Source organism: Genypterus blacodes, unplaced genomic scaffold, assembly GCF_046128005.1.
Source record: "Genypterus blacodes isolate CSIRO-AG114 ecotype Tasmania unplaced genomic scaffold, CSIRO-AGI_Gbla_v1 ptg000061l_1, whole genome shotgun sequence".
In the NCBI taxonomy this organism is placed as follows: domain Eukaryota; kingdom Metazoa; phylum Chordata; class Actinopteri; order Ophidiiformes; family Ophidiidae; genus Genypterus; species Genypterus blacodes.
In genome coordinates this window covers 1831786-2060053 of record NW_027466873.1, presented here as the reverse complement: position 1 = coordinate 2060053, position 228268 = coordinate 1831786, and the positions used below count along the sequence as shown (strand labels likewise).

The 228268-nt window shown below is 43.0% G+C and overlaps 26 protein-coding genes and 1 non-coding gene across 38 annotated transcripts; 13 read left to right on the top strand and 14 right to left on the bottom strand.

Moving 5' to 3' along the window:
- Window positions 1–9752: 9752 nt before the first annotated feature.
- aplnra (apelin receptor a) lies at window positions 9753–11547 on the top strand. The gene has a single exon (XM_076154017.1). The coding sequence runs from the start codon at window positions 9895–9897 to the stop codon at window positions 10975–10977; it is 1083 nt and encodes a 360-aa protein (XP_076010132.1). The 5' UTR covers window positions 9753–9894; the 3' UTR covers window positions 10978–11547.
- A 7442-nt stretch (window positions 11548–18989) lies between these two features.
- On the bottom strand, window positions 18990–20379 carry LOC143003543 (uncharacterized). Its single transcript, XM_076154297.1, has 2 exons — window positions 20306–20379; window positions 18990–20061 (listed from the first exon to the last, which is right to left on the bottom strand). Exon 2 carries the CDS (start codon window positions 19959–19961, stop codon window positions 19125–19127), a length of 837 nt encoding a protein of 278 aa, XP_076010412.1. The 5' UTR covers window positions 19962–20061; window positions 20306–20379; the 3' UTR covers window positions 18990–19124.
- A 301-nt stretch (window positions 20380–20680) lies between these two features.
- ggt5a (gamma-glutamyltransferase 5a) lies at window positions 20681–28446 on the top strand. The gene is made up of 12 exons (XM_076154135.1): window positions 20681–20922; window positions 21598–21725; window positions 21805–21894; window positions 23283–23481; window positions 23565–23725; window positions 23865–24011; window positions 24362–24486; window positions 24701–24885; window positions 25913–26004; window positions 26893–26999; window positions 27167–27277; window positions 27378–28446. Exons 1-12 carry the CDS (start codon window positions 20750–20752, stop codon window positions 27522–27524), a joined length of 1665 nt encoding a protein of 554 aa, XP_076010250.1. The 5' UTR covers window positions 20681–20749; the 3' UTR covers window positions 27525–28446.
- A 688-nt stretch (window positions 28447–29134) lies between these two features.
- lrrc75ba (leucine rich repeat containing 75Ba) lies at window positions 29135–44387 on the bottom strand. Its single transcript, XM_076154137.1, has 4 exons — window positions 43672–44387; window positions 40571–40699; window positions 39553–39665; window positions 29135–32889 (listed from the first exon to the last, which is right to left on the bottom strand). Exons 1-4 carry the CDS (start codon window positions 43951–43953, stop codon window positions 32289–32291), a joined length of 1125 nt encoding a protein of 374 aa, XP_076010252.1. The 5' UTR covers window positions 43954–44387; the 3' UTR covers window positions 29135–32288.
- Window positions 44388–47094: 2707 nt separating this feature from the next.
- ggt1a (gamma-glutamyltransferase 1a) lies at window positions 47095–54950 on the top strand. The gene is made up of 12 exons (XM_076154219.1): window positions 47095–47465; window positions 47561–47691; window positions 49444–49533; window positions 50101–50293; window positions 50452–50612; window positions 50780–50929; window positions 51886–52022; window positions 52270–52457; window positions 52670–52797; window positions 53054–53166; window positions 53242–53355; window positions 53765–54950. The coding sequence occupies exons 1-12, from the start codon at window positions 47293–47295 to the stop codon at window positions 53909–53911; spliced, it is 1725 nt and encodes a 574-aa protein (XP_076010334.1). The 5' UTR covers window positions 47095–47292; the 3' UTR covers window positions 53912–54950.
- Window positions 54951–56798: 1848 nt separating this feature from the next.
- anapc5 (anaphase promoting complex subunit 5) lies at window positions 56799–62146 on the bottom strand. The gene is made up of 17 exons (XM_076154267.1): window positions 61434–62146; window positions 61262–61341; window positions 60929–61038; window positions 60590–60833; window positions 60198–60264; window positions 59886–59987; window positions 59616–59806; window positions 59456–59537; window positions 59246–59338; window positions 58976–59157; window positions 58641–58776; window positions 58460–58534; window positions 58135–58256; window positions 57930–58037; window positions 57679–57826; window positions 57215–57377; window positions 56799–57100 (listed from the first exon to the last, which is right to left on the bottom strand). The coding sequence occupies exons 1-17, from the start codon at window positions 61629–61631 to the stop codon at window positions 56889–56891; spliced, it is 2313 nt and encodes a 770-aa protein (XP_076010382.1). The 5' UTR covers window positions 61632–62146; the 3' UTR covers window positions 56799–56888.
- Window positions 62147–62456: 310 nt separating this feature from the next.
- Window positions 62457–64359, top strand: gig2p (grass carp reovirus (GCRV)-induced gene 2p). The gene is made up of 2 exons (XM_076154268.1): window positions 62457–62603; window positions 63058–64359. Exon 2 carries the CDS (start codon window positions 63082–63084, stop codon window positions 63745–63747), a length of 666 nt encoding a protein of 221 aa, XP_076010383.1. The 5' UTR covers window positions 62457–62603; window positions 63058–63081; the 3' UTR covers window positions 63748–64359.
- A 209-nt stretch (window positions 64360–64568) lies between these two features.
- On the top strand, window positions 64569–71114 carry rnf34a (ring finger protein 34a). 3 transcript variants are annotated; one of them, XM_076154043.1, is made up of 8 exons: window positions 64569–64725; window positions 65712–65926; window positions 66745–67131; window positions 67496–67558; window positions 68251–68452; window positions 68543–68572; window positions 68744–68785; window positions 69366–71114. In XM_076154043.1, exons 2-8 carry the CDS (start codon window positions 65723–65725, stop codon window positions 69551–69553), a joined length of 1116 nt encoding a protein of 371 aa, XP_076010158.1. In that variant the 5' UTR covers window positions 64569–64725; window positions 65712–65722; the 3' UTR covers window positions 69554–71114. The 3 variants fall into 3 exon arrangements, with proteins under 3 accessions (XP_076010158.1, XP_076010157.1, XP_076010159.1); XM_076154042.1 differs by having other exon boundaries at window positions 65708–65926; XM_076154044.1 differs by lacking the exon at window positions 68744–68785 and having other exon boundaries at window positions 65708–65926.
- A 464-nt stretch (window positions 71115–71578) lies between these two features.
- kdm2ba (lysine (K)-specific demethylase 2Ba) lies at window positions 71579–82652 on the bottom strand. 2 transcript variants are annotated; one of them, XM_076154039.1, is made up of 10 exons: window positions 82502–82652; window positions 77835–78059; window positions 77582–77725; window positions 76619–76705; window positions 75922–76212; window positions 74999–75816; window positions 74650–74813; window positions 74212–74373; window positions 73568–73786; window positions 71579–72737 (listed from the first exon to the last, which is right to left on the bottom strand). In XM_076154039.1, the coding sequence occupies exons 1-10, from the start codon at window positions 82553–82555 to the stop codon at window positions 72556–72558; spliced, it is 2346 nt and encodes a 781-aa protein (XP_076010154.1). In that variant the 5' UTR covers window positions 82556–82652; the 3' UTR covers window positions 71579–72555. The 2 variants fall into 2 exon arrangements, with proteins under 2 accessions (XP_076010154.1, XP_076010155.1); XM_076154040.1 differs by having other exon boundaries at window positions 75922–76203.
- Window positions 82653–83256: 604 nt separating this feature from the next.
- Window positions 83257–86591, top strand: orai1a (ORAI calcium release-activated calcium modulator 1a). Its single transcript, XM_076154300.1, has 2 exons — window positions 83257–83572; window positions 84497–86591. Exons 1-2 carry the CDS (start codon window positions 83459–83461, stop codon window positions 85040–85042), a joined length of 660 nt encoding a protein of 219 aa, XP_076010415.1. The 5' UTR covers window positions 83257–83458; the 3' UTR covers window positions 85043–86591.
- A 3835-nt stretch (window positions 86592–90426) lies between these two features.
- Window positions 90427–100012, top strand: LOC143003396 (histone-lysine N-methyltransferase SETD1B-A-like). Its single transcript, XM_076154013.1, is given in 17 exon segments — window positions 90427–90564; window positions 90688–90792; window positions 91565–91835; window positions 91921–92033; window positions 92151–93173; window positions 93285–93971; window positions 94066–94182; window positions 94275–94365; window positions 94411–94574; window positions 94670–94805; window positions 94893–95285; window positions 95429–96466; window positions 97017–97177; window positions 97271–97384; window positions 97918–98037; window positions 98882–99019; window positions 99147–100012. Coding segments are annotated over 17 exon segments (4983 nt in total). The 3' UTR covers window positions 99321–100012.
- Window positions 100013–100086: 74 nt separating this feature from the next.
- On the bottom strand, window positions 100087–104650 carry hpdb (4-hydroxyphenylpyruvate dioxygenase b). The gene is made up of 14 exons (XM_076154221.1): window positions 104569–104650; window positions 104408–104434; window positions 104167–104229; window positions 103951–104055; window positions 103595–103637; window positions 102999–103081; window positions 102828–102917; window positions 102650–102753; window positions 102054–102131; window positions 101397–101559; window positions 100897–100968; window positions 100696–100818; window positions 100430–100546; window positions 100087–100328 (listed from the first exon to the last, which is right to left on the bottom strand). The coding sequence occupies exons 1-14, from the start codon at window positions 104569–104571 to the stop codon at window positions 100218–100220; spliced, it is 1182 nt and encodes a 393-aa protein (XP_076010336.1). The 5' UTR covers window positions 104572–104650; the 3' UTR covers window positions 100087–100217.
- A 3431-nt stretch (window positions 104651–108081) lies between these two features.
- On the top strand, window positions 108082–108156 carry trnan-guu (transfer RNA asparagine (anticodon GUU)). The gene has a single exon. It is a non-coding gene; the product is annotated as a tRNA-Asn (tRNA).
- A 1865-nt stretch (window positions 108157–110021) lies between these two features.
- On the top strand, window positions 110022–115666 carry asphd2 (aspartate beta-hydroxylase domain containing 2). Of its 2 annotated transcripts, none has more exons than XM_076154292.1 (4): window positions 110022–110162; window positions 111552–112719; window positions 113153–113266; window positions 113357–115666. In XM_076154292.1, exons 2-4 carry the CDS (start codon window positions 111855–111857, stop codon window positions 113485–113487), a joined length of 1110 nt encoding a protein of 369 aa, XP_076010407.1. In that variant the 5' UTR covers window positions 110022–110162; window positions 111552–111854; the 3' UTR covers window positions 113488–115666. The 2 variants fall into 2 exon arrangements, with proteins under 2 accessions (XP_076010407.1, XP_076010406.1); XM_076154291.1 differs by having other exon boundaries at window positions 110022–110379.
- Window positions 115667–116703: 1037 nt separating this feature from the next.
- cabp1a (calcium binding protein 1a) lies at window positions 116704–125961 on the top strand. The gene is made up of 7 exons (XM_076154263.1): window positions 116704–117441; window positions 123983–124013; window positions 124118–124261; window positions 124377–124486; window positions 124584–124658; window positions 124765–124837; window positions 125217–125961. Exons 1-7 carry the CDS (start codon window positions 116704–116706, stop codon window positions 125240–125242), a joined length of 1197 nt encoding a protein of 398 aa, XP_076010378.1. The 3' UTR covers window positions 125243–125961.
- A 2439-nt stretch (window positions 125962–128400) lies between these two features.
- Window positions 128401–133645, top strand: mlec (malectin). Its single transcript, XM_076154126.1, has 6 exons — window positions 128401–128630; window positions 129399–129620; window positions 130376–130554; window positions 130706–130882; window positions 132934–132991; window positions 133317–133645. Exons 2-6 carry the CDS (start codon window positions 129419–129421, stop codon window positions 133559–133561), a joined length of 861 nt encoding a protein of 286 aa, XP_076010241.1. The 5' UTR covers window positions 128401–128630; window positions 129399–129418; the 3' UTR covers window positions 133562–133645.
- A 6398-nt stretch (window positions 133646–140043) lies between these two features.
- On the bottom strand, window positions 140044–142264 carry LOC143003395 (uncharacterized). Its single transcript, XM_076154012.1, has 3 exons — window positions 141865–142264; window positions 140753–140897; window positions 140044–140341 (listed from the first exon to the last, which is right to left on the bottom strand). Exons 1-3 carry the CDS (start codon window positions 142262–142264, stop codon window positions 140044–140046), a joined length of 843 nt encoding a protein of 280 aa, XP_076010127.1.
- Window positions 142265–142792: 528 nt separating this feature from the next.
- Window positions 142793–149163, bottom strand: hps4 (HPS4 biogenesis of lysosomal organelles complex 3 subunit 2). The gene is made up of 12 exons (XM_076154314.1): window positions 148637–149163; window positions 148082–148172; window positions 147540–147683; window positions 147265–147372; window positions 146621–146737; window positions 145808–145902; window positions 145643–145715; window positions 145218–145336; window positions 144382–144994; window positions 144068–144200; window positions 143742–143853; window positions 142793–143485 (listed from the first exon to the last, which is right to left on the bottom strand). The coding sequence occupies exons 1-12, from the start codon at window positions 148666–148668 to the stop codon at window positions 143314–143316; spliced, it is 1809 nt and encodes a 602-aa protein (XP_076010429.1). The 5' UTR covers window positions 148669–149163; the 3' UTR covers window positions 142793–143313.
- Window positions 149164–149668: 505 nt separating this feature from the next.
- Window positions 149669–152374, bottom strand: LOC143003513 (uncharacterized). The gene is made up of 7 exons (XM_076154260.1): window positions 152087–152374; window positions 151818–151999; window positions 151378–151448; window positions 151135–151293; window positions 150819–150916; window positions 150673–150744; window positions 149669–150587 (listed from the first exon to the last, which is right to left on the bottom strand). Exons 2-7 carry the CDS (start codon window positions 151979–151981, stop codon window positions 150444–150446), a joined length of 708 nt encoding a protein of 235 aa, XP_076010375.1. The 5' UTR covers window positions 151982–151999; window positions 152087–152374; the 3' UTR covers window positions 149669–150443.
- Window positions 152375–152920: 546 nt separating this feature from the next.
- On the bottom strand, window positions 152921–154625 carry cox6a1 (cytochrome c oxidase subunit 6A1). The gene is made up of 3 exons (XM_076153990.1): window positions 154494–154625; window positions 153815–153957; window positions 152921–153210 (listed from the first exon to the last, which is right to left on the bottom strand). Exons 1-3 carry the CDS (start codon window positions 154591–154593, stop codon window positions 153121–153123), a joined length of 333 nt encoding a protein of 110 aa, XP_076010105.1. The 5' UTR covers window positions 154594–154625; the 3' UTR covers window positions 152921–153120.
- Window positions 154626–156060: 1435 nt separating this feature from the next.
- LOC143003517 (phospholipase A2, minor isoenzyme-like) lies at window positions 156061–157274 on the bottom strand. Its single transcript, XM_076154265.1, has 4 exons — window positions 157166–157274; window positions 156901–157048; window positions 156388–156515; window positions 156061–156268 (listed from the first exon to the last, which is right to left on the bottom strand). The coding sequence occupies exons 1-4, from the start codon at window positions 157221–157223 to the stop codon at window positions 156147–156149; spliced, it is 456 nt and encodes a 151-aa protein (XP_076010380.1). The 5' UTR covers window positions 157224–157274; the 3' UTR covers window positions 156061–156146.
- Window positions 157275–158285: 1011 nt separating this feature from the next.
- On the top strand, window positions 158286–161417 carry LOC143003527 (phospholipase A2-like). 4 transcript variants are annotated; one of them, XM_076154279.1, is made up of 6 exons: window positions 158286–158396; window positions 159573–159620; window positions 159709–159787; window positions 159984–160137; window positions 160235–160362; window positions 161127–161417. In XM_076154279.1, exons 3-6 carry the CDS (start codon window positions 159721–159723, stop codon window positions 161249–161251), a joined length of 474 nt encoding a protein of 157 aa, XP_076010394.1. In that variant the 5' UTR covers window positions 158286–158396; window positions 159573–159620; window positions 159709–159720; the 3' UTR covers window positions 161252–161417. The 4 variants fall into 4 exon arrangements, with proteins under 4 accessions (XP_076010394.1, XP_076010393.1, XP_076010392.1 ...); XM_076154278.1 differs by having other exon boundaries at window positions 159704–159787; XM_076154277.1 differs by lacking the exon at window positions 158286–158396 and adding an exon at window positions 159248–159469.
- A 398-nt stretch (window positions 161418–161815) lies between these two features.
- On the bottom strand, window positions 161816–165129 carry prkab1b (protein kinase, AMP-activated, beta 1 non-catalytic subunit, b). Its single transcript, XM_076154275.1, has 8 exons — window positions 165013–165129; window positions 164258–164410; window positions 163533–163702; window positions 163370–163463; window positions 163094–163208; window positions 162514–162644; window positions 162354–162422; window positions 161816–162242 (listed from the first exon to the last, which is right to left on the bottom strand). Exons 2-8 carry the CDS (start codon window positions 164402–164404, stop codon window positions 162165–162167), a joined length of 804 nt encoding a protein of 267 aa, XP_076010390.1. The 5' UTR covers window positions 164405–164410; window positions 165013–165129; the 3' UTR covers window positions 161816–162164.
- A 3964-nt stretch (window positions 165130–169093) lies between these two features.
- Window positions 169094–194729, bottom strand: LOC143003444 (nipped-B-like protein A). Of its 5 annotated transcripts, none has more exons than XM_076154116.1 (49): window positions 194347–194729; window positions 192905–192978; window positions 191378–191527; window positions 191074–191239; window positions 190795–190895; window positions 190523–190634; window positions 190042–190244; window positions 189446–189594; window positions 188201–188288; window positions 187631–187852; window positions 187225–187476; window positions 186334–187100; window positions 184586–184799; window positions 183872–184048; window positions 183496–183669; window positions 183111–183272; window positions 182849–182955; window positions 182618–182704; window positions 182160–182391; window positions 181797–181948; window positions 181187–181267; window positions 180932–181032; window positions 180420–180549; window positions 180218–180300; window positions 179664–179796; window positions 178749–178892; window positions 178460–178546; window positions 178016–178236; window positions 177732–177834; window positions 177269–177367; window positions 176962–177108; window positions 176065–176199; window positions 175687–175785; window positions 175519–175572; window positions 175316–175424; window positions 175052–175182; window positions 174793–174933; window positions 174536–174629; window positions 174203–174357; window positions 173898–173988; window positions 173450–173623; window positions 173053–173243; window positions 172861–172968; window positions 172465–172665; window positions 172174–172320; window positions 171367–171734; window positions 171017–171191; window positions 170481–170678; window positions 169094–170379 (listed from the first exon to the last, which is right to left on the bottom strand). In XM_076154116.1, exons 3-49 carry the CDS (start codon window positions 191439–191441, stop codon window positions 170017–170019), a joined length of 7692 nt encoding a protein of 2563 aa, XP_076010231.1. In that variant the 5' UTR covers window positions 191442–191527; window positions 192905–192978; window positions 194347–194729; the 3' UTR covers window positions 169094–170016. The 5 variants fall into 5 exon arrangements, with proteins under 5 accessions (XP_076010231.1, XP_076010232.1, XP_076010235.1 ...); XM_076154117.1 differs by having other exon boundaries at window positions 182849–182952; XM_076154120.1 differs by having other exon boundaries at window positions 186925–187100.
- Window positions 194730–195771: 1042 nt separating this feature from the next.
- LOC143003445 (excitatory amino acid transporter 1-like) lies at window positions 195772–210393 on the bottom strand. Its single transcript, XM_076154121.1, has 12 exons — window positions 210270–210393; window positions 208766–209205; window positions 208245–208301; window positions 207957–208166; window positions 206954–207091; window positions 200621–200825; window positions 200399–200441; window positions 199932–200200; window positions 199612–199845; window positions 198729–198923; window positions 198249–198383; window positions 195772–197711 (listed from the first exon to the last, which is right to left on the bottom strand). The coding sequence occupies exons 4-12, from the start codon at window positions 208138–208140 to the stop codon at window positions 197504–197506; spliced, it is 1611 nt and encodes a 536-aa protein (XP_076010236.1). The 5' UTR covers window positions 208141–208166; window positions 208245–208301; window positions 208766–209205; window positions 210270–210393; the 3' UTR covers window positions 195772–197503.
- Window positions 210394–217073: 6680 nt separating this feature from the next.
- LOC143003490 (uncharacterized) lies at window positions 217074–218577 on the bottom strand. The gene has a single exon (XM_076154220.1). It carries the CDS (start codon window positions 218572–218574, stop codon window positions 217117–217119), a length of 1458 nt encoding a protein of 485 aa, XP_076010335.1. The 5' UTR covers window positions 218575–218577; the 3' UTR covers window positions 217074–217116.
- A 2561-nt stretch (window positions 218578–221138) lies between these two features.
- On the top strand, window positions 221139–227469 carry LOC143003568 (G-protein coupled receptor-associated protein LMBRD2B-like). The gene is made up of 18 exons (XM_076154331.1): window positions 221139–221267; window positions 221792–222010; window positions 222273–222382; window positions 222617–222715; window positions 222826–222993; window positions 223118–223328; window positions 223867–223944; window positions 224084–224188; window positions 224326–224509; window positions 224925–225106; window positions 225315–225448; window positions 225554–225659; window positions 225888–225985; window positions 226102–226205; window positions 226347–226393; window positions 226483–226591; window positions 226928–227018; window positions 227115–227469. The coding sequence occupies exons 2-18, from the start codon at window positions 221837–221839 to the stop codon at window positions 227176–227178; spliced, it is 2064 nt and encodes a 687-aa protein (XP_076010446.1). The 5' UTR covers window positions 221139–221267; window positions 221792–221836; the 3' UTR covers window positions 227179–227469.
- The last annotated feature ends 799 nt before the right edge of the window (window positions 227470–228268 follow it).

Genomic DNA, 228268 nt, shown 5'->3' with positions numbered 1-228268 from the left:
ACCTTGGAGGTCTGAGGGGCCATCCGCTCTGTGCTGCTCTGTGCCGCTCTGTGCTGCTCTGTTCATACATGCCTAAGCTTTCCTGTGACCTCGCTGACCTGTGCACATCTAAAAAGCTCCTAATGTGTGAAGCAAAATGGCTTCTGTGTTTGAGGAAAGGCTTAGTGAGAAGAATTGTTGTTACCTACAACTTTATGGCTCGTCTTTAAAAGTGTGTAAGGGCAGCAGTTAAAAAAGCTCTGGTTGCTTTCTAACATACGTGCGTCTCACACCTGCACAGGTGCAAACTCCTGAAGGCTCAGAAGAAGCTCAGTATGCAGGGAAGCGTATCTGCACAGGATATGAAAGTACATGAAACGCTTAAGTAGTACACACATATACAGATAAGATAACATCATGTTTACATGTGAGTACACAAACTGAGCTAGAGATGAAAGGAGAGATAAGGCTGTCATGTGGTCCGTCTGCAACCGCCAACACGTGTTGGCATCATGGCCACCATGAAAGCAAGAAGATCGCTTTGTAAGAAATGCTGACAGGGAGCAAAGCCTCATTATGACCCCTGCCTCGTGCCACAGCAGCCTGGTGTTCAGACCAAACCTTTGACATCTCTGCCTTGACTCCTATGCAAGGTAAACGCTCTGTCCTTGAATATGAAGCGCTGACGTGCTGAGTGCAGCGCCGGTGCTGAAACCCATTTTGCAGAGTGAAATAGTGCAGCGCTTTGTCCAAATATTTGCTCAGGGTCCCGGCTTCTTACGACACGTGGCATTGACATTGACTTTGGGTCCTTGTTTTGGGATCGTTAAAGGCCAATTTGTCAGCGTTCAAGAGTGAGATAAGTTTCAAGGGGCCTCACATCTGGACCTTTTGTGTTTTAACAACGTCCCACTTCCTCTTGTAGAAACCTGAAGTACATATATAATGGGAAGGCCACGTTCCACAGCCACTTGGTCTGGATGCCTTAATGTGATGGGACGTTCCCTTCTTGCTTCCCTTCTTCCGTCGCCCCTTTTAATGATAATAATCGCGAGCCGTAATGAGTTAATGTAATTATCATGTGTGTGCCGAGGGGCTGCAGCAGCGCGTCATGAGAGGAAGCCGGGTGTGTTTAATGTGAGCAGAGATGGAGAGACAGGCGAGAGGAGAACGGGGTCTGCTCTGGCAATCAGTCACTGGGAGGGCAGCTTGATTAAAGGAAATGGCCACAGTGGAAACTTTCTGCGTGTGTGTGTGTGTGTGTGTGTGTGTGTGTGTGTGAGAGAGAGAGAGAGAGAGAGAGAGAGAGACTGTCCACTGTTAAAGCTGTCCACAAAAGGTTTGTCTGAGTTGTGTTTTCAGTCTGTCTGGGTGACAGAAATGGCAAAACAGATGCAGAAACAATCAGAGGCGAGTTGGAGGATGTTTTCACTGCCACTTTGTCCGCCCTCGCCTCGTGATTGCACATCAAAGTCGGCGACGGAGCGTAAAAGCGCCTGTAATTGATTTTTATTGTCCGACTCCTTAGAGCAGTTGTCTCTGGCTCTGGCCTCTGGCTGCAGAGGAGGTGAGAGGCCAGACAGCCTCAGAATAGATCCGTTACTGCTGTTTGTACCGTTTATGTGTATCACTCGCACTGCACGCACACGTACACACACAAGTACACACACGGAAAGTTTCCACTCATTTTACTCATTTCCTTTAATCAAGCGATCACATCCTTAAATTCAGGGCCTGATTGTTTTTCCACATTTCAACTCATGGTCGTTCACTCACCGGCCCAAAAAACACTTGGATTTTGCTTCTGTGATTTTACAGATATGTTATGGCTGCAGATAATCGCTTTCATTATCAGTCATCTATCCATTTTCCTGTTTGTTTTGGAAAATGTAAGTGAGAGTTGCCAATATTCAGTTAAAAAAAAGTTTTTTGAGTGATGTGAAACAGAAATGAGGGAAATCCTCATATTTCAAAGGCCGGAAGCAGATAAATAATTAACTAACATATATATCCAACTCGACAATTTCTTCTCTGCTTATCAATTATGTTGTTTGGGCATCTTGGCTTCTCTTGGCCCCCCTGCAGGGATGTGTCGACACACATTGACCCATGGGTAAGGGAAGTGAACGATGCACTGTCAGGGTGACTATAGGCTCACACACACACACACACACGCACAGGCACACACACACTCCCTGCGGTGTGTTTGCTCTGAGCAGGCAGAGGGGCAGGCCTCGGTCTCACAACTGACTGATTTACAGTTTGCTGCCGTCAGTCAAACAGCTGACAGATGGGGGACGAGGCTGCAGCCCTCCGCCACGCCGTCGCCGCCCGGAGATGCTTTGGGGGCAGGAATGCTGAGCGCTGCTGCTGCTCTGTATGTTTGCTGGGAAGGTTAATAGCTGCAAAAACATGCACTCATGTCACACGCTGCACCCAAATAAGCACAAAAACAAGAACAGAGTCGTTTGCTATGAAGAAAAAACAGAAGCTGACATCATCTGGACTGCAGATCTAGTGAGATTTATAAATGTTGAGTCATATTTCTGGCTGCTCGCACTGTGGGACTTGACCTGTTACTGGTTTTAGCTGTTCTTATAAAGGGATCTTTTAGTTTTTCACTGGCAGAGATCCAATTTGGGGTCGGACCATTTGACTGCCCATGTTCCACTAAGCAAATATTTCATCCCAAAGCCTCCATCACCACTCCAGTAATGTTATAAACAAAGATGAATGATAACAAACTTATTATACATTCCAGGTTACTTGTGTTTTCATGATTTATTTATGATTTATTATTGATTTCATTGATATTGCTGGAAATCCACAATACTGCACACGATTTCTAGACATTTTTATTGATTTGTTTTCTGCTTTTCCAGTGTAAAGTTGGATAAAGTTTATTTTACCAAGGAATAAAAGAAATCAGAGCTATGATTACTGTGAATTCTGCTTTACAGCTATAGGAGCTCTAAATTTGTAAAAGGTTCAAAGGGTTTTTAACGTCAGAATTAACAATTAAATCGCTTCTTTTACTGAAACTGGATTGTGTGCTTTTTCATTGACATGTTTTCATAATTCCTATATAGTATAGTTTATAGTTGTTTATAGTTGTTTATAGTTGTAATTATTTGGATTTTTGAGTTCATTGAGGAATTTTGCTGTTCATTGTTTAGTAAGAAGACTAAAGTAGATTATTTAAAATGTCCTAAAGTTAAATCACAACAGAGAGACTTTCTGCTCAGGCGTTGTGAGAGGCAGCTGGTCTTCACATGGGCCCTTGTTTGGGTTTAGCTTGGCCCTTCTCATCACGGGGGTCCCTATGGGTTTAGTGTAAAAGAAAACAGCAGCGAAGCAAACTGGGATTCATTTACTCAGGCTAAGGTTAAAGAATAATCAGCAGAATCAGATAAACGCTGCCTGACCAAGCAGGGATTCTTCTTCTACATCTGCTGAGGAGGTTCTGCTTCTGCCTGCATCTGTTTGCAGGAATATTCTAAATGTTCCTATCCCCAGTGTTGATGATATATTTTGAAAGGGTGGGAGATCGGTCAGGATGGAACCCATTCAGGATCCAGGTCCAGGAGCAGATCCAGGAGCAGATCCAGGAGCAGATCCAGGAGCAGATCCAGGACTTTGATCCGTTGCCTCTGTGAGATGTGAGGCTTTTTTTTACATATTTTAGTTTTCTTTAGAAGCTTGGTCAGGATGGGTCAACCGTACAAGTGGAACTTGGATCGGAGATGAAATTGAAACCATTCCTTTACTCTTACAGATGTAGAGCAACTGCAATTTGCAATTACTGCATCGCAAACATCAAACCACCCGGTGTGGACGTATGAAACCCGAACCCATCCAGGAGCAACAAACACACTGTTACACACACAACCTGTGAATGTGAAGGGAGAGACTAATTTTCTCCTAAAGGAGCTGTGGGGGGTTTTGTTTCGCCCAAATGGAGTCGGATTCCCACAGGTCTCCGGGGGGCGGGGGGAGATTGGAGGACCCAGGTCGGGGTCTAACAGAGCCTGTAGGTCCCAGCAGGTCCCGGCACTCCTAATCCCTGTGATTAACCTGCCTGCCAGCCTCTCATCATCAGCTTCCTTTGTCCCTTCGCACACCCCCGAACGTCCCCTCTGTCATTAGACTCATCGCATGCTTTTTCATTTTCTCACGGACTTATTGTCTCCTGCAATTTCTCTTTCCTTCTCACTGGAGCCATTCATAAAAACAGGAAAATGTGTGTGTATTTTGGATTCACGTTTGCTGACCCATTAATGAGCATATTGCATGTAAATGGCTGAACACTTAGATTAGGTTGGGTCCATCTGATCATGACCTATTTTACGACCAATAAAGAAACAGACCTGGGGATGTACAGTATGTGATCTTGTCAAAAAAAGGAAGAAAATATTTATGTTGTCATGGAAACATCCCACCTTTTAAATAGATAGCTTACCTTACAAACGTCGGACAGGAGCATCCCAGTTGAGAAAACGACAAACTGTCCATTTATAGCACATCCTGTGGCTCTGGCTCTGTTTTGTCCGTTGACACGCGGTGCGGCGCAGAGAGGATGGGTGCGGGGGTGGACCAGGCTCCCGAGGAGGGAGAGGGGAAACACCTTGTGACCCTCTTGTTCCTGACAAACTACTGGAGGTGTGTGGAGTCAACAAGGATGGAAGAGCACAGATCAGCGCGGGACAGCTGCTGCTGTGTGCTGTGGGTGGCAAACATTTGCCATCTTTGTTTTCACGCCCAAAACTGTTTTATTGGCGATATGTGAGCATAAAAAACCTTGTGATCAGTAATTAACTTAACAAAGCGCCAATATGAACAAAATAGCGGCCACAAAACATTTTCATTTGCAATATAAAAACAAGTGAGACAGTTTATTGTCCCGTCCTCACTGTGTTGTTTTTCCGTCTTGGCAGGGACGCAGTAAGGAGGGCAGATCAGAGATAAACACTGATTTCTGTTTCTCGTGGCAACAGCAACAACAAACTTGTAGATATTGCTGTCGTTTTGTCTGCCTGGACCTTGTTTGGGTTCTGATACGGCTGTCAAACGCGATTGTCTTGCACACACAGACAGCAGATAAACACTCTGCTCTATTTCAGCCATCCAAGGAAAACTCACACACACTCACACACACACACACACACACACACACACTCACACACACACACACACACACACACACACACACACACACACACACACACACGCACACACACACACACGCACACACACACACACAGACTGACACTATGTAAGGGGAACACACTCTGCTTTTTGTTATGTCATTTCTTGTTTACAGTGTAATACAGTAGGGAGTGTGCAGTGAATGATGCCAAATTTGCAAAAGTTGAGATTGCCACTGCATCCAGTAAAACAAACATATATATGATGAACTCATTGGCTTTTACTTCTGTTTTACTTCCTGTTCATATATGAGGAAGTACAAGCACAAGGCGAGCAAATGGTTTGTTCATATCAGATCAGAGAGGGTTTTCTAGATGGGGCAATTAAGAGACCTACATGGCCTAAAACAGCCTGTCGTCACTCAGCGTGCACAGCCACACTGCAGCAAGGCGAGTATAGTGGGCTTTTTTGGACATTACAGATCATGAATGAACGAACATGCAGGTCAGATACAAACGCAGACTAAACATGACTAACAGGTGCATTGCTCATTAAGAGAAAAGTGCTTAGGGCGACAAAACAAACAATGGGGTAACCGTATCAACAACAAGCGATTCTTTGGACTGGGTGGTGTCTTTGTCCATTTCAGCACTGAGGCCAAGAGAGGACAGATGTGGGAAACGATAGCTGTTTGTGCTGCAAAGACCTCACGCATCTACTGAGGCTCATACAACACAATGCACTGTGCAGGTTTACGTCGGTCTAGTTTGCGCCATCGCAAAGTGTTGGTCTGTGTGGTTTTGCTGTATTTGTTGGCCTTTGTTTCATAGCGACTGTGTTCTAGATGCAAAGTTGCAGAAGCCCGAGCAGCATGAGCAGCAGCCAGCGATCCTCAGATAACCCAGAGTGTAAGAGGGAAAGATGATCTGCCTATCAGCAAACTCCAGCGCCTCTGGGTGCCTGCCGGGGCGTGGCACTGGCTCCGTGGCACGGGAGTGCGATGTCGTCTGACACAGCAGATTCGGCACTTAGCGAGCCGACGTGAAAGGTCGGAGACTCGTGCACTTTGTCGGTCTGGATTAGTAAATCAGGGGTGATGGTGAATAGGCAGACGCAGGATGAGCTGCTGGTGACATAATTCCATATACAGACCTCTACACTCACAAGCCGTCCTGTCCCCAGGTTGCCACTAGTGACACCATGCTGTGACCCTGCCCCCACCCCCACCCCCATCCCCACCCCTGCCTGCAGCCCTGCAAGTCCCCAGGTGCCTGCAGATGATTTGTGGGGCCGAGGCTCTGCTTCACCGACCACAAATCAAGGGAGGAGGGGAGATTCTGTATGTTACCAACAGTTTAACATTTCAAACAAGCCTCAGGTCACAGATTACACCTCCAGTCACCTCTCTCCTCCTCCACTCAGCTCTGGGCAGACGCACCTCCATTACAAATATCTCTCAAGTGAAGATGAGTCACATGCAGACATACCGAGCATGTAGACATTTCCATTAAAGGCAACGCCACACTTATCAAGCGACATTAGCTGCTGCTGAGGGCCCCACGGTAGTTCAGTCATCAGGATTTTGATGGTGCTAGAAATAAAGGAACCCACTGAATGATTTACTTGAAAACATTCGACTACTCAATCTTAATTTCTGTAACAGGTATGAGTCTATACTTTAGACAATGTAGAATTTATTTCAATTTCAAAGTGCTTAGGGTCCATAAAATGCTGCCAGACACTGGCAGAGCTGCAACCGCTGAAGAACTGCATGATGCACAGTCCAACTGGTTCTGAGCCCGAACCATAAGGAAAGTTGCAGGCGCTGTGGAATGGCCTCTTATGACAGACAGAAGGATAGTGATGAAGTTTAGACACTGAAGGACATGCAGGGCTTCTATGAAATTGTGAGAAAATATCCGGCGGCGTCACAGCCAGAAGGACATTGTGTTAAGAATGGGTCCATGCAAGGCTCAGAAATGATCAATCACAGCAAATTAACACGATCGACTCACAGCCAGAGTGAGACAGCAGCAGATCAAAGGCAGTCACAGCTGTGCCAGGGGACACCGAGACCTAAAGCTCCACTTAAAGCAGCTCACATGTGTGGTCCAGGTCTGTAAGCCCTGCGACCAAACCCTCATGAAATATGACGAAAAGCTACTTTTAATAGAGTTGACTCTTATTTTATTTGGCAATAAATGTTAGTAAATCTGCATTTGATGACTCTCCTCCCAGCCTCATAAAACCTTCGTATCAGCCGCAGCATTTAATCTCAGCACCTATAAAGGCGCCGATTAACATGCAGATCTTCTGAAGACTGGAGGCGACGGTCTAATCTGACCATCTGTTCCTTATCTGCTCACCTTTAGGTTTTTAAATTGGCGAATTTATTTGTCTAACGGATGCTGAGCCTGCAAGCAGCAGGCAGCCACCCGTCTCTGGGGAACGAGGTGGAGGAGGAACCCAGGTGGTGTGTGTGTGTGTATATATGTGTATATGTGTGTGTGTTTGTTTGTGTTTGTGTGTGCTTATCTCACTTTAGGTTCTAGTGGCTAAGAGCAGTAAGCAAAGAGGTGTGGAGGACGCTTTGATGACACACGACTTGATCATATTTGCAAAGGTACTCAAATACAACTGGAATGTAACAGTAAGTAAAACATAGAACACAAGAAACCTAAGGGAGGCAGACTATATAAAAGAATGATTTAATAAAGTGCAAAAAGAGAAAACCTATCAAACATTTATATAGGCACAATACTAATCCTATAAAAGGTGCAAAAGGAAAGCTTGTATATCAAAGTTAGGAACTATAACCACATTCTTTATCCATGAGTTATGTAAGGTAATGTATGGGTCTCAGTGTGTTGAGAGAAAGATAAAGTATTTGGCAGATTAGACTCCACCCGGCTGGCTCATATACACAAACACACAGGAGCGCACACTAATCACTGCTCAGTCATCACATGCTGATATGTTGGGATCCATCATACAGTCAAATCTGCTGTGTTATCACCACTAGGAGGCGTAGTGCCAAACTGTTCAAAAGTCTGGATGATGGGAGATAAGCAGCAGAAACAGACACATTTTTGTATATTATAGTCAGTCGGTTGTTAAGGTTACTCTGGCTACTGAGACCTTTCAATGTGGGACTTACATCATAAACTGACACTTTATCTTGTACAGTGTAACAGAAACATGAACGTGGCTGTACACAATTAATCTGATCTGATGAGTGTGTGTGTGTGTGTGTGTGTGTGTGAGTGTGTGTGTGTGTGTGTGTGTGTGTGTGAGTGCTTTTGGATTTCTAGAAGTTCTTTTTTTCATTCCTGCTTTGTTCCACTAATAAAAAACAAGCTTCCGTGGGTTTAATCTGCCATATAACATTTTATTTGCTCTTATGTTTACTGAAATTAGTTAGACTGCAGATATTAGAGGAAGGTTTCTGTTACTTACTTTTAATGACTTGCTGGCCTTTTTACAGGTCTGATCTATTCCTATATATCTAATTCAAGGTGTCGTCTTTATTTCTCTCTGCACCCATCCAGTGTGTGTGTGTGTGTGTGTGTGTGTGTGTGTGTGTGTGTGTGTGTGTGTGTGTGTGTGTGTGCGCGCGCGCGATCCGGGTCTCTATCCTGTGTTAGAGCTGACTGAAGTCTTTAATCATCAGACATTATTAACACAAACATGGTGCCAATGTGAAGTTTCCTTTTGTTTTTGTTCAGGGGCGATTTGTTTGCTTGCTCTTTTTTATCATGGAAATTAATCCCTCAGACTTGACAATTGAATTCACACTGAGCTGCCTGTGGACATTTTAATCTCATCTTCTCACACTTTCAAACACAAATGTGGATTTAATTACGTGCCCGTTTCAAGGCGACTCCAGCGCCGAGGGAGGCAATACAAGTGAACTAGAGCTTTCTCTCTGATCACCTGAAGCGACAATCAACGCCACGCACTTTAATAGCCGTTTAACAGCAACATTGTGATGTAAAGGAGCGGAGATGAAATGTCCAGGCGCGTCTCTCTCACACACACACACACATGCCCAAACATACATCTTCACCGAGGAAACATGCACAACAAGCAGGAAGTGGACTAAAAGATGGACACTGGAGAGTCAAACAGCATCATTATTAATATTATTATTATTAGCAGTAGTAGTAGTGGTAGTAGTAGTAGTAGTTGTAGTAGTAGTAGTAGTATAATTATTATTATCTTTGCTCATTTGCTTAAGTAAACCTCTCACAATACCAGCAGATTATTTTTAAATTAGTTTTCTTTCTTTCCTTCTTTTTGAAGTTGACTTACTTCTTGTGCCGCGGGCTCGTTAATTGCTTTTGATTACACGCCAAATAAAGTCATTCAGTATCTTGCGTTTGCGCCTTTTCCTGTTGTTCTGTCCACTTGTGTGTTCTAAACTCAATATGAATTTGAAGCCCTCTGATGCGGGGTGGGTGGGGGGTTCGGGGCTCCTCGTTCTCCCAGCAGCGCCAGCAGAGGTGAGAGAGGAGGAGGGGTTTGTAAGGGGAGGGGGGTCGTCCTGGGAGGGGTCCAGGGGTGTGTGTTTGTGTGTGTGTGGAGTTTAAAAAGGCAGGCAGGCAGCGCCTACAGTCACTCTCGCACTCACTCCCAGCACAGCCTGCAGCTCCTGTGTCTCCTCAGCTCACTTTTGTGTGAGTGTGTGTGTGTTGGTATTTGTTTTGATTGGGAATTTACTGGACCCTGTTTCTTCCCTGAAAACTGCGGATTTTGCTCCGGAAGCTGAACATGGAGTCCAGCACTGTGGAATACGGAGACAGCTACGACTATTATGATGACAATGAGACTGTGTGTGACTACTCAGAGTGGGAGCCTTCCTACTCCCTCATCCCCGTGCTCTACATGCTCATCTTCATCCTGGGTCTGTCAGGTAACGGCGTCGTCATCTTCACCGTCTGGAGATCCAAATCCAAGCGTCGGGCTGCAGACGTCTACATCGGGAACCTGGCCCTGGCTGACCTGACCTTTGTGGTGACCTTACCTCTCTGGGCTGTTTACACCGCTCTGGGCTACCACTGGCCCTTTGGTGTGGCTCTGTGTAAGATCAGCAGCTATGTGGTGCTGGTCAACATGTACGCCAGTGTTTTCTGCCTCACCTGCCTGAGCTTTGACCGCTACCTGGCCATCGTGCACTCGCTGTCCAGCAGCAGGCTGCGCTCAAGGGGAACCATGCTGGCGTCCTTAGGGGCCATTTGGCTGCTGTCCGGCCTCCTGGCTGTGCCCACGCTGCTATTCCGCACCACTGTGAGCGACCAAAACAACCGCACCACGTGTGCCATGGACTTCAGCCTAGTGACCATGAACCAGAGGCACGAGCATCTGTGGATCGCTGGACTCAGCCTGTCATCCTCTGCTTTGGGTTTTCTCCTTCCGTTCCTGGCCATGACCATCTTCTACTGCTTCATTGGCTGCACCGTCACGCGTCACTTCAACAACCTGCGCAAGGAGGACCAGAAGAAGAAGAGGCTGTTGAAGATCATCACCACACTGGTGGTTGTATTTGCATTCTGCTGGACACCCTTTCATGTGCTGAAGAGCATGGACGCCCTCTCCTACCTAAACCTGGCACCAAGCTCCTGTGGCTTCCTGCGCTTCCTCCTCCTGGCTCACCCCTACGCTACCTGCTTGGCCTACGTCAACAGCTGCCTCAACCCATTCTTGTACGCCTTCTTTGACCTGCGGTTTCGTTCCCAGTGTCTGTGCCTGCTCAACCTGAAGAAGGCTATGCATGGCCAGATGAGCTCCATGTCGTCCACGCTCAGCGCTCAGACTCAGAAGTCAGAGGTGCAATCTCTGGCCACCAAGGTGTAAAGCGAAGAGGGACAGGCAGAGCTGGCTGCGGGTCGGTCTCAGCTCTAGTCACTGGAACACTTGTAGAAACGGACTTAAGGTGTCCATTGTTTACAGCTGATAAGATGAATCTCGTTATGTGTTCCTCCCTGGGGTTCATGTACCAGAGGAGTAGATGATCTGTGCCTTGGGTGGACTAAAGCTGGAGCCAGCAGGCTGAGCTCCTCCAAATGCTCGGAAAGAAAGACTATTTTTGTTTCTCCTGCTCTTGCGAAATGGCTCCTGTGTATCACAACAATGGAGTCTGACACACTGATATTAGGATTGTGCCTTCTTGATGTATTTTACACTGGATGAAATTTAAAGCTGTACAGTATTTTCCTACCATGACTTTTATTTTCTCTTTTTTTCCCAGATCTATTTGCTGTTTTGTTGTAGAAGCACTTGTTTAAAGTCAGAAACTGGCTTAGTGTGTGAGCAGGGAAATGGAAACAGAGCAGCAGATTCCTTTAAGCTCGTTATTTGTGAGGAGTCGGGGCGATGGGGAGGGAGGAGGGGGGACAGTAAGGGGAGGAAAGGTGTTGCAGCTTAATTATATAGTTTGCAGAGGAGACGGGGGTGGGGGGGACAGACAGGCAGATGGCAGTTGACAAATGTTGTCGGGGTGGGTGTGGTGGAGGGGTTTCACAGTGCGGCCATGGCACCAAGGAGGGGAAAGGGAACTTCATACATGTTCCAGTTTGATGTATTTTTCTGACATCATTGTAACTAACTACTGTATTAAAGATGTGTAATATGAACAAAATCTATGTGTGTGTGTCTGTGTGTCAAATGCAAACTCTACTTTTACTTAAAACAACAGAGCATAGGAAGTGATTTGTGCAGAGACGGTGAAGCAAACTGAGCTGAGCTTCTTCTTTCACCACTAGTTTCACTGATGTCTCATTACGCCGTCGTGTTGTTTCAGGGGTAAAGACACCCAGAAGCCTGAGGCTTTACCATGAATGCTTTACATTTGGTTTACACCTCCAGACTAATAGATCTCTAATCTCTATTCATTCACAGCCAGTATCCAGACTGTAACCGGATTATGCAAAGTAATGGCCACTCTGACGTTGTGTATTCACCGCTCAGCTTTCACTTCCATGAGCTCTGCTGCTTTACTTTTGTTGACACAATCCTGTGGGTTACAATCAAAAGGTTTTTGAAAGTCATTAGGTATCTGAAGCGGCCTCAGCCAACAAGAAGGACATGTGAGGAAATGATTCAAGCATTCTAATTCAACTGCAGTTGTGTTTTCTTTTGTAAGGCAAGAAGTTCAAAGGCCAGTTAAGATCATTTTAAATTATAGAAAAGGTTACAAAAATTGTGTCACGTTAGCTACACTGGAGGCTTTCATAACGTTCACACTAAATTAGCAATGCGATCATATTATTGTCCATACTAGTCTCTCTCTTCCATAAATGCTACTAAGCGTGTGTTCTTGCGTTCTGTCTGTGTATGGACGGAGCGAAACAGAGAATCTGTAACATTCAGAGGCCAAACTCAGACACAGATTGATAACTTAACTGTATTAATGTTCAGGCCGCCAGAGGAGTCCAATAAATGTAAGCAGTGACAAACAGGAGAATCTATGATCTTCTGAGATGTTCCATTGTCATCAAATAATGCCTGTAGAGCACAATTTGTCTAATGGGAGGAAAGCAGATAAGAAATTGGCTGTTTACCTCGTCTGACCACTTGTTTGATCTAAACCAGAAAGAGTCAACGTGCTAAGATGCAAACAGCGCTTCGAGCGTGAACGTGGCTTTTTGGGTTGTTGGCGCTGCATCCAGACATGACTATCTCTGCAAAGGAGGTAAAGCCAGTAAAACCCCATCCTCAACATGTTCGCTGATTAATGGGGTCATTACCAACGAGTGACTCTTGTGAGGGATCCTTTGATTTGACAGTAAAGAGCTCTGTTAGTGCAGAATCTCCATACAGAGATGGAGGGGGTGTGCGTCGGAGGTGGGGGGAGCGGAGCTGAAATGCTGGCAGAATTCAGGCCTACCGAACAAGTCAATATTTGTCCCCACCGACAAGAGATTGCAGTTAGAGCGGTTTGGCATAGCCGGGCGGGGCTGCAGGGGGACGAGTGTGACTGCAGATGCTCAAGCGCAGATGATGGAGTGCATTGCTTCCTTTCACGCTCAAGAGGAGAAATTACCTGCAGCGAACGCAGTGACGGAGTTGGATCGCGGCTCTCTCGCCGAACACGAAGTAAAGTAACAACACATGTGAGGTGGCGAGGATGTGGACTTGTGTGATTCATTGTCTCTTCGCGAGCGAGGGATCATGTGTTACTCATCGGCCTTCTGATGGACACAAGATCCTCAGACGCACATACAGGCCATCGCTCATAAACACCATTACTCTTACTGCCGTTCATCCAGCTGCCATTTAGACTTTTATAAGCACCGCTGAGGAGCAAGAGTTTAATATAGTGGCCACAGAGGAAATCAAGCCCTTAACCCCGGCTGTTATTGCATCACGCCCCACAATACACATCAGTGCAGGACATTGGATCAACAATGGAAACAGGTTGGATCTAATCACGCGTGCTGGACCGGCCAGGCTTGTTGTTGATGTTTTTGTTATTGAGATGAACCGCACCGACAGAATACCAGCTGACCAAACCAGCGACACAAAAACAACAGCACAGAAGTGTTTTGTGTGTTCGTGTGTGGCCCGTGGGACCCGTTTGTCCATGTGGGTGTGTGGGATGTGTGTATTCTTGGAGGGAATTCGACCATGTTAACCCTGCGGACTGTAAAATCATTTTCTTCTGGTCAAGAGAGCGCAAAGAACGGCTCGTTAGTGTGCGGCCTCTCTGATCAACAATTACACAGCTGCTGCGTGGCGTCAAGACAAAGAGCAGCAGCTACAGCCACTGCTACTGTTACTATTACTAATAGCACGACTCCATTTATTAGGGCATGGAAGTGCGTTTAATCTGAGTAATCTGAGACTAATTATCAGAATAAATCTTACAAAATGGCTACAATATGACAAAGGCACTTTTGTCAAACCAAATAATTATAATGTCAATCTGAGTGCATGTACACATCCTGTGTGTTTCTTCAGCTTTGACCTCTCAGCCTTGAGCGTCGAACTGTAAACCACATCCCAGAGAAACACATTACAGCCGAAGACACAGGTGCGTGTGTGTGTGTGTGCCCGAGTGTTGTCATCAGTGTGAGCTGACACACCCAAATGGGACATCTGAACCAAAACACAACTGCTAACCTCAGATCTCCCTGCTGTTCATCCCACCCAAGCAGCAGCAAATGCACTCTACACTGTGTGTGTGTGTGTGTGTGTGTTTTCATACGCACATGTAAACAGATCTGACACATTCCACAGCTTGTCAACACCAATACTACTTTCTCCCTAGCTTTCGTCCACCTGTTGTAAGAATACAAGGACACACGCAAACCCCTTTGCAACCCCACCGCCGCCCCATTCACTGTGAAAGTGAATGAGGAGTTTGATCGATTCAGTGATGTAAGTCATTTGTCCTTATTACAGAGGTCTAACACTTTCTTTCTTTCACCCAGTTTCTATTCAGTCAAAGACTTGATAAGATTTGATGATTTCTGAAGCGTTTTCCTACAATTACGCCCTAAACAAACGCCATTAGCTGAGGGACGTGTAAGACAAAAGATTCAGTTAGGGGACGTATTTATCCATACAATCCATCCATTAGCTGCTGTAACATGGAGCACGGCGTGAGGAGGGAGATTGGAAGGGGGGTGAAGGAATCGCTCCCCCCCCCCCACCACACACACACACACACACACACACGCACACACACACACACACAAACCTTTCCTCAGAAGGATCAAAGGGGCCCTCGGGTGTCCCCTCTCCCTGCTGTTCTTCTTGTAGACAGACTTACCTGTGAATCCCGAGCACAAAGGAACACAAACGCAGAAGAGGTTTGGTGGAGGGGGGAGGGGCCGGGCTGCATTTGTTCCTATGTGTGAGTGTTTGTGGGTAGTTGGCTATGTATGATGCCTTTCTTCCTCCTCTTCCATTTTCTGGGATCATTGATGTTTACTTATAACGCCCTGCTGAGCCCAAGGACACAGCAACACATCAACTTTGGGCTGAAAAGTACAACAAAACTTTGGTGGTGTGTTTTGAAATCATTGAACGAAGTGTAAAGTAAAACACTATGTTGATGTCACAACTGTAGATAAGTACAAATGCTCTAAAAAATGTATGAAAAACGTGTCAGATTAAAGCAATAAATACACCCCATGTACCCCATACACCGTGTAGTTCCTCATACTACATACCTACAAATTCCATACATACATACGTCAGATTTGTGAGTGTTATTTTATTACAACAACAATTAAACTAGTACATCACCATTCACACATTCTTCCTATAAATATTGACATTGTAGGTAAATTGATGAGATCTCACTAAACCTGAGATGAACCTTCACAGACCAAAATTGGATTTGAGTTGCAGCCCAGCCTTTTTAATCCCGCAATCCTCGTCCGAGTACGTTATATACAATTTCTCCATTCTTAATGAAAGAAACTAGTCTAGTGCTGTGATAATGTTAAACAATCTAAGACAATACAACATATTCCATTGTGTCCGAATCCAGACATGACTTTGACGTGAGTGTGTACAGATGGAGCTTCTCTGTACATTACTACAGACAGCTTTACTGTACAGGAGATTAGCACTCTCGCCATACTGTTAATAACATAAAGAGTCTGGGTATGAGTCTAGACAGCAGAGCCTCAGCCTCTCCACCAAAACAACACAGACCAAGCCAATCGTTTCACGTGGCAGTTCCTCTCTGTCATCAACCCCCTCCTCTCCCTCCTCTGACGCCATGTTTTAGTGTTTGTTTACAGTGTACACACCTTTAACATTACCCTTCTTCTTATTTCTGTCTCTCTCTGTGACGTAACCGCTACACACTGAGAGATCCTTTGATGTTTTGGGAGACCTTTAGCTCCCGCATGTTCAGCGAGGCGTTTGAGGAAGCTTTCACATCTCCAAGTCTCCTTTTTCATGGAGGTGAAACTTTAGCCTGCACCTTGACTTTAGCTCCTGCGGCAATAAAAGCAGCAGTTTATTGCCCAAAAATCACATGAGGGTGGCAACAAAAAGTGATTGACATCCTCTTTTGCATTGAAATGTTTTGACAACATTGCTAAATCCACATGGAAACAGAGTCAACGTGGAACATGTGTGTGCGTGTGTGTGAACAAAGGCAACATTAGCAAACCTGGATTATAGAAACCTGGCAGCAGTGAGCAGGGTCTGATGTTTAATGACGTCATCATACAGCAGAGGATGGAGTACAAATGCTCTGCGATATATATTTTGACATTTTCGACCACTAGGGTGCAGAAAAGTCATTACAAACCGCTCTGACGTGCTTTTTTGGATAGCATGTTTGCAAAAACTAGCATTAGCAACACACTGGAGTCCTGTTGGGTGATGACCAATGGATGCAGATTGATTTGATAGAGAGTTTAGTGAGAGTTGTGAACACACATGCGCACAGTGTATTAGGAGCTGGAGAAGAACTTGAACTCATTTAGCACCAAGCTATAGCGTTAGCTCTCAGCCGCTACGTTTACATACACTTAATACATCAATTATATGGCGAGACATTTGGGGTTGGGTCCCCGTTGTCTCTCATGCAGAGTGTTGCGTCTCTTACGGCTCCGTATTTTCATGCTAACGTTGTCTTTCGTCACATATCAACGAATGATTAGGAAATGCAGGCTTGTCTGGATCTGTGACTGCTCGTTACACTTTGTCATTCAGGATCGCTTTCACTGTCTTTGTCTTTGCATTGGCCTGTAATTGTTTTGTCTGAATCTTCTGGTCTTCTCTCCTCTCGGTATTTTTGAGTCTGTCTTCAGTCTTTGTCTCTTTCTGTCTGCCTATGTGTATTGTTGTCCATCTTTGTCCTCTTATCTTTTTTGATCTCTGTGCTTTCTCCTGTCTCTGCCTGTCTGTCTTCCCGCCTTTTGCCTGTGCCTCTTGGTCTCTGTCTGTCTTCATCAGTTGTTTTGTGTGTCTGTCTCCTCCTGTGTGTCTTATTTCTATTTAAGAAAGAACGAGAAAATGTCCAATGATGCATCTGCGCGATATTAAATCCATCTCTCTGAAGCAAACGCCAGAGACCCGCTGCATAGCAATGACCCCTGGTGCTGCTGGACATCGTTAAGCGGGAGACGCAGCTTCCGAAGACAGCGCAGCTTGGCCAGACCTGAATGTGCTGGGCTCACGTCCCCTCCGGATATGGGTGCTCAGGGCTCATCGTCCCTGAGACACAAAGCTCCTCTTCACATCCTTCTCTATCCCGGCCATTGTGGGGGAGGGAGCTTGTCTCTCGACTCTAAATGCGTCTCCTGTCACTGATGGTCCCTCTGCCAGTTCAGCTGCTCAAAGCACTCAGGTGCTCAGGTCAGAGGTAAACAAAGTCAACCTGAGGGCTTAGAGCTCCCCCACTTAAACTACTTCCATACCATCGACCTATAGAGCCTTAAACATGAATAATTCCTCAAAGACAAAATTGTGGATCCTTATCTGGATCTGAAGAACGTTTCCAGGATCTGTACCCACCTCAAAACTCACTGGGTCCTCTTCCCCTCAGCCAGGATTCATTCCATTCCCCGATTCGACATTTATTTACAATTACTTTTTAGTAAATCCTCCTAATATGACAAACCAATTGCAGTTGCATTAAATATATTCAGTCATCTGTGGGTTTTCATGGGTTTCTGATGTATCTTTGTTTTCATTCATGCCTTCGCTGACCGAATATCTGTTCTTGTGGTTGCTATAGAATCATTCTATATTCTCAAGTTCATTCCCTATAGCCTTTGAGTGTCATTTTCTTTATTCTTACAAATTCGACTCTAAATTCTCCTGAACCTATTTCTGCTTTTAGTCTCTCTGCCTTTGTTATGTTTATAGATACATTTTCTGCTTTTTAAAATCCATGTCCTCTGGCACAACTCATGCAGGGCTGTATACATAAAAAGTCATAAAAGAGTGGAAAAAATCGCTGTTGACATAAAAATGACTTTCCTTTTGTGGATTTAGTGGTTATTTAGAACCTGCAAACTGGTGGCAAAATATCAAAATAATTAAGAAAATGCTTCAAATAAAAAGAATGTTTCAGAATATATCATGATCAATCACATCACTTTTAAACAAATGGTATAAAATGAATTTAAACTTGCATGTGCACATCTCCATCACTCCTTTCATTATGTTCACATTTTCTTTCAAACACACTCCAGTTGTTTTTGCCTGGAAATGGAAGCTTAAATCTTATCAAAGTCATCACAACGCCACAGCCGAACTGTACAATCATTCCACTGTAGAGGTGAATGTGTGCAACGATCTGCTGCCATCTATTGGTCAGGTTGTGCAGCTATCACAGTCGCTAGAGTTTTGTTCAACAACGAAGAAAAGTTAACATTATGGCATCTTTAGATATTTGAAATTAAGTAATAATATCTGAAGCGACTACAAAAAATAAATAATAATAATAGCAACTGTATTAAAAGACCCCAGTGCTTAATACAAACTTTATTGTGATCATTGTATCGCCACAACTCTACCTCAGAGGTCTGCAGAGCGCCCACTCCCAGCATGTAGGTGTGTGGGTGCGTGTGTGTTTGTGTGCCTTTCTAAACTCTGTCCAATCAATTGAATTTGATACAGGTAGACTCCAACCAAGTTCTCCATGCAGTTCAGATGCATCAGCAAACAGGATGCATCTGAACACCATTTGGAGTTCCAGTAAGTAAACTAATACTTACATACATGACACGTTTCTGCCAACAAACAACTACATTGATGTCTCGGTTGATATGATTAGTTTATTCTTTAATCAACAGAAACTAAAGAGGCTGAAACATACAAAGTGAACAGAGTATCAACTGTCTCAATTCAACAGAAGAACATATGACATAAAAACTCTCTAACCTGCAGCTCCACACAATTTAGAAGGTAAAGAACTATGATTGCTTTTGCATTTGTAAGTAATTCACTTTATGATTTTTATCAGTAGCGTTGCATGAATAAAGATTTCATCCTCATGATGTTTTGTCTTCTGTCTCCCTGTCCAGCTAATGTCCTTCTTGGGTTTTTGTCTGGACCAGCTTCCTGTGCTGATGCAGAGGGGGGCAGGTGGGGGGAAGCCGCCTGTGGTTGTACTGCTGCTTGTAGCTGGAGACGTCTGGACCGTTGGACAGCCGACGAGGGTCGTGAACCTTTGAGGAGCTCAGCGTCTCTGACTTGGCACGCGGGCCAACGATAACTGGGAGACACGTCTTAGGGATGATGGTGGTCATGGTCCGGGTCAGGACTCGTCCCCTCCTGGAGGCCATTGAAGGAGCCGTTGTGGGTTGTTGTTTTTTATCTGGGCCTCTGCTCTCTAGTGGTTTGGGACGAGCCTGATGTAGACTGTGGGACTGCAGCTTAGACCCCATGTCCCTCAAGGCCTGATCGGTGTAGGCCTGCATTTCTTTACGCACCTGTGAAATCTTCTGCTCAAACTCCTCCTTTAAGGCCTTTTTACAAGCTTCAAGCTTTTCTTCAAAAGTCACAGGAATGTCTCCTTTCCCATCCATCTCACCTTCACGTGTGGACGGTTCCTCTCCTCTCTTCTCTTTGTTGTTGTCATCAGGGTGGTTGTTCAGCAGTGGATCCCCGGTTTCTCTGTCTCTCACCTGTCGCACCAGTTCCACTATGCTGCTCTTTGCTTTCATGCCCACTTGTGATCTGATCTGGTCACGTACCTGCTGGAAAACAGATTGCATCTTTGCTTGCGTCTCCTTGTCCTCAGCAGCATTTCCATCCTCCGGCCCGACAGAGTCTATCTGCTCTTTGACAGCATTCCACGCTTCAACCTGCTCGTCCTGTCGTTCACCGTTCACCAGTATTTGCGGCTGCCTTTCACTCATTTTGACCTCTCATCTAACCAGCTGCTTTGCTGTCTGGAGTCTCTGCTGCAGAGTGAGAAGCTGTGGCACAGGGAGGGCTGAGTTGTGCAGGGGGCTTCTCCTTCGGGGGCAGAGTGTCAGGGGAGAGAATAGAGGGAGGCATAACGTGTTGTGGTAAAGCCTGAGCTCGTCTGAATGATGTAGAAGAGAGTCTTGATGTAACTTGCCTCTTATGACACAAATTACAGCAGCACCTTTAAAATCATCACATTGTGTTTTGTAAGCAGATGTTAATCTCTTCATCTGAGGCAACGTAAAAGTTGCAGAGTTGCAGATCAAACACTGCAGTAATGAGCGATACAAACCTGCCCCTCTGCTCTCCTGAGGCCTCGTCCCTGCAGATCTCTGTTTTTCGTGCTGTTACCAGGACCAATATGTTGACACAAGACTAACACACAGGTCACATGACTGCACTACACATAAATGAAAGTCAAAGGTGACTGTTTTGATATTGAGATACTGGAGTGTGTTGTGTGTTGGTGTATGTTGCAGGTTTTGAGTGTAGGATCGGTGCCATTTCATCAAAGAAGAATCAACCTGATGGTGGCGCTATAACATCAACAATGAAATTTGGTCAATACCTGGGTCGACTCTAAAGTTTGCCTCATTGTTTTCATTATTTCACTCGCTCCTGTCCCACGCTGTTCTCCACGCAGGGGCGGAGCGACGCTACCCGCCCGAACCCGCCCGCTGCCGTAATAACCGACAAAGGGTTAAACCTTCCGATCATAGCCGGAGTCGCATCCAACATGGCCAGGTCAAAGGCCAGAGTGTACGCGTGCTGTGGGTTCATGCTGCTGTGCGCGGTGACCGTCATCGCGTGTGTGATCGTGTTTGTGAGCGTGAGGCGCAAGTGTCCGGATGGGACTTACACCAGAGGCGCAGTGGCCGCAGACTCACTCACCTGCTCAGTGATCGGAAGGTGAGGGATCGATTAGAAAAACTGCGTGTAGCTGTAGCGCCTGTTAAAATCAATATTAGTGTATGTAAGTGACGTATATGTTTTATTTCATAGGAACACATAGGGAGGGCAGATTATGAAATGTAATTGTATTGATAAAAAGTTGTGACTAATTTGAGTAGAAATTGAATAATACATATTCCATTCAAATAGATTGAATGCCTATATCTTAATGTGGTACAATATGTTTTAACAAGTGTTGAAATATTTTTGAAAAATCAAATAAATATTTTTACTGTATATATATATATATATATTCCTCAAATTCATTTTAAGTGACTAACACAGTTACAACATAGCCTTATGAGGATACTACTGTGTTTCTGACCATTGCAACTATTGCAGTGCACTGTTCCGGTTACTATGTAGCAAATGTTATGTTATCTGATTTGTCCTGTTTTTGATCATTTATTTTACTTTTATCTCAGTTGGAAATTTGAGTCTAAGTTAATAGAATAGAACATAGATACATTTAATTTCAATAACAAGGAAACTGAACTTGTTTTAGGTATAAATGCCACGTGACTCAGCCTTTAACAGGCCTGTAATCCGATATGTAGCTAAAGAGTGCAAACAGACCACATGCATACATTTGCATTTCCTGTTCTGTTGATCATTGTGTCAAATCTAATTCAGGCAAATCCTTCAAAAAGGAGGCTCTGCAGTAGATGCCGCCATTGCTGCGCTCCTGTGCACTTCCGTCATCAACCCACAGAGTATGGGCCTCGGTGGGGGGTCCATATTCACAGTGATGGACAGCTCTGGTAGGCAACACACTGGTCAATTAAGATTTAGTTCTGTGTAAAGGATTAATGTGATTTCCAATCTGTTCTTTTCTGAAAGGTAAAGTGACAATAATCAATGCCAGAGAGACGGTACCCAAAACATTCAACCCTGACCTGCTGAAGAAATGCACGAAGACCTGGGCAACAGGTACTTGCCTTCATATCACTGGATACTGCATGGTTATTGCCACAGATATGCACAGCCTACACTTTTCTAAATAATTCTGTAGGATGTGTTTCTGTTTCTTCTTAGTGGTACTGTGGCATTAGGAAGATCAGGAAGAGTGTCTAACATGGACTCACCTCTTTGGTTGTGGGTGTTGAGTTTAGACTTGTTCTGTCTCCACAGCTCTGCATACAACAACACAACAACACAAGGTTGAAAGATGTGGGTGTCCAGTCTGTCATGCTGCGGGAGAAACTAAAATGCTACTAAAATGAATAACATTTATTTCATTCTATGTTCCCCCTGAAGACACTAGTAAAGATGTTAAGTCTAAAAACATTGGAATCAGCCTATACAAAAGTTACAATGAGTGACATTTTAATAACAAAACTCAAGCTGTATTTACAAAACATTCCTGAGAAGTAGTGAGGTCATGACCTCTGTGTTCTCTGCTCTCCTGCGTATAAAACGTTTACTCCTCTCTCGAACTTCAAATGTGTTTGTTTTCACAGACCCCATCCAGCACAGTCTGACTGTATATATACTTTGTATATGCTAGGGCCAAATAGTCTGCTAAGGTCTGAGTTCAGACCACACACGGTGGGACAGCAACAGTAGTAAACCACATTATGGGATGTTTAGTGAGCCTCTTCAGGTGGAAAGAAACAAGTACGTACAAGAGAAAGCCATGTAAAAAAGAATATAAATACAGTGGAAATGCTTTGCGTAGTGTCCAACAATAGTCTGCAACCTCTTTAGTGTCCTGAGTCATTTCTTTCCAAAAGTTAAGATCATTTATATTGAATACCTCTGAGTGGCCTGCTGTCATCCATCTGTGGCTGTCTGTTGAGGTCAGAGACCATAAAAGCTGTGATGGTCCAAAGATGTTAATGACAGAGCCCCAAGCCACACTGCAAACCCCATTAGGTCTGACAAACACATAAACACACCACCAGAAGAAACCCCACTTACCTCCACTCCACCACCACATACTGGACTATGGTGGTTAAAGTTTCCTTTATCCACGCTGGTGCAGTGGACTGGAATAAATCTCTATTAAAAATCAAAGAGCGGCACACCCCAAGGCTTTTAAGGCAAAGGTCAACACGTGGCTGCTAGATAGCATCTCTGAATTATGTATGTGTGTACATTAGTTCACTGCCTTGTTTGTCTTTAATAATGAAAAATGGACTGTGTAAAGCGGTGATGTGTTGCAGCTGACTGGCTCTAAGTAGGACCTGCCTGAACTGTTAGACCTCCAGGGACCACAATCTCTGACAGTGCCTTTATACGTATTTAGAAATATAGATAAATGCCTCCCATCATCCATCCATTCCGCCATTTATCAATGCACATCTGCTCTAATCCAGCCATGCAACCAGTTAGCCAGTGGGTTGGCGTCCCGGGTGAACTCCGTGGTTATGAAGAGGCCCACAGGCTTTATGGGAAGTTGCCCTGGGCCAGCCTCTTCCAGCCGACCATCCAGCTGGCCAGAAACGGTTTCCCGATTCCTCAGATCCAAGGTCTCTATCTCCAGCGATCCAACTTCAGTGAGGCCCTGCCTCTACGGTACGAAACAGACCAGAAAAAATCACCTTTCTACATTTAAAGTGTTCCGGATAATTAAGCATTTCTTTGTATTTGTGGACTAGCAAGTTGTTTTCAGATAAAGACGGAAACATGCTGAAGACTGGTGATATAATCAAGTTCGAGAAACTGGCTGAGACGTTGGAAATCATTGCAAAGGAAGGGGCAGATGCCTTCTACACTGGGAAAATTGCAAAAGATTTAATCCATGACATGCAGGAGGCAGGTATCATAACATTACTTTCACTTTTCAACCATATTACATATCTGCACAGCAGAATGAACAAGTTAGTTGTATCCAGAAAGCACTGGATCCATTGGAAGACCAGATTATGTAGAAGTGAGATGCGCTTTGTTTTTCTCAGGAGTAACAATCACGATGGAGGACTTGGCGTCGTATAGAGCTACAGTGACGGACGCGTGGACCTCCCCCCTGGGAGAATACCAGATGTATATAGCCCCGCCCCCTGCAGGCGGCGTCAGCCTCAGCCTGATCCTTAACATCTTGAAAGGTTTTTATACAAACATCAGACCAACTGCTATGGAAATAAAGAGTTTTGTCTATGGGGGTTCAGTATTCACAGAGCTCATTGTTTTCTAATTTAAATACCAGAGGAAATCTACAACAGAAATCATATCAAAATGTCAAGGAAACAAAAATTGTTTTAAAATGAAAATTCTATTCATGTTTTCCTTTCACTTAATATTATACAGTGCAGCACATGCAGTTATATGATCTAGTTTGCTGTAAACTAGAATGAAAACTGAAACACACACAACTTTTGGATGTGAATAAAATCCTTCTAACCTTAACTGATAAAAAGTTTGTATGAAAAATCAAAATGGATGTAATGCTTTACAGGATACAACCTGGATTCAGCATCTGAAACAGACAGTCTCACATATCATCAGTATGCTGAGGCTTTTAAATTTGCCAACGGACTGAAGAAACACATCCGTGATCCAATGTTCAATTCAGAAGATAAAGTAAGTTTCACCCAAAAACACATCACATATAAGCCAGTGGTCTCATCAGCACCCTGCATAAATATTAATTTCTCCATATTTTCTCACCGTTATCAACTTGATGTTTGAATAATTCAGTCGACACAAGCCCTAGAAATGTTAAACCAATAAAACTATTTTAAAACGACCCTTAAAGGCTGCAACAGAATAATAAACGTGTTGTCTTTTCTCCCAGATGACAAAGACATTCACTCAGTACGGCTTTGCCAACCACATCAGGAGTCTGATCAGCAGCAATGCCTCCCATGATGCCCAGTTTTATAACGTCACGCCATATCTGGAGAGCATGGGCACCACGCACGTGTCTGTGCTGGCTGAGGATGACAGCGCTGTGTCAGTCACCAGCAGCATCAACTCCCTGTCAGTAGCTCTATATCGCTATATGTGTGCGCCGATCAAAGATTTATGGGATTAAGCAACAAATGGGAGGACATAATCTCAAAAATGTTCTGATGTGTATAGGGTTTGAGCCCATGTATTTTGAGTTTGGGAGATTATATTATTATATTATTTAATCTAATCTCCTTCCACCTGCAATATGGGTTCCTGCTGATGAGAACTGAAAGTCTGGCAGGGCCAAATTGAATGTGTGGTGGGTGGGTGATGAACTAGTTCACTGCCTCAATCATGGGTGGTAGCCATGGCGACAACAGATGTCTGCAGGTGTGCTGTCATGCTGAGGAGAGAACACATCTTTGTTCTGCTCCCCATGTTGTTTCATCAAACCTTTTGCCTTGAGGTGCTGCATAATATGCTCTAACAATTCCATGTCCCTTGTTGAATATAAAATACCATTATGGTGCTCAGGTCTCACCCACAGTCACAAACAGCCGTATGAATTTATGTGCATCCGATTTAAAAATATTGACAGTTAATATCACTTCGACCAAATATATTACAGCCCTTACTCCCTTGCTTACACGTCAGGCTCAGAACTTACCAATCAACCCTTGGAAATACTAATTATATATCTAGGAGTAAACTCACTTTTGAAAGCTGTTTTACGGGCTTTGCTATAAACAATATTGGACGTCAGGTCTGAAACCTCGTTTCAGCGGACAAATGTAAGAGGAGTCTTACTTCAAAAGTTTTACTTGCAAGGAGTGAGCAGCTTACAGCAAAAGCAGCTTCCTCTCACTGAGGAGCACTCAGTGAGTACATATCTTTTATGTCACACCACAACAGGATGTCAGTACGGGTGAGGTATCTGGGTCACCCTGATACTGAGAAAAACAGTTCTCGATCTGATAACTGGTACAATGTCTGGTTATACCTCCTCTAATCAAGTGCAATGTCTGGTGACACTTAAACTATGATAACATGTATACACAAATTCTCTTACAATGTCTCACATATGTAGATGATGGAGCTTTTTTTTGCTCGACAGATATGGCTCCATGCTGTTCTCCCAGAGGACCGGAGTCATACTCAACAACCAGCTGTCTGATTTCTGCCAAAGAGCAGATAAGATTTTTCCTGGTAATCTAACAAACATGATGTGACTGTTTTCTATTATCATTAATCAAATGTTCAATACATTAGCGGCCCCACATGTGGTTTTCTCTCACTGATTCGGATGCATTGGGTAGAGGAGTGCAGAGGGAGGATTACACACACAATCTGCCAAGTCATTGTTTTGGTCTTGCAACGTTTATCGCTGAGCAGTGAATTGGCTTAAATGCCTTGCTCAGAGGCATTATTGCAGTATTTGCTGCAGGCTGTTGTTTTAGTACCTTGTTTGCTGTGAGAGGAAGTTGTCTCTTACCCAGACTTTTGTGGTTGTTGTGGCTCTATTTCTAGAGCTATGTACATATGAAACATTTACATATTCAAACATTCTGTTCAGTGGTTGTTCTGTTTTCGTTTAGTATCTGGGAGTTCCCCTTTTGATGCATTTGGTTGACTTGAGTAGACAATAGAATTATTGTGTTGTGTATAAACCACCTTGTTATGAACTCTTGTTTGCACTGCAATCTCTGATTATAACTGTTCGTGTTGTACTCATATAGTGTGTTACGAATCATTCATGTTGCCTAAAGCGAGTGGAATCAAACCTGTGCTAAACAAAAAAAGGAAATGAAAGAAGCCAGAACATATCGGTGTCTGTTCAGGCCCTTTGGTAAAACAAAAAGGTCAGCTGATACTTGGAAAGTCCAGGGATCTCTTAATGGTATATGGACTTTAGGTTTGGACACCTGAATGGTTATGAGACATGTTTTGTGATAGTGTGTCATGTGTAGATAAATGTGACATAGATAACACCCTAGAAGAGCAAATTTGGAGGATGTTACAATGTGGGAAATAAGCCACAGTTAACCTGTCCTCAGTCCTCAGTCTTGTCCGTCTCTGCTTTTGTGGTGTTCCCAGGGGAGCGGCCTCCCTCCTCCATGGCCCCCACTGTGCTCAAGTCTCAGTCTAAGACGCTGGTGATTGGATCGACTGGTGGGGCCATGATCACGACTGGGATTACCTCGGTACATGTCCATGGCAATCACACAAAGTGCCGTTAAGACAAATTGTTCCAGACTAATGTCTCTCACGGTTGTCATTGTAAATGCTGTATCTGCCATGTCTATAATCCATTCTGCAAGGGTAAAGCGTGGCGTTTCTGACGTCTGCTTTGCTTCTCTGTCTCCTCCAGGCGATCATGAACCACCTTTGGTTTGGAAAGAGTCTAAAGGAGGCCATTGCTGCTCCAGTCGTCTATGTCAACTCTAAAAATGAATTGCTGTTTGAACCCAACTTCGACAAGGTTATACCCTGCATACTTTTATTTAGTAAGATAATTCATTACATTTACCTCCAAAATTAACAATTGAGAAAAACTGCTTATTTTTTACTCTGTCCCTCAGAATCTGATAGAGGCTCTGAAAGCTCTTGGACACAAAAAGGGACATGCAGCGTATTTCTACAATGTGGTCAACGCTGTGACTAAAGAGAACGGCTGTATCTGTGCCGTGTCCGACACCAGGAAAAAGGGTCAAGCAGATGGTTACTGAGGACGAGCTGGTGCTGATGGTATGGAGGTGAAGCAGGAGGGCCTGAGGGATTGCAGCCACGAGCAAGTGGTCTAGGGACCTGTTGGGATTTCCCTAAACCAGCTCAATGCCTGGACTGTAGCAGCTTGATACCTCTTAACAGAGCTTCCTCACCTTAATGATCTGTGATTATAATCTACATCTTCAACTCCTTCGTAGACTGAATCTGCGTCTCAGTCGAGGTGCCGGATTCTCCATTTGTCTATACTAGTAGACTATACAAGGGTGTATTCATACTCATACTCATATTCAGACTCTGCAGCGTTTTCCCCTCTAGATCGCTTCATTTGGGTATATTTGTTGTTTAGTCACACACAAAACAATTGGTTAAATTTGTGGGTCTGTATTCCAAATTTTTAAAAGATAAGGGTCATAATATATATAATCAGACAAGTAAGATAAAGTGCAGTCAAAAGTCTTGCAGTCAAAAATTGCACTGTCCTCCTTCAGTGAATAAACCAACCTGCAAATGTACTCAGTTCATACATCAACCTTAGGCTTGGAAAAATAATTTACAAGTCACAACTTTAAACCAATATAAACCATACAAATAAAACTATAGCCATAAACCACAGGAAAAATAGAGAGAAATAAGCATTAACACGTTGTTGATCCCGTGAATAAAGTGGAGCTGTAGTGGAGATTTGTGGAGCGCTCCACTGTGGTTCGAAGACAAATGATGAAGGAATAAATCTTCATCTGCAGATGCTACTGCTCTAAGTATATTAGCTGGATTATTCCCCAAGAGCTAAAACAGAGTAAACAAGGTTTGGTCTTGAGAGTGAACAAAGAAAAAAGCTCAGAACACAAGGTCTCTCTCTTATATTGGATTTATGTGATGTATGGAAAGCAAATGTGATCTAATTAATTATTGGACTGTAATCAGTGTCCCTGAAAAAGTAAGGCCAGTTTGAATTTTTGTACAGATTGTCTTGTATTGTTGTTGTTCTTCAGAACACTTGGGCTGAGAATTTATTGCTGCAGCAAGAGTGAAGTCAGTTACAATGTGTGGTCATTGCAGTCTGGGTTGACTGATTTTCACTAGCTCACGTCGTCATCTTATACGTGGTTGCCAGATAACTTTGTCCCTGTCAGTCACAGTCTTGATCAGTTTAACAATATCAACAGGACACACTACCTGAGTAAATCACAAATTATGAATATCAGCAGGAAACATCTTGGTGCACTCTGTCTGAGTCAAGCTCTTATCCCAAAGTATACCACAATCAACATTTTTCTAACAATTGTTTAATTTCCAGAATAAAGAATTTCGAAGTTAGTAGGAATTTTACGAGTTGTTGTAGCTTCAAAATAATCCTTGAAAAACCAAGTGTTAAATCTGGTTGGTTGCACTGATGTGTCCGTCAGTTTGGTTGAATGTATTTGCTGCTGTCATGTGTTCTCTTAATCATTCCCTGCAGGCTATAATGAAATCTGAACAGTCTCCGTGACTTTTCTCTGCTGTTTTCCATGAATTATGTTTCATTTTTGTGCCGGAGCATGCAGCAGCTGGGGCAAGATAATCCAATCAAGTGATGACTCATGCAAACAGAGAGCTTTTTCCTCACTGAAAGTTTGTGGGGGTGAGGACGTGCATTTATTTCTCGGAAATATTTTAGAATTCATTGAATACACTGACAGACACTGGTTGATACTGATGAGGAACGATCAGATAATGAGACCGAGGTGAGTTTGGGCTGTCTCTGTTGCTCCATCACATGGCATTTGGTCCTCAGGGGGTATGACAGTCACACTGTGACCTGACCTTATAGCAGCCACCTGTTGCAAATGCCACATTACCATGTCTGACAGTAGGAACAAAAGCCTGTAAAAGAGGTTCATGGGTAAGTCCTACGTCATGACCAACCTGCATTGTTTTAGTAAACGGGGGCTGTCGCATTTCCCTGACAGCACAGATGATCTACACTCAACCAATCCAAAACACAGCACCTTTTTGTTTTGCATTTACAGACTAATCTGTCTCTGTGCATGATTTCTAATCAGGAGGGGCTAATTAATTAAATGGGATATGTTTTATAATGTATATAAGAGTAAATGGTAAAATAGGAGCAGGAATATGTGTCAAAGTTCCAAAACTTGACATGTGTGCCTGTATAATATACACCCAGTAAGACAAACCTATATGTCTACTGGATGTAAACTTTGTTTTCGATTGTTCCTTTACTTCATCAACATGTAACACATTTGAACTTACCCGCCTGCACACCTGGATAGAGACGCATTTGGGACTGGAAAAGAAGAGGAAGATGAAGAAGAGGAACAGTGTTTGAAGTAATTCTTTATTGGCAGTTTGGCATGAGACAAATACAGAAGCTACAACAACAAAGAGTTTGACATTGACACACACACACGCATACACACGCATACACACACACACACACACACACACACAAACACACACACACACAACCTATAAAGTGAGTGTACAGCGCTCATCCTCATTCAGACTAAACACACATTAAAGGTGCCTGCACTAACAGTACCAGCTCAGTATTCCAAATGGGTTGACATTGATGCTGTGGTGTATCAGGTGTGGGCTTATAGCAGGAGGTCACTGTGCTACGTTCCACAGCAATTACAGTAATTAGAATAATTATCGGCTTGGACAGAGGACAGAACACCAAAACAATAACACAAATAATTACAGCAGTAATCAACATGTACAGCTACAAACACACATAACACACATTTACAAATATTAATTATATATCTAATGAATCCATCTTAACAATCCTAAGCCTTTTGGTCATATTTAACCGAGCAGAGGTACGTTTGCAATCAAAGCTTCAAGGTTAGGATTCATAATCATAACCAGTGTATATATTGGAAAAAATGAAATGTTCCTGAAAACATCATTAAAAACATAATGCCTTAAAGTGCATCGCAGTGTGTCGGTCACTTTAACTTAATTATTATGTGCTACAGCAAAGGACATGACCACGCAGAGTCAGTCAACCAATACATAACAGTCATGGAACAGAGGCCATTGAAGTGTAAATAAATGCCAGGCCTATATGTATAAATGTCAATTGATAAGTTCTTAGCCGAACCGTAATAACACAGTCAGCCAGTTGATGCTGGAGGGGTTTTTATCCCAGCTTAACGGTGCTGAGGGGCAAAGCAGCATCAGGCTAAAGCCTATTTTTCATGTTTGGAAGCAGTTAAAATATGAACAGGTCAAATCAGGTGAGTACAAATTGCTCGAAGCTACTATCGTGACCAGCATCTAGTGTGTGCATAATCACTGCAAGTATATGTGCACCTTACAGATCTCATAGAGCCTTGGTAACTCTGGAACTTGAGCTCAAATGAATGTGCCAGATGTGCAAAAACACAGATGTTGTGTTTTGCACATGTTGTTTTTCACGTTAGCCGCATGTACAGGGCTGGGACCTTATCAATTAACACACATATGTAATATACATGTACAACATATATCTAGAGAAGATCAGTAGAATTAAAGACTCGGTAGTGACTACATTTGGGGTAACCATTATAGACTTATATTACCCTGTAAGAGAAAATCTCTGAATAATTGCCATTTACTCCTTTTATTGAGTCCAGAAGTCTGAGTGAAAAAATGTTGATAGTGCTACATTTTACAATATAAATCAACTTGTGTCTTAATTAGTTCAGAAATCTGGCTTTTGTTCCAAGATATTCACTTGTACTTACACTCATTGGAACACGTTGATTTGTATTTTTCACTTCTTCTGACATATTGAGACTCATTAAGACACCATAACAGACAAAAATGGCATCATAAGACGGCGATTTTTTTGTAGTGTCACATATGCTTTGAAACACTATAATTCATGTGTTAATGGCTACAACAGCTCCATAATTACAAAGAGGTGACTATCAGCATTTAGTACAAAAGCGATCGGTAACAGCTATCCATTACCGAGTTCTACCTGTTGTCTTCTAAGATTGCTTTGTTCACCAAAAGTGCACAAAAATAGCCCGTTGAAACACAACAGAGCCATGTTTTGTGTCCTCATTTAAATCTACACAAGGGCTGCGTGGGTATTCACAAGTGGACATTTGGAAAGGGGGGGAAAAAGCGAAAAGTCTTGACGTAGCAGTTTTGCCGGTGTCACGTGACGGGTCGTCGGCAGTATAGTCTGTTGAACTTGTGTCATAGCTATTGTTGAGAGATTAACAGAGAACACACAATGCGGAGCTAGGCCCTGCCTGCCGGAGATTGTGTCAGTCCTCGTAGAGAACCCAGAGGGACCTACCGTTTCCAAACTAACTCCGGTCCCACTTTAGTTTACCATCGGGATGCTGCTTCTTCATCCAAACAACTGATCTAAATCTCCTTGGGATTGGCTCCTCAGCTGCTACTATCAGAGGAAGAGAGAGAGGGGGGAGCGAGAGAGAGAGAGAGAGAGAGAGCGAGAGAGGGCACTGGTTCATTGACTGGTCCAGCCCCCCTCCAATGAAACCGCATCTTGTTCCCAAGAGCACCATCCGCCAACACAGTAAGTCCGTCCTCGTGACTGTCACTTCACTGTCGCCATGTGGGGAACTCAGAGATGGTTAAGATTTAGCTTGGTTGCTGTGTCAGGACGAGAATGTCACAATGTGGGAACTGGTCTGCCTCGTGCCTCGTAGGGTGACTGGGCTCATGGTGTGAGGGCGAGAGGGCAAGGGAAGTAAAAGAGTGCTGTGGGACGTACTCAGGGGGAAACATCAGCCCCATCACCTCTCACAGTAGTGTAGAGTGAAGTCTTTGGACAGCTGCTTCTCTCCTAAGCCCCAGGCCTCTAGCTCAAACTTGTTCCCCGCGTCATCCTCGTCTTCATCTTCCTCTTCCTCCTCTTCTTCCTCGTAATGGCTGGGCTCCTCAATAGAGGTCTCCAAGTGGTAGCAGTAAGGCTGACCCTCTGTGTACTCATAGATTGTGGGCAGACTGCTCTTCAGGCTGCAGCGCCGGCGTAGTGCCACTAACAGCGGCTGAGGCATAGTGAAAATATCCACGTTATTGCCAAGGTCGATCCAAGCAAGATTGGAGAAGTTCTTGGGCTCCTTCAGCATCTCGGTCAGGTCTTTGAGTATAGCCAGGGTGAGGCGATTGCCATTGAGAGCCAGGGTGCTGAGTTTGGGCAGCGAGGCGAGGAGAGGCAGAAGTAGCTTCAGGTTCTCATCGTGGAGTTCAGTGAAACTGATGTCCACAGCAACAACACTGTCTCTGTTGTTTTGGAGGTAGAAGGCCACTTGGCGGACATCTCGAGTGGACAGTGGGATACCGGACAGGTCAATGGTATCACTGGACAGCTTCTTCTGAAGGGTTGTTTTGAGACTGTTGGGGAAAATGAGGACAAAGAGAGCGTAATTACTGATATGAGGAAACAACTGGAAAATGCATACGGTTTGGGTTTCAGCTGAGGAGGGACTGGGGTGAATCGTACTGTAGGCTCTTTAGGGAGTTTGTGTGACCTGGAAACGTGGTTCAGGCTTCATGTTGTAATTCCTTTCTGGTGTAAAGGAGGCGGGGAAGGGGACCGACTTGATTTGGAGTGGAAGGCTGACACCAGAGACTCCAGCAGGAGGATTTACTCGTGTAAACAGGGGAGCCAAAACATCCGAGCGAGCCATCAGCCTGAGCTTGAAATGCCATGGATCATGAGCTCAGAACTCCTTATGTCAAAGAGAGGCTGGACACTTAACTGAAATAAACCACCAAACTTTGAGAACCACTATTACTTGAAAAAAAGATTCATACATTTATTTGAAATTCTTCTAACCTTACTACTTCTGTATACAAGATGAGGGGGTCAGACCTCCTAAATAAACCCTAAATTAATTCACTAGCAGTCTTTAACTGTCAATATAGAAGTAATCTGAGGAGCATAAGAAATATTTTTCTGAACAATCAGATGCAGATAATTTATCCCTAAAGTCACTAATTCCAGCACTTTCTTGACCTTACAAAAAGGTGGCGAATATATTTTCCTAAAATGATCTTGTGTTCTATTTGGTGATCGGAGCCAAACTCTGATACATGAAAGGAGGTAGAACCTGATGGTGATTCTGGTTGATTCTTATGCAGACGCAGTTCCCCGCTTCAAACTGCAGCAGATAATATTTGTGCATTATTTACACACTCCCTTTGCAGGTGACCCTTCTCCCCCTGAGGATGTGTGTGTAACCTCAGTTGTTATTGAAGTGGCATATAACCTCGATTCAGTGTCAGAGTTAATCATAACATCCACTGGCGAACTGTGACTTACTGTGACATCCATTGCGGCACCTGTCACTGGTGATGCATTAAAGTGGTGTTTTTTTGGGTCAATTTGAAAATGGACAGTGTTTTATGACGTGCCAAGCAGCGTTCACTAGGTCAAATTTGTGAGGTGCTCTCAAGGTACAAAAATACACAACTACAGTGCATCCTCATAACATAATGAAAACACAGATTGAGAAAAGGCAATATAAAAACTTAACAATAGTACAAATCCCCTAAACAGGAGAGAAGAGATGTCTATGCCAATATAGGTCAGGAAGGGATCCCACATTTAAAAGAATAGATCGTCTTTAGAGTGTGACATATAGGTTTGGTAGTATAGAGAGATACAGTATGTTCAAGTATTAGTCTGTGCCAGCTAGCCAGGCTGAGCTTTTGTCTCAAATCCACTGATTAAGAATGCATTTTCTGTGTGAAACAGCTTGGTTCTTGATTTATTATGTGCAACAGGATTAGAATTAGATTAGGATTAGATTAGATCATCCCCACATCAGCATCCAGCATCACATTCAGCCCACAGACAGATATGTGATATGATATGATATGATATGATATGATATGATATGATATGATATGATAAGATAATGTAATGTAATGTAATGTAATGTAATGTAATATGTAAGGGTTCCAGTCTCCATATTACATATAGGGGCTTCCTGCTCAAATTCACTGCATTGATTTGGGGATATATGAGCACTGTGATGCATTTTTAATTGTATAGCTCTGATCCTGACACAGATGCTTATAGATTTTGAGCCCTTTGTCCAATTGCTCTTCCAATGCAGCCTCGTTCAGTTCTTTCTCCCATATTCCCCTCAGGTTTTCAGTGACATCATCTGTTAAAAAAACCCAACCAATAATTCTTTAGAAAAAGATAGTAGATTTCTCTCCTCTCAGAGAAGTAAGAAATAATTGCTTTTCAACTGAGAATAAACAAGAATCTGTGAGTATGGTATGTGTGCTTTTGGATATTAAGTGCCCTATCTGCTGGTACCTGAAAAAGTCCTGTTTAGGAATATCATATCAGAGATCTGGCTGAAGGGCTTTAGGAATGGCCTTTGGAGTAGATCTTTCACGCAGAAGAGCCCTTTAGCTGCCCACAGCCTGACAATATTGTCTGTTATACCTGGTTGGAAGTCAGAGTTATCCCATATTGTGGTGAAGACGGATGTCAATAAGGATCTTCCTTCCAGACGTCTCACTGTTCCCCTGCTGCTTTCTGCTTTAATCATATTAACTAGGATTGGGCTCTAACAAGCATATTTTTGAAAATCAATGAATTCGTCAATGAATTTTGATTGGAGTTATAAAAGTGGATTATGAATCATTTGAATACAGTGAAGGCGGCCACTTAATTGGAATTTTCAGGGAGGTCTAGAGAGTATCCTCTGTGGCCTGAAGGTGCAGCATTGATATTCTAACCCAGGTTCTCTTCTTAGCCCAGATAAAAGAGCATAATGCATTTGTCAATTGTTTTGATTGTTTTGATAGTTTTCTTCGTAAAGATGATTGGAAGCATTTGAACAAGGTAAAGCAATCAAGGAAGAACATTCATACTCAAAAGTGCCACTCTGCCCAATCAAGAGATTGGGAATGGGTTCCACCAGGTTGGATTTGAAAGCATCAAAAAGGGCGGACCAATTTGCATAATTGGTTATGCGATTAAGGTTGTTTGCTCTACAGAGCTGTCAGCTGCTGCTTTGCTTTGGTTAAGTTTGCTAAGTCTCTGCACATCTTGTGTTTGCTGGGGTTCTCTCTGACTTGCTGCTCGGGTGTTGAAGGCGATATTGTACGGACTGTACACTGCATGCATGCACCACTCAAACACACACACACACCCAGCTGCCAGACAGACACTTAAAAGAGACATTAAAACCCTTGACTATTTCTTAAGTTATATAGCCACCGGACCTTGGTGACCTCATAGCCGGCTACCATGGCAATACCTCCAATCGCATACAGACTGAAGCATTATATCCATCGAATCCAAAGATATCTGCTCCCAAGTCCTTATCAAAGCCATGTGAGCCAATGTTCTCCCTCTTTTCCATTATTCCCCTCTGTCAGGCCCTCAAGCCTCTGAAATGATAGAAACCTCATTTCTCGCAGCAGCACAAAAGTCCTAATGGCGGTGGCCTGGCGAGGAGCGCCTGCAGGTGTGACTGGGTTTTCATCAGCCAATTCCCTGTTTTCAATGCACACACTGGTCCTTCAGAGGCCAAGAAACAAGAAAATAGATGCAAGATATCAGTCTGCCTCTTTCATCCTTAATCTGATAAAAGTAAATCAGGGAAACACTGATAACAACTTTTAATAGGCCGATAATGGGCATTACATTGAGAGTCAAGTTGTAGTGAAGAAGAGGCTTAGAAGATAGGACACGGGGTGTTACGCAGGTACGCATGAACACCTTAAAAAGGAAAGTGCTCACAAAAAACGTGCAGAGAGAGACAGAGAGAGAGAGAGAGAGAGAGGTAGAGAGAGAGAGAGAGAGAGAGAGAGAGAGAGAGAGAGAGAGAATGGTCTTGCATAGTCAAGTGTTTTCCCTGACACTTCATTCGTTGTTTCTATCTGCCCGTCTCTCTGCATGTTCGATTCTAATAAAGTATAATTGGTTTTGTTGTGAAATTTCACAGAACCTGAGCGCCTTCACCAATCCATGTTAACCAGAGCTGGGAGGCACAGGTGGACAACCCGTGATGAGTTTAAAGAGATGAGCTTCGAGGCATATAATACGTTGCACTCACAGACAAGTGTTTGTGTGTGTGCGTGTGCGTGTGCGTGTGCGTGTGCGTGTGTGTGTGCGTGTGCGTGTGCGTGCGTGCGTGCGTGCGTGCGTTTGCGTGTGAGGGTGTGTGCATGTGTATGCATGTAGGCGATTATGTGCTCTCACTCATTTTTGGTCTTGGCAAAACGGCACATTAACAAACTGAAAAAGTAAAATATGCAGTAACTTGGAAATGTATTTCTCAGCACACACTGCAGCTGGAGAACCTGACAATTGACGTGTAAAGATTAAACTTAGCATTCACGTTTATTCACGTGTGTTTTTTTTACCTGTTGTTGTGATGATAGACAAGATAGGAAGCTAAATAACAACATTAGCTAGCGAGACTGCTAGCAGGCCTCGCAAAATGCATATTCATTTGCTGAGAGTTAAAACCTATGATTAATTCTCCAAGAAGAAGGAATGAAAACGATTCACGGGACATTATTACTCCACTTCAATCTGTATTTAATATAGGACATGTATGAATGGTATTAGTTCAAACATTAGCGTCCTTCATTTTGCTCAGTTTGCGATTGGTTTGTCACCACAAATTTGCTTGGTAAACTCAACATCCTAAATTTGAAAAACAAATCACCTTTCTTTAAAATTGTAAAAAATGTGTTTATTTTTATTTCATTGTGCATATCCTGCAACATCAATCAGGAGAATTTTAAGAAACTAAAACAAACACAAGTAATGTTTGAGTAACATGATCAGGAAAGAATAACTTTTATTTTAAAATGTGTTTTTGTAAAGTAACTCATCAAATCTTTGTACTTCAAAACAATAATTCCATTCAAATGAACTGAATCAACTGCAAAATGTCGCTATTATAAATGCATACGTGCCTGTGTAGGTTTGGGTCAAATGAAACCCAGTATTGGCAAAGCTACAGATGACTGATGGGCCCTTTAGGCAGAAATCCAGTACGCTTTGATGAACGATAAGTACATTCAGGAATAATATGGAGAGTTCGCTGAACGTTGGTGTGTGAGCAGGCAGGACACTAAAGGGGTTGTGCTCACAAAATGGAGGCTTTGGCCATTTTATGACTCCATATTTCTTAATGAATGTGAGCATTAAAGTGATAAAAGAAAGCGGTGATCATGCGGTCAGATAGGGCCGATCAGAAATAGGCCGCATGTGTGAAGACCAAAGCCAAAATTAAATTAAATTGCCGTCACATGAAACGACCCCTGAGGTAGGAGCGTAATCACAGTTTTCTGGGTCACTGCTTCCATCCAGCCCTTTGTCTGATTCCATTAGATGTGAAAAAGAAAACATTTCTTGATAAAATCCCAAATAAAGCAATTTAAAAGACATTAATTCAGAGAGCCATTTCAGATGTGTATGTAGACAGTAGCAGCCAATGTGCAATGTACTGCTGAATACTGAAAGGTCAAACCGGAAAGGGCAAAGCTGTTTGTGTTTCCTCTGAATACACAGAAACCTTACACCTGAGACTGAACCTGCAGCTGAACAAAGGCAAAAATCCACCTTTAACAGGATTCATGTCATCTTTTTCTACACGAGCAGAAAGGATCATTTATCATCGCTGCACACAAATAAAAAAAAAAAAAAGGGCATCTTAAATCATCTATGAGAGTTGATGTGAAGAACACCCTCACTGTCCCTGTTATAGTTCAGCACAATCTGTTCTCTGTTCTTTGCTGTCCAAAAAATGTCCTCCACAGCCTGACATGACATCATCATCTGAGACACAAAGAGGCTCCAGCTGAGGCTTTTTTTCATGTTTGGGAAGTTGGAAAGGAATCAGATGAGTAAGGTGGATGCTGAACTAGTTCAAAGCTGCAATCATGGCCTGCAGTCAGCGCTTCTAGCTTGTCCTTCTCGTTCAACTCGCACAGCCTTGGGTACTTACCTGAAATGGTATATTTTAAACACTGAGATGGTTTTAATGGACTGAAAAAAATATATTACACAAAAATACAGCTCCTGCAAACTTCCTTATGTGCCAGGCTCAGAATTTGCATTTGAATTTGTTCGAGTACACAACACCAGGCGACACAGTTGGAGCTCACAGCATCCTCTTGGTGTATTAATATTCTGTCTGTGGGTGGAGTTTGGCTTTAATGATTAATGTTGCTCCTGCTGTCTGAGCCCGTGTCAGACCGTCTCTCTGCAGGTTTTGCGAAGCCAACAACATGACTGTGCAAAACAGCTGCTTAAGCTGGGAATTTAGCAGCCCCGGCGTTGTGTATCTCTCAAAGATGCTCTCAGTGTTTGTTAAATCCAGCATCTTGCCTCGACATCCACATGCTTCACAAAGCCTTCTCTGGCAAAAGCTGCCGCAAAATGTCCGATCCTGCCACATCCCTGCGAGTATGAACCCCTTTTGCTCCAATTCTCTGACAACCTACGACTAACTCACAATCAAGCCGTCTCATCTCAGTCTGCTCTCGCCATTTCATTTTCAACCCCTCTTCAAATTATTTGCATCAGCGGAAAATGAATGTATTATCTGCAGCGTCTAGCCATCTGTGGACTAAGCAATTACATGAACAAGCCGCATGATATCCTGTTTCTTTTCATAAATAGGATTACCAAGCAACAGCGTAGCTCACCGAATCTGTCTATTTGTATACAGCTAATTCTGTATTCATCATTTGCACATCAAAAGCCATCCATTCTTTCATCGGCTAGAGTATAATTAGGTTCAAGCATGATCCTCGTGCATTTCTTGATGGAAACAGAAAGACAGAGGAGAGAAAGGTCACTGGTGACACACATCCACTGCAACCACCCAGGCACTTCACAGAGGAGATGATTGACAGCTGTGGTTACCATATTCCCATCAGGCGGGCCAGTAGCCAACGCCGTCCTAGTTCAATGTCAGACGCTTAGATGGAAATGCGAGCGGCTACATGTGAAGCCAAGCTCTGTTTTCTGTTTCTTACAGACTGGATGTCTGGATGGGAATGGCTTACCAGGCTTGTGATTTCTGTCTGGACATGCTCTGCCTCAGCCACTTGGAGTGTGGGGTCAGATGGTAGATCAGCTGTCGACATATCTTATCCGACGACTTGATGGTATCTGTATCCTAGAACAGAGCAGAGAGTGTGTGTGGTTTTATTTAGCATCTTCTTTATGCAGTCTCTGTATGAGGATGGGTGATTCACCAAACACATTATGTTCAATGTATGTGTGATGCATCACCAGTTTCCTCTATTTATTTTTTACTCTGGTCATTAGAAGCATTACATTACATCCATCACACTAATAGGACAACGGTTTGTTATTATTTGTGATGCCCTGAGCTATTCCTGAACAAAACACAATTTAGGCGCTTTGCTGGAGCAAGAAAATCTAATCACATGGAACGTGCAGCGAGGGGGAAATCACAGGAAGTGCACAAGCGAAGTGAGATTCAACACAGTCACTGGTAAACACGGCTAATTTCTGTTTATCAGACGTGATTACTGTGGTGTGGCTCCTGGTAACCAATTACCAACAGTACATCTACGTACATGATTAACCATGGCTGTTGCTTGATTATTGTTTTTTTTACACATTTTGCATTTTCTGTAAATTCTGTCAGATATTTATTCTTCAGATTTATTTTGTGACATTTTCTGCTATGTATGTTGTCTGCAGTAGAAGCAGTAGTATGGTAGTAACAGTGTTCATTGCAGTCTTCTTGCTTTCACTGCTCTGTACATCCACAGTATTTTGTGGAATGATTGAGTTTCCAGTTACAAAAACATGTTATTGAAACCTTTACAAAAACTAATTCATACCAAACCACAGCACTATATTTTGCTTCATAATTTAAAGTAATGTGCATCTGCTTTTTTTCTTCCAACCATCAACCTGCAAAATGCAATTTGATCACATCCTCAGATTGAATTTCTATTGATCTTGAGAAATCAATAGATATTTTTAGGCAAACGCCTGATTTGGGAGGATATTACAAAACTGCTTGTGTTAGACAGGAGACCAGCTGACCTTCTTGGGACACTGCATCTCCCGGGCAAGGCTGAGCAGCAGCTCGTGTGAGATGGGGTCCACAAGGTTGAGAAAGGCAGCGTTCTTGTATAAGATGTCATTGAGCGACGTGCCTTCCAATCCAAGATCCTGTCAAAGCATAAAAGATGAGAGGAATCACCTTCACAGTGAAATGAAACCACTCAGCAACAACGATTATTGTAAAATATATAGCAGAGAGGAGGAAAAAGGTGATGAAAACAGATCCACACTGAGTCAAAGGCAATGCAACTCAAAATGGAAGGATAAAAGAAGCATTTGGGTTTAAATATTCATTACAGGAGACTGGTGCTTTTATCCATTCCAGCAGAGTGAAATCTTCAGGGAGACTTTTTGCATATATAATCACACATCTATGGCACTGAGCCACAGTGAACATCCAAGCATTCCACAGCACATCATGGAACCCACAAACCACGCCACTCCTGATTTGTTTTATCTGAAACCTGGTAGATCTGGTTTCCATTCTGTTCATAGTAATAAAGAGTAACAATGGGAAAATCCATGATCCCTGATCTTTCGCAACCCTTTAAAACCTTATCAGAAAAACTCATTATAAAAATGTAAGGCGTTCAGGTGTAATGTTTGGAGACGCAAAAGAACAAGTATTCCCATGACTGTCTGTTAGCCTTAAGTGCACATGTACAAGGCAAATGAGTATTTGGCCCAGATCTGTGTTTCATAATCCATGAGTGTTGTCAGCACAGTCCTGATGCTGCGGCTGGCCAATGTGAACAGAACACACTTTTCAGAAAGGGGGGGTAGGGTGTCCTATAATAGCCTTTTTTCACCCAGTGTACACAATAGTCCTGCAGCAAGGCAGGGTTGAATGGATAGATAAAAACAAGAACATGAATATCTGAATAATATCGCCCCTTTAAAATGTAAATAGTGTCAGTAAAACCCTGTATCACTGAAAGAAGCTCAACCTATAACAGTTAAACCCACAGAAGTGTACCTGTTCATAAATACAGTTACATGAGTGTACATGACTGGGGCGAGCATGGTTTGAGGGGAACTTTTGGGTCTCATGAGCAAAGGGACAGGCAGTGAACTGAGATGTCCTGCAGTCTTTTCCCCTCTCTGCCTTCATGGCACAGAAGTGAATCTCCACCATCCATTCTGGAGACCCTAATGAGGCAAACGATGATGACAGGGTCAAGCGCTCTTACAGTCTGTACATGTTTAATGAGAGAAGAAAACCTCTGAGACATGTACGCCCATGCAAATTCACACACACACACGACCACATAGACAGGCGCACACACATTTTCTTGAACCACAATAGGCATTGATTGTAATTGACAGTTTGAGTGGGAGGCTGGCGGCTCAACATTACTGGCTCCACTTTTAACAAGGGCAAGAGTAAACAGACTGAACCCTGTGCGGGGGAGAATCTGCTCCTGCTCTTGTAAGAAACAATGTTTAAAAATATCACCCATCTGAGGTTTAGACGTGATCAGTTCTCATGTGTGAGCACGAAGCCCCGAAGCTTCGAAGCCTCTCTGTGTCTGCTATGAAGCTCTGATCTTCATATCCTCATATCTATAGCAGAGCTCAGTCTCACACCAATTAACTGTGCCGAACTCCTTTGAAATCCAGTGAATAGAATCTCCGAGACGTCTTCCTACATGCGATGTTGAGAGTGAGACTTATTTAATAAAAGCAGAGCTCATTTGGAGGAAGCGAGCCTGTATCCCCTGTGATGTGGCTGTCATGTAGCCTTGGATACCCAGTTTATCTCCTTGGCTTGATTAAGGAGGTCCCACTCTCTCCTGTGCCAATTCTTCAGAGTAATTAACATCGGATCGGCTGACAGCTAAAAGACAGAGGGGAGCCTAACAGCAAGCAAACAAATGAGGTCACCACACTGTCACAGCTTCAATCCACCTACATGTGCTACTGTGTGTGTTATGATGCAAATCTCAGTGCAGTTGACAAAAGGCTTTAAAAATAAATCCAATTTCCATTTCCATTTTAGATGAGCTGGAAAACGCACCATACTGTAGCTATTGTCACAATCAAATTAAACCGCTTTGAATGTCTGACAAGAAATGTCAGAATGATCGACAATAACACGGCAGCGTTTTTTTAGCTCAGGGATTCGTCTGACTGACAGGTAGAGTTCAGGCTCGGCTCAGGTTCCAAGTTTCACAATCAGGATATGTGATGAAATACATGTGAGAGAATGGAGGCCATTGATGTGAGGGATTCAAGGCTGTTTGACGAAACAAAACACACAACGCTGTAGGAATGTTGTCTATCGAGTCAGATTCAGACAGCACTTTTGGGTTACAAGTTGAAACCAATTCAAGCTCCAATTTAGCTTGAGGACAGTTCGTTTTTGTTAGAATTTAATTTGCTGAGGAGGTTTCAGGTTTAATTCTGGGGGGCCCAGACAAACATGGGGCCCCTTTTCTAATCTGAGCCTTGTTGGTATTGAAGGTAAAATCTGTGATGTAGATTTGAACAACGTAGAACCATTGACACATTACACAAAAGGTTAAAGGTAAAAGGTTTTGTGCCAAGTTTGTGCCATTGGAGATAAGATAAGAAATCAGACACATAAGATAAGAAATCAGAATGAAGGCATGATTTAATATTTATTATTTCCAGACAGAAGTGTAGATGTATGCAGACTGGAGGCCCTCTTAGCTGGGCCCCGAAGTAAACACCTGCATGGTCCTGCAAAGTCTGGAGTAGGGGATGAGCTTCAATAACATAACCTAGACATGACAAGACATGATGCACAGAAATACTAAATAATAAACATCCATTGCAATGTGCAGTTTAACCCTTAAAACACAATGACAACATGAATGTGACCGATACTGTTGAGTCACCTTGCCTGCAGCTGAAACAATGTGAGGTCATATGTGGCTTGGAGAGGTGATGACATGGAGTCAAATGTCAAAGCAGGGGGTCAGTGGTGAGGAGAGAGAGGATGCGGGGGCCTCATGCATGCACACAAACACTCTCTCTCTCTGTTTCCATCTGTTGCTTTGGGGCTGTATGCGGGCTGCAGCTGCACTGTAAACAGGTGAACCTTTTGCTTTCCTTACCTTCCTCAGCAATTTGAGCACGTCGGTCGCCTGCTCGATCCTACGGTCTCGGAGCAGCTTCTGGATATCTTTGATCCACGCCACTCGCCTCGTATACGGGCTGTGGTTGGTCCTCCGCAGCATCCCAGGCAGTTTGTCGGATTTGAGCATCAGCGCAAACAGAAAGTCTCCACCGCCCCGGCTGCCCCTGTCGCTCTCCCCCGTGTTATCCAGAAGCTTGCGCCGCTTTTTGGCGAAATTCTCATTGTCCAGGCTGCTCTGTCTGCTCAATCTGGAACCCATGATGTATTCTGAATGATTTCTAGAGAATTTCTGCTGCGGCTTCGACCGTATTAGCACAAGGGAAAACCCATGACCAGCCACTATTTCCCCCCCAGCAGATGCCCCTTTCGTGGAAAACAACGGCGCACCGTCTGACGCTGCTGCTGTTGCCGCTGTCAACACACTGATCCAGCGCAGACCGCACAGTTGTTCTCTCCTTCCACCGGTCTAATCTATCACCGTCCGCTCATGCATACATCACACTTCCCTGTTTTGATGCTCTGTCGTGGGCTACGTGCGCCGGGCTCGGATGCACGATGCTGTATGCTCCCGTTGTCTCCTCCTTCTCCTTCTCCTCCTCTTCCTCCTCTTCTTCGGGTCGTGTCTGCTTTACGCTGCTGTTTAGGTTTGTGAAGCGTGGAGCGTCTGACCAATCGGAGCATCTGGTTCCCCCTGAGCGTCTCTCCTCTCCTCACAGGCTTGAAATCTGCCTCCGTGCAGCTACAAGGAAAACACCAGATATGCAAGATGGCAAGGTCGCACTACAAAAAACAACAACCATCAAAAAAAGTTGCGGTTTTTGTGTCATTTTGAGTGTAGGGAGGCAGTGCCGGCTCTAGATACTATGCCACATAACCAGATGCTTAGAGGCCCCATGATGGTCAGCGGGGGTCACACTGACTAGTTGTTGGCGTAAATACAACAATAAATGACAAACACAAGACAGGGATCAATGTTGCTCATGTTTTGACTAAATGTCATTTGAAGGGCAGTTTAATCAGTCACAATCATCAGTGTTACCTCTGCAGGTTAGATTTACACAATCTGATATTAAGGTTTGATTTGACCATGTTCTGCCTTGATTCAAGTGTTCTTACTCTAATCACCACGTATTTATCTACCTATGTACCCTTTCTGGGCCCTGATTGCTGTATTTCAGTATTTTAGCTAGAGGCTGCTTTATTGTTCTCCTTCATTTCATGTATTATCCCCTATCACTCATTTAAATTATGAAGTTATCTTCATAAGCTGTTTGTGCAGCACGTATCAAAACCACTGTCTTAATGTTCTTCATATTAAAACAGGCAATACAAACACAAAGAACAACATCCGAAATGCAACACAATATAACACAGAAGGAAGTGTAGTAAAGTGTAGTAAAGCACAAAAACTCAAAGATAACAGATTTGTAAAAGAGATCTGACAAACCTGTGATCCTCAGACTGGCTGTTCAGGTCAGGAGGTGCACCAAGGCCCCTTTAGACTTAAATCAGGTCACAGTGACAGCCAGCAGATTTCCATCCGAGGAGTTAAGGGGAAGAATAACTCTGATGTGTAATCTGGAGCCAGGCCATGAAGTCACTTGCAGGAAATCAATAAAATGCTAAAAAAAAATCTATTCTATCCTTCTGATCTTTTAAGGTTGTGATGTTAAGCTTTTCATTTGTCTAGAACTTTAAAGTTGTTGCTTAAAAAGTAGGGTCCAACTTATTATATTCCTTTCTTTGTTTAAAAATGTTCTTAAATGTATAACCGCATATTCATTGTCATCTGATATTGTCTTCAATAAATCTAAAGTGAGAATTCAACATTGAATGAGGACAACATCCACGCAAAGCATCTGTTTATCTGTCCTGAGGCAAAGCCGTGGAGCCCGTGTCATCACAAGAAAACAGAAAACACAAGACGTCTCATTGCGGTTGTCTCTGCGTTAGTGTTGATAGAGGCCAGGTTGACCAGATAGGTGAAACCATGAGCTGACATATCTTCCTTTTTATTGGTTGAATTGTATGACAACAGCTGTGGGGGAAACCTCAGTCGGGATAGACGTGTATCCCTTGCAGCAAAATCAAAATGAAACCAGGGAAGGGTGAAAATTCCAGCTGCTATTCAATAAAACAGCCAGTGACAGCAACACATGTCGAAAATCTGGAGCAAGGCTTTTGGGATCTGCAGCACACAGATATGTTATTGTCCTCTTCCGCTACAAATCAGCTCTTTCCATTAAATAAACTCTCTTCCTTGGGGCAGCTCTGAACCTGGGAGATCCAGAACAGGATAGTGGTGATTAGATTTAGACACAATCACAGCAGACGGCAGCAGCAGCGGCCCACGGCTCCTTTGACGGAGCATTATCAGTGCGGCCAAGCAACAACCGCACGCCGGATTAGCTGAGGGAACACAGGAAGCTATTTGATGAGGTGAACCTCCTGCCGGCTCGTACCCGTGCTGCTGGGGGAAGGCTCAGGCGTCTCAATCGGTCCTGGGGACGCCTGCAGAATAAGTAGTGTAGACTGTGACGCGTGGCTGACCAGGCCAATCACGCGGCCCAGAGTCGGGCCAGAACGCCGCCTGCATCCATAAACAGATCACTGTCACCTTCACTGTGGCAAGTCAGATTCATATCAGAGGGAAATGGAAGGTTACAGGGGATCAGAAAGACAAACCCAAAAGCCAGATTGCCCTCTTTTGAGCAGAAGTACTTCAGCTTAAAGAAATGAAAGTGTCTGTGAATGTCACACTAAATTCTTAAGTTTTATTCAGAGCCCTTAAAATACTTCATTCATACTTATATACGGTAGCTCTGTTAGCCTGACTCTGTTAGCCTGACTGTCTGATAGTGTTGTCGCTGCCCGATTTGGACCATGCATGGGCAAAATGGCGTCCACATCCTGTCTTTCCACGTTTCAATATGCAGCAGTATAGTTTACATTTAGTATACGCTGTTTTTGAAGTTCATAAGTTGAATATCGTTATAAGGTTATGTCTACTTTTAAACATGTTACTCGTGTTTACAAACATGTCCACAAACTACAGAACTACTTGTTTATGCGCTTGTCTCACACTCTTTCATGGTGTGTGTGATGTGCAGGCGTTGTGTGGCTCATGGGGTGCTATCTTCAATATAAAAAATTCTGCAAAAAAAGACAAGTTTCAGTCACAGTGACATGGCGTGTTCTTCAGTGACAAACAAAAAATGTGGCAGCATAACATCACCATGTGGCACCTTAACTGTTACACCATGACCTCATGTGATGACCCAGCACCAATAAGTGAAGCTGACACACTGCTGACACTGTTATTAGTGACAAACACTGTGCTTAACAGCCAAACTGCTTCTTTTCTTGTCTTATCTTGTCTAGTTTGCTTCCTCCTGTCTATGCCTTTAGATGTGTCGGCTCAAATCAGATGTACAGCAGTACGGGATTGTTTTAGTCAAGTCACATTTGGTGAGTGCAGTTACCGCTCTCCCAAGAAGAAAGTAGTGCCAATCTGACGTCTTGAGCAAATAACACTTTTTTCTGCAGGTGGAGAGTTGAACGATTGTGTTTGGCTGGGTTGAATTTCCCAGGCAGGCCAATGGTACGGAAAACCCTACTTGCTGGGTTGGTGGTCCTCGTGGTGCTTGTGGTGAGCCTGCTCCTCGGGGTGTTCATGGGCTTGAGGACGGAAAATGCACCTCTAACCTCAGATCATCTCTACTCAAAAGCTGCTGTGGCTTCTGATGCCGGGAAGTGTTCTGAAGTCGGCAGGTGAGTTGTACACATGATGGTGGATCATTAGTTGCCTGAAGCAATTTCATTCAAAGAGTGACACAGCTTCTAGAAATGTCTTTGTGCTTTTAAAGGGACATTCTGAAGAAGAATGGCACAGCTGTGGATGCTTCTATTGCTGCCTTGCTATGTATTGGTCTTATGAATGCTCACAGCATGGGCATTGGTGGCGGTCTCTACTTTGTCATCTACAATGCCTCCACAGGTAAGTGTGCGTGTCTTTAGAATCTGCCATTTGGAGCACCCACACTGAGCACTGTGCTCTTTCAGTTCTTGTCATGTAGTATATTTATATGTATTCGTATTCTAATGTGATAAAAGAAAAGAGTGCATTTTTTTTTTTTTTTTTTTTTGCAATTTGTTTTTATTGAAGCAGATATTGTTCATGACATTGTGCATACAGGTGAAGGGAATTTTGGAGATCATTTTTTATATAGAAAGAGGGGAAAGAGGAGAGAGAGAGGTAGAGAGAAGGGAGGCAGGTTGTGATATCCCTACTATTGTAGTTGAACTTTATTCATAGACCCTGAGGTAAAATACAAGTGGGCTGGAGTTGCAATGAAGTCATAGGGTACATACAGAACTTACAGGATGATGTCAAACAGCAATGTAGGTTAGAACAAATCGCATCATAGGTTGTGATAGAGAGAGAGAGAGAGATAGGGGAGAAACAAACAGGAAATGAAAAAAACCAAAGAGATGGCATCCCGCCCCGAAACCCCACCCAACCCCACATTAATACAACTCCGCATTCACACACCCCCGTCCTGGACTGCCTGAAATGCAAAATAAAATGATAAAATAAAATAAGAAGGATCTGATCTGTGTTCTGGTAATCAGTCACTGGTCTGGCATAGCCTGTAGATCTGTGAAATAGGAGAGAAAAGGTTGCCATCTCTGATAGAATTTATCAGTGTGGAGGGGTGAGGGATTTCCAATGTAGGAGCAGGCGTCGCCTGGCAAGCAAAGAGGTGAACATGATGATTTCCTTTTGTGGGGTGTTAAAACGGTTTAGGTCATACGGAGTACCGAAGATGGCAATATAAGGGGAGGGTTGAATTTGTATTCCCAATATGGTGGACAGTGTGTTGAAGTAACCCGCCCAGTAGTTGAGGAGCCTGGGGCAAAGAAAAAACATGTGGCTTATGTTACAGTTAGGCATCGAATATCGATTACAATTGTCATCTACGTCTGTATACATTTCGGCCAATCTGGATTAAGAAAGTGGACCCTGTGCACGACCTTGAACTGGATAAGAGCGAGACGGGCACAGGATGAGGCAGCATGCAGGTTGCGTATGATATCGTCCCACCAATCTATGTCCAGATGGAGTTCGAGTTCAGTCTCCCAAGCAGCCCGTGTTTTCGAGATAGATAGGTCCCCGAGGTCCAGAATACGGCTTTAAATCTCAGATATAGTCCCACTTGGGGGAGTCCTGAACGATAGCAGGTCTTCCCACATGAGTTGAGGGGGAGGGGAGGGGAAGTTTTAGAATTGGCTGCAGGCAAAGTGTCTGATTTGCAAGTACCTAAATAATTGGTTAGCAGGTAGTCTGAGTTGAGTTGACAGCTTGGAGAAGCAGAGTGCATTTTTTTACAGACCATGTAAACACCATTATCAAATTGAAATTGCCACAAATCGCTGCTGTTATATTAAGAGTAACAGACATAGATTTTGTGACTGTAAGATACTTTCATTCAAGCACCATATTCAAACTGCTGGCACTCTCAAATGAGCATGACACTATAGGCATCAACCACATCTCAGTTACCTATATTGTCTGACACTATTAAAGGTTTATTTACATTCTTTGGAACATGGACAGAAAACGGCCATGGTCAGTTATATTTAGGCTGAACGAGCACCAATCCAGCAGGCTTGAGGTCACGGGAAATCTTGGAATAACAAAAATAGGCTCATAAAAAGGTGTGCTTTCTCTTCATTTTCTGCTCCACAGGGAAGGTGGAAACCATCGACGCTAGAGAGACGGCACCCATGAATGCCACCGAAGACATGTTTGGCAATGACACCCAGCTTTCTCATAAAGGTACCAACAGGCTTCTGGAGGCTGTTTCCATGGCTTCAGACACACTCAAGGCAACGTGATAGATGCCTAACGCAGGCCATGTGCAGTTGGTCTGGAGGAATACAAATCCACTTGTTATTGAAAACATGAGGCAGGCCATGTTTTGTTTATGTTCATGTTAGATGCTTCAAAGGTAAACTCGACCTGACCTGGTCTGTAATTGTTACATCCTAATGCATGCATGCAGCCATGATGAGCCATGGTCATAACTCCAAAAGCCTCACTGGTTGAAATCTGAGAGAGGAGTAATTTCAACATTTTGCTATAGAATTCTGTTATTTGAAGAGTGGGAATGTGCATTTGGTATCAGTTCAAAAGGCCACAGCAGCACCTAGTGTACAGTGATGTCACCATAAAACATCTTATCGGTCTGGAATAAACAAACAAAATTATAGATGACCTATAATTATTAAAGGTAACAAAGAAGTGTAACCAATAAAGCTCTGCACTGTTTGTATTCTGTATTAAATCATACTTGTTTCAGAGTCTGCAGTCTGTAGCCGTCACATTGTTTTTTCTACTTGACAGCTGGTCTGTCCATAGCTATTCCTGGGGAAATCCGTGGTTATGAGATGGCACACAAGAGACACGGCAGGCTACCGTGGAGAGAACTGTTTGAGCCGAGCATTGCGTTGGCTCGTGATGGCTTCCCCATAAGCAAAGCCTTGGCTAATGCCATCCTCCACAAGAAAGACTTCATTCAAGCAGATGCCAACATGTGGTGAGGCTATAGCGTTTAATAATGTAGGCTGTAATTACACTTCAAATCCTGATTATTTTTTTACATGAAAATAATGAATCAGCCCTGCTACTAAAATTAATTTTCCACAGATTTGTGGATTTAATTGGTTTTCATCTGTTCTTGTTCTTCTCTTCCAGTGAAGTGTTTTGTGATTCTCAAAAAAACATCCTGAAGGAGAATGATATTGTCAGATTTCTGAAACTAGCAGACACATACCAAAGAATAGCAGAGGAGGGACCTGATGTGTTTTATAACGGGATGATGGCACAGAGCATAATTGAAGACATCCAGGCAGCAGGTCGCCCTTTCTCTTTCAGTATTTCCTGTAAAGATACATGTAGAAATAGATGGTGACTGAGTCCTGTACTCAAAATAAGTCATTACAGAAAAACTGCAAATGGGACTCTTAAATGGATCATTGTTCTCCCTATTAGATTAATTTCTACTTTTCCGTGGTCATTCCAGGTGGGATTATCACCTTAGATGACTTGCTGGAGTACCAGCCTGTGCTGAATGAAAATCCTCTGAAGCTGAATGTTGGAGAATACACCGTGCATGTTCCAGACGCCCCCTCCGGTGGCCCTGTGCTGGCACTCATACTCAACATAGTGGATGGTGAGCAGATTGGTCAAGTGCTTGTGCAACCCTGCAAAGGCTGCCAGGATTCCCTGGGTCATCCCTAGAATCTTTCTTTGTCTGTTATGCAAGCAAAAACAGATCTGCTGTTCAGTCCTGCTCGGCAACTTGAATTCACCATCAGTGCCCCATCTGCTTAGCACAGACTCGTCAGTCACATGTATGATTATGTGACCATATCAAGCTTATCCATCATTTATTTGAAAATGAAGGATAAGCTTGATATGGTCACCTAAATCTGTTCTCATAGATTCATATGACAAATAAGAGCAGTGATTGATAAGTTGCGAGCCTAACTAAATATAACAGCCTAACTGAGCTAGGCTGTTATATTTTTTGTCAGGTTAATAACATTCATTAGGTGATTTTGTTCATCAACTGCATTTGAGTTTGTCATTAAAACTAGAACAAATTCCAGAGATATGCAAGTGAGCAGTACCATATGGGCAAACTTGGCCAATGTGCAGTCATTTTTACTCGCTGGCTGGGAACGGGTCCAGTGCTCACACTACTCACCTTATTTGGCCCCTAAGACTTTAGATGGAACCTGCTTTGCCTCCAATCATGATTACATATCAGCTTGGGACCTCTAGACGGTGAAAAAAAGGACGTCTATGAAACTGGGATAAACTGGGATGTTTGCCAAGATGGAAGGGAATTATGTTGAAAAATTAATAACTGCAACACCTCTGAGCTAGATTGCCAAATGCTGGGCTCATAACTTATTAATTGCGCTCCGTATTTGCTGGAAGGGCTCATGTTGCCATTTGACTTGAGAAGGAATGTACAGCTGTGTGTAATGACCTGCCATCACTGTGGTGTTGTCTGAAATAGACCTTTTACCCAATGATTGAGAAACCTAATTACCTGACTATAGTTTGGGAAAATGTGATTCTTTTCAAAGTTCAGAAGCATTTTTCTGTGGACGTTTCCAGGCTACAACTTCACAGACACCAGCGTCTCCACGGCAGAGAAAAAGACTCTGACATACCATCGCATCATAGAGGCTTTCCGCTTTGCTTATGCCAAGAGGAGCAGCCTCGGGGATCCACGTTATCTCAATATTACCGATGTGAGAACCTTTCAGTTTTAATATCATTCAGACCTCCTGCTCATTTTCAACAAAACCCAGCATCCAGCACAGACACAGTCCTCCCTCTCCTCATGGCCTCTGCCTTCGCATCTCTGAAGTCTGGGCGTGAAAAAACAAACATGTCTCATTTAAATTTCATGTCGCGTTATCTGTTATTACAAAGGACAGGATGAGCACTCTGCCTTTGTTTACCTCTGCTCAGCCGCTGATTATTTGTTCTCCACAGCTCATCCACAACATGACCTCAGACTTCTTTGCTGACGGCATAAGGGGTAAAATTACAGATGACACTACCCAACCAGACAGCTACTACCAGCCAGAATATTATGTCCCAGACAACCACGGGACAGCTCACCTATCGATTATAGCTGAGGATGGAAGCGCCGTGGCAGCCACCAGCACCATTAATTTCTAGTGAGTTTCAATGTTTTGTCCCAACAGGTCTAAACATATAGAATAAAGTGAGGCTTTGGGAAATTCCTTCCTTCAGAATAATGTTTACACTTTCCTGGATGTCCAAAGGCTTTCCTACTGCTATACGGTCATAACTTTCCTTAAGCCATAAATGATCATGTCAATTCCAGCATTAATTTCAGTATTCACTCAAATCTGTTTTGTTTTCTCAGCTTTGGTTCCAGAGTCATGTCTCCATCAACCGGCATCATTTTTAATAATCAAATGGAAGACTTCAGCTCACCGTACATGAGTGATGGCTTTGGGACCCCTCCATCACCAAACAACTTCATACAACCAGGTGTAACTAGAATGAATACTCAATTACTGTGCAAATCTCTGGTTTGGTGATTTGGTGATTTGTCTTTTAAAAACATTCTACTTGTAAAGGTGAATTAGGACAGTTGCACTTGAAATACAATGGTTGTACAGTTGAGTTTGGGGCAGATGGTGTTTTACTATCAACCTGGCCCACATTTTGCTGTATTCTGTCATGTGGATGTGAAGGCATCACACGGTAGCAATGGCCCACTGACCCCTTCATTTGTCCCTTGCAGGCAAGAGGCCGCTGTCTTCCATTTGTCCTACCATCATCTTCGACAACAAAAACAAAGTGAAAATGGTTGTCGGAGCATCTGGAGGCACCAGAATCCCCACAGCGACCGCCTTAGTAAGGGTGATTGATTCAGAAGTGTGTCTCTCTACGTAAGGTTGTTCAAGCTTGATATCTTTCTTTTCCCTGCAGGTCATTTTAAACTCTTTGTTCTTCAACTACGACCTAAAGAAATCTGTGACAGAGCCTCGAGTTCACAATCAGCTCAACCCTAACATTACGGAGGTGGAGCTGGGCTTTGAAACGGTATGTCACACACACAGAGAGGCGTTAAAAACTGTGATCACAAACAATACTATGATTAAAGTTTCTGCACATTATACACTTACTATTACATGCTGATGATGAAAGAGTGATCCAAAGCACCACAAATTTCCTCCTTAAGACTTACTCATTTCAGATTCAACCAGCGTCCTTCCCAGCCTTTCATTCCACAGAAACATTGTGTTTTCCCAGAAGCCAATGCCACCCAACCAAAACAATGTTTAAATGTATTTCCTCTATGATACAATTAGAAAGATAAATAACTAAAATGATTTCTATATTATTGTCCATCCCATGAAATGAGACACATTTCACTCTGATGACGATGATGATGATTATGATGATGATGATGATGATGATGATGATGATGATGATGATGATGATGTTGCAGAGTGTCTTGGAGGGTCTTATACAGAAGAACCACGTCACACAGCTGCTGAGTATTCCAGGCTCGGTGGTCCAGGCAGTGGTCCGGCAGGGCGAGCGTCTCTCTGCAGCGTCTGACCCCAGGAAAGGGGGACACCCTGCGGGATACTGAATGCCTCAAGTCTTCCTCTTGTCCTCTGAGGAGTACAAGTGGGACATAACTCAGTTTTGATGCCTCTTTATTCTGCATTTATTTATTATTTTTGCAGCATTCATTTGTGTTTTGAAGTAAAATAAGAAAAGCCTACTACAATGCATTTTGATATTAAGTAGTATTGGAAAAATAGGCCAGTAATTATCAATAAGAAGACAAATGATGATACTGTGATCGCAACAAAAAGGTTCTTAGGCTTCATAAGTATGATTTGATGATAAATCTGGGTGGATGGTGATTGTCTCTGTCTCTGGGAAAATATTCAGTCAATATGTAAATAATTAGATCACTAATTAGTCTGCCAATGTCTCAGATTCTATTCAATTCTGTGGCTCCGGTCAACCTCATATTACCTCCATTTTTGTTGTTTGGTTAAAGGGTGAAAGGCATTTTTGAACGCTCAATGTTTTATATCAAGTATAGGTTAAGTGAATGTATAGTGTATGCTGAAAATACATTTGCAGATATATTTTTCTAAACATGCATTGTTCTTATGCCTTGTTTGTTACCAGGGTAGTTATTTAACATTTTGAACCAAGATGTTATTTTTACCTTTACCTGGACTTACTGACTTTTCTATTCTATTCAGCAGACGTTTAAGCTAATATATGATTCACATGCCTTCTCAGGACGTTTGGTGCAGCAACTCTTACACTGAATCCAGCCCTCGGGGTGTTTCTTCTACCTTTCATATACCATAACACATCCCGATGGCTGAATCTGAGTCTCGTTTGTTCCTCAGAGTTTTTCTAGCACATGATATTATGTGAAATACATTTTAAAAGGGTACATAAACATTCCAATCAGACCCAAAGCTTCTCGTGGGAGCAGACTTTCGCTTTTCCTATTATTGTTACTATTGCTGTGACTCAACTCTGAAACTAAATAACACACAGGGAGAGAAAGATTCTCTTTTAATGTATGACAGACAGACAGACACAATTTACTCCCTAACAGCTTTGCCTGAATATGTGAAAATGGCACAAATACAATTAAAGCTCACACTGCTCACTGACTCTGTGTGATCTTTGTCTCTGCTGACTTTTGCTAAGCTGCTGCACCTCCAGTTTGTGGAGGAAAATGCTCGGAGGAAAATGACTGAAAAGGTTTGTGAAACTTATACACTGTATATGTGTTGTGTTGCACATCACCGGGATATTATGTTAACTGATAATAAAATAATTCCAGTATATGTGCGAGTAAAATCGAGTAAGCAGTGACAACAACTTCTTAAAGAGGAAAGAAAAATTGTAAAACTCCACTCAAAAAGAGTAAAAAGCATCTTATTACTTTTGCGTTAACTGCCTGTCTATAGACATGACTTCTAGTTTCCCCTCTGGTTCATATTCTAATGACCTCTGTCACCCTGAAGTGACTCTGAACACATAAACAAGCAGGTACAAAGGCAATGACTTCATGCAACATTTACACAGAAAATGTTTTCTCAATGAGGTGGATGTATCTACGCAGCCAGCCCATGAGAGGACAAATTTTGGGCGTTTATACTTCAGTGGAGAGGAATGCTGAGAGGGTTGGGACAGATGGTAACATTCACTCTCTGCACATAATTCATGTTCTTGCGTCAGAGTAACTGCAATGTATTAATAGAAAGCAATGGCTTGATAGGTTTGTAATGCACCATCAGCCCAAAATGTAATGTTATCAGATAAAATAGGTCTCATAAATTGTGTCAGATTAAAGTGGCACAGAGATATCTGGTATTATGCCATCGCACGACTCTTACATTAAAAATGTGCCCGTAATGGAGGGAAATGCTTCACCTCTGGATTCCTGCTTCATCAGTATTCCCCTGGTGAAATATGAATCATCCAGGCCGCTGGAACACATTCATCTCCTGGCTAACTGTGATATTACCTTCATTCATCACAAAGCGGAGGGTAAATGAGCTCCACCCTGACAGCTCAGGACAAACTTTTAGCTTTTTCTGCTGGCAAATGCCTCACCACCCGGGACGGTTGCTGTGCTGCAGGTTATCAAACGACATCCTTGTACAGTGGCAGGACATCATCGAGGTATAATAAAGTGTTATTTCACCACCAACTGTTCTTATGAGAGTTTCATGAATAATTCTATTGACCTCAAGCACAGTTTTAAAGACTCAAGATGATGTGGTGGTGGTGGTGGATAGAGTTACAGGTAGTTAGATGCCTTAGGGACTTCCTTCAGCTGAACAAATCAATATCAGAGGTCCTCTGATTTGACCCCCAAGCCAATAGAGTCCATCTCAATTACAGGAGCCCCAGCATACTTTTTGTTACTCATAGATCTCATTGGCTAATTGCCCCAAAAAAGTCCTGAGCTGCCTTGAAAGTCTAATATTCTCCCTCCATTACTCCAGGGGGACATGCTGATGTCGGCGTGTAATAGAAGGGCATAAACATTTCCACAAAGTACAAAGTGAGTGAGGGAGGATTTGGATGACATTCCCTGTGGGGAACTGTTTCACTCAGAAGAACATTCTGTATAAATAACAAGTCTGTATAATGTGTTTCTCATTTACTGTCAGGCATTCTGCCTATAATCTAGGAATCATATTTGCCTCTAAAGCAAGAGTGTGTGAGCTCAGACCATTTTATATTGATAATGATAAACAGATTTCTGAGGTTAAGCAGCAGGAGCTTTTGATAAGAAGAGTCACACCTTCTTTATTTGGGAATATATTTTACAGCTCCACAGACAACATTTCTAAATATTTGTAAATAAAATACTTCAGTAATAACAAGAGAGGAGTGCAGCTCTTCACTGCCATCTAGGGGTGAGGAGCAGTGACTCAGCTCAAATGTAGAACGGTGCTAACAGAGACGATGAAGACCAGGGTGCACTCTACAAAGTTTTATTAATATAATTTTAACAAACAAGGGGTTGTGTTTTAAATGTCTATGAAGTTATTTAATTCTGGACAAAGTGGAGGCAGTCAGAGTTGCATGGACACCGGCGGCGCTGGCGTCTGCAGCTCCTGGTCCAGCAGGCGAAAGAGCATGGCGCTTTTGTTGCACTGTGAGGTTTGTCCGAGACAACGGTGGATGTGAGCCTGCAGGTAGTGGACGTCCCGCAACCGCTCCTTACAGCTCAGCATGGAGAAATACGCTGCTGCCTCGTCCAGTGTGTCCACAGCCAATCGCAGAGCTGCAGGGAGGCGCAGGGACACACAGGGACAACAGGAGGCGTAAACAGACGCTGCACAGCCAAACAGCAATATGAGACAGTCATCAGTGTTTGGCAGGGGGCCAGAGGTGTTACCTGCTTGTCCTTGCTGGTTTGGCTTGAGCCCAGTCACAGCCATCTGACAGCGGGCTGTGAGCAGCAGGGCTCGGCCTTTATCCATGACGGAGCCGTGGGCCAAGATGGGCTCGATGGCCTCATGCAGGACGCTGAGAGCCTGCTCAGGAACCCCCAGCATCAGCTGCAGAGAGAAGGGAAATAAATGGAACCAAACACATTCTGACATCTGCGCTATTTTCAGTTTGTATACACAGCAACCAAACAGGCTTTCAAAGTCTGCATGCATGCAAAGCAGGGAGGAACATTTCAATGTTTTGATAGCGGGAAACTAATTTGACCTTAACCTGAAGCCTAACGGGTCAAATTTAAATACCACAAAGCCTGACTGCTACAAACAGGATCTTTAAAAAGACCTTTAAAAAGAGATTTTGAGAATCAAGTCGCAATATTTAGCGAGAATAAGTAGATAAGTAGTGACTGACCTGAGTGAAGACCAGGTGAAGGAAAGTCTCTGATGCCAGCGCCTGTAGGTGGTGCTGTCGAGCCAAAGCCAAGGCCTGAAGGAGGAAAGGAAGGGCTGTGGAGAAGCCTGAGGACTCCCAGTGGAGCTCAGCGGTGGACAGCATAACTCTGTACGAGACATACAGACGGAGTCAAAATAATGAGTCAGACAACAGGTGATCAGGTTATCAATAAAGCTGATTAGAACCAAACTGTGGAAGCTGCCACCTACCTGATCACCGTCTCTGTACATTTGGTCTTCTCACAGTGCACCTGCAGTCGCTGTAAGATGCCGTACGCCTCCGTGGTTCGGTTGAGGGCCTTCAGCACTTGAGCTTTCCTGTTGACAAACGGATAAAGGCGCAATGTGAATCAAGCATGTGGGCGAAGGGGGAGTGAAGGAGACGTGAAGGAGACGTGAAGGAAACTCTGTTTACCTATATAGACCCTCCGTCTTGTGTAGGGCAGCGATGGCTGTGACAAGCGGCTCTGCCAGATGGTATTTCCCTTCATTCATGTGCCTCTCAAACTGGATTTTCAGCTCGCACAGCATCCAGAGCTGATTTGGAAAATTAAGAAAGACGGATTTGTTTTCCCCACAAGGAAAAGTTACATTTCCTGCCGGAGGATTAACTTTTTATAGACGTTAATAGTAAGAAAAAATAACTCGGTAAGTAATGTGTCAATAAGTGCCAAATCATACATATTTCATCATATGGTCACACTGAGCTGATTAGAGAATGATCTGATGGAGGTATGCACCTTGGCGTGGAGCGAGTGAGGAGGAAACTGATCTTTGAGGTGCTGGAGGATCTCAGAAACAGCTCCGTACAGGCCCTGCCACACATGAGGAGAGAGTGGGGTTAAGCCGGCCGCCGTTAAGCAGATGGGATCGACTCCCCCGCCCCCGGTTCTGGGACCAAACGGAATCAAGACGGGTTACCTGCTCTGCGTGCAGCTCGGCCAGGTGGCACAGAGCCACTGCGAACGCCTCCGTGTTGTTCTGCTGGACGCCGAAGTTGACGGGCTCCAGGCTGTTGATGTTGAGGAGCAGCTGGGCCTGCTGCACTGCCATGGTGCTGCACGGCGAAGAGGAGCACACACAGGGTCACAACTGTGTTCTTTCCCTCTTTTCCCCCCCGATGTTTCCCTCCCTTTCAGTCTTGCCTAAAGTGATCACCTCTACTTTGTTTGCCGCAGGTCAAACAACAGATCTGACATGTTTGGAGGAGGTTGTGTCTGATGTGTGTTTCACCGTGACAAGATGAAGAGCCTCACCTCTTGCCGTACATCCTCCATATGGACGTGGTCTGTGCCAGGCTGATCTCGATCAGCTCCGACAGGCTGTGCTTCCAGTGCAGGATGTCCGTGTCCTTCAGCGCGTCCATCAGTTTGTGGGCTGTCTTGCCCTGCGTCGCCCCCTGCTGGACCAACGACTGAATGCCCAGAGATGCCAAGTACTGAAGAAAAGAGGAAACGTGAAGAAGTGAAGAAGGAAACGCAGCTGCTTCTTTTTTTTTTTTTTTAGAGGGCTCGTGTCTCACTCACCGGTAGACAGAAATGAGCGGCCATCTTCACCGAGTCCTCAGTTAGCACGGTGCTGTCGGACCCCTTCATCTGCTCCAGCGTGTAAAGCCAACTCTGAAACGAGACGACAAAGGCAGAAGAGAGAGAGTGGGACACCGTGACTTCAGACGCCGCATGGTGAAGTCAAATATCAAATATAATATAAAGCAGAAACAAGAAACATTTTTTTACCAGACAATGCTGTAGGCACACGTGATCGTTGGACTCCTGCGCTATGCGGATGGCTTCCTGTAGCGCCAGATCAGCCTGCTGACTGAAAATGTGACACCATAAGCGCTATATACAGTTATGTATCTGTAACTGTTGATAAGACACCAGCATTGGTACTCACTAGTGACCAAAGCGGCAGTGCAGGCTGGCCAGGTTCAGAGCAGCGTAACGGAGGCTCCGCCCGTAGCCTTCATCCCCGTTGCTCTTCCCCTCGTTACCGGACAAGATGAGGCGGTCAAAGTAGTGCAAGAGAGTGTGAGTGGAGAGGAAGATGTCCTGGACTCGCATGCTGTTCAGGTAGTTGAGATAATGCTGAGGAGAGAGGGAAGGAAGTGATGAAGGAGAAGAGGCGCATATGATGAAGAGCGAGGAGACGGCCGCAAGTCCTCACCGCCTCGGCAAAGTCGGGGTTGAACTTCAGCATGTTGTTGAGCTCGTCCTGCAGCGCGGCCGGCTTTAGGGATTTGTTCTCGTCGTTCTTCAGCAGGTACGCCTGCGGGGAGAGAGAGAGAGAGAGTTTCTGAGAGTGATCGCACAGACTCTGACCCTTGGACTTGTGAATAGGTTTAAAGGTTTGTCTGCTCCTTCTCTACTCTGCTGTAGTGTTACTCTATTGGGAACGTAGGATGGCTCATACATTCATGTCTCCATCTCAGATTGTGAGCGTGGCCCTCTTGACTTCACCCTCAGTCGCCACACTCACCTGCCTTGCTAAAAAGTACTCTGCTTGTTTTTGGGACAGCGGACCGCGGCTTGGAGCGTCATCATTTCTAATCCAGAGACAAGACAAAGAATCATCATCAGACATAGAATCATGGGAAACGTCTTTGTCTTTCCTTTGTGCCTCCTGTCTGGGAGGCAGTGGCTCAGTGGGTAGAGCTTCCGCTTGGGAACCGGAGGGTTGCCGGTTCGAGCCCCTGCCAAGGTGCCCCTGAGCAAGGCACCGAACCCTCAATTGCTCCCCCCTCTGCGAAGGGTGGTAACTGTAATGTAAGTCGCTTTGGATAAAAGCGTCTGCCAAATGATCGTAATGTAATGTAATGTAATGTAATGTAATGTCTTCCTTGGCGATTTTACGCAAACCACATCACCAACCGAAGGTCTGACTCCTGCAGCGGTGTGTCCAGCTCCTCTCTGTCCGTCCTGTCCCCGACGGTGTCCTCCGTGCTGGTGAGGTCCATGTCCAAGTCGTCTGCGACCAGCGCCGGCACGCCAACCTGCCCGTCCGTGGGTTTGGCGTAGTGACTGTGGTAGTAGTGCTGCAGGGACTTGTACAGCTTGTACACCTGACTGAAGGACAGCTTGTTGTAGGCCAGGAGCATGTGTCTCATAAAAAGACCTGAAACACCACAAACACACACAGGTGAGGCTTTGATCCACTGTGGATCTCTCAAGCATCGTTACCCGACTGTCACATGATGTGTGTGAACTCACCCACAACACTGGTTTTGTAAGCCTCCGAATCAAATGCAGTGAAGGGAGTGGGAAGAGTGGAAAAGAAGTATTCCATGTCCTTCAGCTCTCCATCAGCCATTTCATGAAGCCTTTAAAGACAAATAAACAAGAATGTGGACGAGGGACCATATTGTCAATTTAAATGTACTGTTGCTTCGTTTCTTCCTTTCTTCGCATTTTCCATTTAGTCTCATATGTAATTTTAATGTCTTTTCGTGCCTTTGAATAGCCTTTATGTCTGAGTGATGCTATATAAACAAACTGAACCCATATAGAAATCAACTCAAAGTGTGTGTGAGTGCAGCAGCAGACCTGAGTTTGACAGCATATGCAGTCTGAGGGCAGCATTCCTCCACAGTCTTTAGGAACTGACCCAGACTCAGATCGGAACCCTGAGGAGACGGAACACAAACCCAGGATGAGACATGTGCTGTCCCACAGAGCACACACACAAACACACACGCAAGTTAGAACAGAGACCGACCTGTTGCAGCGGCAGGATGAGTTTATTGAGCCTCCTCCTCTCCGGCAGGGTGATCTTAGAAGCGGTCATCTCGTACAGCAGAGCCAGGACAGAGATCTTATACGGCGTCACCCAGTCTTTGATGCCAAACACGTTAGCATGGACGACCCCGTTCGTCATCATCGGGTTGAAATACAAACTCTCATGCACGCTGGCCATCTTTTACAGGCTTTCAGGCTATAGCGATGAAATAAAAATGATTCTGCGTCTACATTCGGTAGGGAGAAACGCAAAATAAGTCGAGTCAGTGTGCAGCTTACAGCCTCTGTTAGCTAACTTTAGCCGGCTAGCATAACAGGTTTATGTCCCGTAAGGAAAGCCACAAAACATCAGTGGCCGTTCTAATTCAAGCTACAGATCAGATGTCTCACTTATGTCCGTACGATTGATGCGCAACTTGTTTAACATGTTTATAAAATAACTCTTCACTTCAAAACGCCCTCCTTCTGTCCACTGTGATGTACGTCACATTTTGCGCCAGTACTGACTGTCGAAAACAGATAAATAGAACCAAGCGTCGCTGCTTGCCGTTCGATTAAGTAGTTTGTGCTATTTTGATTTAATTTTGATTAAAATACATTTTTATTTGCATTTCATCAAGGGGTGCTTATCATTGTGGTTATTTTATTATTCATAAGATCTTAGGGTTAGGTTTAGCGTCCATCTCGCGGGGAATCAGCACTGTATTCAACTAGGCGACGTGAAAACCAGGAAACAGCGCCAAAGTGGTCATCGATATATCACACCCAAAGTGATTTAGAACTTCCACTGGGAATACATGTATAATTTATTATCACACTTGGTGAAGGAAAACTAATTTAAACAACAAAGGTTTGGCTTTCATGAGTTTACTTTTTGATGTAATACAATATCATTTGACCGTGGATGTCATTAAGGAAATTGAGACGCCCCGTATCTGACTAAAGATTCGGCGTCATATATTCTTTATTGTTTTCGAACAAAAAACAACGAGGCTGCACAAAGAAGTGAAGTTATAGGGTTAATACAACTTCTTCCTGAAGCCGATCACTGATTAAAATAAAAATAAATAAAAAACGAAACTGAGCGCAAACTACGGAACTGAAAGTGAAAACTGTTGGCGGACAGAGGATCAACTGCTGACTTACTGAGGTACGGTCCTTTTACGAATAACGACCGAATTACATAGATTTCTACGATAAATAATGTAAACGATCTATGATTAGTACTGACTGGTCAATGAAGCTGTATAATATTACACTAGGATGTAAGTAGGTACCATCACGTTGTGGTTTCATCGAGGACAAGCTATGCCTTGTTGACACAGACAGCGAAATGGAAGCTTGGCTATACTGTATATATTGATGTTGGTATTCTATTCATTAACAGTACGGACCAGCTCATTTTCTGACTAATGCGTCTCATCACTCATCAATAAATGACTAATTTATCTTTATCTCGAGTTTGAGAGCACATCAGTGGGTTATCTTTAAGTCTGAAAACTGCCTCTATATGCAAAAATATATAACATGGTCACTTTAAGAAAGACTCACTAACAGCAATATCTATCATCTGTGTAAACAAGATGTCATTGTTTCTGTTTCAGGGCATCTTAATCAACCTTGTCAGGATGTCAGTATCATATTTTGGCTGGGACGTGACATATGATGACGGCTCATCTCAGCTGGGGGGGAGCCAGGCGCCCAAAGACCAGGGTGTCTATACCATGTACCACGGAACCTCAATTGCCAACGCACGGCTTATTATTGCCAATGGCTTTAGGCAGTCATCAGCTGGCATGCTGGGAAAGGGTGTGTACATTAGTCGCCGCATGGGTAAGGCCCAACGTTATCCATTAAGCGGTACTGCCGCCGATCGTGTGGTTCTTAAAGTGCATGCGCGCGTCGGCCGTGTCAAGCGTATTGACAAGGATAACCATCCCATGCAGTATACCTGGAACTCACAGGGCTACGACACTGCCTGGGTGCCCCCTAAATGTGGCATGCTATCTGTGCCCAGCGGCCTAGAGGAGGACTGCGTGTTTGACCCCAAGAGACTGGAGGTTCTGGATGTTGCCATGGCACCAAACACCATCATACAGAATGAGCTTAAACAGCTCATAGCAAATAGTGTCAAAAAAGGAGATGCCAGGCCTGACAGTGGCGCTGGCAATGTGTGTGCACTGTGCAAGAGGAAGACCGTGCAGGGTTCCCCACACAGTACACAGCAGTGTTGGGGTTGTGGGAAAAATATTTGCATTCTCATGACCAGGCATGTCTGTACTGCCAGCGCCTGAGAGGGTGTAAGAGGAAAGTCTGGCTCATGAAGAGTTGGCAACACAGGAATGAGAAGAGGATGCAAATGTATAATGTCTTACTGTGTTTGTGTGTTTGATTTAGAGAAACTAAAGCTGTACTCCAAAGCAATATACTATAAACTCAGGTTCGATAACAGGATCTATCTATCTATCTATCTGTCTGTCTATCTATCTATCTATCTATCTATCTATCTATCTATATTGTAAATGCTGCAACATGATATATTAGTTGGTATTACTGTACTGGTGATGGCTATAACTGATCTACACAATCTTATTATTTTATTAGTAGTATTAATTTTATAAGTTTAGTATAAAGTGAACCATTGTCAAATGTATGATGCATCTGGGTTCAATGTAATCTGCCTGAAATCTACCACATAAACTTCACATTCTCACTCAGGTTTGGGATCAATTGAGATAAACAATGTTTATATTGATGCAAGCAAAATGGCTTTATTGCAGCTCAACCATCCACATATTATTTGGCATGAAGTTTTGAGTTTCTGTATGATTTTATTTTGATGACTGATTTGTTGAGCACCTGAGTAAGAAATGTAAGCCCAATAAATGTCATTGTGACATCCCACACCTTTTAAGAAGTATTTGTTCTATTTGAGTCACTTTTCAACTTCCATTAAATAATTTCATTTCTTGTTTTTAATCTTTGGTATTGTCAACTTGTTCTTACATTAAGTAGCGTCTTTACGTCAATTGGTCTTCGTTGGTAGGGGGTTGTAGTGATTCCGGGAGTCTTTGAACGCAGCATTTCTGGTCTAAGCTATTCCAACAGTCTGTGAACGCAGCTTCTCGGTACTCCCAGAGCTCGGTCAGTTTCTCTCTTTCCTATCCGGTTACGCAGACAACCAGCTCTGCCAAACAAGTGACGCTCGCCGTTGCAATGGTCGCGCCGTCTATCTCGTCTTTCACAGTCAACACGCCGCAGCTGCAATGAAGGTACATCTGTCTCTCCGTAATCTTTGTTCTCGTTTTATTGCTCCGCCGTAGCCCTCAGGTAACGCCAGTCAGCTTTCGTTAGCTAGTGTAGCTTTAGCCCATCAGCTGTAACTGGGGGCTGGCGTTAGCATCGCTAGCCTGTGTAAGCTAACTGAGAAAACGGTGTGGAAATGGAGAAACTCTTGACAGCTGTCAGTCAAAAAAAACGAGCGGGCGGAGATGTGTAATGGAGGCAGTAGGCTGAACCGCTGTGTTTGTGTTGTTTCTCGCTGTATGATTCGTAAATGCCAACTATTAAAAGAAAATATTGAAATTACTGAGCCAACACCATCATCATTTGTTTGGCGGAGTATTACTGTATTAACGCTTTGAGTTATGTTATTACACCCATAGTTTGCTTTTATGTATGTTTCACTCTTGATGAAACGATTCCCATCTGTATTTATGCTGCGTCGCGTTTATTTAAGTTGAATGAATTCCCAGCAGATTTGGCTCATGGAAGGTTTACTAAAGGTTACAGAAACATTCCCTTGGGAATTCAAGAGATGGTGCCTTAAAGGTTTTCCAGGGACTATTTGATATATTTGATAAGGTACGTCCAAAAAGGTCCCATTCATTCACAATCATTCAGTAAACTATTCCCCAGAGGCTCTGTAAATGTTTCATAATGTAACCAAATGGGGAAACTTCCGAGAACATTACAAGGGCAATTACACAGCCACAGGGGAATGTTCTTGGAACCAACTAACTACTCTGGAATGTTCCCAGAAGATTGGTTAAAGGCCAGAATGAATCTTCCCAAATGGGATCCCGTTAGAGAACGTTGTAGGAAGCACACACGCACATACACACACACACTATGAAACCAAATCATGAATCTATGTGTTTGTTTAGTTGAGTTGCTGTGGTGATTTGTCTCTGTCACATTAATGTTTAGGTTCATCAAGGAAAATCTGAAATGTCAATACTTCCTAAATGTCAGGCAGGGGCCTCATCCATGTGGGCTTCATGCTGTGGTTTGCTGAATGAAGTCATGGGTACCGGGGCTGTCAGAGGCCAGCAGCCAGGGTTTGGGGCTGGGGCTGGACCCTTCAGATTTGCCCCCAGCGCAGGATACTCCACATACCCGCCCACCAGCTCAGGGAGTCCCGGTCTTGTATGCAAAGCTTGTGGCCAGGCCTTCTCAGTCTTCAGGAGGAAGGTAGGTGCCTCTCTTGGCTGGGGGGAAAAGGAGGAAGCTTTGCTATGTTGTCATGTGAATAAGATCATACATGTTTGTGTTCACAAGGTTTGGGATGATTGAATCTGATCAATGTGGTTGCCTGACACTTGTTTTCATCTCCTTATCTATCTAACATGATTCTGTTATCGGGGAAAATGTCTCAAAATGACGTCAGGTGTTGTCTTTTGAAAGACAAAGCTGAGTTCTTCCACGAAGCTTTTAAAGTTTGGAGGCCCAGAGGCTCTACAGAAGAGCGACTCTGACTGCTGATTCTCACAGTTGAATCTATTTAGGCTGAGTGAAATTGAAGCGCTAAAAATGGCTTGCTTTAATCTACACCTAGAGGCAATCCATTTTGAGGGAAGCTGTTGTCATTCTAGTTGATTGCAGACAGATGGACAACATACTGCTCATGGCGAGTGCTGGTGTTGTTATGTGGCAGACAGAACCCTGAGCTTCATCTGCTCATCGTGCCACAGTGCAAAGTCTGCTCCCACAACATGCATCTCTTACTGTTTGATGCAGAAACGGGCTTCCTCCTGTGTGTGTGTGTGTGTGTGTGTGTGTGTGTGTGTGTGTGTGTGTGTGTGTGTGTGTGTGTGTGTGTGTGTGTGTGTGTGTGTGTGTGTGTGTGTGTGTGTGTGTGTGTGTGTGTGTGTGTGTGTGTGTGTGTGTGTGTGTGTGTGTGTGAGTGAGGTAGAGCAGATGTGGCTGACATGCAGTAACAGTGTGCTGGTGGTCATATGCTTCCCACTTGAATGACTCTTAACTGTCATTTCTCTCTTTTTCTCCCTCAGTATATTTGCTGTGACTGTAAGAAGAGCTTCTGCTCTCTCTGCTCCGTGCTTCAGGGGAATCTGCGCATTTGTTCCACATGTCATTTACTGAAGGCCACAGCCTTCCAACGGCCGCGCCTCATGCGTCTACGGGTCAGAGACCTGCGGCAGTACCTGCTGCTGCGCAACGTACCCACTGACACCTGCAGGGAGAAGGAGGATCTGGTGGACCTGGTGCTCTGTCACCAAGGCATCGAGGAAGAACGGGACCCCGAAAGGGGCAGCATCAACTCCCGCACCCTGTACACCACGACTCCTTCCACCACACACTCTGCCTCAGAGCTGTCTACTTTTGCCGCTTCACAGGAGGAACCACTCAGCAGGAGTGACAGCTCTGATAACAACCAGGTCAGGAATTTAAACCTCGCTATATACAAATTTAATAGCGTGCATCAAACAGAAGCTTTTCTTAATACCTGTCAAGATGTTGGCCTGTTTTCCTACCTGTCATTGCTGTCGCATCATAAGTGGCTCTGAAAGGGAATCTCAGCTCCAAGCAGCCTGATGGCTATAAATACTTGTACCTGCCCTGCTTATGGAGCTGTAATCTTTTCTATGAATGGAAGGTGACGAGTATTGTTGTTCCAAAGGTATGAATGGAGCTGCTGAGATGTGGCTAATCTTAATCCCTGCCTGTCTGGGCCAAGGCAGACAGGCTGGTCTTAGCAGGAAGTGCACAGTGATGGATGTTTTCACTTTTGTTGTGTTGCAGGAAATTGGCGAAACCACCTCAGTGTCGCTCCTCAACCTGGACGCCAGTGAACACACACCTGAGGTGATCTGTGCACCACTCTAATGCTTCCTGCTGATTTCAATGTAAAACCAATTGTAATTGCAAAACGTATTTCAGCTCTGATCCTGGACAGTATGATTGCATTGAGGGACAAACCTGATGTCGCAGCATTATATATTACACATAGGTTTGTGTTGCTGCAGTTTTTGTGAGGCAGCAGCAGAAGTAGTAGTGTGGAGATGGTAATGCTTAGGTTGCTAAATGTGTATCGAACAAAAAGAAACGAGGGAAAAAGGATTTGTTGGCCTGGTAACGGCACAGCACGTGTTGTGGAGCAGCCTTCCTGAAACTCCTTTCTCTGGCTGCAGAAATCTGCTGTGTCTTGCAAAATGGAAATTGTAGCTGGCAACTTTGAAAGAGATTTCATTAAACGGGACAGGATAGATCTTTAATGAGTTCTTGATAAACCTGTGCCACCGTCGCCACAACAGACGGGCGATTCTGGGGCAGCGTGGTCAGTGTGTGAGTCCACCCAGGGTCGGTGTAAATATTTCATTACTCTTCGCAGAATCCAGGGCCCCAATTTATTTATTTTTCTCCTGAGATTGCATTTTAAATTATTCAACATAAGGATTAAACTTGCAAAGATTCATCAGAGGAATCATCTCCACCACTTAATCCATAGCTAATCCTGACGACGTCCAATCCCGTGTGTTGTTTTGCGGCTGATTCAGGCGAGTCCTCAGGCGCGACGCAGGGCCAGGGCGTCTCTGGAGGACATCTCCAGTTTAAGGGACGTGGAGGGCCTGTCTGTCCGGCAGCTGAAGGAAATTCTGGCCAGGAACTTTGTCAATTATTCAGGGTGCTGCGAGAAGTGGGAGCTGGTGGAGCGCGTCAGCCGGCTCTACAGAGAGACGGAGGAAAACAGGAAGTCACGTGGGTATTGTGTTTGACGCTCAGAGAGAGAGAGAGAGTGTGTGTGTGTGTGTACTTGTAATGGTTAATTTCTTTCTTTCTTTCTTTCAGTGGACAATGTGAGCCATGCTTTAACTACAGGTAAGCCACTTGACTGCTTGTCACTTCCTGTTTTTTAACCATAGAAACACAAAGCCTAGGTTTCGTTTCATGCTGTGCGATGTGCAGCCGCTCTCTCGACACATACAGGCCTCAGTCAGGTGACTCTCGAGTTGATTAAGTTTCTCTCGCTTTACTCCCGCCATATTGAAGTGGTGGCCTTCCCCCCTCCTCTTCGCAACGGTGCAATCGGAGGTAAGGCTGAGGAATTGCTCTCCCACCATTAACCGTGGTGGCACAAACCATCTGTGACCGTCTGCCTCCATTGTCCAAACATCATCACACCCTCTCCTCCTCTGTGTTCACCGTGACGTAGAGACTTTACAATCCACACAGCCCAACAAGTGTTAGAGCTCGGATCAGTGCGACAGGAAACGCAACATTCCACGTTTCAGCTTTGTTTCACCTTTGTTTCCTTCAGTCGTCTATTCCTCCCTCCGTGTTTCCTTCAGACAAGCTTTCTTTCTCAGGCGTGTTTCATCTCCACATTTCAGTGTTTGCAGCTCATTAGGAAGTGAAGTCTGTTGCCTGTTATTATTCAGTCCCTCACCCTCATGCTGCCACTAGATGTCATTGAGACATCTGTTTCAAAAACCGTTATCAGACATTAATGTTTTTCCTAAATCTGCATGACTACAGTGAGGATGAATGGTGCATGGTGCTTCCTCCTCATGCGTCACATCACCACATCGTGCTGCATGCATGTTGCGTTCTTGTGAGCTTCCCACACTGATCCCTCTCTCTCGCGTGTGTGTTACCTTGCTCCCTCTCGCAGTCGGGGAAAAGGGACCGCTGACGATCAACGACGACAACCTGTGCAGGATCTGCATGGACGCCACCATCGACTGCGTCCTGCTGGAGTGCGGCCACATGGTCACCTGCACCAAGTGCGGCAAGAGGATGAACGAGTGTCCCATCTGCAGGCAGTACGTGGTCAGGGCCGTGCACGTCTTCAAGTCCTAATGCGCCACGCCCCCACAACCTGCAGCTGCTCAGATCAGCCACGCTGCTCATCACCATCCATCACCTTTCAGCTCACAGAGGACTCATTTCTGGATCTTTCTGTGTTTTTATTCTCCCAAAATTCAATTATTTGCACATAGAAATAATGGAACCGTTTTTCAAAGAATTGGACTCCACAGTTTCCCCCCGGGTGTGGAATCATTCCTCAACTCAACATATCTACAGTCAAGGCTCATTCCTCCAAGCATTAAAGTGTGTGTGTGTGTGTGTGTGTGTGTGTGTGTGTGTGTGTGTGTGTGTGTGTGTGTGTGTGTGTGTGTGTGTGTGTGTGTGTGTGTGTGTGTGTGTGTGTGTGTGTGTGTGTGTGTGTGTGTGTGTGTGTGTGTGTGTGTGTGTTTTTTATTCCCCCACCATGACCCTTAAGTTGCGTTTCTTGCTTTGCGACATAAACGAGGTGGGGAGCAGCTCATCTTCTTCTTTTGGTGGCGGGAAACGGAAAGACAATTCAAACAAGCTGCCCATGATGCACGCAGAGCTCCTCCTAACATCTCTGTGATCTAATAATACTCATAATGTTTACCTGCTGACTGATCAATAGCGAGGCCTGTACGTTTGTTAGTAACACTGAGGAAGGAGGAGCACTGAATGCGGAGGTGCCATGTGATGATGCATTTACGCCCCGATTACGCTTCTCATCCGCTTTTCCCCTCTGCTGTGTGTTAGTTTGTGTATGTGTGTGTGTGTGTCTCACACTCACTGCAGACGTTGATGTCCTGAGGGGTATCATGTCCTCACCGGGGCCCTCATAGCATTTAGTTTCCTCCAGTTTCATATTGAGGTGATGGATGTATGATGGTTGGGTTTGTTCCATGTTTGTCATGGCAGCAGCAGCAGCAGCCATGAGAGAGGAGAACCGGTGCTAATTCACTCAAACAACTTCCCGTTTCGCAGTCCAACGGTGGATGTGATCATCTGAATGTGTTCTTTCTGTTGTCGTGTGTCGTTGGGAGTGGAATCAAGTGTCTTAATGCGTTGGGTTGATTTTAATTCATGTAGCTGTAATGTAAAGAACTTACTTATTAAAAAATGTAACTACCAGTTTACTGATACTGTGGTATAGAAAGTATATAGAGATGACTTGCTGTACAGTTGCATATAATGACTCATACAAGATGTATAAATCTATATTTTTTTCCATTTGATTTAAATTGTGGAATATCAGATGGTTTTTTTGGGTTTGTTTATTATGTAAAGTGGTTTGAAATCTGTTTTTATTTGCTTAGATTTGCTTGAAGTGTTGGCCCCTCCAGGGAGAACCAGAGCATGAAATCAAGCCCCGTCGATCCTCTTCCTCTTGCTTGTGTAGAGACGTTCAGCTCTGTGCTGTACTAAAGAGAGTCAACATTGCTGCTATTACAGTCCCATGCAATCAACAGCAGTAAGCGGATTAGGTTGCACAGTTCTTAGCCAGGGTGTGATTGTGTGCAAGTTTTGGTCTTTATATTGGGAATGTTTTTATTTTGGTAATTAAAGATTTGAATTAAAGTCTTGTTTTTCTACACTGGTGCATCATTAGCTGTGTCTCTTTACTGGTTTGGATGAAGAGGAGCCCTGAAAGAAGCATCATCAAAGTCTAGCTTTCTAAAAATGGTGCTTTAATGAGCTCGGAGCCTAAACGACATGTGAGTTTAACAAGCAGGTTTGACAAACAGGAACATAACTGATGAAGGTTTGATACTTCTGTTTTTAAATGGTACATCAGAGACACCATCTTTAAGGCCCCCCCTCCCCCTAAACACGGCCCTGCTCTGATTGGCCAGCTGCGACAGTGATAGAGCTATTTGGTCACGTGTTATAAATGCATGTTTGCACGTCTGGCAGTTCCAACCCGGAAAAACAGAGGACTGACCTACAAATCAAATAAAAAGCCTATGTCCCCTTTAATAAAACCCTGTTGTATTTGGGTTCAATGAGATGAAGTGTGGTATAATGTGTCAGAATACAAAGTGAAAATTGACAAACTACTCAGGTGGTACAAATGAAATACATTTAATGACATATTTAGCACTTAGTTTTTGGATTTACAAATTTAAACACCTTCACCTGAGGTGATATCCGATTTACAGCACAACACATTGAAAGAAAAGAGTCAAAATACACACAAACAAACAGCTATGGAGTTAACTTATTACCATACACAAAATAGGTTAATTGCAAATGTCTTAGTGCTGATTAAACCTGTGTAAAGAACTGGATGGTGAATATTGAATGTCAGTGTCAGGTCAGTTGTGAAATTATATCTGGTGAAAAGCTGCAAAGACACAGACCAGATTAACCATTTGCATTAATTGACCCCTTTCTATGTCAAGTATGAGATACTGAATAAATACAGAATAAAAAACAATAAATTAACATTGGAGCTGAAATGTTGGAGCAGAAACATCAAACACACCACCCAGATTTTCATAAAAGTATACGGTAATGAAGTTGTAACCAAGCAGTTGATTAGTCATTATTGAAATACATTTGAGATATTCAATTTACCCATGTATTCATAAGCGTACATAGTATTTTTTGCCTGTAAATGAAGTTATTTTAATGTCAAATACATAAATTGGCACTGAGATAAAACTGAGGGCAAAATATTCTGTTAAATCACATTTTGTATAATTTCTCTCTCTCTCTCTCTGAGCAGCTGTAAAAGACGCTGTAAACTCAAAAGGATGCTTGTATAAAAATATGTTTTTCAAATATTTAATGAATAAAAATAACCCAACAGTCAGTTACAAGCTCAATTTTAACACAAATACATGCATGATATTTCCACCTGTCTGTGTCCAGTGAATGCATCTGGACCTCTTTGATCAGAGTCCTCGGAGCTCAACGTGGTCGTCGCTCTGGTTTCAGTTTGTGTGGTGGTGTTGTTGTGTTGATGCTGATTAAAGACCCGGTTCTTCTAGTGCAAAGGTGGGTCTCTCAGTCCGCTTTGTCTGTTTGGGAAACTAGCAGATCTTCTGCAGCAGTTTGTCCTCTCTCAGTCCAAACTGGACACTCACCGACATCTCTGCAATGAACCTTTCACAGGCCATCTTGGTCACCTGTTTGCAGTAGCGAAGGTCAATCTGACAGATGCTTCCACAGCGCTTGAAAAAGTTCAGGGAGTGATCTGTGACCCGGTTACAGACTAGACACAGAGACGGAAAGAAGTGTGAATCAATCAGGGGTTTGACATTTAAAGGTCATTTTGTGTCAGATACTCACTGGAAATCGTTTCATTTCCTTTGCTTTTTTTTTCCCTTTTAACCTTGATGTGCAACTTTTCAGCCCATCAAAAGGAGATTTCTTTGGTTTCCGGGCAAGCAAGCAAGCAAGCAAGCAAGCCCAAAACCCCAGATTTGATCAAAAATTAACTTACAAGCAGATTATTACAAATGGGTTACCTGGTGATATATGAAGTGCTGGATTCTTTTAAGGCCAGAATGATGTTGGTTTTTGGGGGGGGGGGATTATTTGTAGCGAGGACAGTGGAGAAAAACAGAAACTGTGTGGAGAAAGAAAGCAAGAGGGGAGCTGGCTGCTTTCCACAAACTAAATATACCTTCATTGTTTTCCCATCTCAGGCTCCAGCTCGACTCGTCAAGATTGCAAATATTATTTCACATTTTTCCGGACTTATCCTTAATTTCTAGGATTTTTTTTTTCCAGACATTTTCCGTCCTGGAAAAATGCAACAGTATTTTTGTATTTGTATGCCCAGTAGGTTTTTATGTTCAGAGTTAAATTATCTTACAATTACTGAGGCTGTAATCTTTGATCGTTATCTGTTGTATTGTTTGTAAAAAAAAAAACAAGATTACAGTGCCAATGTTTCGTGACGTGGTTTTGTTTCCACTTTAGGAACACAGATACCGGCGCAGTATCGCTCGGGATCTTAAACTAACTGGTTCCCTACACGGGCACGAGTGGGAACTCCCCGGGAGGGGCAAAGGTCAGGTCACAGCAGCAGGCTCTCACCGGACAGGTTAATCTCTGTGAGGGAGTCTCTGGTTGTGGTCCCTGCGGCGGTCAGCAGGTTGACTGACTGGTCGTTGATGTGGTTGCAGTAGCTCAGGTCCAGCCTGGATAGCAAAGGCATCTGCCGACTGATCAAACGCAGAGACGTGTCGGTGATGTCCAGCCCCGCCAGCCGCAGGTCCTCCAAGTTACGCAGCTTGCAGCGGGTGTCCAGCTGACCTGAGGTGGGTCAGACGAAGAGCGTGTAAAAAAAAACAATCCCATCAGAAATTAATCGAGACAATCTGTGCAGCCTTGGTGGTGGGCTCAATCAACATGGATCGAGCCCCGCAGCAATGAAACTCATAAGAGGTGCTGCTTCTGGGGACGCCACCCTCAGGCCTCTCTACTGGTGGGGGTGAACTTTCTACCACACCCTTTTAAAAAATTTGACTTGAATCCAATCAATGTTTAAATTCCAAATATTGGTTTCCAAATATAGGCTTTAAGTGAAGCTTGTATGAGGGTGACGATATCCTCCAAAAGCCATAGGTAAACACTTTCTGAGGTGAACGTATATATATGTAAGTAAACATGTGTTGTGTCACTTCAATGTTGGCGGGGCCCGATCAGAGATGGTTGCCACCCTAAGCGTGCCGAGTTACCTGGTCTGTTATCTGTAGGAGGTGAGAGGAGGTCTCTCATCTGGGCGTCTTTCAGGCCCTCCACCCACTGGACGTCCAGAGTGCGGAGCAGCGGGCAGCTGGAGGTGCAGAGGGCGGACACGGCCACCCAGGAGCAGCCCGACAACTTCAACACTCGCAGACCTGAAACACAGGAGAGAGAGCTGTCACAACACTGACGCACAAAACAAATACAGGACTTACTCACAAGGCAAACACTAGACATTTCTCCTCACTGTCTGCAGATGAGAGACACACACACACACACACACACACACACACACACACACACACACACACACACACACACACACACACACACACACACACACACACACACACACACACACACACACACACACACACACACACACACACACACACACACACACACACACACACACACACACACACACACACCTGGTAATCTGTTAATGAGCCAGCTGAGTTGTTTCTTGGATATGTTGGTCCAGCTGAGGTCCAGGGCGACCGGCTGCCGGCGGATGATGCCGCTGAGCATGAGCGGCGTGATGGAGGTGCAGCGGTTCAGGTCGATCTTCGTCCAGAGTCTCTTATCGCAGCACCTGAACGTCAAAAAGTCCAATCATGTTTTCAGACTTTTTGTGCAAAACCCGGGTTCAGTTGAGTTCAAGCTCAAAAGCAATCTGAGCCAAACGCAGGAAGAGAGACGCTCTGTGGGTTCTTATTATTCCCTCACATGTGGCGAATGTAAGTGTGTGTCACTGCTTTGTGTGTGTCGCATATTTACCATCGGTTCCACGTCTTGCACACTCGCATGCACACACACAGCTCCTTGTGTGCGAGATAGCCGAACACCTTCATCCAGACCTCGCGCTGGATGACGTGGGTCTTCCCGTCTCGTAGAGGGAGCCTGTCGGGTGGCGGGCTGATGGGAGGCGGCCGGATGACGTGGCGCTCCATCTGGACGCACTTGGGCGGCGAGCGGGGGGGGACGGGTCGGTTGGTCGGGGTGCTCCTGTTGAAGCCCAGCGGAGTGATCGGACTCGGGTAGAAGTGCCGCAGCTCCCACGAGTTTCCGTTCATCTCTTTGGTCCTGAGGTGGGGCCTCTGATCGCCCAGTTCGTTGCCGTTGCGGAACGGCCTCTTGGGTTCCTCGTTTTCTGTCTCCGGCTCCACCTTGAGCGGTTGACGGTTCTCGTTGGCCAAGCAATCCTCCGTCTTCTGGATTTCCTGGTTCAGTGCTTTGCTCAGCTCTCTGCTCAGCTCCCGGTTGGGTAAGCGGCGTTTGCGGCGAGCTTTTGGTCGCGGGCCCTTTTCCTGGGTTTCGCTGCCGCCCTCGCTGCTCGGGCCGGCCTGCGGGGAGCTGCAGAGTGACTGGTCGCTGTCTGCAACGGCGGCTCTGATGGCAGGATTCAACAGTTCGTTTTTGCAGTCCCTCTCGTTCACTCTGTCCTCGGCCTCTCCCACGCGCCCTTTCCGCTCTACGCCTCTCCAGTAGTGAGCTTCCCTATCCTCTTCATCTTCGTCCTCGTCTGCCTCCTCATCCTCCTCTTCCGTCTTAATTTGGTGCAGGAGTTTCGCAAAGTAAGGGTCGTCCGCCTTTTCCTGTGGGACAAGAGCACAGCAATGCTTCAGCTACGACACAAAATATAACATCATAACAGACCTAAAGAATGTCAACACCTGACTGAATAACAAGACGCCATGTACCTTCTTCCTCATGAAAGCATCCTCCTCCTCATCATCATCAAAGAGTTTCCTCTTCTTCCTCAGTTTGTCCTCAGGCCTGGGCCGGGGCAGGTTGCTGGGCGACAGCAGCGGCGGCTGCTGTCGGAGCAGAGCGTCCTCGGGTCTGTACCTGGGCGTCTCCTCCCTGTCGGGCCTCCTCTTGGCTGCCGAGGAAGAGTCGCCCTCCTCCTTCAGAGGCTTCTGCTCCCTCAGCAGGGAGCCGGGGAGGTTGGAGGCGTACTTGAACCCGGGACCCCGCTTTTGCTTCAGCGCCAGAGGGACAAAAACGCAGGGAGACAACTTTATACCTTTAGACTATGGTGGCGGGATAAACAAACTTCGCTAAATCAACCGCCTATGCTGCACCCGCAAAACTGATATGTAGTAAGTAAGCGGTTTCCTGCTTCTGTGACTGACAGCATAAAGGTTGTGTTTAAAAAAACTAGAGTACACACAGGATGTGGTGAGCAGACAAAATATTGACAGAAGAGATGCAAAAAAATAAAGTAATGATATGAGTAATATCCAAATGAACTCCTGTATCTCCACTGAAGCCTGCAAATGCTCACACACACACACACAAACACTGCAACCTACCCCCCACACCCACACCCACACACACACTCGCTGAGCTGTCAGATCGAAACCAACACGTTCACACCTCTACGCATATACTCACTTTCCCGCTTTTTCCGGCGTGGTTGCATTTAGGACACTCCCAGCAGTTGGGCAGCTCGTCGTTCACGACCCCCGAGGCGTCATTCACCTGTCGGGTAACAAAAAGCAAAGTGAGCAGGATTTTACGGCGAGGGGCTGGCTCAGCGGCGCCCCCGCACACAAGCAAAGGGAAGTAAGAGTGTCTGGTGAGGTGCGTCTGTCAGAGTGATTCACGGTCTAACCTCAACCAGACTTTGGCTTTGCACAGACTTTGCTTCTTGCATTCAGCAGGAAAAAGGAAGGAAAATAAAAATGCCCTCCCAAGTTCCACTTAAAAGTCGACTCTATTAAATGTCAACATATTTCCTGTAAAACTCTGATGTAATGTTTGTAAGCTGCTGCAAAAAATAGTCATGCATATCAAGGAAGAACTGGTTTGACCTGTTGTGTTCTGAAAAGGGTGTGTGTGTGTGTGTGTGTGTGTGTGTGTGCTACTTCACTGTTTTCTCTCCCTTTCTTATTGCGTTGCTATGAGACCTATTTAACATACTGCACTGTAAACTAAGACTAACTTCATTTAAGGCTGCAGAGGCAGACACATCTACATTTAGCACTGTTGCTTTGTTTACGTTGATCCTCAGTGACTAAAGTCTGTGGTGTCTCATAATCAATCTCACTCCATCATAGATTGTCAACAGTTGAATTTGATCTCGAGCCGAATTCCGTTTTAGCACACAGCGTATTTGGCCACCTGCTCTTGAACACGTGGTTGCCGTGGGAGTCAAACCCTCAAACATGTTGGTCTCACATCTTGGGTCAGGACGGATTGTGCATGAAAGTGCAGCGATGAGTCAACATGTCATTACCTTCCACTGTCATCAATCCAAGCACATGAGTCATTCAGGATTCCTGGCATGTTACCGTATGACAGCGTGAGTCACAGAGTGAAAGAATGCAAGAGGAAGAGGTCTTTTCACTTCTGTACCTTGAGGCAGTTGGGATGGACGATCTCGTTGCAGATGGAACACTCCATGAGCATGAAGTTGAACTTGTCCTCCTCGTCCTCCAGGGTGTCCTCTTTCCCTGCCTCTTTGCAAACCACACACACCGCTGTGTGGGGCAAAACCGGCTGCACAGATCAAACACACACATGTTGATGTTACGCTGCACCTTCTCTACCCGGGCTTGGGACTTATCAAGCAACCCCTTGCACTTGTAATCACGTGTTGCCGACTCACCGCTATGCACTGTCTCATGATGCAGGACTGCTTCATGCGCCCCGGCCCTCCAAACTTCTTCATGTCCTTGCAGAAGTGACACTCGCCGCACTCCGTCCGGAGACACGCCTCGCACTTCCTGCACCGCGTCCTCCTGCGTCTCGCTCCCGACGAGCTGCGGTTGGACGGAAGCTTAACGGCCGCCGACGTCCCCATCTTGGGCTTTGGCCGGTTAGCGGCCCGTTGCTACAAAGACGAACAATGAGAGAGGTTAGATAAAGTCAGAATCAGAAATCAACTCTGTCAGCCATCATGCTTTCTGTTTATCGCAAATAATGCCATGCCTGCCTAATCTCTGACACGTGCTGCGTTTGTAAAAAAAATCAAAATAGCATTCGGAAAAGGAAGAACGTGGGAATAAAACCAGAAATCTCTCAAATCATCGGCTTTTCATTGTTGCCATGCAAGGACGGAACGCTGAGAAGGAGACGAACGTCTTTACAGAGAGTCTGGCTGCATAAAGAAGGGTTACCTTGGCAACACATTTTTGTCTTGCTGGTGGCAACTGGTTGGTTGGAGATAGAAATGGAAAACGGATGAAATGAGCTCACCAAAGAGGTTAGGGGGGACTCAGGTGAGGCCGTGTGCATTTTCCTCATTTACTGTCCATTACACACATAAATACTCCAGTTTAACCTGGAATCGATTAATCGATCTAATCCGAGTTCGTTTTTTAAATGCATGATGCAACATAACAGCTCCCAGACTGTGTGTTGCCGTCTTCAGAGTGGTTATTTTCTCTTTTTCTTTGCGGTTTAAACAAACACCAGAACCAGCAAATGTTCACAACACAAGGCACAGTTAAAGGAATTCAAAGACATTAAAACAGGATATGAAACAAAGAGCATAAAAGAGCCAGCCAGCAGAGCGTGAGCACTCAGCTCATTCCATATCCCTGATGGGTGAAAGCTTTTTTAAAGGCTTTTCTCTTCTTAAACAGTGGCGGTGCGGACATGTCTTACAGGAAAAACAGGGTGCAGCCGAAACAAAACACTTTTGTGACTGACCCGAGAAAAGTGAAAGCAGACCAGAATCAGCTGAGTGTGACAAAGAAAGCAGCCGCTCACATTCATGTTGTCCTGGTTTCATCTACCGTCTCCCAGATATCAATGTCGGCTTTACACACGCAGCAGGAACGCAGGGCGACGGGGCAACACTAAACTCTTTGATGTACAGCCGAAAAGCCAAAGATGAACTTGCTCATGTGGTTAGTTTACATGACATCACTTTGAAAGTTTGATGACCACACTATGCTCTCTACTCTCCCTCAGCTGGCAAACTTTTCTTTGTATTGTTCAATTAGAAAACAATACAACTGTACTGTCTACTGCACACGCGTCCAACTCCAATGTTGTTTAAATCAGCATCGAGTGCAAAAAGCTACATAAATCAACAAAAGTGATGTCATCGAACTCCAACAATGATGCCATCCAGTATTTGATTGTCATGAACAGAATAACTGCTATGATGTCATCTGAACTAAGAGTTACAACTATGATGTCATAAAATCTGGTTACAACAATGTCACATGTGAACGTTTCAGAACAAAATGAACCTTATGAATCACTCATCATCAACATTGTTTTGATTGTTATTATATTATTCATGCAGCTCCAGGGCCTGACACTGTTGTAAGCAACATTGGAAGCAACACCATCCGTATGTTTACTTTATAATTTCTTGCCTTCTAATGTAACATTTTTAAATAACACTGTTGCCAGGGTTACCCAACAAAGTGGCACATCTACACTGAGGAGGGAGTAAGAACAAGTGCTACAAATACAGATACACTGTGTCTGCAGATATGCACAAACAACAGTTCTGGAATGTTTTTCCAAGCTATGTAATTTTGAATACAACACACATTCCCATGTTCTTGTGTGTGTGCACAGCTATATTGCGCAACCTACTTGTCTGACACAAGTGTTGTTATCACACCCGTCATCAGGTTTGGCTGAACAAAGCTGGGCCAACAGTTCATTTTGTGTTGGTATTGCATCTCATCATTTCATACGCTCCCCGTTCACAATAATGACTACTAAAAACAAAGGCAGAGCAGTCTGAGGCACTATCAGCTGACCGTCTTTACTGTAATTCTGTGGAGTAACGCGTCAGGAATTTAGGATCAGTTTACTGAGAGGCCTTTGAACAAAAAACTGTTTGAACTCGGTGCTCTGACTCAGCATCAGTGGGAGGAAGTCGTAACCATCTGCACATAAAGTACATAAAGTGTGTGAAGGTGTGGGTCACATCACCAATGCGTCAGAACAAAATACAGCCTGACTGATACTTGAATATTTTTCCTGAAATTGGAATAAAAAGTATAAGAGCACATTCTGAGCAGCAAACTCCACTCAATACTAAAAGATACGAATACAACAACATATTCAGATTGAGGTTTTGTCATAAGGGTCAAATGTAGCAAAGAATGTATCCTTTGCTTGTCTGTTACTGGAACAAAATAGGTCACAATTATAAACGGTGACTGTTGGTGAGAGTTGTGGGTATAAACAGTGTGTGAGCAAGCACAGAATAAACCACATAAGTGTTCATTCACACTGCTGATGTGCTACTCCAGAGTTCAAGCAGCAGTACATTCCACAGCGAACCAAACTTTCACTTTCCATCTGAGACAATGCTGTACTGGAGAACAAGTGCAGCATACAAACAATATTTGGAAACTCTTATATTTGCTTAATGAAGGATTTCTGGATGACACTGGTTTGTTACTAGAAGGTGCAGAAGAGAAAAAAACTTCCCATCATGTATTTAGCCTGTACTGTGCACAAACACTGTTAGTGTTATCACCTTTATATCCTCTTTATACCATGCAAAGTCGCCCTCTAACTGGTTTCTACTGCTGAGTAACCGCTAGAATGCTGTGGCCCGCCGCTTCCCTCTTCCTGCTGCAGAAAACCAGAAGATGATGAAACAAATCCTAACGTGACTTATGCTGCGTTCAGGCAAGTTGGAATTCTAGATGTGACACAAGTTTACCAGTTGTGATGTACATGCGACCTTTGAACCTATGGGGCTGGGAGAGAAATGGAGACAGAAACTGCAGAATACAACAACCTGGTGTGTTTTGCTTTTGCAGAACAGACAATGATTGGAACTATTCTATACATTTCTGTATTATGATCTTCTGCACCTCCATGTTTATACTTTCTGTGTTTCAGAGAATGCACTAAACGTGTGTACATGCCACTGGACCATCTGGCATGTACCAACTTCTGATGAGCCTAAACGCCAGAGGTCACTGGACCCCAGTTTGGGACTGACCCCACTCAACTAGAGCCAGTCCATTGTTCCCTCTCCCCATCCCCCCTCCTCCTCAGCTTCAGCTTCAATAATACTTTGCATAAGTCCTTCTTAAAGACACAGAGTTACCTAGTCTGACAAATAGGAAGGAAGAGAATCCAAACTAATAATTTAAGAAGGAACAGTTATAGTTATAGTACAGATATAAATAAAGTTTTATCAGTGAGGAGCTCAAACTTGGTGAACTTCAGGTTTTTGGGTCAACTCCAAACCTATGCACAACATATGAGGCCTCCATAACAGTGAAAACACAACAAACATTTTTAAGACTAATATTCCAGACCTGCTTTTCTCCTCAGTGTTTCAACTTGATTCAATGTCAGAATTTCCTAACTGATTTCTACATGTTTACAACCCACGTTTGTGAACTGAGCTGTTAACTGATGATTCAATTAATGAGTAACACATCTCTGTGCGTAACAATATTTCATGCACACAAATACCGGTTTCTACAGCACTCAGCATGTACACTTTGCTGCAGCTCAGAATCTGATTTTGTTTATGACACGTTAACTGATGAACCAGGCCTGCAGCAATCATAAGCTTCTCTCTATGTGAGGCGTTGTGCCAAAAGATTTCTTCACTAAAATACAAGAAGATATAGACACTGCAATAGGTTTCAGAATGCTAAGAATTTTAATTAAACGGTAAATAGGAAATCCTTTGCAAACACACCATGATTTTAGCCTGCAAAAATTTACCTTGAAAATGTCAAATTCACCAGTTAATTTTCAGCATAAAAGACAGTAGAAGTGTTTAAGGATAAAAATCTATCCTCAAAGAACATTTTAAACTAAAATCCAAGCTATAATAAACCCGTTTGTACTCAGTGTTTAGACTACATTAAGGGTTATTACTATGCATGTTTGACATTTGGGCCAATCCTTATAAAAGATGATTAAAATAAATCATTAAAATATGCTGTGATCAGCAGCTGTGGCTGTGTTGAGATGTTAAGAGAACACAGTGTTTCTAGTGGCTGATATTACACAATCATGGATAACAACAACACGGAGAAACACGAATCTGATGAGTTCACGAGCAGTTAAATAATCCGAGAAATCAAAACCGTCTGGTTTCTCTGCAAACGTTCAAACTGAGATAAAAGCGTAAATAGTGGCCCTTTTGAGCAGATTGCGAGCAGAAGAAAAGCTGTGTTATCCTGAGGCCACTGGACAAAACCAGCATTCCGCTCTGAAAACACACACCAACACACACACACATACAAACACACACACTGACCAAAACACACGGATACATACACACACAAACACGCAGGGGACAGACGTAAACACGAGAGCACTGACCTGCTCAGATTCTGAATCATATTCGTCCTCTTCTCCGCTAAGTGATAAAGCCATGATGTCCGCTCCCTCTCATCGTTCGTCCACGGATCACAAAACTAACATGGCTGAAGGATCCAGCTTCAGCTTCAGCCTACTCCTCCTCCTCTTCCTCCTCCCTCATCTGCATACAGGAACAGGCTGCCCCTTTTTTTTAGAACAACTTTATTGAACAATACAGGGAACAAATCCATCAGAGTAAGTACAAGTAATGATATTTAAACACGCGTACACGGTTAAATATGATGGTAAATAGACAGTACGTAAATATAATATCAGACATGTGAAGTGTTAAAGTATTTAATGTACATTTGATTTGTTCTGTTGTTATTTTTTTTTTATCCACTATAGGAACTTTACCCTGATTAGAAGTGAGTTCAATTCAGTCAACACTACATTTTATACTATAATAAACTATATATGAAAATGAATATTTCTAAAATGCGTAATGTATTTATAAAATACAATGAAAAAAAGAGAGGTTAATCCAGAGAATAGTTGTTGTTGTTTTATATCATAGTAATTAACAACATCCTCAAATCCGACAGATGTTATTGAAAAGCACACACCACACATTACTATTATAACTGCTAACATTGAAACAGAAGGATGTGTAATAACTAATAGAATAATATATCAAACTAATTTATAAACTAATTTATAAAGATTATGTGAGTGTTGACTTTTTGCATAGGGGGCGCACTTCTACTAAACCGTGGAAACGTTGCATTGTGGGTATTTGACAGGCTTCCTAAGTCAGCTGTCAAAGGAAAGTTGAGCCAAAGTTTCATATTTGCCGTCAGTTCTTTACTTGGCGTTATCAAAGCACTGAGTCCCGTTCGTGGTGCACAGAGAGCCTTCGTCGCCGAGTGTCAGTCTGTAAATAAATACTTAATTTAGGTAGTTAAACGAACTTTGGGGATGAGTTTAAACGAGCACTCCATGCAGGCTCTGTCATGGAGAAAACTGTACCTGAGCCGAGCCAAACTCAAAGCTACAAGCCGAACTTCAGCGCTGCTGTCCGGGTTCGCCATGGTAAGTGGAACCGCTCGGATCCTGGTTATCCCACTTACTTGACGCTTTGCCGCACAAATACACACTCGGTTTATACACCCAGAAGTGAATTTGTGACGCAGATTAGTTTGCTCAACCATCGTTATCCTTTTAAGGGCCTGATGACGGATAAAAACGCCGTAATGTTTTGAGTATGTACCGCAATGTGACAAATAAATAGTTTTAGTTATAGGAGATGGAAATTCTACCCCGCGTCCATGTCACGTCACGTCATGTCATTTCCTTCCCTCTCTCGAACTTATCCACTGTCCAAAATGCCAGAATAGTAAGTAAAATATGTTAGAGAGAAACTATTTTATTGTACATTTATTGTTTTCATAGTTTAGTAAGTTATTTAAACTGGCATCGTTCGCTCTCACCAAGGACTTAGAACTGATTTACGTCGTTACTCCCACACGCGATACAAATGTGTTTTTGCGGGGACATAATCACATAAATGTCACATTTGTTTGGTTTTTGGCGTGTTTCCTTGTCTTCCTAGTGAGCTTTGGGCTGGGTCGAGAACCTTTTGTTGTTTTGGTTCCAGTGAAGCCATTGAGACGTGTGTAATTATTGGGCGATGCAAATGAACTTGACTTGGCTTGATATACTCTGTGGAAAGACTGTTGGCTGTAGGTTTATGTATTCTCTGATCCTGAACACATAAACGTATCCTGGCAAGACATCCCTCAAGTCCACAACAGTTGCAAGTGACACAAGCAGTAGTATTTGTATTATTATTTATTTCTAAATACTGATGAGAGATGTTGCTGCTTTCCACTTTACGTGTGGGGAGTTTCCACACTGACAATTTTGGCCTGACCACACAGTCATAAATTATTACATTATAATTACTGACCTTCCTTCATCAGAACACACAGTCTGTGTTTCTTTTCTGTTTCCCAGGTTGCCATGGTAGAGGTGCAGCTGGAAAATGAAGTTGAATACCCTCCTGGGCTGCTGATAGCCTTCAGTGCGTGTACTACGGTTCTGGTTGCAGTTCACCTCTTTGCCCTCATGATCAGCACCTGCATCCTACCAAACCTGGAGGCCGTGAGCAACGTGCATAACCTCAACTCTGTGCATGAATCGCCCCATGAGCGCATGCATCGCCACATAGAGCTGGCCTGGGCTTTCTCCACAGTCATTGGCACCCTGCTATTTTTGACAGAAGTGATGCTCTTGTGCTGGGTGAAGTTCTTACCGCTCAATAGCCCCAACCGTGTCAACGGTACCATAAGTGCAGGCCAGGCCGCAGCCATTGCTTCCACCTGCATCATGGTGCCTTTTGGACTGGTTTTTATCATGTTTGCCATCCACTTCTATCGTACCCTCGTCAGCCACAAAACGGACCGGCAGATCCGAGAGCTGGAGCGGGTCATTCAGCTGCAGAACCAGCTGGACCACAGGGGTGAGAATGATGACTTGAAGGACTCTATTCAATTTGCTTGATTACGCCTAACTGGCACAGAGCAGCAGTTTTATGTTTGTTGAAGAGGTGTGTGTGTGTGTTCACTGTTGTGGTTTTATATGTCAAGTGCTACAGGCTTTGAAAGTCCACGTTTGGAAAGTGCATGTTCACCGTCTTATGCACATCATATGCATATTATGGAAAATACTGGTTGCTTTACCTTTAACCTGAAGGTAAATGTTTTGTTTCTCAGGCAATAACATGCAGTCGCTTGTATGGAACATTTCTTTGTGTCATATAATATGTATGAAAGATACAATTCATAATCCAAATGTAAACAAAGAGGTCGACCCACAACCAAAAAATTTGCTATGTTTCGCAATCTACATTTTATGAGCCAGAAGTCAACCAAAAAAAAATGAGACATGGAGACAGTTGAGTTTACAGGCCAGTCACAGGTTAAGTTTGTGTAAAATACATAACACTTAGTAGACTGGTCTTATTAATATAATAGGGAGTTATTACAGAATATGCTTTTTGTTTACTTTTTTACTTTTATTTATCTAAAGAAAGTCCCTGTGTAGTTATTTTTTGTGTTCTTCCCTCGAAGCATATATATGCATACTTTACTAGCTGGAACAAAAATAGGATTTTATAGCAAAGAAATCATGTTTATATGCAGACATAATCTTGTGCCATCAGAAGAAGCAGGAGACATCTTTTGAGGAAATGCTGGTCAGTTAAAACTTTTATGCTTTTATCCAATTTTTGCCATTGTATATTTTTTTATTGCAAGAGTTTGCTGAGAATCAAATAAAGCAGTGGTTCTCAAACTGTGGTACGAGCACCATGAGTGCCAGCTGGTGGTGCATCACATGAATGTACATTTCTGCAGGCAATCAAAACAACGGAAGTCTATGGTAATTCAGTTATTGTGATGAATTACTCACAATGAAATTAATACTTTCATTTAAAGTTCTGTGGAAAATTGAGGATTTCATATTGCTTGAGAAAAGACTGTAACCTATGTGTGTGACTGTTTTTGATAAACAAAGTCTTGAAGTGTAAAAGTGAATTTGCTATACAAATGCATCTTTTTTTTTTTAACCTTTATCATAGTTTACAGGCATGTCATGCACTCTGTGTGTAAAGGATATAAGTGGAATATTCTGTATAGTATTTGCTTTATTGTGAGTGTCCTGTTGCACATTGTATAATTGTTTTACTTTGGTTTGACACGTCAATGTAACTGCTGGTACGAAAGCTCTTTCAAGCTCAAATAAGAAAATGTGCTGGGAAATAATTCCCCATCCATTATTTTCTTGTAGACTTGTCACAACAAACCTGTAGTATCCAGACATTGTGACTCACTGTATGTTTAAATTTCAAGCCCACATGATATGACGATGATGATGGGTTTACTTTAAGAGTGAAGTTAAACGACTGCATGTTCCTTTAAATTGCACACCGCCTTAAAAGGAGTTTTGAGCTTTAATTGACTATATATGACAGTGCTGTATTTGTTACTGTGGAAAGATTCAGCATGGTTCAATATTGGGAGTTAATAAAACACATTTGATGTTGGTTACACCCCAGCCTCCCTTGACCCTCCTTCCTCCCCCCTGTTGCTCCTGCACTAATCAGTAAAATAATGCAAATGTGAAGGGATAATGCTGGGAGTCATGCAGGAGTATTTATCTGTGGCAGTAGTTAGCTTTAGCGTTTAATGACCAGGTGAGCCTCCTTGTCTGTGCGTCCTCACTGGTTGGCTGAAAAGTTGGATGGTTGTTTGATGGACATGTTCGCATTCAATTACGTTTTTTGGCTTCCACATAGAATAATGGAAGCTCCTTATAATGCCCTTCTCACCACCTTCAATCAAAACATTCACACTGCTGGCTCTCTTTTCCCTGAAAGAGGCTGTGCAGAGCCGGCCGGAACTGGACAAGCATTGCTTCCTTGTGATTGTCTTCCCGAACTGAGTCAGCTGAAACCTAGACTTTATCTTCTCCGGGGAACACAGCCACATGTAGTTGATGTCTTTCTATATCCTTGTACAGTCTTTAGATCCTTCACCATGCAATTTATAGGAAGCTGAACCCTTACATGTCAGCCTCCTGTGTTGGATTTGACCTTCCCCAAAATCAAGGAGATAGCTGGAGGACTTTTCAGCCTGATCAGCCCTCATGTTCACCTTCAGCCTGTGATCCTGCAGTGTCAAATAGTGTTAACTTTAGCAAATTCATTTAAAAAAAACCCTCTGGTAACATGACACAAAATGTGAATGAAATGAAAAGCACCCTTTGCACATGTTGAACCCCTAAACAGTGTTTCTGCCAGGTTTGAATTCTGTGTCAAACAAACACACGCACACACACACCCACTCGCTCTCCAATTATAGAAGTAGACTTTCCATGTAGGGAAAAAACAAAACAAATGTATAACAAACTACTGGAGAATTCAAAAGGAAAGCCACAGAGGAAATGTGCCATGATGTTTTGCAGCAGATTACGAGGTTGTGGTGTGTTTGTCAGTCAGATTGTTGCAGGAAAACACAGAAACTCATCCTGCCTCCTGCTCGTTGTCTCTCTGCCGTCTCCAGCTGTGCTTGTAGTTGAATACATGGTCCACATTCTGCCTGTATTTTTGTGGGACATTCTGAGGGCAGCTCAGCATTGATTTGCCTCTTGGCATCTCCTCCTTACCAAGTTGCAATGAAACAAGTGACATTTAGTGGTTCTGCATCACCATCACGCACTTCCTTTTTTTTCAGGATGTGAACATTTCTCCTTTTGCAGGAGGGCGATTAGCCACCCTAAGTTTAGTTTAGTTGGTCATTGGTAGTGTGAGTATAGTTGCTGAAAAAAGAGAACTTGGTAGATATTTATTACAGAAATTTGTTGAAGCTGTACATGTACTGTACTAAAACATCTATTTTATAGAACTTTATTCCCTTAATCTTTAATGTTTAGCTTTTTAATTTTTTTCACAGTACAGAATTTTAGGTGATGAACAGGCCAAATGTATCCCAAAATATTCCTGAGGGCTGAGCCATCAGACTGGCTAAGCTAATAATAAGATATGAATAGTGAACCTTCTGGCCTGATGACTGCAGTTTCTTGATCATTATTTTGTCTTTGCGTAAGCCTTGCACCCTATGAGGATGATGGGTGCCCCAATGCTGAACCTCTGGGTGCCAATGTGAAATGAAACATACATCATGCTTCAACCTCTCTTTCACCCATTCAAACACACACTCATTCACTGGCATGTCAGGCAAGGTGCCAACCTGCTTAAAATATTCATCATCAAATTCACAGGAGGTGGAAATTATTATTCCAATTTTATTTTCCATTAGATTTGGCCGGGATGGCACAGTGGCTTAGTGGTTAGCGCTGTCACCTTACAGACTTTCTCCATGACTGGGTTTCCAGGTGCTCCAGTTTTCCTGCACAGTTCAAAAACATTCAGGTGAGCTGAAATGGAAACTATAAATGACCCATAGGTGAGAATTAGTTTTTCAGTGTGAGTGTGTCAGCCCTGTGTGTCCTGGTGTGAACCCTTCCTTCTCACCCAATAAATGTTGGAATAGGCCTCAGCCTCCCACGGGCCTGCATAGAGATAAGCAAGACACAACTCAACAACACCTTCATGAAGGACACATGACATCATAGCAGATCAGCACCACCAGCATATTAAACACTGACCAAAGATTCCGTAATTCATAAGAAATCAAAATGGTATAGAAATAAAACTCAAAAACATGTCAAATGTCTCAAGTGGTTTAACCCACTTGTTTTGCTTGGTGGAATTTTCAGCTTTCAAAGGGACTAAAAACAAAAGATCCCATGAGACGTAAAGGACACGCCTCCAGCACCTGGATGATCATTTAGCAGGGTGTGTGTAGAGGTGTAAATCAATCCTATTTTGTCTCTCTATACTGCACGTGTTTATTTGAAACAACTTTAAAATTAAAATGGCTTTTGATACACATTATGATGAAAATGACTGAGAAAGAATCAGGTCCACTGACAAAAGTCAAATGTAGAATTACTGCTTTGTGTGTCTCTTACCTCTGGAGAGACTCCTTTGGTGTAAACTGTGTGTAAAACTGAGGCAAGGTTTACCCACAAACTATGTCTCCTGCAATAACAACATTGAAGTCCTTCTGCTGCCTGCTGGATCCTTTGCTTATTTCAGAGCCTTTCTGGGTCATTGTTTGGGGAGAGATAGATGGCAAAGGGTGCTTCCACTGACACTAAGTGCTGGCAGACTATGCAGAGACAATCCAGAGATAAACGGAGAATGACTACAGTAGAAACCCTCCACTGGGATGCAGGTACAGTACATGATATAGCAATGATAGAAAAGTGCAGTATTCACACACAGAAACAGGACTGAGCATGTATGAATAACTGAAAATGCTCATCAAGAAACAGATTACACAATGGTAAAACCTGTTATAGTCATAGTCTGAGATTCCCAAGCATCCAAAGAACCTCAAAGATATTTGGCAGAATATCAACTTCCTCTTGTTGTGGTCCCACTTATTATAACATTGGCCTGCATGTATGAGCTGATTCACATACATACTGACAACTGAGCATTTGTTGTGTTCAATCAAAGTCGATAAAATTTGAGTAATACATACACATACTACATAGTGATGCAGTGTACAATGCTACTGTATGCATGTTCACTGTGATGATCTTTTATTATATAATGCTTAAAAAACACCTTAGTGACACATCTTTAGTCAGTTAATAATGCAAAGATGCACTGAAACAAACACTTACCATCATTCTTTGCAAGATCTTCTTTGCAAATGTATCTAACGTTGCACAAGACAGGATGGAACATTTTGTGGAAGAATTGTTCTGTATTTTCCTGTATCAATAATCTATTTTTAGGCTTATATTCTTTCCAGAATGAAGAATCCATAACTTTTCAATTAATTGCGACTGTTCAAAATGTTTTATGACAGTGGCGTTTAATGGTGGCGAATAAAAGCTAAATGATTAATTTAGTCTCCAATTTCGATTGAAGGTCTATATTTCGTCTCCATCTATTGGCGGAAGGACACACAAACAAACCTCGGCGTCGTACCGTGAAAACAACGAATATTACACCGTCAAAAGGTGCACAATGTTGGACCACCAAGGGATGAAACTTTACTTCACGTGAGTAAGATTCAAATATTTTGTTAGCGTTTATTTGGTTATATATTTACATTCGGTCAAACAGCATTGCAAGCGCCATTTTGCTTGTCTCGCGGAAGGACACGGCGCTCGCGGCAGGTGATGCTGTCATCGTCTTGGGGCGTGTTGATCCACCGGAGGCTGAGTAAACAGGTACGAGCATCATGGTGCAGGTGACGACGAATGGCGTCTTTTTGTTCTTTTTTCAGGGTTCACCAATGTAACTCATGGAAATCGAACAACAACCTGCTGAGAGAGAGACCGCGCTTCAGAAATGGACCAGTTATAAGCTCATTATTGACCCCGCGCTGACAAATGGCCTGTACAAAGTGTACCGTTATGATGGACAGCACTTTAACATACCCGTAAGTATTCTCGGTTTATTTTTTGAGTCCAAACAGAATGTGAACACGTCATCTGTTATCAGAGAATAGTTGTTGAACAGGTGTGTGTTCGTGTACAGTGATGGCTGTTGTTTACCTCCTCAGGTGCAGGATTTAGGTCTGTTTCCTGTGGATTCACTCAAAGATCCACGCATCTGTCGCCTCTGGAGCAAATGTGCTAACTGCGAGTTTCTTGTTCCTAAATTTAAGGTATAAATCTCTAATTTTTTATAGAGATAAGTGGATAAAATCTTCCTTAAATGCAGATTATGTCTTCATATTTGTTTGCCACTGTAATCTTAGTCGAATATTCTGCGTCGAATCTTGTGTCGCTCTTTTCTGATTTCACTTTTGTTTTTGCCAGGTTTTTGCTAAATGTTGTAGTTTTATGTCTTAAACGGTCGTTGTGTTGATTCTAAGCACACCAGAGCTGACCTCTACGAATAAGATCCATCTGCAATCAAGAAAGACGTCTTTAATCTCTATGTAAAGGGGATTTTTGAACGCAGCTGTCTTTTTTATCTTAATACAAAGCCAAACAGTTTCTATCACATCGCATCGATAGTAAATGAGCATCATCAGCATGTTTCTAGATTTATTAGTTAATTTACTGCAATGCCATCAATGTGACACCAGTCTGATTTTATTTTTTAATCTGACAGATCAATTTAAACATGTGAATAGTCCATCATTAACATTTTACATATTTTGAGATGACATAACATGACAAATGGCTACATTTAGCGGCTGAAACTGCAAAGAAATTACATTATATTCAGTCATGTGACTCATTTCGGAGGCTTTAGAAAGGCACAAATGTCAGGATTTGCTCAAGACATTTGTAATTCTGTCCAGTATAAATGAAATAGCAAAATATAGCTTCAGTCTCTGGAGGATTTTCAATCTTTTATGGTAATTTTAATACAAATGAGCAGAATGAGAGTAATAATTGCTTGGTGTTTTTATCTCTGTGCCCTTTCAGATTGATGAATGTTATGTTGGTCCTATTCCGCCCAATGAAGTGACCTTTACCAGGTTGAATGACAATGTAAGGGAAGGATTTTTGACTGACATGTGCAAAAAATATGGGCGCCTGGACGACGTGGAAATATTTTACAACCCCAGGAACAAGAAGCATTTAGGAATCGCCAAGGTTGTTTTTGACTCAGTGAGGGCTGCAAGGGAAGCAGTGCAGCACCTCAATCAGACCTCAGTGATGGGGAATATTATTCATGTGGAAATTGATCCAAAAGGTAACACATCACCTTATATTTACCGGATTCATATTTTACTGAGTTTCCATTATTTACCCCAGCTTTACTCATCGCCTCTCGCCAGGTGAAAACAGGGCCCGTTACCTCCAGCTCCTCCTAAGTGGCCTCTGCACTCCGTGGACGTTGCCGGTCGGTTGCAGTGAGGAAGCGGTCCGAAGCCTTATCAACGGCCTGCCGGTAATTGTGAAAGCTTCAAACTTCTTAAAACTATCATCATCTACACACCAGCTGTTTATATGGATGGATGTAAAGATTCCTCAGTTAAGTTTGCTTTCTGTTACCCGTCTCCTACAGGGCAGCACACCCACGGGGAGACAGGGGACAATTTCCAGTCCCACCGGCACTGCTACCCCTCTCTCTCTGGACACAGCCTACTCCAGTATTTTGCAGGGAACCCCTCACAGCTTTGGGCTCACACCATGTTCTCTGGGAACCCCCCGCACTCCTTGCTTGTCTGCAACTCCTCTCTCCCAGGACTCTTGCTACTCCAGTCTGCATGCCACACCAGTCCTCCAGGGGGAGCCGTCAACCTATAGTATTCACAAATCCTTGCGACAAGAGCTCTGCAATCGGAAACCTGCCAGATATCCCCGGCAAAACAGCAAAAGCTCAGACTTCAGCTTCATATTTAACCATTACCAAGCACACACGCCTTTCCCCCTCCCTGCCCACATACACACTGCAGGTAACACCCAGCGGCCCGCGCTTTGTGCTTCCATGGTACGATCCCCTGCTCGCAGTAACACAGAGTCTTCCACTCACCTCGCGTCTCCCGATCAGGACTCTAGAGATGCGGTCATCGCTACACCGAAAGATTTCCCTCTGAAATGCAACTCTGTCAGCATTTTAAGCATTAATTTCACTGCAGATGGTCCCACAGCCACATCATCCCCATCTGACAACCATGCACGCATGTCAGCTTCACCTCCATCTGCTGCCCACAGTGTTTCTGGCAGCACCTATCCACAGGCAGAAAGCCTGGACTCTCGCATTGAAATATTGCTGTTGGGCGGGAAGCGTGCTGAGGCGTCATATTTCGATGGAAGGGCTTTGGAGGCTGCGGCACACTGTGTGGACAGCCAAGCTTCCCTCTGTCCAGCCAAATACTCCCCTGGCTCAGACTGCTCACATGACTACAGCCCCACTCCTCCTCATGAAAACAATGAGGAGGAAATTATCCGAGCTGTTTCCTCTCTCACTAAAAGCTGCCAGTCGCCCTGCTTGTCTGATTTCACAGATTTTGAAATTGGGGCCAGCGAACCTGAAACCTCTTCTGACAAAGACGCACAAATGGCCCCTTTGCTTTCATGTCCCAAGGTAATACAGAAGAGAGACATCATTTCTATATCTATATCTTCCATATGCAAAAGTAGTTTAACTCTTCATCCATTCATTTGTAAACGTGATGATTTTCTCTGTGTCACTCAGGAACTCAAAGCTTCAGATGAGGGGAAGGAGGTCTTTGCCGACACGCAGTCCACAGCTTTGAAACCCAGTGAGGAGCTCTCCCTCTCCCAGCCTCCTTCTTTGACTTGCATCCCAGTAGCAACTCTTGCCAAGACATGTGGACGCTCCCGCCCACCAGTCCCTCCTTTCCCCTTCTCTGTTCCCTCCTTTCCTCCATCGGCGCCGCCCTTCCCTGTTCGCCTTCCAAATGGCACCATTCCCTTTCCACCTCCACGCTGGATCCCACCTCCTGGCTGGGGCGCCGGCATCCCCATTCCCCCTCCTGGGATTCCTCCTCGTCCTCCTCCACCTTCTCTGCTCGGACCCCCTCCGCCTTTGATGGCACCGCCCTCTGTCGGGCCATCTTTGCACACTTTTCCCATACCCATGCAGCCTGCAGGCCATATGGAGCAGGGGAATCCTCCGAGGCCTTTCTGTGCACCGCCATGGCCCTGTCCAACTTTTCCCAGGTTCAACCCATTTGTGCCACCACCAGATTATCCAGTAGTGAGGGTCAACGCTCACAAGGCCACAATAGAAGGGGCTTTAGGAGTCATCATGGAAGAGCTGAGGTCAATCATTAAGAAGGACATCACACGTAAAATGATTGAGGGCGTAGCGTTCAAATCCTTTGACGGGTGGTGGGACTGTCAAGAGAAGAAAACAAAGGTATCTTTACATCCTTTCTTGTCCCTGATGTGTTCAGTGATTAAATGAAATCATACGGTATTATTGCTTTCGTTGTTTTTGTTTCTTTCATAAGATTCCAACGGCTCCTCCGAAAACTGGAGCGAGAGGAGAGGAAGAGAGGAAGAAAGTGATAAATCCCCTCGGTCACGTCACTGCTCAGGGCAAAAAGCCTCCGCTGCCTTCCTTCAAGGTAGCATGACTACGACTGGGATTCATAGAGAAGATACCAGAGTCATCTTAACTGTGATGTTGTGTAACGGTGGTTGAACTTTTATAATGCAGGTGAAACGGAAAAGAGCCTTTGATGCCTCACCAGACGAGAAAGAGGAAGCCACAAATGAAGGTTCGCGTCACTGATCATTCCTTCTAAACCGTGGCTGGAGCAGCTGTGTTGATCTGTTCTCCTGGTTTCACACAGAGACACAGACGCTTGAGCGACCTCATCCACCTCTGAAACGGAGACACGCCAGACCCCACCAGCTCGACAGTGATGACGACGAAGGGCAGGAAGAGGACGAGGCCCTGCTTACGTCAGACCGAGTGGACGCTACAGTGTTATTAGATGATGCTCCTCAAATTCAAGTAAAGATGGAATTTTATGTAATACGATGAAGATGAAGAGTTCATATGAAGGTATGACATGGTTGACACTGCATAATAACTGCTTACTCTGGTAGATGAAGAGTGACGAAGCTGATGGTGGTGGCAGTCCTCATCATCGACAGGAGGAAGACGACGTGGTGCAGAATCATACAGAGGATGAAGAGGCCAATATCTCAGGAAATGCTGAAGGACTTCAAAGCTTGGACAGTGGTACGTTAAAAGAGACACAGTTTAACCCCTTAAAGCTCAATAAATACTCACAGCTTTACGTAAATGAACACTTTTTTTTTATTAAAGAGAGTTTTTCAGAGAGCAGCTCCTCAGAGGAAAGTGAGACCTCGTCAGACTTCGACTTCTCCGACTCGTCCTCGGAGAGCTTTGACAGCTCGTCCTACTCTGACTTCAGCCCCGAAGACGAGGACGCAGAGGACGGCAGGAGCATTGAGTGTATCGTGCTGTCCTCAGATGAAGAGGACATGGAGCTGGAGCCCCCTCACACCCCCTCTGGGCCCCTCACCCCCGGTGCTCAGCTGGAGCCGGACCTGCACGACTGGTCAGACTCATTTCTCAGGGAGGACTGCCAGTACAAACCCGGTCAACATGAGCCGCTCCACATGGACGCCATGATGGAGCTCCATACCAGCGAACCCCAGCACCATCTGCAGACCCTGTCGCTAATAGGACTTCCAGGTTACATATCCAACGTCATCTAATGCTGAATGAGTGAATGGAATGAGTTTGCAGGATCGTGACCATTCAGATAGATAGATCAGTTACCTGGGAAAATGTAAACATGATTCGTCATTTCCTGTTCTTTATCTGTGTTGTGGCAGAACCTGACTTTGATGTGGGGATGGCGAGCGCTGAAAGGACGGTGGAGCCCCCAGAGAACATAGAGAACCTGAGGCCTCTCACTCCGACCGGCTGCTTGGCAGACAGTGACCCCGACCTGCTGATGAGGAGCAAACCATCGTCCCCAGCCGAGGAGCAGGTGGAACGACCGCAAACTCCAGGCAGGGGAATAGTGGCTCATCTAGATGGTGAGGACTCTCTAAATGACCTCCTCTCCCTTTCTCCATCAAGCAGTGAGCCTCTTCTGTCTCCCTCGCTTCCCCAAACCACATACCCGCTGTATCATGAAATGCCAAAGACGCCTGGCACAGAGGAGAGGAGTGGATGGAATCAGTATAACTGCGGGAGAGTTCCAGCGACACCAGGCAGAGGGATCAACAGGTATCCACCTCGCAGCAGCCCATATCCTGCTCCCTCCCTGTCCTGCGGCCGCTACGTCAGAGCTCCAAAGACTCCTGGAAGAGACATCATTCTACCCAGAAGAGCCGTAGTCCACAGGAGGAGGACACTGATCCTAACAGGCTCACAGCCCCTCTTAAGTGACGGCTCTCCCGTTGAAGCATCCTCTCCGTTCAGCCTCTCCGAATCCTCGGCAGCCTCTCCCGACGGTAAGGCAGCGTGGATAAGTCCAGAGGAGAGGATGAAGCCGCTGTGGGGCCTTGAGAATATGCCGGGTCTCCTGAACGACGAGAACTGGGAGGAGAGAGCAACATCTTTCACGAGGCGAGAGCGGTGGAGGAGGAGGAGGAGGAGGAGGAGGAGATGGAGGATAAGACATCGGCGGTCACGTTACAGGGTATCTTCTTCACACTCCTCCTCCTCCAGTCATCCTCACAGGTGGCGGACACGCTGCGAGGAGACGAGACTCCTTCACAGTGTTTGGATGGACGGAATGGATGAGGAAGACGCCAGGCTCTTACAGTGCATGTATGAAAGGCTGCAACAACAACAACAACAACAACAACAACAGGATGGAGGTCTCAGTTGGCTCAGCGACGCTCCATGGAAAGCTCACCCTCATATCCTTTCAGCCTGAAGAAGTTAGAGCTTTGTGTGAGATTTTAAGTGAAGTCTCTGACCTTTAATCACACTGAGCAGAAACAAGAAGAGTTCAATTGCAAAACAGAAAGATAAAATGAAATGTTTTTATATAACACTCCAGCTCAAATCAATCAAACTTGATGTTACTTTTGTTTTAATTCTTAAGTTTTAATGTTTAATGTTTTACAGGGCTGCACTTTACATGCAGTGTCCATTGTGTCCAACAAGTGGCAGCATTGCACAAATAAGAACTTTTACATGCTTCAAAAAATTAATAGACGCATCCAAAACAATGCATTAACCAAGGTAACCAAGGTAACAGGACAATTATTACCTCTACATACTTTCAGGTCCATTGTAGGTTGAGCTACTTTGTCCATTTAAACACACTGGTACTCTTAATAGTGACCAACATAACAAACAGGTGTGTGATGACTGGAACAACACCTGGACACACACAGCATCCGTCATCAGATTGGATCGGTCATGACTCAGGTTGTGTAGTTGTCATCCTTAACCGCCGCTCACTGACCAAAGTCTCTGCAGAGAAGCTTGAGAACTGGTGGCATCGCGGCCACAAAACCGGCTCTGCCCGCAGTGAAGGCTTTTACAAAATCAGCAGAAGTGAGAAAATGAAATACCTCAAAGACACACGGACAGCCAGCGAGCTGCCGTCCACGAGTGCTCAGGTATTGGAAGGGGGAAAGGAGTATGATGATCATTTATCTCAGTTTAATGGTGAATTTATGTAAACACATGTTGATTTTTTTGCTCCTCGTCAGGGAAAATGCATCCCGGCCTCTCTGCGCTCAGGGTCTGACTTCAGGTCTGAACAGCGCCGCCTGCTGTCCTCTTTCAGTTGTGACAGTGACTTGCTCAAGTTTAACCAACTCAAGGTAAGTTAGACACAAGATTGAGACTTCCTGCCTAAATCATGGGGCACAACTTATAAGGAAGGTAATGCTTACAAGAACCAATGTTATTTTTCTATTTTTCATTTTTGTTATCGATCTTATGACAGACGTACCAACCAATTAGAGTAAAAACATTTAGCATTATGCCAGTTTATAAACCCAACCAGTTTAACATGAAAGTGTTAACATACACTAACCTCTGCGGAGGCTCAGGTTGACTGACCTACAGGCCTCTGGGATTGGCTTCCTGTTGACGATGACACACTCTGTAGCCTTGAACAGGGTCACTTCTGGCATGTGTTTCAGTTCAAGTTAAGTCAAGTTTATTTGCACAGGCCAAAATCACATGCAATGTTACAAAGAGCATTACTTGACTACACAGTAAACAGTTCCCGGCCCACAAAGCTCCCAAGCAAGACTAGGAAAGACTTCCCAAAAAACATGTAAGGAAGAAAGTGAAGAGACACTGGTATCTGTTTTTTTGGCATTAAACGCTTCACGTCTTTACACATCAGTTCCGCAGGAAGAGGATTCAGTTCTGCCGGAGTCACATCCACGATTGGGGCTTGTTTGCCATGGAGCCCATCGCAGCAGATGAGATGGTGATTGAATATGTGGGCCAGATCATCAGACAGGTGAGACAGGTCAAGGTCAAGGTAAACTTTATTATCCCCACGGGGCAATTTGCTTTACAGCCAGCAGAGAATCAAAACTATTTCACACAACATACAATATAGGTGCAGAGGGGACCTAAGGTTACTAGATGTTGTTTAAGAGGTCAAAGGTAGCAGGGACAAATGAGCTCTTCCTCAGTCCTGGTCAGTTTTGACTTTTCAAACTTAGCGACCCAAACCAGAAGAATTAGAAGGTTAAAACTCCATAAAACATGAATACAACAAAAACATTTACATTTACTTTTATAAAAGAATTGTCAACATTAAAACTTTGCATTAGCAGCATCAGTGTTGACATCAAAAATGAGTTTGTTGTCACTTATCGTACCCAGATATTTGTACTTTTGGACAACTTCAACAGCCTGACCATGAATAAGAACAGAGGGAATCGTTGGAAGATCATTTGCTTTGTTTTGGAGACATTTATATCCAGGGAAGAGCGTTCACGGGTTAAAATCATCCACCACCATGCTGTGATTGGTTTACCAGCCAACATATCAAACCTGGATTGATGTTGGTCAGACGCTCTGCTGAAATATGATTTTGGATAAAGTTAAAAGCTGAGGAAAGGTCAATAAAAAGCAGCCGTGCTAAATTCTAAATTTTTTTTCACCCTCCAAGTGGCTCAGGAGCCAGTTAAGCAGGGTGCTGGCAGCCTCTTGACACCTGTGGGGGAGGGGGGCATTGTTGTTCTAGGTACTTTCCAGGCTCTACTGATAAATTCAGGTAATATGTCATCGGCTCTACACAAGGGAATTAACAACAAAGGGATTAATTCCCACGCCGTGTCTGTCTCCCTCCACAGGGCATCGCTGACATGCGGGAGAAGCGGTATGAAGACGAGGGCATCGGAAGCAGCTACTTGTTCAGGATCGACCAGGACACCATCATCGACGCCACCAAATGTGGGAACCTCGCCAGATTCATCAACCACAGCTGCAACGTGAGTGAAGACTGCTTGCATCTGCACTCTAGTGGTGTTGAGTCTCAAACTGGTTGTGTCTGCCGTTGTTCTTCCACCATATCTGTGTGACGACTTAAACTTTGAACTCTTTTTTTTTTTGTCTCAGCCCAACTGCTACGCTAAGATCATCACTGTGGAGTCCCAGAAGAAGATTGTGATCTACTCCAGGCAGCTCATTAATGTCGACGAGGAGATCACATATGACTACAAGTTTCCCATTGAAGATCAGAAGATTCCTTGCTTGTGTGGCGCAGAGAGCTGCAGGGGCTCCTTGAACTGATGCAGATAAGCTACAGGCACCAGATAACACAGAGCAGCGGTTTGAGGTCCTGTGCAAACAAACAGTTTAATCCTAATGGATTTAATGGATTGGATGGAATGAAATGGAAGAAACTGCAGTATCATCACTTATCAAACAGAATGCAAATGTTCCTGAAGATCAGAAAATGTCTGCCCACCCGCTGGTTAAGGATGTGATGTTCTCTGCCTCCTTTGGTGTTTGCGGCGAGTGTGAAGGACTCGATCACAAAAACAACTTTGTTTGTTCTTGATTCTGCTGCAGTACACTTTAGTTTATAGGAAACGAGATGAAATAATTCCACTTCTGCAGTGCGTTAAAATGTGACATATTTGATTGCTTGCTCTGATTTGACCCACTGATTTCAACAGTTTCATACAACAATGTTTGCTTGTACATTCATTATATGAATGGCAAACACTGTTTTCTATTGTCGTCTCTTCCAACACGGAGGAAACCTGACGGCCTCTCAGAATAACATGTTGACCATGACAAGTAAATCATTGCCCAGGTGAACTCATGGATGTATAGTTAAATGTTTTCATTTATGGAAGCTTTATGATGCTTTGCTTGATTCAAGCTTTTGTAAATAATAATGATTTCTTGTTTTCATGGTTTGAAAAAGAAAATGTTGCTTTGTTGTTTGCTTTTTTGTAAACACACATTGAAGTAAATCAGGCTCATCAAATAATGCTAAATTGTAATAAACCATATATATGGCATGAGATTTGAATACAACATAAATTAGTTTTTATGCATTTATATAATAATTCATAAGTGCTGTTTATTACAAGGGTGTAAACAAAATTCTCAACAACACATTGATGCTCTTATTTAGTTGCTTTTGGAACTGAACAGAATCAGCATTGAACATCATCTTCACATGCTCTTTGACTCTCCGTTTGGTGTCATGATGGTCAAGTTCCCACGAGCTTTCTGCTCGACTTCAATGGCTTCAAAAAGAGACTTGAAGTTTCCTGCACCGAAGCCCTGGAGTCAAAAACAAAAGCCACGAAAGTAACAATGTTATCGATTGCGTAATAATGAAAGCTTCACCTACGTAAGTGCTAACATCATCATGGCTCCCTCACCTGGTAGTTATGTCTCTGAATGACTTCCAAGAACACGGTGGGGCGATCCTGTACTGGCTTAGTGAAGATCTGGAGTAAGTAGCCGTTATCATCGTAGTCCACCAAGATCTTCAGCTCCTGGGTATGAAGATTACGTGTTATTATAACATATTTGAACCTTTATGCTCTCAAAGTCTGGTTAACTGCACATACAGATCACGCCTGCATTCAGAACACTTGAGTAAATTGCCAAACACAAATCTATTGGAATGTGATGGTATTCTGACCTGCAGTACATCCAGGTCCTCAGTGATTTTGACCTTGGAGTGTGTGAGCTTCTCTCTCAGCTGATTGTAGTAGGAATCCGGCACACACATGAACTCCATGCCGCGCTCCTTTAGGTTACGAATCTGAAAGTACAGCATTCACGCGTCAGAGAGCAGCCGCCGCGTCTCCTTACGAAGCCAAGCGCAGCCGTCTGTACTTACTGCGGTGATTATGTCGGATGTGTTCATAGCAATATGCTGCACTCCTGGGCCTCCATAGTACTCCACATACTCCTATAGGCGAGCACAGGGAGAATAAGGCCTTTGTTTAAAACCTTTATCATATCAATAAATGGTTTCAAAGTCAGATATCAGCATAAATCATTCAATCCTTTCCCTTTAAGTTGCAGACTTGCCTGATTTTGAGTTTTTGAGTTTCCAAAGGTTGAAGGAAATGTGAATTAAATCCCTTTAGCCAAATTGAGATTCTGTCAGATTTCCCCCTGTTTGGTATCATACAATTCAAAGCTTCATAACTCAGATGTTAGTTTTAGTCAGAGAGACATGGATGATACTTTCAAATAAGGAGGACAACCGGGCCATAATGTGCAAAATGTGATTCACTGAAATGGGGTCAAATTTGAGATAAAAATATAGAACTATTGAGATTTTGATATTACTTAAATCTGAAATGGTGTCAGAGAGTTAAATAGAGAACATGCCTGGATTTGAGACTTGCGTTTCCCCATGGCGGGCTCATTGATGGGCATCTTCACAGTTTCTTCATAGTTTGCCACCACGATGGAGCGCAGTGCACTGAACTCCGTCTGCAGCTGTTTGTCATCCACCGACCAGAAGCGGTGAAACAGGAGGTTCCTCTGATACCTGCATACACACAGAAGAGATCCAGAACCACAGAAGAAGTCAAACATCGGGCTGCGACTGGCAATATTTTGAGCTCTCGTGTCTGGAAACTGACAAAACCAAACTCTCATTATCTTAAATGCTTCAGTGTGCGACTTGAACAGACGCTGTTCATGAATCGGCCAATGAGCTCGCTGCAATACAGATCTGCCCTGCCCCTCCTTTCGTTCGTGTTGTGGGGTGCAAACTAAATCCAGATGTGGAGAACTCTGGGGGATCGTCCAAAAGAAAATGCAAAGTCATAGCGGTGCTGACTCATGCCAAGCGAGTTGAGTTATGGAAAGATGTGCCCTCTGACCTCACTGCTCCCGTCCACCCACTGACCTCTGACCTCTCAGATAGTCTGGCCCGTGCAGGTACCGTGTTGTTATTCCACATGCATGTCTCTAAACTCTTCCCGTTGAGGGTGGCTTTGTGCGTGACCAGATCCTGATTCAGAAAACCCTTTTCCTTACCACTCCACCACAGGAACCATCTCCTCATCCGACTGGTTTCCCACAACGTGATCGATGAAGTTCAGCTTTCCGCTTGGTCTGTGTATAGAGGATGAAAACGGTGCAACTTTACAGCTCCTCAAAATGTCCTCACTGTTTGGAACTAAGACATTTTTAAATTGGTTTGGATCATTTTTCATCATCTCCATGGCGATAGAGACATATGTAGGATTGTAAAATAGCCCCAACTTCAGCAGGACAGATTTGAGAAGTTATCAGATTGATCAATTTCTTTGGATGAGCATGGAAGTGTGATCGTGGAAGGGCAATCATAATGAATAACATGCAACTATTCCCAACTCCAGCTCCTTCCACATCAAATCCCTTTTCTCCCCTGGATGACTTGGAATAACTGCAAGTGTCCTCCAGTCCAAACCTTTATGTTACATATGTTCTAGGGTTTTCCTGGGATCGGATTCAAGGCTTCCCAGGGTTATTCGGGAAGTATTTACTACTACAGACTGCACTGACACAGTTATGCGTCTCACCCAAAGAGAAAGAGAAAGTCGACGCTGTAACAAGTCCAACCGTCACCATGACAACTGCTGCATACTCACAGCTTGGCTAATGAAGGGTCGTGGGATGTCGTAGGGAGGAAGCCGGGCAGAAACAGGCCATTGTATCCTGCTCTCTCCACAAACGTGTGTGTGGTGTCGCCATACTGCAAATACAACAAGAACAGTTGAGTGATGTGACAACGAATACATAAAGGCTTCTCTTCCTCAGCTTCCTCACCGTCTGCAGCATGGCCAGCCGTACTCGACCGTACTTGTCCTCCAGCGTGTGGGGCTCCTTCACTATGATGGCGCCTCTCTCGCGGGCTTTCTGTGAAGGCAAAGCGTGAACATTCATCTACATGCAGGTTTAATGGATCCTTAATGTGCAAAGTGTGGCAACAAGCAATACCTGCACCAGGAAGTCACAGTCCTCCACTGTAAAGGCGATGTCCTTCACTCCGTCCCCGTGTTTGACCAAATGAGCTCCCATCTCTGAAGGAATAAAATGGTTTCTTCATCACAAATTCAATCTTTCTGTTTGTTTGGAAGTATTTCAACCCTCAACCTGTAAGCATTTACGCCCTAATGGTTTGGTTTCTGATCAATTGTTCAATGGGTCTCTGAAATATAAATGATAAACTGAAAAAAAATCAAACAAACACATGATCAAGGGGACTTCCAGGTCCTCTGAAATGAAGACCATAATCCAGACTGCTCATTATAGCACTGGGCCTCCTTCCAGTGTTTCCTGTTTGAGTCTCTCATCAATAACTCACAAGAAAATAGATTCAAACGCCACGTATGACCTGCAGTCTGCTACACTACAGAGCAGAAACAAGGCTGAAGGCCACATGGGATCCAAACACAAGACCCTTCTGCATCTGGAACTAGTAATGCTTTTAGATCAAATTTTCACCAAAGCTGCTAAGTGCGCTGAAATTGAATAACTTTTCCAAACTGTGATGATAGATATGTTTATTTCTTGATGCAAGAATCAAACTGTACCTTTGTTTCCAGGGTTGAGGGCAGATGAGAAAACATAAACGATCTGTGAACACAAACAACAACTCACTGTTATCATAAATGTTTGTAATGAAAAAAAACAAAAAAAAGAATGAAATACAGATAATGCATTTGTTTTTATTTGAAATTATATTTAATACAAAAATAACAACATAAATGAAAAAAAATGATTGCATTTCCGAATATTTTTTTTTAAATATTATCAATGCATTACATTATTGGACTTATTCATAATTTGCTTCCCAGTGAGAAAGTCAGGAGCTGATTTTTGCTGTGATTGGTTAGAAACAAATCCATTCTGGAGTAAAATGGGTCACGTTATCTCAGAGGTTCTTTACCTTCCCCTGTTTGACCGCGTGGGACACCACATCACGGCTTCCTGTCTCTAGACCTTTGTACGCCAAAGGTTCAAATCCCAGCTTGTTACAGTAATACGCCGCCGCCTGTCAAAGCAGAAGAAGCTCGCGTTCAACAGAAAGTCAAAAGTCTGATGTCGCCTCACACAGATCAAACATGAGGAGGGAGCAACAATTGTTGTGCTTTGATCATTGTACCTGTTTGGCATTTCCAACCCAGAATGTTAAATGATCAAAGCAGAGGAATCTGCCCTGTACATGCTGAGGACCAGAGAAGAAGAATGTCTCAGTACGCTTCAGTGAAATACAAAATCCAGGACAACTTACAGAAACATCTGCAGCTATAAAGACCACTTACAAATATGTTATTAGTGTCAGATTAATATTTTCCCTGATTTGCTGTTGTAGATCAATAAATTGAACTTGTGATGTTTCCTACCTTTTCTCCTTTATCTGTGTATGTTGTCTGGAAACAAAGCAACAGTAATGAAGTCAGCATTAACAACACAGTGTAACCAAGCCAGACCAGATGCTTTCTATAAGGAAACGTAAACTTTCTGTCCCTGATAATATAAATAAATGCATGTAAAGTGTACTCACCATCTCTGTGCTGCTGACCTGAGCTGTCACAATTGAATCTACATGGAAAGTCTGAATTTAAGCTCTGACAGAGACTTTCTGACTCCAGCCACTCCTCCTCCATGGGAGGGGGGAAGACACAACATTCACCATTAGTGCACTGCTGCTGTTATGCAATGATTACTTAAGGGGAAAACAGGTTTTGATAGCTTTAATTTGTCACATCTGGCAGGAGAAGTGTGGCGTGTGTTCAATGACGCTTTAAATGGTTTGTTGATATAAATGTGTTGATAAAATCTGATGTGAAAGTGGGTCATTTGCAGGTTCCAGTACATTAATAGATCCTTATATAGAAATGTATTTGTTGTATTAGTAACGTAGTAAATGAATACAAATACAAACATTTATTTTTCTCTTTTGTTTTCTGGTTCAACAGCTCAGCTTTGACTCACATCTGCTTTGTTAGAAGAGGCGCATGTGTTAGTGTTTAGTGAGGAGAGGAGGCTCACTCATGCAAGACTCTGATTGGCCCGCTGCTGAGCAATGCACACACACACACACACACACACACACACACACACCACTATCTCCACTTCTTTCTGTTACTTAATTGTCATGACTCCAGTTAAACAGGAGAAAATCACACTGACGAGATCACGTCCGTTGTATTTCACCTGTAAGATGAAAAGTTTTCTGTGATGAATTCTGAATAACTCTCGAAAGCTCTAATCGAGTTTTTCTCAGAGTCTGACCCTGACCACCAGGACCAACAGGTCCAAACAGACCGTTCACACAGTCTGTAGACGTAATAGGAGTTTAATGACATCCAAATTAGATATGTTGCCTTTGGTTTGCCCCTTTGTTTGAGCTCAGTCAGACACAGGAGTAGTGGCTTCAGGTGAGTGAGGGAACGAGTGTGTAGGTTAAAAAGAATCACACACACACAAACGGACCTTACCAAGTCCACACACACCTGATGTATATTACATTACGATCATTTGGCAGACGCTATTATCCAAAGCGACTTACATTACATTACCACCCTTTGCAGAGGGGGAGCAATTGAGGGTTTGGTGCCTTGCTCAGGGGCACCTCGGCAGGGGCTCGAACCAGCGACCCTCCGGTTCCAAAGCAGAAGCACTACCCACTGAGCCACTGAGCCACTGCCTCCTGCTTATATACATTAGCTGATCAGACCGTTAACACACAGAGGGGAGCATAATAACAAGAACTAACAAATAATACACCACAAGGGAAACTGCAGCTCCACTTATATATCAATATTATAGAATTTGAGAAAATAACACATAAGACAGTGGTGAATAAAATGAAAATACAACAAAAGAATAAATCCAAATAATCCCCTGCTCCCCTGTGATGTGGACAGAGACGTGGATCAGTCCACCCTGGCCCCCCCGTGTATTTAAATGACCATAGACAGGTCCTGTTGGCACATGTGACCCCAATGGCCCCTCAGCAGCCGGAACAGCGGCCCCACCGGTAACTCACAAGAAGATCATGTATGAAAGTGTGTGTGTGTGTGTGTGTGTGTGTGTGTGTGTTTGTGTGACTGAAGGTGCTGCCGTCACAAAGTGTAGTGCAGTGTAGTCAATGTGTGGTGGTGTGAGGACGCCAAAATTGAGTATGGAATGGAGCCCGGAACAGAAACCATCAAGAACTTTGAGTGTAAAACTGCATTTGGTCTGTGTTACATTTTAAGATTGCATAACAACAAATACAGAGCAAGATGCACACAAACAGAATCCATAGCTATGTTGTGTATCTTTTAAAACACAACTCTTGGTAAACAAACAAGTTCTCCACATCAAACTCGTAGAGAAACATGGACGTGTTCGTTCTCTTACGTTTCAAACACACTGCGCAGTAACAACAGTAATGAGCGTTTCAAACCTGAAATTCTCCTGGGACCTCGGCCCTGGAGATCTTTGTTATTCGCGTTGTTACCAGGACCAACATGTTGCACCAGATACTTCAAATTGAAAGATCAGTAACGTGTCATGATGAAAGACTTGCAACTTCTGCATTGCCTCAGATGAGAAGAAACACAATGTGATGATTTTAAAAGGTGCTGCTGTAATTTGTCCTAAGAGGCAAGTTACTCTCTCCTACATCATTCAGACGAGCTCAGGCTTTACCACAACACATTATGCTTGCCTCTATAATGTCCCCTGACACTCTGCCCCCGAAGGAGAAGCCCCCTGCACAACTCAGCCCTCCCTGTGCCACAGCTTCTCACTCTGCAGCAGAGACTCCAGACAGCAAAGCAGCTGGTTAGATGAGAGGTCAAAATGAGTGAAAGGCAGCCGCAAATACTGGTGAACGGTGAACGACAGGACGAGCAGGTTGAAGCGCGGAATGCTGTCAAAGAGCAGATCGACTCTGTCGGGCCGGAGGATGGAAATGCTGCTGAGGACAAGGAGACGCAAGCAAAGATGCAATCTGTTTTCCAGCAGGTACGTGACCAGATCAGATCACAAGTGGGCATGAAAGCAAAGAGCAGCATAGTGGAACTGGTGCGACAGGTGAGAGACAGAGAAACAGGGGATCCACTGCTGAACAACCACCCTGATGACAACAACAAAGAGAAGAGAGGAGAGGAACCGTCCACACATGAAGGTGAGATGGATGGGAAAGGAGACATTCCTGTGATTTTTGAAGAAAAGCTTGAAGCTTGTAAAAAGGCCTTAAAGGAGGAGTTTGAGCAGCAGATTTCACAGGTGCGTAAAGAAATGCAGGCCTACACCGATCAGGCCTTGAGGGACATGGGGTCTAAGCTGCAGTCCCACAGTCTACATCAGGCTCGTCCCAAACCACTAGAGAGCAGAGGCCCAAATAAAAAACAACAACCCACAACGGCTCCTTCAATGGCCTCCAGGAGGGGACGAGTCCTGACCCGGACCATGACCACCATCATCCCTAAGACGTGTCCCCCAGTTATCGTCGGCCCGCGTGCCAAGTCAGAGACGCTGAGCTCCTCAAAGAGTCACGACCCTCGTCGGCTGTCCAAGGGTCCAGAGGTCTCCAGCAACAAGCAGCAGTACAACCACAGGCGGCTTCCCCCCACCTGCCCCCCTCCGCATCAGCACAGGAAGCTGGTCCAGACAAAAACCCAAGCAGGACATTAGCTGGACAGGGAGACAGAAGACAAAACATCATCAGGATGAAATCTCAGCAAAGCTACTGATAAAAAAAATCATTTGTAAGTGAAATACTTACAAATGAGCACTGAATGATTTGATGCTTTGCTTTCAGTGATCATTGTTTAGCTCTATACCTTCTAAATTGTATGAAGCTCTTCTGTTTAATTGTGGCAGTTTATTCTTTGTTCACTCTGTATTTTTCAGCCTCTTTAGCTTTCTGTTGATTAATGAATAAACTAATAAGAACTCAGAACTGGTGGAATTTCTAAAAAAAAAAAAAAAAGCATGTGTTGGTCATTTTAACATTTGAGTGATAAGTTCTGAGGAACTTGGTAAAAACGAGAAAGTAAATGTGACGTCGTCATTTCATAATGTCTCTGTGGCGCAATCCGGTTAGCGCGTTCGGCTGTTAACCGAAAGGTTGGTGGTTCGAGTCCACCCAGGGACGCACGTACATAACTTTATCTTCTAGGCGGGCACGCAAGACACATTTCAGATGACGTTGTGATGTGTTTGCATGATGATATGTTTTCATGTGATTTGATCCAACAAACTTTCTTCTTCTTCTTCATATCAAGTAGAAGAAGAATGAAATGAATGAATGAAACTTTGTCGGCAGAAAGGTGTTCAATTTGAAGGCGATTCAGTCAGTCAGTCAGAATTCCCCTATTGTAAAGCTTTTAATGTAAAGTACCAACAGGATGTTTTTGGTTTACTTAACAAAGCACCAACGATGACTGATGTCGCCCTCTAGTGGTAGAACGGTAAACTGCATAATGTGACCAAGCCTCAAATCTGCAGAGGGGAGTGTTTCATATTCAAACATAACTCATAAACGCAACATGTTGTTTGAAGAACTGGTTTTCCATTCGCGCTGTGGCTGCTTCCACCTACAAATACGGCCAAATGGTAATCAGCACAGCACTGTAAAAACCTTTAGATGGGTTTTAATGTAAAACTACACTGTCTTTGCAAGAAAAAACAAAGGCTAGAACCTTGAAAAGGAGTGGAAATGACATTATCCATTGTTAAAAACAACTAAGCCGTTAAACAGGGTGAGTTTAATGATTTAAAGGAATATTTGGGTTTGTAAATTGCTGGTCGTGTTGCTGCATTTTAGCTGAGGGCGCGAGCCGCTTGGGTCGCAATGAAACCTGGGAATTGTAGTTTGCATGTGGCAGGAACAAACAATTGACGGGCGAGCCACGAGCCATACGGAGGAGGAAGGCTGATACATGCATAAAGTAAGATATAGAACATTAGAGATATCCCGGATATTCACTCAATTTACCTTCAAAGTAAAAGCACACAGAGGCCATTCGCTTGCATATATTATATGTAAGATCTAAAATGGTACCTTAATTGTCATTGAACATGTACACCGACATTGAAAGGGTAAATGTAAAGTGAAAGGTGCCTTTAGAGTGCAACTTAAAAGCCACACATATACAATACATTTACATTCTGCTGGCATTAATTTGCATTACATGTTGACTCATGTCTTCACAGCATTTAGTGAGGTTATGACTCTGGGGTTAGTTTTCTAGTCTGTTTGTCCATGTTTTAATTGCTCTGTAACGTCTGCCTGAGGTGCAAACAGATGGTGACCTGGGTGGGAGGGGTCCTTCAGGATGCCATGAGCTTTCTTGAGGCAGCGGGAACTGTATAGATCTTTAGGGTAGTGGAGTGGGCAGCCAGTGATCTTCTGGGCTGTGGTGATGACCCACTGAAGCACTTTCCTCTCTGCAACAATGCAGCTGGAAAACCAAACACAGATGCAGTATGTCAGTGTGTCAGTGTGCTCTCTATGGAGCAGCGGTAGAAGGACACAAGCAGTTTTGAGGTGAGCTGATACTCAGCCCTCTGGGGAGCAGCTGCTGAGGCTGAGGGGACGTGATGGCCTACTGACCCTCTGTGGGCGCTCAGACAGGAAGTCCTTAATCCAGAGACAGATAGAGTATATGCTGTGAGACTGAGTGAGTGAGTGTGTGTGCTTTGGCAGCAGTCCTGCAGTAACGAGAGGCACCTTCAGGCCATGTTTGAACAGTCTTAGTTGTGGTATGAGCACTTTTCCTGAGGGGGGAGGTGGTCAGACAGGTTGGTAGTGGATGTGGTAGTGGTGTGGCTCTGTAGCCCTGTTTGATGTTGGAGTAGACCTTGTCCAGTGTATTTGCTCCCTTAGTAGTGTGCTGGTGGAATTTAGGGAGCAGTAATCACGACCACAGTAAACTCCTGACGAAGGATATACGGGCCTGCATTTAACAGACGTTTAATTTGAAATGCAACAGCGGAAGTGCCACTTGTGTAATACATGTTGCTTGACGCTGGGTGGCTTCCCCTCCGGTGGCTCTTCAATATTTACAACAAAATAAACCGAAGCTCAGACCAGACCGCTGCTGCTCGACACAAACTGGACTCCTTCGACACCAACACCGGGACTCAGGCGGGTCTTTGGTGCGTTTAACGATGCGTGTTCGCCGAACTTAGGACTTCTTTTTTTTTGTACGCCTTTTGGAAATATTACCTAGAATGTTTACGAGCGATCTCCGCCTGCTTAATGCACTGCAGTGGTGCGCAGCTTCGCCCGGAGAGAGAGAGAGAGAGCGAGAGAGAGAGACACCTGTGCGCCCCCGCTGCCTCCCCGCCGGCCACAGGCATGAATGTTGACTAGGTATGGAAGAAGAACCGACACCAGAAAACTACGCACCTTTTTAGACTAGAAACAAAAGAGCTCGGTTAGTGCGATCGTGCCGCCGTGTTTACCCACATTTATTGATCCGTCCAGATCTATCGATATGTTGGTCGGGACCTATTAGAACCACTTGGCCCGGAGGCTGCAGCGCGGGCGGCGGTCACATAAAGGCCGGGAGACGGGGTTGGGTTTGATGTTTAATCGGGGCGGGGGGAGAAAGTGATCAGGAGTGTGTGTGTGTGTGTGTGTGTGTGTGTGTGTGTGTGTGTGTGTGTGTGTGTGTGTGTGTGTGTGTGTGTGTGTGTGCGTGTGCGTGTGTGTTAGTGTGTGTGTGTGTTAGTGGGTGTGTGTGTGTGTGGGCGCCTCGGTGCTGTCAGACAGGATGAAGGGGAGGATCCATGGGAGCAGGATTACCCGACCATGTTTGGTGAGGGCGCATCGTGGAGAGTTTGTGATCACAGTTGACGCATTGCACTCTTCCTCTTCCTCCTGGCTGCTGCTGCTGCTGCTGCTCCTCCATCACCATCATTACATAATCACACTCATTTGATAGATTTGACTCTTTGGATTAGCTCTGATGGGGTTCTGCTCTGCTCCCTCCCTTCCTCCACTCGAGGATCCATTAATGCAGCCTTACTGCTGAGCAACCCGTGAATGACAATTATCAATGTGGGTGTGCAGCAACACTGTTTACGTTTACATAATTCACCAGTGTGTGTGTTTGTGTGTTTGTGTGTGTGTGGTGCGCAAAAACAAGATTCAAAAGGAAAGATTGCTGTCAAATGCAGCGATGTGCCCATGACTCATGGTTTTATACAGTGCAGCACAGGGGTGTGTGTGTGTGGAAGGGCTCGATTCCAAATTGCCTTCAAAGTGTGTATGTGTGTGTATGGTGCAGTCATTTTGAAGTGCTCAGTATGGGTGAGTGAGTTTCAGCAGGTGTGTGTGCTGTGAGGGTGCGTTGTGTCAAACTCAGAGGAAGAGGATGTTGCCTCTGTGTGTGTGTGTGTGTGTGTGTGTGTGGGTGATTGAGTTCTTTTACATATCTACATTAAACAGCCTGTGCGAATCAGTAACGCTGGCGTCCTTCGTCGTCACAGCTGTCCCTCCTCATCCTCTTTTCTCTCTCTCCCTCTGTCTTTGTTTTCCAGAGAGCAGATGCCCTAAGGTGTGGTGTCTGTCTGCGTTAGTCTGGATGAGCGAGAGGAGAGGAGAGGGAGCAGCAGGAATACGGCACAGCCAGACGCCATGCGAGGAAAAGCCTCCCATCATCTCCCAGTGCTGAGATGTTAAGACTGGACAGCAAAGGTGCCAGATCAGACTCACTAACACCCCGTGTGTGTGTCAAGGCCCCTTTCAGTCACCACAGAGACCAGACCAGGCGTTAACGTATCGTCTGCCGGCGCCGTGTACACCGTCACATTCAGCAGTCTAGAGGGGGAGCTGGGGGAGCGATGGAGTGGTCTCTGGAGAACGTGAGGGAGATGGTAGCCGGAGGGATTCAGTCTATAAGAGAGTGTGAGATCTGTGCGTTTGCCATTGGCCTGTGTGTGCTGCTGCTGTTCATGTGGTACTGCTACAGGGTGGGCAGAGAGCACGGCAGCAGCCCCCTGCGAGGGCGCTACCTGGCCGGGCCCGGACGCATCGGCGGGGTGGTGGGGGGGTTCATGAGTTCGGACTGTCGCGGCCGGGGGAAAGGGAAACACGGATCCATGCTAGAGGAGCAGAACGGCTTCGCTTTCTGTCAGTCATCCGAGTGTTTCCGCTGCACCAGCGCGGGAGAGAGTCTGAACCAGAGGCTCTACCACAGCCTGCAGGACTACGCCAAGCGCTACACCTGGTCAGGCATGGGCCGCGTGCACAAAGGGGTCCGCGACCAAGGCAGGTACCTGAACAGCCGGCCTACCATCCAGAGGCCGGAAGTCTTCTTCCTCCCCGACCTGCCGTCGGCCCCTTTCTTCTCCCGGGAGGTGCAGAGACACGACGTAGAGCTGCTGGAGCAGAGCTTTCCCGCCCTGCTGGCCGAGTTTGAGAGCATCTACCATCAGCCTCCAGCTCGGAGCGGATCCTCCCTCCCTCCGGGCTGGAAAGTCAACAACACTCCCCGCGGCCAGTGGTGGACCTACTACCTGGTCAACCAAGGCACTCCTCTGGTGCTCAACGTCAGGCGGTGCCCCCGGGCCTGGAGGGTGCTGGGCCAGCTGCGCACCTTCATCGCCAACAATGTGTTCGGAAACGCCTGCTTCTCCGTACTGACGCCCGGAGCGCTGATCACCGAGCACTACGGTCCCACCAACGTCAGGCTGCGCTGCCACCTAGGTAAGACGTTCCTCCATGGCATCACGAGCCAGCAGGCACCTTTGCTGGGTGAAGATGCTCATGACACCATCAGCATCTTCATCTGAACCTCAGCTGCTGTAGCGTCTGAAGCCTCTTGCATCACAGAACGCTGGCTCAAGCAGTAAAATGATTCCCGTTTCTCTTTCCTCTGCACCTGAGCTTTAATTCTATTCCCATTTGTTCTCTCAAAGTTTTCTATAAATAGTAACGTTACCGTGCTTGTATGCAAGTGCTTTGTCTGGAATGTTCTTAAGCCTGAAGAGCCGTTCATCACTGTTACACATGGAGGTGTGAGGGAGGAGAAGTTAAGCTTTAGTAAGGTTAGAAAATGATCAAATACTGAGCCAGACGCATTTCGACACCACAGATGGAGTGTGTGTGTGTGTGTGTGTGTGTGTTGTCTCTCCTGCAGGTCTCCGTGTCCCCCCGTCCTGCGAGCTGGTGGTGGGTGGAGAGCCGCAGTGTTGGTCCGAGGGCAGCTGTCTCCTCTTCGACGACTCCTTCCTCCACAGGGCCTTTCACGAGGGTGAGACGGGGGACGGGGATGCTCATCCATTTGGTCTCATGACTCCTCATCTTCCTCATTCATTTGTTTACTCTGTGTGTGTGTGTGTAGGCGCGGCAGAGGACGGCCCCCGCGTGGTCTTCATGGTGGACCTCTGGCACCCCAACGTGGCCGCCGCCGAGAGGCAAGCGTTGGACTACATTTTTACGCCGGGCCGCTTAGAAGACAGGGAGGGGAAATAGGTGTGAGTGAGGAGACATGTCCACGAGAGACACGGGGCGGAGCTTAGAGAAATGTGGCGTCTGTAGGATTGAGGGGAGCGTCTCTTCTTTCCTCTTCTCCTTCTCCTTCTTCTTCTTCTTCTTCCTTCTGCCTCCAGACCAGCTCGCACATTCACTGTGTACACCCCACCTCTCCCCCCCCCCCCCCCAGCCTCACATCCATCCTGGTTGTCATGGTAACTCCTCCCAGCAGACGACCAAACATTGGGCCTCTTTTATCAGTCGACTCGCGCACATTTCAGCCGTACATGAAGTTTACACCGCATAAACGGATCCGATGTGTATTTGCGCATTTTTAAGGAAAATTCGGACCCGTAATTGATGATTTTGTCACGTTTCGGGAATCAGGTTGATCTCTTACCCGAGTCCTAGAAGGAATTTTGGACAGAAGTTGTTCATCTCATGTCCGTATTATCTTTGCTTTTGCATGATCCGATGTCGAAAACAGATTCACAGGCACAAGAAATGATCATCGACGAGCAGAATTCCAAAGCGTCACTGTTGTTGCCGTGGTTTCGCAGCACACCTGGCCTGTTTACGGCAGAGCCACTTAACGTCCTAGCAACCGGACGGTAACTACAGGCAGTAATGAAGCGTTTATGGTCTCACACTCTCACCCATTACAAATGCTTTTCCTCAAGGGCTATGAAACCTGGAAATCTAAATTTTTACCCTGTCAGTCACAATGTCCTAGAGTCATATTCGAGTACATTACATCATAAACGTGTCACCTAGACGACTATTCGGACCACTTCAATTGTGGTTGTGACAACTGCAGTGCACAAGTGATGCATTTGAGTGACTACATCACAACATATAAGCAAATATAACGTTTAAATATAAGATTTAAGTTGAATTAAGAAGAATTTGGGATACAAATAATTCAAATGCAGCCTACAATGTATCCATGTACTATTTTTTTGGCATATATGCTGACGTATAATCAGCCAGTAAGATCCACTTGTACAATCTTTAGACTGTATACATTGTTTTATGATTGAGGTGATTGCTGACGTATATGAAGCCGTTTTAATGATGCAGAAGTTAAGGAAATGACTCAGACAGTGACGATCGCTTAACAACAAAAACAGATACATTGCATCATGGCTTTATTAGTTCATCACCGATCAATCAAACAGTCGATCATCCTGTAAACCTAATTAGAAGTCGAGCATCGCTATAACATTTGCATATCTCATATTACAACTGATCTTGTTCCATCGTTCGATAACTGAGGCCCAATGTCCAAAACGTGACGAACGATGATGTCACCACTTCCAGCCGGGCGTGCAGTGTTTGGGTTGTGCTTTCACGAGAGACACGGTTAGCTAAGCACATTTTTAGGTGGCGTGGCGTGAGTGTGGGTCTGTGCTGTGTAACAACAGAGAAGAAGCGTTTTTGGTAAATTTACTAAATTCTTGTAACTTGGTTGTATTTGATATCAGGTTTGTATTTCTGTACATAGGGTTGGAGTCCAAAACAGTTCAGTCTGAGGTGTCTTTTTGAAAATGATCGTCTTCAAAGCTGTAACTGTCGTGTTGTCTTGAGTTACAGGTAACGTTCCCTCCTTCCCCCCACCCCTCCCCCCCAAAAAATGGTTTGGATAGATTGAATTAGTAGATTCTGTTAAATGTTAATGACGTAATATCTCTGTTGTTCAGTGATGTTTTTCCTTTCAGTCACTCTGTGGTTTTTTTCGCAGCGCTAAACGATCACAACATCCGCCATTAAAGCCACAATCCGTAATTGTTGAACGGGCGCTTCGTGGACGTGGATGGATGTACACACAAGTCTGAAAGGGTTCAAATGTGTCGCTAAAATTGATAACACACGGCTTTTCCCGCTCCTCTGCAAACTCGAGAGGGGCATCTATTTATCTTGAATGTTTACAAAAGTGCGATGATCATTTACATCTGTTTACATCAGACACTCACATTGAGCTGTCCATAATTCGATCTTTAATCAATCAATCATGCTGTCAAGAGTGCTACGAATACGGTCATTCCCAGGCCATTTGCTTTCTATGTGATGGGGCATCCATTTTGTTTACATTTGGATTACGGATTGCTCCTTTAACACCTTCTGTGGATTTTGAACAGTATTTCTGTACATTTAATAAATGGTCAAGTATCTTATTTAACCCTCTGCTGTCAGAAGTGTCACTGTTAGACAGGTCACAATGTCATTTATCTTAAATGACTCTTTAGTAAGTAAATTCTCCTGCCAGAGTTGACTGATAAGTCCTGAGCCAAGCACCTTACTCAGATGTGTTATCTACATTTATTTTTTTTTCAGCCTAATCTCCTACATACATGTCCGTAGACCATGCTGCCGGGTTTTAGCTATTCAAAAAAAATGCTTCTACAGTTGATATGACATCATCTGACAGATTCCAACTAAAAGCCCCCTTCATGTTTGGGAAGAAGAGTTGAAAGTCTGAGGGAGTCAAAGGTGGGTAACTCAAATGCTGACCGTTTAGGCTCTGAACTTATGTGTCAGCTTTCATACTCAATCTCGATTTGATTAACATTAACCTGTAGGAGATGAGAAGTTAATATAAACCTCAGCAAAATCCTCTAAATACCTTTTGCAAGTGAAGTTTACCATATGAAACCATGCAGTTCACTATCTCGCCACATGGGGGCGCAGATGTGCAACGATCTATTGTGAGGTCCTTTTTCTCAGCAGCTGTAGATCGTGATACAAAACTGAAGAGTACATTAGCCTTGACAAAGACAGTCTTTGTGGTATGAATGTTTTATTTATTTATTATTGTATTATATGGGGTTCTCTCGTGGCAATCCAATATGATCGATCTGCTTTCTCCACCTCGTTATCAATCCTACAAATTCTCTGACGGGTCTGTTATCTAATCAGGAGTCTGTGGTTGGTCTTTGCCGTGGAAAAGTTTGGGGCACCTGATCCTACCATCCTCCACACCCACGTCATCGCCCAGGCGCCATGCAGGGACCATCGCTCTCATCAATGAAGAGGTGACGCGCTCTGCAGGGATGTGTGTGCCCCGTATTCTGCCGTGTGTGTGCGCGCCACCGCACAGCAATCAGGTGGTGAATTGAGCAGAACTTAACCGCGGGCAGGATCTGTGATGGAAGGGAAACAACACTGCGCGTTTTCGATGATCAAGCCACCGAGAGAATCGGGAGCAAATCCGCAGCAATGAGTTCCACCTTCCCAAAATCTGAATCCACCACCTCATTACTGAAATCATCCTCGGGGAAAAGACCAGCACACCTCCCCGAACGCACACCGGAGATCCGAAGAAGTCAGCAGCAGCAGCAGCAGCAGCAGCACCAGCATCACCACCGTCCCGCCGCCGTCCAAGGCAGCAACGCCGCCGACGAGTCCTTCTGGTCGGCCGAGTGCGACGTCAGTGCTCGCAGACCCCTGTGCCACCCCTCCCTGCTCAGCAGCCGGGACGGGCAGGATGATGGTGCCAACCGGGGCAAGAGTCGCTCACACGCCCCTCGCAACCAAGTTCCCGACCCCCCCGAGCCGAACGGCGAGGCGGGCCGACATGTGAGGGAGCGCTGCAGGTCATCCAAGCACACACACCGGCACCACCGCAGGAAGCATCACCGGGATCGGGAGGATCCTCCTCCGACAGGACCCCCTGAACCCGACGACCCCTGCCGCTGTCGCACGCACACACACCCGGTCCCCAGGGTGCCCTCTCTGTCGGACACCAACGACGACACGACTCCTCTGTTTGAGCCGAGGAACCGTAAGGGGGCCAGTTTGTCCAACAGCGGCGGTCACGTCAGCAGTCCATCCCCGTCCACCTGCTCCCTGGCCCCGCTGTCCAGCAGGTCCTCACGGCGCTCACGGAGGTCCAGTGCCACTTCCACTGCTTCTGACATCAACTTACGCACCATCCTCAATTCACTCTTTGGTCAGGTAAGGCCCAGTAAAAAACACAGAGATACACGGTGGAGGTGCAGGGGTGCACCAAGGGATTATGTCTTACCTGACAGCGACCCCCGTCCCACCCCCCAACCTCTCATCCAGTTTATCCCAATGTATGTAAATGTATCCATTATGAGGGACTATTACTAGAAATGATTTACCGATTCACTACATGAAGTTAAGACTTCCCATAATTTCACAGTGGTTGTTTGTATTCACCTTTCAAGACAGAAGCTAACAACTAAAGGTCATATGTGAATGTATTCTGGTTGTTAAAGGTGCATTTATGTGAACACAGCAGGGGGGGAAAAGGCCTTTCTGTTCATTTCAGGTCGGGCTTGACAAATATAAACAAACTGGTTGGCATGAACGTCACTCTGCATGGTGTCAATGATGGCATTATAGTTCTCTGCTTACAAAGTCATAACTTTAGGGAAATGATGACTTTTCTTGTGAGATTTGTTATTGAGGCTCACTTTCATGTGGCCTCATAAAGCAGATTTCTCAATAGGGATCAACTGTTGCTGTATTTTTGACTTCAGCAATTGAAAGCACATAAATGTTTCCGACTCTTATTCCTCAGATTGTTCTGGTTTAAAGTCACAATGCTTATTTTTGTGTTTATTCGTCCCGAGACATTCCACAGTAATAGAAGGTAATATCAGCAGAACAACTCCCATAATTCCATGCAAAATGCAACTGTTCAAGCGAGGTGATGTCACTCAATGACATACATAAACAACTTAAGGATTATCAATTAAATCTAGCTGTAGTGGCAACACACTGACATGTAAACATACTCTAACAAAACAATGTCAAGTACACAACTGCATACTGACATTAGGCGGTGTCCTTATTTCACAGTTCATAACGGGGGGGGGAAATAATCTACACATTTGTGTCTTATGTAATGTGTAACACAGTGCTGCTGTGCCTCTCACAGACCCTCTGCATCACACAGATCGGTTTCACTGAAGTGGATGAGCAGGAGCAGATGAAACGTTCTGGTGAAAAGAGGTGAAATCTCTGAAGTGCTAATGTGCATTGAAAACAGAACAAAGATGCTCAATGCACTTGTAGGCATCGTTTGATCAGGAAGACATGAAAGGCTTTCATGTGCACGCTGATCACAGCAACGACATTCTACGTTGCTGCAAAACGCTTGATATTGATGTTGTTTGCTTCCTCGTGTGCTTAAATCTGACAATGATCATCAGGAGGTGATTTGCAAGGCTCTTGGCTCAATGTGGAAAAGCAAAGAAGAGAGTGGGGGGGGGGAGGGGTAAGTCTATATTTGACGAACGCAGATTCTACAAATAACGTGTGACTCAGTCTGTGAGCAGCCTTGTAAAAACATTAGTGTGACCTCAATAAGGTCTTTGATGAGACGGCGAGATGGAGACGAGTTCAGCTGTGGTTTGAGAGATGCACACTGTGTATCCACCACACACACACGGGTTTAACCTTCGGATGCCTCGGCTGTGGATCGTGTTCAAGTGTATGGAGAGAACGGACATACATGTGAGACAGATGGTGATCAGGTGTCTGTGGACCCCCACCTCCACTGGTTTAGTTAATAAGCTCACTCACATCCTGTTGTGTATTTTGGAATTTACCTAAGGATCCACGTCCGGCAGCACACATTGATTGATTACTATATGGCATCATCTCTCAGTCTTTATCTGTTTTTCCTTGGCGCCATGCAGCTGCAAGGACACGGTGACCTTGTGTGTTTTCCTGTGGAGGGCAGAGATGATGGGTGGGTGAGGGGCAGTGTGTGTGTGTGTGTGTGTGTGTGTGTGTGTGTGGGTGTGTGTGTGGGTGTGTGGTTCAGGAATTGAATAGAAATCACCATGTAGCAAAATTATGAATGAGTCTTTTGTAAAGCGAGTGAGAGTGAGAGGGTGTGTGTGTGTGTGTGTGTGTGTATGTGTGTGTGTTTGTGTGTGTGTGTGTGCAGGTGAGGAGGACAGAAAGACTGCAAATAGGCGGTAAAGCAAACAATGGGCCTCATCCATCAACCATGTGTACAAATTAATTTGACCTCATCCTGTGCATGAGAACAAATTCATGACATTTTCTAGGTTTTGTTAATCAAGTCAAAACTGTAAAGCATTCCAGGTTGTAAACAATACAAACAAATCTGCTTTGGCCATTCTTGTGTTGGATTTGTTTTTATTGAAACAAACATTTTACATGACAGTGTGCATACAGTTATAGGATATTTTGAAGATCATTTTTTATACAGAAGAGGGGGGAAAGGAGAGCGGGATAGAGAGAAAGAAAGAGGGTTGTATTATTATTACTATTGTTGCTGTTAAACCTTATATGAAGACCCTGAGGTAAAATAGGCAATATGAGATACAAGAAGTTTGAAATTGAAACAGCAGGAAGCCACAGCCACTCATAGAACTTATCAGTGTGGCCCCTCTGGTGTAGTGTCGAGTTTAAGAACGTACATCATATCCCTCAGCCATTGAGAAATAGAGGGAGGGGTGAGGGATTTGTAATGCAGGTGCAGGCGGTGTCTAGCAAGCAGAGAGGTGATTTGGTCAGTTTGCCCTCCACTGTGGAATGGGATGAGAGCATTAATACATTTTTGAACCATTGTCCTCAGATGAGTCAGTATCATTCGTGATACAGAGATGCCTTAGAGAAATATCAGAGGTCATGGTTACATATTGATCTCTAAATGCACCACGTTTTGCTGCCATCCGGGATTTAAAGTCCACAGGTTGTTTTGGATCGCATAGAATTGTGGTCCTGCGGCTGCTGATTGGCTGACCTATTGACCTATTGACCAATGGTCCTACGGTGTCCATCAGGGCATCAGACTGAGCACTCGACAATGCAACGTTTGTGATTCTTGCTCTGATGCTGATGATCGGTGGAAGATTCGTAAACTCCTTCTTAATTCCTTCCCTTTCTTTCACTTCTGACTGATCTTTGTGAATCTGCGACTCTCTTTGATTTGTTGACACAGCTGAAAGACACACACAGCTCAAAGTGACACTCGAATAGTTGAATGGAGTGGTAGTGACACAGACAGCAGCCTTGAACGCTCACAAATGAAAATGGACAAGACAGTAGCGTCAACCATTGGATCAGGCATCGCGCAGACACACACACGCACGCATGCACACACACATACACAAGGCCTGTTGTGTCTGTAGTAATGCACAACCTAGCTGGCGGTACAGCTACTGTGGAGCAAATCCAGGGCTACAGCTGCGGCTTCCTGTCTCCCCGTTCTGCCATTTGAAGGCAGCAGTCATCTGTGCGAGGCAGTGCACCGTCTTTAAGATGAAGACAACTAGGTACCTGAGCCTCTTCCCTGACTTTACTTCCTCGCTCCAGCACCCAAACATTTCTGTGTGAAACCAAACCGAACAAAGGGAAAATGCCAAAAGGTAACAACTCGTTCACCGACTCAGACTACAGCTTTGAAAACACCCCGAGATCTAACGGGTGAGCAAGGACGTGATGGAGGAGGGCAACGGGGGCCCACAGAGACAGGATATGCACTGGACCCCAGAATTACCTGCTACACCCCTGCTCACTCATTTAGTTCCACCCTCCCTACACCCCCCCTGCTCTCTCTCTCTCTCTCTCTCTCTCTCTCTCTCTCTCCCTCTCTCCCTCTCTCCCCCTCACTGGTGCTGCTGGTCTCATTCACAACAGGTGGTGGTCCAGTGTCGTTCACTAAGTGCAGTTTGGTAGTCCAGCCTTCATGGGTCTTGCTGAAAGCAGTGTGAACTTCTCTCTAAGCCCAAAGTGTCTTCACAGAGGAGACGTCCTCATGGTCTTTCTGAGCAGCTCTTCTCTCCTTTGGCATGGGAAACTGCTTAGACCTGCCTGTCAGGAAGGTAAGACTGTCCCCGTGCCTTCCTCTATTTTGCTACTTTTGGCCTTTTTTGATTGATTACTGAATGTAGACTACAGGAGTGATGTATGACACGGACAACGCTACGACAACGAGCCGATTCCTTTGTGAGTTGCATAGTGGCGTGGGATGCTTGTTATTTCAGTTGAACATGCGAATATGGATTTAAATTAAAGAAGGTTCTGCTTTCAGGTTTTATGTTTAATATATGAGAAAGGAGCTGCAACATCCACTGTCTTTATTTGTCTTTGTATTCCATGAATTGATTCTTGCTGGGCTGCTGCTCTGCGTGTCGGCGGCCTCAGAGTGGAGCTGTCAAACACGTTTAGATGAACGGCTGTAGACTTTGGCAGACCTCTGCTGTTTAACACAAACTATTTGGCTACAAGCGCTGTGCTGTGCTAAAAGTACCCCTGAAGCCATTCTGGAGTAAAAAGTAGAGATACGTACGCTATTCAGGTCAAAACTCCAAACAAAACTTGAGTAAAAATAATTTAGCTGCTGATCTTAATTTTCCTTAATTTTTCCTCCAAAATATCCTAAATGTTTTCGAAGCAAGCCCACTGTTTTCTTGAATTATGATTATTACCTCGTATCATTTGACTTTTCCCTTTCTTGAAATCTCTTTTTACGTTTTATTCTGTAGCAAAGTAAAGGAAGTTATTCACAAATACATTAGATAGATAGATAGATAGATAGATAGATAGATAGATAGATAGATAGATAGATAGATAGATCCCATGTTTACTTGGTCTCACAGTTGGCGGTTCAGTCCTCATGCTGAGCGAGACTCTCTCGTGGGTTTCTGAGCATGTTTACTGTTCCTGTGACAGTGTATAGGTGTGAAGCGCCAGTCTGCACAATGTGGCAAGTAAACTGTTATGAATGATGAGTGGAAAATTGGCAGCACCACATTTTATTCATGTGGATACATTTGAAGCTTTCGATCATCCGCATCTTCATCTGTCTGCCCCCTTGTTTTCACTGTATTTTCATTTGGTTTTTACTCTACTTTCACGCTCTTTTTAAAATGTTTTCACCCTTTTAACTCTCTCTCTCTCTCTCTCTCTCTCTCTCTCTCTCTCTCTCTCTCTCTCAAACCCCTCACCTCAACCAAATTCTAGCATTTACCTTAACCTTAAGTCCTAATTCTGACGTAAACAGTCAAAGCCAAAGCTGCTTCGGGTATCTAACACTGTCTATGCCCCCCTACCTGCACCCCTGTGGAAAGACACTCCAGGACGCAGGGAGGAAGGGAAGGTTCAGAGGGGTGCTGTCCAGTGAGGAGTGGGGCCAGGCAGGGGGTCTGGGACCTTATCAGGAGCCCCCTGTGTCCGTGGCTCAAAACTGTGCTCTCATGAGTAACATACTTGGACAGACGTGTGTCTTCCTGCGAAAAGGCGCGGCCACGTGCAGGCAGGCTGTACGTAAGTCTGGACACACACATAAACATTCCTCTCTCTCTTCCCACTGCTGTTCCAGAGTCAAATCCAAATTCATAGTTTAATCATGCAGTATGTCTTCATGTTGGAGGTTTTTGAGTGTTTGTCAGCTCAGAATGTTCCTTCCACAAATATTCCTGATGTAAACAAACCCTTTCTAACATCAAATAATTATTAACAATATCAAATCACAGTCTGCTGTTGGAGATAGTAAGCGAGTGATCTGTACTCTATGTTGTGATGTTGTTGTTGCTCTACTATGCTCATTCAACCATTTGCTGTTTTTATATTTTGTACCACAAGTCTATCTGCAATCTTCAGGTTTGGCAGCACAGAATGGGTTCATAATGACATTTGCAAGGCCTTGATTATGTAGCAATTGGAGCAATTTTTGGAATAATGTCATGCTCCCCATTCTACTCCAGTAATCTGTTCATTTGGACTGAACAGACAGAATGATTTGATTTGTACCAGCAATGTTTCACGTCACAGCGGCGACTTAAATGTGTACAAAAAGCCTTTTAGCACTGCATTATAGGAATGGCCCAGTTGCACAATCACACAGCTCAGGGAGGATCCATTGGATCCACTGATTGACACTGATGCTGCTGTGGTTGCAGGTTCACTGGTTGACGTTCCCTTGGGCTTCTGTGCCTCCTGTGTTTTCTGTGTAATCGGTTCCGGTCAGGCGGCTTTTTGGGTCTGACGTCAAGTGTTGTGTTTAGACTTCTCTCTGCTCCTGCTGTTAACCCCTGAGGGTTCTGGGATATGTCTGACTCTCTGCGTGCCCTTTAAAGGTTGCGTTCATTGTAAGCAAAGAGCTGGGGAAAAAAAATAGAAAGGTCTCATACCTCTACGAACACGGAGAGCTTATTGTTCCCAGCTTTGCTCAATAGTGATCGACCTATTAATACCAGAAGGTTGTCTCATCACGATATGAGGTAGTTACATTCTACTGGTGACATCTATTACTGTTGATGTCCTTAAGCTGAGGTTCACACACAAACTGGGGACTGTTATGGAGGAGCTTGCTGATATTGGTTCCGTCGCTCAGGTCGGAGCGTTTACATCGGTATGTTTATTTCATGTAGTACTCGTAGTATATACTCATATTCCACCTGTTGTGAATTTGATTTTATACAGACCACTGATTCAATGTTATTTGAACTATACTCGTGTCTTATGTGCTGTACTTATTTCTCAACAGGACAGAGAACTGAGGCCAGAGGAAATGGATGGTAAGTTTCCGCTCTTGTTGTTTTTCCACTGTGATAGCTTCATCAGGCTTGCAGGGCCTTGTAGTGAGTGTGTGAGATGCATTATCTTTGTCACCGTTCCACAGAGTTACGTGACGCTTTCAAGGAGTTTGACAAGGACAAGGATGGTTTCATCAGCTGTAAAGACCTGGGAAACTGCATGAGAACAATGGGATACATGCCCACCGAGATGGAGCTGATTGAACTGAGCCAGCAGATCAATATGAACTGTGAGGACTGAACTTAGTCGTGCAAGTCTATACCATGCAAATAATGCTTTAAGCTAAATGAGCATGCGGCTTTGTAATTGTGTGTGTGATCTTGAATCTGTCTCTGTTCCTGAAGTGGGAGGTCATGTTGACTTTGAGGACTTTGTGGAGTTGATGGGACCAAAGCTCCTGGCTGAAACTGCAGACATGATTGGAATAAAGGAGTTAAAGGATGCTTTTAAAGAAGTGAGGCTCCGTTGTTGAAAGTTAAACTTCTGCACTTTGTTGGTCCGCAGTATTTTCTGATGGTTTCTCTGCTTTTTGCTCTTTCTCTTTCTATCAGTTCGACACTAACGGCGACGGCGCCATCAGCACGTCTGAGCTCCGAGATGCAATGAGGAAATTGCTGGGCCAACAGGTAACTTTTACTCTGGATTCCCACTGTAAGCAAGTTGCATCGTTTGCATCTCGGATTTACAAAATCATTCCTGATTGTGTTCGTCTGCCATCATTTGTATTTCCAGGTGGGTCTCAAGGAAGTAGAAGACATCCTGAGAGACGTTGACTTAAATGGGGATGGGCTTGTTGATTTTGAAGGTAAACACATTTTCCCAAACGGCATATAGATTCCTAATTCAGATGTAAACGACCTGGAAACCATGAAAGTATCACTGAGTATCACTTTAAGGTAACATCAAAATATCAAGGTGTGGTGCCCATTAAGTGTGACCTGTCGCCATTTAGTGATCCATTACATCAGATTTCAGTCTTAGTTTGAGCACACTAGTGACACCTACTGGGGAAAATGTAAAGCAGTCAAATGTGAGGCAACCATACTTCACCTGAACATGACTGACACGTGCAGATGGATAGATGGACAAACAAGTTGTACAACGATCACATGACAGTAGAATCGTGATCATTTGATAGATCAGTTTATCCCTAAACAAACTCACCTCGTCCTTCTTTTTCACAGAGTTTGTACGGATGATGTCTCGCTAACACAGTGGCACGCAGAGAAACGGCCTGAATGTGAAAGCTTTGTCCTGCTCCTTACTTGACCGAGTGAACCCGGGGACAAGCTGAGAACTCTGAGCCATTCAAACCTGAACGACACTGGAATGATGAAAACTCCTTGAATGTTTTGGATCGAGGAGTCACCTCACACTTTCTGTGGAAAAGCTGTTCTTCCTGAAAAGTCTCCAGTTCGATTGAGGCAGAATGTTGCTGTAGCCTAGCTGATGATTGTCAAAATCAAGTTTTTTGCACTTTAGGACTCATTAAATAACTTCCCATAAGGTTAGGTTGTTGCTGTCTCGTCTTAATCTCTGCATTGTAAAGTTAGATGTCTCACTGAATGTTGCTTTTAATGTACAATGTCAAGTGTGAGTGAACACCTGTAGATAAGGTGTAAACGATGAGTAACACTGTGGAATGTTTCTGTAGATTTACACTCTGTGCACTTTTACCGACTCGCTCTGTTGCGTTAGAAACTGTTTCATTGGTTTGTCCTTTGTGTAACATTGGTGCTTCACCACAGAAGCCATGTGGCAACATCACACCTGTGTTGTAACTTTGTGACCTCTGTGCCATTGTGCCAGTCCAGTCCCATAAGCATCACTGTCTGTTGATCACATGCAAAGGAAGACGCAGATCTCTGATATTAACAGGAAGCTGCACTCTGAAACAGTTTTCATATATGTTATTACCAAGTGATCACAGGCAGTGGCTCAGTGGGTAGTGCTTCTGCTCGGGAACCGGAGGGTCGCCGGTTCGAGCCCCTGCCGAGGTACCCCTGAGCAAGGCACCGAACCCTGAATTGCTCCCCCCTCTGCGAAGGGTGGTAATGTAATGTAAGTCGCTTTGGATAAAAGCGTCTGCCAAAATGATCATGATGTAATAATGCAGTAAAAACAGAATGGTTCTATAGTAATGATGAGCCACAATGCTTTGCTCTGTGATCACAGGAACGACATCTATGAATTGTATTTACAGTAAATGTGATTATGTTGTATTTGTTCTGTATGTCAATGTCAATATGATGTTGTTGTGTTAAGGGTCCACAAGTCTGTATTGTCAAAGCAATTTTCATGCATGCCAAAGACAGTAGTTTAATGCACACTTACATTTTGTCTAATAAAGTTAACAAAAAACTGCCAAGTTAACTGTAGAACAATAAAATGTGTTTACTTTTGAGACTGATTGTCTGTGGTGAAGAATCACGCAAATATAGGCTTTATTGTCATTTTGACATCAGTTGGAAACCAAATGGAAACACATATACTGTATAAGCTTACTTGCTTAGGTCATTAGGACTCAATCTTCTCTATTTAGCTTAAAGGAGAGATGTGCAGTTTGTTTCCCCCAGGTGTTTGCAGTGTATTATAGTCATAGTTGAGCAGCGTTGCAGAACTGTATGTTGATGCCTTTAGAAATGCATCCAGTAAGACAAACCCACAGTGTGCACAGTGATGCAGCAAGGGAGAAATGTATCAAGGTGTTTCAACACATTAAAGGACCCACATTACACAAAGCTGTTTTTCCTCTGCGCAACAGCCAAAGATGAAGTAAATTTAGTTATGAATGCAGGAAGTGTGACGTGATTGTAGTCAGTTACGATTTTGAGCATAATATGTCAAGAGATCGGAAAAATAAAATACAAAAAGTAACTTCAAAAAGCCATGAACAAAACATGGTGGAAGTCATTAAGGTATGCCAGAAATCATTTACAAAAATGCAATGATTAATAGGTATGTTCAATGAACATGTAACAGTTTCGAAATAATAATTTGAATAAATATTTACATTGCCACCATTGCAAATCTTTTAATAAACTGCATATAATTAAACACTGAAACGTGTATAATATAATATGATATAATAAACGACTGAGGAATAGTTGTTGCTATGGCAACAGTCTTCATTCATTTCTTTCGTCAACCCCAGAGTGCACCGCGTGCGCGCTGTGTTGGACTTTGCTGATTGGATAAGACTCGGACCATACCAAACCAAAGAGTAGGTGAGATGGATATACCTTAATGACCACTAACGGCATGCGGGTGTAATTTAAAACATCACAGTACCTAAAACCGCACTGTATATGAAAAGGGTATCGATTACCATTTTATTTGACACTGCAAGTGTAATGAAAACTGGTCACTGAGTAGACTGAGTAAATTCAAATCCCCTGTTACCTTTGGAGTGATACCACGCAGAGACAGGAGGAGTGAGTATGTGTGTGAGGAAGTAACAGCTGTATTAACCTAATAATAAATGTAATATTTCAAAACTGTAAGAACCGTTTTGTCTCAGGTGTTGTAGTTTTTTGGTTTTAGTCGAGATTTAAGACTGATCTTACTCCTAAACATTGTTCAGTCAAATGAATGTTCAAATCTGAGTCATGGGGCCAGATTTGTATGTTGCTGACAATGGCACAATATATTTCACTGGACGTGTAAAAACTTAATATTTAAACTAATAGTAAGGCCTGAATGGATGCACTACCTGTCACTCAATGACAACCAGTCCTGCTCCATTAATGCACGATTCGTTCTTTTTGAACTCTTTCCAGATGATCACATGCAACTCACTTAACTTTTCCATGACATTGTTTAACTCTACACAGTACACACATTTCCATCGCCTTTCCTATTGTGTGCTTGGCTGGCACTCAGCTCAGCCCTTAACAAAAAACAACTTGCATTCCCACCAACATGGGATCTGCGTAAATGACGGCATGGGGAATTTGAACACGTCATTACTGGTGCTGTTGGTATAGAACAAATAAAAGACCAGGAGACCTTTTCTGTTGTTTTTTTTACACATTACACTTTCCCACCTAAACAGTTCCGATTCTGGAACCCCTTTCCACACTAAATGGACCTGACGAATTTAGTTCATGAACACGATGCAACAAGCGATGAACGAAAATTGTCTGGAATAGGTTATTATTAAAGAAGAGAAGGACTTCTTGTGAATTTTTTTTAAATTTGTATTAGTAAGTAGTGTATTCGTAGTCCGTCTAAATCTATGCGAGCGACATAGGCAGAAGTTTATGGAGTGACACCTCATTTTGGGCAACGTCAATGCACGGCTCACTGAACGGGTTCAAAAGGATTGAATCACTAACAGGAGCCTAACTCCCCTTCTCTGTACAGGAACTGCTAAGTTCGGTGACGCCGCGCAGCCTCCTGCTCCTGTAGCTGCCCTGCTAATGCTACACTGGATGCACACATTGAATGAAAGTCAGCGGCAGTGTAGCAGTCACGGCGAAAAGCAACCGACAAAACCCCGGTGAAGTTCTCTCACAGGTATCCTGTCAGACTGTGTCAGTGGAGACACGTCGGCGAGCTTATTAACGACAGGAGCAGAAAAGGAGTCAAAAGGGGAGGTAAGAAAATGCTACATTTGTGTTAGCCGGGCGCTCTCATACTGCCGGTTAGACAGGTAGCTAGCAGTCGTAGCTGAAAAACTACAAGGTTATTTCCAATTTTATTGTTTGACCCCAAAATTAATATAATGTTCCCTATGTCAATGCTGAGATAACCATTAATGTCTGTATGATTTCACATGTCATATTCCGGGTACTTCGGAGCTAGTGGTGTATGGACGTGACGGGTGTCCGTGTTAAATGATGACATGAGGCTGAACGCCTTCGAGGGTGCTTGAAGTTGTAAACGGCAGCTGCGGGGTGAATTTCACACAATATAGTTTAAACTTACTGTGGTTCAAGGCTGATTCGATTTGATTTTTAAGAAAACGCTCCAGTATCTTTTAACAGAAATGACAGAGAACAGGAAATGATCTTTGACTTGTGTAACTCGTCCAAAACCAATACATTTAAATAGCCAACCACCGCATGTTAATAAATAAATCTTCAAACCTACACAGGTTAAGGTCACCAGATAACATGGTTACTACTAAATCATACACACCGGTCATAGTACCATTAACGTTAGCATACAGGCTACAGATCATGTTCCATGTCATCATAAGCGCTCGCTAGCTTTTGTCGCTTATCTTGACAACTTTTCATATGTAGACGATCTTTGCATTGCAGTTGCCTTTCTACCCTTCAAGGAGTTATCGCGTATTTAACCAGCCAGGTGTGCGTCCATCCATCCACATTTGCCGTCTCTCCGTATGTGTGTGTGTGTAGGACCGGGGTTGTGTGTGGCAATGCGGCGGGTCACGGCGAAGCTCGTCACCGGGCTGCTAGCGGCGGTGCTGTCGCTGCTGGCCGAGCAGTGCTGGGCGGACGGCGGGGGCCCGAGCCTCGCCGAGCGGGTCATCTGGGCTGTGAACTCCGGCGGTGAGGCGCATGTGGACGTGCACGGTGTTCAGTTTAAGAAGGACCCGCTGGAAGGCAAGCTGGGCAAAGGTAAGACCGGATAAGTGATTTACTATGAAGACTCTTTATTCGTCTTGATTTTGTGAGATGTTGGGTTGAATCTGTTAAGTAGGAGAAATGATATTTGCAGCCGAGATGTGTGAGATTGTAGCTTCCTCGTGTGAGCACTAATGAGGAGTCAGCATAGAGACAGGCCGATGCTCCGCCCCCTCAGCGTGTTGAGGAAGCAGGTGATGCTGTCGAATCCACAGCAGTGAACAAGTCCTCCTCCACTTTGGACTGTCCGTTAAAGCGATCATAGTGTATGAAGATCCCATTTTAGGCTTCAGGAGAAGGTCAGGACCTTCACACCTGCAATAAGTCCACTTTACTAATTTTTCAGCTTTGACCCGAGCTTAAAACACAACGGTATTTTGACATTAGATGTTTAGCTGCTACAATGTCACACACATTGTAGCCAATTGCATGCATGACACCACAGCGCCTCTTAGAGCACCTTAAAGTGTGACCACCTGTGTCGGTCTAAAGATGAATGTGGTTGGATCTTCTTTACACCTGCACTTGTCAATAGTTCAGTCAGTCATAATCCAGAACAGTGTATCTTAATGGTGCCGTCACTGACTTAAGAGTTGTGAAGAAAGGTAACAGCATCGTCTGTCTAGCGCGGCGTTATCGTATGAAACGGCATCTGTACTATAGCACTCCAACAGTGTTCCAGTAATTAAGCTGTCAGTGTTCTCTTTTGGATCCATTGGTCCTGATAATGTTCTCGTCTGGTTCTGTAGCATCCGATTATGGGATTCGCCTGCCGATCCTGCGCTCCAGTCCAGAAGACCAGATACTGTACCAGACTGAGCGCTATAACGAAGACACATTTGGATACGACATTCCCATTCGTGAGGAGGGAGACTATATACTAGTGATGAAGTACGCAGAGGTTTACTTTGCTCAATCGCAACAAAAGGTATGGCATGTAACCAATCAGATAAGTTTCCCGTTCTTTGAGTTCCTCCCGCCACTCAGACCATGAAGAAACTATTTGATAACATGGAGCGCAGTGAAATCACTGGCTGTGCCGTACGAGCTGGTGATAATCGCAGATTTGGGCTTTCCAGGTGTTTGATGTGCGTCTGAACGGCCATGTGGTGGTGAAGGACCTGGATATCTTTGACCGCGTGGGTCACAGCACCGCCCACGACGAGATAGTGCCCTTCTCTATCCGCCGAGGCAAACTGAGTGTGCAGGGAGAGGTGTCCACCTTCAACGGCAAACTCACGGTGGAGTTTGTAAAGGTCAGTAGCTCTGCTTGTTTCCTATGAAGGCGGTTGATTGGTTTTGGTTGATGAGGTCGTCTTTGAAGCCACGCGTGTTCACAATAAACGTCCTGTTCAAACAGGATGTGAGCCCCAAAAGGGATTATTTGAAAATGTCTTTTGGAGTATCAGATTTGAGGAGAAACACAGTTAAGAGTTTGAAAACTACATGCAAATACTGATGCTGATTTTTAAGCCTCGCTAATAATATAGAATTTTATGTGATTGCTTTTGTAGAAGATGAAGAATTTGTGGGTTACTAGACCATAACAAGGCTTGACGGTAAATTTGGAGGCATCATCCCCCAAAAAAAAAACACACACACACACAGCCCCCGCCATAGATCCAACTTCATTGTGACCTCATTTGCCTTTTCATCCATTTTCTCTGCTGCTTGACCCTCTCTGGCTTTTCCTTCTTAAATCCTAAGTGGGACTCACTTCCTGCTCTTTATGCAGCGACACTAACACGGTCGCCCACTGCCAGAATGTGCCTGGCAGGTGCTTTTGTTCTGCTCTCCTCACCGGTTCTGCAGGACTCCACCTGAGTCACCGCATTAGTTTCCTCAGCGCTGGGCCAAAGTCACACGGCGACATCATACGAATGCGATTGTAGGAATGTAAATGAAACCTTTCATCCTGTCCCACGCAGAGCAAATCTGTTAGAAAGGTCACTAATAAGGGTTCATTTCATCAGGCGTGTGTGTGTGTGCGTGTGCGCTAGTCCCCATTTTGGGTGTGTGTGTTTAAACTACTCCCCATTTTGGAAGTCAATAGGTTTCAGCTCACAAATCCAGTTTTTCAAAGTCTTAAGTGCTGTAGATGGCTTACTGTCCCTTAATACTCATGAGTTGCTGTTTCTTTTTCTTTTTCAGCAAACATTTTACATGACATTGCGCATACAATTATAGGATATTTTGGAGATCATTTTTTATACAGAAAGAGGGGGGAAACGGAGAGAGAGAGAAAGAAGGAAGGTTATATTATTATTACCATTGTTGTTGTTAAACTTTATACGTAGACCCTGAGGTAAAATAGGCAATATGAGATACAAGTAGATTGAATTTGAAACAGCCAGAACCCACGGCCGCTGGAGGTTGTGAGAACATGGCACAGTAGTGTGGACACAGAGTCCAGGATGGCATCAGTGATGTTGATGCAATGATGTCATAGGGTCAGTTTCTACAGGATGATGTCATAGATGTCATAGGGTCAGTTTCTACAGGAAGATGTCAATCAGCAACATAGGCTACTACAAATCGCATCATTGGTTGTGGTGAAGAGAAGGAGAGAAGAGAGAAACAACAAAGAGGACATCCCAATCCGAAACCCCCACATTCACACAACCCCGTCCTGGCCCGCCTGGGATGTAAAATTGAATGGGGAAAAAAAGGAACTCTTTGGTGTTCAGGTTTTCAGTCACTGGTCTGGCATAGCCTGTAGATCTGTGAAGTAAGAGAGAAACGGTTGCCATCTCTGATAGAACTTACCAGTGTGGCCCCTCATAGTGTACTGGATTTTCTCGAGTTTAGAAAATACATTGTATCCTTTAGCCGTTCACCTAGAGGTGAACATGACCATTTCCTCTTGTGAGGTGTTAAATTGGCGTAAGTCATATGGGCTGCCGAAGATGGCAATATTAGGGGAGGGTTGAACTTGCATTCCCAATATGCTAGACGATGTTTTGAAGTAACCGGACCAGTAGTTGTTGAGCCTGGGGCAGAGAAAAAACATGGGTTGCTGTTTCAAGAGGAAGTTACTCTGACATCGCTGCTTAGACTGATGTTTGCTTTTCACACACTTCAGTATATTTACTCACATTCACATTGTCCAGGTTTGTTACAAGGTTACTTGGGATTCTTACCAGAGATATGAGTGATTATAACACGAAGGCTGCGGTCTGATTGAAAGAAGCAGCCTTGTGTTAAAAGTGTTACAAAGAGTTAACCAGGAGCTCAAGAGCTGAAAAGACTCTTGTACATGTCGACACCGTCAAATGTTTCTTGCTAACCTCGCTTTTGTGTGTTTCAGGGTTATTACGACAACCCCAAGGTCTGCGCTCTCTACGTGATGAAGGGGACGTCAGAGGGTGAGTCTACCGAGGCCACAAATACCACTTTTTGGCTCTCGCTGAACTAGACGCATTTATTTTCCCGTCTTTCCCACTTCACATGCCACGCTAAAGCTGTTCAATACAAAAAAAGAACAAATATCCTCACTTGCTTTGAAACGCCCAAACAAAAGGAAAAGGGCAACATCATCATCGTCATCTTCGTCTTTTGGTTTGGTACGCTGCAGCCTTTAGCGGTTGAAGCGCCTTTAATAATACTTGCATACTTAACTGACACATCCATGATCCATACGGTTTAAAGTTAAATCTCCCCCGACTTCCAATGTGTTGTCTACCTCCATAGATGTACCAAAGCTTCAGCCGCACCCTGGCTTGGAGAAGCACGAGGAAGAGGAGGAGGAAGAGGAGGACACCGAGCCAGGCGAGGAAGGCGGAAAGAAGAAACTCCCAACAGGTTCTAAGTACAGAGTCCAGTCGGGCCCCCGAACGCCAAACCCGTACGCCGCCGACAACAGCAGCCTCATGTTTCCCATCCTGGTGGCGTTTGGGGTGTTCATCCCCACACTGTTCTGCCTCTGTCGGCTGTGAGCGAGAACTAAAACAAACAGACGAGACGTCAGAGGGGGAGGGGGGACGTTACGTACGAGAGACAATGAAGAGGGAGAGGGGGGGAGGGAGAGAAGGGGGAGGGGCCGAGGCGAAGGCGTACACACGGGAGGAAAAACGTGACGAAGGACGACAAAACGGACAATAATCTTTTTGCGAGGCCACTGCAAGACGAACGCTGTCGTCGGCGAAAGACGGAGAGCGGATGTGCGAAGTGTGTGTGCTGTGCGCTTCTGTGTGAATGTGTGCGACATCCACCCGCTGACCCATCTGAACAATGTTTGCCATCTTCCGCCTGATCCGGGCCCGGATTCGCCGGCGCTGCTTCCTTCCAGGCGCCAACGCCACATTTCCAGCCGTTCGGGAGCGACCCCATCTGTCTGGTTCTGTTTAGCAAAAATGTCAACAATTTTTTTTTTCGTTTTTTTTTTTTATTAGGTAGAGAGGAAGGAAGCACAGCACCGACCACAGGTGTTCCTTTAAATCGGGCTGAAATGTTCTTGATGTATCGCTTCTTTGAAATGGGTGGAGCTGTGAACACACGGTCTCCCGTCTTGAGTTTCTGGCGTTTTGGCGTCTATCCGCTCCGGTCAGGCGCATCGATAAATAGCGGCAGATGAGGTGGAGGAAGATGAAGCAGGTTGAAGGAGCCGTCTCTGAATGATCGTTTCCTTCCTGTAATGACAGCAGAGGTTTGGACCCAATTACAGATCAGGGCAGGAAAGGTGTTGATGGCAAATTTGAAGTTGATTTTTCGGGATTTTTATTTTAAATTTTCTTTTTTTCGGTGGAATCAATTCAATATGAAGTTACTAGAAATCATTTAAAATGAACGCTTCTGAGTTCCAGGCGCCACATTTGAGTTAAGCTGCAAAGTTTATGCTGTGAAATGTTGATAATATATCAAGTGAGTCAGGATCTAAACGTCACTGTGTTCAATGTGATCTTTGCCTTTTCCGCTCCTTTTTACTCACGCATGCCTTTTTTTATTTCACCAAAGAATGCTTTTTTTTTTTTTTTTTTACTTCGATATTAGTTTGTCAAGAAACTTTGTTGCCCTGTTTTTAAATCGACGAAAGGTTGACACGATTTCCTGCGTTGCCTGTGGTGAACTGCTTGGTCTCTTAACCACAGCAGCAGTGAAGTCTGATTCAGAGGTGCTGACTGACGCCTTTTCCTTCAGTGGTTAAACTGGGGGAAAGTTGCGACACCCCCTCCCCTCCCACCCTTCGCGTTTCCTTTTTCTAAGACCTGTGTGAGCCCGACGGCCTCCGTGTTCTCCCGAGGCTGACACACGTTACATATTTGATCCTGAGCCAATTCTGATCATCTCTGCTGGTATTTGGTTTATTTTGAATTGAACATAAACCTTTTTACAGCAACAATCCCTCAGATTTGGTTTTGGAAGTTTATCCCAGATGTTGTTAATAGTAAATAAAGACAACTGTAAATTATAAGAATTGAATTATTAAATATCTTTACATGAAAACGATAATATAAGACAAATAATATTTTCCTTTTTGCCTTTATCTGCCGATTTTAATCTGAACCTGGATTTCAGGTCACCAAGGCCTCTTTTACACTTTGTTGACACGTTGTCATGGTGACGGTATCTAAGCAGGCGGCTCGTTTTCCGTCGTTCCTCTTTGCTCCATAAATGATCTTCATCCATTTGTATTTGGGGCTGTTGCAAGTCACAACTCCCGTTCAAAATAACTTTATGAATAAAAGCGAGCTGATCCTGGATGAAGCTGTGGCGTGGATTTAATCTCATCAATGTGTCCCAACGTTGCGGAGAGCATTTAAACCTGAATAGTTGAGACATGATGGCACCCTCAGCAGCCTGGGAGATGCCTTCACAACTCCTCCAATCCCAGGGAGGACAGGAGACATGGTTGACAGTTGAAGGAGCGATGCCCCCTGTGGTAACAGATGGGATTTCGGGGCTCAAAGGTTTTATGGACGGATGTGATGAGAATTAAAGCTAATACATTTTTCAAAGTTTACATCTTCAAAGAGATACGCCAGCAGTTTTATGCAAGATCTTGTGGAGTTGTAGCATTCTGGAGATATTTGTCGTCCACTTCCCAGCTCAGTAACGTGTAGAGTGGACCCACATGTTCACTGTTGCCTCCTGAGTGTTCTCCTGACCTTTCAGCAGGAAACGTTTGCATTTTCCGTCGGATCTCTATCCTGGTGCCTTCTAACATTATTATCTGAGAGAATGTGGTAGAGGAAAGAAATGGCATTTACGAGGCATACATGTAGGGATAGGCTTTAGCTGTTATTGCTGCGTGACTGTGGACGAACGGACAAACACCTCCGGCCTGCTACAATTTACACAAACAAAGCCAGTGACCCATCGTTGAAGGTTCATGACCAGAAATCATGGATCGTATAGATGACGTGTCTGATTGAAGGTGTAACTGGGGCCTTCCAGCTCTCGTCCACACTTAACACACCTTTAGTTCCCCTGCGTCTGTCAGCGATGCGTTGCGATAAAGTACATCCGATTACAGGTCAAAAGTCAGCGCGTGTCATTTTTCCATATGTCCAAGCGTGACGTCTTCAAACTCGACCCGTTTCTATCCGTCGCGGACTTCAGTGCAATGAAGCCTTGTCTTCCTTTTTCTTTCTGCCCGGACTGAGGCGTGGCTTCTTCTGTTGTTTAGTGACTCCTCCTCCTCCTCCTCCTCCTCCTATTTGTGTATCCAGTTGCCCCTCCCCCCTGAAGATTTTGTGACTTTGCCTGTTTCATTAATCGGTGTTACGTGTCGCCCTCCCCCGACCCCTCTGCCATCATCACTGTTGCCATATTCGGGAACACGACTAAACGCTCGATCAATCGGGTGTCGTGGCTCCTTTCTCCCTCCCATTGACATGAATGGCAGATGAGGATATTTAGGTTAACGGACGGCGACTTCAAACTGTCCATTTAAGAAGTAGAAGCACATTTTTTTTTTCCCCTGCCCCCTCTAAAAAGATGCACAAAAAAAACAAATTTGTGGTGACGTCTCTGTCCCTCTGCAGGTCTACACGGTCGCGTGTGTATATAAAGGTACAAGATCACACTCTGTCTAGTGTGACGGCGGTTCTGTTCTGGTGGGGTTTAGCGTTTAGAGTTGAGAGGGTTTTGGGTTTGACCGGTTTTCTCTGGCGTGAGGAAGCCTCGTGGCCTTTCTGCTGGGGGGGGGGGTTGTCGGTACAGAATATAATAGTTAGAAGTAACAGGCGGCCAGATGTGCTTCCTGTCAGGAAGTGGAATAAATGAGATTATATCAGTATAAGTGGGATCTTCCATTCTATGGTTTGTAATTTAAATTGCGTCGGGGCTGATCTGGAGATTTGTTTTGTAATACGCTCGGTTTGTATGGTTGAATCATTTTTTTTCCTCAGGATCTGTTTTTGTTTTGGGTTTTTTTTGTTTGTGATATTTTATTGGTGTGACATTTTGCACTGCCTCATCTTTTTAATCCATGTCATTTTTATGTGTTTTGTCTATGTTGCCTTGAATTCTTGAATACATTGTGCTTTACCATCATTCACCTTGAGCGCCCTCTTTTGTTGTTTGTACCACATGGTTGTTTTATCTCTTTTTAAACTGGTTTGAGGGATTTTCATTCCACTTTAGCAGCTTTCGGTTAAAAAAAAGAAAGGCTTGATTAAGGCTCAAATCCATCATACTAAAAGTTCAGAAGGCTTCAAGGGCATTTTAAGGAAAAGAGGAACAATCATATCAATCTGCTCTTGGAAAGCTGAACACACTTTCACACAATCCTACACAAATGAATTTTTGTATTTGGCCCAAGCGGACGTACCTGCGGAGTGAACCTGGCTCTCCGGGTGGGTGACTTCATCCGCTTATACATTCTTGACATAAAACACTTAATGCATAAAAAGTGTAAAGATAAAATAAATTCAAATCCCAAATCTAGGAAAAAAATATTGATCCTAGAAAATGTTTCCATATTGATTTTTCAATTCACGCTTCAACAAGCCGTCAAAATGGTTTATCACTGTTTCCGAAGCCTGTAAACGATAAAAAACAAAAAGGTTTCCCACAAGCACAAACCTCTTATCCTCTCCACTCAAAACTGCAAAGGGTGACATCATAACATTAGGCCTCAACATGGACCATTTTCACCTGTAGGAAATCTGCAATAAAATGGTTTCCTTTCATTTTGTTAAACGGACAGTCTGTCTCTTCAGCACCACGGACAGCGTTCACCACTTCATCAAGCATAGACACAAACTGATAATTAGGGGAAATGCACTTTTTTTAAACTTTTCCTAAATGAAACCACCTCGGCTCCTCTGGATGGAGATTTCCTCTGGACTAAATTCAACCTCACGTTTGAGAGAGTAACACACACACACACACACACACACACACACACACACACACACACACACACACACACACACACACACACACACACACGAGAAGGACATTCACATAAAGCCGTTTTGATGTCTTCGTTTATCTGAGAACCTTTTTCCGAACCTGTTCTGTCTGAGCTGGAGTGGAATGAACATCCGACTCTCAATGTTCCACACTTTGCCACAATAGAACCAAAGAATCGCTTTCATCCCATCTAAATACCCAAACATGATGCAAAAGGTTCTACGTTCATTTCCTCTTTCTCTCATAAAAGATGATTTTTGTTTCTTTTCCCTTTTTGTAATTAAGGAAAATTTCCCATTGATAAAACACAAATTGTTGGTGTCCGAACTTGTTTTGAATTGGAAAGTGTTGCCACTTTTCATCAGGCCATACAGCTAACAGGACAAATGACTCTGCCAACAGTCACTGTGTGCGCGTGTGTGTGTGTGTGTGTAAAGCTTCGTACTGTACAGGTGTGTGTTAGTAAATGAGATCCTCCTCTGAGCTGCAGATAAATCTTTGGTCTCACTTGTGGCAAATATCTGCAAAATGATAAAAGCTGATAAAATCTGTTTTTAATAAATGTGCTATTTTATCACAAAGGTCTTCCTGTTTTTTAACTCCATGTCCAAGTACTTGATGGTTAGTGTCACTAGTTTATTATCACTAACTTGTGCTTGTTACTTGGTGCTATTATTATATGGAACTTTATTCCAAAGTATTATTATATGGAATTTGTTGGTACTGCCATCAAAGAAACCTCAAGTACACGGTAGTTTACCACGACTATGTACATTTTGTAAATAATGCTTAGTGCTTCCAAAATTCCATGTTGTAGTTTTTCAGAAGAAGCACCAAGATTAAGCAATCACACAATATGTTTTACTTATTTCTTTAGTATACATGGTAAAATTGTTGATTTCTTTTTTTTCTCCGACTAAGAACCTTAATATGGTTCTTAGTCTAAACTGCTACTTTTTTAAACACATTTTTATAAAAATACATGAAGTACAAAATGCTTTGTATTTTAAGTGCTACACTGTACTATCTTCAGTACACAGGGCTTGGTGCTTTAAAATGTGTATAATACTTTTACTCTTGTTTACTTCCATTTTTATGTTACTGTCATACTCCTTGATGCAGTTTTTTTCTAACCCATAGTGCTTTGTGACTCAAGTCTTGTGTTTGTGTTGTTCTGTGCTGTTGATGCTTCAAAAATGTAAGGTTTATATATAAACCCTGTATATGTTGCTGTGAATTAAGGCTTAAATATGCTCTCATGTCACACTCTTAATAAGTAATGAGGCAAACCAGCTGATTCCTGCAGCGAGGCAGCAACCGTGTGTTGTTTGTCCAGGTGTTTCTTTTTCCACCAACTGTGAAAACTCCACTCAGAGCTCCACCGTGCCTAAATTAGAAACGCAAAGAGCAACCTGAGAATCTAAAAGGGGAAAACAGCTGAACAAAGGAGACTGAACCACGTCTGCTAACAGAGGCAAACACACACACACATCTTTATCAGTTAAAAATGTGTCAGCATCAAATGTACATACTGTACATATTGTAAGTACCATCTTCAATTTATTCAAAATGTTTTCTTGACCGACTTTTGAATGAAATCATCATTTATCAAATCCTAGAGAATTTCTGTGTGTTGACCAAATTATATTGAGGTTGAAATGAGCTCCAGGAAACGTAAATCACTTTGATTTTGGTATTGATGAGTGTTAATCTGTGCAAACTAATCCCTCAATTTTGATTATTGGAGGTGATGCAGCCATTTTGTGTCCATGAGCATCACTGATTGTACCTGTCTAATTAAAACCTTTGACCATGCAGTTATGAACCTTGACTTTTAATAACCAGAGAATGAAACCGTACACAGACAGTATGACATATTTCCAGTTTACATATTAATATATTTATATATATACTGTACAACACATAAGATTTATAAATTAATTTTATCTGACATTGAAGTGCATAATCTCCTTCTGAACGCTGAGATATATATAAATATATATATTGTTTTTATCTTTTCGCAGTTATGTTTGTTTCCACTCTCAGCAGAGGTGTGATGTCATCTGTAGGACAGAGCAATGAAGGGCGTGTGGAGGAGGTGAACGCCGGCACCTCCACAGGACGCCGCCGATCCATCCTGGCTGCAGCCCAGAACCAGGCCCAGCTCCACGTCCTGCAGAGGCCCGACAGTTGCCCTTTCTGCAGGCGGCCCCCCCGTGGAAGGGAACGCTGAGTTTCTAACGTTCACCAGGCTGGGACCTCCTCTGGCTCCGCCCACCACCTCCTGCAGGCCCTGGAAGAGGAAGAGCAGATCCACTCGCAGCTCCACAGTGTCACCATGCGACCACGAGCTGAACCTAAAAGAGACCAGAATAAAGCCAAGAGTCAGAGGTTTGTTTGATACACACTTACATTAAAAAACATCTCAATGCACTAAACTAGTTCAGACAAAAAAGTCACCTGTTGAAATTGAAATAAAACTGGTTTCAATTAAAAAAGCTTCAGAAAATTAAAATTAAAATCTATTGTAAAAAAAATAACAAAAATTCATAAAAAGAAAATAAATACGTGAGGCTGCCAATGCAAACTTTGTAGCCGTGCATACTGAAGCACTCTGTGTTGCTTGTATGTCTTTTTAGGTGGAAAACTAAAGACCAATTTATTAAAAATTGAAATTGTAAAATCAACAATTCTAATGTCGTAGCTCTTTCATCATCATTCCCAAAAACCCCTGCAGTGCAAAGTGATAGTGTGAGTAAAGTTGTGACCTTGTTGGCAGGTTGCGCTTTGCCATGGCTGACAGCAGCGGCTGGACGTCCAGGCGCTGTGGGTTTGACAGCTGCAGGTGAATCTCGGCTCTCACGACGCTCCGTGACAAAACCTCCTCGCTGAGGAGAAACTCTACGTGTGTGTCTGAGGAGAGGAAGAGGAGTGAGCGTCAGCGCTGCAGTGCAGTACAGAGGGCATAACATGCATGTTCAAACCTGAAATATACTTTAAGACACAGGTTTGGATTATGAGATTTCTTCAACTAATCTGATACTGTGGTTGCACATTACATCATGTACTTTGAGAAGCATGATGTTGTATCAGTAGCCCCTGTATATGTCACATGTTTACCTTAATGACAATACAGACCAAAAGACTCTGAATCCAGCTTGAGTGTAAACAAAGTCACTGAATATCACTCTTGTACTTTAACAAGATAGACAGAGATTATCACACAAAATAATCCAAATATGGAGTGTGTGTATAAACACAGTGACCGTCCCAGGAGTTGGTGTGTTCACCTCTGTTACTTTGTCAATCTAATTACACTAATTTTGCAGAGGACTCATTCCTCCATACAACTAACCAGCGCCTCCATCAAGCCGCCGATGGGGGACGTCATGACAACTGGCTTATATGTTCTCGAGTTAAACCTGCATCTTCCTGCGTAAAGGCACGACTATGTGGTGGAAGTGGCAACAAGAATAATTTAAATTAAGTTGTCCGCTGTTGGTCCCTGTATAAAAAGATCAGTCAGTTCATTTGAGAGTGAAGGCAGGTTAGAGTGTGTGTGTTGTGACGTTAGTGGGGCGACCCTTTGGTGTTCACAACATTCTCTCCGCACGTTCGCTTTAAGCCATCCGATGTGAGAATGGCCTCGGAAACGGCCAAACGTCCAGGTGATTCAGGGTCAAAGGTTACAGGAAAACACTTCGATGCAACTGCGCACTTTAGAATAAACACATATCTTCATGTGGAGGAGCTTTCAGAGGCTTTTCCACATGATCCCTAGATCCATAGTGTCTATTGGTAAATAGCAGCTTTGGTTCAGCTTAATGTTGGAGTCCAGCATGGAGCTGCGTTCACTGCCCCCCCTTTTCGCCGCTCTTACCTCCTCTGAAGCGGCCTTGGATCCCTCTGGCGCTCCGGCAGTGGAACCCTTCCTGACAGCACCGGTAAACGCGTCGCACGAAGCTGAAGAGCGACTTCCCGGGGAAAACCGTCCCGCCGGGGGATCCTCCGTTAGGAAAGGGCCGGACGCGGATCTGGATCCTGGTGTCGTCGTCCCGGCTGGGCTGCGCGTTTTCCAGCCACGGGGCCTCCAGCTCCGCGCAGCGCTCCCGGTGCGCCCCCTCCTCCTCCGGTGCCCCCCTGCCCGCGCGTAAAGCTCCTCTATGGGCTTCGTCTCCGACAAATCCACGCGTGTCCACCGCGCGTCCGTATACTCCACTGTCACCTGTCGACACCGCCAGAAGTAACACGACCATCCAGGAGCGGTGCGTGGCGGCCATGCTGGTACGTGTGTGTGCATGTGTGTGTGTGTTACAAGGCGAATGTCCTCCTGTGCCAACTCTCCATCCGTCGAGTTTGTCCCCTCCCGTCTGCATATATGCGCCCGCTGACAATGGAGACGCTTTGCCGCTTAGAATTTGAATCCCGGCCCTCCTCTCGGGCCCTGCCCCTCTTTTTGTCCCGGCCTCTAAACCATTTGCCCCCCCGCTGCTTTCTTTTAACGCGCTCGCATAATGAGGCGCCCCAAAGAGCCTCGACCCCATCCCATTCACATTCAGCTGCCGAGTTAATGACTCTAATTACAGCGTCACCAAGAGCGCCTTATTTACTAAATCTATAGCACCGAATTACGTGGACAGACTATAGAAAGTGATATTTTTCACGCATGTGTTTAAGTAGAACACACACACACCAAAACACACAAACCTGCGTTAAGCCCAAATTGGGAAACAATGGGTGCAGATGGAGGCCCACATGGACCCACATGCAGCCCCTGATGGCCCCTGACGGCCCAGAAGGCTCCACACTGACAGGATCACATATTCATTTATTTTGCAGTAACAAAGCAAATCTGTACTCTGTAAACATTACAGTACAATAAACTACTACAGTGAAACTAAAAGGTGCATATTTACATCAAAGTTTACCACCAGTGTTGATCTGTAATAAATATAGTATAGCTTTTCTCAGCTTCAATCTGTAAAGCTGCATCCTTTCCTTGTATAGCTTAAAATTCCACAAAACAACAAAGGTGAAGAAATAAAGAAATAACATTGACAGGAGCTTATTGTTCGGACGGAAATTGTAGCTGCAGTCATGGGAAAGAAATGTTTAAAATTGAAATGAGATGCAAAACCTTATCGTAAATGTAAATAAGGTGGATTGTCCTTCAGCTTTGGCTACAAATTGTCACTGAAAGAATCAAAGAATCTTCACTTTCCAAGACAATCATACAAAAACATTCTACAATCTGCTGTGAGAAGAAGTGAGGCGTCGTTTAATCACGTGACGTTTGACTGGAATGTTCCTCCCACTGTGAGCGCGGCGGTCAGAGGAGGTTGACACCGTGTTTCAGCAGCCTGTGGCGAGCCTTGATGGGCAGGGAGAAAGCGCTGTCCTGGTGGTTGGGAATGCCCGAGTTCCTTGCTGTCCCCCCGTGCTGCAGGAAGTACGTCTCCTGAGCCAAACTGCGTGTACCGTACACGGCGGCGCCGGCGCTCCTGCAGGGTGAGAACATCACTCAGGTTTTACATCTCAAAAGCCACAACGTACAGGAAGGTGTGAGAACGACGAGGCCGGGGAGCGACAGTTTCCCAGTAAATGTAGGACCGGCTACACGTCTATTCCTTCAGCTCTGACTGAAGCTCTGACTGAAGGAATAGATCCCCAACCCCCGACTTCTACTTATGGAGCCATGAAAGGCGAGAGAAAATCCCCCAACCAGCAGCAGCAGCAGCACGTCACTGCCATACTGACCTGATAATAGCCTCCTGCAGAGTTTCAGTGTTAAAGAAATGCGAGTGAAGCAGCGATGTGGCTCTCACAAAGGAACGCTCCAGGGCTCCAACCGCTCCAGCAGACAGGTTGGCTACAAAGACACACAATAAATAACAAGAGGCTCAGGATCAAAACCACATTAACCTGGACAAGCATGCCTGCTGCACAAAAGGGGGGCCGCTGATCACAGTCCTACTAATGACCCTCCGGTTCATGCAAACTAGACAAACCTCCCCCCACCCCCCCCACCACCAAGGCTGACGAGCTCGTACTCGGCCCCCCGGCAGAAAAGAGAGGGGACTTACATGTCAACGTGTTCTGGATGCAGTCGAAGTGGCCGAAGATGTAGGGCCCTTGAGACGGTCCTTGCGGGACCCCGGGAGCGACGGCCCTCAGGTGAGCTTCCAGTCCGTTCAGCGACGCCAGACTGCTGTGATACTGGACACAAACAACAGAGAAAATGATTACATTTAAAATAACAAACTGCTGGTGTGTGTGTGTGTTACAGCGACGGTTGGGCATCATGTCATCAAGCTGTCTACCAAATGTCGTTTTACAGCCTAATATCACAAACAATGTCTCTTTTTTTGTTGAATAATAAGCCGAATCGCTCTCTTACCACGTCCTCCATGGCAGCCGAGTCGCTCAGGAAGTGGGGCTCCACCAGCAGGGCCAGTACCAGGCCTTTGACCCGGTGCAGGTACAGCGTCATGGGGATCAGAGGGCCGTCCTCTGGGTGGGCAGAGGGAGCCGACGCTTCCCACCCGCCGCTCCCCGCCTCTGCCGTTTCCCCGCGTGGCTCCTGGTTCACAGATCCGGACTCCCCATTGTCAAACAGCGTTGTCCCACAGGCTGCGTCCGGAGGAGACGTTTCTTCAAGCACCGAGCTGTCTCCTTCGCTATGGATTAGGCTGTCTTCAACACCGTTGCTATGAAAACTGTAATAACGCGACTCGTCCACGGCTTCCTCCTCGGCTTCATGGGAGTTTTTTCCATAGTGGACTGGGAGGTAGACAGACTGTGGTGGGCCAGTTCTGTCTGATGGAGCTGGACTAAACACAGCATTCTCCGGTCCTAAGGAGTGAGGGCTGGAGGACACTTTGTGGGCTGTGAGAGGAGACGGTGAGGAATGGGGATCAGACTGGTCTGAGTCGGTGGAGGGTGTGTTGGACAACGTGCGGGACAGGAGGGTCTTCCTCGAGAAACTGTCTTTATCTGGAGTAAGATGCGACCTGCAGGGGAGTTAAAGGTTAAAGGTCAGCTCAGGCTTCTATTCAACAACATTGTGCTTTGCTGCCACCGTGTGGTGAGAGGTGGGAGAGACACAGACTTTTTTTCACAGCCATTTCTTCTCTTTCTGAAATCTGAAAGATTTTTCTGGAATCTGAATTTTCTTTTCTATCTTGACAGTTTGCGACTTCAGAGAGATTAATCTGATCTGGTTGGTCTCTGTACCTGTACTCCCTGTCTACAGGAACGTCCTGCAGCTCCTGCAGCTGGGTGGCGTTCAGGAACACGGCCGTGGAACAAACAGAATTGCACAAACAGGTGGAGGCGCTCGGTCCACTGGGCTCCTGGAGCACACGTGAAAAGCTGGTTTACAAAGCTGGAAAAGTAACTAAGTACATTGACTGAGACACCACACATCACCCTCACATAGCCTGAAGTACATCTGCCTCCTTCTGATCCTGTGTACTTACAACCTTTAAGGACCAATTTTGTGGATTTTATTGTTATAGTAAATAAAGAGTCTGTCCTGCTCCACCTCCTCTGCTCTACCATAACACATTCATAACAACACGTCCTGTACATGGTGTCTGTGACCAAAGCTCCACCTGGTTGTGGTTCCTGTAAAGCTTGGGGTCAATCTCTGGTCCTACCTTCTTATAGCCTTCAGTCTCTTGCACCATGACGTTCATTGTGAGCTCTGGGGACATCTGAGTGCTAACAACTCTGAGGAGGAAGAGCAAAGAAGTTCAGGGAACTGTCCTTTAAAGCAGATACACCTGGTGGATAATGGGAGACGTTTGAGAAGACAACCTTACCTTCCACAGAAGAGAATACAGCCTGCTAACACCAGGGGGCAGCGCTGACACGCCTGAAGTATGAGGGCAGCTTTCAGCAAGAGAAGAGGGTCAATCTGAGGATGACAGCCAGATGTCACCAGCTAGAAGAATGTGAACTAACACACAACTTAAAGAATGCGAGACAATAACTAGCAACGTATTAACAGTGTTTAACGGTATTTAATGATGAAGAATAGTGTCAACCAAACAAACAAATGGATCTGAGGAATTCTCTGACTGATACTGGAGTTTGAAGGCCGATATACATTTTTGAGAAAATTCATATACTGGCCAATATTACTTTTATCCCAATAAAATTAGTTTTTTGAAAAGTTGTAGACTTTACTAGCTGTAAATAGAGTTAATACTGAATTTTCAACAATAAAATTAAAAAGAGGGCAGAACTACAAGAACTACTGAAAAAAAACTTAAGTCTAGTCTTAAGTCTTAAGCAACAGAAGTTCATGTTTACTGACATTTCTACAGAAGAAATGCAACCGGTAATGTGAAAAATGCAACTTTGTCGAGTCACATTTACAGGTAAAATGTTACACAACAAGCCACACACACAAAGACACACAGTCACTACCTGTCTGATAACATCTGTGTGCTGCAACAGGAAGCTGTTACACGCCAACAACATGGATCATTTATTTATCATATCTGAAAGCTATGACATCCTTATTCCTAAATGATACTTTGAGATTAATAATGGATATGATGAATAATAATTGATAAGTAAAGATTATTGATGATGATGATGATGATGATGGTATGAACTTTTGCGCTCACGTTTGTCGAGTCGATGGTCCTCAGGCAGCTGAAAATGTGATGAAGCTCTGAGGGTCCTGACTGAAGGTGTGTGAGGTACTGAGCCCAGCGAGCAGCCAGGGCCTCCCGGCTGTTCAGCTATACAACAGAACACACACAACACAGCCCATTAACAACACACTCATACACACACTTCTGGCTTCTAACAAGGCTCACACTTGCGGGAAACACGTTTTACACTTTTTATTCATGTTTATCATTTGATTTAAACGGAAATTATGATGAATTCAAAATGATCTGATCCTGATATTACGTTAAACAGCAGCAGTGTGGAAAAATACTTAAAAGAAATCCCAAAGCTCAACTTTCCCTTATTATCCACTGAGGAAGAGGATCTCTGCACCAAAGTCAAAGAATTCTGGAAGAGTCACAGGTTTACATTTGACATTCTATGCATTCTATATGCTGCCTCAGTCTCTACAGGAGGGGATGCAGGGCTCAGGAATGATGGGCTGGCAGATTATTCTCAGGAATTGGAACACATCTGCCAGCTGTGGACTCTCTTTTTCTTGGGTGGGTTGGGTAAAGTTGTGGGTTTATAATTTGATGATCCTAATTTGATTTTGTATATGTTGAAAACTTCATGAAACAAAACCCGACGACACCTGGTAGCTCTGCCGAACGGATCCGTTGTAGAAGCAGAAGAGGTTGATGAGCTGATCCAGGAGGCCACACACGCTGATGGTGGGGACGTCCACCGAGCAGCCTAAAGCCTGGCACACACACACACACACACACACACACACACACACACACACACACACACACACACACACACACACACACACACACACACACACACACACACACACACACATTAAATTCCTCAAACATTAAAACTTGATTTGGAAACAACAGGAAAGGCAGGAAGCTCGCTCACCCAGAAGAAGTCGCCCTTCATACAGATGGCGAACTTGCTGCGGCGAAGCCTGAGGACACGTACGGGTGAGGAGGAAAGCTCTGACACACAGCGGCTCACTCCAGCCAGCTGTCCACAGAGCAACTCCTGCTGATCTATAGGGGTCTGATGCAAGCAAGCAAGCAAACGCAAACACACACACACACACACACACACACAATGTTAATCAAATACAGAGGTAATGTCTGTCCTAAGAAACCAAAAATGTTTTCAAGCAGGAATATTTTTGATGAATTCTAGAAAAGTTGTGGATAAAACATAAAATACGTTCATCGATGAGGCCCAATATTTCCAAATTGTATTTACTCAGCTACATTTCCTGGCATTCACAGTTTGACCCACATACAATAATCTGTGTCTTAATAAACTGCTCAACTATTAACTGTTGTGTGGTCTTTGTCATCTGAACGGTGTGTGCACATAGGGTGCAGTTAAGGAAGCGACATGATCTTTCTCTCTTACACACACACACACACACACACACACAGTGTTAGTCATCAAACCTCTTCAGGATAGAAGTAGCAGATTCCCTCTCTGGTGGGGTCGCCCTCCCCCTTCACCTTTGACCCATCATATAGGAAGAAATAATGACACCTGCACAGAGGACACATTTGTTTCATGTATTTACACAACAGCTCCAAGAGCAAACTGATGGTTTCTGTTACCACTAAAATCCACTGAGAATTTTGTTCGTCAAAGAGGATGAATTTCAGGACATTCATCCTCTTTGGGGGACATTTAGGTGTTAACAGGAAGTTTAAAATAGTTTCAGGAGCCACACGTGTACGGAGTTTCCTCATAACACAGCACAATGTACAATGAGCTGAGATGTAATCTGGCTTTTCTTACTCAAATAGACTATTGTGACATAAAACTACAGACGCCGAGACAGAATTTGATCTGTAGTTCTAATCCATATGCTTCCTTTATTCTGAAAAAAGTTCACGATATATTATTGTGACATATCTTTGTAATTATCCTATATGTCAAAACGGTCTCAGTAATATTATAGCACATATAATAACAACAAACACTAACTGTTGGGAATTTTAACTCACCGTCTTGAATCTGGAATGATGAATTCAGCCATGACCAAATTTCCCACCGAAGGTAAAGTTTCCTCCGGCGTTAATTATCTCATATCCGCGTCTTTAGACTCCAGGCTGAAGATGGGGCGCAAAACCGACTCAGACCTCACGAATTCTCCGTCAATTCTTTAGCGTTTGGTGGTAAAACCGCGATAATGGCGCATAACCTCACGGCAGCAGCGACTCAAGTATTCCAGTCATCATACAAACGCTCTGAGTTAGTCCAAGATCCCGATCACGTAAACGAAGCAGCTCGCCAGTTAGTTGCTTCCTTAGGAATGTTTAGTCACAAGCAGGGAAAGTCATGTGAAAGTACGGCGAGCGCGCAGGGTCAAACGCGTCACTGTTTGAGACAATAACAAGCACAATGTGACACGAAACGACAAATGAAAATGTCAGTTTACAGTTGTTAGAAATTTGTTCTTTAAACAATTGGCTCCCAAACTGTGATACAACGATCACTGGAGGCGCTTGGAAGGTTCAGAATTACAACGTCATATGTTGAAGACACTATATATCTACTTTTAACAGCTGTTTGCACATTCTTGTGATTATGATGTAACAAACGTACGGTTCCTCCTCAAGCATGCGTTTATTATAAAGCTTCACGTCTCATTGAAGACGCGTTAAATCGTTTTTATCGACGCTCGATTGAGGTTGTCTTCAGAGGTCCACCGTGAACGCGCACAGAGAGCGGATTAGGCTCGATCACCATGTAAGTAAAGTACAGAAAAATAAAGCATTTCCTGCAATGAATCCAGTTTAAAGGACATGTAATAGAGAATAAGATAGGTGGTAACGAGGAAAACGGCGGCCCGGATCAACCGTAGATTCACCCGCCATTTTGGATGTTCCTCAAATCAGAGGCGCGTGCACGAGTCTGCCTGAAAACCAATGTCACATGCACGTGCGCCGCGGGGAGGAAAGGGAACCGTCAATCATAGGGAGAGATCTGTTTTATAAAACTTTTAATTTAAATTGAAAAACCTAAAGCATAGTGATTGAAAAATACATTAAAAACATTTATTGACTTAACACCCTGGCGTAAGAAATATATCCCATAATATTCCTTCTTCACTGATATTATAGTGCTTCTGTTTTCCTTTTCATTGTTTTCCATTTTTACAGGGAAAATTCATTCTGTGTAGCCTTTGCTTCACTGTTCATCACTGCTCACTGTCATGTGTTTAATTATTAAACTATACATGCCACCAACGAAGAGCAGATGAGACATGAATTGATCGGGCCTTGTTTTAAAGGGAGGTAGGCTGATGTGGACTCAGACAGAATATTGAGTTTAAAATTCAAAACTACTCTTCTTTTGCGACCATTTTGTAATATTAACATATTAATATTGAAGTTGGTTTGTTTTTGTCTGACTCCCACTTTTATTAGGAAAATGCTTAAGTTATAGAATTGAGTTCTGTTTTTGTTAACGGTAATTATAATTACTTTTAGTGAAATAAGGTAAGAGGTTTATGTTGAACATCATCAAAGTTCAAACTGAAGGTTCATGCCTATAGAAATGTGTCCTAAGACAAACCCATAGGGCCTGAACTGACACAAAGTCTTTGTGGTGGTGATGACATCACAGAGTAACAGGTTTGAATTGAACCCGCCCACACACCTGCTCAGACACACCCACAAACCCAGCTGGTGAGTGAGTGGAACACTTGCTTGGGCCTCTCTGTTTTCAATGCAGTGCAATGGTTTCAAAATTAACCATTAAATTAAAATAAGACAATGGAAATCTGAATACGTCCACTTTTCACATTCTTCACTCCAGCTGCTTATCAAGGAGTAAGATTTCCTTCTCCAGCTTCCGCATCTTAAGCGCCCTGTATGCCATCTCTTGATCTCGGCTCTCCATCTCCTTTCTGAGGTAATGACAGTAAAGAGTCCTTATGTCTTCTGCTGACCCCTGCAATAGAAACAATATCACCCACGTGATCATGCTGTTTTTCACTCCTCACCACCTGAATCCAGTGTGAGGACATGAACTTCACCTCTGCACCGCTCCTTCGTGTTGCGCCACCTGCCGTGTTGATCCAATCCTGGGAGCTGCTGTGTTTCACCTCCTGCAAATGTGACCTCCATAGGTAACAGCTTCAAAGAGAATGACCTTAAACAACACCATTGTAGGCATACTTACCTCCTCCAAATGGCTGTCACTCATGTAGGTCTCATCACAGCTCAAGCTGCCTTGTTCAGTCTTTGGTGCGTTCAGTACGAGCACAGGATGACCCGTCACTGTGAGCCACATTATGAGAAATACTGAATCAGCTGATTAATCTCTCTATTTTCGATTCACCAGAATCAAGAGAAATAATGCTTGAGTTCACAGAATTCTTCTTGAAAATGCACTTCCCTCTGTTCCTGAGGCCTGGTTGCTTGTTTCCAGGTTTGACAAACTAAGTGGCAACATACCTATTATGTACAAATGTTTAATAAGGGAAAAAGTCACTTACTACTAATATAGGAGGCTCCACATCCAGGCAGAGCGTCCACACAGGGGCTGGCAGGGATGACATCATTGTGGTGCAGCATCAGTCCCTCTGGAGAGGCGGCAGGTTCTGAGTTTGCCGGTGCACCTTCACCCTTCGTCACCCCCACCCCTCTTCTTTTTGCTACACAAAGGACAGAGCTGGGATGTCAAACTCTTCCCCGCACATGACACTGATGTATGTAGATGGAATTGAGTGATTGATTACCTGTTTGCATTATATTTTTATATTTGTTTTTCACTTGCTGCCAAGTCCTTTTGCAGCCGCTCGCATTTTCCCTGGCAAGTCATTACAAATAATTAAACACATTTTACCCATTCGAGTAACATTGACAGGAATCAATCAGTTATATGACCATTGCATCATAATAACAGTATCCGACCACATGACGTGTTTCAGTTTCAATAAATTACTGATGTTTGAAGTAACTTCAAGTAAAATAAAAGGTTTTCTGGTTGCAATTGTTGCTTTTCTTCATATATTGTATTGCAATAACTGTTGGGCCTCGGTGGAGGTATGCACTCTAATATGTGCCCGTCTCATTGATCCAATTTTATCTTTAAAGTGAAACTAAAAAGTTGCAGAATTCTAATTATGTCCACATTAAAGGAACTGAGGACTTCACATTTTTGTGACTAATTTCTTACACATTTATCTTTTCAGCAATCCTCTGCCAGGCTTCCTTCCTCTGTTTAGATGCTCTAACTGTGTTGGACTTGGAGGCTAAAGTGCTTTTTTCTTCTTCATACGACTTTAAAAGGAGATCCTGCTCCGTGGAGCTGAAGTAATGCGCCCTCTCCTGCTTATCCATGATGTGGAAAATGGGAATCTGTGACGATAAAACAAAACAAAAAGGGACGTCAAAAGGTAATCCTATCAAACACTTATATCCCGATTGATTGAACGGTCTCCTCACCTGAGCGTGTGATCGTGTTTTCTGCGATGTATTGATCTTGCCCTCCAAACAGAGCGGGTGCGTGCAGATATCCCAGATATTTCAAAGCCTGACTTGACTAATTACATCGTAACCCGCGCAGTGAGAACCTTGCTTTAACTTAACACTGGGGCTCGGTCGGTTACGCTGCGCTTCGTGTGATCCCGGAACCGAACGGTAACGAGCTCCACAAACACCGGGTTTCATCAAGCCGGGATCATCAAACCGCTCAGTTAACCAAAGATTCTCTAATTCGGCTTTAAGCGCGTTCACGTGAAAGGGGCGGGGCTTGTGTCAAACGGCGGTTCGCGTGCAAAAACAACAATGAATGTAATTGTTTCAACTAAACCTCTGCAATCTGAAGGAGTTTGACTGCTCGATACAAATGATTTAATAAAGCTGACATTAGAACCTTTATATAACCAACTGGAAACTGCAGGTTTTGTTGTCGCTTACAAAGCAAGACACAATTGAGTCCAAATCTTAACCATTATCACATTTTTTGCTATTTAGTTTTTAAAGCTATTCCCCCCTTATGCAAATTTTAAATTTCCAGAAAAATAGTTTCTCACCATCTTTACAACAGAACGATTTGGAATTTTGTTTGCATTTCCCAAAGATACTTCAGATGATTCTAGACCTTTATCTTTCTCCCAGGAACTAAATATTTTGCATTTATTTTTCTACACCCAATAATTTTGTTTTTCCTCTAGATACTTGTCTTGATCTTCTAGAATCAAGGACAGACATTTAAACAAGATACTTGAAACACAAATTAAACCTACGTCAACATCGACAGCAGAGATGAACACAAAGTGAGGTAATAATAGTTACTTTATTTATAATATTTAAGTCTGACATTTTGTTGAATGGTCCAGAGCAAAGTAACTGTTGGGTCAGTTGCCCTGTGTGGATCACAGAGGTAAACCTAACGGAACGTGGAGTAAACTGAGTGGGAGTATGGTCCTGTAACGTGCTGAGTGAGTGCTGGTCCCAGCTGAGAGGTGTGAGCAGGCTCAGTCATCGTGTCCCTCATAGCCATCAGGGAGGGCGTTCAAGTGAGCGTTGTGGAAAAGGCTTTTGTTGCCGTCGCCCCAAGGGAAGCGCTGCGAGTAAACAACATTCAACATCAAGTCAACATGGGTCAAAGTGGCACGATGTCATTAAAAGGAATTGGAGTTGGGTTCCAATTTATGACTTTTATACAGACTAGTGGAACACACTGCGTTGTGTGTGCGTTATCGCCCATGATGTTGATAAATTTACCATAACACAGCACCCAAATAAATGTTCACTTTGCATTAATAGCATAATATTGGCAAATCTAAACATTCTTCTTACTTATACATTACAAAATAAAATAAAGAACAAGTAAAATGATAAATAAAAAGGCCTGAGTCTCTTCATCTGAGGCTTATAATGGAGAAGAGAAGTTGCAATGAAATTCAATGAAAGTATATTTTCAAGCGTGATTATAAATTCTATCAAAAAGGTCAAATCTATGACCGTAATGGAAAACTCTCCTGACAAACTGATCATTTCTTTCATGCAGAGCAGTTAAAAGGTAAGTGAGTTCACAGACATGGTAATAGGTGCGTTCATAGTCTTACTAATCATGGCTGTGATTGGTTCAAGGCACACTTTAGTTAAATATGTAAGTTGAACTCAAATGCAGCTGGAACAAAAGAGTGTAGACGTTAAAAGTCACACCTTGCTGCGGATACGGAGGTGGCTGTAAGGGACAAACTCAGGCTGCTCGTGGCTGTGCTGCTGCTCCTTCAGGTCCATGTTCACCTTGCACACGGCCACGGCGGGCAGAGCAACAACAAACGTCAGAATCTTCCATGTCTTTACTGAAAAAGGAGAAAAAGAAAAGACATGATTAGTTAAACAAAGTAAAGCATTTCAAAGATGAGGTGGAACTTTAGGACAGCACAGCGTGTTGTAGAGCGACACACACGCTAGGCAACATAATTCCGTTTGTAGAGTTTGGAACCATCACCTTGGTCTTACCGTGTATGTAACTAAGGAGACGTTACGTTGTTTATTAACAGGTTTTAGCTACGTAACTCGGTTTGTTAGCAGAGGTTCCATGTTAGCTAGCTGTAAAGGTGAACTCTCCGTCAAATGGCGCATTTTCGGGCAACGCCATTAACCAAACCGGACATGTTAAACTCATTACATTGTACTTGTGGAAAATTCTTAGATACCGAATGAATGTTTTTGACCTCACAGCCTTAAACGTGGAACTACTTACAACAAACAACAGAGCTACTTCTGTTGAATGCTAATGCTACCGCTAGCCCAGCAAGGTCACTGACAAGACAAAATGACTTAATGCAACTTGAAACCCAATGAATACAGATTTAAATGGTGGGTAGTAACTTACTAGCCTGCCCGTGGTCGGCAGCGGTAGCGGAGAGTTGCCTCCGTGTTTGGCCCGAAGTGGACTTTAGCAGTGCTTGAGAGACTCGACCGAGAGCCGCCATTTTGCTTCTGACTACCGACAGAGCGGAACGGAAGGAAGCTTAGAAAAAAAAGTTGAAAAATCTTTATTAGCACTGTTAAACAGAACTAACGTAGTGTTAAACCGACAAATGTTCAAATGAATTAAATGTTATTCAGGAAATGTAAAATAACAATCCTACAGAAAATAAAAGACAAAAAAGTATATACATTTGTAAGAACATAGTATAATTAATTTCAATATTTTTTTGGATATGAACTAAATGTCGGACGTGTTAAGATAAGATAAGATAAGATGACATTTTATTATCCCGAGGGAAATTACTGAATGTTTATGTCCTTTCAGCTTTTTACCGATGAATGAAAACCTGTATGACCTCATTCATGTTAACTCATATGACATGATATCAGCTGTGGTGGTTTCTTATGTGTTATTTTGTTTTCGGCAAATGAGAAGTGTTAGCTGATGTGATCTGACCTGACATACTAACAGATGCGAGTGGTAAATGATGCATCAACAGGGTCCTATATACACTTTTGTGGCTTTGAACTTGTACACAGAACAAGTGTACAAGTTCAGTGTGTTTTTACACATTATAGTAGTGAGTCTGACTAACATTCAAATGAATCGGATCTCTTTCAGTGATGGAGCCCCCTAAGTATAACAACTTTGACATTTCTGATAACAGCAATGTCCAGAGTGTGAGACGGAATTTAAGAAACCAGGAGGTAATTCATGAGGCAAATTATATGAAACTGACTAACAATCAACAAGAAGTATGTGAAAGTTTCTGGGAATTAATGCAGGTAAGAGGACAAAGAAACAGTTGTGCCACTATGGGCTGTACGGAGGCCTCTGTGGGAACCTGAATGCCCCAGACCAACACAAGCGCAAGTATTGGAACGCCGAAGACTGTCTGAAGCCACTCCGATACATCTGTGAAGTCAAGAAATAAGAGATGATACGGATAAAAGATAGCTGATAGCAGCTCCAAACGAGCCCTTGATGGTTTTTTGATGTAGAATTGCAGACACACATACACCTAAAACTGTATTCTGTATTCTTGTGTTTTTCTTCTGTGGTATTGTTTATTTTCCCACCTGTGGTTCCAATTTGACTCCTGCATTATCCCTGAATTTCCTCTGCCATGTTCTGTTGTGGGCCTGTTAAGCCCTTTGAAACATTGTGATATTGCGCTATACAAATTTGATTAGATTAGATTTTCAGTGGGAGCATTAGTAAATCTCGAGCAGAAAAACATTTTGCGGCTGGAGCACAGCGTCATCTTCACCTCTCTCCCAGCCTTAGTGTTTGCTCAGAGCTCACTAAAATGATCTTGACACCATTTTAACATGCTTTTGTGGGGCCTCTGACGGCACATCAGAAATGTAAAGATCATTTGGGGCTTTAGCTGAAATTTGCTTTGAAAAGATCTGTGAATCACATTACTAATAGATTTCATGAAAAATAAAACATGAATCCTCAAAAATGACTTTTGCATTGCTTTATTGAATTGAAAAAGAAACAGAAAGACACATTGGTGACGTGGCTCCATGTCATCCTGCTGTTTCTCGATTAGTTGCAGTAGCGAGAAGAGATAAGGTTGATTAATCGTCTGCGATAAGGTGTGCTGGCAAAGCACATTGCTGCGTTCCTGTCACACTCACAGATGAACTGCGCACATGAACTGTTTTTGCCTGAATAGCAACGGAAGAAAAACAAATAAATTATGTACTGCAAAAAGAGGGAGTGTAAAAGCATCTGAACTGATGAATGAAAATGTCTCCAGTGTTACAGGGTAATTTTGAAAACTCACTTGAACAGGTCGGAGTTCTCCTGGCACATGTAAAGCTGTAAGGCTTGATGTAGGGGCTGTCGAAAATGCCCTGGCAGTCAGGACGCCTGGTGGCTTGACCGTAGCAATTGTCATGGACCTGACAGCATCTACCACATAAACAAAGAATTAAATTTAAGGCTGAAATAATTGATTAATAATCTATGAGGAGGCAGAACATTCTCCAGACCTAGAAGGGCTCACACCTTCACCAGGGCTGAACAGGCATACACAACAAAAATGTGATTAATTGGTTTAACACAAAATGATTCCCCTGCTTTTGGTCAAACTTACCGTAGTCTTTTTGAGCTGGACGTTGTCGGTTTTTAACCAACAAAAAATAGCCTATGTATAATTTCATACCATTACAAATTAGAATTGGTGTATGTGTGTGTGTCTTCTACATGGGGCAATGTAAAAGATTCTTATAAATCATTAAACTTGCTTCATGAAATAGACCCTTTGTCTGGAATACATTATTGGCCAGTTCCTTACCTGTCAAGAGCATCGACAGGTCTTCCAGAACCTCCATAACCACAGTAGCAGCCATAGTCGCCAAAGCGAATTACCGGTATGGGGCCAGGTACGGTGCAGCTGATCATGTTACTGAAGTCCCATAAAGCTCGCCCACCCCTGCTCGCCACTATGAGACACAAATGAGACAAGACAGGATTAAATTTCACATATCTAAAATGGAGACGTGCAGGCAGAAAGAATTTGCCAAATCACATGAAGTCAAATGACATCGAATGAGACTCACCAGAGTGCAGAGTGACGAGAGTGACGAACAAGATCAGAAGAGAGCGAGACAGATGCATCTTGTCAATGAAGATATGCAGGACACCAAAGGCTTATATTATGTCGTGACCTTAGGAGGGCGGTTCTTATTGATGACAAGTCACACCCAGCTGCAGTGAAAATTCATTGGAACTCTGATATGTGCAGTTTGCAATGTCCAACTGACTTTTGTGTTTCTCTCTTGGAGTCTTCCCGGGTCTTTCCTTTGCATTCAGACCGGGACAGATTGTGTGACTCCATACTGTTGCACTTTGAGTGTTACTTTCAATCTCCACAGTCCCATGGGACTTAAACTTATTTACACCTGATGTAGTAGACGAGATAGCAAAGAGGAGGAGGTGATTGCAATAGCAGATGTAGACTTAGATACAGATGATGCCACAAGGAAACGTAGGATAGTTGTATAGCACAATGTCACACACAATGTCTCCAAGAGCTTTGCAGGCTCAGAAGAAGAAGATGAATTAAAAAAGAAATTCACATCTCCTCAAGCAGCCAGGTGAGCAACAGGAGGTGGGAAAACAAACACGACAAAGAGACAGAAGAGACTCAATGATACAGGAAATACAGCAGTTGTCCTGGAGGTTTGGGTGCTTTCTTCATCACCATGACCAAGCATTCACATTAGAAATTTGAGGTTTTGGTAAAAAATAAAAGAATACCATCAAATCATTTTAAAATTTGTTCTCTATTGTGTAATTGTGATTTGTTGATCTAAAAAACAGTTGATAGTGAACCACAATGCACAATTATCCAAATGATCAACCCATAACATATCAGCAGATAAAACCAAGTAGATGGAACTGTATATTTAATAAAAGGGAAACATTGCACCAGAATCATTAGCAACTTTCCACACTCAATGATAGTACCATCAGGCTCTGTTAAAGATCAGTTTGATCCCTATAGGCCCTCCGTGATTCTATCATGAAATCTACAAACAAGTATAACTGACTTGTGAAAGTACTGGACAAAAAAACAAAAAGTATCATTGCTGCAAAATTACAATGAAAGAAGAAGGAAGAAGAAATAAGTATCCACCAGGCGGCAGTATTCAGCACAGTTCAGGTCCACTAAGTCTTCTCAATTACTTCTGGAGCATGGAACACACAACCTTCCACTGTGAGACAATGGGGTACCTTTGCTAGCTTCAGAGGCAAACCACTTGTAAGACACCACTGGCCTCCTACTTGGTAAAACATTTGACAATTTTTTTTTTTTTTACTACTGTATGTACATAATGTTTGTAATTATGGCGAGATGTATGAGGCAGGGACATTAGCTTCTTCGCTAATCGTTTTAACCACACACGATATCATGCCATGAGGTCGCTCTTCTTCAGCTCCGAGTCAACACCGTTTGCCTTTGTTGACTATCTGCTTGAGGAGGTATTTTCTCTTTACTGCCACCTGTGGTTTTTGTGAGTAACTGCAATGTAGAATCCGTCAAGTAACAAATGCGCGTTCCATAGTTCGAGTCCCCGTATGGACCAAGAAAGTGGACTGGCAGCTGGAGAGTTGACAGTCCACTTTCCAGAAGGCGCCGCCCAGGCGGGTCTGAGGTGATCATGCTGTCCAAACAACCTGTATGAGGGATGAGAGGTCTTTAGTGGTGCAGCCAAGTGTGCCATAGTAACGGATTACTGGGGCGTGAACCTGCGTCTTAATGCTGGCGGGCCAGTGTGTGATCCCAAAGCCTGAACTCTTTGTTTTAATTTAACTGTATTCTTACGTTTGGCTTATTCAATTCAGTTATTTAATTTCTTCTTTCTTTGGTAATCCACTAGTTTACTTCATTCTATCATTTTAGCAGTAAGTGGTAGTTTGAGGTATGTTGTTAATGTTGATAGTACTCGATAAGTGTAAATATTTAAGAAGAGGGTTTATATTCTTTGTTGTGATAATTGATTATAATCCCTCTTTACGCTTGACCAAATTCTGTCAGTCACGCTAACTGGAAAGAGAAGAGGATCCTGTCATGAGACATTTGTGACAAGCAGTGTGATAAGGTTTCATCCTGTCAGTGAGGGAGGCAGGGACTGGTTCCCACAGGCAGTAAGAGGAGTGTGGCAACATCAGGCGTCACACCCAGAGCCCGCGTTTGCCTGAGTGGCAACACCACCAGAGATAAGACAACTTGTCTTAAAAAAACATTCTGAAGAAATAAGAAATGTGCTTTGAACCTTGGTGTTTTTAAATATCTTAATAGAGTGCTGCAAGGTGCTTAAAATGCAAGGACACACAAGGTCATGGTGTCTGTGAAGAAAGTAAGATGAGAGAGGAGTCATGGAGGTGAATGGAGAAGGGTTGTATACAGAAAACAATGCTGATTTGTTTAATCTACCACCCTTGGACATGTTTGATTTGCAGAATCTCATCGTAAAGTACAACAGATGATGTGCTAATCTCTAAATGAAGGTAAAATGACAAAAACAGAATAATTTCCCGTGCAGCTCCCACCTGTGCTCTCCTCTTATCTCTCACTCTCTCTGGCCTATAAGAGCAGGCTGCCTGAAAAATGTGTCGTTATCAGACTGAAGCCATGAAACTCACAGCTCCTCTGCTGCTGCTGCTGCTGCTTATCGGTAAGAGTTCAACTACCCACACAGTATCAAATGTTTTGTAAATTGTAAAGGAGGAATCCATGGAAATAGTTGTTTATGGATCTGTGAGAGTCTCAGTCTGTCATTTGTGTAGAGTCGTACTTTGTTTTTCCTCCATGCAATGTTCATGTTAATTATAGTTATGGCTGTAAATAAGTGTGTTGTGTGTGTTGTTCAGCTGTTGCCAATGCAAGGCTGTTGCCAAGGGCTTTATGGCAGTTTGGGGGTTTGATCCGATGTGCCCAGCCTGGCGTCAACCCTCTGGATTACAACGATTATGGCTGCTGGTGCGGCTTCGGCGGGACGGGAACGCCGCGGGATGACGTGGACATGTGGGAGGACTTCATTCAAAATTATTCATGTTTTCCTTTTTACAAAACCAAACAGGGATTTTGGTGAGGATGTAACCATCTCCACTTTTTTCCTCAGGTGCTGTCAAGTCCACGATAAATGCTATGAAAGAAGCAGGAAGACTCCCGGGTGCAGGGCCCTCGCCGACCTTCCTTACGTCCTGGTTTATGACTTCACCTGCGCCAATAAACAGGTGTCCTGCTCAGGTAAGACTGGGACTGCACACAATCAGAAATCTTTAAAGTTGGAATGCTATGGAATAACATCATTTAGAATTGGAAAATGTTCTTATTTCATTTCAATTTTCTTTTTCCTTTGTCAATGAAGGCTGATGTCTGAGGTGTACAAAGAGAAACAGATCTAAAATTCATATTCATATCCCAAGATAAAATCACATGATTGGCATTAATTGTTGTATTGTTATTATTGTTCATAAGAGTTTTCTGGCTGGCAGGCTTTCTATACATTGACTGAACTGTTTTCGATGTTAATTCTTGTCATAGCTAAACAGTGAGACAAAGACTTCAGCCATTGTCCAGCTGTCTGTGCTTCTGTTTGTTTCCAGCGATGGAATACTTTACTTTATCTAACCATCTCCATAGACATCCATAGACATACGCAGACATGCATGTGTCACTTTCTTAGTTGTGTTTTGTTATTACTGTGACATGGCCACTATAACACTGCAATTTCCCATTAGGATTAATAATGTACTATTAGCTATATATTTATCTAACAATGGAACACAATTTGTTAATGGAGGTCCTATCTGTAGCTGTAACACACATAAAGATGCGTTACATTTAAGTATCATTCATGTTCTTTTTCCAAGTCATTGTTTGGAGCCATGTCACTCCTCTAAAAATTGCTTTAATCTCATTTTACTTCTTTACTTAACATTTGAGAATGCTTTAAGGCATGTCTTTGTATTTATTACCTGAATCATTCTGAGCCGAAATCTTCTCCGCAGACACCAACAACAAGTGCCAGGCTGCTGTGTGTGAGTGTGATCGAGTTGCAGCTCACTGCTTTGCTCAAGCCAAATACAACCCTGAAAACAAGAACCTGGATCCCACAGTCCAGTGTTTGGACTGAGAAAAAGACGAGAGGACGTTGGATCGATGTCGTCTCTGCCTTTACACTTTAATTTCTTTGTAATTCCTCACACAAATGCTGAAGTAAAGGAGGTGGGCTTTGATCACCTTCACAGGCATCAGTTCTAAATAAAACTCGCAGTGTTGAAATCCCGCCTGCTCGTGTCCTTGTGTGTGTGTTTGTTCAGCTTCTGCTGCAGTTTCCAGCTGTGCCGATCTCACAGTTACACTTCAACATCTTTCCATTCGCATTGGCCTTCGATTCCAGTTTCAATAAACATATCAAAGACACATATCTGACAAACACCTGAGATGATTTGGTGTCATTTTATCACCCGAGTGCTTTAGTTTGAGCTTTCTTTAGCTGCATTTAAGTAAATGAAAGAAGAGATTTAGTATAAATAAACATTACTACCCAAAGTTTTAAAAGCTGAGAGTATTTGTGGTTGATCAGCTGATTTGCGTGATTATCTAAAATGATCCTTCTCGCTTCTCTGACTTTTTGTCTGATGCTGATAATTAAGAAGGAAACTTAAGGCTCTGATTATAATTGAGTCAAACATAATTGCGTCTTAGTCCTTTTTTTATTCATTTACTTCTCTCATTGTTTTCCACTTTCTGGAGTATGACCAGGAAATATAAGCACCACGTTCTGGATGAATTTGTGGTCCCTTGCACAAACATATGCAATGTGTATACAATAATAATTTTACAGTCATAACTAAAAGAAAAGATACAATATTCTCACAGTACACTACAAGATGGATACAAAAACAGACAAGATGGTTACAAAAACAGACATGGGGGAATGATTTGTTATGAGAGATATTAAGTCTCAATGTAGCCACAACTCATCTGACAAGGTGAGATCATTGAATTTCAGGTACTGTTAAACTTAAATATTACTGTATGGATTATATTGGCTTGTAGAGAAGAGTGGTCACGTATTTCTTTTTGTATCGGTGTGTTGCACTGAGAACCATCACCCCATCCTGAAACACACAAGCAGGGAGAGAAGATATTATGTCTTATGTCATATCTTATGTTCCACTAGGTGGCAGTGTAATACAAGATTCTCTCTATGTCTTGTTCAATATTGTTACCTTGATGGACAGAGCATACAGGTGGTTGAGCATCACATGGTTTGGTTCTGGGAGCAGCGTTGGATCGCACTGGTGAAGTGTATAGTAATAAGAATTATAACATAATAAAAGATGGTCTGTATTTACGTCTTTCTGGAACATCTCGTCCTGGTGTACTCACCGATACACCCGTGTCCTTATTCAGTAGCACCTGCAGCAGGTGAGGCGGTAAGATCGGAGGGTGTTTGAGTTTGTCGTCAGACTTCACATAGGCTTCCTGTTGGTACGGGCCTGGAGGAGAACTGGACAGGTCTGGGAAAAATAATGATCACGACAACTTTAACATCGGCTCACGTGTGATTGCACATAGGATGACGTACCAAGTTCCAAATCTGCCTGAAGAAGAAGCATATACTGTGTGTCTCAAGTTAATCATGCAAACTAATTCTTTCCTAATGTGTGGACCATAATGAGGTTAATGCAGTTGCAATTTATTACAAAACAGAGAATAAACATGATTGGGTGTGACTCTGTGAACGGAGGAAGTACAGAGGAAGGTCAAGGCTGAACTTGGTGGACTAGAATTCAGTGATGATTTGTAATTTCCACTAGGGGGCAGTGACTCCCAATATTCTGTTCAGCTGCTGCATTTTGCTGAAAGTCAAAACTGTAACACATAGAATATGTGTCGAAAGAAAGAAAGAAAGAAAGAAAGAAAGAAAGAAAGAAAGAAAGAAAGAAAGAAATATTTCTGTCAGTACCCGACATGTCTGCAGTTTCCTGTGAGTCGAGCCTGAGAGCGTCAAACACTTCAAAGTCGGTTGTCTTCACCTCTATGATGTTATTAACCGTTCCAGTTTTGGACGTCATCACAGCCTGCAGGTGAAGAAGAAGTAAAAGCAGAAAAGTGACAGATTGTTGACCTTTTCAAAGATACCTCAGATAGATTAGCTTGTGTTCTCTGCTTTAAGGGAGGGATCAAACACCGGGGCAAGGACCGAACAAGAGTGGAGAGAAGGCAGAAACATTTCACTCACTCCTGTTGGATCCAAAGTCCACTGACCATCCACGCAAAACTTATACTGGTGCTCTCCCTCCGGCAGGTCCACGATGACCACAAAGTTGTTCCGACTGGGTTTGGGAGACAAAACACATTGAACGGATGCCTTCAAAAGAATCAGGTAACATGAGTCAAACTACCTTCTGTTCAGTGGGATCTTGGTGGCCCAGTTGTTAAAGGAGCCAGAAACAAAGACGTCTTTAGCGGCTCCAGACCATCTGAACACAGTGGGTCTGGCGTCCGTGGGACTCTTGCTGTCATTCTCCAGGTCCTCCTGCCAGGCAAGAAACTCCTGCATTTCCTGTGGAACCTGGATAGCAGAATATCAACTTTATATTCACATGGTAACGCCAAGACCCTCAGGGGCACTTCCTGTTATGAGTGCTCAATCGGGAGGTAGCTGAGGAAGGAAAGGTGTGAGTATGCTGTGCGTACATCAACCTTAAGACTCTGCTCTGGATTTATTTTCATTCAATCGCTTAAGGTGCTTACAACACATTTTATACAAAGACAATGACATACAAAGAGTGGACATCATCGCTTTACTACATGAATGACAAGTTCTGAGCCTAACACAAAGCTCTAGACTGGGATTACGATTAAGACACGATTTGAAATGGGATTATTCTGTCATAGTATGCATGGAAAATATTCATTTCCCCTAAAGTAGTAGTAGCAGTTGTAATAGGAGTAATTTTTGGAGGAGGATTGCTTGATGGCTATTCCAACATACAAAATCATTCCACTTTCAACATATTCCACACTCCCGAGTTTGACCATCTGATCTTATCTCTCTCTCTCTCTCTCTCTCTCTTGCAAATTCTTCACATAAAGGCCCAAGCTGGATTCAAATCGGGGACCTTACCTTAGGATCGTCTCTGTTGAAAAGGTCCCCATCATCTGTGCTGTCCATCAGAATGTTGGGACGAGCCTCTTTCCCACCCTGTTGTCCATCTCTGTATGGCCTTTCACCCTGACCGCCACCAGCCCGGTCACTGCTGCTGTTCCCCATCACAGCCTGAGAAAAACAGCAATCATCTTATGCATGTTGTTGTGGAATATTTTCATTCAAACATATGAAGCGTTGTAAACTCGTTCAAAGGCTTAAATAAACAGCTTCAACATCTTGCTGCTAATGCTTTCCACTTATTTATAATCTTAACTATATTTGTAAATGAAACATTTTGGTTCCTAACCACGGAATCCTGTATGAACTGTGCTAAATAAATACTAACAGACTGATCGATTAATTGATTGACAACCGCGCAGACTGTCCAGGGGGATGTGGCCAATACACGGGACGTAAAAGGAAACTTTCCCAAAAGTGAACAAAACTAACGAATAGTCGAAGTTTTATTATTTTTGTTGAAGGTTTACGTGTTTGTTTATGTAAAAGTCCTTTGTTTTAAATATGCGGCCATGTTCGTTCAAAAGCAACCAGGAAGTACAGTTGGTCACGTGACAGCAATTGACCAATAGCGACCTTGATGTCAAATCCCTCGCCATTCAACATCTACAGAAAAGTTGCGGACTGAAATAAAAAACATCTGGCGGAGTTTCCGGGTTTTCCTTCGGCTTGACGTTGTTTCGTGTGTTTGTAGCTTTCCATCCTCCACTTACCTGCTTCTCTAATCTTCTCTGGTTAGGGTAACTGTTAGCTCCTCCGCCATTAGTACAAACTCCAGGGTCTGTGTGTTTTTGTGTGTATGTGTGTGTGTAGAGAAAACACACCCCTTCCGCCTCCTGCCCGCAGCAAACGACTGTCAATGTTTAACCCGATTATTGCCAGCAGTTTGGAAATAACACAACCAGTTTTTTTTAACCTGTGAATTAATGAAGGAAAAAAGATCTCGTATTTGTTTTTATTTCTGAATAATTAGACACAGCACTCATTAAATTCCTCGATCATGCAAATAATAACTGTAAAAGGAAAACACTCTGAGGCAAACGTGAACATGTTTGTATGTAATGAACTTACAAAAATTCTCCAAAATTAACATCAGTAAACCACTTTACTAGTGGATGTAATCGACGTGAAAATCTGGAAACTGTGTGTTTTATTCACTTTGTTGTTTATCCTAATCACCATGGGAGCCCCGGGGGGACCATCCTGGCCGTAGCTGGATGCACATAATGTCTTCGCTTTCACATAAATGTGATCGACACCTGTGATCGACACCTGTTTGCTTTAAGAGATCCATCTGAAACGGCTCAACTCACCTTTAACTCAAAGAGCATCATGGCTTGTGGCCCTCCTGGATCACTCAGGTTCACCGCCTCAATTTTAATTCCAGATCTAAAGACGTTTCCATTTCAATCAACAAAAGAACTCGATGTTTACACATTGACGTTGTTGCTGATAAAGGTGCTTATGGTTCCGGATGGTTGTTGGCTTTTACACTGGAGGTTCCCTGCCCCTCCCTCTGTCTCGCAATGGTTGAGGGACACCATGTTTTATATGATGACATTATTTATATGTGATCATGATGAAATCAATCATCATTGTCATATCAGATGTTTTCTTTGTTCCATTTGAGAAATAGTGAGTCTAAATGTGCAGAGGTCAGTTGGTCTCTATGTTAGGAAGCAGCTCCAAGTCTCAGGAGTTGTTGAGTATTGAGTTGAGTATTGTGTTTACTTGTACACATTATCAAACGTAACAAGAAAGTGTGTGAAAACAATTTGCAACGTTCAATGTCAATGTCAATGTCAGAAACTACCACACACACACACACACACACACACACACACACACACACACACACACACACACACACGTCTTCAGGAGTGACTCTCAGGTTACAGATTGCACCTTTAAGATCTGCACAGCGCAGCAAAACTGTGTCCTGGTGCCATGACTGTTATGGTTCCTCGTGTGAAGTCTTTCTCAGGACTCTCCAGTTACATTGACAGTGAGGGCTGAATATGGTTTGATACCTTGTGACTGTTGTAACGTGGCATGCAGACAATAACTGAAACCAGAATATATCCAGAAGCATCTTAAAACGTGGATCTGTCAGCTCTCAGTCATCTGCCTCAGTGAGCCAACAAAGGCCAAATGGAGGAAGAATGGAACTGAAACCGGTCTCCTCCACTGCTCTTCCTCCTCTTCCTCCTCCCAGTGGTCAGATCAAATGCTGTAGAGAAAAACATTTGAACTCTTTATCGTCCTGTTCTTTTTTGTATACCGATCTCTAGTGGTCATACTGGAGTAAACTGCATGGTGGTGAATACATTACATTACATTACATTACATTACGATCATTTGGCAGACGCTTTTATCCAAAGCGACTTACATTACATTACCACCCTTCGCAGAGGGGGGATGACGATGAGGCCGATGACAAAAGAGGCGATGCCCATGTGGAGGGCTTTTCTCCCCAGCAGCCTCAAGCCCGCGTAGTCTTCTTCATAATAGCTCTTTTGGGCCTGCAGGGGCGAGAGAGGGATTCAAACAATAGACAATATTGAACAAATTCAACCGAGAAACTTTAAAATTAGATTAGATTAGATAAGAAAGTGTTCAGGTTTCAAACTGAGGGATTTCCTGAATGGGCTACATCTCTTCATCAGCATTTAGTGAGGAATCAAGGTGCAGCTCTGATGGAGGTTACTGAGCCTCACACACCTCCTCTTGTTTCTCACAGCAGCAGTGATGCATCAACACAGTTCTGTCTCCACTCATGACACCTCTAAAATATACAGATATGAACCAGCAAGAGTTCACCAATGAGTTCTTGCGCGCACCTCTTACACACACACACACACACACACACATGCATTACAGAGGTGTCACCAGTTTTGGGGGTTTGGTGCCTTGCTCAGTGAATTCCTGAGTCCCTATGGGCTGAGCTACCGCCCCAATACTAAACTAACTGAAAGCCACAATCCTGACTGCAGGTGTACATTAAATAAAGATACGGGTTCAATGGAGGCTTCAGGTGTTATCATGTGACTCACCATGAAAGAGAAAAGCAGTGCAATAATATTGAAGGGGCACGCCGGATAGAGACAGGTGAAGACAGTGAGACAGAGGTAGTTCTTCAGGACAGGAATCTCCTGAGCTTCTCCATTCTTCAGGAGGTCAGTGCTCCTATCCAGAGACAGCCTGGTGTTAGGGTCTGACTGCATTTTCCCCCGAGACATCGGAGCAGATGGTACCAAGCAGCACTGAGACACAGGAAGAGGGAGCAGTGGAGCGGGGAGACATGAGAGGGACAGAGAGGCAAGTCTGAGCTGACTGAAATGTCAGGCCGTGCAGCTGAGCCACTTGGTGTGCTGCTGAGGGAAGATGGAGGAGGGAAGATTAAAGTGACAGAGGGAACAACATTTTACCAGAGTGGACATGGGTGTTAATCCTGACTGCTTGAGGGAAGTTAACTTGTGACTGGATACTTCTATATCTGGTGCTGCCTGATGGGAATGTTTGGTCGGAACAGTAACAGTGTATTTTCATTGCATGCTCATTTTAAGATATTTCCAGTTTATTTACACTGTTTTTTTTTAAATGTGGTCTGTATGTTGGCTTTGGATGTAAAAATAAATACTTTAAATAAGTTAAAGTCCCGTTCCTGTGGCGAGTCACCTTCACACCAGTATATTATTACAGTTTAAATGTTCTCTTCAATATTTAATAGACGGTTCATGATTTTTTAAATGCTGAACTCATAGCTTTCACACGTCTTAACACCTGTAAAATGTTTACTTTTTAGCTGAACGGATGCTTGCACAATTTCCATGCAATTTTCCAATGCATTTGAATTGGCTGAGAAAATTTGATTCTAAATTTTATATGAACATAATTAAAAAAAAATATTCATAAAGAAAGTAATTCAGTCATCAGTTGTTGAAGTGCCAAAAGGTGTGTGGGGGCACAATGTAAAAGATGTAGATAGTCTAACCTACTTATTCTTGTTATACTTGGACTGCATCGGTCGACATGACAACCTGTGATGGCTGCATCAGGCTGCATCAGGCTTCGTCCTGATATTGTTGTGGTCATCTAACTGCAATTTCATACCTTTATATTTAGAAAATATATTAGATCAATACAGATATACTTTATTGATCCCAAACTGGGAAATGAAGTTAGTGCAGATACACTTTCATATTTGTGTAATCTCCACATACAGTATTCTGTGGTTCTACTGGGTGAGCATGATCCATCTTCATCCACTAATGTACCCATGGGTAGGGGATGAGTTTGGGAATGGGCTTTTGAAAAAGACAGTAAAACTCCTTTATTAATAGCATTTGAAGTTTCCATTTGTAGAAGAAGTCCTGTTTATGTAACGTTTTGTTCGGTTTTATGATTTCTACATGCTTGACAAAAGTCTTTGGCTTTGTAGTATTTTAGTATAAAACTTTAATGAAAGTGTTAACCCTCAGGTTAAGACTACTACATTGATGTTGCTCAATTCTTTACAAAGGCACACTTTTCAGCCAGTTACAGATTTTTACATTGTATGAAAATATGAAATAATTTGAAGCCCAATAGCCAGACTCAAAGTTTGAAACGATAAAACCACTGTCCATGAAAACTATTTGAAGGGTTGTCTTGCATGAATTGGGAAAGGTTTTTTTTTTTTTAACTCTCCATCACTCCAGCTCGACCCCTTAGACCTGTCTGTGTACTTAATCAGTGTCCAGGTCTTTATTTCTGCAAAATAAAAAGACCAGATTAACACTTTGAGCAGACAAGTGACAAAGAGAAGTAGAAAATTTATTGCAGTATTTGATCCACCAAAAGGGTATGAATCCCCTTTCCTCTTATTACTAGGGTGACCTAATACAACAAAATCTACATTTACAAAATATCCTCCTGCAATAGGCCACATATACTGCATGCGTAGTTCGAAATAGAATAAATTATATTCAGAGGACTCTGCCATTGTACAGCATGGACAAATAAAAGTGAACAAAAATAAAAATTCTTATTTTTTTCTTTTTCTTGTTTTTCTTCAAAGATCTAAATGCTAAAAGGAAAAACCATCAGGGTGCTAATAGTATAATAAACTCCAAAAACACTTTAATAAGAACATCAAAAAGACTAATTTCCAACATTCACTTAAGGTTTTATTCTTTTTTTACAGCTTTTTTGTCTTCAGAGATATAAACATTTTAGTTTTTCGTTGTGTTAAACTATGATACAGTGGGAGTAGAAATGAGCGACTAGAATCTGCTGCACAACAGCGAAGGAGCTCCCACAACAATGTTGACAAAACATTTCCCTCCAGGTCTCTTCTCTGATAGCCTTTTTAAGGGATAATCTGTTTGAATTATTCCTTTAATGCCTTCTGGATTCTATCCTCTGCACTTGTACACAAAGAAAACATGAGCAGTCTCTCTAATATAAGTCTTATGTTTTGTGTCATTTTCATTTTTGCAAGAATAACGCATGTAAAAGTATGTAGTGTCAAATATTCTTGCCCTCTTGTGTTTTCTTACAAAAATGAGGAAGGAGAAGAGGAGGAGGGTAGGAATCCAGTGAAGTTTGGCTGTGTTGTTGGAGGTGGCAGGTTGAGGAGGAGGCGCGGGAGTAGGGAGTAAGAGTCTGATAGGTAAAGTAGAAATGGAGCAGGGGGACCAAAAAGAAAGGGGGGGGAAAAACAAACACGGGAGCCATTAGCTAGCCCCTCCTTCCCGCGCTGCATACAGTGAGCGTAAAGTCTGCACTACTTTGTTGCTCAGTTTGTGGTTGCTGGTCAAGGCAATCTTCTTAAAGATGATGTCCGACTCCTTAATAGTGTCCACCCAAGGCACCAGTTTACGGCCATCCCGCTTTTTGGCCTCTGCCCAGGGCCCCGAGTAGGAGCCGGCCATCCAGTGGATGCTGTATCCGTTGGAGGTCTTCTGGATGACTCTGGCTATTTGTGGCCGGTCCTTGTATTTGGGGCAGCAAAGGGCGATCACATCCATCGCATCCACTGTCTCGTTCATACGGCCCGGGTCTGAAGAGTCACCCGTTCGCCTCGACCGTCTGGAGGACTGAAAACAGCACGAGCAAAGAAACGTTTCCGGTTACACTGTTTCTCTACACACAAATTTAAGCTGTATTTTCAGACCAGCTGTGTGTTTGTAAGTCTCACCCCAGGGTTCCTCTCATCACCGTCACTGTAGTCATCATCTGTCTCTGGTCCTGCCTGATTGCGTGGACTGGGTCCTAACAAGTGGCCGGAGCCTCCCAACAGGGCGTTTATGGCTTTGTTTCTAATGTTTGCACTAGCGGATGCTTCTCCTTCCTCGTCCTCCTCGTCCGGGTCAAGATGTTCCATCAGACACTTGAACTTCAGAGGGCAAAGAGCAAAAACGGACAGACGGATACAAATTTAGTTAGTAAATCGCAAAAATGAAATCGTCATTTCGGAATTCAGAAAACTATAGCAAACTGCTCAGCACCGAACAACATCAAATCAAAAGGGTCTTGCTGAGGAAAGACAGAGAGAAATACAGGTCACATGTTAAAGAACACAATGCCATGTTCTATTACCTGAGTGCATTACTATCAGACAAAGGAAATCCAAATGGCAGACATGGATAAATCGATTCAGAAAACGGAAATAAACTGGCGATCTCTACTTAAAACGGAGGGAAAGGGACGCAAGATTGATTGCCTGCTACTCACGTCGAGGTACTGCTTCACTATCCGCCTCTTGACATCATTAGTCAGGGTGGCGTGAGCAATGTTGTTGGAGATGAAGTCCATGGTCTGTCGGGGGTTAAAGTGAACATTGACTTTCCTGTTCACTGCCTTGTCGTACACCTTGGCTGATTCTGTGGGAGAGTACTTCTGAATTTTGCTGTTGAAGAAAGAAACTTTTTATTAGAGCGTCAAAAACACCAACACCTTTTTTTTCCCAAATAAAAACCGGCACTGCACTGAATGTCAGTGTAGCAGCGTTCCTACCTCAAAGCTACTAATGGGCAGTTGAGCCAATGGCAATAATTCAGCTGAAAATGTGATCTTGATCTTACCCGTCAGAGAATCCGTACTGGTTCTTCAGATGCTGCTTGAGCACCAGCAGCAGTAGGATCCCCTGCACAGCGTTGGCGAAGTCCAGCAGACTTGAAGGATTGTCTGGGAGGAGCCGCATTACTTTCTCCGCATCATCCACATCCAAATCTTCCAGATCAGATTCCGGCTCTGAGCTCTCCGAGGCCGCAACAGGTTTTCGGGCCTTTTTGGGCCGCCGTACCACATCTTCATTGTCGCTGTTGCTGTGTACTTCCTCATCGCTCCTGGGAGAACCACAGTTCATCTTTTGTTCTTCTTCCCCATCTGATATATTCTTCCACTCCTTCTTCACCTTCTTCTCCTTACGCCGTGGCTCTTTTAAGAGAAGCTGCACATGAAAAGGACATAAGAAAATTTAATAAAATCCATATATTTGGACACTTTTTAACAACACTAGCAGCAGGACTCAAAGGCATCAGTTGGTTCATCAGTCCAAAGCTTGCTTCGAGTATCAGCTCGTGAATAGATTGACATGAAATCTGGCATGGGTGTTTGTGGTCAGTGGTGGATAAATTCTAGAAATTTGAGGAAAGTTGTAGGGTTTTTTAAAGTAGCTTTAAAGTAGTAGGATTTCCAACAGATCTGTTGTGCTCTGCCTATAGCATGGCTACCTGAGCAAGGTCTGGTTATTAACCTAACAGAGTTACACCTGGGGGGCTATTTGGTCTTGGTGACGTGTGTCCTCTAATTCAACATCATTCCCTGAGTGGAACCACACTTTCAATTGCCAAACTTCTGATGTAAGCTATTCAAAGATGGTGTCCTACCTCTTTGAAGGTTTGCAACAAGTTGCTCCCAGACACTGACAGGGTGATGTCAATGTGGTGCATTATGAAGAGAGGCTCCTCCTGGCTCTGGTATGGGAAACAGGCTAGGTTGTCTCCTATAAACAGCAGCATGTTGACTTCTGTCTTCTGCAGAAATAAAGAGACGAGGGAAGAGAATGTCAGAGAGGACAAAACGTACTATCACGTTGGAGTTGGTCACTCTGTAGTGTTGAGCACAACTGCATTTAGAGATAGCAAGAGAAGTTAAATGTTAAGCTAAGCTCCACTCACAGAACTGTCATCGAAGAGGTTGAGCAGTGAGATGAGAAAAGCCCTCCGGTGTTGTCGGTTCCCCCGGATCATGGTGAAGAGGTGAGAGCAGAGCGCTGAGTGAGTCTCATCCTGTCTGAAACCTCTTATGAGAGCCTTACGAGAGGAGCTGATGGCCTGCTGCAAATTGTACGACATCTTCATCCCAGCCACTGCCTTCATCTGAGAAAGAATACGACAGGACTTGTTGCTAACTGCCCACATGGGAAAAGGACACCAAAACTCATGGAAAGCGAATGAACTCTTACTGGTAGGGAACAAAGCATTTCATCTCTGACACTGTCAACATGCAAACGTCAACTGTTGGTAAATGTGTTTTCATTTCTTCAGGAAAATCACTGTGGACACCAAACTCACGTGGATGAATCCTGTATACTTCTTGTCAATCTCCACCAGTTGCGTATCTGCTTTGTTCCTCATGCTGGGCTCTGGGTCGGTTCCCATGGCAATGAGGTAGGGCACACACTGCAAGAGAGAAGCATTGTATTTTTGATGACTTCATAACCTTTTAAATTTAACCTCTTTATCTCTCTCTTAAGCCCGCCGTACCTGTACAGGGTGAATGAGGCCCTGATTCAGTGTGAGAGCAATGACATTGAGAGCGAAGTGCCGTACGCTGGATTGCGTGTGGAAGAACGCCTCCAGCACCTGCTTCAGATAAAGCTGCATGATGGAGCTGCTCATCCCAGAGGAAATGTCTCCCATCTCCTTCAGATCCTCCTGTTTAGATAGTTTTTTCCCTGCAAAGACACACAATTGTTCACAATGGCATGGCTGTTAGACTTGATGAAGGGTTGCTACTCCTTCATTAGTGAGCACATATTGCATTTAGGTTTTTGACTTTTTTAGCAAACATCATTTCAATCAAAAACTCATTTGAGAATTGGGGATTGAGGTCCTGAAATATTGCCGTTTAAAAAACATAATAAATCACAACTTTGCATACATTCTCTGTCTGCTTCTTGCATCCTCGTGTCTTCCTCCTGTAGGTATGTCTGGAGGTTTTTGAGAATTTGGATTTTGAGGTTGATGGAGGAGTTGCTGTCCGCCAGAATGCCATTGTACAAGGTCTTCACCTCTGGCACAAACATCTGGCTGGGATGCATGATCACAAGGAAGCCTGATAGAGAAGAATAACAAACAGCACAGACATCTCAGACAAAGCAACAAGTCTAAGTCTATTTAATTAGATCATTTCTATCAAACACTTTGGTTTCACATCACAATTATCTTAGCTCTAAGTAGCTAATGACTACACAAAATTGACCTGCGTTATCAAATCCATACTGTTAACACTCAGATGTTCCTCCTGTTGCATGTCAAACTGACCTTTGTCTGTCAAAGTGACCTTTACATGCCTCAATCTCAACCATATTAAATCAAGGTCTTCTTACCCAGACCAATGATGGCTTTTGTCTTGACCTCCTCATCGTCATGTTTGGTGAAGTATAGCAGCAGCTCCAGAACCTTCTCCTTAATCACAACCTGGACACAAACAGACTGTATTCTTTAATGCTTCTGCAAAAACGGAGAACATTTTTAACCACAGTAAACCTTCCAAGTGGCACTGTTTTACCACAGCCTAGTGTGCAGATGGATGTAATAAATATTTGAAATACAGAACAGAGTCGGCTTTAAGGCAACATGTGCATTTTGCCGCTGTACAGAGCAGGTGAAAAGTGAAAAGTCAAGGTCCTACCTTGTTGGTCCCCTTAAACTCCTCCAGATCAAAGTCAAAGTGTCTGCCCAGAGCACCCACAGTGAAGAGTGATCGCAGCAGGAAAGGCTTATTTGCCACCAACGTTGTGCTGTTAGGATCATCGTGATGCTGAACCTTCAATTTGTTAAGTGCACCTTTAAAAAAAATAAAAGTTTCATTTAGTATTTCCAATGTCTTGCATCCAGGGAGACGGCACATCCATGGTTCGGTGAGTAAAGATCGAATGTAACAGCCTAATACATTGTGAAGCGTAAAGCCCTTTGCACTTCAACTATAGCAATAACAACACAGCACAATATTTGTAGATCTTACCGTAGAATCTGTTAAAACAAGCCCAGACAAACTTGTAGTTGTGAGTGACTTTGTTAACTACAGCTCCGAGACAGCTCACACAGTGCTGCACCACCTGTGGAAAAGACAAGGGGTTTCATTTCACACAAAGACCAACAAGTATTATACCAAAGTAAAGTCACACACCTAAACTAAATAACCTACATTAGTCACAACACAAAAGCTTTTATTCAGTATTATCAATATTAAATATAGAAAAATAAGCTTCAGTCACCCACCGTCATGCCATATTTGATGATGAGCTTCATGAGGTCTTCTTCAATGGTGGCAAGGAAGGTTTCACTGGGGTGCTCCATCAACGGAACCACGAGCTCCAAGATCTTTGCCACATTACATATGACCATGAAGTCATTGGCAGTCTGTGGGAACAAAATGTAAATTAGTGGGGGGGTTTAAAAAAAACAAACAAACCACTTTTTAAAACACAGGTTATTCATTTAGTAATATGAAAAGCATTAGATGAGAAAGAGGACTCACATTACACTTGGTGGTCAGGTATGGTTGCATGGTCATGGCATGTTTGACCATGAGCTGGGCCCTGATCTTGCTGAACAGGTACAGGGTGGTTATACACGCCACCAGCCGTGTTGAGTTCACACCCTTGTTATCTACAGGTGGAAAAATGGCGAGAAAATCTTTACTCTTGAATTTCACAGGTGCTTTGGACACAAAATAGTGTGTCTAATGTACATCAATGTGCATCTTTGTTTATGTCTTGTCTTAATGATAACAATAACATACCTGCAAGTGACTCCTCATATTTAAGGATGTGCTCCACTAGATTGTCAACCAGCTGAACACAAGCCTTTTTCGCTGGCTTATATGATGCATCCTCCTCAGATTTAAGGAGCTAGAGTAAGAGAGTATGTTGGTGTTTCATTTTCAGTATAGACTTGATACATTTCCCCATCAAATGAAGCCCAAACTCAAAACTGAACACTCACATTCTGAAGAAGCTGCTCAAACCAGTCATAGCCAGTGTCTTTGCATGCTGCAACCTTTGGAAGGAATCACAAATGAGGTTTGAGGAATAGAGGCAAAACATACAAATTAAGAGAGATTGTGCGGGATAGGTGTGTGAGTTCCAGAGACGTTTTAAGACTTGTACTTACCACATCGGTGATATTAAGGATCTTCCTGGTCATGGTCTCTTTGTCGTGGGCTGGAGTTGGAGTAAACCACAGCTTCTGGAATGTCTCATTCACAAGTTTCTATAGGAATAAGAAGTGGGTCAACTGTAAGGATTTATACTGTACTTCTAGGGCCCTATGATTTCTAGACAGAATCATAGAATACAGTCATAACAATTGGAATAACTCTCAAATGTGGATGTGTACAAAATTTGAGATAAGCATGGGCTAATGGTGGAAATTTGCAGTGTAAGTAGTAAGTAGCAGTGTCCTGATGAAAAAAGATCAGCGGTCGGGTCCTCAATACACACAAAATAAGAAGTTAGAAGCATCATTTGGGGGTGGGGGACGTCTGCTTACCTTGATACCTTCCTCATCATTGACCCTGCGGATCATCCTCACACACATCTCGGTAATCTTGCTGAAGGTTGGCTGCTCAAGACAGATGTCTCTCAGGATCTTAATCACCCGTTTCCTCACGCTGATACCAGTGTCCTATAAACAAAAACAATTCTTTGTCATTACCCCCACCAAATTCTGAATTAAAGACACAGTTTCACATATTTTCACACATTTGAGATGATATAAACAAAAAAATAAGGATTCTGTTTCTTGATAGAAAAACCTCTTATCAAAGGGTGCACCATATTTACAGTACCACTAGGTGGCAGTGTAAGACCAATTGACTAGATGTTTGCATAGAAATATGTCAAAGCTTTTGTGTTGGATATATGTAATTACCACAGCAGCAACATGTTTACCACAGCCAGCCAACAAAAACATGATTCCTGTGTGATCTGCTATTAAAGTGATTCCTCACTTGATTATTTACATGATGCAAGACGAAACTTGAAACATCTTAAAAATGCGAAACAATTTCAGCAAATTCTTTCTACTTAAGTCTAGTTGTATCCTTCCATGTAAACCGAATGTGATCAGAAACGTTGCCCCTACAGAAGAAGCGGTCAAAGTAAGACCCTGTCTAGTTACATGTGTTCGTGCAGAAATAAGTGCACGCAACATCTTTCATTCATTCAGTTAAGAATGCAAAAAGAATGACTAAAAGCACATGAGGGACACTACAGCTCCCTTTGTTATTGTTGTTTGACTGCTAGTCTATGGCAGCCAAAGCTGGTCCAAAGAATGATTCAACAGTTACATTAGCTTTCTCATCAGTGAGCATATATTTACATGGTTTATAAAGGTCTTACATGTACTTTCAACACAGTGTTAAAGGGGTGTGTTTATGTCATTTACCAGTATCCTTTCTATTAGCATGTCGTAGTACTGCTCAGTGAGTTGGGGTCTGCTAAGGACAAATTTCCCCAGCAGCTCTACAGCCGCCTCTCTCACACTTGTGGAGTTGTCCATCAGACGGCCATGAACGCCTCGCTGCATGTCAGACTGCAGGAGCAAAAGGAGAAGGACAATATCAAGCATAAGAAAGTAACCCAGATAACTCCTCAAGAATTTGAACAAGAAACCATGTAAAGCAGAAGAATGTTTGAAGTGAACTTTAGTTATGGTACACAGTCATGACAAATTGCCCTGCAAACACACATACCCTTGCAAGTATGCTGGGGTCCACAGCCACAACCTCAGATAGACATTTCATGGCTTTAGTCCGTACAGCAATGGCACTTTCCCCAAGGACTCGCAAGATCTTAAAAACAAAATAAAATAAATTTTTCTTCACGTGCCTTTGTTCTGTTCATATTTCTTCTGTTTTGATGACCAATGTGTCAGTTCATCAATCCATGATCATTCATACAACACTGAAGGTATTAGCGTCCTCACCAATTAAATCAAAAATCAAAAGCCCAGGGAAGGCTGTTATAAAAGTTACAATTAATTCTGAAGTACTGCAGATGTGGGAAAATCACAACTAATCATCCTTTCCATACGATAGTTCACACAACAGAAGAAAACACTGAAACGTTGCATGATTCAATGTAAATTACACCGTGTATACAACTTAAAAACTCCTATGATTCTATATTGTGACACATGCACAATAAAAGTCTTACCTGTGTTAAATAAATATCAAAGCTCTGGGCAAACGGCCTCATGGAGGCCAAATAACGCACGATCAGGCAAGAGTCCTCATAGTCCACAGTGTCTGAGTTCATTCTGTGGGGAAAAAAACGGAGAAGATTACACGATTGTGCAACTGGAAATGAGACACACACACACCAGAGGAGACTGAGCAGCCGTAAGTACAGGAACAGCGCAAGGATAGAGGGGGGAATTTACATGTACACATAACGAGACATTTGTTTACTGCTGAAACATAATATATCCTCGCCCTTACTTCAGGATGGTGAACTGAGATGGCGTGGTCTTGATGATGTTGCGCAGGAACTTCTTGCGCTTCTCAGCACGCTGCAGAATTTCACCAGTGGTCTCCATCTCCTTGGCATGGTGTGGACCATCCGATGAGTCTTCATCCTTCGGATTTTTTATCCGCATGGACTTCTCAGCCTCTGTGGTGGTGTCCCGAAACCATTGAGCAATGTAGAACTTTCTGGCAAACTAGAAGACGGAGAATCCATCATCAGGTTAATTAATTCCTCATGAGTAGTTGTACAATAGGTCTATATTGTTATTAATGGCGTAAAATAATATGGCTGTATAATATTTTTGATTAACTTAAGGGAATAATAATAATCATAATAGTAATAATTAATAGCTCACTCAGAACAGGTACGAAAGTGTTTTTAGTTGCCACTGTATGACGGGTCTGACAAAAACTCACCACCAGCGAGGCATCTGTCTCAGCATTCTCTTCCAAATAGTCCAATAGAGCCTTCTGCAACTGCTGTGTCTCATCATTACCTGAAGACTGCAGAATTGAAGCAAAAAGTTAGAGAAAATGTCACTCCCATTGTTAGGCTTAAATTCATACTCAACAAAAGCCAAGGGTGTGGATCCTTTTCAAGATTGTATTTATTAACTATATTGTACCTGTAAAACTGATTTGTATCATTATGCAGAATACATATGCAAATATGACCAAATTAGGTCAACAAATATCTTTCTTTTACCTCTTGCACGATGCGGTCAATTGATCTCTGGTCCATCTTGCTGGTGACTGCATCCTTCCTCAGACGGGCAGCCACTGTGCCCAGATAATCTAGAGACGCCACTCGCAGAGCCATCTCTGTCTGCTTATTGCTGAACTGGTGTACCTGATGGCAACATATGAGCACAAGGCATGAGAAGAGGTCATTGATTTTGACCAGTATAAAAATAAAAAAATTGCATAAAAGCACGCCCTGAATCTATTTTACTGTGTGATTATATGATATTACACAATAAGGAATCCCAAATAAGACATGGAATATTAAGTTGTAGATATTCAGTATATAGTGAAGATACAAACACATTTTAATTGAGATGCAAGTTTTAGTTCAGATTGCAAGTTTTAGTTATTCTTGTGTTACTCACATTGCACTAATTTTATATTGATGTATATTAACATTATTAAAATGAATATAATACAATTATCCATATCAATATCTATTTAAGAGGGTTTTATATTGGGCTGGTAAACTTGAGGTTGCATAGTTATTTCTTCTGAAAGTGACTTGAATATCACATTGCCTCATGTATTTTTGTTGTTGCAGATGTTAATGAATGCAGATTGCGCTCGATTACTTTTACTTGCATCACTATCTTTGCTACGTTTTCAAGAGAGGATGATTGAAGAAAATATTGAAATATTAATGAGATAACTGATAACTGAACGGATATAATTGCCATAATGCAAAATAAATATAATCTATAGATGAATCGACTAATTGAAAAAATATCCGTAGATAAATCATTAAAAAAAGAATTGTTAGGTGCAGCCCTATACTTATTCATATCATTTAACATGGTTATGAATGCAAACAATCCGGTCTACCAGTGAATCTGTCTATACTGTGTAACACACAGTCACAGATTGTCACACTAACCAGTAGTCTGCCAAGCAGACTGAGCAGCAACTCTGCAGCAGGCCACTCTGGTTTGTTGACTGTAGAGAGCAGGTCCTGGACAAAGTTCTCAAACAGTGGCCGGTAATCTTCTTCTCCCTGTTTACTGCCACATCTGGGAGAGGTGAAAGAGAAAGAGGGCAGCAGAGAATGAGAAGAAAAGAGGGCAAAGGAAGTGGGTATTAACAGAAGAAGGGACAGGGGCAAAGGAGGAACAGTTAGTGGTGGCATTTATAATCAAGTCGAGCTCCATGGGGCAACCATAAGACTAACGCAAAGAAAATGAAATTCCTTGGGATTTAAAAAACCCAAATCAAATTAGACATTTACTGTGTAAAATCTCAATGAAATGTCACTATTAATGTACCTACTGCTAAACCATTATTGACACTCCCTATTTTAACTACTCAATGCTTTTTTATTACGACGTGATTTAACCTGAGAAGGTCAAAACAGAGAGAAAGTCACACAGTAATAATATGGCACTACTGTGTACAGTATAAGCAAGTATGTGGTATGAAAATGGAAGTAATTACTTTTTGAGGAAGACTGAGAGAAAGTTTTGTGCTGTTCTCATTGCCGTCTCATATGAGTTGGTTATCAACACATCTTGATCCACCTATAAAAAGAAGAAGAAGAGAACCCATGGGCTTAGGGCTAAACAAATGTAAATGCGCCAACATGACCTCCGAGTACATGTTCTGCATGGGATGTGTATGCATTTCTTTGCTCTTTTACCTTGCCATCATGGTCGTCAAAAATGTCCCTGTCACTGGGGAGGTGGACCACACACTGGATGAGTTGCAGCACCAGAGCTGTTACCATCTGGATGTACATCGGCTCTCCATCCTTATCTGAACTGTTCAGCCTGGGAACACAAAGGTCAGCATCCAGTTAACTGATTTTTACACTTTTATTTTTTATCATAAAGATGAGAACATATATAGAGTGCAGACACATGGTCTACGCCTTGGTTATGGCCGAAAATAGCCAGATTCCATCCAGTGAACTTCCCACATATTTTTCAAATGTGTATAGCCAACCAAATATTTGTATATGTCGTTCCTCTCCAAGGCTTATTCTCAGTGAGAGAAAGTTAAGGTTGGTGACATTAGCAAGCTGAAGTCAAAGAAACTGATTCCAAATAAATGACAGGATGTAGCAAGATGACTTTTCAGGCTGTAACCATTTTCATACATGCTTCTTTATAACGACACCAAAAATCACTGGAAAAACATAATCTCAAATACCTGAAGTTCCTGAGGGACCGTTTGCTTGTGGGCAGTCTGGCCAAAGAGGTGAAGATCTCCTCCAAGATCAGCTGACGATGCTTCTCATAACGTGAGAATACCTGAAGACAAGGGAAAGGAAGGAAGGTTAGGTTATGTAGCTAGAAAAAAACATTCCAAAAAACAGCCAGGAAAACCCTTCCACGCCAGCCAGATGCTATTTCCAGACAAACAGACATTTCTATATGATTTAGACAGAAAAAAAACCCAACTTACTGCTGTAACCAGTTTGATGGCACACAACTGCAGCTCACTGACATTTTCCACAAAGAATGGTGTGATTCCCATAGAAGAAACCTGAGTAACAGACAGGGTGAAGAGAGCAAAGGCCAAGAGATCAAGAGGTGAGAGTGGATGAGGAAATTGAAAAGGGAAGAAATAAGAAACAATTGTAGTGGTGATGGTGAAAAAGAATAACAGAGAACCTTGTATCATTTGGTTTCAAGTGCAATTACTGCAGGTGATCGCTTTGCAATTCAGCCCTGTTGTTTTAAACTCTTGATCATCATTATTCCCATTCCAAACTACTTCAACATCAACCTAGAAATTTCTAACTACTATCAAAATTTCCAATGGAAGCCATTTGTTCCACTATTTGTAGATTCTGAGAAAATCTGCTACAAATATCAAAGGTCTTTACATTTTTTTCAAAGCTACCACTCGACACCTAACTAGTACTAGACATTTAAAGCTGGAACTGGTGATGGGACCACTACAAAACTCCTCAAAATCTTTCAGCAATCAGCAATCACTCCTACAGTCTCTTCAGAAAATATACTTTGTTAACTTTGAAAGTTGTAAACTAGACAGAGCTTTTAGTTTTTACCTGGAGGATGGTGGTATCTGTCAGTAGTTGAATCTCTAGAAGTTCAGAGATGTTGCTGACAATGTCGCAGATCTTGTTGTACAACATGACTATCACACGTTGCTTGTGTGTGGAGCATTTAGCGCGCTTAGCTTTGGAGCTCAACAGGCCACCTATGGAAGAGAGAAGCCCTTTTCAAAACTTTTCACACATGTTTGACTCGAAATCTTAGCAGAACTAATCCAAGACAAAGCATTTACAGATACTCAAACATTTACAACAAAACAAATAATGGAATAATATGATCATTATTAAGCCACATGCAAAACTGAATCTATAGCATTTGACAGTGTAAGGCCCAGGCGAGAGAGATGCCTGACTCACCTCCATGTGGGTCCACCCTGTAAACAGGGTCGTATTGTGGATACAGTGTGTTCTGGAGATGAAACTTGGTGTATTGTAGCACCCGTTCTATGACATCTTCTATGTATACAGCCTTAGGCATGTGTGCTGAGGTCATGATGTTAAGAGCTGTCAGACAGGCATCTGCTGACTTTGTGACTCTCTCCATGATCAGGTCTCTCCACAACCTCTCCTCATCTTCAGCATCATGGTCCTGATTGGAAAAAAGAGAGTTTTTACATCAACAAACAATTGAAATCCACTTTGAAAGGTTTTTGTTTCATCTAAAAACTGCATTAAAACGAGTTTGATTTGAACTTCATATTATCATAAGTATAAAGGTAAATATCTTTTACATACAATTGATAAATGGTCACAACTTTTGAACGTGAATACTTCACTACTATAACACAAAATAAAAAAGAGAGGGAGGGACTCACATGGTTCATCAAGGTGGTGAGTTTGGACCCATCCTGGATATTCTTTTCCAGTATGTTCAATAGCTTCACCAGTTTGTCTGAAGGAATCTGAAAGGACATTAATCATAATACATTACACCTATAATTGAAGTGATTAACTAGTAACTACAAGGTATAATGTACATTATATGGACAGGACTCCCCATATAAAGTACATAATATATATATATGTATTTATTCTGGATACAGTACCCTACTGGAGATCCCCATGGCCTTAATCTTGGCGGATTCACTGCCCAGCTCGTTTAGCTGATTTTTACCAAGAAGCAATTCCTGAGGCATCTCATCATCATCTGCTGCTGTAAAATAAACACTCAGTGAAGACAACAGTAACCATAACACAACGGCAAATACAAAAAACACCTGAATCATCTGAGAGTTACAATGCTAATAATTTCTAGAGGGAAAAATACCAACAACATTGTGCAATGACCTGATCTGATTTGATATTTACCCATGGCAGTGAAATCCACATCCTCCAGATTATCCAGTATGTTGTCAATGCTTGCCAAGAACCTCTTGAATGTTGATGAGTCCATCAGCTCTTCTTGTGTCAGCTTGGGTTCGTACGCTTTCCGTTTCTTCTGCTTCTCTTTCATCTTCATTTTTCTGGCAACTAAGCAGGAATTTTCATTTAGATTTCCGTGTGTTGTTAATTAAATAAATCATACAATTGTTTAATTGTGCATGACACAGCAAGCATTATAAAAGCCACCACATAATAATGTGGTAGTAGATTTATGTGGCACAAACCAAAGAACATTGCCTTAACTGTATCACTGTGTCCAATGCTCACAAAAGACAATATTCAGTTCATAAGGCACATCATTTGAACAGACCTTCGCTTATGGTCGGCGGTGGTGAATCCTCTTCAGAGGAGTCTCGGTAACGGCTCCCTGAGCCTCGTCGGCCTTCTCTTTGGCCACTTTTCCGATGTTCCCCTGAACCCCTACGCTCCCTTTCCTCCGTTTCCCAAGTCCTGTCTTTGTCTCGGCGCTGCCGCTTCCTTGCAGCTATGGAGAATACACAGTTATATGTATATGAGGATGTGGCAGTGCCTTCGAAACAAACAGCTTTTGAAAATGTGAAAACAACCCAGAGCTCTAAACCCAAATTACAATTGAAATTCAACAAGAAACACCATCTGAGAATGATAGCGATTTAAAAGGGAGGCATTATCTAGGATTTACGAAAGAACCAAATCAGCTGACTCACATTCTCCATTAGCGTCGAAGTCTTCATCCGAGCTGACCTCAGCATACTTGGGCTTCTCATTGACAGTGCTTCGTTTCCTCTTGTTCATCTTTACCCTTTCACACAGTGGCATGGTTGACTCGATCTCCGCCAGCAGTTCCGGGGGTAGTTCCTTCAGAACTGCAGGGTCCATACCACCTAAAAATGTAACAATTTATATTAATTGTACATGTGTGCACATGTTGCTCATTAAAATTCATACGATGAATGACCAGAAATATGATTACCAACATTAATTTTCCACAAATATATTTAATCAACTGCTGTGGAAAATATTATAGACAAGCATCTACTTTTTCATTGAGAATTCCAGAATGATTCAATATGGGCCAGTTTCGGCAGAGGCAGACATAAACAACAGAGACCATTTGAAAGAGGGACACAAAGCTGATTTGTACACATACACACAAATCGTGCTTGTATGTGCACCAACTTCCCTTTTTTCGTTTGGTCTTTCCCTTTAGCAGAGAGAAAAGTCTCTGCACCACCATTAATCTTTGTAATTTCAGTCAACAATTCAAGGGGAGTAACCATGAGAAGAACGTAATTGGGGGTCTTTTAGTCTGAGTGAACTTGGGCTTTCAGGTATTCACACTAATAAAGTAATGAAGGTCAGAGGCAGAACATGAGCAAAACGTGCACAGAGCTTGCACATGCACAGCTCATCATCCTTACTTTTGCCGGACTTCCCTGAGGAGAGCCTGTTCTTGCCAGATTTGCTGTGTCGGATGAGCCTCTGGATTTGGTCAACAGAGAGTTTTTTCAGAACCACCACAGGCTTTGGCCTCTTCTCAAAGTCCTGCACCAAACCAAGTCTCTCCAGTTTAACCTTGGGCTGGCCCCACACTTGACTTTCATTTGATCCACTTCCTTCCTTATCACGTTTGATCTTCAAAAAACAAAAGCAAGAGAAACCAGGTGAGACAACTGTGGTTATCTTTCAATGTTTCACTTTTTAAAGTTGAGTAATTAAACATGTGAACTTTTTTTACAGACAAGACAATAAAAAGAGTAACAAAAAATGTGAACAATGAATCAGCTATGACATTGATAAGTGATTTTGTTGTTAGTTTCTAGTATATTTTCTCTAACAAAACCTTTGAGAAAAACTCCACTGCTTTTCAGTAATGGCCAACACATCATCTCATGTCAGTCAACACAACAGATAATCTCTGCCTGACGTAGTCAAACAGACTTTAAAGAGGCCAAAGTAGATGTGAATTCAGCCAAAAGTCACAAATTATTTAAATAAATCGAACCATTAGGTCTGCATGAACTATGCAGCTGGAAGTCAAAAATGAAGTGTATGCCTGTAGGGAGAAGCTTTCATTGGAGTAATATGCAATGTTTGAAGTTCATGTTTCTGTCAGAACAGCATCTGCCTGTCCACTACACAATACAAACACTGCTAATACATCATGAGCTTGCAGAGAGAATGCAGATTCTGCTAACTAGGGGCACTTGATTTAAGTTTCTTGAGTAGTCACCAGTAACATCAGTAGAAACGATAATGATTAATCATTACCCAATAGCCCAATAATATAATGTTCCTGGGAACATGTCACTCAGATTGCTTTGCAAAAAGAGCTGCTCAGCTGTCCAGCTGTGAGGAGCATAATGGAACTCGTCTGCTGAGACACAGACACCCTCCAAGACCACAGACACTGTATCTTGGAGCACACAATAGGAACTGATGCTCAGAGTTAACTGTAATAATTTACGAATAGGATTCTAGGGAAAGGAACCCTATTCACTGAAACTGCTCAGTGTGTGATGGAGAGCTTGGAAATTTTCACAAAATAAGCCAATGCTAACAAAAGAAGGGAGCAGTTCACAAGGTAAGGGACACTAGGCATGCAACATGCATATGTCCTGTGCTATAAAGCAATTACTATGGAACCTATATTTGGCTGCTGCAAACACTAAGGATAGGTTATAATTTATTGTTTGTAGCAGGCCTTCCACAAAGTACAGAAGTAGCTACTGTTTGGCTGCTGTGCAACATGATGTTAAATACAAGATTTAGTTTGCTTATTTATAAAAAATAATAAGAAACACTTGTTGCAACATGTGGAGGGAGGTTTGCATTCCAGTTACAAGGACTGATCCTATCGAGTTTCACTTGTAGAAACAAGTGATACTGGTCTTACGGCCACAAAAAAAGAGTGGAGAATTTCTTTAAGGTTCTTGTTTTTAGCCATATACTGGACTTGCAGCTTAACAAACTAAACAAAACCATTATCATCTACTCCAAACAGATGGTTCATTATAGGTTAATGAGTTTTAAAGAACATTCATGGGACAACAAAACGAAACCAAAAAGAAAACGAGAGTAAGGAGGGTTGTGATTTGAATTTGTGAGATTGCAGGCAGTAAGAGTTGAATGATTGGGTGGGAATTTGGTTTGGGTCAGCCCAGATCACCTTAGGGATCTGGAAGTTCTTCAGTGCACCACTATGTCCTCCCAGGAGTTGAGCAGGGAAGGAATCTGGAATCTTAGAACCAGAAGTAGAAGAGGTTGGTCTGGACCCATCTTGCCTACTGCTGGTTCGACCGTGCTCTCCAGCGGAAGAGGTCCGAAACCCAGACTTATCCCTGTCATTTCGGAAACGTGCATCAGGTGAGCGTCGGTCTCGACCCCCAGTTTCACTCCGATGCCTCCTGTCTCGTTCAGCATCACGGTCTCGGTCCCGGTCTCTTTCCCGTCCATGTTCCCCACGGTGTGATGACTTTGGCATCTCTCCCCGTCTATCCGAGGAGGGCTTTTCATCATGACGATGCTTTGACGAATCGCGACCTTCTCGTCTGCCATCATGTTTATCCACCCTGTTCTTGATGACGTCAGGCCTTCCATCTGGTTTCAACCGCAAAGCAGTGTCAGAACCTTCCACCGCAGCAGGTCCACTGGCCGGTTCTTCAGGCCAGCGTTGGGCCTCAAGTGCTGGGACAGGGGCAGCTAGACATGGGTCTAGCTGACCATCAGCTCGGCCTGCCTGCTGGAGGTCGATGCTCACCATGAGGGGAGGGCGACTGGCACCATTCCCAGCTGCAGTGGCCTCTTGTGGAGTTAGTTTGCCTGCGTTGCCCCCTCCTGCTGATCCACTGCCTGGGGCACCTGTGGGGCCACCTGGCCCCCCAGCTCCTGGCTCCAAGGGAAAAGAGTCTTGTTTTCTCTTCTTCAACGGCTTGTCTGTAAATAAGAGTGATGGAGAGGACAAAGCAATGAAAACACCAGTAAAACGAAATTTGAAATGCTCAGCATTCAGCTGTTCACATTTGACTTTAATATGAATGTGTGGACATGTTCTACACACCTTTATCTTGCACCTCTTTGGAGCACTTCTCACTAGCCGCCTCTCGTTCTATCCTTTCAATTTCAGCCAGAGCATCTAGCTCTGCCTCATCGTAAGGGGAACTGGGAGGCTGCAGGCTACTGGCGCCACCTGCCTGCTGGGAGGCCTGCTGCATTTGGCGTCCCAGGTTTTGCTGCAGAACAGGCACCTGCTGGAAGCCCAGTTCTGCATCCATATTGTCTGAGTTCTGGTCAATGCCTGGCATACCCTCACCTGGGGAATAGAAAAACCCGTAACACTTTTAGCTATTAATGCTAAATGCTCAAAAGCACCATAGATGGTTTTAAAAGCAACATTGAAAACCAGATGTCAACAATATGCCTAACTGATCACTAAGAGGGCCAAAACCATAACTAGAGCCACATACCTGGGGTGTCAGACTCATTTGACTTGACCCTGGACAGCTTAAGGGTAAGTTTGGTGGAGTCCTTATTCGGAGACCTAACAATATCGTACAAATCCTTCTCCTCCTTCACCAAAGGAGCTTTCTTCCTTTGTGACAGCTGCTGTTTCTGGTCAGGTCCTCCCTCTCTTGGTGATGCTGCATAGGGAGGTGGTGACTGCAGGATCAGTGGGGGTCGAGAGCCCGCTGTGAGGAAGCAAACAGGAATGAAAGGCAACTGTTGACGGTGTGTCCAAAGAAAGAGCAGAATCCAGGTGCACTTGTGAGGATTGATATGATGAAAAAAAAAAACCTTCACGATTATTACTATGTCTCTCAACGATGAAATTTAACTGATTACTGACTAGACAATCACCCCGACAAACCAAAATGGGCAGAAAAATAACCTCATTGGCAGAGGTAAAAACAACAATGTCCTTAGATCAATTCTGAGCAATGATAGCATCAAGCTACTCTGTGTGTGTGTGTGTGTGTGTGTGTGTGTGTGTGTGTGTGTGTGTGTGTGTGTGTGTGTGTTTGGTAGTTTCTCCTTACGTTTGGGTGTTCCATCACTCCCTGCTGGAGAGCAGCTCGACTGTGGAGATCTCAGAGGGAATGAAGCATTCCTTGTGGTGTCTCCCTCCTGTAAACCCAGACAGGACCACATGAGCTCTAACTCCAACTCGAAGCAAGGTTTTGTTGCAAACAATGCTGCTCCAATAACGCAGAATATTCCATAATCTTGGATAATGTTGGTTGAAGCTTATACCTAACATTGCAAAATCTTCCTCACAGTATATATGATTTACTTCTCTTCATTCACATATGACTGCCTTGTCTAGGTAGATTGTTTATCACTTTTTCATTAATATTAGAGGAAAGTGCTCTTTTGGCGTTTCTACCTTTTCTTGCTGACCCTCACATAACATCTCCCCCCCTGATATTTCATACTTCTCATTACCCCTAACCCAGAGCCTCCCCTGACCCTTCTTCCAGTATCCAGTGTGAGGGAAAAATCCAAAGCAATGTTACCAGACTTTTCCGGAGATTTGTTCTCCTCCGCCAATCTCTTGATTTGCATTGTGGCTACTTGCCAACAGTGTCGGGCATTTTCTTGACCATGCAAATGTTTTTTGGAATTTGAATGATTTTTCGCATCATTCATGATGTCAGCGTTGGGGCTTGTAGGGTGATTACATTCACATCCCCTGTGACATTATTCATGATGTCATTATAAGGGTGCTAATGGCAATAGAGACCACCCTAAACATATGAACAGATGGAGGATGCTGCAACTGTAGACAAACACTAACCACTTTTCAATTATAGTAGTAGCCCTGAACTACTTTTTTTTGGCAAGTTTACACAGGCGCAAAAGTGGCATATTTTCCCATTGTGTGTGTGATGTCATTCATGATGGCATGCTAAGGTGGTTATAGTGATATCAACTGTGATCTAATTTATGATATCATTAGGGGTTGTGCTAGGGTGGTCCCATTCCCGTCTCCCGTGACGTTGAAGTTGGTAATGAAAATAAAAAACAGAACAGCTGTTTTGTTTGTAACTGATATACAAAGGACCCTATGCAAATGACCAGACCCCCAAACTAATGTTTTTGGCAAGTTTGGAGGCGAATGTAGGAATGGTGCTCATTGCAACTCCGCACAAACAAACATCAAGCAAGCAAACAAACAAACTAACAAACAAACAGGCACACACACGCCAATTAAAGTAGGATAATATAGTGCATAATAACATATTATAATAGGAAGAATAAGATTTCGACTTTTATGGCCTTACCTCATTCCCCAGCCGGTGTACTATGTTCAGGTAGTCCTCGGCACCGTGTCTGTCTGAGTGGTGGTTGGCAGCGTTGGCCATCTGCCCCGATACCTTTCCATCATGGATGTTTCGTATGCTTCCTGGAACCATGGGACTGGCTACGGACACTACAAATACATAAAGTGGATGCTAGGTAAATATACAATCATGTTTTTGCATGTGGTCATGCAATCGTGTATATGCATGTGGTCATGTGTCATGTTGTCATGTATATGCATGTGGTCATGCAATTTATCATGACCACTAACAAATTAATAACTCTGTGAAATTGCATTACTTCATGATTAGAAATGATACAGAAATGATACCTGGCTCACATATTTCACTATCTTCTGTATGAATTCAGTTCCAAATCAGGAATGTCATTTGCACAAGAAATAGACAGGCTCATCAATAATAGTTAATTACTAATTACCTGCCAACATTACAATGGTACACCACATTGAAACTTTATTACTAATGTTACGCTAAGGCTCAAGTTGATAAATATAAAATATCAGTATGGTTTTAAGTGTGTATGTGAGTTTGAAAAACAAAACAAAAAACTCAGACACCTTGCTGTATATGTTGGTGTTGGTTATAGCTGGGTGGTTGCTGATGGGGAAACTGCTGCATGAAACCCGGGGCAGGGCTCTGAGGAGTGTAGGGGCTGGGCACTGGACTGTTCTGTTGAGCCATGTACCGGCTACTGGTACCAGTCTGAGGTGCCACATAACGGCTGGAAGAGTGGAGGAGGGAACACAGGAGTGAGATATGACTAAGAGAGGTAGAGGAGCAGAATTGTAGAAAGAATATACAAAGTGCATGTTAGATGGTGAATAGGAAGACAGGTTACAGTTTTCTTTACCACATCATTCTATACCATTATTGCTTGTGAAATATTAGATTCCTTATATTTCAATCAATCTATGCAATAAAATTATGGCAATACTAAAAATAAATTAACTATATTTACTGTTAAACTATATAATAACAATAGCAGAAAATAGGAAATGACTTTTTTATCACAGAGGTCTGTTTCACAGTTTGACCCACCTTGAAGGATTGGGAGAAATGGCTGCCTGTTGGAAGTTTCCAGACTGTGCTGGACTATGCATGGAATTCTGGTTGATCTTGTACTGTGGTACCATAGGCTGCTGCATAACATCTGTTCAGGTATAGGGAGAAATACATGAGATCCTGCACAACCACATGTAACATGTGAAAACATAAAGTACGTTTATGTACACTGTACATAGTATATAAAAAGTATATTCAGTGTGTTTCCATGTGAAATTGAGCTGCATGTACTGTACGTGTCTCCATACTTTTCTCCCTGAAGATGCCAGGATTTCTGGCCAGCATGGTCTGCAACAGCAGTGGTGCATCTCCTTCTGGCTCATCGCTACCAAGGTTGTCCTTCAGCTCTCTGAAAACAAACAGAGAATGGGTCCAGGCTTACTACAAAACAGAAGGCGCATAATAGATGGGTAGCACAAGTGGAAATGCTACTTTTAACACAAGCAGGTCCTTTGACTATTGCCAAGTCAAGGCTTGTGACTCACAAATTTGCTGTTCCTTTAAAATACACTAACTTATAAACTCACATGTGCTCTGTTGAGACCTGGTTGAGGCCATGGGCTAGCTGAGAGGCCAGATTCTCATCCCGACAGGCCAGCAGGCAGTTGACATCCTCTGCAATCCTCCCATTGTATAGCAAGCTCTTAGTGGTGGTTGCCGGGAGTGGGGAAGGCAGGGGTAGCTGGTTCAACACTGAGACAAGAGAATAATAAAAAAGGTCAGAAAGAGATACAATGAAGAAAAAAGGATGAAAACAAGACAAGCAAACAACTACAAGTAATAGGAATTGCAATGAAAAATATATAACTACAACAGCAAAGTGTCACTCACAGTCTGTGAGGCTAGCGATCCCAGCAAGAGTGGTGATGGGAACATGAGGCATATCCCCATTCATGCTGAAGGTGAGGGTGGGGGAGTGTGTTGATACACAGGTAGATCAGGGGGTCGATGGACGACACCCGTCCTCACATCTCCTGACACCTAGAAGAAAGCAAGATTAGTTGGAGGGGACCAGCAAGAAGGGTGCAATATTCTTTCATATGCTTTGGTGAGTCATGTGTAGGAAAATACTCTGCTATCTTGGAATACGGGATATGGGTGCTAATGCAGTGTAGGTGGAGCTTAGGTCTGCAATTCAGATACTTCAACAGGTATCAAAGCAAAGTTGATTAAAATGTGACCATATTGTCAAAGAAACAGTTCACTAAGCATCAGATCCTTCTGCTGCTTAATGTCACTGTATTATGAACACGTTATTATGTACAGTATTATGCATCGTCAAAAACACAACAATGAATAATTTGAGTAAATTTTCCTAATAAACACAAAAGACAGTGGTCATTATTACACATTGGAGAGTAAATAATACTTCCGCCTCAAATAAACAGAATGAATGTGGTCACAGACTGCTTTGACTTCTCATTAGAATAGGTATGCAATACTTGCTTTGGTGGCTGCCAGAAAAATGTTAAAATTTAAAGGAGTTTAGTACCGACACTGAGTGCTTGATTATATTCTTAGTCTTGTTGACATATTTTGTGATCTTACTTATCTTAAATAATGTTTCTGCTCATTTTGCTGTATTTTAATCAAGCAAAGCTATGTATAACATTTTGCATATAGATTGTAAAGACTCAAAAAGTAAAGCAAGTTGTCCAGACATCAGTTTGTTAACAAAAAGTTTCACACTGGTAACAGTAACCAAGAATAGCTTGAAAGATAAACAACCCTTCTGATAATATACTATTTTGGTTCCAATTGTATTAAAAGTATGAATGGCTGATTATACAAATACATCACACGCAGCATGCCAGGGTCGCCACGCAAAGATCTGTGAGCATATAAACATTCTATAAACTCTATTTTTTTCTCTCCAATTCACCTATAATTTATATATTACATACTAAACAGGGATTCATAAATTGCATTCCTACCTAGGATCTCCTTCCCAAACAACTCTTTATGTTCTGAAATGTGATAGAAGTGGCAAGGCTTGGATCTGATGTTACCCTTCTTAATTAAAAAAATGTCCTTGCTGAAAATCTTTGACATCTTAAGTAAGAATAAAGGAAGTCAAGGAAAGTCACCTGCAATGTTCTGAATATAAAAGCTGTTGTTGTAATGATACTACTGGTTGCTACAAGATGAAAAGAGGAAGGCTCTGGGGTCGACTTTCTTACTCCCACGTCTGTCACACGCTCATGTAAATGAGGACAAACAAATCTAAACCGCTGCAAATATGTTTCAATAATTGATAACTGACTTATTGACATTATTATTAAGAATGAGCAGGCGGTCTTGTGTTGTGATGTTAAGTAACTAACATTCCATACAGGTGTTGCACATTATTTCAAATACCTTTTTGAAGAATTCTGTTCAGTCTTGGTTGGACCCACTGACATCGCAGGGAAAAAAAGTCCTACTCCTACAATCTGTTGACAGATAAAATGACCCTGCATCAGACTCAGCCCTCAGTATCAAGACTCTAAGGCGCAAAATAATAAAGGAGGTGTGTCTTAACATTGACAGTGTGTAATGACATCAACTGTCACGCGTGCATTCAACGATCATGCCATTACAGCTTCACAACGCTCCAAAGCAACAACAGGTGACAAAGGTAACCTAAAGTGACAAGTCTGCCGATTGCGATTATTCCCACTAGCGCTTGACAACTTTTTCCAAGTGACTCCAGCGCGGCACCTTAGCCCGTACCGATCGACAGATAGATGTTGGACACTGTAAATAAAGCGTGCTCGGTTTATGTGTCCTCTCTCTCCCAGGCAGGGCTTGGCTGACAGCTGTGAGACTGACAGGCAGGAGGCAGCACAAAGGAACAGATGCACGGTGATGGTGGCGGCGGTAGTTGGTGGGGGGGCTGCATCCTCCTGTAGCCATCAGTTACTGTACGCTTCTGTGCGAGCTGCAGCGCAAAACAACTAAGTTTGATTTGCTTCAAGGAAGACGCGAAACATGAACGATTCCCTTTCTATGTACCGACTTTACCGCGGTCGCCGATCTCTGGTAGCTCTGTGTTGCCGAGATGATTAGCTGGAGCTCAATCCGGGGAAAGTCCTAACATTTCAAATGAGTACGCCGTGCAAAACTACAAATAGTCATGCTTTAAAATCTAGTATACCAAAACAGAACGTTAGAAGTCAACTAATAAAAACAACGCAAACGCACCATTAGCATCCCGTTGAATGTTTATCTCGGGGGGGGCTAAATGCAAGCTGCTACCCGCTACTTACAAACAACCCCATTATGGTCGCGCTGCCAAGAAGTTGACTGAATCGTTTGTGATAACGGCGCAGCTAGTGTTTCCATTTACGATAGCAGCTAATATCACCAACGCTAGCTCTAACAACAATAGTCGTATTTTAATGGCTAGCTAGTTGAGCTATCTCGCTAAAACTGTTATTAGTTAGCATCTAATGGTGTCCGTCGCTACAATAAACAAAACCGAAGTAAAATAAATACAGGAAGCGTCTATCCGTTGCGAATGCGATATAAAGCGGTGGGAAAGTGTGTGTGGATGTAAAAGCAGCAGCACGGATTGTATTCCGTGGCAACGGCCCAATCCTCGGGCTCGACAAATGACATCCAGTTGAGGCCGAGCGCCTCGGCACAGCAAAAACACACCTAGCTAGCCTAGCTGGCTAGTTCGCTAGCTTCCGCTGCCTCTCGGTCACCGATTAACGACGCCGTATGTGGTCTGCAGCACAGCATTTATATATGTTATCGTTTATACACGCAAATTACAAAGTTTTGCTCCATGAAGATAGATAGGCGAGTATATTTACCTTCGGATGTTGCGTTCAAAGGGAGGGGAATGTTTTAGCTTGGTTTGTGTCGGTATCTCTAGCTCCCCCTTTCTTCTCGCGCAGCTCCTCCAGAAGGAACTCGATTGGGTTGCCAGCTAGCTGCTTAGCTAGCTTGCTAGCTATCAACAATAATCCGGGTCGGACTGATTCGTTCTTCTTCCGTCACTCAAGGGTGAATGTTTCAACGTACATTCATGGGGAAACATTCGTTCTTCGGTGTTTCAGTCGGTCTCCGCCGACATTGATAGCGAATTCAGCCAATTTCGACAGTAAATGAGAAATATGACGATTGTTGCGATGATCAAGAGGCTCTCCTCTCGTAGAACAAAATGCCGACCGGAAGTTCTGCCGTCTGACTGACCAAAGATCTCAGGAGTGACTCCCTCCATCGGCGCCAAACAAAATGCCATGCAAAGGTTTGTATTGCAGCCGCGAGAGGGCGCTGTAAGTCAACATTGCCAGCTCGTGTGGCAGATCAAGCTTCATGTTACTTTACACAAAAGTCATGTAATTGTTATACAAATGAGCAGTTCATCAAGTCCTCCACAACGGTCTGCACAATGACATAAATCGACCCATTTAGCTGATAAGAAAAATAATAATACATTAATTTGTACCTTTTTTTTTATCAGAACAAATTGTTCCAATAGTGTAAGCTTTTGCTGGAGGTGACATTGATGATGTGAAATATAACACACATCTAATAAAGCCAAGAAAATGTATTTTTTTAAATAAAAAATACAAATTCTTTAATTGCCAAGTACTGTATGAGGACATTGCAGATCTTCACATCTTTTGTAGAATTATTCTTAATCCTTTCTTCAGTTCATTTCTGAAGTTTATATTTTAACAACTCAATTTCACATTGATCCCATCTAACATTTTGAAAGATATATTTATTTATATCCCATAGTACATGCTTTCATCTTGACTTCAGCTTTCCTTTTATCACAGAATATTGTAACACATTTTGTTTTACACTTTACTTGGCAAATCTTCCACAGTCAAGTGTTCATTTAGTTGATCTGCGCAGTCCCAATACAACTGCCTTGCAAAAATCATAGCTTTGTGAAATTTAGAATGTAACATTTTTGTTGACACTATTTCAAATGAGGCATTCAACCTTTAAAGTAACTTTTAAGACCAGCACCTTTCTATGAAGCACTCTAATATGATAGCAGTAAAATAACTTGCTGTCCCTTAGTGCCAATAACTGTTGATGTGACCTTAAACAAGGCTCCAAATGGAGGAATGGTGCAGAAACTGTAAAGCACTTACTTCTCAAGTCCTATGCAACAGGAATGAACTTTAATAAGTAGAAAATAATACGTAGTCATTAATAAGCCCATTTCTTGGGACATATCAAATTGATGTTGAAGATATTCATGATCATTACACACAAAGTGATTTTAACATTTTATTTAAAAAAAATCCATACAAGAAAAAACTACAATGATTGAGTCCTGTCTGTGGTGTGTGCATGCGCATGTGTGTCTTTGTGTATCTCTGTGAATACATGAAATCATTAAACAGCTATATCAACAGGAAACATCAGCATCTGTAAATAAAGGAACATTACATTTCCTCCATTGTATAGAAAATAACATTTGGTCCTTTAAACCAGCCAGTTTTGCATTTGGAAAAGGAAGTGGAGGGGGATTGTTAATTGGATCTTTAGTTCCATAGCAACATGGTTACATCGTCTATACATAGGCAATCCTCACTTAACCTTTTACAATCCAAATCTACAAACAATGTACACATCTACATTTATCTATACAAGTACAGTATATTCAGTATAATCCCCTATACACAGCAATTTCTAATAAGGAATATAAATGCAACTTGTTATAATGAATTAGTTCAAGCACAAATAGTCTTCACAAATTTAAGACAGCTAAATTCAGAATTGTGTAAAAGATAATATTAAACAAAAAGTTAAAGCTATTTCAACTATAATTTCCAGCCTACCGAATCTACAATTTCACTAATTCAAAATAAGACACATGACAAAAAACACGACAAATGACAAAAGCATTTTTCAAACAAATAATTGTATGGCAATGATGAAGAATCTGATCTGATTTAAGAAAAGGAGTCATTTCACTATCAGAAATAAAAAAAATATTATTGTACCAGAACAATGTTTTATTATAATGTAAGTTAGTGTCATCTTTAGAATATTTATTATTCTGAAAGTTTGGATAGTATTTTGGTGGATTTTTGGTCAAAATATAATTACGTGTTCTCTCTTGGTATTTCATCAAATAATCTCTGATAAAAGCTTTCACCGCAAATTGAAACCTTGGCGAAGTGATTTTGGTTGAGCCATAATGATTGATTTGAGGAACACATTGCATAATGTACTTGACGAGAAAAAATAGATTGTTAAGTAAGAAACAAGTTGTGCACCTTCCAGCTTAGACAGTTATGATGAGGTCAAAAGCACATCTGCCTCATGATGACATTCATTCACTTAACATCTGTAGAAAACACAAAATTATCTGAACCAAATCCACTAATGTCTGTACAAACACCCTTCTTTCCCCTGGTCCCCCCTGTTTATATGCAACACTTCCCCTCTGTTATGACAATCTACAGTTTCAAACCACCACTTAATTCATGAATTTTTCCCCCACAACACCAAAGTCTGAGCTAAAACAAGAGCAAAAACTTTTAAGTCACAGCCATCTGATGAAGTGTTTACACTCGCAGCAATACTGACCTCTAGAGGGTGTGACTGGTCACTACAGCTCTGGATAAGACACACACCACCCACAAACCATCCGGCTCCTGACGCATTTTCATTGTAAATAGTAAACTACTGTCACCCTTTGGCGGAGACATTTTTGTACATTTAACGAGCAGCGTAGCACACAGACCTTGAGAAAAATCTATATTAAAGAGAACCATTTCAGGCCTACATTCCTTAAAGATACTGTCAAGAAGGGTTCCAACTCATCTTGGCTCATAATAAAACGTCAGTAAATGCATTCAATTTGAACCCACTGATTTGATGACTGAGTGGTTTATACACTGAAAAAAGAAGTGTGAAAGGGTTACTTAGCAGAAAATGGTTCAATGCATTACAAAGTTTTTCGCGCAAATGCATGCAACTGCTGACAAGATGCTCGCCTTACATCTTGGTCTCGCTGGCAACAGGCCTCTCATTCTCGTACTCATTCTCCTGGCAGATGAGCTGGTATGGCTTCTTGTCTGCCTCCTCCACCACGGAGTTACCCACCTCTGCATCCTTGTTCTCCAACTCGTGGCGAGACAAGTGCTCCACAATACCTGCACCAATTGAGTCTCCAAGGACATTAGTGGTGGTGCGCAATCGGTCCCTGAGAAGAGAAGAGAAGAGAAGAGAAGAGAAGAGAAGAGAAGAGAAGAGAAGAGAAGAGAAGAGAAGAGAGGAGAGAAGAGAAGAGAAGAGAAGAGAAGAGAAGAGAAGAGAAGAGAAGAGGTTTTCCATTGAGGACCTCATGCATATTGAAATCTTGATAAACTACTGGAGGCATATTTTTATCAGCTCCAGGCAATTTTTAAACCACATGAAACAACCCTGCCACTAAACGCTTGGAATGGAATTGGTTTGCCGACTCAATTAGAACCAGATGGATTGAGGATTGTGGAATGTGAGGGAGTGTCTCTTTGAGTTTACTGTGCAATCAAGGGTATACAACAAAAACCTGTACCCCCTAAGAATCCCTCCGTCTATCATTTATTTTCTCTTAAAAGGTCTTCTTTGCCACCTAAACCAAAAGTCTGGAGTTGTTCTGCAGCAGCTTGACGTTTACCTGGTGAAGGGGAGACGAATGCTGACCTGTCTTAACTTTACTCTGTGTTTACAATGTCCTCAATAGTTTCTTAGTACTTACAGGAACCAATCAACAGCAATGATCAATGAGACGTCATCTGTTGGTAGACCTACAGATGTTAAGACTATCACCATGGTGACGAGCCCAGCCTGAGGGATTCCAGCTGCTCCAATACTGGCTGCCGTGGCGGTGATACTGAGGGCCAAAGACAGACAATTTAAGACATTTGGCTTTATGATAAAGAAAAAATTCATTACAGTGAGACAAATTGTAATTGTACCGACAGGAGGAACAGAAGAGAGACGTGTCCTCTCCACCCGTTATCCTTTGGGTAACAGAGTTAAACTTAATTTCATTCCCTTCGCTGAAATACTAACCACTTTTTACTTCAAATAACTGTAACTGTAACTTTGGTTGAAGGTAAGCCATCAAAGAACGGAACCTTTGATCTTGCTTTATTCAAGTTATTTGTGTTGTTTAAGTTGCGAACATACATGATTTCAATACATTGTGAACAATTCATGAACTGTTCTTGCATACCTGATAGTGAGAATCTGTCCGAAGTTAAGGTCATAATCATTAACCTGAGCGATAAAGATGGCTGCCAGGGCTTCATACAGGGCTGTGCCATCCATGTTTATGGTGGCACCGACGGGGAGCACAAAACGGGTCACACGCTTATCCACTTTGTTGTTTTCCTCCAGGCATTTAAATGTGATGGGCAATGTGGCAGAGCTGAGAGAGGAGGGAGGGAGATGAACAAAGAAGAGAAACAGCATGAAGAAAGGACGTTTAAGCATCTATTGTGAAGAATTGTGATTGATTGTGTGTGTCTATTGTGAAGAAATTAGGCAAAAAGTGGGTCATAACTGTCAACAACATTTTTTTATCATGATAAATCAAAGTCTCAAACAGCTCGGAGGCGTGACAATGACAGACTCTGGTGTACTTTTGTGATTGTAGTCTGTATCAGTGTATTAGTCAAAGCTAGTTCATTCAACTTAAAACAATGAAACTCTGTTCTTATTAACTTTGAGTCAAATAGGGAAAGTTGAGCAACTGCTGTCATTTGACGAGACGGTGGTCAATTTTAAACTGTTCTGGGTAAGAGCAAACGTTGTAAATGGAAAATAGAAAAGCTTGCCAGGATCCAGTAATTCCATGAATTATTACCCAATTTCAGGAGTTATGGATATAATTCATGCCCTCTCTCTTGGCAGGAGACACACATTTGAACAGTCCAAATGTTATGCAAATAGTCAAACTTGGAAAGCTCAGATTCAAGAAAATGTGTGCTTGTTAGACGTGAGGCCATTATAATTACTTTAGCTGGCATGTTGGTACTACCTTACTTTTTTGTCAGTTTCTGAGTTTCTAAAATGAACTTGAGATGAACCCAGTAAAAGAGAACCTAATCCCATACCTGGAAGATGTCCCCAGGGCAGTGATGAGTGCCTGTAACAGCCCTGCAATGAATACAAAGGGGTTCTTCCTGGTAATAACAAAATAGAGCGTTGGCAGGACAATGAGGGCATGAATGGTCAAGCCAGAGATGACCGTCACTGTGTACATGCCCAGCTGGCCACCCATGACCGAGATATCGTCCATCTCCACTATTTTACCGGAAATCAGGAACAGGATACCGATGGGGGCATACCTGAGGATGATTAGGAGTTATGCTCAGTACAATTTTTAATCCACTAATCAATCAAATATGCATCAAGGAATTATCTTTGCACTCACCACATGATTATGCCAACCAGCCTCATGATAGCTTCGTTCAGACAATCAAAGAAGTCTTTCAAGGGCTGACCCTGTTCCCTCATGCTTCCGATGATCAGTCCAAAACACATGGAGAACACCACCAGGCCCAGAGCGTTGACTCCATTAACCGATCCAGGCACTGGGATCATCTCCTCCTGTGATATCTCCTTGCTACCATTGAGTGTGAATATTGTGTCATTCACCGTCAGCTTCACATGGACTATTCTCTTGTCATACTTTGTCTTGAACTGGATTTATTATAAAAAGGAAGAAGATGGGTGTTAGTGTTCATCTAGTAGTTACATCTACCCGCACCGTTACAGTTCCTATGTTTCAAATTTCACAGTTTTACCATGTAATTCCCAGATATGCCTAAAATCCATCGATTGTGTTGTAATGGCGAAATTAAATTGCAATTTGAGGAGAAAGGAAGCAGTGAGGGTTACCTGTTTGGTGCAGGCCTCCACCAGGTTAGGAGGAAACATGTTTCTGGAATACACAAAACACACACAGTTGGACAAACAAGTCATAATATGTAACAATATATTTCATTATTATAATATATTTTTTTGATGGTATGGATTTGGAGCCTCTTGTTCAGTATCCACTTTCTAAATTGTGTGGGTTTGTGTGCACGTGTGTGTGTGCACGTGTGTGTGTGTGGGTACCTGATAAGGTCCAGGAAAGCATCGGCAGGGCTGACCTGCTCTATCTGCTGCTTTGTAGTAAACTCCTCCTTTGAGCCTTTTCCCGGGTGAATGATAAGCACCATGACAATGCCGATGAACACAGCAATGACGGTGGTGGTGGTGTAGTAAACCACCGCCCTCATGCCCATTTTACCAGAGGCACGACTGTCCAGAGCGGCCATACCTGAAGAGAATATGCTGTTTATCAGTGCTGAAAGGTTTCTGCTCAGTTAGTCAAATACATTTATCCAGTGCTACCAAAAGCCCTGAAACCAGATTTAAGCTTTGGTACTATAAAATCATATTAAGCACTAGACTATAATATTATAAATGATACGGTATGATACGGACAGGGCAAGCTGCATTTACTTTGAAATTCCAAATAATTCCTGTAGATGGAGCAGCTTTGCAATACAAGTCCACTACTAAGCAACTTCACAAGTGAGTCCCCTTACCGATCATGTAGTATGTATTGAGAAGTATATGGGCTCATATGATCACCAGTAACCTTAATTTCATTCTTTTTATGACATAACCATAAGGTCATTTTTAAAAACAATTGTTTTTTTTGAAAATAGCATTTGACATGACAACAAGCATACCGTTATGGGACATTTTGGAGATTGTGATTTGATACAGAAAGAGGGGGAAAGAAATGTGGACTGGGATCTACGGAATGTGATACACCCGTGGACAAAATGTATAAGGAGACGAGGGGACGGTGACTTGGACTGATGACCGACCTACAGTTGGGTGGTTTATACCAGCGTTGTAACAGCATTAAGTAATTTCTGTATGTATTAGACTATAATGCAAGACAAAATAATGAAAATGTATACAAAAAGAGACTCCTGAGACTAATGCAAAACTCTGAAAAATAATCTGACTTAATATCATATTGTGCAACTGCTGCTCTTTGTTGTTGGTTTCTGCTGTGAGAATCATTAGTCATGCTGTCCCATGACTTTATGGCTGCATGTTTCAATTACTTGTGTCCCCATGAGCACACAGTTGGCCTGGGAAAACGTGCTATAATTATTGGTAGAATAGACCCATGTGGATAACTTGCTTTTATCTTTCTGTCTATGAGAACAAAGAGGGGCACTCTCATAGAAAGAAACACAATCTGACTATGACCTTTACCGGTGGGAAAACAAGACCTGCAGCACCCAGGGGTGGAACTAATATAGAAAATATGTATACATGGTGTATATTCATATCCACATAGCTGCAGACAGATGTGTTCCCAACAAAACTGGCGGACAAATTCCTTGACACGTTTTTTTCTCACATTTAAACTGTTCTTTTGCAATGTCCCTGCTGCTGTGTGATATTTTGTGTTGCAATTTTGGATAACCCGCTGGCAACACTGTCTCTTGTTTAATCATACAACAACAGCAAATGTGACAATACTGTGTTGTGAACACAGATCAACAGTCTAACCCAGTGGTTAGACGGGGGTGCGAAAGAAAAAGTTTGAGAACCACTGGTCTAACCTTAACAGAGAATGTTTTCATTGAGAAAATGAATTAAAAGAAAATAATAAAAACAAGTTGTAGTTTGGTTTGTCACCCTGAGCTGTGATTGAACACACAGCCTCGGGTCTGGGAGGCCGGTACACTGACCGCAACAATAAAAGCCTGGGCTTAGCTGCCAGTACGCCTGTAGTGGTAAGGTGGAGTGAGGCTTATTATCTGGCACAGCACAGCTTACCTGCAGCAATTTGTTACACTCACACTCCTAAACTAGGGTCTGGGCCCAAATTCATGACTTCAATGTGGGGAGGTGGGGCCAATTGTTTGGGGCAATAAGGTACCATCCAGTTTTTCCAAAAATGTTAGGTGATGATTACAGTCACAACATTTTGTTGGTACGATCATTAAAGGGTTCTCATGTCCAGAGTAAACTCAGTGATTGTAATTACAGTCAATGCAATTACAATATATCGTCACCAATAGTACAGATTTCCGCAAAAACAAAGACATTTCTTTCATCTGCACATAGGCCCTGCTTTAAGATTCTGGGCGTCTGACCACTCCGTCTAGCTGTACTCCTACAACTGTTTAAAATATTCGACAGATAAAATTGAAAAATACAAAAATAACCCCACAAGATCAGAAAGCATCCTTCGCTGGCTTTGTTTGTATGCTTAACTTTGACCAACATTTTCAAGGTTGAACTGATAAATATCTGGGTTCTCATTTCAGAATTGGTAAACAGTCCAGTTTTTGAGAGACTAAAAGCTCAGGCTGAAATACATAAAACAGACTATGTAGGCGTTTTGGTTGAAAAAGAAATACAGCTGTTCAGAGTGCTGGACTTTCAAACAAGAAAGTTTCCTCAATAGGCATGACAGCGGCGTTTTTTCAAAGTGTCAGCTCCTATTATGGCTATTGTCTCTTTCAGAGCTGTACAAGGCAAAGCCTGCTTTGTGTGATGGGAGATGTATGTGTTCCTTCCAGTGTGGCACCACAACATTGTGTATGTGAAAGTATGTGTGTCTGTGTGTGTGTGTGTGTGTGCAGGAGAAGCAGCTGCCCTCTGTTTGGCCCTCTCTGTCTTAAAATGTCCAGAATCTTGACCTTTATCTTTTCCTCTTTTCCCATATTCTTCACCTTCTCTCCCTGCCACCCCTTCATCAAAACCTCTTGTTTCATAGTGCCTAGAGTTCTCCACCCCTGTCCTTCATCCTCTCCAACCCCCCACCTCTTCCCTCCCCATTCTCTCTTTTTCTTGCACCCTGTTCTTATTGCTGCAATCCTCTTTCATTGCTACCCTTTTCCCCCAAAACCACCCCCTTCTCCTCTTATTCCTTTTCGGACAGCCCTGGGAAAACTTGTTGACTTAGTTGGCCTCGTACGGAGACAATGATCCTCAACCTGTTGTCCAGGCAACAACGGATGCAGCCTCGCCAATTTCCATCCTTTCAAAAGAGCGAGAAAGAACCAAGCGAGCAGAGAGCACAACTCTCTTTCTCATACAGGGAATGTTCATCAAACACAAAAAGCAGGCTTTAGGGGGGGGGAAAGTTGACGTTCATGTGATGGCAAGACATCCATGTTTAAGCACAGGAATGAGATAAATAAGTGGTGGACACAAATTACTAAAGCATTGGTATTACTGTTACACGTGGCCACACAATAGTAATGCAGTATGGGCACAGCCAGACACAGGGTCCTGGTTGCACCTGATCTTGGTGCAAGTTTTCAGGGGCTAGTAAATATGCAATAACCAAGTCCATGCGTGTTATTGAAGGCTAATAATCAACCCATGCTTCTCTGCCAATGACTTCATTTTATCTTTGTATGTCATTTCTAGTTTAGAATACATTAAAGGTACTTCATTAATGTCCATGATGTCCTGTCACATCCTTCATATGGGCAACACGATGATATGGCCATTAACTGTAATTTACAATACTGCAACTTGTAATGAAAACCAACAACACTGCAAGTGCCAAAAATGTGTCTAGTTATTTACAATAATGCCCTCTTTCATTGTTATCCCCAATCCCATTTGTTCTTGTCCTCACCTCAGTTCCTTTTCTCCCCCAGGCTCCCTCAGCAGCCAACATTCAAGCTACCGCTCCAATGCCTTCCTCCATAATCATCCTCTTTTCCTCATGTTACTTCCCACATCCTCTCTGTCTCCCTTCCTCTCTGTCTCCCTTCCTCCTGTTTGTCTCTATAGCTATGCAACGGTGGACTCATCTGTAATAAAATGCCAGAATTTTCCCAGCTGTAGCTTTGCTCCTCTGGATTCTTCTCTAGCTTCAATTCTCTGCAACCAGCATGTTCAGGAAACACATTTTACGCAGATGGATTTTTCACTGAAGTGTCAGGTTGTGCTAGACTAGGGCCACATCTTTGCAGAAGTCATAAATCAAACTAAATCGAACAAAATGGCAGTTATACTGCGCCATTAATGCTCCTCAACATCAGAATTCGGTGGTTTAATAAGTGTTTCAAAATCTTCTGTTTTCTTTTAAAACTCGAAATTATAATTGTACTCTAAATGTCTGTTTAGAAGTTGTTTGAAAACTATTTTAAGAAGCACTTGTTCTATGATGTGGTACTCTGTTCGCATTTAATGTACTTTAATTCCCACGTTTTGTAACCAGGTGCTGTAAACATACTGTGCTCTTTATTGTTTTGTTTTATCAAACTGACACAGATAAAGCAGCCTTCTCACATATGTTTGGCTTTATTTATCACCTGCATAGTTTTACATCGCTATACTGCAGTTTTAAAGTAAGCTATCATTTACAGATATGTAGTAAATGAAAATAATTACCATACAGTGAGCATAACCTTTTCAAAAGTGTAAACAGTGAACATTATATTCAGTGTGATGGATTAGTACGACTACATTCATGCAGGTTGATAAATACCTGTAATTTAAATCATTTGTGATGCCTAGTAAACACTGGTGTGCTGTGACCATTTGTCCTTCTGTATTTGGGTTTTTTTCTATTGAGGACTTAATCCAGCAGATAAACACACACGCACAAACACACACACACACACACACACACACACACACACACACACACACACACACACACTTTGTGAGTTGTTTCGCTGCCCGGCTGCCCTCAGAACAGTGCTCTTTGTTGATTTCCACATGTTGTGACTGCAGTCATGTGACATGATGTCAAAGGATGCTGATGCTATGCTCGGCTGCAGCACAAAGCAGGTTATTATTGGATGTCATGTCTGCGTCATCCCTCCAGGAGATTGGTCATTTCCCCTGTCAGTCACTCTCTCGATCTGCAGCGTGACAGGAGATTAGGTTTTTTATTGTGTGCCGCCTACATCGGTGTTATTGAACACTCACATGTTCTGTGCTCCAGTCTTTACTTACTTCAGAACAAAAACAAGGAGCGCTCAAACAAACCCATATGTCTTTTCCCCAGGAAGGATTTGTGTGTGTCTAAATGGATTTTATATGCATGACAGCAGAAGGATGAAATCCCTAAATTGCAACTGACAACCTCAGTGTCCTATGTTTGGGGACTTCTGAGAAATAGGCCTATACACATGGGCCTCTGAAGTCAATGGCTGTGCAAAAGTTATTCAATATTAATATTTGCCATACAAAATGACTAAGACTGCATGTTGTAACAATTCCTAGGCCATTGTTATGGGACAGGCATGTGGCTCACACCAGAAACTTCCAGACATAAATGCACCCTCTGTCACCCTCACTCATGAGACTATCGTAACCCCATCCATTACAGGAACCAAAACCAACAGTCAACGTCAGCTGAACTAACAACCAGCCCACTCTGCCATCTATGAGGCACATGGATATCACTGCAGTGGAATAACACAACAACAAACAAGACACAGTGATGGCAAGAGGTCCATGTCTATCATCTGCCGACATTGTGCAAACACTTACAGTCCAGTTTTTGTAATATATTACAAGATTCCAACATTAGAAAACCACCATGGGTAGAACTACAAAAGTTTTCCAGCCTCCTGGATAGAAATCAAACATGCTTAAACTCAAGCAAATAATTATAGAGAATTTGTGTAATGTATGCCTGTGCGCTGTATTGCAGTGTTGTGTTGTTTATAAAAAATGTGTGAACAAAGGATCAATCATTGGCGACCATGATTTATGAAAGTATTGGGGACACAAATGATTAAAGCTTTGTTATGACTGTTATGCACAAAGCCAGAAACAGGGTCCCTGCTGGACCTAATCTTGGTCATTCCTGGTTAAAATACACTAAAACTGTTTTGTTAATGTCCATGATGTCCTGTCATATCCTTCATATCAGCAACATCTGATGATATGGTATTATCTATAATTTAGAGTGCAGGTCTTCAACTTTTAGAACAATGCCCTCCTTCCTTGTTATCCTCTGTTCTATTTGTGCACAACAACAAACAGCTTCTACGGACTCACTCACTCTGAAAGCAAAATATAATTCCACAGCAACAAGGTAAGTGAGACCTCATAGATAATCACAACAATAGAGCCTTTTTTGGACATTACAGTGATGTTTGTGTATGTTAACACTTCAAGTCAAGTCAAGTCATGTCAAGAGAAATCATGAGGGGGGAATGTGTGATGAGTCAGATTTAGGTTTTTTGACACACCCAAATTGACGCGACACTGGCAAAATAAGGCAAAGTTCCCTCTTCGTGTGAACACGTTTCTCTTAGAAACACATCAGGCTGATTGCTGTGGACAGTAATAAGTGACTGACAAGGTTTAAGCATATTAACCCAATCTTTAGCCTGTGTGATGATCATATAGTAAAATAAATTAATTTGGGTTTGTGTGCCTTGGCATTCATACCTGTAATGAGACTGGAAACCAGCAGGGGCATCACCAGCATCTGAAGCATTCTCATCAGCAGTTCTCCAGGGAAAGAGAAGAACTTGACTTCTCGGTAAGACATCTTGTAAGGGCGCAAGAGGAATCCCAAGATAATGCCTGCAAGATGCATCCAAATGTTTTCATTGCAGTATTTTTGACTTGGGTTTGCAAGATCTATTACTATGAGACCTCCAGAATGGACATTTGTAACTTCTATATCATTTTATTAATGCGTAGTAAGCCCTTTGGTGGTTTGATTGTAGGGAGAGGAATATGTGAAGCAATTTTTCTTTGAAACTTAATTTGCCATGATTGTGCCATTATCTTAAATCCAAACATGAGAATGGTTTTCCTTCTCCTGTGTGTGACTTTTCTTCTCTGTAACCCCGGTAAAGCTACTCGTCCATTAATGCACAAATTCACCAACAGGCCCAGGTGGCTGACCCAGACGCTGGGAGCAAAGCATATCCTGAGTTTGACAATCAGTCAAATGAGCATGTCCTGGCACGGTGTAATTCTACCACAGCTGCAGATGTGGAAATGGTGGGTGGGCCTGGCTCAGTTCCTACGGAGTAAGGTCAAAGTTTAATGGCTACAAGTCAAAGGTTAGCTGAGGGGTCGCACAAAAGGCAGTTTGTTTGGTGCTTCTGCGTTCTCCCTATTCACTCATCTGGTGAAGCTGTTACTGCTCTATTCAGTTTTTGTCCTGCTGAAAGGGGTTCAAATGCACCAGATTGACTGACCTGTAAGGGCTGATGCCAAAAATCTGGAGCCCTCTTCTTTGTAGGTTTGAATAGAGGTGAGACGAAGGGATTCTTACCATTAACATGTGTGTCTTTCTCTTACTGTTTGCAGACATGCGGATATACCCTGTTCAATACCAACACCTAAATCTCCAGTGGGATTGATTTGGTTCACATCTTCAAGCATGAAAACATTCTACACTGAATCAGTGATTAGAAAAAACTCACTTTTCACTCACCAATAATGACAGCCGCGACGGTAAAGATCACAAAGGCGTTTCGTATGAAGCATCCTTTCACGTCACTTTTGGTGATGCTCTGCACACTCTTCTTGGCGAGCAGTGCCCGGGAATGGATCCTTTCCTGGATCTGTTGGATACCATTCCTGCTCGTCTGAGGATTTTCCCCATTACTCCGAGTCATGGCTGCTGCTGGAATCTTAAGTTCCTCTTTGAAAAATGTGCAGGAACGTAAACCTCTCTCCACAAACTCACAAACCCGAAAGATGTTGCTGTCACTGTTGTTACCCGTCACTCCTCTTTCTCTCTCGTCTCCTTTGGTTTAAGGCTTGCAAGCTGCCTGATCTAGATGGCAAAGGAAATATATGCTATGAGTGGCCATTATATCCAGAAGCTCTAGAAAACACATTATAGAAGGCTTTCAAACACTATGTCATTAAAGGTTCGGACCATTGCAACATCACAAATTACCTTTTGAAACATCTTCAATGACTAATTTGAAGAAAATAGTAAATGACACTTGGACAGTAAATACTTGGCAAAGTTCTGTGAAACTCTCTCTTGAGGGCTGGGAGCGAAAACCACATGTGTTGCTCCCACAACTTTGGAAGCATTGAGACTTCCTCATGCAACAACTGCAGCACATGTGGACAGTCTCTATACATTAGTTGTTGTATCGATTAAGTTTTTATGGGTCAAGTCACAATGTGCCTTGCAAGACACACCCACATAAACATAGCTACAGATTAAGATATACAATAAATACACATACGAAATGGTAAAATTCTGCAGTAGAAATGTTCATGTACCTTCAGACTTGAGCAAAAACGTCTTGTGGAGTGATGTGTCAGTTCTTCAGCGGTCTAGTTTTGGTTTAAATGTCCGCCAGAGTAGGACGGACGTCGCGGATCTTTGGCTGTGAGCTGGCTGGAGTAAGCAGCCAGCAATGAGGAGACCGTGGGGAGGAAGAGGAGAGGGGAGGAGAGAGCGCCACTGAGAGAATAGAGGCGGCGCATAGTAAGCGGAGTGGGGGGGCGGACTTAGTCACTCACACGGTGTGGGCCAGTGGGGAGGCGAGGTGGGGACTAAGATAGAGGAGGGGGTGCTTTTCAGACAGAGGGGAGCTTGAGGAATAATGAGCTTTCTGAGCAGGAAAAGGAGAAAGAACCTTGTTGTTTTCTTCTGTCCCACTCAGCCTCCTTTTCAATTGATGTTTCACGCTTGATAACTTCAGCCTGATTGAAGATTCCTTTGGAGAAGGAGGCAACAAAGCAATAAAAGTTCTCCATCCATCACAAATATGGACGTGAATTTGCCATTCATTGATTTGTGTAGGCATGCGTCATCCAATGAATCGTTCATCTTTTTCAATGAAATGACTGAGATTTTAGTTTGTAAAACTGAACAGAACAAGTAAATATTTACAAAGTGCCAGTGGTAAAACTTGGGCTCTGCATATTTGACTGTGAACTGAACAGTCTGTGCAAACACTACACTCAAGACCTTTGATCCTGTTACTGTGGTAGTTACACATTAAAAAAAAGTAACCACGTCACAACCACATGCTGTGGTTTAAACGAAACACATTCATTGAGAGGATATGGTCAATTCCATCATATTTAAAAAGAGCATGTGAATAAAGCCGGCAGGAAAATTTAGGAGTTGTGCAATGTGTTCGGAAGGAATGTATGTTTTGGTGTTTGTGAAATACGGGAGTTGAAGGCGTCTTCTCTTAGTCATACCAGGGATATGTGCTTTTGGTGGTGATAAGGCTGTACCTCGTGCTTTGGGTGACATATAACTTGTAACCCCTAGAGAAGTAGAAATTCACTGAATAACACAACAAGCAGGATTTAGAGGGAGTTTGATAGGCACATGCGCCACACACATAGTTAAAGAAGAGTCAAATGTCTTCAACCAATCAAACCCTTCTTGATCTGAAAAGAGTTGTTTGGCTCATCCTTTCTGACTCAAACCCTACAGACTCTCTGCCCACCATGCATGACACTTTTTAGGTATGGATTTTTCAGGTGTATTGTATGTTTGTCATACAGGTGACTGTCTAAATCAATACAACGTTATGATATACTGAACACATAAGACTAAAAATAACACAAACAAACACGTGGGGACACATTGCAGGTCAAGAACTTCTCAAAAATCATTATTCATAATATAACAAAGCAACAAAGAAAAACTTTGGATTGTTAGTAAAGTAAATGTTCCTCAGAGATGCTTTGATAACCATCATTAGCCCTGGACAATCGGGCAGTAAAAGGCTGAATAGCTGTGAAAGAGAATGTGTACTGTTACCTTCTGCCTCTAGTATCCCCTGAGTCTAAGAACCACGACACAACTCTCAACACTTTGGCTGACAACTGTAGACTCCAGCGTAGAGGAAGTGTAGACAGTGTAGACAGGCTGGCTTCATAAGCAGTCTCCCACACAGGAAAACAAACTTTGGTAAACTGTCTGTCAATAAGTAATCCACTCACTTCCAAACAAGAACACCACGTTTTTAATTCTTAAGAAAAGCCATTCAGCAACAGTATGATGTTGATGATGATGATTTAACTTAAGAATGATTTTCCATAAATAGTATATATATTAAAATAGAGTTTCCATAAATTTCAATTGTTTTGATTCCAGACATTGAGTGGCAGTGGCAGCCATACAAGGGCACAAATCACATTATCACAACGTCTTCTTCAATTAGGCTGTAGCTCCTGAACCAGTACATTACGCCACAGACGTCCAAATCTTGCAGGCCTACTGATGGACAGCCCTTTAATAAGAATAATCAATTTAGGTCAAGCCATGTGCCACTTAGGACCAAGACGCTGCAGACTTTTAGTCCAAACAAAGACAACAACCCACCTGGATGGACCAGAAACGTTTTCAGGTAATTGATCATAGCCATATGCATATGCTTCATAGGATCAATGGCAATAATCACATACTTGTTTGCTTCCAAAAGTGCACAGATGTTGAGACTGGGAGACAGAAACAAAATCTTCTATGAGCTAATGAAGTTATGTGAGCTACAGGGTGAGTTGACAAGTGATTCAGTGAGTGATTTAGCATGAGCATATGATCCAATTATCACTCACATTTTTGAGCTTGATCATGGGAGGTGGCTGGTGATGGGTTTTGTGAGTGAAACAGATCCCGTGGATAGAACGTTCTTCTCATGCTGCTTAGAGACAAAAAAAAGAGAATAAGGAGTGGTAACTGTTTGTCCATGAGTTATTCTTGTAACATGCTCTTCCATCGCCTGCTGTGCATTTAAGAGACATCATTATTAATATAAGGCAATATGCAAATAAAGATTTTGGAATCATGAATTCTGAACAGTGAGCTGCACAAAGAAATAAGACATTGACATATGTTTGTATGCAGCCAACTGTATGTTGTTACCAAACCAAACAGGTCAAATTCCTGGTTTTCTCATCAGTAAACCTCAACTCATCTTGAGGCTTTGAAACTGAGATCATATCATTCTTTTGGTCGCACCGCAGTGACACATGCACGTCTCTGTCACACAGCTAACACAACAATCAACAACAGACAAGTGACTCCATTGTTTTCAGAAGGTCAGAGAGTAGAGGTCGGCTTAGGCAGAGAACTTGTAAATTCAAGAAAGAGGGAACGAGAGATCCTGCCACAAAACATAGAAAGACACGACAAAAAGATCTGTCTGCCTGTCTGCCTGTCTGTCTGAGTCTCTGGTGCTTCTCAGTCTTTGCACAAGGATAACACTTTTGCTTCAGATATTTTACTGTAAGTGGCTCTAGTTCTGTTGAATAGATTAGCGGAGGAATGTGGAGCGAAAAGGGTTAGTGTTTTTCCATCTTGTTGTGATGATCTGTTAATGCATTGGTAACAGGAGGCATGTGCCAACTACTGTGTTACATGTTCAAGAGGGATTTACAGAAGTTGAAAGGGATCCAAAAGAGGAATCATTACCATGGTGAGTAAGATGCCTTGCCATAAATATGTGTCAGTATGAAATATCATATTCAGGTCCAAATTTCACTTCATCTTGTTGAAAAACGAGAAACAGTTATCAGTATTACAAACATCTGCAGGGATATTTTTGGCTGCTTTATTTTTCCATCTGGTACATTTGGTTGCTATGATTTGGACATTCTGGGTAATTTCTGCCCCTCATCTTTGTTCCATTTGTTCTGCAACTTCAGTATGTGATGTCATCAGTAACCTGTAGTCTAAAGTCAAAAATGCTGTTGGTCTCACATCACTTTCTCTTTCTCTCTCATACACACACACACACACAGACACACATATGCATTTTATTCACGATCACACACAGGCTGTGCCCTCAATCTCCGCACGACTGAGTGTGTGTGTGTGTAACTCTAGCTGACCGATGCTACCAGCCTAATAGTTTCAAATGGGAGTGGTCCACTCCCAAGGGGCTGATGGATCCAGGACAGGTTATAAGATCTGCAGTCTACAGTGGCCCTACGGTGGCCCTCTAGGGACATGCTGAACTGGGTCCACATTGTTCACTGGCATCATTGTGCTGCAGGGTTTCCCATGGATCAAATGTTACAGACTTCAAACCCAGGGGTCTCAGCGCACTCGTTGTAGTTCTATGGGCGCGATGGGAGACAAGGCTGTTCACACACACAGACGTTTCTCACTGATCTGAATAAGGCCACACTGGCTGTAGTACTAGTGAGTATGTGCTCGGCTGAAGGAAAGGAGGGTACTGGTGGTGCTTGAGGGTGACAGCGCAGAGGAGAAGGAGAGATAAGGAGAGGGGGAGGCGGTAGAGTAAAGAGAAGGGAGGGAGGACAAAAGTGATCATGCAGATGAAGAGAAACAGGCAGGAAGTGTAGACAGTGTGGCAGACTGGGTTCAGAAGCAGTATCTCACAAAGGAAAACAAACTTCCCCTGTCAGCCAATGAGGAATCTTTCTTAAGTCTCAAGGAAATCAATTCAACTACGATATGTAACATGTGGAGAGAAACACATCACATTCATTAACTTGTGAATTCGTAACTTGTGAATGATTTGCCGCAATAACAAATGACAAATATGGTGTTCCACCGTAGGGGTGCGTAGTAGCTCATTTATTTGGTATCTGGGTTACCGTTACTTCCTTAATTCTTGTGTCAGGTCGGAAAATCCCCTGAGATTCACTTTGGTCACATTTATCAGGCGTCTCTCTCATGAGCGCAGAGAAACTCAGTTCATGACATTGTTCAGATAATTGAATTGAGATCTCATAATAACAGAAATGTAATTGATTAAAATTGAAGTCTTTGTCAAATAAGGCCAGACGGACAAGAATGTGATTTGTCCAAATACACTATTAGCAGACAGATTATTATTTTATTTTTTAAATTGGAACCATAAAAGAAGAAGGACCGATCAATGTTTCCATACAATCCTTGTTAGAACAGTTTACCTCTTACCTTAGCTGAACCCTTACACCAGCTACCAATGACCTAAGATAAGATAAGATGGAAGTGTATTATCCCGAGGGAAATTACTGTGCAACAGTTACAGTACAGTACAGTAATTAACTTGAATTATTAACATTAAATCATAATTTGTTTTTTATTGCTTTGACGTTTTAGACACTGTAAATGTTAAAGATTTTAATTAACATAAAACATTTTGAAATGAGCACAGCTGTATTGAGAGGCGGGGGTTAATTCCTTTCTAGTAGACTCATTTTACATATTACATTGTTTTGTTATGAGGAGAAGGTTGTTTTCCTCAGTAATCTGTGCTGTGTGGCACCAAAGGGAGTGAAACCTGACCAAGCTTTTGTTAAAAATTTGTTTTGAGTTCCATTGTCGGTGAATAAACATTTATCTTCACATTATTGTAAAAACTGGGTAGGGTGCCTATCTTTTGAAGATCGAAATTGACAATCAGATTAAAAAAAAAACAGATAATAACATGAAGGATATGTCTCACCTTATCATTGATGCTGCAGTGTTTGATTTCAGTCTCATCATTTCATTTCACAGTTACTGTAATCTGAGGTATTACCAGGCATCATGGTGCGCCTATTGTCTAAGGCGTTAACCACATAACCACCATGACCCCAGTGTGACCTTGGTGGGGACCTGTGGTGGATGTCATTCTCAATCTATAGCACTGTGTTACTACTACTGCTACTACTATTGTGAAATGTATGATGCCAAAGCTATCTGAAGGCAGATAAGGAGTAAATTATTCATAAATTCATTGAAATACCCACATCTAATTCCCATAAAATCATTGCTGAGTAGATTGATAAACATTGCTAAAATGGACTCAATTCTGTTCTACCCCTCTTAAATACTTTTTATTTGTATAATGTACTCCTCAAGAAAGTATTGACAAGTGTACAGACAATATCTTTATCTCCATCTAGTGGTGTAAACTGTGAAAAAAGAAAGCAAACATAAGAAATGGAGGAAGTGAGGGATATTTTGAGGTACAACAATACTTGATATTAATAAAAGAAACAATTGAACAGATCATAGTTGGTTAACAATTAAAATTTCAGTGGCAATATAAAAACTGTATTGGCTAATATACCACATATTAAAAGATTTTGCACAGCATATATTCACAGCAAGTTCCTGAAATGAAGTCTCAGAGGTTAACACCAAAACAGGTTTCCTCTTACACCCCACAGGTGAAGTAAATGAATATGAATGAGTCTATGAGCCTGGTCTTATCTATGGTGTTTCCATTTGAACACCACAATGTAATGACAGGATCAGTCTACAATCTATGAGAGTTAATCACAGCCTTTATCCACGACCATACCCTGAAAATAAAGGCATAAGGGGGGTGAATGAACATGTGTGTATAAGTATATTGTAGATATGCGAGAGAGTTGCACGTGAAGATAAGGTGAAGTAGGTTGACAGATGGCCTCACTAAGCTGCAGAGGTACCTGCTCTTGCTGCCAGACTTTATCTACTGAATTAGCTGAAACAGCACTGCAGGCAGAGGGACAAAGGCGAAGGGACAGGAAACAAAAAGAGGATCATACAGGAGTGCAAACAGAGGCTACAAATGGACCAATATGCGAGCGATGTTGGGCTTCATTGAGTAATCATTTGAGACACAGGTGTCATCTGATCATTGGTATAAAACCTAATCAGAGACATAACCAACATGGAAGGGACGGACAATGTTCTTGAGAACTGGCTGGAATCTCTTAACATCTTTGGCTCTGTTTGGATGGAAGTCCAAGGTGGATCCGGTGCATTTGAAGACTGGTCAATTTGTCTGAATCTTGTAGAACATCTGTGTTTGGACCTGCTGGGCTACATGGACCCTTTACTGGAACACCAAGCTGTGTGCTTCAACATACTAGGACCGCTGTATGCTGATGACCAATTTGTGTGGATGTTCCTCCATAGCTAAAACAGATTGAAGGTGTTTTTATTCTTTGTCTCTTCTCATTCAGCATTATTATTGACAATAGTGCTTAAACATTGTGATTTCATTCTAAATTATGCTACATTTTGAATAGTATACAGATGTCCTGACCAAAATATGACATTAGCACTGACGTCCTAGTAAAGTAACACTTCATTTGAATTGTTGTGCCTGATTTACAAAAAAAGAGAAGCTAAAGATATTGTGTTTGACATTGTACCAATCAATGTATTATCATGTTACATCACCCTTTTGATTTTTCTTCATGATGAAACAGCAACTGCCCTGACTTCAGGTGTTCTCACATAACAACAGCCAACAAAATGACATGACATGACAGTTGCAGTATGTTTAATAGCAGTGTAAAACAATTTCTTGAAATTGAAATAACATTCCTGTTGATTTAGCCAGCAGTCTATTTCATTGTGTTGGTTGGAAGGTAATCAGAGGAGTAGTAGTTCTAATATAGTTTTCGAGATGGAGGTGGAGATGGATGGTGGCCTTCACCGCAGCAGCTGACTGTAAAGTAGCTTCAGCAAAACTGCACACTCAGAATCCAAACAGGACAAGGTGACTAGGAAGTTCACCCAGTAGTGTCATCTCATTAAGGGGCTTAAGGAGCAGCAGATTAAGAAAGTGTCTCTCCGTTGATCTCTGCTTCAGCAGCAGCAGCCTGTCCACCAGCGCTCTCACCGATTGTATGTTATACACACATGGATTTTCCTTGTGGTGTTTGACATTCCTCCCACTTTCTAAATAAATAACACCTTGGGTGAATACAATTTTTAAAAAGGAAAAACACAAGTTGTCTGTATAGTTTTGTTTCTGCAGACAATTGTGAAATGGCACTACAGCTCATGCTGTAAATATGGCTTTAAATACCATTCACGCAATAAATATTACTTCATATTTACTTCAAATATTACTTCAGTCAGTCCGACTTTATCGGACCTGACCATCCACTCACACAGCAGCCAGAGTCAGCAGGTCTATTTTACAGTACAGAAAAAATGTTGTTTGAGTGGCTGACATTTCCTCCACTCCAGTTAAAATAACATTTATAGCCTGCACCGCATCAAGGTGCTTTAGAATAGAGGGAGCTGCTGTCCCATATGCCATACACCCATAATCAATTGCAGATCTTACAATTGCCTTGTGTATCATCATTAATGTTTCTCTATCTGCTCCCCTGTCAGACCCTACCAGACATCGCATGACATTGGCTTTCTCACATTTTGTAATCATCTCCTCTACATGTACCCTCCATGTTATTCTCTCCTTAAACCAGGCAGATAGATATTTTACTGTTTCCACTTTTTCAAAGTGCTTCAAATATAGCCTGAGGTCTGACCTTTTTAAATATTAAAACAATTAATTAAATAGCAAAACACCACAACCAATTCCATTTACCACATTACAAAAATATAATTGATCATTATATTATATTGGGAACACTATACAACACTATACACTATATTGGGAAATACTAAGACAAAGTATTTCCCAATGATGAGGTATTCCGTTAGTTATGATTCCCTGGCAATGATGAGCTTTAAAAACAGGTCACATTCATGAAAAATAACACGTCATTTCTCCTTTAGTCCTGATTACTTTTTTTAAAATGTAAATATTTCATCACTATTGAATCACTGCACGGTGTACTGTGCATGATTGTGTGTGTTTTTACACATTTTACACAGATAAACCAACTTCAGCTCATTTTTAATTTATCACTTAAAATGATTAGTTTTCAATGTTTGTGGACCTCCAAATTTCAAATTCATTAATTTCTTCTTTTACTGCTACTGCTGCAATCAAAGACGCACTTAGATTTTTTTCTTCTATGTGCGGCTTTTCAATTGTTTTGCATACATCGTTTTCCACATTCTGAACAACTAAGGTTTCGTGTTTTCTCATGTGTTGCTTCAGATTTCCTTTTGTAGTGAAGTTTCTACCACAAACTATGCAACTAAATGGCTTCTCTCCTGTGTGTTTTCTCACGTGTTGCTTCATATTTCCTTTTGTAGAGAAGGTTGCACCACAAACTGAGCAACTGAATGGCTTCTCTCCTGTGTGGACACACATGTGGCGATTCAGATGCCCACCTTGGCGAAAGTTTTTACCACAAACTAAGCAATGATACGGCTTCTCTCCTGTGTGTTTTCTAATGTGTTGTTTCAGATTTCCTTTTGTAGTAAAGGCTCCATCACAAACTGAGCAAACGAATGGCTTCTCACCTGTGTGGATTCTCATGTGGCGCTTCAGATGTCCACCTTGGGTAAAGTGTTCACCACAAACTGAGCACCTAAATGGCCTCTCTACTGTGTGGATTCTCGTATGGACCTTCAGGTCTCTATTTCGAGCAAAGTTTTTATCACAAACTGAGCAACTAAATGGCTTCTCTCCTGTGTGGATTCTCATATGGAGCTTCAGGTCTCTGCTTCGAGTGAAGGTTTTACCACAAACTGTGCAACCAAATGGCTGTTCTCTTATGTGGATTCTCATGTGGACTGTCAGGCCTCCTTTTCGAGTGAAGGATCTACCACAAACTGTGCAAGTAAATGGTTTCTCTGTTGTGTGGCTTCTCCTGTGTATCCTCCAATTTCCTTGGCTGGCAAAGGTGTCACCACAAACTGAACAACTAAATGACTTCTCTCCTCGGTGGATTCTAACATGGACCTTCATGTCTCTCTTTCGAATGAAGTTTTGACCGCAAACTGAGCAACTAAATGGCTTCTCTCCTGTGTGAATTCTCATGTGGACTGTCAGAGCTATATTTTGAGTAAAGTTTTTACCACAAACTGAGCAACTAAATGGCTTCTCTCCTGTATGGATTCTTAAATGGATCTTCAAGTGTTCTTTTCGAGTGAATCTTTTATTACAAACTGAGCAACGATGCAGCTCCTCTCCTTTGTGGGTTCTGATTTTGATCTTCAGGCTTCCATTTAGAGTTGAGATGCTGAATTGAGGGTGAACCTCTGCGTTCTCATCTCTTTGACTGTGCTGAAGCTGTGAGGACCAAACTTTCACTTCAGCATCTTCACTCTTCACAGACACATTCAGACCATGAAGTTGTTCTCCCTCCTGACTGATCATTAGTGCCTCCTGTTCTTCTTTAATATGTGGGTGCTCTGGCTCCTCCTGGTCCAAAGTGGGGCTACACTTTTGCTGCACAAACAGCTGCTGGACGTCTAAAGGCATTGCTGAGACAGACAAATACACAATTGAAAACACATATTGGCGGTTATATTTACCCAAGCTTGTCGGGGTACAATGGTTGAGAGAGATCACCATAGTTTTTACTTCAATACTGATACCAAATTCAGGATTGCAATACAGTATTGATACAGAATCATTACAATGAGTTGATAGAAAAATAGAAGAAACTGCTCCTTAGACAAAATGATTAGCATTGCATATCGCTAAAGATGTAAGTTCAGTGTCCAATGATCGATTTTTATAAACTTGAGAAAATTGATTTAATTACACAATGAGAGGACACATTGATAAAGTTCTACAGGCCAGAGTAACTGCTGTTTTTTTCTTTCTTGTCTTGCTGCTGCCTGTTGTGTCCATGTTTGATGTACAGTTGTACCTATGAAGTCATCGTTCTAACGGCATTGATGTCATCTGAAACTCTAGGCTACGGATCCATGTTACCTATGTCATCATAACTGACGGTGCTTTGTTACTGTTTCCTTTTTCACCTAAATCACATGAATCACTTATCAGTGTTCTTTTTCTTTTCTTCCCCTCTCTTGTGTATAAAACCAATCTCCAAAATGTTTCATAATCGCATGCTCATTGTTATGTCAGATGCTTTCTTCAATCACAAGTATTCAACAACAAAAAGTGCAGCATTGTATAATAATTGATAATTAAATAGATAATATATTTAATTTAAATAACAATGTTGACGACACCTAAACCAATTCGTACTTCCGATATTCATACTGATATTTCTGGTCACCAACAATGTCCACCTGTTTTGCTTAAACCAAATGCGGCTGTACAGTCATTTGCAGTACTTATTTACTAAACATGAGGCGTAAGAAGTTTGCACTAAAATGTGAATTCGTAACATATATTTCTGCAGAGTCATCTGTATTCATTGCTCCAAAAGTTAAACCTTATCATAACTTGTGAAAAAAAAGTGAACAAACCTATCCTGTGCAGCCAGACTTCAGGGTTGAGGGCGTCCAAGAGTCGTTTGCGTAGTCTGTCGTTCTCCTGCTGTGACAGGGACAATTCGTATTCCAAAGCTCGGATCTCTTCTAGATGATCTTCCGCAGCAGCAGTTGGTCGCTGCCTCACCTGCGATCTCAGCATTCTGAATGTGGATATTTTCACGCTTTTCTCCTTTTTTCGAAGCGATCACGCTGAACCAACTCCAGCTGTCAGATTGGCTTCAGTGGCAGCTGGCGTAGCTTTAATGGGCTGCCAGGAGATGAGGCGGTTTAAAAAGATGAGCAACACCGTCAAGTGACACACACTGATGATGACATTTTAACAGGTAGGTTGTTATCGGTCACGTTGACTTGCTCTATGTTGTTTCAGTGTCTTAGAAGCACAGAGGGCGTAACAGCTGTCTTAACTTCCGACAGATGTTAGCCTTTTCTTAGGCAACCCGTCAGGAGATGAGACGCTGAAAAGTGTGAATGAATGAAACAGTCCCGTCTATGCACACAGACGTAGACACATACACACGGAGGGTCTAATGCGTCATACAGTGGAATAGGAGACACATATAAACACCGGCCACCAAAGTGAAGTTCTTATTTTTCTGTTGAAATTTACGGCAGACTAGGCGCGGTAAAGGCGCGCTGCTGCCCCCCTCGGGTCATTTGTATAACTACACATACCCCAGAGCGTTGAGTGTATGTTTTTGTTGCTTCCTTGCTATTCCTTGGTGTATGAAGCTCTTATTCTCAAGCGTACCAATACTTCCAGATCTATTGCTTTCATTTTGACGGCTCTTTTGGCTTCATCATCAGTACGGCTAGGTGAGCTGGGACCCGGAAAAACCCCACTGTGTTCCCCAACTTAGATTTGATTGAACATAGATAATATCTCTAATATTAGATCTAGTCGGGCTCCACTTTACAACACCCCCCTTCTTTACTTTTCCACCCCTTCCCTGAAGTTCCCAATGCTTCCCCAACAAACTCTAGCAGGTATTAAAAACGTATGACTCTGAACCTTACCACAGTAGTTCAGACATGATTTGACCCTTATCAGCTCTAATGAGTGGAGATGTTTGACAATACATTTATCATTTTGGGGCTTATTATGATGTTTCTGGAAACCTGTGCTGCCACCTAGGGGCTATAGTGTAGAACACAAAATCACAGACGGCTGGTTTTTCTCTTTTTGGAGGAACGGCCAAATGAAATGGCCTCAAACAATTACGGAATTATCTCAAGCAATCAGGACGATTTATTTCCTCTCTGTGTGCCTAAATCTGGCAGCCAAAAGATTTTCAGATTTTTTTATAGGTTGTTTTTTCTATGTAAAGTCACATGCTACGTATGTAGTTAATCTGATACCTGTGGTCACGAATGAAAGGCAAATCAGAGAAAAAAACTGCATTAACTAATCCACTACACCGCAATGTTTATGATCTGCCGGCTCAACTCCGGTCACGTGGCCTATGAAACGGCGCTATAGGCTTGCTTCACATACTTGGATCATTGTGCAGTGTCCTGTTTTGGGGCATCACTCGCCTACAATACCCATAATTCCACGCACCATTTGAAGATTCCATATTGTCCATTACGCAATGTAGATTCAAAGGTTGTGTACACTTCGGCGGATTCAGTGTCTGAGGAACACAGTGTGACTGTTCGACCAGTGAACATAACGGGAGGATTTCTGCTGGAGAGAAGAGAGAAAGGGTAAGATAAAACCAATGCCTGCTTACTGGAGATGAATCGACACGCCAAAATGCTGTTTTGTTACCTTTAGACACCAACACTTGCGCTCAATGAACGGCAGCGCTGACAGAAACAAACTGTGCTTTCAGTCACAACACAGTAATTATTCAGGAGATTAAGTGTGAAGATAAAAACAAGAAACAAACATGAATAGTTTCCAATCCATAACGTATTTATTAATTTAATCGCTTTAATTAAATTTTGTATTACTGTTCCCCTTGACACATGTCAAGACTAAATTGTTTTGGTGCGGTTCCTACTTTAAATCCCCCCTGTGTAGTAATTCCTCCTATGTGTGTCTCATCTCCTTTCTCCGTCTCTTTCTTGTTGAGCATTTTATTTACTGATTCCTTCCCTTTTCTCCTCGGCGTATCTTGTGTTGTGCCCTGAGCGTTGAGGTCATTATGTTTCTCCAAATTATCCTGTAGATAAGAAATAATCATCTCTCCGTCTCTCTCTGTCTCACTGTCCCCCGGCCACAACAGCCTGGCACCATGACCGCCTGAAGATACTCCATTTATCTTATCACAATGAGTGGGGCTGCGCTGGGTGTTGTGGTTGTAGTGGTCTTCTTCTTGGCCCTCTACCTCCTCCAGTGCTACGGGGATTTGCGGAAGCAGCAGCGGTTGGTCCTGTTCGGAACACTGCTGTCCTGGTATCTCTGCTTCCTCATTGTCTTCATCCTGCCACTTGATGTCAGCACGGTATGTACATTCTGCAACAGTTTGAAGTCAATTGGGCGTGTGTGTGAGTGGGGTTGAGACAGACGAGAGAGAGAGTGAGTTGATCATTTGTTTACCACAGGCAAATCTTAGCTGTGAGGGCGCTCTCTGAATGGTGTCAGGATAAAAACAGCACAGGATATTTGAGTGTAGAGTATCTGTTTTTCACGCACTGACAAGTATATGTGTTGAAAACCATTGTAGAACGATAAATAGGTTAATATGTGTCTGTGTTCTCTTCTAGACCATCTACAAACAGTGTCTTCTAGATAATGCTGACCATCCTACTCCAGTGACTAAAGCAGCACTCAATAATCACACTGAATTCACAATATCTGATCATTCATCTATAAGGTAAAGAGTCTTTCGTTGATAATGGAATAGAAATTGGTTCATCAAGTTGTATTTTTGGCCTCCAATCTAAGCAGCAGATACATTCTGTGTGGAGTTTGCATGTTCTCCCCATTTATGTGTGAGTTTGATTAGATGAGTTTGATTAGATGAGTACAAAGACATACAGTTTAGTTGAATAGGAAATGAGTTTGTCTGTTTCTGCACTGTTATAGAATGTATGTGTATATCTTTCAGTGAACCAAGAGTATGTGAAGAGCCATGGAGTTACATCCCAGATGGAGTCCTCCCTGTATTCTGGAGGGTGGTCTACTGGACGTCCCAGTTTCTTACCTGGTGAGACGCTAACACACACACACACACGTGCACACTCGTTCGCTTACTTGCTCGCTCATTCAACCATTTAGATATTAACCTTCTCTCTACTTTGTGGGCTGATGTTGCAGGCTGCTGTTGCCCTTCATGCAGTCTTACGCACGTTCGGGAGCTTTCTCCAGGGTTGGAAAGATTAAAACAGCTCTAATTGAAAATGCTATCTATTACGGTACCTACCTCATCATCTTCATCTCTCTGATCATCTATGTGGCTGTTCACCCACAGTGGCATTTCACATGGTAAGCAACCACAAGTTCAAGTAACATACAAATTAAACAGCACTTTTATTTTAATCTAGGAGAAAATAACAGAAGCCAACGAATAGCAATGAATTAATCATTTTTCATTTTAAATCTTGACCAGGGTAGAGCTCCAGACTATTGGCATTGCAGCTGCCAACACCTGGGGCCTCTTCCTTCTCGTGCTGTTGCTAGGCTATGGCCTGGTGGAGATCCCACGGTCCTATTGGCTCTCATCTAGCTCTAGTTACCTGCTGGCCAAGACCTACTTTAAGGCATCTAAGATGGCTACTGAGAAGGCATCAGCCGAAGACAACTTAGCTGATGTTTTGGAGGTGAGAGGACTGAATGCGGACTGAAAATGTCAAGTAACAGGTTTCTTGACATTTTTGTCAGTAACAGGTTTCGGTTGGTAGATTACTGAGGTGGTAGTTCTATGCCCCTGTCACATGTCCCGTATTAACATAAAGGACTGTGTAAACTGTCAGGGCCTGCTTCCACTCAAAGGGTTGGACTCCAGTGGCATTGTCCATAGACTGTTCTGGTAGCATTTGCATTTGTATGAAATTCAAAAGAATTATTGTTTTCTGATTTCTCTCTCTCTCTCTCTCTCTCTCTCTCTCTCTCTCTCTCTCTCTCTCTCTCTCTCTCTCTCTCTCTCATTTACATGCACAGTATATACTGTACATACTGACAGACTACAATGAGGCTGTACATATATACTGTATATATAAGAGAGAGATTGTGAAATAGTGCTATGACTAGGTGAAATCTATCATCCTGATTTTCCATCTTTATGTGTAAACGCCCCAGTAATTCATACAGTCAATATTTAACTGACTACGATAACGATAACATAGTTTTTATTATCAGGATGTGGCAGCTGTCCATGAAGCTGTCAGGTATAACCAACCAAGTCTTGGGAAGTCTGTGGCCACCATTTTGACAAAGGTGAGAAACATTCAAATCCATACAGCAATACAAATCCTGTGCCTTGTTTGTGTCCTTTTATGTAGGTTATGCTGATTTATCACGTTGATGTCTGATCCACAGTGCAGTATTTCTAAGGGAGCGTTTCATCTCATTTCAGTGTCCCACTGAGTACCAGGAACAGATGGCCAGAGATGTGGAAAGCTCATCTGGTGAACATAATGTCATTCCCACCAAAAGAAGCCTGGTCAAACTTCATAAAAAAGTATGTTTTTGTTATTTTTTTCTTCTTCTTTTAACCGCTATATTACAATGATTTGAAAGATACATAATTTGCCAACAAGACAGTGCCTAACCGGAAAAATCTTGTCTATTGGCCCTTGTTGCATATGTGTGTTTCAGGTGATCTCTGCAGTGCAGAGACACAATCAGACCCAGGTGCAGTGGTCTATCCTGGTAGATGAGGCCTTTTATTTGGAGGACGTGACTAAGAGTCAGCGCAGCCCAATCCGCCAGTTCATCCACAGCTCCCCCTCAGCACAACACTGCGGCTGGCTTCGCAGATTTATTTACACTCCATCTGTTGGTGAGTTCACACAGAATCTTATCTCAAATTTAGATGGTTTGTTCATCAGCTGGTAGGAACTCTTCTATCGATCGATCAATCTAATCTATCAATGTAAACAATCTTTTATCTGTGTGTTTTACTGCTATGTAACATCTGGTACAGCAGCATGGTTAAATAGAGCACTCTTTAAGCATCTTATACAGATGTATTATCAGTCAGCTTGATTTTAAAAACCCCTGTGTTGTTGTACAGAAACTGACAGACGACAATGGTGCTGTGTTCGTATGGTGTAGTGAATTGGGAAATAGCAGTTTTACAATTACAATTGAACAGCTGACAAAGTCCTGTTGCATGTTGGGAATTCAGGATTCTTGATGCTGTAAACATTGATGGGTGTGCAAAAGATCATTATATTGTGTGTGTGTGTCCTCAGAGTGGTACTGGGAGTGTGTGTTCAGGAAGGGTTTCTACAGGCTGCTTGCTGTGCTCCTGTGCCTCCTCTCTGCAGCAGTGGTCTGGTCTGAGTGCACTTTCTTCAGCACACACCCTGTCCTGTCTCTGTTTGCTGTCTTCATTCAGATGGCTGAAAAACAGCACAACTACATTTGTATAGAGGTAAGTCCTACACAAAAAATAAGGAGGTACACTTAAGCACACACATACTGCACAAGCAAGCTATATTATGATGCTATGATGATTTGTTATTAGGATGTAGGATATAGACAGTATGGTTTCTGTTTCTCAGTCTTTCTTTCTTTCTTTCTTTCTGCAACCAATTCAACCAAGCTGCATCCACTTTCTACTTCTTTTCTTTTCCTTCCAGATGGCGTGCTTCATCAGTATCTTCTTCCTCTGTGTGTGTGTCTACTCCACCGTATTTAGGATACGGGTTTTTAACTATTATTACCTGGTGCCCCATCACCAGACAGATGCTTACAGCCTGCAATTTAGTGGCATGTATGTTCCCTTTATTGTCAAAATAAAATCCTGTCATTAACTTTTTTGTTTTAGCATTTCATTTTCTGTGTTGGGATGTTGATGTTGTGTCTTCTCTTTTTCCAGGTTATTTTGCCGTCTGACTCCACCTTTATGCCTCAATTTTCTTGGTCTAATTCATATGGACTCTGCAATCTCACACCAGGCCAGAATACAGACATCCTACACTGCTGTGGGTTTCTCTCTCACACACACACACGCACACACGCACACACATGCACACACACACACACACACACACACACACACACACACACACACACACACACACACACACACACACACACACAGTCAAAATATTTGAGGAGAAATGTTTAGTCATCACGTTAGAACACTTATTATTCACAAACATTCCATATATATATATAATGAGTTTAAACAGTCTCTCTCTCTCTGTCAGATTATGGGCTCCATGCGTGTGCTGTCCTTCATATCCGATGGGTTCTACATCTATTACCCCATGTTGGTGCTGCTGCTCTGCTTTGCCACATATTGCAAGTAAGCCAAGATAAAAAGTTCAACAGGACCATGCAGGCCAAGTAGTTCTTTCTTATTTTATGGAATGATAACACTTGTCTCACCAAAATGATGTGACTGTGTGTGTGTGTGTGTAGACTGGGCTCTCGCTGTTTGAATCTCTTCGGCTTCCAACAATACATTACTGATGACGACTTCACCTCTGACCTGGTGGAAGAAGGCAAGGAACTCATCACAAGAGGTAATTTTCATCCCTTTACTATACCTAATGTTTTGCCCTTAAGGTTTGAGTGTATGTGCAGATATTCATTCCACGTTCATTTACTGTGTTTATGAGCAGAAATTTTCATTCATTTGCATTACAATGTGTATTGTCTTATAGAAAGAAGAAGACAGCAGCGTGCAGATGGAGCAAATCAAAGATGGGCTGTAAGAAGTTTTTTAAACTCACAGCAATACAAGTTGGCAGACGAGTTGTCCAGATTTATGATGTGTACTATGTGTGTTGTCTGTTTCAGGCCTGGAGGGAGCGTTACGGGGCCCAGGGGGGCCTAGAGCCGACCAGAAACGGTTATACCGAGATAAAAGATGACTCCAACAATCCTGTCACAACCGACAGGAAAAATGGTAAAGGTTTAAGAAAACTCTGAAATAGATCCCACTGAACTAGATGGCACGTTCCATTTCTAACGAGTTTTAGATTATAGCTGTATTTTATTATCATCAATATATTTATGTTGGTATTGTTCATAAATGGTCATTAAAATACTAGTTGTAGATTTTATTATATTGCCCTAGACTCCTCTCCTCATTAAACCAGCTCATCTCTATGCATAATCCGACATCTGTTGAAGAGTTGCTAATGACCTCCTCCGTCCAACTTCAATCCACTTAAAATGCTGCCTGCTATTCAAGAAACTGAGTGTATGTGTCCTTATATGTATTGTTCTCTATCTTTCTCAGTTATGTCATCTTGGAGAGACCTAGAGAATGAAGAGCAGCAGACAAGATTACTTCAAAACGATTCCATCGATGAAGATGCACCAGCCAAACGGTATGATTACCACAAATTTAGAATAGTGTTTATTATATATGGCTGAAGAGGTGGCTAGTCATTATTAGAATCTCTTTGTTTCTCTCTCTCCCGTAGATACACAGGAGGACGTTACCTGTCCCTCTCTCCATCTCAGAAAAACCTATTTGACAATGTTTGACACACAGAAGATATGAATTCAAGAGGCTAACTGATTCCATAAACAAAGAACACAGAAATTGACGTCTTTCCTGGGGAACGGCTGGATGAAAGGGATACTTTTTCAAGAAGTTTAGAAGAGGAATACAATGTATCTGAGAGATACTGAGGGGGGTTATATCTCAGTATTATCTGGAGTTTATGTGTGATTTCTATCGTGGAGCGGTATAACTTAATGCAGTGAGTGTGAAATTTAAATGTTGATAAAATATACTTGTCCTGTAGTTTCTGTATGGGGCAAGTTTTTATATGATGCTTTTTTTAAATTTTGACTTGAATTAAACTGATAACATGCCTTAAACCAAACGAAGCCATTGTGTTAGTTCTGATTGTGAATTGAAGTGCCCTCAAAGTCTACAAATAACTGTTTATTTTGAGCATATATTTGCCCAATTTACTATGAAAGGACACCATTTTTTGTGTTCAAACAATGTGAGAGCCATTTCTTTTCCTTGTGAAATTGTGTTTGTTTGATTCTAACATAATGATGATAGAAGATAGTTACGTTGATCTTGCACGCAATCGTCAATCAAAATTGTGTGCAATAGAGAAGATGATCGAAGTCAATGACTCCTCATCACCTTCAATGGACACTTTCATGTAGTTGCTCTCTTTCCCCTGGGAGAAGCTGTGTAGAACTGACCATGAGCAAACATAGGCTGAGGAAGGTAGATGCCAACTTCCTCATTCTCTTGACCCTGACCTACAGTATGTTAGTGGTTACTGCAAAGCAAGCCTGACGGGGAGTCATTTACAACTGTGACATCAAGCTAGAATTGAGTGTTTGTCCCTTTATATGATAATAAAAGTAGATATGTGTGTTTTCAAAAGAAAATTTTAAGTTAGAATTAGGTAAAACAACAAAACAGAGCATGCGTATGTTTTGAAGCTATTTGTAAAACAAGGATGTCTTACGCTATATTGTGATTATTTTTTAAACATCCCTCAATCATTTTTCTGGCCGAATAATAGGACAATAAGACTTGGATGACATTAATTTCCGTAATTTTTTGAAAATTAATCTTCCGGTAAAACGCTGCACCTAGGTTATA

Coding starts and splice junctions, on each gene's coding strand:
- LOC143003527 (XM_076154279.1), top strand. CDS start 159,721: ATGTGTCGTTATCAGACTGAAGCCATGAAACTCACAGCTCCTCTGCTG. Junction 159,788..159,983: donor GCTGCTGCTGCTGCTTATCG/GTAAGAGTTCAA, acceptor TGTGTTGTTCAG/CTGTTGCCAATGCAAGGCTG. Junction 160,138..160,234: donor CCGCGGGATGACGTGGACAT/GTGGGAGGACTT, acceptor TTTTTTCCTCAG/GTGCTGTCAAGTCCACGATA.
- cox6a1 (XM_076153990.1), bottom strand. CDS start 154,593: ATGGCGGCTCTCGGTCGAGTCTCTCAAGCACTGCTAAAGTCCACTTCG. Junction 153,958..154,493: donor TGCCGACCACGGGCAGGCTA/GTAAGTTACTAC, acceptor CTCCTTTTTCAG/TAAAGACATGGAAGATTCTG. Junction 153,211..153,814: donor ACCTCCGTATCCGCAGCAAG/GTGTGACTTTTA, acceptor GTTTACTCGCAG/CGCTTCCCTTGGGGCGACGG.
- aplnra (XM_076154017.1), top strand. CDS start 9,895: ATGGAGTCCAGCACTGTGGAATACGGAGACAGCTACGACTATTATGAT.
- mlec (XM_076154126.1), top strand. CDS start 129,419: ATGCGGCGGGTCACGGCGAAGCTCGTCACCGGGCTGCTAGCGGCGGTG. Junction 130,555..130,705: donor TTGCTCAATCGCAACAAAAG/GTATGGCATGTA, acceptor TGGGCTTTCCAG/GTGTTTGATGTGCGTCTGAA. Junction 132,992..133,316: donor GATGAAGGGGACGTCAGAGG/GTGAGTCTACCG, acceptor CTACCTCCATAG/ATGTACCAAAGCTTCAGCCG.
- anapc5 (XM_076154267.1), bottom strand. CDS start 61,631: ATGGCCAGCGTGCATGAGAGTTTGTATTTCAACCCGATGATGACGAAC. Junction 61,342..61,433: donor TCATCCTGCCGCTGCAACAG/GTCGGTCTCTGT, acceptor CCGTCTCCTCAG/GGTTCCGATCTGAGTCTGGG. Junction 59,538..59,615: donor CACTGCCGCTTTGGTCACTA/GTGAGTACCAAT, acceptor TCACATTTTCAG/TCAGCAGGCTGATCTGGCGC.
- asphd2 (XM_076154292.1), top strand. CDS start 111,855: ATGGAGTGGTCTCTGGAGAACGTGAGGGAGATGGTAGCCGGAGGGATT. Junction 112,720..113,152: donor CAGGCTGCGCTGCCACCTAG/GTAAGACGTTCC, acceptor TCTCTCCTGCAG/GTCTCCGTGTCCCCCCGTCC. Junction 113,267..113,356: donor CCACAGGGCCTTTCACGAGG/GTGAGACGGGGG, acceptor GTGTGTGTGTAG/GCGCGGCAGAGGACGGCCCC.
- LOC143003513 (XM_076154260.1), bottom strand. CDS start 151,981: ATGGATAAGCAGGAGAGGGCGCATTACTTCAGCTCCACGGAGCAGGAT. Junction 150,745..150,818: donor GTGACAGCCATTTGGAGGAG/GTAAGTATGCCT, acceptor TCACATTTGCAG/GAGGTGAAACACAGCAGCTC. Junction 150,588..150,672: donor CACGAAGGAGCGGTGCAGAG/GTGAAGTTCATG, acceptor TTTCTATTGCAG/GGGTCAGCAGAAGACATAAG.
- lrrc75ba (XM_076154137.1), bottom strand. CDS start 43,953: ATGGGTTCCAGATTGAGCAGACAGAGCAGCCTGGACAATGAGAATTTC. Junction 40,700..43,671: donor TGCTCAAATTGCTGAGGAAG/GTAAGGAAAGCA, acceptor ATGCTTTGACAG/GATCTTGGATTGGAAGGCAC. Junction 39,666..40,570: donor AGATGCAGTGTCCCAAGAAG/GTCAGCTGGTCT, acceptor GCTCTGTTCTAG/GATACAGATACCATCAAGTC.
- ggt5a (XM_076154135.1), top strand. CDS start 20,750: ATGGCCAGGTCAAAGGCCAGAGTGTACGCGTGCTGTGGGTTCATGCTG. Junction 24,012..24,361: donor GATCCTTAACATCTTGAAAG/GTTTTTATACAA, acceptor AATGCTTTACAG/GATACAACCTGGATTCAGCA. Junction 26,005..26,892: donor AGCAGATAAGATTTTTCCTG/GTAATCTAACAA, acceptor TGGTGTTCCCAG/GGGAGCGGCCTCCCTCCTCC.
- orai1a (XM_076154300.1), top strand. CDS start 83,459: ATGAGTTTAAACGAGCACTCCATGCAGGCTCTGTCATGGAGAAAACTG. Junction 83,573..84,496: donor TGCTGTCCGGGTTCGCCATG/GTAAGTGGAACC, acceptor TCTGTTTCCCAG/GTTGCCATGGTAGAGGTGCA.
- LOC143003445 (XM_076154121.1), bottom strand. CDS start 208,140: ATGACTCGGAGTAATGGGGAAAATCCTCAGACGAGCAGGAATGGTATC. Junction 207,092..207,956: donor CGTCGCGGCTGTCATTATTG/GTGAGTGAAAAG, acceptor TGCATCTTGCAG/GCATTATCTTGGGATTCCTC. Junction 198,924..199,611: donor GCCCTGGGGACATCTTCCAG/GTATGGGATTAG, acceptor CTCCTCTCTCAG/CTCTGCCACATTGCCCATCA.
- LOC143003568 (XM_076154331.1), top strand. CDS start 221,837: ATGAGTGGGGCTGCGCTGGGTGTTGTGGTTGTAGTGGTCTTCTTCTTG. Junction 224,189..224,325: donor TGGTCAAACTTCATAAAAAA/GTATGTTTTTGT, acceptor TGTGTGTTTCAG/GTGATCTCTGCAGTGCAGAG. Junction 224,510..224,924: donor TATTTACACTCCATCTGTTG/GTGAGTTCACAC, acceptor GTGTGTCCTCAG/AGTGGTACTGGGAGTGTGTG.
- LOC143003395 (XM_076154012.1), bottom strand. CDS start 142,264: ATGGCCGCCACGCACCGCTCCTGGATGGTCGTGTTACTTCTGGCGGTG. Junction 140,898..141,864: donor CCAAGGCCGCTTCAGAGGAG/GTAAGAGCGGCG, acceptor TCCTCTCCTCAG/ACACACACGTAGAGTTTCTC. Junction 140,342..140,752: donor AAGCGCAACCTGCCAACAAG/GTCACAACTTTA, acceptor GGTCTCTTTTAG/GTTCAGCTCGTGGTCGCATG.
- LOC143003444 (XM_076154116.1), bottom strand. CDS start 191,441: ATGAATGGGGATATGCCTCATGTTCCCATCACCACTCTTGCTGGGATC. Junction 190,245..190,522: donor ATTTCTCCCAATCCTTCAAG/GTGGGTCAAACT, acceptor TACCTCTCTTAG/TCATATCTCACTCCTGTGTT. Junction 180,550..180,931: donor CGGTCCCTCAGGAACTTCAG/GTATTTGAGATT, acceptor TTGTGTTCCCAG/GCTGAACAGTTCAGATAAGG.
- rnf34a (XM_076154042.1), top strand. Junction 65,927..66,744: donor TCTCAGTCTTCAGGAGGAAG/GTAGGTGCCTCT, acceptor TTTCTCCCTCAG/TATATTTGCTGTGACTGTAA. Junction 68,786..69,365: donor TCGCAACGGTGCAATCGGAG/GTAAGGCTGAGG, acceptor TCCCTCTCGCAG/TCGGGGAAAAGGGACCGCTG.
- hps4 (XM_076154314.1), bottom strand. CDS start 148,668: ATGGCTGAATTCATCATTCCAGATTCAAGACG. Junction 146,738..147,264: donor CCGTTCGGCAGAGCTACCAG/GTGTCGTCGGGT, acceptor TCTGTTGTATAG/CTGAACAGCCGGGAGGCCCT. Junction 145,337..145,642: donor AGACTGAAGGCTATAAGAAG/GTAGGACCAGAG, acceptor CGTGTGCTCCAG/GAGCCCAGTGGACCGAGCGC.
- LOC143003543 (XM_076154297.1), bottom strand. CDS start 19,961: ATGAGTGAAAGGCAGCCGCAAATACTGGTGAACGGTGAACGACAGGAC.
- kdm2ba (XM_076154039.1), bottom strand. CDS start 82,555: ATGGCTTTATCACTTAGCGGAGAAGAGGACGAATATGATTCAGAATCT. Junction 78,060..82,501: donor ATGATTCAGAATCTGAGCAG/GTCAGTGCTCTC, acceptor TCGTCTTTGTAG/CAACGGGCCGCTAACCGGCC. Junction 76,706..77,581: donor TCCATCCCAACTGCCTCAAG/GTACAGAAGTGA, acceptor GTTACCCGACAG/GTGAATGACGCCTCGGGGGT.
- LOC143003490 (XM_076154220.1), bottom strand. CDS start 218,574: ATGCCTTTAGACGTCCAGCAGCTGTTTGTGCAGCAAAAGTGTAGCCCC.
- gig2p (XM_076154268.1), top strand. CDS start 63,082: ATGTCAGTATCATATTTTGGCTGGGACGTGACATATGATGACGGCTCA.
- ggt1a (XM_076154219.1), top strand. CDS start 47,293: ATGGTACGGAAAACCCTACTTGCTGGGTTGGTGGTCCTCGTGGTGCTT. Junction 47,466..47,560: donor AAGTGTTCTGAAGTCGGCAG/GTGAGTTGTACA, acceptor GTGCTTTTAAAG/GGACATTCTGAAGAAGAATG. Junction 47,692..49,443: donor CATCTACAATGCCTCCACAG/GTAAGTGTGCGT, acceptor TCTGCTCCACAG/GGAAGGTGGAAACCATCGAC.
- LOC143003517 (XM_076154265.1), bottom strand. CDS start 157,223: ATGCATCTGTCTCGCTCTCTTCTGATCTTGTTCGTCACTCTCGTCACT. Junction 157,049..157,165: donor TCTCGTCACTCTGCACTCTG/GTGAGTCTCATT, acceptor TGTGTCTCATAG/TGGCGAGCAGGGGTGGGCGA. Junction 156,516..156,900: donor CCTGTCGATGCTCTTGACAG/GTAAGGAACTGG, acceptor TTTATGTGGTAG/ATGCTGTCAGGTCCATGACA.
- hpdb (XM_076154221.1), bottom strand. Junction 103,638..103,950: donor ACGCGGTCAAACAGGGGAAG/GTAAAGAACCTC, acceptor TTGTGTTCACAG/ATCGTTTATGTTTTCTCATC. Junction 100,329..100,429: donor TTCAGAGACATAACTACCAG/GTGAGGGAGCCA, acceptor TTTTGACTCCAG/GGCTTCGGTGCAGGAAACTT.
- prkab1b (XM_076154275.1), bottom strand. CDS start 164,404: ATGGGGAACAGCAGCAGTGACCGGGCTGGTGGCGGTCAGGGTGAAAGG. Junction 163,209..163,369: donor GGACTTTGGATCCAACAGGA/GTGAGTGAAATG, acceptor CTTCACCTGCAG/GCTGTGATGACGTCCAAAAC. Junction 162,423..162,513: donor ATAAGGACACGGGTGTATCG/GTGAGTACACCA, acceptor ACACTTCACCAG/TGCGATCCAACGCTGCTCCC.
- cabp1a (XM_076154263.1), top strand. CDS start 116,704: ATGAGTTCCACCTTCCCAAAATCTGAATCCACCACCTCATTACTGAAA. Junction 124,014..124,117: donor GAGGCCAGAGGAAATGGATG/GTAAGTTTCCGC, acceptor ACCGTTCCACAG/AGTTACGTGACGCTTTCAAG. Junction 124,838..125,216: donor TGGGCTTGTTGATTTTGAAG/GTAAACACATTT, acceptor TCTTTTTCACAG/AGTTTGTACGGATGATGTCT.